Here is a 260,846-nt window from a genome sequence, read left to right on the forward strand (position 1 = left end):
TGTTAGGTTGAACCACAAAATGTAAAGCCATCAAGCCAGTGTTAAGCTGGGCAAAATCATTTTCTTACAGTGCCCCTGATTGGTTCATTACAGTGCCCCTGATTGGTGCATTACATGATATAATCTTTGTCAAAATGATACTTTAGGTAAAATTCCAATTTTCAAGGACTTTCAAGGACCTTGTGTAAATTTCCAGGACTTACAACAAGGACCGTGGTTAGCCTGGGCATATAAATGGATATTGCTTATTGCACCTGCACTCTTCACATGAAAGAACCACAGTTTTTCACATACCTTAATTTTGCCAAGCCGCATCACTTTCCACCTGTATATTTCCCATCGTAGTTAGCTCAAATGTCCTGTGTACCTAAAATAAGAAAAGATATAAGATTAATATCTGCTCATTGGCTATCAGTCACACTTAAAATATGAAACCATACTGATCTATACTGCACACAAAAAGTATCCTTACACTTTTAAAAACAAAAGCAATTTCTCACAGACAGGGGTTTGGCAGGCTTTTAGGGTCGGTCAGATTACGACAAACAAGGATTTAGTGGGGGGGGGGGGCACTTAACCATCCCATCAAATACCATATCTATACTTGCTAGTGAGAAGGGAATGATCAAAAACCAACAATAGGGATTGCTACATCTTGTTCATAAATGACTGACGAAAAGAATGTTCGCTGCTATACTGAAGTGTAGATTTAGCCCAATAACCAGTCTGTACATGGCCCAATAACCTACAATAATGTAGATCACCATGCATAATGTAGCCTGATTGCATTCATTGAGCCACTTCCATGCATTAGATATCAAAATAAGCTTAAGTTCCTTTGGAACATTGAATCATTTCAATTCTCTTTCAAGACAACTTAATTAAAACACAACTCCCACATACACATCCATCTTTAAAAAAATTTCTTCACAAGACTTTAGAACAATTGGGGCAACAACACCTAAAATATTTAGGGTTTACGAACCATTTTTCAAATTAGGATTCGGATTAAGGGATCGGATAGCAATTCAATTCAATTCAATTCAAGAAACATTTATATCACAACTTCAAAAATACATAGTATAAATGACAAATGCCATAATTTTCAAACCAATTACATACAAAGCAAAGTAGTGAATCCGATCACAAGCCCACTGATGACAGTCAAATGTAAGAACAAACAACCTATTAAAAGGCAAGAGACAGGACAAGAGTGGGCCTGAGATAAGATTAAGAGGGGCATCAATAAAAAAAACCTAAAATAAAGTTGTGGGGCAAAACGCGGGGAGCAAGCTCGTGGGTGCGGGTTGCCGGCAAACAGTACAAACGAAAATACAAATACAAACAGGACAAGACAAGACATTACAAAAAAAATAAGATGTGAACAGGAGTCAAAGAATAATTACTGGTAAACCGGTTTAGAAAGCAAATTGCTCTTAAAATGATGTTTGAAGGAGCTTGTGGATGTGGCATTTTGGATGGAAATGGGAATGGAGTTCCAAATGTTAACTCCATGCACTTTAATCGAGTTAGAAGCAAGATTAGAACGAACACGAGGCGGATAGAAATTATTCACACGCCTTGTATTATGACAATGAATTGTTTGTAATGTTTGTACAGTATTTTTTGTGGGATCTGAGAGCACATCAGACACACCAAATTACATTCCAAATACGACAAATGTCCTTCTGATATCAAATAATTTAGATTTTTTGAAATTTGCGATATAATACAAATTTTATGGCAAATTATTAAAAATTGATATTTTGACGAATGGTCAAAATTTTCAAATGATGGTCAGCTTTTCCTCCCATCTAAGTACATATTAGATTTATAAGTTTATATATATAGGTCCCACAAAAAATACTGTGCAAACGTTGTGCTATCCGATCCCTTAAGGGCCTTAATCCATATCCCATAAATGATATATCAATCATTTTAGTTATTTTATTCAGTTGTCAAGCACATGCACATTACACCTAAGTCAAAAATTATTTTGCACACTTTTAGATTTTTGGCAGTTCAAAATTTCAAAATCTAGTTAAATCAAACTTAAATAAAATCAAACTAAATCAGATTATAAATCAAAACAAATCAGGTTAAAAAATCAAAATAAACCTAATTAGAAATTCAAACTAAATCAAGTGAAAAAATCAGAAAAAAATCAAATTTCCAGTGTAAAGTGATCTAATTATCAGACCACATTCAAGCCATCTCAGATTTTCACTCTGCTAGCAATAGAAAAAGGCAAAAAAAGCATAAACCATGTTTAAGCAAGCAGAACAAAAATACGACCAAACTCAAGAAATAGTACTGCCTCAGGCAATGAAAAATATCCTGTTCTACGGACTCGATCAACCCAGATTTTGCATTTTAGGAATTAAAAAAAAGAAGTTAGCTGAATGGAATTAAAAACAGCCAATTTTTGGTCGAAGTGGATTGTTTTTGGGTGTTTTTTTTTTCAGATTTTTCAAGGATGATTTTTAGGGTGCATTTCGGCCTTAAAAACAATTAATATCCAGACTGACAGACCCCACTTGGTAAGTCCATCCACTGTAAAACAATGGGGTTTTCTTTCGCTTTTGGGGGGGGGTCGCCTAAACCATAAAGGCAAGCAGAACATAAATACAGCAATTAATCCTGAGAAATAGCACTGCCTCTGGGCATTTTATCATTTATGGATGAGTTAGAAAGTGCCACTGGTCGCTTCCATCTAAATTTGATTACAGCCCAGTTGGTTCAATCATTGGAATCACGCACGAGTCATCTGTATTCTGCTCACGCAGTTGCAATGACAGCATTTTATCCACACTAATGGGCTCTCTTGTAACTGACCACTTTATTTGAGGGAAATAAAATTGGGATTGGCAAAAAAAAAAAAACTTTTTTCACACCCCAACGACCTAGAATTCTCCCCTCATTTTGGAAGATTTGTTTTAAATTATGCTAAAATCATGTTAAATCAGCCTTTTTTTTTTAAATTTATATAATTGGTTTTGATTGAACATTTTTGCAAAAAATTCAAAACATTTTGTTCAGATTTTTCAAGATTTTGGTGATATTTTTATAGGGCATACCTGACCGACACTACTCTAAAAAATCTGTTCACCCACAAAACAGGGAGGTTTTTTTCATCACCTTGTATCCTAAATATTTTTTAAGCATTGCTGTCTTAAATGGCATGGCCTTTTACATGTTTCTTAAATGACAAAAAAAAATACAACAATTTTTCTTTTAATTACACAATTTTGGTACACATTTCTGTTAAATGACAAATTAAAATGGTATGTGTTAAAAGGATTTTACTGATGATGCATTTCAATTTTTGAAATTTCAAATGAGAGTACAGTAAGTTTACTAACTCTCTCTCTCTCTCTTTCTCAAAATAAATAGAGACATTGACATTGAAATCTGGCTAAAAAGAAGCACAGGAGCTGTGGTTTATGCAAAATTTCCAATAGAACTTAAGTCTATTCAGTAATGCATGAGCTACTCTTGTTGTCAAGAACACAATGCCTGTGTGGTTAAAACACAAATGGGACGGATGTCGGACTCTTTGATCTAAATTAAAGTCAATCGTAGACGGACATAGAGCTAGTAGGAAATTGTACAGGAATAAAGTGAAGGTTAGTTAGCCATCATGTGGAAGGAGGCTGGGATTTAAAATGGATATGCAAATAGACTGGAGTGGACGGTCAGACAGGACATCTTCTATACAAGTCAGGTGGTGGGCGCCGTGCATTCTCTAAATTTCCACCGTCAACCGTGTAATTGAATGGGATTATTTTGAAATTTTAAAACGCTTGAAATTATCACAAACAAATAGGCCTATGTAATAAATAATATAAATACAAGCTAAAACAGTTGGGGTTCGATAATGAACGCCACAAAACTAACCGAGTATATGGAAAATGCCATACGGCCGAGCGATTTCGCCGGCTCTCTCCCCCCATCATGCCACTCGCCGCCTGATACAAGTGGTTAATGGAACAGAGGATGAATATGAGAAAATTGTATGGCAGTGGGGCGAAGTTTGTAAAAAAAAAGTCAGGAATTTGTAGTGCCCAACCAACTTTACACATATTGTACTGTCTGTAATAGACGCTCACCCTCTAATAAATGCCCCCATAATCTTTTCATTGACAAAACGGGCAGGTGTAAAAGACAGAAAGAAGAAATGACAGAAATGACCAAAGTGCCAAAATTTCCATGCCATATCATGTGAGTAAGCTTAAAACTGAGTGCTGGCTGTCACAATCGCTAAATGGACAAAACCTCTTCTAACTTGACTTCCATCACAGTGCTTCCATCCACTTCATTGATAAAAATGAATTATGGCAGAATCACATTCTTTCTTAAAATGCACTGACTGACATAATTTTTGTAGTATTTACCATGATAAATTAACAGCATTTTGTTTATTCTCCAGGTAGATATGGTGGTAGTCCTGTCTTCAAAATGGACTTAATTGCTATCCAAATGTACTATTTACACTTACTATTTAACATGTTTAATGTACCATACTATTGACATTGTAAGACAAGTCACCACATAATTAATAATTAATCAAAACCAATGCCAATCAAATGGGAGTCATATTTCCAGAAATCAAATGTACAGTGCAGTATTGGGGTCACACCACTCCACGCCATACATAAATTCTCCCAGTCACATTTCCCCAATATGAAATTTTTAAAAAGTAAAATTTTAATTTTAATTCCTTTAAAGTTTGGCAGAGGCGGGGTTCGAACTCACGGCTCACCGCTTTGGCTAGTATCACGTATACCATACGTCCAGCGCCTTAGACCGCTCGACCACGAAGAACTTGATAGTGCCATCGTGAAAATTTATACCTATAATATTAATAAATCGCAACTTCATTACTGCATCATATTTTGGAATTTTATCTGCTTAAAACATTAATGTGTATTATAATAAAGCTACCATTATTTATATTGTTGAATTCTCAAGCGATTATGAGGGTCCTATGAATAGGCCTACATACACAATACATAAAATCGATTTTGATATCGGCCATGTGCTCTGCTGTGCATGTGGTTTCCATGATGGCGGAAGTTGTATTCTGAAGTGCATCCGAACTCCATTTTGAAGCAAATGATTTTGACAAGGCATTGGATTGTTCCAGTTTGCATCCTAAATCCACATTAGACCCTAATTTTATTTACAAAATCAAAAGATTAGATTATCATAACAACAAAACGGTAATCTTTTGTCGGGTCTAATGTGAAAATTACATTAAAAAATGCAGTTTTACAGAATTAATTTTCACTTAATTCCAAAAAAAAAAAAGGCGTATATAAGATTGAAATAAATTCTCTACCTTCTATACTAGATCAATTGTGACGCAAGTTGTTATCAAAAATTGTTGTGATAGATGTACAGTTAATATTCATATTATCCATTACCTATCTGATGGTACAGTTTTTACACAGAAAATATTTATTTGAAAAACCTGCCACTCGGCTTTTTTCCGGAAAGGTCACAGGGTCGCCGTGACCTGTGCAATAATTACAATTAAAATTTTTCTTATTCTAACAGCAAGCGTTTCTAGAATATATTATGGCGAAATGTGGTGTATATTGGGGTTAATTAGAGCCCCTCCATTATAGGTCATTATAGGTGCCCCTTATGGATTTTTTTCAAATGACAACTGTCTGAACAACTAAATTTTGTCAAATCTCTAAATAAAATTAACATCTAAACCTTCCAGATTCTATGATTAGGCCCCCCAAAAAAATGTTTTGTTGCCCTCTGTGACTGACCAAAAAAAATTAGAAATTTTGGGTCCTTTTTTTTCAATCACTTTAAATCACTTAAATGTTGACAGTATCACAGGCATTTTATATTTGTTATTAACTTATTTTATTCATTAAATCCATATTTGATTGAAAACAAGAAGTATTTCCATTTAAATTCAGTCCAAAAACGCACAATGTTTTACTGTAAAATGTTCAAATATTTCAACTGCTCAGAAGTGGGTAAGTGCAATAGCTGCCATATATAACTGCCATGTGCAGATGTGTACAATATACTGTGTGTAAATTGCCAAATGTTCACAGAGCTGCTATTGCACCTACCCACTTCTGGCACTGAGCAGTCAATTTGTCACTACTAGCCTTTTCAAAATGAAAGAAAAATGGAAGAGCCCATGAAAATTAAAAAAAAGAAGGATTGCCCTACCGACCATCCAAATTTTTGTCTTGGAAGGGTAACCAATTTTTTTTTTTTTTTTAGTCTTATGTTGATTTTAACTTTTTTTTTTTATTTTTTTTTTTCTTTGCAGGCGCAAATTCCCATTCACTTTTGTTTCATCATTTTATGACTTACAAATCACCTGGAGCACTAATTAGGTCAAATTCTAGTACATACATTTTTTACAACAATAATCTTAATTCAATGGTAATCCCAAACCACTATTATCCTCATACACAATTCAGAGCTGTACACAATTATACCAATATTAGTCAATATCAAAAAAGTACAATCCAATTACCATGACGATGCCTAAGGGCTATACTTGGCAGCGGACTCAAATCTTAATATGTGACCCATCACATCGAAAAATGGCAGTTGTCGGAAACCTACATTTAAAGATAATAAAGAAAATAATAAGGAATTTGAATCCTATTTGTCACATAAAATCACCATTCAACATACGACATCAATGGAAGAGGTGTCATTTTAAGGCTTAAAGCTGTCTTTTAGTCTAGTAAAGAAACCTACAAGTTCATTTTTGACGACAACTGCCGTGTTTCGATGTGATGGGTCACATATATGGTTTGATGTGCAAAAAAAAATGCAATAATTTATAGTGCGCTATGCACAAGCATAAACCCACAAGCCTCAGCACACTTTACAGGAATTCGCTGACCACTGTTTTGAAAATATCAAATTTTAATAATTTGTCATAAAATTTGTATCATATTGTGAATTTCAAAAAGTCAAAATTATTTAATATCAGATGGACATTCCTCATATTCAGAATTAAATTTGATATGTCTAATGTGCTCTCAGGTCCCACAAAAATACTGTCCATACCAGAACTAGGGGTGTGAGAGGCCTCAGACAAGAAAAATGAAAAGAGGAAAATTACTTTTAAAAAAGCTGAAAAACAGCTAAATATGGGCAGAAAAGAAAAGAAAACACATACATTTTGGCAATAAAAAAAGCTGAAATCAGCTTAAAAACTGAACTCTCACACCCCTGGCTAGTACTTAAAAAGTTGAGGAATATGTAACTTCAAGACACTGAACAAGAAAAGCCAATTCCAAGCAAACCAACCGCAAACCATGTGCACTTTAAATGAGCCGAACATTTACGCTTCTTCTAAGAGCAGCCGACATACAAAATGATTCTCAACTTAATTAAATTGGAAGAAAGCAAGATTCCTTTTTAAGTAGTTCATCAAAGACATACTAATAACATCTAACCCCGAGTCCCTTCCTTTTCCTCTGAAAGGAAAAGTGCTCACATACAAATTATTGTAAAAGTAAAAAATTTGCACAATTAATTTTTCGCAGTTTGCCAATTTTGAACTATTTCACATCTTTACATCTGCCGTTTTAAGCTTCCTCAAACAGACTTATAAGCAAAAGGAGTATATTCAGTCATTATTATTTTCACAGTAGCCGTTTGGAATATGCAAAGCATGAAAATAAATGTGCTGCAAAAATTTCCAGTTTTTCACTGACTTCCATCTCCTTTGCAGTCTGTACCATTCATCAAAATTCATTTAGTTTTTGATCATTTGTCTCTCTCACAGTCCTATGTTCAACTCATTAAAATCTTCAGTTTTTGCTTAGTCTTCCACAGACACCATTCGTCAAAATTCTTTCTTTAGTTTCATTATTTATCTTCAATTTAGTACCTGAAATTCATTCAAATCTTTTTCAAGTCTTTGTTTTGATAATGTTTGTCTCTCTCACTGGCTTTTCTTTCACAAAAATATATTATTTCTACTGAGTTCTCAATGCTTCTTTTTACCAAAAATACACAAAAACTCCCTGAAATCATGACCTCAATCCACCAAATTTAGAAATGCTGTAAAAAGCCATTTATTTTCACTCTGGAAACTTTTCTTGCAGTGAGTAAAAACATTTTGTCAAGCAGAAACAAACTTTGTCAAATCTAAGCTAAATATCAAAGAAACCCCATTATGCCGAAGGAAAAAGAATTACGCTAATTTAATTTCGCAAACAGACGCATCTGGCAAATTCCACAAAATTAAACCCTTCACAATAATAAGTTGTTTTGCTCTGTTGAAATGAAAATGCACATATCTTCTCCTGACTAAGGTAGCAATGTCGGGCATCAGAGCCAATCTGCGACGGGTTCCTTTGAAGTTGCCGCCATCGGTTGTCTTTGCTCATACAATTATCAACAGTACAAATATCTTTACCGACTTGTTATTGTGTTAACGCGTAGACACAATGACCCATTTGCATTGAACAAGTAGAAAAATGTGTTATTAACATAAGTGATTGGATCAAAGTCTAGAAAATAAGTACCCAAGTTATCAAACCCGCTTCAAAAACAAAAAATAATAAACAAAAATACAATAATCAAATAATGAGCAGTTTATGGATATTACAAGATTGTAATAAACAACATCTTCCTCACATCACAATTCGTTAAATTTCAAATTGATTTTTTCCCCGCAATTCTATCTATATTCTCAATCTGCAAGCTTTTAGAATCAAGTATGCATCAGCGAAACTATGCATTATCTCACTCGCTCTCTCTCTCTCTTTTCTCTGTATTTTGTCCTCCAGTCATAGATAACATTTCCAGACGCTGCAAATTTTAATCCTCTTCTTGTATTTGTATCCTCTATGGAGATACATTTGAAGAAAAATGTGTCTTGGAGATGATGTTGGTGTTTAACTGTGTTGCAAATCCAACTTAAAGGTGGGTGACCCGATTGACAGCCTCATCCCCACTTCTTCCGCCGCCCTTCTTTTTGCCGCCCCTGCTTTTTACCGGGGGTCACATCCCAAAGCCCACCCCCAAAAAAAATATGTGCATGATATGAGGATATGCCACTTTAATGTGTCACCATTGTAAAAACATGCTTAAAGGTGGATTGTCCAAAAGGATTCAGTTTATAACAGTACTTTAAAAATATACTTAAAGGTGAATGTTCCAATTTCATTAGATGTTATTTCCACCATGATTGAATGCTTGTGCTTCCCCAGCCACTTAATGAACTTGCCCATTAGTTTTCGCTTCTGTTTCAAGCTGAATGGGAGAAACGTGTAACTAACTGCCCTATAATAAATAGCAAACCAGAATTCCAAAAGGCTTACTTCTTATATCGGGAGCTACAAAAATGTAAACAGTTTGGATGAGAAAGGTCTATTATTATATACATTTGGGCTATTCCATCTAAAATCTACACTACCCCTGTGGAAGATTTTGGAAATATCTGCCACAGGAGGGAGTATGAATTTCAAATGGAATGAACACATTAGCAGTTCCATTCAAACTCACCCTCCCTCAGGGGAAGATTCAGGTTGAATTTTTCTCAAAGGGTGTATGAAATTCAAATGGAGCTGCCTAAATGTGCTCATTCCATTTGAAATTCATACTCCCCCTGTGGCAGATATTTTCAAAATCTTCCACAGGGGTAGTGTGAATTTTATATGGAATAGCCCATTACATACTTTGTAAGAAAATAAGTTATCCCACTGAAACCTCCTTTTTCACAGGGAAAAAGTGGGGATGATTTGATGAGAAAACAGTCAAGTGGAACACATCCTTTAAGTTTGAAATGTACTATGATTCCTAAAGACACATGTCGTCAATTGTAATTAGATATAATTCCATCTGAAGCTCCGTCATGCGGACATATGTTCCAAATCAACTAAACTATAATCTTTACATAGTACCACTACCAGGCAGAACAAGAAATGGATAGTATAGTCAAGCAAAGCGATATTTTCTGTTCCACTAAAGCCCTCCATCCACCCGCCTCATCAACCACGACCTTGAGAACATCTTCATCGCACCTTGATGGGCGCCAGGGCGTGCAGCCCCCAGGACGAAAATTAGCCGCGACTTTGCCGCCGCAAAATGGCTATCAATTTTACACTAGATTTGACAGGGATTTGCTTAACGATGGAATTGCCCACTTTGCGTGCGAGCACAATGAAGATCACCGTCGCCAACAAATATTTTGATGTTCTTCTTCCGCGATAACAATCTCCGTCGCCAGATTATTTCTGACTTGATGTTTGATAAGATACCGATCTATTTTAGTATACATACTTAACAACATCAATCAAATCAGTCACTTATTTGACAAAATCAATTTTAGATTTTGCTTTTCATTTAAAAGTTCATTTCATAAGCTAATTATGGCTCAATATCCTGTTCAAATTAGCGTTCAAATTCTGGAGATTTCAAAAGATTCTCGTCAATAGATGTAAAAAATTACAAAAGGAATTAAGCACCAAATATGGCTGTATTATAAAATAGATCTTCCCGACAAGTGACTCCTTCTCTTTGTATCATCAGAGAAGGTATCTTACATATCCCATAATGCATTTCTCCCATTTCAATTTTCTGTACTGATTTTCTATCTAGTGGAACATGGGTCGATAGTGACAAAAATGATCTAAATGAACAGAGAACATGCAGATCTTGCAAAATATGTATATTTCTGGACTATCGACCAATGTTTAGCAAGTTTATTCACAAAATGAAAACAAAGGGAACCTGTACAATGTAACGGGAACATCATTTGATGAAATGAGGAGATGTTATCATGTTGAAAAGGATTCTGGGAAGGGTAAGATATCTTTTATGCTACTACACATACATTAGACCAGACAAAACTGACATCATGCATTTAATACGTAAAAGACTCTCCTATGAGCGGACAGTTCAGTACTATCAATAATATTCTATTTTTGCAGCTTTACTTCTCCTTGATACAAATGTCGCTGTAATTAAAAACATTTCACAAAAGTAGTAAATAACAAAATATTTGATCAAGTGCAATAAAGAGTATTGGGTTATTCCATTTGAAATCCACACTACCCCTGTGGAAGATTTTGGAAATATCTTCCACAGAGGGAGTATGTTTTTCAAATGTAATTGGTCAAAGTTAATCATTTTGAAACTCATACTCCCCCTGTACAATGGCTTTACCTAAAACTTTCATAACTGGAATATTTCAAATGGATGTTACCCAACTGTCTATTCTATTCTAAACTTAAACTCCCTCTGTGGAAGACTTTACCTAAATCTTCCTCAGGGGTAGTGTGGATTTTAAATAGAACAGCCCAATTTGTAGACTAGAAATTGTAATATTATTGTGTAGTGGAATGAAATTGGAACACACATATCCATACAATAAAGATGCACTATATATGCAAAGTACGTTTGGCTATCAGCAAGATTGAACATGGTACAAGTTAGTTTGGAAGTAGGGCAGAACGAAAATTGTCCAGTTCTGATATGTATGCAAAGAAGCTACCAAATAAATTTTGCAACAAAAATTTAGTGGAATTTGAAGACCCCTTAACTGCCACTTCTCCACCAAATCACATCTCTAAACACCTTACCACAGTTAAGAGAAATTGCACTCATAAGCTTGGCCGGACAGATTGAGAAAACATGCTCACAAGTTTCGACAAACGCAAACGAGCTACCAAATTAGCATATTTTGCAACAAAATCCTAATAAAATTTGAAGAACACTAATAGCCACCCCTCAACCAAATTGCATTACTTATATCCTTATCAGTTCTGAGAAATTGCACCTGCAACTTCGGATGGACGGAATGACAGCATGACGGACAGACATTACTAAGAAACTTAAACAAAAACATTTTCCCAGAAAATATTAAACATTCCAGACAAATACTTGATTGTATCTCTCTTTCTACATGTAATGTAATGGTGGTCACACATTTCTGTATGTGCTCAACAAAATTAATTCAGTTTTAGCCTTAAGAAATCAGGTTTTTTTCAGTCAACTTATAACCCATGTGTCACAATGTTCAATAAACATAGACTGACACATTGACTCACCAATGAACTTCTCAATATTGTAGCGAGCTAATTTTTCCAGGGCAAAATCATTTCTATAATACAACACATTTCAACTCCAGTTAACGCTAGCGCGAAATCACCCTCTAACGTGTTATCACAGAACACTGTGTGCCCCTTAAGGTGTTATGTAAGGACAAAATCGAGTCGGCTTTGATCATGTGCGATAATTAAAAAACACTTGCGCTGCCGGGCGTGTCTTTTGAATACTCATACGGCTATTTCAAAGCGAGTGTGGTGTGGGGAGAAAATAAGATGACACATGAGTGCAGCACTTTGCTCGACTGTGCCGCAAAAGGAAATGATTGTTTTCTTGCACTGGTCTATAAACAATAAAAACAAATAGACTGATAGCTTTTAATAATATTTGGTTGGCTTCTCAAGCCCGTTTAATTCCAGTCAGCTTTGATTAATAATGCAGGTTATATGGGAGATGGAATGGGCTATTATTAGATCCACTTAAATTGTACTATTCCGGTTGAGATCCATACACCCCCTATGGAAGATGTGACCTTAATCTCCAACACAGGGAGTGAAGATTTCAAATGGACTCACCCATTCAGGTAACCTCATTTGAAATTACCCTCCCTGTGTGGACGATAAGTCTTCCATAGGGGTATATGGATTCCAAATGGAATAATAGCCCAGTTGTAGATTAATGTTATAAGAGGCTATAAATAAATTATAGTCATTTCATAAAACAGAACAGAACTACAAATTATGGTCATTTTACATGTTTTGTAAAACCGTTACAAATTCTGGTATTTCATAACAGTTATTAAATCACAAATTATGAATATTTCAAGAAAACTCTATGCTGTATTTGGAAGAAGCAGGCTTGATACTGCCTGCATATGAACAAGTATAATTGTTAAATCACAATATTAATTCTGTTTTTCCTCTGTTATGTTCACACACATGACTGGATATAAACTTTCCTGGTTTTCTAGCTAAAAATTCTAAATTTGAATCAAATGTATTCAATTTTATTTCTTTTCAAAAGAAGCTACACAATGTTGGGTACCGGTTGTTGTACTTTAAAATAGGTTGATACACTCCGTTTTTAATTGTTGCCAAGTTATGACATCAAGATATGCGTTGTTGAAGCGGTTGTTGAAAATTGAAAAATGTGAAGTACAAAGATGTAAAAACATTTTCTTTCATAACATTTCAAAGAATTAAAACAATTTTTCAAGAAAATAGTGCATTACAGTCTGTCCACTTAGAAGTACAAACCAAATCTGTGGCAGCGGGGGTTGATGCTTTGCGTCACACGAGAGCGCTACGCGACGGGTATAGAGCGTGGTGCATAAATCGTGCAGCAGTTGGCGCGCCAAAGAAGCATTGCACTGAAATGATTATTCTCATACCTCCAGTTTCCGAGGTCTATTTACTTTGTACTTCTATGTGGACAGACTATTATAAGGTGTATCAAAATGATTGGTGTACTACAGGTACAGGGTGTATCAAAATGATTGGTACCCATTAGCTTTGTTGTCTTGTATGCCTGCTTCATCCACATTCATCATTAGATCATCTTGAAGTGACTATAATTTATATGACTTTTTATAACATAAATCTACAACTAAGATGCACGTTTTACTGCATTTTGATGTGACAGTATGTATACTCAGTGGATATTGATGAGTACCAATCATTTTGAAACACCCTGTAATAATCTTTTTGCATCTTTATAACAAATCTATATAAAGTAAAATAACCAATCATGGAAATTATATCTAAGCAACATAAAGTAAAAACAAAATCTACCACTTTCACAGCGAGATTTTCATCTACATTACTGCCTCAAAACCCTCATGTTATACACTGATTGTTATATTTGACTAATACAGATAATAAATTTGGGGAATAGTTAAGAAGACTAACACATTCACCTCCAGGGTCATAGACAATATGCCAGCTGTATGCGTGCTGACTACAAGCTAACATGACTGATTCATCCTGGGCAATGCCAGAGGAAACTGGAGTATGTGGGAAAATGAACATTACGTATTGATTTTATAATGCTAGTACATCTCAACATGTCTGAGGTCTTCTTTTTCTTGTGCAGTTTTCAAGTTACTAAATAACATCTTTTTTGGATAGTAAATGTGTCCCTTTAGAGCTAAAAATTAAATAAATGGTTCAAATTGAAAGTAAAATCTTTAGGTAAGTTTAAGGGTTATTCATACACTCTTAGATAGCGAGACCCAATCAGAGCAAATGTTAGAAAAATGCGAAACATGCATCGATTGTGTATATGCACGGCGTGCACTCCATTTACTACACGAGTGCTTTCAGACACATTCATTTTTCTTGTGGGTTGATGCATTTATATTTGCTTGAATTTTCCAACATTTTTAGTGTCAATTTTGTTGTAAAAATAGCAAAAATCATGTATTTTTTCTCATGTATGAAATAGCCTTTTCGGGGCTCGTGCATTAGACGCATCAACATCTCAGTATGTGTGCATTATTTTCTACAATTTCATCCTAACAAATGATATGCATTTATTAACCTATAAATAGTTGGAGTAGAATCTATGATAATTTATAGTAAAAAAATCAACACACAACATTTCAACACAGTGCCTGTTGTATTATCTAATATTGAATATTCTAATAATAATTAGTCTTCATATAACAATTTTTCAATTACTGACCGAAATGGTGGTGAGGTCAAATTGATAAAACAAAATTAGAACTCAAGTGAAAAAAAAACCATGATAGGCAAATTAAAAGTACAATTTGTTTGGTTCTCAAAGAAAGCTAACGAAATATAAATACTAATTTTATATTGTATTTTTATAAAGGAATTCAGACCCAACATTAGTTTATTCAAACTCTATATCCGCAAGAAAGAACATTATAAAGGCTTTGCAGTGATGTTGTTATTTTCTCCCAACAATCTATTTTATTTCAAACAATAATAATTTTTATTCTTAAAGATGAAAATCCAGATCAGAGAATCAAAATGTATTATTAATAAGTTGAAAAACCAGTCAGTACATGAAATAAAGTCTGTGGAAAGTGGAGCAATATGCACAATATACTAAATTCACATCAAGGCAGGTCATCCAAAACCCAGATCGATATGGATCAAATTTGGAATTTGTCTACAGAGTGCAAATTTTACACAGTAACTGTAGTCCGAGCATTGCAACATTTGAAAACACAGTGCAGAATCGTACACCAACATTTACACCATGATAATACAGAATTGTGTTGTGCCAGTCTCAATCCAACACAGCCGACGGAAATACTGCATTAATGTGCACTAATGCTGATCACCTCTACCCGTGTAAATTTCCCCGAATATGCTCATTCCTACCCCCTCAAATGCATTTTGATTACAAACATTTTATGCCAATAAAGATCTCCATTTGCCCGCTCTATGTTGTCTCAGCTGCCTCCGATAGCATTGGACTGAAGTTTACTACACAGTTCCCTGGGGGAGACATTCAAACTCTGCTTATGATATTACAGAACTGTAAAATATATATCAGCTACATCATACAAACCTTCGAGTGTGATAACGATATATGCGATGCGATCACGCAAAATGAGTCGTTTATCGAGCAAAATCAAAATTCTGTTTCAATATCTTTGTATGTACCATTTTCAAAGCTTTATTTCAATAAAAACTCCATCACAATTGGACTTATGGTTCCACAGATATGCTCAATTTAGTGTTGCTCAGAACAATAAAATACAAAGGAAGTTAAATACTATTATTGGCTATATCTCAAAATCAATATTAGCGACAAATGACTCATTTAGCTTGATCACATCACATATATCTGCCAGGGGAACCAATTGCTGCCTTGTGATTCAAACTCTACTAACGATAACATTGTACCCTTCATTTTTGTGCTATCTACTGATGATAGCATGCTACTTTAATTTGTGCTATCTAGGCCCACTGATGAATGATGATAGCACAAGCATGGTAAAATCTATTACTTGTGATGATAGCACAAAGGTAGGAATCTAAAACCTGTGCTCTATCTACTAATGACATCATGGTAATTTAATTTAAAACTGCTATCTACTGATGATAGCATGTTTCATTAATTTGTGCTATATAGGCCTACTGGTGAGATGGTAACACTAAGGGAAAATCTAAATAACACTTGTGCTATCTACTGATGATAGCATTGTAATTTAAAGCTATCTACTGATGATAGCATGGTTACTTTAATTTGTGCTATAGGCCTACGGATGATGTAGTAAAGTCTATAAATTGTGCTATCTTCTGATGATAGCACTGAGGCGGGACTGATCAGGGAATCTAAAGCTTGTGCTATATATTGATGATAGCATAAGGGTGCTATCTACTGTGCTATCTACTGATGATAGCATGAGGGTGCTATCTACTGATGATAGCATGAGGTTTATACAATTTCTGCCATCTACTGCTCTTTGTTGATGACAACATGGTCACTTTTATACCTGTTGTCACAGACACTTACCAATAATTACTTTGATCAGTACAAAACAAGTGGGTCTCATGGAACTAGTATCATTTATACTCCTATATTCATGACATTTGTCTTTCCAAGGGTTAATGCACCTGTAAAAATGACAAAAATGAATAAAAGAAAAAAATTAAAAATGAGAAAAATTGAAAATGAGAAAAATGTAAAAACAAGAAAGATGCATTCATGGCATGTGTGAGTTACCTTCAACTAAAACAAATACAAATTGAGCTTACCAATATATTTATATAATGCTATCTACTGATGATAGTACAGGTTAATTTTACTACTTAATTAACACCTACAGATGCTTAATTTCCATGTGTTTTAAGCTGTTCTACCTTGGTGCCTAGTACATATATTACTAGCACTGAAAACATTTGTTATTTTGACAACTTGTGCTATCTTCTGAAGGCAGCATGGCACAAAAGCTCTAATAGTATATCTGATGATGAAAACATAACATGCAGTTTTTGTGCTATCTACTGCTGATAGCAAAAATAAATTTGATACACTTTTACTATCATCTGATGATAGCACAACAGCTATAACAGGTTTATCAACTAATGATAGCATGACAGTTATTGTGCTATCTACTGCTGATAGTAAATGGGATACAATTGTGCTATCTACTGCTGATAGTAAATGGGATACCATTGAGCTATATCTACTATCTACTGCTGATAGTAAATGGGATACCATTGTGCTATCTACTGATGATAGTGATGATAACATGACAGTTATTGTGCTATTGGTGCTATCTTCTGATAATTGCATATTGATCTGGAAAGTGTGTACCCAGCACACACAAAGGGGTTTCAGAATATTCTCATAAGGTTTCCAGAACACGTTTAAATGAGTCAGTTTGAAAAGGTCGTATGGTACCACACTTGTGTAAAATGAAAGCATCTATTTGTTTCATAAATTCTGTATGTTTTATCGCCTCTTTAACAATCCAGTATTCAGAAAGTACATCACATCAAAATCATAAATATCCCAAATCCACTGAGCCATAGTACAATTAATAAAAAAAAAAAAAAAAAAAAAATTACATCAAAGACATCACTCCATAAGTCAAATCACCCAAGCCGGTCTTCATTTCACACACATATACACGCGGCATTGCGCTATTCCAGTTGAAATCCTTACACCTCCCTATGGAAGACATAACCTTACTCTCACACACAGGGGCTGTATATTTCAAATGGAGTCACCCATTCAGGTAACCCCATTTGAAACCTACACTCCCTGTGTGGAAGATTAAGGTCATGTCTTCCAAAGTAGGTGTATGGATTTTAATTGGAAGAGCCCATTGATTAAAGCCGGTGAACTCTTTTTTTTTTAAATCCGCAAAGTACACATGTCAATTTAGTAACCATCAAAATGCTCACTCATTTTATCTTTTTTTTTTTTTTTTTTTTGGTAGTACAACTGAATCACCCATATCCTTATAGGAAGATTATTATAACATCACATTTGTGGTTTGCATGTTAAAAGCTGTCAACTAATCTATCATATCTGTGTAGAACTTGATTATAAAAATGTAAAAAAAGATAAATTGGCCATCAAATCTTTCCGTCTGCCAAAGCAGGCATATTTTGGTTGCTATATATGACCTGATTTAGTCCACTCAGGCTAATGCCGGCAAATACAAAACTGAGATACAGCCAGAAATAGGTTACGGTGATAGTTTAGTCATGCACCTGTAAAAATGTGTAACTGCTTAATTTCAGTCCATTTTGTCAGATTTTTCGATACTTTATATTTCCTTATCGGCAACTTGGAAATATTGATTTTGTTCAGAAAGTGATATTGGCAATATTAATATTATTGGATAGTCGATTTATTGATTATCATCTATATATCGATGGTCCTTATTTGGTGGTGGTGTGATTAGGCTTACATCGTGTGGATTCCTATGGACTATTAATCAGTCAGTTATACCAAATTATCAATTCATATTAAACAATTCATTGATGCCAGCATTGGTGGCTGCCATTACAGCTTGTAGACATGGTAGACACAAGTCTAGAAAGGTGACCTTCCTGCTATAGCTTGTCACCTTGTACTTTTGAATAGCATTTTTAGCCCAAATTTTATGACTTTTTTTTTAAGATTGTGAGCCTAGAACAAGATTGTGAGCCTAGAACAAGACTGTCCATCAATGGATTTTTAATTTATTAACCCTAACCAAAACCTACTACTACAAAACACTACAAACAACTTCACTACATGTGTCTGCATCCCAGGGGATGTGATGATGCAATCACCCTAAGTGATATAGAGGCACACTTTCGTTGGCCCGGCCAGCAAGAGACCTAGTGCTTGGCATGTGAGGGCTCTCAAGTTCGAATCCCACCCAGAGCAAACAACATCTTCTTCTACATAACATATCAAATACTTGCGAGTCTATTATGGCCCTTAACATGTTTAAATATTTCTTTTATTTCATTTCTTAGAAAGTCATCCAATGTATATGTCAAACTTATTTGTATGCAGCGCATGTTTCTTGGAATTATAACCATGGTAACATGGGTTTGACATTATATAGGCTTTATAACACAGATTCAGTGACACGACCACGTTGTGACACATTGTTGACTCTTGTGCCATGCAATATAAATTAATACTGCAAAACACACCGTTCCTTACTGTTCAATGATAAGACGAAGATTACTGACAAATAGGATGTAGTAATTACAGTTCTATTTCTCAGAATTTCCATTATAAATTGCACAATTACAACAGGATCAGGATCACCAAAGTTAAAATCAACATCACAGTAAACTGCCCGGAATATGACCTCAGCTGGACAGACTAACTTGAATTGCTTTTCAAGGAAACACAGAAAGAAGCAGAGCCATTGATTTCGGAGCGTTGATGCGTCCACAGGCAAGGCTATAGTTTTACATAGGTCACTGCCTGGAGGGGCTAAGATGCATGCCACTTGATACTTCGGTCTTGAAATATCGCAATAAAGATATGCTTAGAGGCCAGAAAGTGTGGACAAGCTACGTTATTAATGTATAGGAGGGCTTTCTACTTTTCCAGAAACAGCTTTTAAATATTGCTAATTGACGATGGGGGATTGGGAAGTAAAATCTCTTTGATGTATAGGATAGCCTCTTTCATAAAAATGTAACAAACAGTCAAACACATGACATGAAGATTTAGCTAGTACAGGGTATTCAAGCTAAACTGCCCACGAAAAGTATCATGGAATGGACCAGGGTTGGCACAATTTAAATCAATTGATTTATATCACAATTTAAATCACGATTTAAATCAAATGATTTTTTTAAACACTGTTTGAAATCAACTATTTCAATTTTTAACATTTTTGATTAGGCCTAATGTTTAATTTCTTTCTTAAATTGACTGTTTTACTTCATTTTTAATTAAATGCTTCAACACCTTTAGGATACAATTAAAATACCTCTATGATGTCATTTTATCTATTGCTAAAAATTTAACCTTCAAGGTGCAGAATTCAGAAGGTTTTTTCCATGATTTTACCAATTTTATCTTTGCAATTTTCACATTTTCACCAACCCTGGAATGGACACCATCTTTTGAATTTAGAAACATGAACTTAATTTAAATAGAAATTGATCCTTTGCTTGGAATGAACGCATAATGATTGATTAATCTCATGTACTTCTAAGATGAAGTACTGAGAGAGGTTAGACTTTTAAGGACAACAGGTCCGAAGTATATGTGCGATGCAGGTGTGACATAAATAATTTACAATTTAAAAAAAAAAAAATTTCACCTAACTTATCTGGCTGAGGAGTGTTTCAGTACGATAACATCATTTAGTTCATTAACAGGATGATAAATTTATTTATGCAAATGATGTTCTTAATTTGCATATTTTGCACTATTAATATTGTCACCTTTCAAACCTGCTAAAGCTTCTTCCCTTTCTAAAAATTAATCTGAATTTGCATTTACACTGTACCAGATTTGCAAACAAATGTTGTGCTATCTACTGATGATAGTGATGAGAGCATGACAATTATGCACTATCTACTGCTGATAGTAAATGGGATACCATTGTGCTATCTACTGATGATAGCATGACAATTATGCACTATCTACTGCTGATAGTAAATGGGATACCATTGTGATATCTACTGATGATGAGCATGACCATTATTGTGCTTTCTACTGCTGATAGTAAATGGGATACCATTGTGCTATCTACTGATGATAGCATGACCGTTATTGCGCTATCTGATGGTGGCAGCGGAGCAAGTGAGTCTGTGCAAAAACTGTGTTAGCAAATCCACACAAAATGAAAATTACACAAATAAGACACTAAGTACTATTACACACGACAGATCAGGTTTAAATATTTTAATAAATAACAAGAAAAAGTCTTTAATAAGTGACAGAAAAACAAAGGAATAGAAACAATATTTAAGAAATAAAGGGTAATGCATTATCCTTTACACGCAAATAATGTGTCTGAGGCAGTAAAAACGTAAATAATGGGCGAGGCGCAGCCGAACCCATTATTTAAACGATTTTACTGCCGAGGACACATTATTTGCTTGTAAAGGATAATGCTGCACCCTTTATTTCTATTCTATTACCAAAAAATAGTGCGATTTAAAGAGAAAATATCATTTTTTGGCACAAATAAAATTTGTTTACTTCAAGGTGGAGCGCGTAAGTGACAGCGAGTATCGCGGAAATATTGCATGCGTAACCAAGCGTAATGCTGTGCATAGAATGTGTTACGGCGCTTGACCCATTATTGCAGAATAATGGGCTCTCACATGGCGTGTTTTAACAAATCACAGTGTGCAATTTTGAATAATGGGTCGTGGAGGTAATAGAATCATAAGTAAAAGTACAGACTGACAAGCTGTTGGAAAGAATCTTACTATAATTCACCAGAATCTGTCCATCTGTCCATCTGTTTGTTTGTCTGTCTGTCTGTCCGCCTCTTTTCTCGGAGACTGGTGGGTCGCACGTTCCTCAAACTTGGTGGGTGGGTGTATTTTGACCACAGGCAGAACAAGTTTATATTGGTTAGTGGGTCAAGGTCACCCAAGGTCATCCAGGGGTCAAATTAGTAAAAACTGTTTTTCTCGGAGACTGGGGATCGCACGTTCCTCAAACTTGACAGGTGGGTGCGTCTTGACCCGGGACAGAACAAGTTTGTATTGGTTAGTGGGTCAAGGTCACCAGAGGTCATCTAGGGGTCAAATTAGTAAAAACTGTCATATGGGCATGAAACTTGGTGGGTAGATGCATCTTGACCTAAGACAGAACAAGTTTGTTTTGATTAGTGGGTCAAGGTCACCCAGGGGTCATCTGAGGTCAAATTAGTAAAAACTGTTTTCCGCCTATTTTCTCGGAGACTAGGGGTCGCACGTTCCTCGAACTTGGTGGGTGTGTGCATCTGGACCTCAGACAGAACAAGTTTTTTTTCAGTTAGTGGGCCAAGATCACCCGAGGTCATCCAGGGGTCATCTGAGGTCAAATTAGTAAAAACTATCGTATGGGCATGAAACTTGGTGGGTACAGTCAACTTTTATAGTCAAATTTTTGGAAGGTCATTTTGGGGTCATCTGAGGTCAAATTAGTAAAATATGTTGTATGCGCATGAAACTTGGTGGGTACAGTCAACTTTTAGAGTCAAATTTTTGGAAGGTTATTTTGGGGTCATCCAAGGTCAAATTACTAAAAACTGTCATATGGGCATGAAACGTGGTGGGTACAGTCAACATTTAGAGCCAAATTTTGGAAGGTCATTTTGAGGTCACAAGGGGTCATCTGAGGTCAAATTAGTAAAAACTGTCCTATGGGCATAAAACTTGGTGAGTACAGTCACCATCAGCCAGGTAATCGCGACAGCCGAGAACCGCCAAATACGGGTAACCGCCTAGTGTACTTAAATCAACTGATATTTATTTTTTATTTATTCTTTCTTTCACCAGGGTAGCCTCTTCTGTATCTGGTACTGATCTCCAAGACAGTCCAATATTAATGCCCTTCAAGCTATTACATTATGCAAAAACTTAAGACGAGAAAGAGTCGTCGTAATCAGATATGACATGTAGGGACTCTGGTCAGCTCCATCAAGTTGTCAAGGGTGCTCATGCATGGTGGATGATGAGTGTCGGTCAGTAGAGCTGGAGGCTTGGTTTAATAGGTGACACTTGTTTTCACTACTGAGCCTTAGTTCTATCAGTAAACTCTTATTTAAAATGCATAGCTCAAAAACATAATGATCACAGTTTCTTACAACTATTGGACTTCTTTCAAAACATCCTACCACTATACATTTTCAATGAGATCATTTAAAATGGGTCAAAACACATACAATGTCAAAACGGTAGGGTATTCTGCCATAGACCTTTTAGTGCATGTAGAATATTTGATGCAACATGTCTTCCTTATTTAATCTATTCCCATTCTATTTCCAGTAATGTTTTAACTCCTAATGTTTGATGTAGTAAAATCGATATTATATTTCCACAAGACATTCGACATAACATATAGTTGATTTTCTGTGAACACACATTCATTAGAAGATAATAATTGAATAATGAATACTTCTTGAACCAAATTTATAGAATACATCAAATACCCTATTTACTCTATTAAATGCTCCCCTTTTATTAAATGCCTCCATCAATTTTCCAGCAAAAATAGATCAATTTCGGCCATACAATGCTGCAATTCCCCTTATATCTTACGTAAGTAAGCTTACCATGGTCCACACATGATCGGTGCTTACCACGATATGCCATAGATGACATTGCAAAACCGGAAGTCATTGATACTAAGTTCATATTGGCATGATTTTTAAGCTTATGTTAAAACAGTATTTTTTCAGGGATTTTCGTTGTAAAAAAGACCTCTTATAAACGCCCTCTACTTTGAAAACGTCATGCCCTCAGGGGCGCTTAATAGAGTAAATACCCTAGGTAGTTTTGAGGAAAATTGCACAGAAAGCAAATCTTGTCTTCAAATTCTGATATCCAATTTGCACTATGATGGTCAGTGTGAAGAATCGAATGCTTGAGGGGTACTCCCTAAATTATTCTGGAATTGTATAATTGGAGAGGTGTTGAGGTAATTACTTCTGAGATAATGGGAAAACCTGTAGTCTTGACATATCATAAATACTAAATAGGACATTTCCTCCTGTCTTGCAAGATGTAAATTTAACTTTTACCCAGAATGACAGGCTTTCACTACTCCCTATTCCAGAAAAATACAGCACTAATTTTTTGGAATTAAAAAAATATTATCCTGTTTTGCCAAATGAAACATAGCTAAATCCCAAACCTTTAGTTAGTTCTAATGTAGTTGCAATTTGAGGAAAACTGGACCAAAAAGCATGCAATTTTGCATATTTTCTTACAATTGTAGTGACAAATTCTAAGGTTTGGCACAAAAGTTTTTGTTCTTTTCATGACAAAATATCATCATCCAATTCCAGAAATGTAAAAAAAATACTTTTTTACATTTCTGGATTTCTTTTTTTACATTTCTGGATTTTTTCCCAAAAATCCCTTGAATCCCTGATAATAATACCATATTCGTTCCATTAACCGCCCATACCCCTATAAGCGCCCACCCAGTGACTTTATTACACATGATCCTCTATCATTATGTGCAGGATGTATCAAACACAGAGCCATCAACACACAAAGTCCATATTCTGAGCCATTTTCAACATATGTAATTATGTAAACAATATAAAAAAATAAGCGCCCACTCAAAATGATTTTGTTATTAGCGCCCTGGCGGTTAATTGAATGAATACGGTAATTATTATTATTAATTGAATCCCTGATATTTCTGAGTATTGCTGTTAACACTTAAAATTTACACTTATATCAATCACTCCTTTGTAGCCCAAAAGTATTTTTTATGTTTTTATTTTCACTTTTCACTTGTAAAACAACATGAAAAACAAGACGGCACATAATTTTCCTGCTACACTGTCAATAGATGAAACTAGAGTCCCTATAGGGACTCTCATGAAACTAAAAAAATACTGTTACAAATATTCAATATATGTACAGAGGAGACTGAAAATATATTCAGCTTGATCCAGTTTCTACCTTCCATAGCTGTGTGCAAGCTTATGTCACATTTTTTCACCGAGTCTAAATCTGTCATTCAGAGTGGACCAAAATGACGCAACTCCATACAGGGCTTATTAGAAGCCTTACTATCATTTGAATATTTCAATATGGTTTGCATGTTTTGGAAGAAAAAAATCAAACTGGCACTTGGCCAGAGAGGATTTTTTCTTTATTCCAGAAAAACTGAATCCTTGATATTTCCAAGTAATGCTGTGAGCACTTAAAATTTACACTTATATCAATCACTTCTTTGTGGCCCAAAAATGTATGCATTTTCCTACACAAAGAGTCAAAGTCCTTTCACGATATTCATCACCAAAACATTACTCTTAGGTGACGGAAACACCGTTTTATGTGTGGTCGATCATTTTTTTCTGGAGGCTAAAATGACCTTAAAATATCATCACAAACTTGAAAAATCTGGCAAAAATTTGATGATTTTTTGCAAACATATTTTTAAATTGTTCTGAATTGTTTTCAAAAAAATTTCAGTCAAAATCACTCAATTCTGACCACAAAAACCCAGCTGATTTTACAAGATTTTAGCAACCAATATGCAAAACCTGGGTAGGTCGGACCTGTAAAACAGGATTGAGGTTTTTTTGTGGCCTTCATTCAATTTTACAGTTTATTTAATGAGGAGTATGGAAATTAAGTCACATCTGAAATAGGCTTTTCCAGTTGAAATTCACACTACCCCTGTGGAAGATTTTGGTAATATCTTCCACAAAGGGAGTATGCTTTTCAAATGTAATTGGTCAGGGTTAATCATTTTGAAACCCATACTCCCCCTGTATTATGGCTTTACTTATATCTTCCACAACTGGGGTGAGCATTTCAAATGAAAGTATCCCAATTGTCTATTCTATTCAAAATTGATACTCCCTCTGTGGAAGACTTTAGCTAAATCTTCCACAGGGTAGTGTGTATCTAAAATGGAACAGCCCAATAACCATGCTCATTTAGAGAATTGCCTTGCAATCTATCCACTCACTGCTCACACATGAACAAACTATCCAATAAACCAATCAGCAAACGCTGCATACTCAAGTGGCGCTATCTCATTTCAATGAGCCAACAGACCAAATTTTCCGATACTAAAAACACAGCTGTACATATTTTCAATATCGTCAATGTTATTTCAATTGCAAAAGTGGTTAGAGTGACCTCTCTCGCTCGCTCGCTCTCTATGGACAACACAAATTCTTGCAGACATCTATCCCTCCAGTTGGCGACACTTGGATAAACACAATTGCAAATTTCTATTGCAGAGTGCTAGGTATATATCTTTTTCATGCTATTTGCAATAAATTGGGCAACTTGCAAATTTCAACTTTCAAAATGGTGTACGATTATAACTGTTTGGAAACAAATTTATTATTAAGCTGTAATTTTACAGTATTCTAGAAACTTGTGATTTGGGCATTATTTCACAGGTGGGCAAAGAAGAGGGCAGGGATGTGGGAACAATTCAGAGAATTAGCAGAACTTGTCAAATGCAATAAATTACCAACATTGTCACTAAAATAGCTGCACAAAGTTTGTCATTTCACAATGGTTTTAATGCTTATCAAAATCATAATGCATCAAAATGCTCAGGTGTTTTTGGCAAGAAAGGCTTAAAACATAGTAATATAGAACAAATAGTTTAAACTTACAGAAACTTCCTGACATTTGCTCAGAGTTGCTAATTAGCTTCAAGAGATGCAACATTGAGCTATTCCACTTGAAATCCATACACCCCATTATGGAAGACATGACCTTAATCTACCAGGGGGTATAGATTTCAAATGGAGTTGCCCATTCAAGTAACCTCATTTGAAATTCACACCCCTGTGTGGAAGATTAAGGTTATGTCTTCCATAGGGGTGTATGGTGGTCAACCGAAATAGCCCATTATGTCTATAGCCTGGATGATTTAGGTATCATATGCGGTGGACAGTGCCATAAAGAACACATTCAGGGCACATCAAAGGCAGGGTTGCCAAAAGATTTCAGCCCGATTCGCGGGTCAAATAATCAAAAAGTCGCCCAATTTTTCTCTTTACCATTGGCTTCTATGGGGCAGGAAACTATTGTTAGTCGCGGGAGCCAATGTTGAAAAGTCGTCCAATTTTTTCTTTACCATTGGTTTCTATGGGACAGGAAATTGTCAAAAGTTAAGGGAAAATCTTAAAAAGTCGCCCAATTGGGCTACCAAATCGCGGGTTTGGCAACCCTGATCAAAGGGACACCGTTGTGCAATTGACCTACACCTTACAGGTGCAAAAATGAAGCACTACACTTTAAGTGGAATTACTCCAGAATAGGGTGAAACTGAAGAATTTCATGGCCGAAAAGTGCTGAAAGCTTAAAAAGCTATTATCAAGCTGTATAGATTAACCTTGGAAGGCAACAGAGTACTTGATATGAAGAAGATATGCGCATATTTATTCTGGGTCAAGCAAATACGCGTGTGATTTGTGTTATTTTAGACTTTTGATGAACTACTTTTTGTTTAATGGTCAAAACAGTTTGATACTGACAGAGTCAGGCCCCCACCCACCCCCACACATCCTCCCCAGGCACGCATTCTTCTCTCTCCTACTCCAACCCCCCCTCTCTCTCTCATGCAAAATACCGTAACCACTCAGGTATAAGCCCACCCCCCTAGATGGCAGATTTCACTTCAAAATGGGGGTGGGCTTATACCAGGGGAGGGGCTAGTACTTGAATTTAGAAATAAGAAAAATCATCCCTGGGAATCATCCCCATTTGTACTATGCCCAATGTACCAGTAATTTCTATCATCTATGTCAATTTTGTTTTTATTTGTTCTTAAATGTGAGAAAAAAGCATTGATTTAAGAACTTGGCCAAAATTTAGTACTGGGCTTATAGCCGAGTGCACCCTTGTTCTGAGAATGTTTTGAAAAATAGGGGGTGGGCTTATACCTGAAGGTGGGCTTATATACCCAGGTGGTTGGTACATGCATATTTCTTGCTATGACTGAAGTGAAAACCTTTGGGAGCAATTAAGTTCTCTTTTTAAATATTTTTCTGAATTCACTGTCAACTACAACAAACATTAGTCTAAGCAAGTAAGTAAGCAAGCAACAAACATGATGCATGGTCAGCATTGTTATTGCTACCTACTACTACAACATACGCTATTATAGAACCGACTAATCTTATCCATCGCCACAATATACAAAATTGGGTTCAACAAAGAATTCAAATAGACAGCGTCTATCAGTAAATTCCTTACAGTTTTATCATTGCATTCCGCACATATGAAACTAACAGTTAATGTGTAAAGTACAAATGGTAGTAGGCAGATGTTGAGAGCAACGACTAAAACGATTACTACGAAAGCTGCATTAGTGTAACGTTTCATAGGATCACTAACAAGCCTCACAGTACCGTTCCTATTGTTATTAACATGCAAAGGGACATTCCCAACACCATTTCTGTTCACTTGGAATTGACCAGAGAGTCTTCCAGGTCCGTGACCAGCAGCATCTGCATCATGCTGTCGCAATGAAGCTGGTCTTCCTAGTTTCCGTTTTAATAAACAAACAAATAAAACGCTTAAAATTTCAGCAGCGATAAGCGGTAAAAATATAACGATGATGTAATATACCAAAGACGCCAAAGCGTTATGCTTCACCGGTGATCGGCATTCAAGTTTGTACGAAAAATCAAAATCAATCTCCTCTGGTACTTTCACATACGGCCATAAGATGATCTCGCTTAGACCAATGGCACTTCCATACACCCAAATTCCAATTATTTTACACAGTACCCGAGTCCTAGATTGAGTTTTGAGGTATCTTGGGTACTCTTGAGAAACAAGCAAGAATCTATCCAAGCTTATAGCAGCTGTAGTGAGAATCCCAACCGATATGCATGCGTTAGACAGCGACGCCCGTATTTGACACCCGATTCTCTTGAACGGCCAGTATCCTAAGACGATTTTAGGATAATCTAAAGTCCTCACGATTCCAATCCCGAGATCTGCACATGACAAACTGAGAATAAGCAGATCGCTTGGCTTCTCTCGTAAACCAGGCACTTTCCAAAATGCCGCAATTGTTCCTATGTTTCCTAGTAAAGTGCCTACTACGATGAGGCCGTGTGCTGCAGCGTAAAATGTATATGGTACTGATGATGTATCCTCCATTGTGGATCACGTATGTGCAGGGCTGACAAAATGTTCTCAATTTCTATTTTAGATTTAAATAACAAAATTTAAACAACACTTTGATACACTAATGCATTTTACATGTGCATTAATATGAATTAATGTGAATTGAGTCTGCCAGCAAGTTTATTCCAAGACCACACAAAATACTGTGTAACTTTATAGGACTCATAACAAGACTTCATTCCTTGTGGAAAACAAAATTCCTGTCTTGAGTCTTGAGTGGAATACTGTCCAACACTCCGATTTGGAGTCAAACGGCCAGGTTATGTGATCTGCGCTGTGGTTTCTTGCTAGTCTTGGTTCCTTAGATGCTTTGAAGCTTTCTGGTTTTGTTATGTTGACTGAATGTAGCGGAAGCGAGTTCCAGTCACGGATTGTTTTTGGCACAAATGAGCTTTTATCTTCCTCCCTTTCCCTTCTCCCGGGTTTCTTCTCTTCAGAATCACTTACATTTACATCACAGTCTTCTTCCCATGTCCTTGTCCACTTTTTCCTGGTTCTCTTCAACAACATGTATTGCATGCAACATGTACTATAAGTCACACTACATCTTCATAAAAGACTGCCAATGCTTCACTAAAATAACAGTATAAAAAATTGTGATGCTCATCAGTCTTCCTGCATTTCAATTTGAAGCTCCTACAAGCACTAGGATCCACAACATGCTCATCTATCAGGGGAACAGTTCTTAAACCCAATACATTTGTACATTCATTGAATGACCTTTGAAGATTTGGGTACAATAACTCATACTCAACAACTTGAAGTCAAATTTTGCACTATGATTATGTAATTGAGGTTATTGGACTATGCTATTGGGATGAGGCTCTTGTGGTCCATAGTGAAGGCTTTGAGTTTTATCAATCCCATATGAAGCAGGTACTCCCAGATGTATGTAGAATGTCCATTAGACCATGAAGCACTGCAAAGCATAATGTGCTTGTCCGTGTTTGGCATTCATTATTTCTTCACTTGAGGAACCAAATTGGCTTTTATACTCATCTTGTTGTCCACTTTTGATGATGACAGAAGTCTGCGTAATTTTGAGCAATGCAATATCAGGAATGTTTGTTTCGCTTCTACATGTATGCTATTTCACTTCATCATAAAACAATTCGCCGAGTAGATATATTTCTCATTTTGGCATCCTCGTCTTTAGCACCACTAACATGGAGAATGTCTGTGTTAACTTAGAGCAATGCAAAAGTACAATGAAACCAGAGCATTTGTTCTTCTTTTGTATGATTGCGCTGTTTCATCATCCAAAGGACCACTAAAGTCGACATAAAATCTCCTCAATATCCCGTCCGACACCTTAAATGTCACAGAATCTATGCAACTGCCAACACCCACTAATGACGGAGCTGGCTGTATACGTGCACATTAAAAGCCGGAACGGAAAACAAAGAGCATCTTAACCAGAATTGACTTGTTCTTTTTCTATTTCTCTGCATAGAATAATTACTTAATGGCATTATGACAATATTCTTTTTTAAATTCAATTATTGTTGATTTAGTCAAGGATGTGCAGCATCCTCCCATCGCATGATAGGTCAAACCGTGTCTCCATAGTAACCATGTATGTTTTTCAATATTATTTGATGTTGGAATGCTTAGGGATCAAACCAAAAGATCGATGACGTCCTATAAACGCAACTACTTACGTTTCTCGATCGACCCCCTCCGTCCCTGCCAGAAACATAATAATAAAATGTTGAAAATTTTGAGTCGTTTTTTAAAGGTATACAGATAATAAAAGGCATATATGATAGGGTTACCCCTTGTATCAACAATGTGGATGGATAAATAAAGCCGGCATGTTCACAAAACTTGTGTCACAAGTACACCTACTGATTTCTAAACACTTTCTCAAACTTAATAACCTTTAAGGGGGTACTACACCACTGTGGTAAATTTGTGACTATTTTTGCATTTTTCTCAAAAAATAATAACACAGTGGTAACAAAAATTATGTATATCATTGGGGCAAGGAATTCAATTACTATACTGAAATTTCAGTGACTCGAGACAAGCGGTTCAATATATATGATAGGAAATGAGGTACATCCTAGCGGTACCTTATTTCTTATCATAAATACCAAACCGCTTGTCTTGGGTCACTGAAATTCCAGTGTAGTAATTGGATTTCTTGCCCCTATAATATACATAACTTTTGTTACCACTGTGTTATTAGTTTTTGAGTAAAATGCAAAAATAGACTCAAATTTATCGAGGGGTGTAGTACCCCCTTAAAACATCACTAAACAGAAACATTAAACATAAAAGACTAAACAGGAACATCAAAATATAAAAGACCTCACCTGGAAAGCTCAGCATTACTCCTGACGAAAGCTTGACAGTTCCAAACTTGTCTGACGATGAACCCGCTATCAAACTTACTAATTGAGATGATATGTTTCTTCCGCAAGAAAGTCGTATCTGTGCAAATACAACTTTCTTGCATTCAGTTAACTTATGAAGAATGGTGCAAGAAAGTCGCATCACCGCAGATACAAATTTTCTGCATTTATTTATTACTATTGTAGACATTTTAAACGGTTTTGCAATGTTTGTTTTTGATACAAAAACCATTTTGATGAAGAAAAGCTTACAATATATACTGTCACATTATTCAGGAAGATATTTTTACAAACCTATTCGAGCATTTTTACCCTCGCCCCAAACAAAATTAGTTTTGCTTATAGTACGTCATCGTCATCGATCTTTTGGTTTGTTCCCTAAGGCTTCATAACCAAGTCCATTTTGGGATGCAAGATATAACATCATAAAAAAAGCACATTAATTATTTTCTCTAGGTTATTGTCCTAAGATGCAAGGAACAATGACCATTGTATAAATCCTATTCATAAAAAAAGTCTAAAATTAAGTTCATGAACAAACACAAAATTATGAAAAATGATTTTGGTGAATGATAGAGCAACTTTATAAATAGTATCTCCTGTAATTGCACTTTTTTGTGACCTCAACATTTTAAAAAGAAAAAAATAACAAAGGTGGGAAAAATCCTCCTACTCACTCAATTTTCAATGCTAGTACTCTGCTATCATTGGATTGGTTGAAAGCACTAAACCCTAAACAGTTAAAGCCGTAAAAGTGGCAAATTTTTGGGTGTGCAATTGTTCACAACTTGCCAATTTTGAACTACTTTTTCTGTTCTTAAATTAGAGACTTTGCAATTTTATACAGGGTGTATCAAAATGATTGGTACCCATCAGTTTCCAGCGATTATAGACAAGACTGTCACATCAAAATACAACATAGAAGCTATCTAATTTATAGATGAATGGTTATCAATCTATAAATTATGGGCATTTCAAGAGGATCCAATATCGCATATGGAAGAATCAGGTTTGTTGATAAACACCAAAACTGATGGGTATCAATCATTTTGATACAGCCTGTACAATATGCATAAAAGAACATGTGGTAGCCAGTGGCGGTGCCAGGAATTTTTTCGGGGGGCATTGAGGGCAAAGTGAATTTCAGGGGGGCAAAATCAAAATTGCCGCAAAAAGTGTAAATTTTCGTAATTTTGGGTTTTTACCGGGGGGGGGGGAACAGTTCTGACTGGGGGCACCGCCACCGGCGGTAGCTGTAGCGTGAAAATGAATGTGCCACAAAAATTCCACTTTAACAGTTTTTACTTCATGCTTGCTTAACCTGTGTAGTGATTGGTTGAAGCACTAGTGCCTGCATAGTGCTCTATGTAGCTATATTGCTAAATTCAAGCACCCTGATTGGTTGAAAATACATGTCTTTTAAATATCACCACCACTCGAATCTGTTATTACAATAGCTGTGCACAGTGCTGACAGCAACAAGTTTTGATATTTGACAGCTCATTTAATAAGTGAGATGACATGAAGATCTTTGAAACACGTATTATGCTGGATAATTAGATATTCTAAAAATATTTGGTTGTTTAGAAAAGGCCAAGGTGATCCTTACAATCTTTCCAAGAATAAGAGGCGATCAATATTGTTGCTACTTTATTCATCTATTTATTAACTCTCTCCACGCTGGTGTCGACTGCAGACGACAAGTTTAAAAAAAATTAAAAATTAAAAAATTTCAGAATTGTAAATGACCATATTTGGAATCAGCATGAAAAATGCATTCAAATAAATACAAACAAGCCTTGTATTGGTTCAGTTCTTCTGAAATTAGTTCTTGATATTTTGAGAAAATATCTCAAAAATATGGCTAGCAAGAAGAGCATTTTAATGATACAGGGCCTAAACATCGTGTGCTCAACTACATCTACACAACATCTACATTTTCTGCACATTAAGTTATGATTACATAATTTCAGCCTTCTGAATACCTATATTTTCCACTTACAAAGATAAAGGGGCATTTTGTGATCCATAGCCTTATCCCCCATCATGTAGAATAGTGTGAACACAGATCCTTTTCTCAAAAAAGTAGAGATTTTTATAACAATAGAAACCTCTAGCTATATAATGTACACAAAAATTCTTGCAGATTAATTTTTAGCAAAAATATTGTCAAATTTAAATTACGTTCTGGTACACCAGAACAAAATTACAACACTACTCTATGGAGCAGTGTACTACACATAAATCATGCATAACTCGCAAACGCAAAATCTGATTCGCCTTAGATTTTGGGAATAAGCATTTTTCATTGATTTCTTCTGAAAAATGTTTAAAAAGAGGATGCTAGGATTACAAATTACTCCTTAAACAGTTAGCAACCTGGACAACAGATTCTTTTGTTTAGCAAATCTCACTCAGTCATTTAATGTGGCAATACAAACGATCGAATTTGGTGTTGAAACGAGCTAAATTTTGAGTTACACCTTTTCAATGTAAAATTTATTTTCTCGGCCAAATGAAATGCAATCATTTTCATTTTTTCAGTAAATGTCAGGTCAAATTGTAGTGCTTGATACTTTTTTTTTTTTCAAATCCTAGTGTTAAACTTAGGCGTGAAATTCAGTCATTTCGTAAGATTTTCGATTTTGATAGGCTTAAACTCTGCCCATGAGCCTTTTCTTGGATCAACATTTTAGCTTTTCAAAGTAATATAGTTCGCTAATGAAGGATTTTTCCCAACTTTCTAACGCACATCACCGTGAGCGATATATCATAGTTTTGTCAGAATTTACGTTTTGATTTCACCATTTTTTCACCGGCTGAAATTTTTTCAAAATCAACGCGTGAAATATAAGGCTAGCATAAGATACTAGCATTGTGGATCGATATCCCTGGGTTTAATAGGAATACCGGCATGATACAGTGCTGCCAGAACTTCAATATAGCAACGAAATTCCCAGGCCTAATAGCGCTCCTATACTGATCATGTTTATAGCACGATGAGGATATTTCATTATCACGTGAGTGATTCGGACCAATGTGTTGAAATTTGCTTCTCCTCAAAACAACTTTGCCCGAAGGCTTACATGCAATTGGGCAATATTTTAAACAAAACTTTCTTTTACAAAACATTATATTACGCTGTATGTTTTATGATCAAGCAAACTGTTTGGAACACACTTCCAAAGAAATAACCCGGCGTAACGCCCCCAGACTTTCGTTATTTAAACGCCAGAAATAGATTGTCCTTATAAGAACCATCAGAGATTGTGGCTTATAAGAACCGTTCATTATCATTGTTAACTTAAACAGGTTTTTGTTTTTAAACATCTTTATAAATTGATTGTTTTTATGTTTGTTTGTAAATTTCGTGCTTTACGCGCTTTGAGTTCCTCATCAGGGATTGTGCCTTATAAGAACCATTCATTTTCATTGTTAACTTCAACAGGTTTTTGTTTTTAAACAAAAACCTGTTCAAGCAATTATTTAAAATTGCTTGCCTAAAAACAGAATAACTTGGATGTTAATACTTGACGTAGTGTTTCAATTGTCATGAAGGTGACTGGGTATGGTACCTTTTGTTTGTGTTTGTTTGAAACTGCTTTTGGAAACCCACCGAAAGTCATAGGCCCTAATGAAGCAGCCAAAACAATACCAGGTTAAACATGGAAGTTTATAAAAACTTATTAAATAACCTTAAGGAAAAAAAAAAAAAAACATTTGTGGCAACAATAAGCCTTGCATTGAAAGTCATGGTTAAAGTGTGTTGATTACCACACCAAAGTTTCCCTACATACACCCCCATTACCCACCTCACACACCTCTGCACCCACCCCACCCTATAGGCCTACATGTACATGATATTACATAATAATATATAGCATAGCTACACATTTAGGTATAGCGCTTAATTATGACAAATATGGTTAGGCCTATATCCGGGGGGGGGGGGACTCAGGACAAAGGGCCATACGGGGACGGGCCGCAAAAATGGGGAGCATTTTCAGCCTTCTGGTATATCAATGACCCCCTTTTCAAAGCCTATTTTGGTATATGAATGGGTCCTTTTTTCAAAATTTTCTCAATTTCTTCGGAAAACAGCCCAATTTTTCCTTAATCTCGCCAAAAGTTTCACAATTTTCCCAAAATTTTGGGAAAATTTGTAAAAACTAAGACAATTTTGGTTAAATTCGGCCGAAAATTTCGACTTTTGGTATATCAATGGGTCCAAATTTCTTGAAAAATTGGTATATTTATGGGTCCACTTCCAAAATCTCAGCGGCACGTCCCTACCAAAACCAAACTTGAGTACACCCCGGGCCTATATATATAGGCCTACATGTCAAATTAAAAACAAACCCGAACACTGATGAATCTCTACAGAAACTCGAACACAAGTCTGAAGGGTGTAATGAAAATGGCAACCCGCGATGGGGGGGGTGGTAGGTCATACAAAATTCACATGGAGATAGGAGGGACAGAAGATTAAAATCCCCTATAATAACACGCTAATTTTTCTAGGTTTGGACCGTGGACTTTCATGAACCTCAAGCGTGCGTCTCTTAATACGGACTAACCTAGGTAAACAAACACACAGACAGACAAAATGGTTTTCATAATCATGGAATCCATATAAATTGAAATTGCAGGCTATCACGGGAGCAAATTTTTAAAATTCACCCCATTTACCAATTGGGGATTTGGGCTACCAAATCGCTAGTCGGGCAATCTTCATGATCTTTGCTTTTCAATGGAAAATTGCCCTGGATGACAACAATGAAAATATCGACTATTTCTGCTCAGGTTAGCATGACGAGATAAAAGCACCGAGTTTGACATTTTCAGAGCATGAAGGAAAAAGGGTAAAATAAAAGCGGAAATTCTGACGAAACTATAATATATAGACCCACACGATGGGAAATATCTTTCTTTAGCGAACTATAGTAGTTTGAGACGCTAAAAAATCAATTCCGTAAAAAAGCTCGTGAGGCGAACTCAAGGCCTATAAAAATCAAAAATATCACACTAAAAGATACAATTTGATGCTTAATTTTAACACCAGGATTTAAAAAAAATGTATAACCAAGCACCAAGTTTTTAACTGACATTAATGAAGGAAAAAAAATATTGCTTTATATTTGACCGAGAAAATTAATTTCATAGCAAAAAGGTGTATCTCTGAATTGTGCTGATTTTAACATGTATCGATCGACTTTTTTAGCGACTAAGCATTTCTAAAGAATCGGTTGTCCAGGTAGGTGACTGTAAATAACATTTTACTTAAACAAGAGGAACAATAGACTAACATTAGATTTTTATGTTTTCTGATAATATGAACATAGATAGTGTGAACAACTACAATAAACACAACATCCACATTAGTTTCTATATAATATGTTACAATTAACGTTATTATAGTTTCCTGAACACCTGTATTTCCCCTATATTTTGGTTATTTTCCACTCTTCATAATCACATTTTACTCCATGTGCAACAGTTGATTCATTGATTCATATTGTGAGATAATAATATTACACTAAATATTGCACAAAAAAAATCAATTAACACAAGATCCGTATTGCGGGCACAATTTGATACAAATATACTTCAGATTACTGAATAACCTCATAAACATCTCAAAAAAGTAACTAACCCCCCTTAAATAATGACCATTATTCAAAAATGGGTGATTGTATTACAAATCTGTAAAATGCGTTGGAAGCAGAATTTACTTCTGCACATTTTGACACCTCACCTGTAGCAATTGACTAAATATTAACGTCGACGTCACAGCTTACATTTAAATCAATTTAGCCCAAGATCTGAAAGTTGCAGTAAATTCTATTGATTTTGCATTCAATGTAATGGAAGGGAATCTGTGTAATATTATCCGAGTGTTTTTGTATCGTAAAAATTTGTATGTAAGTGCAACTTTCAAATATGGACCTCACTACATTAAACTGACCGGTATTTTATTGTTTTCTGGTCTATCGTATCAAATGAGGTGTCAAAATGTGCAGAAATAAATTCTGCTTCCAAAGCATTTTACAGAATTGTAATAAAATAAACCCCTTTTGAATTATGGGCATTTTTTAAGGGGGGTTAATTACTTTTTTTGAGATGTTTATGTATTTTCCCCTTTTTATGGTAAAATGTACTTGCATATAAAAACTACATTTTATTCAGTGAAACAATAATATTCACATTTTTAAACATTTTCCCATTGCTCCAACTTGATATGGAATCAATTATGACTACATTTTTATCAGTGAAACGATAATATTAACAGTGCAAAAGGTTACATCTGAATACATGTATTTACTACTTCTTTATTATGACAACATTTATTAACCTACATGTAGAATAGTGTGAACACGGATGCTTAAAAGAGCATTTCACATTTTTAAACATTTTCCCATCGCTCCAACTTGATATGGAATCAATTATGACTACATTTTTATCAGTGAAACGATAATATTAACAGGTCAAAAGGTTACATCTGAATACATGTATTTACTACTTATTTATTATGACAACATTTATTAACCTACATGTAGAATAGTGTGAACATGGATGCTTAAAAGAGCATTTTGCATTTTTTAACATTTTCCCATCGCTCCAACTTGATATGGAATCAATTATGACTACATTTTTATCAGTGAAACGATAATATTAACAGTGCAAAAGGTTACATCTGAATACATGTATTTACTACTTCTTTATTATGACAACATTTATTAACCTACATGTAGAATAGTGTGAACACGGATGCTTAAAAGAGCATTTCACATTTTTAAACATTTTCCCATCGCTCCAACTTGATATGGAATCAATTATGACTACATTTTTATCAGTGAAACGATAATATTAACAGGTCAAAAGGTTACATCTGAATACATGTATTTACTACTTATTTATTATGACAACATTTATTAACCTACATGTAGAATAGTGTGAACATGGATGCTTAAAAGAGCATTTTGCATTTTTTAACATTTTCCCATCGCTCCAACTTGATATGGAATCAATTATGACTACATTTTTATCAGTTAAACGATAATATTAACAGTGCAAAAGGTTACATCTGAATACATGTATTTACTACTTATTTATTATGACAACATTTATTAACCTACATGTAGAATAGTGTGAACACGGATGCTTAAAAGAGCATTTTGCATTTTTAAACATTTTCCCATCGCTCCAACTTGATATGGAATCAATTATGACTACATTTTTATCAGTGAAATGATAATATTAACAGTGCAAAAGGTTACATCTGAATACATTGATTTTCTACTTATTTATTATGACAACATTTATTAACCTACATGTACATGTAGAATAGTGTGAACACGGATGCTTAAAAGAGCATTTTGCATTTTTAAACATTTTCCCATCGCTCCAACTTGATATGGAATCAATTATGACTACATTTTTATCAGTGAAATGATAATATTAACAGTGCAAAAGGTTACATCTGAATACATGTATTTACTACTTATTTATTATGACAACATTTATTAACCTACATGTAGAATAGTGTGAACACGGATGCTTAAAAGAGCATTTTGCATTTTTAAACATTTTCCCATCGCTCCAACTTGATATGGAATCAATTATGACTACATTTTTATCAGTGAAATGATAATATTAACAGTGCAAAAGGTTACATCTGAATACATTGATTTTCTACTTATTTATTATGACAACATTTATTAACCTACATGTAGAATAGTGTGAACATGGATGCTTAAAAGAGCATTTCTCATTTTTAAACATTTTCCCATCGCTCCAACTTGATATGGAATCAATTATGACTACATTTTTATCAGTGAAATGATAATATTAACAGTGCAAAAGGTTACATCTGAATACATTGATTTTCTACTTATTTATTATGACAACATTTATTAACCTACATGTAGAATAGTGTGAACATGGATGCTTAAAAGAGCATTTGCATTTTTTTAAACATTTTCCCATCGCTCCAACTTGATATGGAATCAATTATGACTACATTTTTATCAGTGAAATGATAATATTAACAGTGCAAAAGGTTACATCTGAATACATTGATTTTCTACTTATTTATTATGACAACATTTATTAACCTACATGTAGAATAGTGTGAACACGGATGCTTAAAAGAGCATTTTGCATTTTTAAACATTTTCCCATCGCTCCAACTTGATATGGAATCAATTATGACTACATTTTTATCAGTGAAATGATAATATTAACAGTGCAAAAGGTTACATCTGAATACATGTATTTAGTACTTATTTATTATGACAACATTTATTAACCTACATGTAGAATAGTGTGAACACGGATGCTTAAAAGAGCATTTCACATTTTTAAACATTTTCCCATCGCTCCAACTTGATATGGAATCAATTATGACTACATTTTTACCAGTGAAACGATAATATTAACAGTGCAAAAGGTTACATCTGAATACATGTATTTACTACTTATTTATTATGACAACTTTTATTAACCTACATGTAGAATAGTGTGAACACGGATGCTTAAAAGAGCATTTCGCATTTTTAACATTTTCCCATCGCTCCAACTTGATATGGAATCAATTATGACTACATTTTTATCAGTGAAACGATAATATTAACAGTGCGAAAGGTTACATCTGAATACATGTATTTTCTACTTATTTATTATGACAACATTTATTAACCTACATGTGTGAACACAGATCCTAAAGTGAACACTCACAGATAACAATACATCCACATTTTCTGCACAATAAGTTAAAATTAAACTTTAATTCTTCTGAGTATCTGCAGTTTCCCCTTTGAATTGTAAAACTTCAAATTACTTAAACAGGTGACACAGTTGACTATACGCTATATGTGAAATAATATTACTGATAGTGCAACTACAACTAACAATATCCACATTTTCTGCACAATAAGTTACAATTAATATTCTTTTAGTCTTCTGAATACACTATGATCCACAAAATGCTCATCTGTCAGGGACACAGTTCTTTAATCCAAATATAGTTGTATATTTATTGAATGACCTTTGAAAATTTGCGTACAAAAACTCATACTCTGCAACTTGAGGTCAAATTTTGCACTATGATTGTTTAATTGAGGTTATTGAGCTAAGACTTTGGCCATTGTAGTCCATAGTGATACATGTATTTTCTGGTTATCCCCACCAGAGTCAACTTATAAGTCGGTTACACTTCTATGTGTTCAATGAACTTAGATACAAAGTTCAAATTAAATTCAAAGTTCAAAGTTCCTTTCACCTGGAGCCAGTGGCGATCAGCGTGTGCTATTGATTGGCAATGGACCCCAATGTCTGTCATGGTCTTTTCAATCTGGGGAGCATTCTCTATGGTCAATACCCATTAAAATGCATCCTTTAAACAGTAAATGACTGACGCTGCTACTTTTTGAATTGCACCAAATGTCATTAACTCATTCATTTCTTTGCCATTACGATTTTTTTTAAAAACAAGTGCGGTATCATGTTGCAGCTAACAAAATTCTCTACACGTTCATTCGGATTTTCTTACTTTTAATTAACTGTACTCAAGTTATGACTACCCAATTAAGCGGAGACTCTCTTTTTATGTTTATTTGTATGCCTAATGTCCAGTATAAAATTCGCTGTTTTAGCGTGTTTTTTCAGCAATTTTCTGTTCTCAGTTCGGATATGCACCAACTGCCTGTAGTCAATCAACTGTCTTTGCAATTGCAGTCCTGTGTTTACTGTTTTATCCTTTGAAGTATTTGAAATAAATTCACGGCCAATTGCACAGAACATGTTTGTAAAAATTACGTATCTTTGTCATGGTAGCTGCAAAGACAAATGGATTAATGCAGGAGTTGAGGTAAACCAGATATGACAGTTGGTCACGAATGTGCACTTTGTTACAGAGCATACAATACAAAAGTTTTTTAGTCATCTGAATACCTGTAAGTTCTGGTTATCATTATGCCAAATATCTCAAAAAGTCAAAAATGAGATGTGATACGAATCATACGAGTATGTGATGCGAGCGACAAATTAACTGTCTTTGCAATGGTAGTACTTAGTTTTAATGTTTTATCTTGGAAAAGTCTTTGAAATAAAGTCACTGAGAGTTGCACAAGACACGTTTGTAAAACTTGCGTAACTTGGTCATGGTAGCTGCATAAAGAAATGGATTAATGCAGGAGTTGAGGTAAACCAGATATGCCAGTTTGTCACGAAGGCTCACATTATTACACTGAGAACAGAAGATGGTGATGAGAGCATACAATACAAATGGCAGTGTGCAGATGTTGACAACCAATACGATAGCACCAAGTAGAATGGCTGCCTTCTTGTAGCGCTTGTTGGGATCAGCTTCGGCCCTGGGTATAGCTGCTCCATGAGCCATTGGTACAGCAGAGCTACCGCTTGGTCCTGCAGCAGACCTACTTGAACTTGGATTCACATTTTGAGATGACATTCTTTCGCTGCTTGGATGAACCATTGGTTTGCGCAATTTTCTTACCAGCTGAACAAGAAATGCAATACTGAATGATTCAATCGCAAGGAGTGGACCAAATACACCTAGCACAAACAACACAAGTGCAAAAACCAAGTTATGCTTTGGTGGTGAGCGACAATCACGGCTGAAGTCAAAGTAATCATGTGATCCAGGTGGTATCAGCATATCCCACAAGAGCACTTCGCTGGTTCCCAGTAGAATACCATAAAGCCAAATTCCACCGATGGTACACATTATGCGCTTTCTGGATTGGATCCTCAGATACTTGGGATACTCTTGCGACAAAAGCAGAAATCGATCTATGCTTATTGCTACAATTGTTATCATTCCAGCACTTATACACAGATTAGCCAGAAAGTTAAACAACTGGCATCCGTATTTGCCATACACCCCAGGTTTAACAAAAACTTGAGGAAAATTGCAAACTAGAATCAGACCTACCCCAAGGTCAGCACATGAGAGGTTAAAAATCAGTAAATTACTGGGTTTCTGTCTCAGAAGGCTCACTTTAAAGAAAGCAACTATTGTTGCCATGTTGCTAATGAGAGTCACGATAGCCATAATGCTCCCAGCAACTACATACAGAATGTGCAGATTACTAGCCAGATCCATTTAGAAATGATACCTGAAAATTAGAATTGTATTTTCAAAGTTGGAAATATGAGTACCCTTGGAGCTTTCCACAAGCAGATCTTTTCAAAATGGTTTGTTGTGAATGATCCTCAAAAAGCCAAACAGAGACTTGGTCTGCAAGTCTGATGTGCTCTACAAAGTTGATGCTGCTACTCACTGATGAGGTTTATTTTATCTGTATCAATGATTAAGACAAGCTTTGAACCGCTCACAGTAAATCTCTCGCTTAAAATGATCTTGTCATCATCTGTCACGCTTTTATGACGCTTTGCGAATATCCTCGCATCCATACCCAAGACCTAACAAAATTAGCGCTTACGTGCTAGGCCACGCCCACTGAACAAGAATTTGCCACAATAAAAAACCTGCAGATTGGACCACCTTCACCTTACGAGTATATGAACTTAAACTTGAATAGTAATTGGAAATATTTGCTTTTGTAACAAAAATATTACACTGACATTTGCAATAACAAGAAAACAGCCAATTTAGGAAGTAACTTTCTTTCTTATTGTTGCTTTGTTACTTGTTGCTACCATATATATACATAAACAAAACACAGAACGAGCCATAATATGAATAAATTCTTCAATAAATAAATAAAATAAATAAATAAATAAAAAAACAGAAAAAATATTTGCAAAAAATATTTGCAAAGTGAAAAACAAATTTGTTATATTAATAATATTAAAGCTACTAAACGCTCTAAATAGGTCAGAAAAAAAACCATGATTATACTCACAGTAATACTAATATTGTATAAAACTGAAAAATCCAGTTAAGAAAAAAACCGGGTATGGCAAAAAACATAATGAGGAGACCAGGGATAAATCCATGGAAAAGCAATGAATGTATGAAAACACCTGGGGCTAATGGACCGTGGAAAATGGGTGTGGCAGAGCTCAAACGTCATTATTTTCTCCTCATTGTGTTTTTCAGCACGGTCTAGTTTTTGACATCACCCCGAAGTGAAGGAGCTATATCGATGAAATCTTGTCAGTGTAAGATCCTCCACTTTCTTGAATTTCTTCACTGTGGCCGCATCACCCGTAAGTGATAGACGTCCACTTCTTGGCTCATCTGTGGGGGACATGTGGCCAGTTTGAAAATTCCTTTTTCAAAAAGCAACAGTGCCATATGATGGGCAATCATCATTGTAGATAGCTTTCATTTCATTATAGATTTTCTGAGCATTGTAGGCCTAACCCTTCAAATGCAGGAACTTGCCTCAATTTGCACCATCTTGCAGGTTATGCGCCTACTGTCCATCTAGCGCCACCTGTAAAGAAAGTAAACTTACTTATGAGACCATTTTTGGACCATAATGTACATAAGGACCAGTGATTACACTGACAAAATTTCATCGATATAGCTCCTTCACTTCTGGGTGATGTCAACAACTTTTGGATACCCCTCATACTATAGATATTGTAAGAAAAAATCAATTAATTCAAGATTCGTATTGCGGGCACAATTTGATACAAATATACTACAGACTACTGAAAACCTCACTATGTATTTTCCCCTTTTTATGATAAATTTACTTACATGTAATATGTGGAAGTTTTAACTAACTACATTTTACTTGTTGAAATGTGATCCGGCAGCACAAACGAGCCGTAAATTCCCTAAATTGTATTCAAGTTACGGTGTAAAATGTGTACGAAGGCCATATTCATCGGTAACTTAAGCTGGCGCGACATCTGTCTCATTTTGATAGTCACAACACCAATCAATAATCCTATTATTGAAGTGGATAATAGCTTCTACCTTAGATGGCTATAGAACTTTTAATAGCTCTGGTCTTTGTTTGCTTTTGCTAAATCCTTTTCAAGTGGTGGGTTACCAGGCATTGTATTTTGTATAGGTATGCATAACCAACAATTAACAATGAGAGAACCTTCTTAAACCTTGTTGACTTGGGGATGATTTGAAATGACCGCCAATTATGACTGTTTGATATTTATTGCCAGCAATGTGGAAAAAGAGACACACGTAGAAACGAAAAAAGCTATAATTTTGTTGAAGGAGCAAAGTTTAACAAACCATAACCCCGCTTCTAGATATCGCTTGAAGTCAAATGATATACCATTTTTAAGTTTATGATGTTTATTTTTAAACACGAAATAAAACAAAATTGACCAGGGGAGGAATTTACGGCTCATTCGCCGTGAACGGTCACAAATGATAATATTAGCAGTGAAAAAGGTTACATCTGAATACATGTATTTACTGCTTATTTATCATGACAACATTTATTAACCTACATGTAGAATGGTGTGAACATGGATGATTAAAAGAGCATTTCGCATTTTTAAACATTTTCCCATCGCTCCAACTTGATATGGAATCAATTATGACTACATTTTTATCAGTGAAACGATAATATTAACAGTACAAAAGGTTACATCTGAATACATGTATTAACTACTTATTTATTATGACAACATTTATTAACCTACAGAATAGTGTGAACACAGGTCGTCAAGTGAACATTCACAGATAACAATACATCCCCATTTTCTGCACAATAAGTTAAAATTCAACTTTAATTCTTCTGAATATCTGCAGTTTCAACTTTACTTAAACAGGTGACACAGTTGACTATAAGATATATGTGAAATAATAATACTGATAGTGCGACTACAACTAACAATATCCACATTTTCTGCACAATAAGTTACAATTAATATTCTTTTAGTCTTCTGAATACTCTAGGATCCACAAAATGCTCATCTGTCAGGGGCACAGTTCTTTAATACCAATACAATTGTACATTTATTGAGTGACCTTTGAAAATTTGGGTACAAAAATTTATACTCTGCAACTTGGGGTCAAACTTTGCACTATGGTTGTTTAATTGATGTTAATTGAACTATGCCTTTGGGATGAGGCCATTGTGGTCCATAGTGATACCTGTGTTTTCTGGTTATAACTAGAGTCAACTTTGAAGTAAGTTTCACTTCTATGTGTTCAATTAACTTAAATACAAAGTTCAAATTAAAGTTTAAATTAAAGTCTAAAGTTCCATTCACCTGAAGCCAGTGGCGATCAGCATGTGATATCGATTGGTAATTGACCTGATGCCGATCGTGGTCTTTTTCAATCTGGAGAGCATTCTACAATGTATATGGTCAATACTCATTAAAATACATCATTCACACAGTCAATGATGCTGTAACTTTTGGTATTGCACCAAATAACTTAACTTAACTTAAGGGCTGGGGTATGAACGTTTGGACAGTATTTATTTTGGGACATTAGAGCACATCAGACATATCGAATTGCATTCTGAATACGAAGAATGTCATTCTGATATCAAATAATTTTGAATTTTTGAAATTGGAATTTAATACACATTTTATGGCAAATCATTAAAATTGATATTTTTTATATTTAACAGTACTTGAAGTAAACTTTATAAATCTGATGATTTATACTTAAAGTGTATGTAGGTGGGTTGAAAACCCGACGATCAATTGAAAATTTTGACCTTTCATATTGAAAATATGGATTTTTTTCCCAAAACACCAAAAAAATTAGGTCTTTTTGGGAAAAAAATCCATATCTTCAATATGAAAGGTCAAAATTTTCAATTGACCGTCGGCTTTTCCTCCCTGCTACATACACTTGAAGAATATATCATTAGATTTATATAATTTACTTCGAGGACTGTTATACATCAAAAATTCGAAAAATATCAAATTTTTATAATTTGTCATAAAATTTGTATTATATTGTGATTGTCAAAAATGAAAATTATTTGATATCAGAAAGACATGCTTCAGATTCAGAATGCAATTCGATAGGTCTGAGGTGCTCTCATGTGCCACAAAAAATACTATCGAAACGCAATAAACGCTCATTTTAGATCCCTTAACTAACATAATTTATAATGCGCCTTTTCCTGTGGCTACAAAGCGCAACAAGCATATTAAAAAGAACAGCAAACATGATCAAATACAGAAAACAACATTATGGAAAAAGATATGTCTTGAGCATAGTTTTGAATGATTCAAAAGTAGCAGCATTTCTGATATGAACCGGTAAGGTGTTCCACAAACGTGGAGCTGCCACTGAAAAAGCTCTATCACCAGCACCCTTCTTAGAACGAGGCACAATGAAGGAAATACTATCTGCCGAGCGGGTCTTCATTGCGCTCTGGGATGATCTTTTCACAGTGAGGCAGTTAGTTAAGTACTGGGGAGAGAGTCCATTCAGAGATTTAAACACATAAAGCAGCGTCTTGTATACAATCCTCTCACTGACAGGGAGCCAATGAAGTTGGTTTAAGAGAGGGGTAACATGCTCAAATTTTGGTTTGAGACATATTAAACGTGCACACTTATTTTGCAACTTCTGCAAACGAGTTAGATCTTTCTTTGATATACCATTAAGTAACACATTACAATAATCAAGACGTGATATAATGACAGCTCTAACAGTATTATGGCAAGTATCATAATCAATGTATGGGTAATTCTGTATATGTTTCTTATCAGCCAGTTGACAGACTTACATAATTGAGTTACATGATCAGACATACACATGTGATGATCGAAAACAACCCCAAGGTTCCGAACAGACATAGACGGAAATATCTCAACACCATCCAGAAGAAGAGTGATGTTTTCCAATCTCTTCTGATGATGCAGAGAAGAAGCGATGAAAAACTCCGTCTTGTCTTGGTTCAACCTGAGTTTGTTTTCAATCATCCAATGCTGAATGTCAGCAACACACTTAGAAAGTTTAAAAAGGGCACATTGGACATCACCAGGAATGCTGGGATCAGGGGTGAGATATATCTGAATATCATCAGCATAAATGTGATACTTTACATCATGATACCGTAATATTCTACCAACAACATGGGTATAGTAAACAAAACACAAAGGTCCTGTAACTGAACCTTGTGGAAGGCCATATTCCATGTAAAGGTCTTCTGAATATGCACCAGAAACAAAAACTTGACATGATCTACTTTCAAGATAAGAACTATACCAACAATGGGCAGAACCAGTTACACCAAAATCATCTTGAAGCCTTTGCAGCATAATCCTATGGTCAACTGTATCAAATGCTGCTGATAGATCAAGCATCAGCAGCACAACAGCTTTTTTGATCATCAAAGGCGCGCAAGAAGTCATTATGGACGCAGGCTAAAGCAGATTCTGTACTATGCTGACTCCTGTAGGCTGACTGCAAAGGCTCAGATAGACTATGGGCATTGGTGTGTTCAATTAATTGAGAGGAAGCACACTTTTCCAACACCTTCGAAGTAAATTGTAAATTTGCAACTGGGCAATAGTTACTAAGCACATTACGATTGAGAATGGACTTTTTTAGAACAGGAGTAACAATGGCTTTATGGAGATTATCCGGGAACACACCAGAGAGCAAAGATGTATTTACAATTCTACATAAAACAGGAAGCAAGACATCTATGTGTTGCTGAACCAACCAGGTAGGCATAGGGTCAAGTGCACATGACTTAATTGGACACTTCTTAATGATCTTAAGTAACTCTTCATCAGTAACACTCTTAAATTCAGGAAACAAACATGTAACTGGGTCTGACTTCATACATGACTTGCAGCTTGTATTACAGTTGGACACCAAGCCATCCACCTCGTTACGTATGTTTGTTACCTTCTGAACAAAATATTTGCCAAATTCATTAGCAAGATCTTCTGTACAGTCAGTAACAGGGAGAGCTTTATTGGTGTTATTAAGAAGCTCATTTACGGTCTTAAACATGTCCTTGACACTACAGTTATTAAGTTTGTCTGAATAATGAACAGTTTTTGCTGCGCGTATTGCATCGTTAACGACCTGTTTTGATACAAGATATTCTTTGCGGTTGGCATCAGATCTTGATTTTCGCCATTAAGATCATTAGAAAAATCATCATGATCAATAAGCTTATAATTACGCACAGTGTATGTCACTGTTTCAGCCGATGGTTTGGGAAGGTCCAAGACACAATTGATCATGAAATGATCCTTGGGAAAATGACGGCTATCAATAATGTATCTCTTCATTATGAGATCATCCTGCCTGGTAATTACTAAGTCAAGTGTATTTCCACACCTGTGGGTAGGACCGATAATATGTTGAACTAGGCCTGCCGAAGCCAGGATGGTAGAAAATTGTCTGACGTCAGACTTGCTTGGCTTATTGCAATGTATGTTAAAATCACCCACAAGAAGGATTCTCCCAGGCAGTAGGTCTACTCCACTCAGAAACTCTTCAGTGTTTTCAAGATAGGTGGATAACTTGAGTTTATTTACCTTGGAGGGTGGTGGTCGGTATACTATAATGATGGTAAATGTTCTAGATGTGTTGGATACCACAGTGTACTCAAAAGTTTCAAATGTGGGTAGTTGGACATTTGCGCTGAGTCCAAGATGTAGCTGGGACTTATACAAGATGCCTATACCACCATGATGGTCTACTTCAGAGTTTCGGGGAACATTTATGAAGGAGTAGCCAGGGGGAGATAGTTCTCCTATAACCACAGGATCATCTGGCCTAAGCCATGTCTCAGTTAGGCATAAGACATCTATATCATGATCAGTTACATAGTCACACAACTTATCAGTTTTATTACAAACAGATTGTGCATTCCACACACTGAGGTTAAGTTTATTCTGTACAGGTGTATTATCAATGATTCTTGATATAGGGGTATATATGCTAGTTTTACCCCCTCTGCACCCACGCTTTGTAGGGATATCAGAACATATGTCAAGTTGTTGTAAAGTTCTGTAGGTAGAATGGGAAACACGACCATTGACACTAGTTCTATCAGGTTGGAATTCAAATAACTCTTCACGGGTATAGCTATAAGAGGTATTGGGGGCCATTATAGACCCAGTCATGCCAAGTAAAGGTGCTATAAACAAGGCATACACAGCAAGTCCAGCCATGGGTGTTCAAGTGAAGTTAATCAATTCAAGTGTAAAAAGATCAATACTAGTCAATCACTCTACCTGTACTGCAGTAAATATCAGTAATGTTGAATACTATAATATTCAGATCTGAAATTTCTGTAATCATAAATCATCCAAGAACAGCTCCAAATGATATCATATATTGTAGCTCAGAATGATCACCACATTTCAATCAAAAGAATGATGTACTTTTCAATGTGCAACACACAGTAGAAACTGGTGAACAGATGTTAAGAGCCCTGTAACAGTGTCATTAACTCATTCATTTCTCTGCCATTGTGATTTCTTTTTAAAACAAGTGCCGTATCATGTTGCATCTAACAAAACTCTATACATGTTCATTTGGATTTTGTTTTAATTAACCCTCACACCCAAAAATCTTACAAAATCTTACGATGAAAAATTCTGCGCATGCATGAATCCCAGGGTCTGCGATGACGCAATCACCCTAAGTGTTATGTGCACGGAATTGCTGGCGGGCAGCAATAACCCGATGTAGCTACCGGTCCGTGATCGTGTGCTTGGCATGCGAGGGGTCAAAGGTTCGAATCCCGGGGTGCCAAGTCAAAATTCATCTTCTCCTTGACTTTTTCGGATCTTCTTTGACTTCCGATCCCAAAAAGCAGGGTCCAGTGTTAGGGTTAGTGACAGAGATAAAAAGAATTTATCGCGTCTGATGTCACTGTCAATTACGATCCTTAATTGGTTTACACAGGTTAAAAACGCGTAAAAGGAAGACCGATCTATCTGGTGCTGATTGGAGAAAAGGAATAGCAGTAAATGGCGAAAAATTATGTGCTTTTACAAGGCAAAAAGCAGCTTATAGGCATTGTTGACATGGTGCCTTCGCGAAAGAAAATTTCCTACTATAAAGACCTAACTTTTGAGATAGTTGGCATGTTTGAAGGTGCAAAATTAGCAATAAGGCGCCCGGTTATACCTCCGCGTTCAGCAAGTCATCATCACGGCACTTGTAAACAAGCCATGCTCGAGTTTGATTGACAGATGACGTCAGACGCGATAAATTCTTTTTATCTCTGTCTTTAATTATACTTTTAATTACTTGTGTTCCAAGTTATGGCTACCTACTCTGTTTTTTATATGTTTACATCCTTATATGTCCAGCATAAAGTTTGCCGTTTTAGCATGTTTTTTCAGCAATTTTCTGTTCTCCGTTTCTGATATGCACCACCTGTCTGTAGTCAATCAACTGTCCTTGCAATTGAATATATGAATACAAAAGCCACCTAAGTCCATACTTTGGCCAAATTGAGTTAAGCATGGGAAATTGTTGCTATACATAGGCCTGTCATATGCATGAAAGAACAACTCAAATTCATTCTCTGTGTCTATTGGGCATGTGAAAAATAGCATGTATGAAAGAATCACCCAATTCCATGATTTGAGTCTTGTAACACATTGATTGAAATCCAGTATGTATAAAAGTTCACTTGTAACACATTCATTGCTAGAGAATGACTTTTGAACAAAAAATGGGTTTAACTAGATGGACAGCGGTTCTCGGATGTCGCGGTTCTCGACGCAAAGCGTCGACCGTGATGCCTCCACCAAAGGGAGTGATGTGGCACGTACTCACAAGTTGATACAAAGCTGGGTGACCCCGGATGACCCCAAAATGACCTTCCAAATATTTGGCTCTAAATGTTGACTGTACCCACCAAGTTTCATGTAAGTATGACAGTTTTTACTAATTTGACCTCAGATGACCCCTGGGTGACCCCAAAATGACCTCCCAAAAATTTGGCTCTAAATGTGACTGTACTCACCAAGTTTCATGCCCATATGATAGTTTTTACTAATTTGACCTCAGATGACCCCTGGGTGACCCTAAAATGACCTCCCAAGAATTTGTCTCTAAATGTGACTGTACTCACCAAGTTTCATGCCCATATGATAGTTTTTACTAATTTGACCTCAGATGACCCCTGGGTGACCCCAAAATGACCTCCCAAGAATTTGTCTCTAAATGTGACTGTACTCACCAAGTTTCATGCCCATATGATAGTTCAAACTAATTTGACCTCAGATGACCCCTGGTGACCCCAAAATGACCTCCCAAAAAAGTTGGCTTTAAATGTTGAATGTACCCAATACGTTTTATGCCCATCCAATAGTTTTTACTAATTTGACCTCAGATGACCCCTGGGTGACCCCAAAATGATGTCCCAAAATTTGGCTCTAAATGTTGACTGTACTCACTAAGTTTCATGCCCATATCACAGTTTTATTTAATTTGACCTCAAATGACCTCTGGTGACCCCAAAATGACCTCCCAAAATTTGGCTCTAAATGTTGACTGTACCCACCAAGTTTCATGCCCATTAGATAGTTTTTACTAATTTGACCTCAGATGACCCCTGGTGACCCCAAAATGACCTTCCAAAAATTTGGCTCTAAATGTTGACTGTACCCACCAAGTTTCATTCCCATACGACAGTTTTTACTAACTTGACCTCAGATGACCCCTGGGTGCCCCCAAGTGACCCCAAAATGACCTTCCGAAAATTCGGCTCTAAATGTGGACTATACCTACCAAGTTTCATGGCCATATGACAGTTTTTGCTCATTTGACCTCAAATGACCCCTGCATGACCTCAGGTGACCTTGACCCACTAACCAATACAAACTTGTTCTGCCTGGGGTCAAGATGCACCCACCCACCAAGTTTGAGGAACATGCAACCCCTAGTCTCTGAGAAAAGAGGTAAATAAGGAAAATGAGCCCCTTGACCTCAAATGACCTTTTACCTCAGTATATGACCTTGAACCTCAAAAAAAAAAAAGTAGCCAGAGTTTTTGACCATGACCCACCTATCCTGAAAATCTGAAGTCAATCCGCCCATCCATGCCGAGATATGGCATCCGGACGGAAGCACGGAAGCACGGAAGGACGGATGGACGGAAGGACGGACATTGCAAAAACAGTATGCCTCGCGGTGGAGGCATAATAAAGGAAAGTGTGTGGTTTATATTACATGGCAGAATGCTTATCAACATTATACATACCTGTGTGCTTTATTTTGTATTATCTTACTAGTGGTAATCTCATTCTAACATTGTTGTCTTTGTATATGATTCAAAAAAACCACCTAAGTCCAAAATTTAAAATGAACCCCACGAAGTCCCTGAAATGCTAATCGTCATACCTAATACAGGTTAATCCACTCATTTGCACGTAAAACTTACCATATTGACCAGGTAAATCTAACTGAAGGAATTAAAATGATACACAGGTTTTTCTTTCAAAATAACTTCGCGTGGACTTAGGTGGCTTTTGTATTCATGTATTCAATTGCAGTACTGTGTTTACTGTTTTATCCGTTGAAGTATTTGAAATAAATTCACCTCAGTTGCCCAGAACACATTTGTAAAAATTTGAATCAATTCACCGCCAATTGCACAGGACACGTTTGTAAAAATTACGTATCTTTGTCATGGTAGCTGCATAAAGGAATGGATTAATGCAGGAGTTGAGGTAAACCAGATATGACAGTTGGTCACGAATGTGCACTTTGTTACACTGGGGACAACATACGGCGATGAGAGCATACAATACATATGGCAGTGTGCAGATGTTGACAACCAATACGATAGCACCAAGTGAAATGGCGGCCTTCTTGTAGCGCTTGTTGGGATCATTTTCAGCCCTAGGTATAGCTGCTCCATGAGCCATTGATATAGAAGAGCTACCGCTTGGTCCTGCAGCAGACCTATTTGAACTTGGATTCGCATTTTGAGATGACATTGCATCACTGCTAGGATGAACCATTGGTTTGCGCAATTTTCTTACCAGCTGAACAAGAAATGCAATACTGAATACTTCAATCGCAAGAAGTGGACCAAATATACCTAGCATGAACAACACAAGTGCAAAAACCAAGTTATGCTTTGGTAGTGAGCGACAATCACGGCTAAAGTCAAAGTAATCATGTGATCCAGGTGGTATCAGCATATCCCAGAGCAGCACTTCACTGGTTCCCAGGAAAATACCATAGAGCCAAATCCCACCGATGGTACACATTATGAGCTTTCTGGATTGGATCCTCAGATACTTGGGATACTATCGCGACAAAAGCAGAAATCGATCTATGCTTATTGCTACAATTGTTATCATTACAGCACTTATAAACCGATTAGTCAGACATCCTCTCAGCTGACATCCATATTTGCCATATGGCCAAAGTTTCATGGCAATTTCAGGGAACCTATAAAGTTGACTCAGGCCTATCCCAAGGTCAGCACAACAGAGGTTCAAAATCAATAAATTACTGGGTTTCTGTCGCAGAAGACTTACTTTACAGAAAGCAACTATTGTTGCAATGTTGCATATGAGAGTCAAGATGGTCATAATGCTGGCAGTAACTACATACAGAATGTGCAGATTACTAGCCAGATCCATTTAGAAATGATACCTGAAAATTAGAATGTATTTTCAAAGTTGGAAATCTGAGTAGCCTAGGGCTTTCCACCACCAGCTCTTTTCAAAATAGTTTGTAGTGAATGATTCTCAAACAGCCAAAACAGTGACTTGATCTACACGACCGATGTGCTCTACAAAGTTGGTGCTGCTACTGGTTTTAGATAATGTTAACTTTCTTTGCATTGATTAAGACCAGCTTCGAACTGCTCACAGTAAATCTGTTGCTTAAAATGAACTTGTCATCTTCTGTGTCGCTATTATGGCCACTCACAGCAAAGGCAAATATGCTCGCATCCATACCCAGGACCTACATGTAATAAAATTTATCGCTTACATGCTAGGTCATGCCCACTGAACAGAACAAAATTTTGTCACAAATTCAAGCACCCTGATTGGTTGAAAGTTGCAAAATACATATTTAATGTCTTTAAATATCACCACCACTCAAAATCTGTTCATACAATAGCTGCAGTGATCAGCAACAGGCGTTGAAATTTCACAACTCACATAATGCGATAGCGAGACGACAGGAATACCTTTGCAATACACAATGCTGGACAATTAGACATTCTAAAAATATTTGGTGGTATTAAACTATTTGGTTATTTAGACAAGATGACCCTTACAATCTTTCAAAGAGGTGGCCAATAAAGTCTTCATAATGCAGTAGTGTTGCTACTTTATTCATCTATTTATTAACATCTTAGTGGCAACCACAACTGCTAACATAACACACCAAAATAGCCTCGACAATTGTTTAATTCCATGACATTAGGGAGAGAAAAAAAGACAATTCATCAGTATGACCAGGTCAGTTCAGCAGCCAAACCATATTACCTGGAAACTCTCTATTATTCACAATTTGAAAGCAAAAAGTTTAAAGCCATATTGTAACATTTGCTGAGGAGGAAGCCCTGATTATTTTTCAAAGTTATGTTTTTTACATGATTTATAAAGTATTTTATAAACTAACATACCCTGCAAAAATCAAGACTTTAGGTGCTGTAGTTTTGTCAAACACCGAGATTTTGAATAAAAAGCAGGAACCGTCGTTTAATTATTATGATGAAAATATTAGTCGAACATGTACGCGATGTTCATAATACAGTACGTACATGGCATGCGGGACGGTCAACATACACATTAGTGGCGTACCGTGGCCGCTCCTACCCCGGGGGGGCTAAGAAAATGTAAATTTTGCCGCCCCTTGCAGGGTGCACACCAGTAAATAGCTCCCATTGACTTTCTGTACAAACAGGGTCCAGGAAAACCTCATTTTCTTGACTCCAGAGCGACTCAGTTCTTCAAAACTTACCCTTTCTATGTAGTCAAAGGTCAGATGAAGTCATCTATTGTAGAAATTATATATGAGTCCAGCATTTTTTTCCAGGAAAATGCCGACTAGATCACCCTATAGCCCATACAGCGTACGCCACCTTACAAATAGCTTGGTGTTTCTGAAATGTAACACATTTTGAAAGTTTAGCCAAATTGTAATAAAAAGTCAGATCCTGCTCATATTTCACAGACAATCTATTTCCCAGGCCTAAATGAGGATTAAATATGAATCAGGGCCTAATAGTTGGGTTTAAGCCTTTTCTAATGGATTTAATTCAGTCGTATTGCACGTTTCCTCGTTTGAAACACTTATTTTTTTTCTCCCAGGGTGTAGGAGACTTGTATTTACTGGTGTGCACTCTACAGGGTGCACACCAGTAAATAGCTCCCATTGACTTTCTGTACAAACAGGGTCCAGGAAAACATCATTTTCTTGACTCCAGAGCGACTCAGTTCTTCAAAACTTACCCTTTCTGCAAGTCAAAGGTCAGATGAAGTCATCTATTGTAGAAATTATATATGAGTCCAGCATTTTTTCCAGAAAATGCCGACTAGATCACCCTATAGCCCATACAGCGCACGCCACCTTACAAATAGCTTGGTGTTTCTGAAATGTAACACATTTTGAAAGTTTAGCCAAATTGTAATAAAAAGTCAGATCCTGCTCATATTTCACAGACAATCTATTTCCCAGGCCTAAATGAGGAGTAAATATGAATCAGGGCCTAATAGTTGGGTTTTAAGCCTTTTCTAATGGATTTAATTCAGTCGTATTGCACGTTTCCTCGTTTGAAACACTGATTTTTTTTCTCCCAGGGTGTAGGAGACTTGTATTTACTGGTGTGCACTCTGCAGCAACGGCCCGAAAAGGTTGACCCAAATTTTTTTCCAGCCAGGACGGCTCTTGAAAATCTAAACAGTGGGGGGGTGTGAGTTAAAAAATATTTTACAGGTGTTACACCGCCTAATATCCACACAGCTTAGACTTGTCGACCTGTTGACAGTCAAAAAGGTATACTTTCATTAATTTCAATAATTTTTCGCCCTTTTTTCTTTTGTTACACTTTTTGCCGCCGCCCCTACTTATTTGCCGCCCTTACTTTTACCCCCAAAGGCCCCCCCCAAAATATGCGCATGCACATCAAAGGATCATGTACTATATAGACGAATCCAACAAGCCAAGTCATGGTCAGGATTTGGTCGGCCATCTTTGGGTAGCCGCTAGCACCAACCTGGTGTGTTGAGCGCCCCATTGTGCAAATAAAAGCCGCCTAACACCTAGTGAAGATGCAGGACGGGGAGGGTTAATAGAATAATATATACAATTGAGATAATTCTGCAGGTAGGGAAGAGCGGGGAGTGTTCGCCCTAGGGGCAGGTTCGCCCACCCCTTGTTTCTCAGCACTACGGCTATCGGGGAATTTGGTGATGGCAAAATTAGGTGACATAGGTCATTATAAACTTCTCATATTAACTACGCGACATATAGGGACGTTTTAATCAAACTGCAGCCAAAAGAAAAAAAATACACCAAAACGTAATTTTTTCTTGCATTCATAATGTTGTATTATCATTGATACATAAATACAGATGGTTTTAATGGATATCTGTATTGGGAACATATGGGATATGTCAAAGATTTAATGCAGTTATAAACTCCTTATTCGATTTGTATTTTGCATACCCTGAAGAAAATATAAAAATGTGCACTAGGGGCACGTTTGCCCTTTTGAGGATGGGGCATGTTCGTCCTATAGCTTCCCCGGGCGGACTTACCCCAAACTGGAGGGCGGACCTGCCCCATCAGCGTATTGTGCAAAATATCGATAATTATACCATTTAACAAGGTAAAACTACTGAAAAGCATGTTTTTTAAAGTTATGTGATATCAGTATTACTCATACCACCGTTATGTCCTAATCCATACGTTTAAGCTCACTTTGGACCCCTACATTTTACCCTGAACCCAACCCCTGCAAACAAATTTAGTGACACCCCAGAAGAGAATGAATGCCCTGTTTACTCTTGCTAAATGTTTGCATTGAATATGTTATTGTTATGCAATGTTTAAACCCTTTTTGTGATTAGGTGAACTTACCCCATTGATATGGGCTTAACCTGCCCAATATGGGGCAAGTTCGCCACTTTGCAAAACTTTTTTGTTTTCTCTATCCTGTTGTTATTGTAAGACCTATAGTTCTGGGATTGTGGTCGTATATAGCTAAGACATAGGGCTTTCACATGAGCTAATCAGGTCATCCCTAACCTTAAAATTGACATCGCTAGGCTGATCAGAAAAAAATAGGGCGAACACTCCCCGCTCTCCCCTAATCCGGATCCCGTCGCATCTATTCATACATAGTCCTTTTGTTCGCAAGTACATCCATTTGTAGCGTTTGATATGGTGTAGTTAATCCGATTTATTATGTCACTTCAACAGCGAACAGACCATGTAGAAGCTGTGTGTTTTGCCGAAGGGAACTATAGGGCCTATTGTGTTGTAAACATTCTTTTGTCTACCTATATGTTTTCGCGGAAGGTGTAAAACGGGTGATGGAATGCAGTTTAAAATTTCCGCCAAGGCCGAATCATTTCACATTTTGGGTGCATTGTAGCCGACGGCTACCCAACTAAAGGCTGCTAGTCAGGTGTAGGAATGCGTGGATTTGGATTCGTCTATATAGTACGACCGCCGGAGTGACATGCATTCAAGCAACATCAGGGCTGGTAGTAAATACCAATTTTCTTTGCTTTACCTCAGTTATTCAGCTTAAAATTAAAAGGGGGACATATCTAAAGATAACATTTTATGAAACAGAAATCCTAATCTATTTTGTACCGAAATGTTACAATATGGCTTTAACCAAAAATTCCATTCTATTCAATAAAACTATCCTGGCCAAGTACAGCATAGCTAATGCAGGAGTTGAGGTAAATCAAATACGTCAGTACGTCTCGAAGGTACACGTTATTACACTGAGAACAGAAGATGGTGATGAGAGCAAATTGGAATCAAAAAGATCAGAATCAATTGAAATTTGAGAATAAGCTTTTTTCATGGATATCTACTGAAACATGTCACAAAAAGAGGATGCTACGATCACAAAATACATGGGACGCGGATCAGAAATCATAATAATCTTACTGACCAGCCGTCCCCTATTTGGGACAATGGTCGAGGGCCGATGCCCTTTAACCTTTTCCCATTGCTCCAACTTGATATAATAGAATCAGTTATAACTACATTTTATTCTGTGAAATGATAATACTAACATCTGAATACATGTATTTATTACTTATTTATTATGACAACATTGATTAACCTACATGTAGAATAGTGTGAACACAGATCCTTAAAAGGGCATTTTGTGATCCACAGCCTCAATCCCCCACACTTTTCTCAAAAAAAAGTAGAGATTTTTATAACAATGGAAACCTCTAGCTACATAATGTTTATATACACAAAATTTCTTGCAGATTAATTTGTTTAGCAAAAATATCGTCAAATTTAAAATTACAACACTACTCTATGGAGCAGTGTAATACACATAATCATGCCTCACCTCACCTCACCAGGCTGTGTTCGACCATTGTTGGACGTAGCCCTCTTCATGATTCTTCCACTGTTCTCTGTCTCTTGCATTTCTTGTCCATGTAGGTCCCATGTAGGCAGTAACGTCATCACGCCACCTCCTCTTCTGTCTTCCTCTTGATCTTTTCCCTGTTCTTGGTTGCCATTCTGTAATCTTCCCTTCGTGCAAGGTGACCTGCCCATCTCCATTTCGCTTCTTTGAGTTTCACCATAATGTCTTTGACTTGAGTTTGACGTCTTATTTCAGTGTTCTTAATTTTATCCCTTAAGGTAATGTGAAGCATCTTCCTTTCCATTGCTCTTTGGGCTGTTTGTAATTTCTGTTCCAGGTAGTTGGTTGTTGTCCATGTTTCTGCCCCATATGTCATTGTTGGCAATACACACTGGTTGAACATTCTACTTCTCAGATACATTGGTAACTTTTTATCACATAGAATGTCCTTGAATCTTCCAAAGCAACTCCAACCTGCCTTTATTTTGATCAAAGCTTCTTCCCTGGTGTTGTCCTCCATCTTCACTGTTTGGCTGAGATATTTGTAACCATCCACCTTTTTCGATAACATCGCCTTCAACTTCAATGACATCCTCTGACTGGTAGTTTGTCATATACTTTGTTTTGCCCTTGTGTATGTTCAGTCCAATCTTTTTACTTCCTTTATTCAGATCATTTAACTGGACCTCCATATCCTTTACTGATCTTGTCACCAAAGCTACATCATCTGCGAATTTCAGATCTGTTAGCCTCTCGCCATCTATGTTGATCCCTCTCTCCTGTAGGTTCAGCTTTCTGAATATATCTTCCATTGCTGTAGTGAATATTTTGGGGATATTGTGTCTCCCTGTCTCACACCACGCTGAATTCTGATTGTTTTTGAAACATCGTTTTCAATGTGGATTTTGGCTGTGGCATTTGTGTATATGTCCTCGAGAATTTGGACATAACCTTCATTGACTCCAACTTTACGTAGTGCTGTAAAGAGGTCTTTATGTTCCACTGAGTCAAAGGCCTTCTCATAGTCTATATATCCAATGCATAGCTTCAAATTATATTCATTTGCCTTCTCAATAAGTTGGTTGATGGCATGCAGATGGTCAACTGTTGAATATCCACTTCTGAAGCCTGCCTGTTCTCTTGGTTGGTTTTCATCAAGCACTCCTTTAATTCTGTTCTGTATTATCCTTGTGAAAATTTTGTAAACATGTGATAACAGGCTGATAGGTCTGTAGTTTTTGATGCCTGTTTTTTCACCTTTCTTGCAAAGGAGGATCACTTTTGCCTCTTTCCAGCAAACTGGTATCCTTTTTTCATCCAGTACTTGGTTATAGAGTCCAACTAAATGTTGAGTAATCCCCTCTCCTCCAATCTTGATTGTATCACTAGTAATGTCATCTGTTCCTGGTGCTTTACTGTCTTTCATCTCCTTTACCGACATTTCCACTTCTTTTTGTGTTATATTTGGGATGGCTGATATGTCTGGTGATATTGTATTTGGTTTTGCCTCATTTGATTTGGAGCTATACAGGTCTTGATAAAAGTCTGCGCATACATTAAGTATCTCTTGCCTGTCATTTGTTAAGACACCGTCTTTTTGTCTCATTTGGTGCATTCTTGATTTCTTCTGGTTCAGCTTTGCAATATGCTGAGGTCCTCTTCCACTTTTGAGAATGATTTCTATTTGTTCTTTTCTTCTTTCTGCTCCTCTGTATACGTTTTTTCCTCACAGTTTTGACGAGCTCCATGTATTCGCTCTTTTCAGGTATTGATTTGTCGATAATTTCTCTTAATTCTTTCCTCCTTCTGTCCAGGGCTTCAATCTCTTTGTCCTCCTCAGTTGTTTGCTTCCTCCTCTTCTCTTGTGGAGCTACTTCTGCTGCCACTTCCATCACAGTGCTGGATATAGTTTGGTATTTTTGGTCTAAATCCAACTCTTCAATGTCTAGTCCCTCAAAGCGTATTTTTCAATTCCAACTGGAATTCTGACCTCTTCTCTTTTAGTCGAGGATGTTAATCTTGCTTTTCTTTTCATTTCTGATAAATTTAAGCCTGGCTAGTCTTTTGCTGATATGAAGTTTAGCCCTCACCATTCTGTGATCACTTCCTATATCTACCTTTGTGATAACTCCACAGTCCTGGATAATTCCCTTTTGGCTACTGAGAATAAAGTCTATTTGGTTTCTGGTGTGTCCATCAGGGCTTTCCCATGTCCAATAGCGGTTTTTATTTTTCTTGAAGAATGTGTTGCCTATAACCAGCTTATGCTGTGCTGCAAATTCTAGTAGCATTTCACCTCTTTTATTTCTCTGTCCATAACCAAATTTTCCCATGATGGCCTCTTCATCTGGTTGGCATTCTCCTACTTTGGCATTAAAATCGCCCATTACAATGGTATACTTTCCTTTGTTGGCTTCTATTGCCTTACTCACATCTTCATAGAATATTTCTACTATCTCATCATCGTACTCACTAGTGGGCGCATACACTTGGATGATGCTTATTTGGTCTTTTCCTGTCAAGTGAAGGTTCAGTGCAGCTACTCTGTTGGAGTAGCTTTTTATTTCTGTGACATAATCGGTAAGTTTTGGATGTACAAGAAATCCAATTCCTTTTGCTTCTGTGTCCTCTTCAGTTTTACCATGATTATACAACCACATTCCTCCCTGTAGTTCCACAATCCCCTGTCCTTCTCTCTTGGTTTCTGCTAATGATATCCCATTTGAATTCTTGTAGTTCATCCAACAGTGTTTCAAACACTTCCTCTGTTCTCAGAGTCCTTGTATTATAAGTACAAATGTTCAACTTTTGTCCAGCCATTTTCCCCATCTCAATCTTGAAGTTTCCGTTAGGCTTTGGCTTCAAGACGTCATGTTGAGCGTTATGACTAGGCAATTTACAGCTTCTGCATCATACTATGATTCATAGCTGTGCCCATTCTGGGTTAATCATGCATAATTCGCAAATGCAAAATCTGAATCACCTTAAATTTTGGGAATAAGCTTTTTTCGTTGATTCCTTCTAAAAAAAAGTCTTAAAAGAGGATGCCAGGATCACAAAATACTCCTTAAATAACATTTTAATCAAACAAGAGGGACAGTAGACTTACAGTACTAAAGATTTTTATGTGTTCTGATAATATGAACATAGATAGTGTGAACAACTACAATAAACACAACATCCACAAGTTCTGTACAATATGTTACACTTAATGTTCATATAGTCTTCTGAACACCTATATTTCAAGTTATTTCCCCTCTTATAATTACATTTTACTCCACATGTGCGACAATTGATTCCTAATTGTGAAATAATAATATTACAATAGATATTGTAAGAAAAATATCAATTAATTCAAGATCCGTATTGCGGACACAATTTGTTACAAATATATTTCAGACTACTGAATACCCTCAATATGTATTTTCCCCTTTTTATGGTAAAATGTACTCGCATCTAATAGGGAAGTTTTAACTAACTACATTTTATTCAGTGAAACAATAATATTAACAGTGCAAAAGGTTACATCTCAATACATTTATTTACTACTTATTTATTATGACAACATTTATTAACCTACATGTAGAATAGTGTGAACACAGATCCTAAAGTGAACATTCACAGATAACAATACATCCCCATTTTCTGCACAATAAGTTAAAATTAAACTTTAATTCTTATGAATATCTGCAGTTTCCCCTCTACTTAAACAGGTGACACAGTTGACTATAAGATATATGTGAAATAATATTACTGATAGTGCAACTACAACTTACAATATTCACATTTTCTGCACAATAAGTTACAATTAATATTATTTTAGTTTTCTGAATACACTATGATCCACAACATGCTCATCTGTCAGGGGCACAGTTCTTTAATCCAAATATAGTTGTACATTTATTGAATGACCTTTGAAAATTTGGGTATGAAAACTCATACTCTGCAACTTGAGGTCAAATTTTGCACTATGATTGTTTAATTGAGGTTATTGAACTATGACTTTGACCATTGTGGTCCATAGTGATACATGTATTTTCTGGTTGGCCCCACTAGAGTCAACTTATAAGTCAGTTTCACTTCTGAGTTCAATGAACTTGGATACAAAGTTCAAATTAAATTCAAAGTTTAAAGTTCCATTCACCTGAAGCCAGTGGCGATCAGCGTGTGTGCTATCCATTGGTAATTGACCTGATGTCGATCATGGTCTTTTTAACAAAGGCCTATGATATGGTCAATACCCATTAAAATGCATGCTTTAAATAGTTAATGGTTAATGATGCTGCAACTTTTTGAATTGCCCCAAATGTCATTAACATATTTATTTCTCTAACATTCCGATTTCTTTTTAAAACAAGTGCGGTATCATGTTGCAGCTAACAAAATTCTCTACACATTCATTTGGATTTTGTTACTTTTAATTAATTGTGCTCAAAGTTATGGCTACCCACTCAATTTTTTGATATTTACATCCTTATGTTCAGTATAAAGTTTGCCATTTTATCATGTTTTTTCAGCAATTTTCTGTTCTTCGTTTCGGATATGTACCACCTGCCTGTAGTCAATCAACTGTCCTTGCAATTGCAGTACTGTGTTTACTGTTTTATCTGTTGAAGTATTAGAAATAAATTCACCGCCAATTGCAGAGAACACGTTTGTAAAAAATACGTATCTTTGTCATGGTAGCTGCATAGAGAAATGGATTAATGCAGGAGTTGAGGTAAACCAGATACGCCAGTTGATCACGAAGGTGCACATTGTTACACTGCGGACAAAAGACCGTGATGAGAGCATACAATACATATGGCAGTGTGCAGATGTTGACAACCAATACGATAGCACCAAGTAGAATGGCTGCCTTCTTGTAGCGCTTTGTTGGTATCAGCTTCAGTCCTAGGTATAGCTGCTCCATGAGCCATTGGTACAGAAGAGCTCCCGCTTGGTCCTGCAGCAGACCTACTTGAACTTGGATTCACATTTTGAGATGACATTGTGTCACTGCTAGGATGAACCATTGGTTTGCGCAATTTTCTTACCAGCTGAACAAGAAATGCAATACTGAATGATTCAATCGCAAGGAGTGGACCAAATATACCTAGCATGAACACCACAAGTGCGTAAACCAAGTTATGCTTTGGTGGGGAACGGCAATCACGGCTGAAGTCAAAATAATCATGTAATCCTGGTGGCATCAGCATATCCCAGAGAAGCACTTCACTGGTTCCAAGTAGAATACCATAGAGCCAAATCGCACCAATGATACACATTATGCGCTTTCTGGATTGGATCCTCAGATACTTGGGATACTCTCTGGACATAAGCAGAAATCGATCCATGCTTATTGCTACAGTTGTTACAAGTCCAGTACTGATAAACAGATTAACCAGAAAGTTTAACAGCTGGCATCCATATTTGCCATATGGCCAAAATTTTATGGCAATAGTAGGGAACCTATAAAGTTGAATCAGTCCTACTCCAAGGTCAGCACATGAGAGGTTCAAAATCAATAAATTACTGGGTTTCTGTCGCAGAAGGCTCACTTTAATGAAAGCAACTATTGTTGCAATGTTGCATATGAGAGTCAAGATGGTCATAATGCTGACAGCAGCTACATACAGAATGTGCAGATTACTGGCCAGATCCATTTAGAAATGATACCTGAAAATTAATATGGTATTTTCAAAGTTGGAAATCTGAGTACCCTTTGAGCTTTTCACCAGCTCTTTTCAAAACGGTTTGTAGTGAATGATCCTCAAACAGTGATTTGATCTACAAGACTGATGTGCTCTACAAAGTTGGTGCTGCTATTGGTCTGGATGAGGTTTGAAATTCTTTGCATTGATTACGACAAGCTTTGAACCGCTCACATTCAATCTCTTGCTTCAAATGATCTTAATCATCACCTGTGTAGCTATTATAATAACACACAAAGTTGAGTAGCCTCCCATTTTTAAAGATGAACTGACCAAAGAGTTTTAAAAAAGGATTATTGCTAAATGCATTTAGCTTATGAGATAATGGTCAGTGATTAACTGACTAGTATTAAAAAAAAAATTATTGCCAAAAGGACTGGCTTTTAAGATCAAGATAATGATAGTGACATGACATGCTTATTTTATCAAGGACTATTCTATCTTCATAAACTCCTAGATTGTGACAACCAATCAGAGCAAACGTTAGTAAATTACTAGCCGTGCATAAATATTGTATAATTGCATGGGCGCACACTCCGCTGTAGTATGTGCAGTGGTTTCGACGTGTTCGTTTTTCTTCTTGGGTAGATGTTTTATTTAATCATCTTTATTAACCAAAAGAAGAAAAACATATAACCCCAAGATCAACTGAGATCCATACCGTACTGTATTTTACAACATTTTAAGTGACTATTTTGTTATAAAAATAGGAAAAATCACAAGATTTTTTAGTCGTGTATGAAATAGGTTAATATATGCGTCATTTGTTGCTCGAGAAATTGTACAAAATAATGCACTTGTACTGAGATGTTGATGCGTCGCATGCACTCCCCCCTTCGGGCTCATGCATTAGACACATCAGCATCTCAGTACGTGTGCATAATTTCGTACAATTATACTCCCAACTACTGATATGCATTTATTAACCTATAATTCATGGTATAGTCAATTTTAGCTTTAAGAATGAAACGCCTGGTTCTTCGAAATGCAATATAGGATCCAATGAAAATAATAAAATTATCAGACTATAAATCTATTGTACATGACTGTTTATGACATAAATCAATAAAACTTATGCGGATCCCTATGTTGCATTTTGATGTGGCATCCATATCAAAAGGATGCACTTGTCTGCAGCTACTGTGCATCATTTTACATAATAGCTAGAATAAACACCAGAAGTCACATGGTTTTGGTATACAGAGAACATTTCTTAACCCCCTGAGCACTACCTGCCAATCTAACATTGCCTCTGATTGGTCAATTTCATGATATCTTCACTTGAATGGAGCTTTGCAAATAATTCACCACATTTTTTTTGCGTGGTGAAATTATTCTAACAATGTTGCTGATTGGGCTAATTGATACTGAACTTTTGGCCAATCGGCAGGTAGTTCTCATGGGGTTAACCATATGACTGTCTCTTCCCTAGATACTGAAAGTCATTTTCACATTCAATTGATTTATTCTTTCGTGTTTGGGAGCGTTCAATACCTAAATTTTTATGTGAAATGATAATAATTATTTAACATCTAGTGTGCTCAACTACAAATAACACAACATCTACATTTTCTACACACTAAGTTATGGTTATATAATTTCAGCCTTTTGAATACTTATATTTTCCACTTTTGATGGTTAAAGGGGCATTTTGTGATCCACAACCTCATCCCCCAACTTTTCTGAAAAAAAAAGTTTCGAATTAAAAAGATCAGAATCAACTGAAATTTTGAGAAAACGCTTTTTTAATGGATATCGACTGAAACATGTCACAAAAAGAGTATGCTAGGATCACAAAATACTCCTTAAATATCATTTTACTTACATAGGAGGGACACTAGACTAACTATAGATTTTTATGTTTTCTGATAATATGAACATAGATAGTGTGAACAACTTTCAATAAACACAACATCCACATTAGTTTCTATATAATATGTTACAATGACGTTTTTCAAAGTTGAAAATCTTTTAAAAACCAGATTGTCTCAGCATCAGGGAAACTTGGGCATTCATGTGCAGCCAAGTCTGGACAATTATCCTATCAGTTCCACTTGAGCCATATCAAGTCCTCTTGAAAGTTTATGCTATTGATTTGGGTCATGGTATTGGAATGATGTAGGAGTTGTTGTGTTGTTATAGCAACAATCCCAGATTCTTGGCCATTCAGATGGCACTTTAGTGGGGTGCAGCCAATCAGGTCTCTGCTTTAATTCCATTTCTTTTGTTGTGTTCACACCTTTCTTAGTAGGCCACTTGCATTTGCTCCTCCGATCATGCTGGACCAAAAAATCCCACCCACCCTCCCAGTAGCTGGAGGGGTAATTCAGTTATATCATTTGTCCAAGATGCTTCAATAAAAGTATGTCAAATTATGCTACTCTCTGCTTTGTCTGGAGTTTTCTTCAAATCCTGAAGAATCTCGTCAGTAGATTGTCTCCACTCTCTACTACGCTTTGTGATGGCTTTATGAATGCTTTGTATGGAGTTCTTCAAATCCTGAAGAATCTCGTCTGTAGATTGTCTCCACTTTCTACTACGCTTTGTGTTGGCTTAATAAATGCTTTGTATGGAGTTTCTTCAAATCCTGAAGAATCTCGTCAGTAGATTGTCTCCACTTTCTACTACGCTTTGTGATGGCTTTATGAATGCTTTGTATGGAGTTCTTCAAATCCTGAAGAATCTTGTCTGTAGATTGTCTCCACTTTCTACTACGCTTTGTATGGAGTCTCGTCAATACCTGATGAAACTTGTCTGTAGATTGTCTCCACTTTCTACTACGCTTTGTATGGAGTCTCGTCAATACCTGATGAAACTTGTCTGTAGATTGTCTCCACTTTCTACTACGCTTTGTATGGAGTCTCGTCAATACCTGATGAAACTCGTCTGTAGATTGTCTCCACTTTCTACTACGCTTTGTATGGAGTCTCGTCAATACCTGATGAGACTCGTCTGTAGATTGTCTCCACTTTCTACTACGCTTTGTATGGAGTCTCGTCAATACCTGATGAAACTTGTCTGTAGATTGTCTCCACTTTCTACTACGCTTTTAAAGGGAAATGTATGCTTTTATGGATTTTCTTCAAAACCTGAAGAATCTCGTCTGTAGATTGTCTCCACTTTCTACTACGCTTTGTATGGAATCTCGTCAATACCTGATGAGACTCGTCTGTAGATTGTCTCCACTTTCTACTACGCTTTGTATGGAGTCTCGTCAATACCTGATGAAACTTGTCTGTAGATTGTCTCCACTTTCTACTACGCTTTGTATGGAGTCTCGTCAATACCTGATGAGACTCGTCTGTAGATTGTCTCCACTTTCTACTACGCTTTGTATGGAGTATCGTCAATACCTGATGAAACTTGTCTGTAGATTGTCTCCACTTTCTACTACGCTTTTAAAGGGAAATGTATGCTTTTTATGGATTTTCTTCAAATCCTGAAGAATCTGCGTCTGTAGATTGTCTCCACTTTCTACTGCGCTTTGTATGGAGTCTCGTCAATACCTGATGAAACTTGTCTGTAGATTGTCTCCATTTTTTCTACTACGCTTTGTATGGAGTCTCGTCAATACCTGATGAAACTTGTCTGTAGATTGTCTCCACTTTCTACTACGCTTTATGTAGAGTAATTTATGCTTATTTGAAGTATCTTTTTGGCTTGATGGTTTTGTCAGTGGATTATTTCATTATTAATATATTTTTTATAGTAAATTTTGGCTGACTTTTCAATAATTACCAGCTTATATAGGGATTGAAAGATTTAATTCATTGATAGAGTTGGCATTGTTTCTTCTTTTGGAGATTTCTGTTTATTTAATAATTGCGTTATAAATATTGTTTTCCAATTCAATCCTCTGTTTGATCCAAAGAGGTATCTGTATTTGCTTAAGATGAAATTTGGTTAAATGTGATACAGAAGTCAATTCTTGCATGTCCAGCCTATATGGTTGGCTTGTTGTACACATTTTTCCAATAATTCTTGTATTGTGTTATTAATAATATTTATTGGAAGATAAATAACTATTTATATTATGTCTTAACTGCTATGAAAGTGCTATGATTATTATATTATTATTATATTATGAAATCTATCATTATTTATCATTATTTATCTCAATTATATTTATGTATATGAATATAAAATTGTTGAATGGTCATAAATAGCTTAATAAATGGTCCTCATGATCGGGAGGGCAATGCGGAGTCTAATCATTGCTTTGGTGTTGTGTTTTCCTGATGTCTCGAGACAATTAATGTTATTATAGTTTTCTGAACCCATGTATTTCCCCTATATTTTGGTTATTTTCCACTCTTCATAATTACATTTTACTCCATATGTGCAACATTTGGTTCCTTGATTCATATTGTGAAATAATAATATTATACTAAATATTGCAAATAAAAATCAATTAACACAAGATCCATATTGCCGCACAATTTGATACAAATATATTTCAGACTACTGAATAACCTCAATATATGTATTTTCCCCTTTTTATGGTAAACTGTAATCGCATCTATTATAGGGAAGTTTTAACTACATTTTATTCAGTGAAACAATAATATTAACAGTGCAAAAGGTTATACATTTATTTACTACTTATTTATTATGACAACATTTATTAACCTACATGTGTGAACACAGATCCTAAAGTGAACATTCGCAGATAACAATACATCCCCATTTTCTGCACAATAAGTTAAAATTAAACTTTAATTCTTCTGAATATCTGCAGTTTCCCCTTTACTTAAACAGGTGACACAGTTGACTATAAGATATATGTGAAATAATATTACCGATAGTGCGACTACAACTAACAATATCCACAATTTCTGCACAATAAGTTACAATTAATATTCTTTTAGTCTTCTGAATACTCTAGGATCCACAAAATGCTCATCTGACATCAGGGGCACAGTTCTTTAATCCAAATATAGTTGTATATTTATTGAATGACCTTTGAAAATTTATGCATAAAAACTCATACTCTGCAACTTGAGGTCAAATTTTGCACTATGATTGTTTAATTGAGGTTATTGAACTATGACTTTGGCCATTGTGGTCCATAGTGATACATGTATTTTCTGGTTATCCCCACCAGAGTCAACTTATAAGTCGGTTACACTTCAATATGTTCAATGAACTTAGATACAAAGTTCAAATTTAATTCAAAGTTCAAAGTTCCTTTCACCTGGAGCCAGTGGTGATCAGCGTGCGCTATTGATTGGCAATTGACCCCAATGTCTGTCATGGTCTTTTCAATCTGGGGACCCGGGTCTGGGGAGCATTCTCTATGGTCAATACCCATTATAATGCATCCTTTAAACAGTAAATGACTGACGCTGCTACTTTTTGAATTGCACCAAATGTCATTAACTCATTCATTTCTTTGCCATTACGATTTTTTAAAAACAAGTGCGGTATCATGTTGCAGCTAACAAAATTCTCTACACGTTCATTCGGATTTTCTTACTTTTAATTAACTGTACTCAAGTTATGACTACCCAATTAAGCGGAGACTCTCTTTTTTATGTTTATTTGTATGCCTAATGTCCAGTATAAAATTCGCTGTTTTAGCGTGTTTTTTCAGCAATTTTCTGTTCTCAGTTCGGATATGCACCAACTGCCTGTAGTCAATCAACTGTCTTTGCAATTGCAGTCCTGTGTTTACTGTTTTATCATTTGAAGTATTTAAAATAAATTCACCGCCAATTGCACAGAACATGTTTGTAAAAATTATGTTTCTTTGTCATGGTAGCTGCATAGACAAATGGATTAATGCAGGAGTTGAGGTAAACCAGATATGCCAGTTGGTCACGAATGTACACTTTGTTAAAATGCGGACAAAATATGGTGATGAGAGCATACAATACAAAAGTTTTTTAGTCATCTGAATACCTGTAAGTTCTGGTTATCATATGCCAAATCAAAAATGAGATGTGATACGAGTATGTGATGCGAACGACAAATTAACTGTCTTTGCAATGGTAGTACTTAGTTTTAATGTTTTATCTTGGAAAAGTCTTTGCAATAAAGTCACTGAGAGTTGCACAGGACACGTTTGTAAAACTTACGTAACTTGATCATGGTAGCTGCATAAAGGAATGGATTAATGCAGGAGTTGAGGTAAATCAAATACGCCAGTACGTCTCGAAGGTGCACATTATTACACTGAGAACAAAAGATGGTGATGAGAGCATACAATACATATGGCAGCGTGCAGATGTTGACAACCAATACGATAGCACCAAGTAGAATGGCTGCCTTCTTGTAGCGCTTGTTGGGATCAGCTTCAGCCCTAGGTATAGCTGCTCCATGAGCCATTGGTACAGCAGAGCTACCGCTTGGTCCTGCAGCAGACCTACTTGAACTTGGATTCACATTTTGAGATGACATTGTGTCGCTGCTTGGATGAACCATTGGTTTGCGCAATTTTCTTACCAGCTGAACAAGAAATGCAATACTGAATGATTCAATCGCAAGGAGTGGACCAAATATACCTAGCATGAACACCACAAGTGCGAAAACCAAGTTATGCTTTGGTGGGGAAAGACAATCACGGCTGAAGTCAAAATAATCATGTAATCCTGGTGGCATCAGCATATCCCAGAGAAGCACTTCACTGGTTCCCAGTAGAATACCATAGAGCCAAATCGCACCAATGATACACATTATGCGCTTTCTGGATTGGATCCTCAGATACTTGGGATACTCTCGGGACAAAAGCAGAAATCGATCTATGCTTATTGCTACAGTTGTTACCATTCCAGCACTGACAAACAGATTACCCAGACATTCTAACAGCTGGCATCCATATTTGCCATATGGCCAAAATTTTATGACAATATTAGGGAACGTATAAATTTGAATCAGTCCTACTCCAAGGTCAGCGCATGAGAGGTTCAAAATCAATAAATTACTGGGTTTCTGTCTCAGAAGGCTCACTTTAAAGAAAGCAACTATTGTTGCAATGTTGCATATGAGAGTCACAATGGTCATAATGCTAACAGCAGCTACATACAGAATGTGTAGATTACTAGCCAGATCCATTTAGAAATGATAAGGGAAAATTAGAATTGTATTTTCAAAATCGGAAATCTGAGTACCCTTGGGCTTTCCACCACCAAATCTTTTCAAAATGGTTTGTAGTGAATGATCCTCAACAAGCCAAACAGAGACTTAATCTGCAAGACTGATGTGTCCACAAAGTTGATGCTGCTACTGGTCTTAGATGAGGTTGATTTCTCTGCATTGATTAAAACAAGCTTGGAACCGCTCCCATTCGATCTCTTGCTTCAAATGATCTTGTCATCGCCCGTGTCACATTTATTTATGACAAATCACAAAGGTTAGTATCCTCACATTAATTACATGAACTGACTAAAAAGTTTAAAAAAAGGATTATTGCTATCAGCAAAGAGCTATTAAAATGAGATAATGGTCAGTGATGAACTGACTAGTATTAAAAAAGGATTATTGCCAAAAGGGCTGGCTTTTTACAATTAACCATGAGCAGAACTTAAGTAATCACTGAAGGGAGTGTACATGCTAGATAGAGGGTCTTTCCCCTCCTACGCAAAATAAAAAATATGTATATGTTTTGAAAAGGCATATGATTTTTAAATAGATTGTACGTTTTTGCAGAAAGTTACGAAAATTTTTAATTTTGACGGCTCCATTCAGAAATGGATTGACACTATTTGCAATACTTTGTGTTATGAATAATGGAGTGTTGACAGGGTACTTCCCCATTAATCATGGTCTTGGTTATCAGCTCTTTAATCTAGCCATTGTAATCCTTTGTATTCATTTTGTTTAATAGAGAGGACATAGTGGGCATTCAAATTGATCCTAGTGACCTAAGTACACAGGTACACAGGTGCAAAAGCTCTTACCAGACTGTTCAGGACCTAAATTCATGTACAAAACAATAGGTGTGTTTAGACAATAGCCTACTTTTGAATGTAACTTACAAGCGAGCCAGCAATTAAATTATGCTACAAGTGAGTGTGTGTCCACACGGGACTTACTTGTAAGCCAACTCAAAAGTAAGAGTGACCTTCACTGGTAAATTATGCCATGATTATGCACAATCAGAATAGGATTGGGTCATCAAGGTCATGCTTACATGCGAGCTTACAAGCAAGTATTGTTCACACTGGCCTTACATTCGAATGTAGCTCGCTACATGTAAGATATCTTACATGTAAAATCGTCACTTGTAACATGCATGTAGCTACATACGAGTGCGTTTAGACAGGCAATACATGCAAGTTTACATTCAAATGTAGTTACAAGCGACTTTACAAGCGATCGTCTGAACAAGCCTAATGTTATGGGCTTTTTTCATGTGTGGGTAAGCAATTTAACATATGTTGATCTGGAATGGCATTTTTGGCCTTTAGAGGGGGTAGGGGTAGGTCTAAAAGTACCTGTCTAACGTCTTCTTTAAAAAATAAAAAATAAACGTTTTTTTCATACAAACCAAAAAACCCACAACTTCACTTTGTACATATCGAAGGTTAAGAACCAGAAAGCTATAACTCACTATGACCAGCTCTCACAAAATGAGCATTAAGTTGGCTCCTTGCTTTGGTCTACAGCTGTAGTTTTGACATTTTGCTTGCTACCTTGGTTTAATTATTTGCAATGATTTGATTAATTTTTATGCTTTAGATTCAATTCTTTGCTGTATTTACATATTTTGTTGTTTGTCCCTGAGGAAGGGCAGTTTATCTGCTCGAAACGTCGGTTGTTTTTTTGTCAACTTTGTCTACAATCCCTGTGGTTTTGGATTTTTTTCTAGTGCAGTAACCATGTACACCATTCTGGTTTACATATTGCATTAGTTTTTATCTTGTCTTTGTTCCCCACACCAAGTTGGTATACCTGGCTCGAATCTTTCCATTTTTGATAAATTTAAGTTAATTTCTATCTTCAATTGACTGTTTTACTTCATTTGTAATGCTTCTACACCTTTTGGATGCAATTAAATACCTCTATGATGTCATTTTATCTATTGCTAAAAAATCATTTTCAAGGTTTTTTCCCATGATCTACCCAAATTTTTTCATTGAAATTTTCACATCTAAAAATGTGTTTTGATTTTTTGTAAATACCTGATAGGATTGTGCATATGTCTAGCATTCCACTGGTCATGGAGTATAGCAGTTCTTGGAATAAATTTTTTTTAAATCAATTTAAATCGATTTAAATCAAATAAATCGATTTTTATATTTTTTTTTAATCAAAGAAATCGCCAACCCTGAATTTTGATTTCCCGAACACTACCAGGAATTATTCCCCTTTCTATTTGAATGCTTTCAAATTTATGGTCAAAGTTTAATTCAGGTGAGCCAAAAAATGCTAAAGAGGTATATGTAAACAAGTACCGTATTCGTCCGAGTATAGTCCCACGCTCGAGTATAATCCCACCCCCCATTTTTCGAAAAATTTCAGAATTTGTAAAAAAAAATTATAGGTCTAGGTCCAGGGACACTCCAAAACCGAAATTTTTTTTGAAATTCGAGTATAATCCCACCCCCCAATTGTGAAAAATGTTCACATAAAAAACGGGTGGGACTATACTCGGACCAATACGGTAATCTGGTTAGTGCTGTAATCGATTGTCGTAAGTATCGATATTCGGAAAATACATAGACTTCCGACATGTCGAAACACTCAATGTCAGTATCGATACACAAACGACATATGGCATACATGCTTAGATTATCTCAAATCAGGTCTCAAATTACCGTCAAATACTCAAATTACCGTCTCCCAATTTAGTTTTAGCTGTTAGGCTTCAATACACTTGTTGTTAACTTGTTTCTGGAACTTACTGATAATAAAATTGGTAAACTCAAATCCGTGTTTCAAACTGCGTGAGTATCGATAATAGTATCGACATGTCGGATGTTTGCCTCCCGACATATCGATACCCAGAAAGCTTATCGATTACAGCACTAAATCTGGTACAGCAAGTATATTCTGATTGGTAAAAAGTCAGTGTACTACTCCAAGTTTGCAGTATTCTTGAATAAGAAAGAAAGTTATAAAATCCACTATACTGCCATGAGTACTATCTTGTTTATCTCCCACCATATGAGACATGATCAAGCAAAATCAGTTGGAAGTTGGAAATATTGATTTTGAGATATAACCAAACAAAGGAAGTATTTCCTTTTGTTTCCTGTTGTTTTGGAAACTTTTTTAAACAAGTAGTTAAAACTACTTGTAGTTGTATCTTTTGAACAGGTTGTCCAAATTCAATGGGGTTTTCTGCAAAATGCAGCTTTGCAAATGCTATTTATAATCCTGTTTAAGGAACTGAAAATTTAATATGTCCGATTTCAGACTGATTTTGCTCGATCACACCACTTATATTTCCAAGGTAGTTTTAACACATACAGTGTTATGCAAAGATTTGCTTGAAAATGATACAGGCCAAGAAAAACTCACCTGGCCATTTTTAATTTTTTCCAAAAGAGCATTTTTGACTACTACTACTACATAATTTAATGTGATTGGAAAACCCCACAGACTTTGTATGTGTTTTGGGCATGTTGCCAAGTTCATCAAAACAGCTTAATTTATGACAACAAATAATTTGTTCAAATGTGAGTTTCTCTCCTTTATATCCACTACACAAATCTGGTCTTTGATTTATTTTATTGCAAAAATGCTACTTAATATGGAAAGTGATTTTTTCCAAGATATTGGAGATATTCAATGGTAATGTTGGTACTTTTTCAGTTTTCTGGACTTTTTGTAGAAACACTAAATTACCTAAATTCTAGAATATTTCTTGAGCTAACCATAGATCCAATTTCAACAAACAAGGTGTCATTATGAAAGGTCACAAAATTTAGACAATTCTTTCGCCTGCTTTTTTGTGTTTCTATTTCAAGTTACAGGCATTTCTAAATTTCTCTAAAATAAAAAAAAATTAAAAATTGTTTTTTCTACCAAATTAATTTAGGTATTAGAGTCAAGCGGTAGCATGACCAGCAAGTTTTTTAAAAAACGACTGATAAAGAAGAATAAACAGATGCACCATGGACTGTATTTACACTAAACAAAACGCTATTGTTCTGTGATATTTTTCGCTGGGTACAAAATATATCTAAAACCATGCTAAATCTTATTTACTGTCCAAAGTGTAATATTTTAATAACTCATTAATTCAAAAAGTTACACCAATCTTACAGTCAATTCGATTGTTTGATAATAAACAAACATTCTTGTATTATTTCACGCGGTATTTCAGAGCCAAAATTAGTGTAAAATCATAGCTAATCATACTGATATCCAGAATCTTTCGTCACTGCTACAGCCATACATGGCTGTCACTGTCGCACTACTTTTTGAGATTCACTTTCAAAATATACCCTAGGTAGCATTTTCCTGGATACCCTACATACAAATTCTGGATCCCATTCGCCAAAAAATTAAGTTTTTCACAATTCTTTTATTCTTTCCGGACCACAGCATACATTCATATTGATAAATATTCCACTTTCACACGTCGTTATATCGGGACGTCCCCGTGGCGAAGTGGTTAAGGCCATGGACTTCTAATCCACTTATGAAGTTTTGCCCAAGTTGAAACTTCCCACCACCTTTTTTTTTAAATGTTTTATTAACCAATTTATTGTCATAAATCAAGAATAACACCATTTCGAACATCCATTGCTATTGTGATATTATATTTTTTTTTCATCAAACAAACATGTTTGATTTTAGGCCTAGGCCTAGGGCCTACTTTCACCATCGGATGCTTTCACCATGCCTGATATCATGATATCTTCGTCATTTAAAACACATTTATCAGTGGCTCTGTTCACAGCTCAGACTGAAATTATATTTGGAATAAATATTATAAATTGTCACAAATTAAAATCACAAACAGCGAAAGATCGCCAACAACTGCCGCTGAATATTGTTATTAAACTAGATTTCCCAAGAACCACAAACCGCGAAATTTGGATATATACTAGATTTTCTGCAGGGCTATAAAGAATCACACACCACGTAAATATGGATATCCAACAAGCTTAAACTATAAATTAGCTCCCGATAGAGGGCAGGGCTTGATAAGGGAAATTAAAATCACAAATCATGAAAGATCGCCGACAACCGCCTTAATAGGGATATCCAACTAGATTGCCCCGCAGGGCTACAAAGAACCACAAACTGCGCAATTTGGATATCCGACCAGATTTCCCACAGGCCTATCGATTATAAAGAACCACAAACCGCGAAATATGGATATCCAACAAATTAAGACCACAAACCGCGAAAGATCAACAACAACTGCCGCTCAATATTGATATCCAACTAGATTGACTCGAGGGCTATAAAGAACCACAAACCGCGAATTTCGATATGCAACTATTGCCCCACAGGGCTTCAAAGAACCACAAGCCACTTAAATATGGATATCCAACAAGCCAGATTATAAAGAACCACAAACCACGAAATATGGATATCCAACAAATTAAGACCACAAACCGCGAAAGATCAACAACAACTGCAGCTCAATATTGATATCCAACTAGATTACCCCGCAGGGCTATAAAGAACCACAAACAGCGAAATTTGGATATGCAACTAGATTGCCCCACATGGCTACAAAGAACAAGAAACCACGAAATATGGATACCAACAAGCTTAAACTATAAATTAGCTCCCGATAGAGGGCAGGGCTTGATGAAAACCACAAACCACTTTAAAGATCGCCGACAACCGCCGCTTAATAGGAATATCGAACTATGTTATTTCCAGGGCTATAAAGAACCACAAACATTAAAAACACGATTATATTGCCTACTCGGGCATTTAGACGCTCCGTAGTATAGGCTTAAATATAATCGCATTTACCAGTTCCGACTTGAAGTAGGCCTAAATCGGACTTACTCTCTGTGTCTCTCTGGCATTGTCAACATTGGGTGTGTGTTGTTCATATTTACATTTTCTTTACATATTTACGTTGCCTTGAATAATTAAAATATATTAAAATGTATATTGATCATTGTGTACGCCTCTTAACATTAGAGTCACGTGTGGCAAGCAAGTTTTAAAAATAAACGACTGATAAAGTTTGGTTTAATTATTTATTGTCATGAATCCAGAATTGCAACTTCAAACATCTATTTTTCGTTTTATTTGTTTTATGGAGCACATCCTAACCTGATGACTTTCCAAGCTTGGAGCTGCTTGGCTACATTCATAACAAGAAAAGAAATCTACCAAAAAAACGTTGACAACGTAAAGAAATCAGCAAGTTTAAAAAAACCCACCTCAGCTCACTTTTTGAAACTTGGTCCCATTTTAAACACCAACAGCAAATCAGTGTTTTTATTTTATTTCAACAGAACATGGCATTTTCAACAAGATTACAAGCCTACGTGTTATTTGTTTAATTCAATCATTAATCATGATTATTATAAAACAAAACACAATAGGATATTGGCTTACCGTGCAAGAACAAGATAATAACCTTTCAGGTCGCTCCAGAAAGCTTACAAATTAATATCGCATCTGCACATTAAAGATACATAACACTTCTGGAAATGTTTTTAATTTATATAAATATGATAAAGTTTAAATCAGTACCTTTTACAAATGGGGCCAAGTTTCAAAAAGTGAGCCGAGGTGTTTTTTTTTAAACTTGCTGATTTCTTTACGTTGTCAACATTTTTTTGGTAGATTAAGCATATACACCATCCCAGAAACTTTGGAAACCATAGCACATGCCACATAGGCTAAAAAATACAAATGTGGAAAAATGTAGGTTATTTTCAAAAAATAAAGAAATATAATAAGAAATGTTAGAATTTTTATGAAACTCAACAAATAGATGGAGTGAAGTCTTGCTTTGTTTACAGTTTATTTTATAATTATTATGTAAAGTGCAATCTGAATATTTCTTTTATTCTTGAACCAATATGTCTTAGGCTCATCAAAGACCAAATAAGTGTGCTCATCAAAGACCACAGTGGAAATAAGTGTGCTTTTATGTATTCTTTTCTGTGTTTATTATTCTTGATTTGATTCCTAAATATAAAAAAATTAAATTAAATTAAATTGCCTCAGTTGTTCGGCTCAAAATTAAAAGTGGACATGTCTAACAGTAAAAGCTAACATTTTATGGAAAAGAAATTCTAATATATTTATTATGGAAATGTTATAATATGGCTTTAAAGTAGGATACAATGTGTCTGAGTAGATAAAGATTTACAACTACTACTACATGTTAGCTTAAGGGGGTACTACACCCCTGCCCAATTTTGTGCCTATTTTTGCATTTTTCTCAAAAATGATAGCACATTGGTGACAAATAAGATATGTTTTAGGCCATCTTAATTAAATCCTGTGTCTCAAACCTAATGCGGAATGCAGTGTTTTTTTACTGTATTTTTTTTATGTGTCAGTACAGGATTTCGGACAAGCATTTTGTGCAAAAAAAAAAATCAAATGTTGGAATAGCATACAAAAAAGTCACTGCTACAAACCATTATTCTTCTCTTTTATTATTTTCATGTCCAAAGTTTGCGAAAAAATAGAAAACTTGAAATCAAATACAAATTTTGAGTTTTATTTTCGCATTTTTAGTAAAAAAAAAATAAAAAGAGATAAAAAAATGAATTTCTTGATTTTCAAAGAGGACTATGCGCACGATTTTATTAACATGCATGGCAGCTTTGAGACACAGGATTTAATTAAGATGGCCTTATAGGGGCAAGGACTACAACTACTGCACTGGAAATTTTATTTCAGCACAGACAACAGTTGTGGAGTTACAGTCAAAAATGAGGGAAAACCAATATTTGATCAATAAATCAATAACCACTTGCCTTGAGTTGCTGAATTTCCAGTGCAGTAGTTGTAGTCCTTGCCCCTATAATATACATATCTTACTTGTCACCTACAATGTATGCGCTATAATTTTTGAGAAAAATGCAAAAATAGGCACAAAATTGGCCAGGGGTGTAGATCCCCTTAAATTGAGGTCTGGATTTGATGGCGGCAATAGTGATTTTAGTCCAATTTCACTCACTGTCCGCATGAAAACATCATCATGGTTTGCAAAATACACTGTTATAAAACTGTCTAATCTTACTCATGGTAGCAGCGTACAAGAGAGGATTCAGGCACGAATTGACACGAATGACCTGCGCCAGAATGAGTCTGACAGTACCACTTGTGCATTCTGGGCAAAACAAGCTCGTAATTAATGTATACAAAATAAACGGTAAAATGCAGATATTTAGTACTGTCACTAAAGCGCCAAGAAGGATGGCCGCTTTCATGTACCGCTTTCTGGAGTAACCGCAATTGGTGGCGGCGCATATTTCTTGTCCTGTATCTCCCGATGTGTGTCCTTCGGCTACAATTTCGGGTTGAGATTGGATAGGGTTTACAGCTGATAGACGCAACATCCCGCCACGTAGAGCACTGGCGCTGACTTGACTCGCTGGATTCACACGTTTCAGCTTCCTCCTCAACTTAACGACAAAACAGGTACTGAGAACTTCAATAGCTGTCACCGGAATAAAGAAGTTGACGATAAAATATATGGCTGCTGGTACGAAATCATGCTTTGGTGGAGATTTGCAATTTATGCTGTAATCAAAATATTCTTTGCTAAAATTCTCCACTGTCACAGCATCCCAAAGGACAATTTCAGCTATGCCAAAACTGAATCCATATACCCAAACGGCAAAAATTGTGGTTAAAATAGTCTTTTGAGTCTGAAGACGCACATATTTTGGATACGATCTGGTGATTAATAAATACCTGTCCACGCTTACAGCAAGTGTCGTAAGAATGCCAGAAATGATGAATAGATTTAACATGAACAGATTAATTTGACAGCCAGTCTTCCCCCACGGCCAGTAGCCGATGATTCTGGACGGCATAATCATTAGCAGATTTAACCCGACTCCAAGATCAGCACAAGATAGACTTAAAATTAGTAGGTTACTCGGTTTCTCTCGTAAGATGGGAACCTTCCAAAATGCTGTTATCGTTGCGATGTTTCCGATAAAAATCAAAACGGTCACAGTACACATGATAGAAACTTCAAAGTAATACAGATATATTGATGTTGCAGTGGTGTTGTCAAATTTGTACGAAGAATCATTTGTAATTGACATTTTGTTTTCTTTCAAGTCCAATAGCATGTTCTAGCCAAGTAATATCATACAGCAATATATTACTAATAACCCATTTATGATACACATTTATAAATATGACCCAATATAGCTGTCATATTATTACTGATAACAAAAAAGTTAATAAAAACTGCATAAAACCACATTTTACCAGTATAACCATTCATACAAATGCACTGTTCCTTAAGATGCAACCGTTTAAATACAATTAATTTGCGCACGACTCTTTTCACATCATTCGCATGACGGAAAATCAATAGGAATTTACTATAAATATCAATGTACAATGTCACTTATAGCGACTAAAGAAAGACAAATCAATCAAATCACAAACAAGTTATATTGTTTTATTCAGAAAAATCTTTGAGGATAATTAAAATCACAAGTACTTATTTATCAGCAGTTTCAGTATGTCAATGTCATCAGATTTGCATGCGCTGTTAGTTCCTTACATCTTATAAAATCAACTTTAAAGGAATTCTCCGGCAATCACGACTTTAGGCCTTTATATGCTAGAAAAATAATTATCAAGTACGAATCACATGGTTTTATTTAAAACAAACTCATATTGACCATAAAAATATGAATAAAAATAGTCGTCTCTCAATATGTGATATTCAAAATTCCCACGCCAAAATTGTTTAGGGCAATGACGTCATGGTTATTTGTGCTCAACTGTCGCCAGCCTTCATTGTATTACTGGGACGTCATTGCACCAGACAATTTCGGCACCCGGGAATTTTGAATATAGCGTGTTTTTATTCGGTTTTATGGTCAATATGAGTTTGTTTAAAATAAAACCATGTGAGTCATGCTTAATACTAATTTTCCTAACATAAGGCACAATGTTGTGATTGCGGGAGACTTCCTTTAATGTTGTTTGATTTACTTGTAAATTTAATCTCTAATGATCCAATTCCAGAAAGATTTCAGCTCTAATTGTTTTGGACAATTAACAAGACAATGACCCTGATTTATGAGATTTTGTTTTCCAAGTTGATTTCCAAGATTTTGCCGCCAATAGACTATCAATCAATTCCTTCATATTTATCTTTTACAAAATAATCTCATGTAGAATTGTCTTATTTTGCTCATTGTCAGAGTGTATAAGATTGGATTGACAAATGAATTCAGACGAACCACATTGGCCAACACACCCCTCACAACACCACTGCTGCACTTTGGACAAAAAAGGACTATTATCAATGTGTACAGCACATACGGCAACAGACAAATATTCAGTACGACAACTAATGCACCGAGTGTGATGGCAGCCTTAAGGTAACGCTTGTTTGTACCACCTGCATGCGTTTTACGGTTGCTATGTCCTGCTGACGAGCTAGTTGATGCTTGATGGTCAACCAAAGAGTTGTCGGAATCAGGAGATTGTTGCACCATTGAACAATCTAATTGTGATGGACCTGTGGTCTGGTCAGTGATACTGCTCGTCCGTTTGAGTTTCCGCCTTAATCTTAATACAAACAAAAGGCTCAGAACTTCAATTGTCATCAAAGGTAAAAATACATTGATCACAAAGTATATTGCTGATGGCAAAATTGCATGTTTGGCTGGGTTAAGACACTTCTTCTGATAATCAAATCCATCTCGCCCGACTCCTGGCACTTTCACCAAATCCCAAAGAACTATCTCCACAGTAGCCACGCCTGTCGCGTATGACCAGATAATAGCAATTGTGACACAAATCATCCTGCGACTTTGCAGTTTCAGATACTTTGGATAAGTTTTAGATATCAGTAGATACCTATCCATGCTGATCGCTGCCGTGGTGAAAATCCCCGTAATGATAAATATATTCATGGTGAAAGTGTTGATTTGGCATCCAATTTTCCCGTACATCCAATACCCCGCAATTTTGCTCGGCACGATCATCGCGAGTAGGTTCATCCCTACGCCTAGATCAGCACAGGTGAGGCTTAGAATGAGCAAGTTACTTGGCTTCTCTCTCAAGCATGGTACTTTCCAAAACCCAACCACTGTGGCAACATTTCCAACGATGACAAAGGGTGTTGCACTGGACATGACAATAACTTCAAGAAAATATGTGTAAATTGAGACTTGCGCTTCACGGAAATGTGTAGAACCATTGGTTGGAGGGACAAATGATACAGATGATGTATTCGCCATTACTACTGGATCAAACATGAAGCCAGATAAGATACACTGCCGATATTACAGCATATTTTCCTTCTAATAATATTATACATGTAGTTGACACCTTATCAGGCTACATAATGTCATTTCAGTTCGTATAAATATGTAATATGAAAGTTCTTTGATCAATTTTATTGAGTTTGTAAAGAAAAATCATGTAATAGTGAGGTGGAATGTCCTTATTATTAGATAGACATGGTGGACGCTGTTCAAAGTAATTCAATGGATTTGATGATATTGAATTTCAGAAAATATATAATTACCATACAATTGCTTGACAAAAATATACACGAAATACAAAGCAGAGATTTATTAAAATATGTGATGTGATCAAGCAAAATCTGTCTGAACTCGGACATATTCAATTTTCAGTTTCTTACAGGATTGTAAACAGCATTTGCTAAGCTGCATTTTACAGATAAACCCATTGAATTTGGACAACCAGTTTAAAAGATATGAGCAGTTAAAGAGTTTCCAAAACAATAGGAAACAAAAGGAAATACTTCCTTTGTTTGTCTATATCTTAAAATCAATATATCCGACTTCCGAATGATTTTGCTTGATCACATCACATATTTTGTTTAGTGGTGGACACAGAAGCAATATGCTATTCCAGTTGAAATCCATACACCCCCTATGGAAGACATGACCTTAATCTCCCACACAGAGGGTGTAGATTTGAAATGGAGTCATCCATTTTAGTAACCCCAATTGAAATTCACACTCCCTGTGTTGGAGATTAAGGTCATATCTACTATACATGTACAGGGTGTAACTGTAACAGCCCATTGGACTTGATGATATTTTTTTTAGAAAATGTAACACAAGTCCAAATCTTAGCTGTGGAAATTGTAAACTAATGTGTTCACTCTTTTTTTTTATATTTTACATTGAAATTTGATAGATTTCATGCAGAAAAACATCTGAAAATTCTCACCTTGTTTTTGCACTAAAATTCAATATTTTTCAATGCTAAAATAACATTTTTGATATCTATGCTTAATGTATGCCCAGTGCATCATTCATCATTTTATAAAAAGAATTTATAGCTACTTCTTGAGGGGATGTTTCACTTCTTGTTAGGCAAATAATATAGATCTATTTAGACTACTGATTTATATAAGACAATTCAAACATGTTTGCTTGACAAATCCATTAAATGAGTACTCACAACTTAAGCTTTTGCATCAGTGCTGATGGCTTGATCACAAGTGACTTGGTCCACTGCTTTTTGTGCGAAACTTCTTGTTGACATGTCCTCAAAGTGACAATGTTTTTGTTTTGAGCAGTGGATCTTATGTACCTGATCGAGAGAAACCAGACCTTCATCACGGTTGATTCACAAAAACAGGGCCAAAGCAATCAACTCTGATGAAATTCTGGTTTCTTTTGATTACGTATACGATCCACTGCTCAAAACAATAACATTGTCACTTCTGGGAAATGTCAACAAGAAGTTTCGCAGGAAAAGCAGTGGACCAAGTCACTTGTGATCAAGCCATCAGCCCTGATGGTGAAAGCTTAAGTACTGAGTACTTCTTAGATAATGGATTTGTCAAACAAAATGTTTGAATGATTTATCCACAATCCTACAAAAGACATTTTGCAATATAGCACCTCATTCTTAAATTTTTGAAGCCAAACATATCTTTTTTGCAAAGGTTACATAACAAATATTTGACATTAGCAACGGTAAAATGTTACTTTCCTTCCCTTTGAAGGAGGCACAGATGACAAAAAATCTATTGCAAACTTTCATCCAATTCATTACCAAATTATAGCAGAATTTTCATTGAAAGAACTAAGTAATCACATTTTGCATGAAAATGAACATACAAAATTGTGCAATCTCGTAATGATGTCCCAAATATTACTTCTGGTAATCACAGTGTTTAAAATTTCATTCAAAATTTACCTCAAATACCCCAAGGCATTTAATAGAGTAAATAGCATGTACATGAAATACAAAGCTGAGATTCAAGCGTAATATAATTTTTTTTTTTTTTTAACTTTTTAAGCTGTAAATTTTGTTTGATAAAGGCTTTGGAACTTTTCTTCTTTTTTTTTTTTTAAATTTATTTATTTTTATTTATTTATTTTTATTTTATTATTTTTTTTGCAATAATTTGGGAAAAAAAATCCATATCTTCAATAATGAAAGGTCAAAATTTTCAATTGATCGTCGGCTTTTCATCCCACCTACATACACTTTAAGTATAAATCATCAGATTTATAAAGTTTACTTCAAGTACTGTTAAATATCAAAATATCAATTTTTAATGATTTGCCATAAAATGTGTATTAAATTGCTAATTTCAAAAATCAAAATTATTTGATATCAGAATGACTTTCTTCGTATTCAGAATGCAATTCGATATGTCTGATGTGCTCTAATGTCCCAAAATAAATACTGTCCAAACGTTCATACCCCAGCCCTTAATGGAATAAATATGGTACCTGCCTGTGCAGAGACTTTAAGATTAAATATCCTTTTAAAATAACAACATCTAGAGAGAAAAAAATACAGTTTTCTTCATTACTGGACAACCGCATATTAAAAAAAAAAACTTTTAAGTTCAGAATTTTAAAGTTCAATACTAAAAATATCCCCTAAATTGTCAACACAAAAACAAACAGGGAAAATATATATTCTCCTAGAGTTTGCTTCATTCCAAGTTCATTGCACCTAAACAATTTACTACACAAACAGATTTGATCTACAGATTTTATTTATTAAGTGCTCAATTTATCTTTAGAATGGACTTAATCACATCTTTGCCGCCTTTCTGTTTGATTCATCTCCACTCAAAATAAAATATCAAAACAAAACCAAATCCCTGTGTCTAAGTGTCTATTTATCATGTTTACTAGGAAAATATCTGCAGAGGTCAAGATCAAAACACGTTTAAGTCTAATACTTTGAAAAGTATTTATCAAATTAAAATACGCTCATGCCCACATTTGTTTTGTTTTTTAATCATCCCTACCCTGCAAACTAACACTAGCCAGCAGCAAAAATTTATGAAGTTCTTAAAATGTCATTCTGTAAAGTTCATCTAACTTTAAAACATTCTATTTTGATCTAAAGAAGACAAAATTCTTAAGGCAAAATCTATTCACTTTTTGTAAACATTATGACAGGCAATTTTAACTATTCATTTGCAGCACTAGTTGCTAGTGCTACTTGTTTTTAGATAGTGAAAGGGGTGTTTTTATGCTCCTGAATCCCGAAACATTGGTTGTCTTGTCTTTTTAAACCTAAATTTTGGATGTTGTTGTACATATTAAGCGGGTACTACACCCCTGCCCAATTTTGTGCCCATTTTTGCATTTTTCTCAAAAATTATAGCGCATTGGTGATAGGTAAGATATGTATATTATAGGGGCAAGGACTACAACTACTGCGCTGGAAATTTTATTTCAGCACAGACAACAGTTGTGGAGTTACAGTCAAAAATGAGGGAAACCCAATATTTGATCAATAAATCAATAACTACTTGCCTAGAGTTGCTGAATTTTCAGTGCACTAGTTGTAGTCCTTGCCCCTATAATATACATATCTTACTTGTCACCAACGCAGAATTTTGTTATTTGGTATTTGATACATTAAAATCACTCAAAAGAAGATGGAACTTCATCATTTCTAAAATAATCAATAATGTACCTACTTCATCAATTTACTAATATCTTCAGTAGAAGCTATTTCATACGTTCGAGTATCTGCAATACAGCGCTACTTCATAAATACTCAGAATTATCTTCAGTAGATAGCTACTTTATAAGTTCTAATACCTGCAATACAGACCTACTGCATCAAAATTACTATATTCAGTAGATAGCCAATTTATAAGATCTAATATCTGCAATAGAACGCTACTTCATCAATATTGATATCTTCAGTAAATAGCTATAGTTTATAAGTTCTCATATTTACAACACAGTACTACTTCATCAATACTCATATCTCCGGTAGCAATGCAGAGCTTCTTCATCATTCTTCATCAGTCAGAATTAATAGGTAAATTTTCACGGGAAAATTTTCTGGACACGTGACACCCATGGGATTGCACCCTAGTGTTCTTCCAATGTATTTGAATAGGAAGAATTCTTCCTTTGAGGCAAAATAAGTTACTGTCGCAAATTAATAATGTTATGGTAAGAGTTTCCGTAGATAAATATTTTTTTCCGTAGATAGATATTTTTGAAATTAGGTTTTGATGATATTGTGAAAAAATTAAGATAACATAATATTCAATAAATTTGCAATGCACAAATTTCTATCAAAATTTGCGGTCAAAAATACTATTCCAATTCAAAATTACTAAGACTTGAATAGCGAGGTCACCGCCGGGGGACAGAGATCAGGCTTGAGGTTACACTCACAATGATACGCATTGGTCATGTGTCCAGAAAATTTTCCAGTGAAAATTTACCTATTAATGTTGACTGTTCATCAGTCTTCAGTAGATAGCTACTGTTTAAGTTCTAGTGTCTGCAATATAGCGCTTCTTCATAAATACTAATAATTATCTTCAGTAGATAGATACTTTTTAAGTTCTAATATCTGCAATACAGAGCTACTTCATCAATATTACTATCTTCGGTTGCAATGCACTGCAGCTACTTCATCAATACTGATATCTTCAGTAGATAGCTACTTTATAAGTTCTCATGTCCGAATATTGTAGCTATCTTCAGTAGATAGCTACTTTATACATCAGAATAGGCCGGGACGGTGCTACGTCATGCCAGTGAAAACAACCAAGTGCCGGTGAAAACAACTTGGGCAGATCAATCAAATTAGCTCACTGGACCGTATGCCCACTGCGCATCGCAAGCGTTACACTTTATGCAGAGTGCATGCTTGGAATGTTTTGTTTTTGAGCTGCAAGTTGCCAGGGAAATTTGCTAAAAATAACCCAAGTCCCTCCTCTCTTATACTTATATCTTCAGTAGATAGCTCCTTTATAAGTTCTCATATCTGCAATACAGATCTACTTCATCAATACTAATATCTTCAGTAGATAGCTACTTTATAAGTTCTACTTTATCAATATTGATACCTTCAGTAAATAGCTACTTTGTAAGTCATAATATCTGCAATAGAGAGCTACATGTATAATATCTTCAGTAGATAGCAATTTCATCAAGTAAATCTCTGTAGTAGATAGTTCCATCATCAATACTGGCACACATAGTACAGTGCTACTTCATCAATACCATAGGCAAAAGCTAGGTATTTCATCAATGCCACCCTGATTAGGTACTGTAAAATGGGGTGACTTTGGGCACTTTTCAGAGTTTTTAAACCACTGCTTCCAAACAAAACCAATTATATTTCTAATTCACTCTTTTTTATGACATTAGGGTTCCTTCTACACCTTGAAGTTGAAAAAATTTTTAAATAATTTTGTACGGGTGCCCTGGGGGTTAAAAATAGCCTGACCAAAGTTACCCCACATTTGGGGAAACTTTGGTCAGAGTATTACATTCCATGAAGAAAAAAAATCAACAAAATTGATCTTCGCTGTATAGTGGCAAGTTGTTGTTTTTATAAGCCTTTGCAAAATTAATCAAGCACACATCCTTGCTCACAAATATTGATTTTTTTTTTTTAATGTAAAAAATGCCAATTTTTGATTAAAACTCTTTTTTTCAGTAAATTTCGAGGAAATTGGACATGAGCGACTATTATTTCTTCCAATATATTTCTTAACAAATTGACAATGGGTGTATATCTTCAGTAAGTAGCTAAATCATACTTTCTCATATCTTCAGTAGATAGCTACTTTATTAGTACTAATATCTTCAGTAGATAGCTACTTTATTAGTACTAATATCTTCAGTAGATAGCTACTTTATTAGTACTAATATCTTCAGTAGATAGCTACTTCATTAGTACTAATATCTTCAGTAGATAGCTACTTTATTAGTACTAATAGCTTCAGTAGATAGCTACTTTATTAGTACTAATATCTTCAGTAGATACCTACTTTATTAGTACTAATATCTTCAGTAGATAGCTACTTTATTAGTACTAATATCTTCAGTAGATAGCTACTTTAATAGTACTAATATCTTCAGTAGATAGCTACTTTATTAGTACTAATATCTTCAGTAGATAGCTACTTTATTAGTACTAATATCTTCAGTAGATAGCTACTTTATTAGTACTAATATCTTCAGTAGATAGCTACTTTATTAGTACTAATATCTTCAGTAGATAGCTACTTTATTAGTACTAATATCTTCAGTAGATAGCTACTTTATTAGTACTAATATCTTCAGTATAGCTACTTCATCAATACCAGCATCAGCAAAAGCTAGTACTTCTTCATTAGTACAATTGGATAGAATTATCCATTAGCAACATTGCTTTAATAAAGGTACTTCATCAACACTGACAGACAGTAGTAGACAAGCTGAGCTACTTCATCAAAACTGATATTTGCAGCAGATAGCAATTTCAAAAATACCAATGTATAAACTGTACATATAGAGACCTACTTCATCAGTGATAAACTTACACTGATATCAGCAGAGCAGTAGTAACCAATTTCATACCAATTTAAGTTGTAAACAGCTACTTCACAATAACGAAATCTGCAGAGAGCAATTTTATCAATCCCAATATAAACTATATTATACTTAACTACATCGATACTGACATCAGCAATTGATAGCCATTTCATCATAAAAATATTCAGCAGTAGATAACTAAGCTTCATCAATACCAATATCAGCAGTAGGTATACAGCTACTTCATCAATGCCAATATCAGCAGTAGACAGCTACTTCATCAATACCAATATCAGCAGTAGACAGCTATTTCACCGATACCAATATCAGCAGTAGACAGCTACTTCATCAATACTAATATCAGCAGTAGAAAGCAACTTCATTGATACCAATATTAGTTGTAGAACTTAGCTACTTCATCAATACTGATATCAGCAGTAGATAACTATTTCATTAATACTACCATAAGAATTTCATCAGTGCCAGTATCAGCTGCTACACCTTCATCAATTATGATATCAACAGTTTATTTTATTGTAACTGATACATGCGGTTTACAACAAATCAAATCCCTGCCATCATGGGTGACAGAAATTTGTGTAAAGAAACAGTTTACTTACCCTTTGGTAGTCTTTTCCATTCAGTAGTATCAGCATTTAGACTTTTTTGTAGATTGTCATTGAGGTTTCCTACAAATTCAAAACAAAGAATCCAGTCCATCCAGTAGAATAAGCCTGTGGAGAGAGAACACAGAAACAACAAATCGGAATCAATAATTGCAAATAAATACAAGGCTATAAATATATTTTGGCGCCTGTGCCGTGGGTCAAGGTGTAAGCCAGAGACCCATCTCAAAAGTAGATGGGTGGAAAAATCCTCAACCCATCTTATTGACAGGTACTTTTGGACAAGCAATTGAAAAAAAAATCATAACCTGTTCAAATAAAATCCCTGATGACATGCAATTCTAACACAATTTCCATTAAGTCTAAATTTTGGTAAAAAAAAGCCTCAAAATGTATCCATACAGTAAAAGTTTGCCTAATGGCGCTATGGGCTACCTTGACATTTATAACTGGAATTTTAGACACAACTAAAAGTGCCCTCCCATAAAAATCCCATCAGAAAATAAGAGCACATACATGTACCCTTAATTCTTGTTGGGATTTTTAGAGGAGGGAGCTTTCTATTTGTACATGAAATATACCCTAAGGCAAAGGAGCCCAGGGGCCATTAGGCTTAACGTGTCGTGTAATGGTAGGCATTTTTGATGCATTGTGCCACTGTCAATGTAGTAAAACAAGTCGCCATTTTGATATTGCGAAATATGAATGGTCATCATTCATAGTATGAGAGCGCATCCACTGGCAGCTTAAAACAGTCAACGGGTCTGTGAATGACTTCAATATCAACTCATCTCACAATGATTACAGGAACTGCTCCCATCCAAAAACTGTGACGCCTTGAGAAAAAATTATTTTCAGATTCTTACAGCTCATGCAATGATGAGATTAATTAATTAAAATTTGAACAATTTTATGCTCTGCAAATTGCTTATAATAATCCCTTTAAAATAATAATGTGTGATTTGCATAAAGAATAGATTCCTATTTAAATGTTTCGGGAAATGTTTGTTTTCACTGATCACATTATCCCCCTTTTTATTTTGAGCCAAACAAATGAGGTATAACAAAGAAAATAGCGATTTCATTCCAGTGCCTACAATGCGTGTACTACGCTCGCCGATCGTATTACATGTAATACTGCACGTAGCATCGCGCTCGACGTGTGTACACATAAGCTGACATCCATGGGACATGTTAGCAAGCTCTCGATCGGTGAACTCTGAATAAAACCGGGTCGACCCGGTTTTAATATAAAAAGTTAAATTTTACTGTTATTAAAGCACTTCAGGCTTAGTCTTTAAACGTGCTATTTTAGTACACCACTGGGCATTATAATAATGCAAAAGTAGAAATCCAAGTAAAATTGAGGGCATCGCTGTGAAGCAAATCACACATTATGGCTTTAATATACACAAAATAATTATGTAACTCTAAAATCAACCTGGTTATAGTCCTCCTTCGCCTGTCATTCCCTCCATTTACACCATCCACCTTGCCTCTCTTTCCCAAGTACTCATGAAACAACCCAAACACAAATTCTATCTCTCAAGTTAAACCAATTGACAAAGCAAACAAGACCAATAGCATGCTAATTATTGGATCTTCAACAAACATACACTACTTCAAGCGATCCCCGACCTTTCAGTGCCCTATATCGCCAGCCAATTGCTGCAGTTACCGTTGAAGGGCACTACAATTCAAGGGGTTATAGTGCCAAAAGGCCAGATCTGCAAAAGCTGCCAGGTGTCATAATTTTTTAGATGTGTACACTATAGACTGCAGAAATTGTCACCAGGGGCATAGCCAGCTTTCTTGGGGGAATACAAATTTCAGGGCAAAAAAAAATCCGGTTGCATCATTTTGTCCGCTAATTATCGGAGGGTATTACACATGTAAAGTCTTTGAGCTTCCCTAAAAAAAGGCTTTATTGGAACATACCTGCCAACCCTAAAACCTCACAAATAGGGACAAATGGGAGAAAAATAGGGAAATAGGGACATACCTGAATTTCTTACATATTACATTGTATTACTACAATGTATAGTCATATTTTTGCACAAATAAGGACACATGGTAAAATTCAGGTCTTTTATGCCTTTTGCATAAGGAACGGTTGGCAGGTATGCAATGTGCGCATTGTAGCGTGCAAAAATTGGTATTTTACACTATTTTTCCCCATGATCTGGGTGAAAAGGGCCTTATTGGGACAAATTGTGTACAAGTAGCACAGATAATTTTTGTATTTTACACTATTTTGACCCATAATCTGGATGAATTTGGCTGAAAACGGGCTCCTTGCCCCTTTTCTTTTCCTTTGCCTTCCCGATTTTCTCTTTCATTTTGTTCTCTGAGGGGTACTTTCATTTTCACTTTTTGTCAGGGGGGGCACTGACTGCCCCCTGCCCCCACTGGCTACGCTACTGATTGTCACATCTCTATAGGGCAGCTATTGCCTTCTTACATCAACTCCTCAAATTGATTTTCCCTGTGGGTCTCGAGACGTGCCTCAAACACCAATCACGTATACAGCGACCTCTTTCTCTTTTTCGCAATTGAAATTTGCCGGAAGATAGAAAAGTCGGCGGAAAGCGTCTTGGTAGCATGGTTTTTTTTTAACCCTTCGGGTTTAGCATTCACCTGTATTTAACCTCTCATCGCTCCGTGACTATCGGGGATTTCACGGCGAGATGATGGTCACTGGAGAGGTATCAATTTTCTGGTGATGCAATTTGTTGTGTAAAATATTCCTCTTGGCATGAATGATTTTCAAATGTGTGCGTGTGCTTCTTGTGCTCTGGAATCAATACTGAGAGACTCCAAATGGGAGGCAAAATTTGCATCAATCCGCATTGGTGTGCACTCCTGTGATCTGCATCAATGACAGCAACTGTCTATAGTGGCTGCTTTTACCCCGGTGTGCTGCAGAAAAGTAAATTTTGCTGCCCCCCTTCATCAACAGCCCGAAAAGATTGACCCAATTTTTTTTCCGATGGTTTGAAAAAAGTGAAGAGCAAAAAACAAACAAAATATTTTTATGTATAGTTCCAAATTTTGTTAAACTTTTTTCATCACTTTTTACACCATTTTTTTTAAAATAATTCTTTTTGCTGCTTTTTCTCTTATTCTTTGCCCCTTCTTTTTGGCCGCTCCCTGCTTTTACCCGGGGAGGGCCCCAAAGCCCCCCCAAAAAAAAAAAAATATGTGCATGGTCTATATGACACTCAGATCTGCATCTGTGAAATAATCGTGTTTATTGTAAGTGCTTTACAACGTGTAGGGCGCTCATTGCACAATGCATGTTGTCTGCACGCACAAGGGAAGTCCACACCGATGTGATCTTGCGGCTCCCATGTGGACGTTGCCCACTGACTGTGTCTTTGGGTGCTGTGTAACAAGAGCTACGGCTAAGAAACTGAAACATGCTTTTCTGTCAGCTTTTCTTAACACCTTGCTCCCAGAGGGTGTTCCAGTTCCTCATTTTGGAACCATCAAATTGAACAGTTAACCTAGATTGGGCTATTCCAGTTGAAATCCATACTACCCCTGTGGAAGATTTGGAAATATCTTTTACAGGGGGAGTATTATCTTCAAATGGAATGAAAGCATTAGGCAGCTCTATTTGATTCTCATATATACCCTCTGATAAAGGTTCAACCTGAATCTTACACAGGAGGAGTGAGATTAAAATAGAATTGGTTAATCAGCTAATTCCATTTGAAATTCATACTCCCCCTGTGGAAGATACTTCCAAATCTTCCACAAGGGTAGTTAGTGTGGATTTTAACATTCAACTTGACAATACCGCAGATTCTGATACATATGTGGCATGTGCCCATCCACCACAAACTGGTCGTAAAGTTGGCATTTTCCATTTTGAGATACAATCAAATTTCTATGTAAAATATACTAGAAATTTGACCTTTGATGAACCATAACTTCACTTCCTGATGTCCGATGAAGCTGGTTGAGGTGTTATTTTAAAGCTAAAAGTGCATTCTTGCCAAATCTGCAATAAACAGAAAATGATACAGAGCTGACTTTACTACCTGGTGGATGGTCACATATATGTCGCTGTTACTGCAGACGATGGTGGACTACATTATTCAATGTGGCAACAGCCAAAAGTGTAAACAAAACAGACAATATGACGGCAACACTGCCTGCACGATGGATTTAATTATTTTTTCCCGGAGCCAAGATCCGCTTTTTAGCTCTATTGGTCGGGTGGCCCCATTACAGAAAAAAATGCACAAAATATATTTCCCAGTGCAATATATACATTTTCACATGAAAATAAATAATTTTAAATTCAAAGAAAAAAGAAGAAGAAAATTTTTCGATCATCGCCGGGGATGGGAATCGATCTCGGGACCCTCTGCGTGGGCGGCGAGATCCGTAACCACTATACCACGTAAACTCATTGATACACATAGTGGAAATTTTCAGTATATATATCGTAACATATCGTGCGTTATTCATACAAAAAACATCAAAAAACAGTACTTACAATGAGGTTCACTGGCGAACCTCAACGGATTTAGACTGATAAAATAGTGCTTAATAACATATACGTACAGTTTTGGAATAATTTGAGACATTTTTGTGTTTACGTGTAAAACCAATGACAACGTCAAAATTGAGCCAATCTTGGCCGGCCCCCCCTGTGTTACTGTGTGAAATGTGTGCCATGTGAACTGTGAACAGTCCCAAAACGAACTATACTATCAGACTATAGTTATACACAAGTCCACATTGGTTTGGATTTGGGACACACCATCACTATTATATGGCCCAATGGCATAATTCAATATCCTCAATAAAAAGATCATGGTTGCAAAATTAGACCTCAGTTTACAGAGTATGAGTTTTTGTACCCAAATTTTCAAAGGTCATTCAATGTATTGCACATGTGTTGGGGTTAAAGAACTGTACCCTGATAGATGAGCATGTTGTGGATCCTAGTACATATTGATGCAGATTTAGTATTCTGTGTAGATGTCCTCTATGTTGGTGTGTTTTTATATTTTCAAGGCTGTCATGTTGCCACCTTTATTCCAACAATGCAGGTACAATGTACATTTAAAGCAAACCTTTTTTTTCCATTTTTTTTAAACAGAAACACAAATTCTTTCTTTGAAATTTGTTGATCAAGAATTTCCTTGGACTCAGCACTCAACTTGGGGATGTCAATATTCGTAAGAAAATCCTCCATATAGTATCACAAGAATTGTCAGTAACTGTTTTTCAGAATATAATCTATGGTTAAAGTTATAAATTTCTTTAACAATGTCAGACTGGTTAGAAACAATGTTTTTTCCAAGTTACGAAAATATTTTGATCTTTTCTCACCTTCCTCCATCCATCTATTTCTTGAATGAATAATCAATAACCTCTTGTTTCAAAATCCAACATTTTTGCTTCCAATTTTTCAAACTGCGATAACAGTGAATAATTTTTTTACCTGTTCTATATCACCCATTAATTTTGTTTTAACACCATTCCTTTCCTTTTTTTCGTACACAGTATTCAATACCATGTCCGCTACTCGGGAGAGGATCCCCCCAATATTCGCTATGCCCTCCCCATTTTTGAGGCAATTTGTCTATTTTTCACTTCCCCCAAAAAAAAAATAAAAATTCACTTCCCCATAACCCCCCCTTCCTGGTGCCGCCACTATTCAATATTTAAATGAATCCCAGAGAACATTTGGATTATGGTGTGAATTTTTATGGATGTTTTTAAAATCTTTAGTTTTCTTTTTGACCAAATTAATGGAGTGAGCATCATGATGTAAATAGTTATCATTAAGCTTACAAAAACCATGACCTTTAGTGGGTTGACCATCATTGAAATCTAAATTGACAACCGAATGATCAGATTGAACGCCAGGAAGTTTTACAGCTAATACAATTGTAAGAAATCTTCTTTTTTAGTTTGTTCCAAGTTTTTTTTATACACAAGCCTGATTAGCTGATCTTACAAGTGCTCTGCTCATACACAAAATTGCTTGTTGACCGGCTATATGTCACCAGCTCCAACAAAACCTGGAATAAGTCGCCAGACATGTTTTTGAGTTATAGGCCTTTAAAGATGACATTACCATTTTAAAAAAATCAAATTTTGGAATTCTTAATTTCATGATATTTGACTGTGGGACTAAGTGGACCGGGTAAGTGGACTTTACAGTTGAAGTTGAACTATGGTAATCCCTGTTCAATCCTGTGTAAGACATGAAACTAATTGGCCCATTACTCAGCATAGCAATTTGGCAAAATATCAAGGTATCATTTACAAAATTATCCATATCTTGAAAAGTATTGATGATGCTATTTATATAACTTTGGTATAATTTTAAAGCTTATTGTCTAGTGCTTACATTTTTATTCAAATCATGAAATGTCACAAATGCAACTTGTTCCTGGTTTTGTCAGAACGGGTCACATATTAGGTCAGTTCATCACTTAATTTGAGGATATCCGCCTTTGTGAATGGTCATTATTTAGTGACACAAGTGATGACAAGCTCATTTGAAGCAAGAGATTTACTGTGAGCGGTTCCAAGCTTGTCTTAATCAATGCAGAGAAAATCAACCTCATCTTAGACCAGTAGCAACATCAACTTTGTGGAGCACATCAGTCTTGTAGATCAAGTCACTGCTGACTGTTTTAGCACCATTCACAACAAACTATTTTGAAAAACCATATTTTCAGCTTTCAGAATACGGTTTGAATTTTCAGGTATCATTACAAGATGGATCTGGGTGATAACCTACACATTCTGTACGTAGTTATTGTCAGCATTCTGGCCATCTTGGCTCTCATATGTAACATTGCAACAATAGTTGCTTTCTTTAAAGTAAGTGTTCTACGAAAAATACCAAGTAATTTATTGATTTTGAACCTGTCTTTTGCTGATCTTGGGGTAGGACTGATTCAAATTTATAATTTACCTCTAATTGCTATGAAACCTTGGCCATTTGGTAAATATGGATGTCAGCTGAAAGGATGCCTGACTAACCTGTTTATCAGTGCTGGAATGGTAACAATTGTTGCAATAAGCATGGATCGATTTCTGCTTCTGTCCCGAGAGTATCCCAAGTATCTGAGGATCCAATCCAGAAAGCGCATACTGTTTATTATTGGTGGGATTTGGCTCTATGGTATTCTACTGGGAACTGCTGAAGTGCTCTTTTTCGATATGCTGATACCACCTGGATTACATGATTACTTCGACTTCAGCCAAGATTGCCGCTCACCGCCAAAGCATAACTTGGTTTATGCACTTGTGGCGTTCATGCTGGGTGTATTTGGTCCACTTCTTGCGATTGAATCATTCAGTATTGCATTTCTTGTTCAGCTGATAAGAAAATTGCGCAAACCAATGGTTCATCCTAGCAGTGATGCAATGTCATCTCAAAATGCAAATCCAAGTTCAAATAGGTCTGTTGCAGGACCAAGCGGTAGGTCTTCTGTACCAATGGTTCATGGAGCTAGGGCTGAAGCTGATCCCAACAAGCGCTACAAAAAGGCAGCCGTTCTACTTGCTGCTATCGTATTGGTTGTCAACATCTGCACACTGCCATATGTATTGTATGCTCTCATCGCCGTCTGTTGTCCCCAGTGTAACAATGTGCATCTTCGTGACAAACTGGCATATCTGGTTTACCTCAACTCCTGCATTAATCCATTTCTTTATGCAGCTACCATGATTAAGATACGCCGGTTTTACAAACGTGTCCTGTGCAACTCGCAGTGACTTTTTTGCAAACACTTTTCAGGATTAAACAGTGAAGCTAAGTTAAAATTGCAAATACATTTGCTGGACTATATTAATGTTAGATGGGGCTAAACTGCTAATCAGAATGCTTTCATCTGATGATAACTGAAGGGAAAACATTAACTCAATATAACAATAAAGGGTTAGTATATACACAGTTCTTTGTTTGGTTTGCACAATGCTGGTTTCATACTCTGCTGCCAATTGCAGCTTTGCCGCTCTGAGGACAATTTGCTTCACTGCAAGTCGCACCAAAAACACTAGCGGTGCCCAGCGGCAAGCCAATATATCGATCACTCCACTGCTTTGACCAAAGCGGCAATAACTAGAAGTTTAATTCAAATCAACTTGGGAGCTGCGCCACTCTGACGTATGAGAACAGGATAAGATTTTGGCATACCGCTCCGCTTGTAGAAAATTACAAACAGCAAGACAAAGTGTTACACGGCTCAAGATTAGTTGTAAGAAATAATAAATTCCCGAACAAAACTTATCATTTGATGGGAGCAGAGAACGGAACATTGGAGCAAAAAACAGAAGACGCAGCGTATGTCACGACAAAAAAACTAACGCTAACATGGCAGACTATATACTGGACATGAAGCATGTTTATATTCATATGTTCAGTCAGCACAATAAATAATGCAGCAGTTTGACTTACAGTAAAAGTGAAGGTAGATTTCAAAAAATCAAGGTGACCATAATGTGCGCAAGGATGTTTTCTTTATAACCAAATGATAGAGAAATCCCCAAGTTACAAAACTCAAAGTGATGGTAGGTAGATTTTTCACTTCTGTCAATGTTTATCTGTAGCAGGCCTCATTGTCCGCACTTGCACTGCACCATGCATATGTACTTTTTGAGTGTTATCCCAGCAAACACAAAATATTTTCGACATTATTCGCTTAAGGTTAGAAATGGTTGCAAGAACACATTTAAATGTCAAGTATATAAGGTATATAAAGGGTATAAAATGTTTTCATAACATTCAAAAACATTTTTTGAAAACTTAATGTAAAATATTTCAACATAACTCTATTTAAAAGGGCATTTCGTGATCCACAGCTTCATCCCCCCACTTTTCTCAAAAAAAGTTGAGATTTTTATACCACTGGAAACGTCTGGCTATATAATGTTTATGTACAAAATATTTCTTGCCGATTAATTCGTTTAGCAAAAATATTGCCAATTTTGAATACTGTTCTGGTATACCAGAACGAAATTACAACAGTGGTCTATGGAGTAGTGTATACACATAATTTTAAAAGGGCATTTCGTGACTTTATTTAAAAGGGCATTTGGTGATCCACAGCCTCATCCCCCCACTTTTCTCAAAAAAGTTGAAATTTTTATACCACTGGATTAATTCGTTTAGCAAAAATATTGCCAATTTTGAATTATGTTCTGGTATTCTGTCGGTCCAGCTTCTAGTCTTGGGCCCAAGCTTCACGTGGCTCACGGTTTGTAATCATCGACAGAAACCGGCTGTGAAGGAGACTATCGATGTTGTCACTCCAGACTGGAGTGACAACATTGTCAATTTCGGAAAAACCAACACTCGACCATGGACTTTAATTGTCGGTTTGTCATTATATAAAACGATAAATCAAGTAAGTAAGTTCCACTCTGAAAAAATATGAGTCGCATCATCAACCGTAAGTGACGTGGCATGGACCGACAGAATACCAGAACGAAATTACAACAGTGGTCTATGGAGTAGTACTTTATAGTGTATACACATTAATCATGCATAACTCGCAAACACAAAATCGGAATCAACTGAAACTTTTGGGCTAAGCTTTTTTCGTGGATATCTATTGAAAAATGTCACAAAAAAGAGGATGCTAGGATCACGAAATACTCCTTTAAGTGTTGACGAAATATTTTAAAATAAATGTTTGCAAAAATTATATTTTATAATTAACATTTTGACAACATTTTGTTGTTGTTGTGTTTTCATACAAAACATTTAAAAAACGGTCTTCATGACCTTTATGTAATTATAACCCAACTTTTTTAACTGTCATTAATATGTTTTTACCAAAACAAAATCCAAAAAATAACCTGTTTAGAACATTTTGTGTTTGCTGGAAAGACTTATACATTGTTGTATGCCATTGCCCATGCGTGCACTCACTGTGTAGAAATCAATGGTGTCTGCTATGGGAAAAGTTGACAGAAGCAAAAATTGCAACTTTTGGATATATCTGTACCTTCCATCACTTTGCATTTCATAACTTGTTAATTTCTGCATCAATTTTATTTCAAATATAAATCTAGTTAGTCAACTGTTGGCCCTAACTGTCACACATGTTCATTAGATTACCATCAAAAGGGGAAAATATGATGAAAAATACATGTACATTTTTGTATTCAGAAGACTGGAAGTATATTTATTGCAACTTATTGCGCAGAAATGTAATGTGGATGTTGTGTTCAGTATAGTTCTTTGTACTATGTTTTAAAATATAACATTATTTCACATAAAAATCTAGTAAGTCTACTGTCCCACCTTGGTAAGTAAAGTTACACTTACACTAAAGGGGAAAATGTGGGTATTCAGGAAGACTGGAACTGAAGACTGAATATATGTAACATATTGTACAGAATAAAGTTTAACACAGTGCAACAAGTTAAACTCAATTTACCCTTGCTAGAAATGGGCCAATCCATGTTATTGTTTACCGGGTCTGATGTCAATCATTGTCATGCTGATAAATTTGTATTGTTTGGCTCGACCCGGGAACCAATGGGATTTGCCGCCTTCGCGGGTTTCGGGCGTGATTAGGTGGTGATTTATTCACTGTTGGTTTTGTATTGGACACGACAACAACAAAAATCTTCCCACCCACCGCGCCCTGTGTGGACATGTGAGAAGGAAGTAAAATATAATTATGTGAGACAGTAATGAGATAATGACCTGTATAAATACAGATATATTTTTTCTACTACATGGTAGTGTGTTAAATAATAGCTAATTAAAGCATTTAACTGTCTGTAAGTTTAAGCATTTAACTGTCTGTAAGTTTAAAAGAAAAATCAAGAATTATGGTCCCTGTAGATAAGGAGGGAGGAATAAAGAGTTGACGCCGATCATTAAAATTACATGTGACTTGCAATTAATTTCCCTTTCTCAGATCTTCAAAGATACAATGTACACTGTTTAATTAGATCATGTGTCCAATATGTTGCTACATAAAATTTATATAATTGTTCTGTATCAACCCTTTTTTTGAATGATAGTTCAAGAGGGAAAGTAAGTCGTCAAAACTATATATATGTACAGGAATTGACAATCGTATTGTTACATGGTGGCACAGGTGTCATCAAAAACAGTAAAGTAGTCTTTTATAAGGTCAAAGACTTCACACAGTAAGCAAAAGAAAATAATGCTGGGTTTTGAATTATCTTTTCTGTATTTATTTATTATGATATATGTATGTCATAGAATGCTAACATTAAGACTTGATCCTTTGAACTTCAGGTAGATCACCTGTTGAAGAGTCTCAGGAATTCCACTTGGGAGCATGGGATCTGTATGCACCAGTACCGTAATTTATTGTTGAGTTTCCAGCCATGATATTTGATGAATGATCCACGGTTCGGGATCAAACGCTCAGATTTAGCCTCGGTGGCGGCCACCCGAGTGCAAGTTTGGATCACATTTGGTTCAGCCATGATATTTGATTTAATGATCCACGGGTTCGGGGTCAAACGCTCAGAATTTAGCCTCGGTGGCGGCCACCAGAGTGCAAGTTTGGATCACATTTGGTTTTGCTAAACGAGATTTTCTGCGCCTTTGGTCGTTGTTTCATGAGAGTCTTGGGTTGGGTAATTCGCTTCGATTAGAGAATCTCCTATTATATATTTGGCTATAATACTGCTGAGAATTTGTTTGTTTGTTTATTTGTTGTAGGTACTGGTGCGGTCTTAAACAAAAGTCAATAAATGGTTGTCGTGTCTGATTGCCAACATGCATGCAAATTTTGCGCCCGAGTGTTTTTCAATTTCTCTGTCTTAGGGTAAAATACTGATGTTGTGTTATTGTAGTTTGCACTATGGTTTACTTAAATTATTATTTCAGTCAACTGTCCCACTTGTTAAAGTAAAAGTTTGCAATTATCTGTTCCAACTTCCATGACACCTCTGTCACTTTCAAAGAGGTATTAGAGTCAGTGATGCCAACAACGCACCTTAGGTGCACAATTGGGCTACTTGGCAATCACTTGCCACTATTCCAAAAACAGTGCCGCTACTTGCCTAAAATTGTGCTACTTTGCAATGAGTCAGGTTGCGGCAGTAGTTTGATGTATTTTCCTTTCAATTTAGCCAATTTATAAAGGTTTTGAGTCTCTTAAGCTCCCAATTGCAATTACAAAGGGTTTTGTGACCATTTATTGGTCGGTCCGTAACTTCTCGGAAGTTTTAAAGTCATGTGCTTTTCCGCCCAATCGGGTGATCCAGGTTCTAAATTCGAGTAAATCCGCCCAAATATGCAGTCCATTGCATTCACACCTACGAACCTCCTCTGACAGTGAATGAAATTTGTCCAGTGTGACGTCATGAGGTGTCACCGTAGCTGGAACATACACTCCTCAAAAGAATTAAAGGATCAGTTGAATATAATCAGCATTTTTGAAAACATTGGATATGATGATAATATTATTGATAATTTTGCTTGATCTTTCATTACATAACTTGTTCCCTAAGTTGTAAACAAAATTCACTCATTACAAATATCCGCTATCACCCACATCTTGAGGGGAGGGGAAAAAATGGAGGCTAAAATTTCGATTTTGAAGCCATTTTTCAAACATCACCACGGCCTAGGTCAAGTCACATATTGAGATGGGTTTGTGTATGTGATGTGCGTTTGGGTCTATACGTCACATTAGTGGGTAGAAGATGCCCTCAATGTAAACCCGGGAGAGGGGAAAGTCATTAATGTAACCGCACAAAAGATGATCTCCCGGCCCCCTCCTCACATATTGAGCTCCCTTACTAGTGCAACGTAATGCATAAATGAATACTCTATATGTGACCCCACGCCACAACTGAGCCCAGATGTCGCCCCTAGACAATTTTGAGGTTTTGGCATACTTGCAAAGGCCATACCATAAGCTTTAAAAAAACACTTCAACCAGCTTCATAGCATATCTAGAAGTAAAGTTATTGTCGTTCAAAGGTGTCACGGTTTCAAAACGCGAAACCGAGAAAACACAGTTTAAAGTCAGGGGTTTCAAAATTTGCCAATTTTTAAATGATTTACAACTTTTGACCATAGCAACCATTACCTTCCAGGCTTCCATACATGCTATTACCACCAAACTTTGCACAGACACTTATTATATCCTATCCTAATTATTAAAAGAGAAAGAAACCACACTTCATCTTATTTTTGCATATTTAATGAGTTATTAATTAGATACTCATTAATCAGTATCGGATATCGGATATCGTTAAAAATAACTGGATGAAAATTCACACACATAACCATGTCCAATAATGTTGATATCAGTTGTGTTAACGAAAGCTTTTAGACAATTTATACAATAAAAGCAAATAAGAAACACTTAAAACAATTTTAAAAAATATAAAGATAAACATTAATTAATACTAATTAACATCTTACACCATCACCAAAGCAACAGAACAAATAACTAAACATAGAATTTAGATGCCATTTCGAGTTTGTACCATTTTTGCATTGCGATTTTTAAGTGTTTTATTTTTTCTGTGAATGCTACAATCATCAAATACATGAAAGACAGGATTAAAGTATCAATTGGAACACTTAATTATCACCACAAATAACTGTGTCATTAGCATGTTGACCCTCGACAGCACTTATTGAACTGCCCGCTCTGAAAAGAGCGCTAGGCTGGGTATAATGCTTTTTGTAATGTTAACAGCAAGTTACCATAATTTAAACATTTTTAGTATGTAACTTCTGTGCTAAAATATAAAGATAAACACTAATTAATAATAATTAACATCCGTACTGCGCAGAATCATCGGGTCAGCTGACGTAATTTGACCAATCAAACAGTCCATTCGCACGATCTTGGCAACAGAAGAACCAGATGTTTATACTAAAATAGGGTCATGTAAAACGGCCTCTCATTGGCTAATATAATAACAACGTTTACATGAAAATATCCGCTAGAAATAAATCTGGAAATCCCCAGCTTTCCGGCAATACCAAACATGGCGGCACTCGAACGAGAGAATTTTTCGTAGCAGTGGACAAATTTCACGATTATTTTGACGCTCTAAAACACTTTTTACTCAATTTTAGGAATATTTTTAGAACGACAAGCTTCAGAAAATGAGGTTTTTTACTTGTTTCTACTCTATATTTTGCAATGAAACTTGGACTAGTGTAAGAAAACATATTAATCATTTCAAATCTTTAAAAATCTCATTTTTCATCGGAATGACCTTTCAAGCCAATTTTCACTGTAGCACAAAATCAAGTTTAGCGACATCCGGGCTCAGTTGTGGCGAAGGGTCACATATGTTCTGTCGTTCTGTACCATTTAATGATCACTATAAAATGTAAAATGGCTCCAAAATTGAAATTTTGACCTCGATTTTCCTCCCTCCCCCTCACGATGTGGGTGATGACGGATATTTGTAATGAATGAATTTTGCCTGCAGCTTAGTGAACAAGTGATGTAATGAAAGATCAAGCACAATTATCAGTAATATTATCATCATATCCAATGTTTTCAAAAATGCTACTTCTATTCAACTGATTCTTTTGAGGAGTGTATTATATAAATAGAGGAAAATATGGTATTTGGAAGACTGCATAGTGCATAGACTTTTAGAATTAAGAATATTAATTGTAACTTTGCACTATATTCAATATAAAAATTAACTAAGTCAACTTTCCCACATATACATGTGTAAGACAATTTTACCATCATAAGGGAAAAACACAGGTTTTCAGAAGACTGATAGTATAGATATTTTGTATGAGTTTTTATATTGCACAGAAATGCGGATGTTGTGTTCGGCTAATAAAAAAGAAAGATTGTTTAGTGCAGTATTTCTGTGTGTAAATTCCCCAGTTTTGACTTTCATTTCATCCTTTCAATAAGTGCCCCCCCCCATGACTGATTTCAGCACCCAGGCACTAATTAGGTTGAATACTGTACATTGTAGTCATAGCAGAGACCTACAATGTACACAGGGTTGCCAAAAATGTCCAGCCCACTTTGCAGGCACAACACTTACAGTGTATCACCAAAAATCTGCTCAAAGCATACTTTAAATTATAGCAACTTGTAAGAAATCAATTGTAGATAGCATTTTGAGACAAACACTCAAACAGGGTTCGGTTTTTGCAAGCAAAAATAGGTTTTTGACGGTAAAGTGGTAAAACCTAGTTTTTGCCTGGTTTAAAACCAGCAAAAACTGGCAAAAAATTATAATATAATATATATTACATCTACAATGTATATTATATTATAACATGTCAGTCAAATATTAAAAAGTAACATATGGAAAGCTCATACAGTAATGTTCACAAAACCTTGAATGAATCATTCAACATATTTTTGTCTCATCAAGTCCTGTTATATTCGGACAGTTTTTAGTGCACTAGTGAGCAATGAAAATCCATGCTTTTAATTTCATAATATGTTTACTGATATGTAATTACAAAATCAGGCATTATTACACTCAGGAAATTCATTTTGTTACTTAATAATTAGTTTTGAGATGAAAGTGAAACATTTAACACCTTTGCATTTTTTATAGAACTGGTTTTTTTAACACTGACTATTATCTCATATTATATGTTATTATAGCAATAATCCTTATTTTATACTATAAAGCGAGGATGTACTCACCTTTGCGAATGGTCATAATAGCCCGGGGGGATCACTCGCATACCAAAGTGGTATGCATGCTCGTCCCAGCACCTCAAAAATGGACCCTAAATGGCGTAATCAATGTGGAAAAATTTCACCCCTTATTGGCGTAAGGCTCTGTAAATCTTACCCCTAAAATATGGCGTCATTCGGCGTAAGAAACTAAAATGGACCCCTACATGGTGTAAATTCTAAAACAAACCCACTGAAGTTATAAAAATATACCCTAAATGTCGAAACTTTACCTGAAAAGCACCCTTTTTTCTAAAAACGTAGACGCAGCCACAAGGCCAAAAATCAACCCTTTTTCGACGTTTTTGGGGACGAGCATGCGTACCACTTTGGTATGCGAGTGACCCCCCCCCCCGGGCATAATAGCGACAAGGTTGATGATCATTTTAAGCAAGAGATTGACTGTGAGAGGGTCCAAAGCTTGTCTTAATCAATGCAGAGAAAATCAACCTCATCAAAGACCAGTAGCAGCACCAATTTTGTGGAGCACATCAACCATGTAGATATAGTCACTGCTGACTGTTGAGCATTGTTCACAACAAACTATTTGGATACCATTTTAATTTCCTGGTATCATTTCGAAATGGATCCGCATAGTAACCTACACATTCTGTATTCAGTTTGTCTCGGCATTATTGCCATTTTGACTCTCATTACCAACATGGCAACTATTACATGGCAACAATAGTTGCCTTCCTTAACCCTAACAGGACGGTATACTACAAAATGCTACTTGATATATGCGCCGTTCGTGCATGCATCCCACGTGGTGTGATGACGCAATCGCCCTAAGTGATAAATAGGCGCGGTTTCGCTGGCCAGCGAAGCCCAAGACCCGTGGCAAAGTGTCGCCGACCCAGTGCCTGGCATGCGAGGGTCTCTGGTTCGAATCCCACCCAGAGCAAACAACTTCTTTCCTTCTTTTCTCTCTTTATTCCTTCCTTCTTTCCCTTCCCGTCGCCAAAAAGCCCTTAGGCGGTTAGGGTTAGGGTAAACCTTCTGCGACGGAAACCAAGTAATTTATTGATTTTCAACCTCTCATGTGCTGACCTTGGGATAGGCCTGTTGCAAATTTACCAGTTCCCTAATACTGCCATGAAACGTTGGCTGTATGGCAAATATGGATGCCAGCTATTGCAATCTCTGTCTAATCTGTTTATCAGTGCTGGAATGGTAACAACTGTAGCAATAAGTATGGATCGATTTCTGCTTCTTTCCCGAGAGTATCCCAAGTATCTGAGGATCCAATCCAGAAAGCGCATAATGTGTATCATCTGTGGGATTTGGCTCTATGGTATTCTACTAGGAACCAGCGAAGTACTACTTTGGGATATGCTGACACCACCTTCATTGCATGATTACTTCGACTTCAGCCAAATGTGCCGCTCACCGCCAAAGCATAACATAGCTTATGCACTTGTGATATCTATGCTAGGTATATTTGGTCCACTCCTTGCGATTGAATCATTCAGTTTTGCATTTTTTGTTCGGCTGGTAAACAAATTGCGCAAACTAAAGGTTCAACCTAGCAGCAACACAAGTATGTCACCTCAATCACACCTCAATATGAATCAAAGTTCCAGTAGGTTTGCTGCAGGACCAAATGGTAGCTCTTCTGTACCAATGGCTCATGGACAGCGTTCGAAATTTTGGTTGTCCGGTTGCCCGGGACAACTAAAAAAGTCGCTGGATAACCAAAAATACTGATTCGGTTGTCCACCGGACAACCATAAATCTAGCCAAAAGTCACATTTGTAGGCCTACGGACAACCAAAAACTTAGACGGACAACCAGAAATTGTAATCTGGTTGTCCGTGGGACAACCATTTATTTTTCCTAAATTCGAACACTGCTCATGGAGATACCTAGGGCTGAAATTGATCCCAACAAGCGTTACAAGAAGGCAGCCATAGTGCTTGGTTCTATCGTATTGGTTGTCAACATCTGCACACTGCCGTATGTATTGTATGCTCTCATCACAATCTTTTGTCCTAAGTGTAATAATATGTACCATTGTGACCAAATGGGAAATTTGCTGTACCTCAACGCCTGTATTAATCCATTTCTCTATGCAGCTACCATGATTCAGATACGCACGTTTTACAAACGTGTCCTGTGGAACTCGCGGTTACTTTTCGCAAACACTTTTCAGGATTTAACAGTGAAGCTACAAATGTAAGTTAAAATTGAAAATACAATTTGCATGTCTATAAGTATAACAATGATTTCATCGGATGATAACTGAAGGGAAAACTTGCCACATTGCCGACGATTTGGCTTCACTGCGCAGGCGCAACAAATACGCTAGCAGTGACCAGCGGCAAGCTGATATATATCACTCCACTGCTTTGCCAAAAGCAGCAGATCGCTAAGAGTTGAATTCAAATCAACTCGGGAGCTGCGCCGCTCTGACATGAACAGGAAACGATTTTGCCGGCATTCCGCTCCGCTTGCAGAAAGGTGCAAGCTGCATGATGAAGCGTCACACCGCTCAGCAGCAAGCGGCAGAAAGTATGAAACCAGCATTAAACGTTGTGAGAAATAAGAATGTTCCAAACAAAGCTTATCATTTGATGGGAGCGAGAACATTGGAAGCAGATCGGGTGAAGATGAATGTGCGGTAATGCGAGTGAATCCATCAACCACCTACTACTGAGGTGGTTAATAGTGGTGAATACGCAGTAACGTTCCCAGTAGAAACAGTTTTGGTGACGATTTTGCGGGTGACACCGGAAGTTAGCTTAAGTATTATAATACAATGTAAGCATTCAAAATCTGACCATGAAGGTCACAAAAACTATTTTCTGGACTTCCACCCTCCCCACTAAATTTGTGGGAAGTGAATTGTTACCCTGCATTTTACAGTGCTGTAGGAATGACCTGATGACGATGAGAAGATTAAAATGCGGGTGAATGTGAAAGCACGGTAATGCAAGGTGCTTCTAAAGTATAATAAACATGAAGTTTGTATTACCCTTCTACAACAATGCGTCGCCAGAGTGCTACACTATCGTAAGTGACTTTTTTGGCCAAAATGAGATTTTGACGAATTATGGAAGGCCATATAAAAACGCACATTTTAAATCAGGTTCTAAGTTTCAAAATTGCTTAATTATTTTTTAATTAATAAAATAAAATATCGTAAGTGCAATGCAATTTTAATTAATGCATGCAAGACTATCGATATGTGCCACTTACGATAGTCTTGCACGCTAATTTTGTTTTTCATTTGCTGCAAGACCATCGTATGTGCCACATACGCTACTTTATTGGGCCTAAAACAACAAAATCACGGAATGCTACACCATCGTAAGTGCAAAACAGTCTCTAACACATCACTGGCTGTGACGCTGACAGCTGTAGGCGTTGTCATCATGCTGGCTAAGTTCATAGCTCCCATGACTGGTAATAGAGACGATAAATCTGGTGTTTTTAGTTTTAGATTCAGTAATAAATCTTGAGAGATAACATTACGGCAAAAGGTGTCTTGCTATTGTTAATATTATGTGCCAAAATAAATTAACACTTGTTAAGAAACATAAAATGACAAAATATTGGATATTTGAGCCGATATTATGCATATCCTAATTTAACAATGAATGCTACACTATCATTATGTGGCACATACGATAGTGTTGCACTCTACACTTATTTCTATTTGAGTGCAACACTATCGTATGTGGCACATACGATAGTGTTGCACTCTACACTCATTTCAATTTGAGTGCAACACTATCGTATGTGGCACTTACGACATCTAAATCAGTAAATAATTCATCGATTTGTTAACTTTAACACCATTTATATAGTTTATATTATTAAAATCAAATTACTTTACATTCCCCTGTCATTTTATAGCTACTTGGAAATAAACGGCTACGCTAAACACAAAAATGCTCCTCCTGTAAAACTGTCCAAACTGCACTTACGATAGTGTAGCACTCTGCCGACGAATGATTTACCCTTCCCAATCAATCAATGTTGGAACAATTTGAAAAACTGCTGAAGACTAGCCTCTTAACCACATGGTTGATGGGCTACAATAGCTATTCAAGACACAGTGTATGTAAGGGATTTATTGCGCATATGAGATATGGGTTCAAGTGGTCAAATTTGCTGCCTTTTCTGCTTATTTTTCTACCCTATTCAAATTGTGTCATTGTTCCATTTACAAAACCAAACGTCATAATAGAGAAAATTGGCAGCATAGAATCCTTTGCTTATCTGCTCAGGGCAATGAGGACCATTAATTAAAATAGGAAAACAACTTTGATTTACCATGAGGATTAAACATAAACCACTCCATTCACAGAGAACCAACATGAACGTGAACTCATTTAAACCAGCGCTAGTGTGTGTTTTAACCATCTGACTGCTACAGTTATATTTTGTGTTGAAAACTGTCAGCATGCAAAAAATCCTGCAAACAACCCAAAACTTTTTTCTAGTCCTTGATCACATTCTGTCTCAGTTTCTGATTCCTTCTTGTATTGCTGCCAGACAGTGGCGTAGCATCATTGGGGCACACTGGGGGGGCGGGTGCCCCAATCGATTGCAAAGTTCAGAAAATCCCATTTGCCCCCCCATCGGGCCCGTGCAAAAACTTGGTTGGTAGCAAAAGAACATTCCAGTTGAGAAAAAAATAGTGTAGTGAGAAATTAAACTCTTTTCTACCAAAATGAATATCCACACGTATTATGTGACAAAGTTGTTTGTCCCATATAACAAAGTTGTTTCCTATCTGCTAATTTATCAGGATAATCTAAATATTGAGGTTAGGCTAAACAAAATAAAACTTGTCTCAAAGCCTGTGGCAGTTTCACAAACGAATGTGATTTTTTTTAAAGATTTACGCTCCCCTCTAATAAACGCCCCCTCCAATTTTTCAATGAAAAATGTACAAAAATTCAAACATTTTCATGCTATATTGTGTGAGTATGCTTAAAACTTGCATCAGTCATGTCAGTGACGATCGCATGGGCAAAACATATGACTCAAAACTTCTATCCATTTCATTGCCTAATTATGGTAGAATTTCATCAGATTTATGGGAACACAGGGCTGAGCGGAACAGGCTCCGATTCATAATTGGAAGGATGCAAGTTCGAGCCCCGGTGATGCCATCGTGTTGTGCCCTTAAGTATAAAGGCACTGTATTGACCGGCATTATAATGTAATGTGTTTATTGTTGATACATATATACATGTCAACACCCCCTATCATCACACCCCTGGCAACGTACATACGTAAAATTGTTAATTGCCACGGATATACATGTTTACACCCCCCCCCCCCCACACACACACCCCACACCCCTATCCCAGCAACGTACTTAAAATTTTGTCAACCCCATCATCACACTTACAAAACTGCATCTCTTACACCGCATTGCGCCATGTTATCAGCTGAAAATCGTTTGGTGCAAGTACGCAAGCTTATGTATTTCAGATGATTTATACTTTGTTAGCTAAATCTAATCGCTTTTCAAAAGAATGTGTTAAAATAAAGCATATTTAGACAGTATTTTGAATTGAAATAGTGTAAAAATTATGCACCAAATGGCTTCAATTGGACCTTCATTTTGCAAAATTTCTCAGTGAGGAGGAAACGAAAGATTTTTTGTTCGGCTGGTAAACAAATTGCGCAAACTAAAGGTTCAACCTAGCAGCAACACAAGTATGTCACCTCAATCTCATCTCAATACAAATCCAAGTTCAAATAGGTCTACTGCAGGACCAAATGGTAGCTCTTCTGTCCCAATGCCTCATGGAGCAGCTATACCTAGGGCTGAAATTGATCCCAACAAGCGTTAACTGCCTGCAAAATCGTCTCCGTATTGACCGGCAACATAATGTAATGTGTTTATTGTTGATACATATATACGTCAACACCCCCTATCATCACACCCCTGGCAACGTACATACGTAAAATTGTTAATTGCCACGGATATACATGTTTACACCCCCCCCCCACACACACACCCCACACCCCTATCCCAGCAACGTACTTAAAATTTTGTCAACCCCATCATCACACTTACAAAACTGCATCTCTTACACCGCATTGCGCCATGTTATCAGCTGAAAATCGTTTGGTGCAAGTACGCAAGCTTATGGGCAATTCCATGTTACTCGCGTTACATTTTTGATAAAATCAGCACATTCAATGTCATATAAATACAATTGAACAAGGAGTTGGTTTATTCTTCTTCTCTCCACATGTACTTACTGACCCAATGTATCAAAACACATAAACTTTAATTTTGTAAATAACTAGATGAAACATTTATTAGCAAAAATGTGATTGTGACTCGCGTTAAGAAAAATTACACCTTCAAAATTGGGCTTTTACTTGTTCAATATTTCTCCTCAAACAAACAGCTGCAGACAAAAGTTTATACCACTAAGTAATTACCTTATATCTCAGCTGTATTACAGAAACAAACACCAAGTATATTTGAGATTGGTATTTTTAAAATGGCCAACTTTAGCTAAATTGGTGCGTGACTCGCGTTCACGTGACTCGCGTTCACGCTCACTATTTTGATTACATGGTCCCACTTTGAAAGCTTTAAACACGCTCAATTTCATTTCCATTGTGGTCAGTTTTACTTTAGCACTATAAAAATACTGTAATTCAGCATTAAAAAGGACCCTCTCCTCTGGGGTGGGGTGGTGGTGGGGTGGGGTGGTGGTAATGGGGGCTAATGATGGAAATTTAAAAAACTGGCAATTTGAATAAGAATACAATTTTCATATACATTTATTACATAAAATGCATTGAAAAACTGTATGGAAACATTCATACACCAGGCACAAAAAGAAACTTGTCAGTTATAGTCATCCTTGCTGTTCAACAACCTGATAATTTTGTTAATTGGTATTTGATTTCTCACTTGACACCCTGTTCGTAAAAATTGAACAAGAATTGACCACGACATGCGCCTCCAAACTCTCAAACCCCAAAATTAAAAGTTGCAATCTCAACGATTTTCAATGGGATGCATCGTTGTGTTGTACACAAGCACCACGGGCCAATCAATAAAGCACACAGCGTAACAGGCACAATTGAATCGTTAAAATTGCAATTTTGGGGTTTGGAGGCACATATCTTGGTCAATTCTTGCTCGATTTTCATGAACAGGATGTCAACAAGAAAGCAAAATCCAACTAACAAAATATGTATTTCAGAATAATGCAAAATTATCAAGTTGTTGAACAGCAAGACTGACTATAACTGACGAGTTTCTTTTTGTGCCTGGTGTATATGCAAAACTGATATAGACCATTAAAGGTTTGCAAAATGGGTTCCTAAAATTTTTCCATATGTGCAAAGAGGGGTAAGGATTTTTTTGGCTTCAATTGGACCTTCATTTTGCAAAATTTCTCAGTGAGGAGGAAACGAAAGGCTTCATAGATTGTCATTTCACAAATTTTCGGCTTTTTGAAACTAAAATTTTACACACTAATTTAAGCTAATTTAGTGCCAAAATGGTCCACCAAATCGCTTCAATTAGGTCTTCATTTTGCAAAAGTTTTAATACTTTCGAGGGGGGCATATCCCCACTCAGACACCCCCAGTCCCCCCTGTATAGTGGATAAACAAGTGGCCATTTTTGCTTCTGCTTTCGACATTTACCGATTTGTGTTTAACACAATTTATAGGCCTACAATTAAAGGGAAAACTTGTTCACGAAAGGCTTCATGGACCGTCATTTCACACATTTTCGTCTTTTTCAGACTAACATTTTACACGCTAATAGTGCCAAAATGGTCTACCAAATCGCTTCAATTAGGTCTTCATTTTACAAAAGTTTCTCACTTCTCAGGGGGGCATATCCCCCCTCAGACACCCCCCTGTATAGCGGATAAACAAGTGGCCATTTTTGCTTCTGTTTTCGACATTTACCAATTTGTGTTTAACACAATTTATAGGCCTACAAAGGGAAAACTTGTTCACGAAAGGCTTCATGGACCGTCATTTCACACATTTTCGTCTTGTTCAGACTAAAATTGTACACGCTACTAGTGCCAAAATGGTCCACCAAATCGCTTCAATTAGGTCTTCATTTTACAAAAGTTTCTTACTTCTGAGGGGGGCACATCCCCCTCAGACACCTCCCTGTCGTCGCATTGCCGTGACGCGATGTCCACTATGCGGCAATTTTTTATCACACCCCTTTGAAAAATTCCTGCGTACGCTACTGATAGCAACATTACATGGAGGAGTCTGGCCCAATCGCCAATGAAAGAGAGATGGGCACTCCGATCACTGTTTATACAGGATCGTCTCCTTTACCTAGGCACCGGAGTTTTAGCGATTTAAAACGGCAAAATGCTTGGCCGGTTTTTTATAAAGCGCATAAAAATGCTCGAAAATTCAAGTCAAAAAGCGCGAAAATGCGTTTTCCACCACTTTTTGTATCCATTGATGAAGTCACACGCAATTCGAAGTAAATCAAGTATGCCGAATTCTGCACCTATTTCACACGTGCTAGTCCGATGTTTTTCTCTCCATGAAGTTGATACATTATGTGAACAATGCAAATTTTATGTGAAAAGCTACTACTGTACTGTACAATAAACATTTTAATGCATAACTGTACTTTTTTTTTTTTATTGTTGTTTTTGTAAGGGACTGATTTGTATATGTCGTGTTCGCTCTGTGACTTATATCCTACCCTTCTTCGCTCAATCAATTATGCATATGATTAATGACGTCACTCATACATACGATCGATGTAAAGAATTAACTACCACACATGGTAACACGTCATGGAAAAAATCTGACATTTGCATATCACGGAAGGGCTTCCGGGGAGGATATTGTGCTGGTCTGGACTAACGTAAACAGTAAATATTGGTGAATTTACATTGAAAAGTAGTGTGTTTGGCAAAATTCTCAAAATTCACGATGGACCACCAAAATCGCGATGGACCCCCAAAATCTCATCAGATTCCTGCTTGATGATGCACTTATGAGCGTAATTTTGTTGTATTTACCATGAAAATGTCATTTTCCAAGTGATTCTATGGGCGCCACCATCACTAGAACTCTAGAAGTATTGGTATAGTCGGAAATCCCTCCTTTCTACAGGAGCACCATAGGAAAAATGAACCCGATTTTTAAGTTTTTTTCACTGAAAATTCACATCTAATAAACGCCCCCCCTTTGGAAAAATGAAATGTCCCCGGGCGTTTATTACAGACAATACGGTATTGCAGATGGGGGACACTATAATTAAAGACAGAGATAAAAAGAATTTATCGCATCTGATGTCACTGTCAATTACGATCCTTGATTGGTTTACACAGGTTAATCAGCGCAGAAAGGAAGACCGATCTATCTGGTGCTGATCGGAGAAAAGGAATAGCAGCAAATGGCGAAAAAATTACGTACTTTTACAAGGCAAAAAGCAGCTTTTCTAGGCATTATGGACATGGTGCCTTCGGTTATGAAAGTTTCCTACTATAAAGACCTATTGTTTGCATGTCGAAAGGTGCAAAATTTAAACATAAGGCGCCCGGTTATAAATCCGCGTTCAGCAAGTCATCATCACGACACTTGTAAACAAACCCGTGCTCAAGTTTGATTGACAGATGACGCCAGACGCGATAAATTCTCTTTATCTTTGTCTTTCATTATAACATCTTTACATTTTTGTTCCTAACACTTTAATAAAGAATAATAGGAAATTGATGTTTTCCCTTTTCTACTGTTCAGTATCCCACCTGATAAGCCTTTATGGCCTTAAGAAAGGAAACCTCTACTTGAATTGTAAGTTCTGATGACTACTTTCAGAAACAGTCATCAATTACTAAATATAATTTAGGATCATAATTTCCAGGATGATTTCATATTATGACATAAATATATCTACCTATTGTTTATGGAAACAAAATATTGCATATTTTCTGGCAAAATGATATCAAAATTATTTACAAATGTACTCATTGAATTCTGTCAGCCACTTTATGCACTGTAAAAGAAGAAATTTCTGCATTTGAGCTCTTTCATGAACAAATGTGCAACACTGAGTAATGTACATGGGATTTGCTCAAGATGTGTTTGAAATCATACTCTCAAAAATATTGATTTCATGACAAATAAACTCATTCCCTGCACTGTTCAATGGTAAAGTAATAAACTGCAAAGAAAATGTTTGGTATACCGCCCATGTACCGGGTGTCCCAAAATAAGGTTACATGTAGATTTTTGAAAATAATCTAAGTTAATGTTAACAAATTTAAATATCCTTTTCATGACATAATCTATGTACCCTCTACTAGTACCCCTGTGAATGTCAAGTTTGCAACCTACGTACTTAGCCCGCATTCCAGGCATTCCTGACCCAGCTCTTTACGTGGCATAATGCAACATAAGGTTCATTATACCACCGTCACAGCCACCGTGCATTTGGCGGGACACTTGATAGACACAGTCATAGCATGGCAGATGCAGTATTTTATTCTGATAAACAACGAATAAAACTTGTTCAATTTTATTTCAAGAGTTCAGTCAGAAATGTAAAAACCAAACAGCAGCGATTTCAAGTCAACAAAACCCTAGCAAGCCCTATATGCAAAAGCTTGTTTTTCGTGCAGAACTGCTTTCACTAAAAACGTGTTCTTATCAAATAACCATTTCCTATTGCCTTTATTTGTTACCACCAAGAGTCAAGAAGCTCCAAAAATAATTTATTTTCAGTGTATAATATTTAATTTTTCAATCTGTTTCTTTTGTACAATAAGTTGAACCATAAAAAATAAGAGAAACATAAGAAGTAATAAAGAAAAAAATCTGAACACGAAAGTGTTATTGTTTTCAACTTTCGTTTGATGGTTAGCCACTCTTAACACCCATGTCATCTTGTGCTCATAAGATAAGTCGGTTTTAAGTTACGGAATTGAAACTTAGCAAACAGTTAAAAGAAGGATGAATAAATAAAATCTGAAAAAATGACATTGTTTTGTTGTACCATCACAAAATGCGGTTCATTTTCTACATGTAACCTTTTTATGGGACACCTTGTATACGCATGTTCCACTTCAGACCACTTCCTTTAAATCAAATTGACCAATGTACTTTTATCTCACACGATCAATCTAATTAAAACATTCCTAGAACATCTAATTTCAAGAAAGTGCTTTTTAAACCACCTTAAATTGTAAATTATCTGTGCACTGAATCCAATATCCTGCAAAGCCCCCTCCCCCACACCACGATTGTGTTTTTCTAAATCTGTAAAACAAATGACTTTTCGGCACAATCAGTTTTCTTCTTTTGTAGTACCGGTCTTTTCCTTTTCAAGTCATGCCGCTCTACATCCTGTGCAATATCAAGCTTGCTTGAATGGGTATTTGTGTCTTTAACCTTCTCACTATGGACCACAATGGCCTCATCCCAATGGCATAGTCCAATAACCTCAATTAAACAATCATAGTGCAAACTTGACCTCAAATTGCAGAGGATGAGTTTTTATACCCCAAAGTTTCAAAGGTCATTCAATGAATGTATAAATGTATTGGGGTTAAAGAACTGTGCACTGATAGATATGAATGTTTTGGATCTTAGTGTATTTATATTAAAGTCAAGTATAATGCAAAATAAGTTTACATAATATTTATAAAAAATATAAATTTCTCTCAATTTGTATGATCATATTTGAAATATACACAAAACATATTTCATATAAACATGCCAAGTTCAGCGGTTAGCAAGACATCCCTTGTTCTAAACAAAAAAGGTGACTTTGGAATTAGCCGACCATATTTTTGTATGCATGAAATGAACTGATAGTGCAAAACCTTGATTGGACCGATTGAATTATTAAATTGTTAACAAATCTGCATCCTGTGTGTGAGGCGGCACATTAAAACAGAATTCGTCTTGATCCGATGGCTAGATTTCAAATTTGCAAAAACATTACCTTGCTGAGTGTTGGGTAATGGTGAAATCTGGATGAAATGCTCCAGGTGAAAATGTGTTCTGATGATTGCAACATGCATTTATTTTGCCTAGAGAAAACAGTACTACAGCTATTATTTTTATAATTTTTAAATAGAGGCAGAAAGTGTATTCCGCTGCTTGTAATATAATATTTTACACTCAAATTTCATTTTGATATGGGTACATGGTGATTGGTGTCAGCTTTCTTTATAATAGGTAGCAACTCTCAAAAGTGATTTTTGAATAAAATGGGATCTTTCAGAACTGGTTTGAAAGAAAAAAAAGCATGACTGAGCTTTATAGTGTGCTATATATAATGCAGCAGCACACTTTACAGGGAATTGCTGACCACTGTGGCCTCCGGCACATGTAAACCATTAAGGGGTACTACACCCCTCGATAAATTTGTGTCTATTTTAATTTTTCTCAAAAACTAATAACACAGTGATAACAAAAGTTACGTATATTATAGGGGCAAAGAATCCAATTACTACACTGGAATTTCGGTGACCTTAAGACAAGCGGTTCGTTATTTATGATAAGAAAAGAGGTACCGCTAGAATGTACCACATTTCCTATCATCTTACTATAATTTGCCTTATGTTGCGTGTATGCGTGTATGTATGTATGTGTGTATGTGGGTAAAAGGCTCTCTCAGTTTTGATCCGAGCCTCGCCAAATTTGCACGGGGGTGCAGAAAAATACGGGGAGTGTCGTCAGCTACCTTCGGTCGAAATCGGAGGTCGAAGGTCAAAGGTCAAATTTTAAACTTGGTCCGATTGGGCTGTAATTCATACAGGAGATCAAGGAAAATACGGGGAGTGACCTAAGCTACCTTCGGTCGAAATCGAGGTCGAAGGTCAAAGGTCAAATTTTAAACTTGGTCCGATTGGGCTGTAATTCATACAGGAGATCAAGGAAAATACGGGAGTGACCTAAGCTACCTTCGGTCGAAATCGGAGGTCGAAGGTCAAAGGTCAAATTTTAAACTTGGTCCGATTGGGCTGTAATTCATACGGGAGATCAAGGAAAATATGGGGAGTGGCCTACCCTACCTTCGGTTGAAATCGGAGGTCAAGGTCAAAGGTCAAATTTTAAACTTGGTCCGATTGGGCTGTAATTCATATGGGAGATCAAGGAAAATATGGGGAGTGTCCTACACTACCTTCGGTCGAAATCGGAGGTCGAAGGTCAAAGGTCAATTTTTAAACTTGGTCCGATTGGGCTGTAATTTATACGAGAGATCAAGGAAAATATGGGGAGTGTCCTAAGCTACTTTCGGTCGAATGCAGGGATCACATTTGGTTGCGATCGGTAAAGGATTGGGCTCAAAATCCGCGAAAATGTGCATTTTCAAAAGTCAGTGACCATGGTATAAACAATTGCACTTGCTGCCTGTGTTCTATGAATAGCTCTGATGCATTCTGATGTACTTGAACTTGGTAAAATCTATATTAAGCCAATGTCTTCCACTGTGGGTTTTGAAGGGTAAAAGGCTCCGTAGCATACGGCCATACGGGTATACCTCTAGTATATACAGAACTGCTTGTCTTGAGTCACTGAAATTTCAGTGTAGTAATTGTATTCCTTGCCCCGATAATATACATAACTTTTGTTACCAGTGTGTTATTATTTTTTGAGAAAAATGCAAAAATAGTCACGAATTTACCACAGGGGTGTAGTACCCCCTTAAGCAATAATCATGGACTTACAGCTAAGAAACACACACCCTATTCATACCACAATAAACCATCACAACCAGAATCAGCTCCTCAGGTAACCAAGACAATAAGCAGTTACATAAGCTCACTTGTTTCACAAGAACAAACAGGGGCTGTGCTAGGGCTTAGGCTTGCATCACTAAAAACACCAATTTACCCGAGTCTGACGCTAACTTGTTTTTATTTCAGGCCAGATAAAAATAAAAATTTATTACATGTCCCTACCTTTTTTATTTTATTTTTGAAGATGATGAAGAGTTCCACAAATACATTTGCAAGTGATTCATACTGGCTAATAAACTTGTATATCAGCATTTTACATTTTACTTAAAAGGGCATTTCATGATCCACAGCATCATCCCCCACTTTTCTAAAAAAATGTTAAGATTTTTATACCACTGGAAACCGCTGGCTACATGTTTACATGGTATGTACAAACAATTTCTTGCAGATTAATTTGTTTAGCAAAAATATACACCAGAACGAAATTACAACACATTGTCTATGGAGCAGTGTAATACACATAATCATGCATATATTACGCAAAATCAGAATAAAATTTTGAGACCGGATCCAAGAATTTTCAATACGGGGCGCATCCAGCCACTGCCGCGGCTCGGCACCCACTCAAAGTCAGGCGCCGCTCTGCAAAACTTAGAGGGGGCACACGTCGGGTGCGCCCCCCTCTAAATCCGCCCCTGTGAGAATAAGCTTTTTTTGTGTATATCTACTGAAAACGTTATAAAAAGAGGATGCTCGGATCACATAACATTTTAATAGAAAATTGAAAAATAACAAAATAAAATATGGGCTGATCTCAGAAAGTGGGGACTGGAGGGAAGTGGACATGAAACAATTTTTTTTTTATTTGGCCATAAAAATGTGTACTACCCTTACAAGCACCTTACAAAAACTGAAGCTGTAAAAGACCAGTGCCTGAATCAGCATCAGAGCAATAATATCTGTCACAGGTTGGTGGCTCACTTCACCTATTCCACTGGTGAGTTTCAAATAAGATCACAGCTTGGCAAACCTGAACATACATGTAACCATAAACTGTAAACGTACTATTGGATACCAATCATTTCCATAAAAACTTCTTTTAATAACATTAACAACAGCAATTACCAACTGGTCAGTGTCACCTGAAGATTTAATAATTTTATTTATTCGTTTAGGACAGAAGATTTTAGTAATACAAGTAATTTAATCTTATTGTAAGGTTGAGTGAAAGCCATTCAGTTAGAAAGGAAGTGGTTATGTATGATAAAATATCAATGAGATAATCCAATAAGCTGCTACAAAACAAGGGTATAAATCCTTCTTGAAGAGGTTTATTAGGTTTGTAGAACTCATAAAAATATATTTCATCTTGTCAAAACCAATTATGTTTTACCATAGATTTTACTGACCTGACAGTTTTGACCATCTTGAGCAATGGCCATCTTCAGATACGTGTACAATCCACCAGGCGGTGATGGAAGCGATATCGCCAATTGGTCGCCATTGGATTAACACATAATCATGAAATCTTCACAAACAATTCTAAATTTGTTATGTGGTGTCAAAGCAAAATTATCTTACTCTAAAACCGTCGGGGTTCTACAAAGTACCCCACTGCAAGTATGTTAAGGTTACGCTAAATTTCTATGGTTCTCGTCCTAATTTGGGCTGTACGTAGCCACCTAAACCAATTTTTTTTCTCCAGAAAATAAACATCGAGACCTAAAAATCATAGGTCATCTCGGAGCTAACATTCTAAGCATTATTATTAATTATGATTTATTAATCTAGCTCATACACAAATGTACTTTGTCAGTGTTTCAATTTTGTTCACGCCACGTGAGCATGAAGATTTTGTGACAGAGGCCATAATTTAGTGATGCATGCCCGATTTTGCTTTTAATTTGGCTACAGATAATAAACAGTTCAATAAAATAATGGCACTATTCAGCCTGTATAAAGCTTTTGTTGATTTTATTTTATAAGCTTAAAGAGGAATCCAGTTGACCAGGCAAACTTTCAAGGGTAACCCAATTAATCAAGCCAATGTTTAGTTTTTGTTCACCTCCATACCAACAAACTTTACACAGCTCCTAACTTAATGTGTTTTCCAGATATTTATAGCGGCCTTTAAGCATTGACAAAATTTGCATGGAATCTGGTACCACTTGTGGTCATTTTTTGTAACAATAATATTGTTTTTGTGTATGATATTATCGCCAGAATTCTTAGCTACATTATTTCTATGATACCTTACCATAACATATGTGGTATGCTAATGTTACTAGGATTCACCAAAAATGAAATATCTGGGCGTTTAGGCACACTCCGCTGTCATTTTGTGACGGTTTTCAATTAGCGAAGTTACTGCCACTCCATAAAAAATACACGAAAAAAAAATCGCTCTTTCATCAACATCTTTCATTCTGTTGATGTCAAAATGGACATGACGATTAATGAATAGCGTTACATGCTAATCAGTAACTTACTTCTTACCAATTTGGTCCAAAGATGTCAAAATTTCAAATTATTTATCCTCCGGACACTTGATTTGAATTCAGCATTTCAGCGTGTTGATTTCTGAAGAGGTCACAAGGTCACTCACGTTGTGTGCCCTGTGACAACTCGTATCTAGTACCAACTCGGCCTTATTTCAATTTGACCGCTTATCGGCGCTATGTCAAACAACTGTGTCCAATTTTCTTTGCCATTTTCTTCCTCTCCCGCACTCTCCTACAGTCCCTCTCACTTTCCCTCTCTCTCTCTCTCTCAGAAAATATATAATTAATCCATAGGGCCTACAATATGAAATCTAATAGGGCTAAATAGTATACGTAAATAAAAAATAAATAGGCCTAAAACCAATCTTTAAAAAATATTAAGGGCTGGCATTTTCTTCGGGGTGTCCCAAATATACTGGGGGGTCAGAATTTTGGAAAGAAAAATAGGGGGTGATAAAATTTTAATGACCAAATGTAGAGAATGTGAGTCACAAGATGATTACAGATAGTGTGTTTATTTTATTTAAAAGGACCGATTTCAATGCAATTTTAGCCTGTTAAGGGGTAAGGTGTATCGGTGATGGCCGGAAGGGGGGCGCAATTTTATTGGCGCTGACTTTTTGTAAATTTGGGACCCCCCTTCCAAAGAAAACTTCACAGCCCCTTAATACATGAAAGTAATGCATGAGAAAAAAACACATGAAAACTAGGCCTAATAGGCCTATACCTAATGGGTTGTGAAATAGGCCTAATATGGAGAAAAATTTTAATGACCTTTGCACATTGCAAAAAATACCCCCCCGCATGGCAAAAAAACCATGCAATTTTTAGTAGGCCGAGAGGGCAGTGGCGGATTCAGGAATAGCGCGACCATCGGGAGGGTGTCTGAGGGGGATGTGAGCCTCGAAACGGGGGTACCAGTGCAGGGCCTCAAATTGCAAAACCTGTGTCTTGATGACCTACTATCAAAATGATTTTGCTGGAACAAATTCGCACGAATGGAGCAAAAAGTTTTAATGATATTAAAAATGGACCTAAATACTCGGCGCTTATATAGGCCTACTGGCTTGTCAATCTCAGTCCAACAATTAAGGGGGTGAGACCCCTCAACTTTTTGGATTGTTACAAAATTCAGAGATGCACAGACAGACCCCAAAAAAACCTGAACTTGCAAATCGTAGCGAGCGTAGCGAGTGGAGCTGTCGCCCAGCACGGCCGGGGGGTTCGGGGCCCGCTCAAGGGCCCTGGTGGGGGTAAGCCAGATGGTTTCTGCACATTTCGCACCACAGGAAAGGACATTTCAGAGGCTATTAAAAAAGAACATTTCAAGGCTCCTGGCTTGTTCTACACTTTTAATAACAAGTGCTTACTTCTTCCAGAAAACATGCTTTAAAGTTACGAGTTTCCTATACTTTTATGCACAAGAGACACTCTTAAAAAATTGTTTTTGGTTTTATTACATGACCAATATGGCTGATGTTGAAGCAGAAAAATAAGGCAATAATTAAACATTTTTTGTGCTTGGTATCCACTGCTTCCCCACCCCACCACACCTACCGGCACCCCATCCTGGGCTTTCACGTTCAGTAAACATTTTAGCAGATTTAGCACCCCAAAAGAGACCATTTTGACATAAAAACCGGAGTGTTTTAGACTTTTTGAAAAGTTTTTTGACCTAATATAATATTAAACATGGCCTACATGACTGAAATTGATAGTATAGGCCTATAATGCGCAATATAAAACAATGATTGTCCCCCCAATCGGGATGTGGGAGGGGCCCACATGGGGTACTTATGCATGAAGAATACATGGTATCTTAATACTAATTACGGGCGTGTCCGTCCGTCAAATCCTCTGTCCGCTGCGCTATCGCGTCAAGCGTCCCGCGAAGTTTAGCGTTCACGCGGTGCACTATCGCGTGTTTCGCGCTGCACTATCGCGTGCTCGCGCTGCGCTAACGCGGAGCATCAACAACGGGAGTGTGCGCAGGGTACCGCATCGCGCATCGGAACTTGAAGCATTACAGTGTGACTAACAGGTGCATCTCATCGGACCAATAATTATAGGCCTTATTTTCAACACATATAAGATACCGAACACGTTAAGATACCGAACACGTGCACACACCAAACACGTGCATGTAGGCCTATTTTTGAGAACATGACTATTTCCGGAAGGCCTATGAACCGTTTTTGCGTTCACGTTTCTCGCGATTGATTTCATTACTTTAGTAACGGCCTATATCCACGCCCAGATACTAATTTCGGTTTCTTTAAATGTGGTAACAGGGCAGGGCTTGGAAGAGGCGAATGATTGGTTTCAGATTATGGGTAGGCTCACCAAGTAAGCATCACACCTTTAAAACAAACAGAGTTGATTAAGTTGTGTCTTGGGTCTTGATCATTGAGAGACGCATTTCTTAGTAGTTTAAAAAGTCAGGGCAGGTATATGGGTAACGAGTTTGGGTAATTAGAAATAGGCCTATCACGAGAAGCGCCCGACCCGAGAACCGCGAAATCTAGTGATATATAAGAGTAATTTGTAAAATTCGGTATGTTAAACATACAGCGTGTCGCTACAAATTGGGATTTGAATAGTAGGCCTATATCCCAAGGGAAATACATACACACACTCACTCACTCACCCCCACCCAACCTACCCCACCCCGACGGCCACACAAAGCGAAATTATACAGCTAAAAGGTCCACATCAAACCTTTGACCCAAGTTTTCTTCCATTTAGACTTAAACATGACTTGATCTTAGAGTATACATGGTATACATAGGCCTATACGGCATCAGTCCATGCAGCAGCATCTCAAACGTCATCGTTCATTAATACACATTGCATATACTTCTTACTACTGTCTGTTCAATTAGCTTAGATTCTTGAATTTTTAAGATATTTGAAAAAATTGAAAATTGTGGTCAAAGTCATCAAAGAAAAGTGTTAGCACAGCCTTAGACCTAACATGATTTATACTTTTCAAATTCTAAAGTTCAGTTTAGAACCTCATTTCTTTTCAATTTTGGTCTTTTCCCCGCGATATTTTTATAAAAAAGTCAGAGAACGTCGGGTACCATAAACTTTTTTGAATCAATCCATTTAGAGCAATGGGGACGAATGTCATAATGCGTCGACCATCCGTATCAGGAAGTATTGTCCATCAAAATAGCTATATATTTGCCAGTATGCATAATTTGTGTTGAAACTCTACTGTTGAAACATTACGTTATTATTTATGAACTAAGCTGTTCTAAAATATGCCCAGCTTATATATATAAATACATTCCTTGTGTATTTATTTATTTATTTATTTATTTATTTATTTATTTTACTTAATTGGTCTGAGAAGGTATAGGCCTATAGGCCTACTATAAAATTACACATTTATTTTCAATTTGTTATTCCGGGTTTTTTTGTATGAGAAGGACATTTGGAAACAAAAGAATTTTTGCATCAGAAAATATTATTCAAAACAATCAGGTTACAGAAAACAATTCTTGTAAAGTCACTGTATCTGAAAATGTCAAGCGAAAGCTGATATTCTTGGGAAGGAATGATGGTATTAAACAAAACTCAAGTTACATTGTAAACCAGTTGAAATAAGAACGAAATCCATAATTTTAATGTCATTGTTTAGGAAAAAATAATGCTCAGAATAATATTATGCATAAAACGTAATCGCGCCATAATTATAGTTTAGTGTAACAAAAACTGGTGGACCATCATCACCTATAGAACCTATCCAATAACCGAACGATATAACAATTGGAATGGCAGGACAGATTGGTGGACAGATTGTTTTGCCAAATTGGATAGGGTCTATGCCCTAAGTTGAGAATGGACCGTCCCACTCGATTTGTAAAAAGGTCGCGAACCCTTATGGTGGACCCAAGTAACTGCCTAAAATGAGGCAAAATTTAAAAGAAATGGGGTTTTAAATTGAACTTTGGAATTTGAAAAGTATAAACCACGTTAGGTCTAAGGCTGTGCTAACACTTTTCTTTGATGACTTTGGCCACAATTATTTATTTTTTCATATATCTTAAAAATTCAAGAATCTAAGCTAATTGAACAGACAGTAGGGTAATATTCATTGAGGAAAAAGAGATGACCCATTCCATGTCAACTCCAGGGATGTGCACCGCAGCACCTCTTCAATTTTTTTCTTTTTCTGTGTGGTGGTAGATATTGATGAGAAAGTAAAATCCTGAAAATTTGAGCTTCATACTCCATTTCGTTTTCCCGTGGCATCAATTTGAAATTTAGGGGGTTCAGCATACAAAATGTGTCGTAACGCGCAAGACGACGTTTAGAGGTCCATAAATGTATAAAGGGAACCCTTTACAACTTTGAAAAGTATGTATCCTGGGATACTTATTTGTGTAGAATTCAAATCTGGCATCAGAAAACTTATGACTCCTTTAGTTTAAAAGATATAGGGCCCTCAAAATGCAACTTTGTCCATCCAGGACCAACTATGGGGGGTCAGAACTCCAAAAGTAAAAATAATTTTACTGTCCATTTTTTGCCAGTCAGAGCCCTTTGGTAGGACATTACTCTTATCCAATATTGAGCCTATTAGAATAATTTTAGCTGAGATATTACCCATGCAAAACCCCAATTGTACATTTTTTGTACATTTTGACCCCCCTGAAAACCAATGTCAGACAATTTGATCCACCATCAACTTCAGGTATGTTGAAAATATGTCCTTGGACAACATTTCTGTGAGATATTGGCTTGGGGTCTCGATGGCTTCAACACATTAGTTAGGTTTGCATTCTCCATAGAGTTGTACACATTTTTGATTTCACATGTATAATGACTTTATGTACAAGTCTATGGAGACATTCCCCGCATGCACATTACAATTGTAGTTCTTACTTCCGGGTTACACACGTGCGTACGGGCCGTGTGCAAAACTCAACACTTCCGGGTACGGTTACACACATGTGCGTCAGATTGGAGAGAGCTACGGGCCGTGTGCAAAACTCACACAATTGAACGTAAACACAATATTAAAATGGGGCGATCGAATGATTCGATGGACTGGGACATCAGGGGGAAAAGGTAAATTGAGCTTATAATAATCACATGTGGTCAAATTCAGTATTTTAAATGCATATGGGAGTGTGTTTTTGAGCTCAGAGCATACATAATTATGGTAATACTTTATGCATAAGTACCCTTTCAACATACGGGTGAAATTTACTCACGGTGATGGCAGCCATTGTTTACAATTGGGGAACTGGTAATCGGCGATCGGCGATCGAATCGGCAGATCAAAGAGATAATTGATCGGCCAATCGGCCGATTCAGATAAGGACCTGATCGGTCAGTCTCTAGTCTTGGGTCGAGCTTGCAACTGATGATCAGTATAATTGCATGAGGCTGACATCTTTATAGTATGTTTTATAGAGATAATTGTGTTATGCGATGACAGGTGACAAGCTATTGCCTGTCAATCAAATTTGTTACCAAGCATCGGTAAACAAATTTAACAATAGGAGCTGACTGAAGGTGACAAAATAAGCTAAAATGGTCATTTTTACACTTTTTTTTAATTTTTTTTTTATTTCACATGATTGGTATGCATGTTTTCTTACGTGTAAGATGATAATATGTTTTTTGAGTTGACAAAGCCATAACAGATTTTGTTTAACCTTAATTTTCCATTTGTAATTGCTAACCGTGTATTTTGAATGGGGCTGTCAGCCCTGTATCTTCGCCAGCCTCGTACGTCACGTGTTGCGCTTCCTATGCCGCCTGCAATCCACTTCTGGGCACTGGTGCACCCTCTGTTGGTGTGCAGAAGTTGGATTTTCGGGCGGGCTCCTGGGTGCCCGCACGACATTACATTACCTGGGCAAGAAATTCCATGTCCGGGTAGTACCCACAATTTAAAACAAAAAACTTTTTTGAGAGATGACAACCATACCTCCTCCATTGATGATGCGTGTGATGAACCGCGCCTGAAAAGGACTCCCCCATTATTATACAATTCCTGTTTTTTACACTAGCAGTGTCTAGCTACAGTCCCGGTCAAAATTGTTCGAACACTTTAACATGAGTGCTGCAAATATGCCCCCAATCCCCATTCCCCCGATCAATGTTGGTAGTTGTATATTTGGCCATGCACCCTTAGAGACATCCAACATTGATTGGTGGAGAAGGGGGAGGGTTGTAGTAGTAGGAACGGGTTCAAACTTTACACCAAAGAAAGCTAAATTTCAGTATGTAAAAGTATAACTAAAATACCGGTCAAAACAATCAAACTTTTACACAAGTGTTCGAACGACTTATGGCCGGGATTGTAGCTCATCAATACTTTCCTTGTCTTATGCAAGTGTTCAGAAGACATTACCAAGGTTTCTTACCAAGTGCAACATTCACTGGCAATACTGTACATACATGTAGCGAGTTCTTAATGTTTATCTCCCAAGCAAGGAATTTAGCGCATGCAGAGTCCACGATTTCCGAAAAAGCAAAGTGCTTCTGCACATTTTTACGCAAGTCGAGATATTGTGAAGCAAACAGATGTTTGGTGTGCATGAAAAAGTGCACACATTTTGCACATTACAAGTATTCACAAAGTTTTCACAATTTGTTTTTAATTCCTGTTTTTGTTCAATCCAATCAAGGAAAATGACAAATTTTTGCTACAAAATTACATTAAATTTTATTCTTGCCAGCATTTTTTTTTAACTTTTTGGTTTTGCAATCTAGACACACATCACACACTTCAGTAACAATTTAGGTCCTAAAGACAGACACACACACCCCAGCCCCACCACAACATAACAAAAACAAAAGAAAATGCTCTCATAACTAGTCATAATGCATGTAATACAAAGAATTAAATGTCTTCCTTTTTTCACTCCCCCTACATGAGTTTCTGGGAATTCCTTTGCATTAACCTAAGGTGTGCAAATGTTACACCCAAGTACACAGGGTGTTTTTGGGTGGGTGCAGCGTGCCGCACCCACCCTGTATTCTCTGACTATTGACCTACTTTTTCACATGCCGCAGTGTTGAGAAAATATTTGTGCCGGTTATATCCCAAACACCCACAGAGGTGATAGTTTACGGCGAGTTTTGTAATTATTACTTGATTTTGATATGTAAGTAATACGATAAAGTCGTCATAGGCAGTAATGTGTTTGTATTAAAAGAAATAACAAAAATATTTATTTAAGTAATAGAAATACTATTTGGAAATTGCAGCAAGATTTGCAGATGTTTTTATTTGAACAGTACCAGTTCACCAGTTTTGCTAGTTTTCCTAATCTTTGGGCTAAATTAATAGCATCATGAAGGTCATATATATCATTTTATACTGACAGCTTCGCATGTACTTAAATACAGCTTGTATGTGCATTGTGTTCAGTGTGTACATAGGCTATTTACTTTTCAAATCTTGTGACAAATAGTGCTAGCTGATGCTTGTATAAGGTATTATAGACAAATTATTAGAATGCATGTGCACCAGTAGAAATGGCCCAGGTTGAATAAAATAAATAAACATATGAATATTTTATTCCCTGGAGTATTTTTGTTGGGACAAAATAATGATATAGTTTGACGCTTTGAAATACAGTTATGTTAATCATAATAAAGTTTAAAACTTTTATATGGAAAGATACCCCAGCCCTGTTGTCTCACCAGAGAAGATGAGCATAAGTCTTTCTATCTGATGATTAAAAAAAAACTCTTGGTATGATTACGAAAATGTTTTAAATAACTATTATCTACAAAAGTTTTATAACCATGTTTTATATAAAATGTTAACATAAAACGTCTTGTGTTATGATGTGAAGGGTTAATATAAAAACAGGGAAAATCTGTTCCAACTGACCAGCAGAGAACAAAGGATAAGCAATAGATCAGATTAAAATCAGGGAAAATATGACACAACCTCCAATGGGGAATAACAAACGATAAACGTATAAAGTTAAAAACTCTTTTAACTTTGTTTATACGTTTTGTGTTGTTCCCCTATTGGAAATCGATGTTGTGTCATATTTTCCTGTTTTTAATTGTGAACTTGACTTACTCATTCTTTCATTTCTCTTGACAATTTTTCATTTGCCCACCCTATTCCTTTTAAAGGAATTTTTATTATAAGATACTAGTAGGTACTGTACCACAGCTAGTTTAGCTGGATTGCCTAGAGTAATCATGGTAATAGGAAATATTTCCTACACATCATTTGTAAATTTAATGATTTAAAATCAAAATTCCTTTAAAAAGGAATGGGGCTTTGATGCGATGTGCTGAATTGCATCTACCTTTATTATATATTTACCTTTATTATTTCTAAAGTAGAAAATACATTTATGATTTCGTTTCATTGTATATAATGTTTTAATAGGTCGTCTCAAAGCCTTTCCAAAGTTAAAAACCTAATGCGGAATGAGGTGGGGTTTTTTTTTACATTAATTTTTTTTAATCTGTGGGCTGAGCTTTTTGACAAGAATAAACCACCTTTTCATCTCTCAAGGAGGTTTTAAAGCTTTTTAAGATGAAGAATTTTATTGACATTTAGGCTATTTTGACGTCTGGCGATGTCAGACGTGAGAGTTTTGCGTGGTGGGTTTGAAAAAAATAAAACAGCGGAAAAAAACTGACTAACACGCAAAAAGCGGGCAATTTTATTAATCCGCGCAGGGCTTTGAGACAAACTATCAAATTAAGATGGCCTATAAACTGGTCATGTAAGAACATGAGTATCAAACTCAATGACCTGACTATGTTTCTATGACCCTAATCTTGACATGATAAGAGGAAACAAAACTTTTCTATCAGGAAGAAATCCTCCTAAACAACAGATTTCTTTGCTAAAAATATTATCAAAGAAAGAGGAAGCTTTTGATAAATCAACAATCAGCAGTTCATATCTTGGCCATAGAAACCTGAAGACCACCGGGTCCCGGTGAAGACCTAGAAATATTATCAGTACTGCTTCTACTTGTTTTTCTTCTGTCTGCAGTATAGGGCTGGACCAATCATATTTGACATCACAATTGAGAGTGCCCCCCCCCCCCCACTCCAGAGGCATAAGGTATATTAATGATCGCAATCATTAGGCAAACATGATGCATGCTGGGAAAGAAAAGGGCTCAAACATTATTGAATTCATAACCTGCGACAGCTAATATGAGCCCTTTTCATTCCCACATGCATAACTTTTGCCTATCAATTGCTATCAGCAATATACCTTATTGAGCAATGGCACCCAAATTAGCTCCTGTACCGGTACTAATCTTTCAGAAACATCCTCATGTAGATTTTTTTCTAATATTGTTGCAAAATTGCTCAGACCTTTTCTTTTTTTTTCTTTTTTTTTTCTTTTTTACATAGCAATTCAATGGCACGATTTGCAAAAATATGATTTCTCCCTACAGGATTTATAAAAAATATTTAAGCTTAGACGAACCGTGTACCCTTTTCCATCTATAAATAAATAGCACAATATGAATGACATATTTTGTGGGAATTTGAATGACATTTAATGTGTGGGAATTTGCAAGCAAACTCCTTCTCTCATGTGCAACAAGTGTCAGACTCAGCCAGGTTCAGGAAAAAATGTATTATAAGGTGATACTACATCCCCTGATAAATTTTGTATAAATTCTGCATTTATCTCACAAAATAACTACACACTGGTATTAAAAGGTATGTATATATTATACTGGGAAATGAATCCAATTACGGTACTTCACTGAAATTTCAGTGATTCAAGACAAGTGGTTCATTATATACCAGTATGTTAAGAAATGAGGTACATTCTAGTGGTACATCTTGTCTTATCATAAATAATGAACTGCTTGTCTTGAGTCACTGAAATTCCTTTCCCTTATAATATATACATAACTTTTGTTACCAGTGTGTAATTATTATTTTTTGAGAAAAATGCAAAAATAGTCACAATTTTATCAAGGGGTGTAGTACCACCTTAATTCACACTGATTCTGCAGATTTGTGAAAAAATTGACTTTTTGGTGCCTGTGATGGTGTGTGTCTGAGAGGGCATGTGCCCCCTCATACATGTAAGTTAGAATTTCAAAATGAAGGGCCAATTAGTGCAATATTTTTACAAAATGTGGATTTGATCGACTAATCCATAGGCAAATTTGGGATAGATATCTGCCCCCTCACACCCATACCCCCAACTACAAGTCTGTGTACTTTATACTGTAACAAATTCTGTCTGCAACATACACATTTAAAATCATTGATCATTGTACTTTGTAGCAACTAGCAATAGCAAATTTACCTTGTGTGTGTAGACATGTACACACTGTTCTAAGGTTACCAGGTAAGAAAGCTAAGTAATATGCGAGGAGGCTAGAGGTCCTTAAGCAACATAACATGACACCGGTCCTATTCAATCTGAAATCTTGCATTTCGTTTTAGTACGCATAACCTTGAACCTCAATGCTGTTGATACATTGACTGTTTGTGTATGTATGTATACATTTAGTATTCTCACAATGATACAATGTTCAAGAGTTTGTTTTTGCAGCCATGGCTTGGAGCGATTCGTATCTGTTCCCACTGATAAATTACTAGAGAAATACATTATGACATTATGTACATTGTCATGTTTGAATGTAGCTCATGAAGACATGAAATACACACAGTGCACCAATCAGCACCATGTTTAATTTGACCTACTAAAGTGCCCCATTTCCTGATCTACATTTGTATCTGGTAGTCCTAGTGTGTATGATTTTTTGTGAAATTTATTAAGAAATAAATTTATACAAATTTATGCTAATGAGCTACCAAATAGGCATATTTTGCAACAAAATCCTAGTGGAATTTGAAGACTACCAATTGTCACCCCTCCACCAAGTCACATCACTATAAACCTTACAGTTCCAAGAAATTGGACAGAACAAAATTTATTCAAATTTATGCAAATGAGCTACCAAAATTGGAGACAAAAATCTGCTCGAATTTGAATATTACCTATTGCTACTCCTCCTCCAAATTGCATCACATACGCTTTACCAGTTCCGAGAAATTGCACCAGCATCCTTGGACAGACATAAGAACGGACGGAAGTCACAGAATGACAGACGGACACAACCAGGAAACAATTTAATACCTCCGATGGAGGCATAAAATCTACAACATTGAAGTTACAATCTGTGACAAGCAGACATTTCAGTAAAAACATGCATCAGGCCTAAAAACAGTTTGATTGGCGTAACATAAAAAAAAATTAGGGTACAGGTACATGTAGGTCGGGATTCTTTTCTTCTTTTTTTTTACTTTTCTCTGTAACTTTTGTTTGATAAAGGTAAAGGCTTTGGAATTTTTTTTTTTTTTATTATTATTATTATTATTATTTTTTTGTTTTTGTTGTTTTTTGTTTTTTGTTTTTTGGAAAAAAAAAAAAAGAAAAAAAAAAAGTTACGAGTCGGGCCTAGGTCAGGTTACGCCAATCAAATAATTTTTTTAGGCCTTACTGTCAGCAAAAACAGTACAAGGATCATCACTCACATTTTAAATTAGGTGTTTCAGGCCTTAACACATAAAATGATGATAATGAATACACTCATGTAGGAAATTTAACTACACTGTATAATTTCCTGCCAGATTTCCGATCATTTTGACAGATCTAGGGGAAAATTGTCCTGGTCACAGACTTTGAACTGCATACATGTAGGCCTAGTAATTTGATAGATTTCAACATTATATACTCATGCATGCAACCAAATATACATAATTATGTACATACACTGTTACTTTTTGCATACAGTTCTTTTTGTGATTTTTCTTATTTTGTTTTAATCGTGTGAGCTGCGACTTGTTATTTCACTGAATTTCTGAAAGTGTAACGGAACTTTAAATTATATAAAATCTATACTTTAATTTTCGCGCCTGCACATCAAAATTTCCTTCCAATGCAAGGGATAAAATTTCCCAGCAAGGATATTGCTGAATTGCCAGTTTTTTTTCCAGGCATAAACATAATACCAATTTAGATTCAGTTCAACACAACTTTTATTGAAAACACATACATTTCAGACCATAAGTATATACCCGGTATTTCTGGAAAGCTTATAATACAAGGATGCTAAATCAAAAAAGTATAACATCATAATATTTTATTTAGTAATACTGACAGCCTACTGGGTATGGTAATACATATACAGGGTGGAACATGTGGTGAACCTCATATTTTACTTTTCTGAAAGCAACAAAATATACCGTCAAATAGTCGCCCCCCAAATAAACGCCCCCACCACTTTTTTCAGCCAAGATGTTTCAAAAATGCTGATATTTCCATGCTATCTTGTGTTGTAAGCTTACCAAGTTGCGCACATGTTCGATAATAGCGTCAATAATTGGCGAAAATCAGGATCAGAAACCCGGAAGTGAGCCAGAAGCCAGTATTTCTAGTTCATATTTCATCATTTTAGCGTGTGTTTTTAGTTTACCTAATGATTTTAACAGGGAATTATCGTTCTAAAATTGACCTTGAATAAACGCCCCCCCCCTTGGGAAAATGTAACGCCTCAAGCGCCAAATAATCAAGATGAGTAGCCTACGATACTACCGTACTGACGCGAGTATAGTCCCATCTTCGAGTAAAGTCCCACCCCAAAATTTTCAAAAATTTCAGAAATATTTTTTTAGGTACCGTATTTATTTTTCCGGCTTTGGAGTGTCCCTGGACCTACAATCAACGAAAAAAGTCTTGAAACGCTTGCGCTTAAATAACGGAAAACTGTCACCCCTCTCCCCGTGCAATGTTGAGAAATACCAAAGTCTTCAGCGGTTTCCCAATGTGTTCCAACATTGATTGATGGGGAGAGGGAAGGGTTAATCATTGTTGTAGATGTCATGCTTGTTCCCAGGCAAAATATACGTCATTTCCATGATCATATGAAATTCTGCACGAATTTCGACAGAGTGTACCAAGCGTTCCAAGGACTTTTTTCGTAGATTGTCTCTGCCGAATGCAAAATATTTCATCTAAATTTCGTTTTTTGGCTCATAACTCAAAAACGGAATGTCGTATGAGCTTCTCATTGCACACGATTTGAGAGTGGATTATATGCTTTGGAATCATAACAAAATTGTTGATAAAGAAATTGGTTTCTTTAGGAAGTGGTCACTGCAATCACCCCTATGCTAAAAATACACACATTTTGCAATTATAGCTCTAAACTGCTCTAAAATGTCGTTTTTGTCCCATAACTCAAAAACAGAATGTTGTATGAGCTTCATATTTCACAGGATTTGGAAGTAGACCATGTACTTAGGAATCATAATACAATTGCTGATAAAGAAATTGGTTGGTTCAGGGAGTGGGCACTGAAACACCCCATACCCCAACTTACACGCATTTAATGAAATTTTTATGCTATATCTCAAAACCGAGAAATCGTTTCAAACACATATCTCGTAATTACGGCTCTAAGCTGCATGATCCGAGTTGCCTAATTTATTTTTAAAATTAATATTAAAGTTCACCTTCATAGCACTTGTCAGATAGGTGAATGAACGTTAGAAAAAGAAAATTGAGTTTTAATTTAATACTAAAACCACATGTACGTTACGATTTGTAATGAAGTAAATAATAAACTACGACTATCTTCAGTAGATAGCATTAACTTGTTTTTGACATGATGTAACAACTATCTTCAGCAGATGTGTGCTTCACAAATTTGTGTATGTATAATGTGTGGGTGTGTGCGTGCATGGTGTAGGGCGTGGGATGTATCTGGGGTAGAGGCGGAGGGGGTTTGTAGGACTATTATAAGATCACATTTAAATCGGAAAGTATTTCATTTGGGAGCTTTTGGGAAAGAAATAAAGAAATAATTAAATAAATTAAATCAATATAGTGTGAGAAAATAATAAAAAAAGACATTAAAAATAAAGCCAAAATGTATACTTCATGTATTTATAATAAAAAAAAATTTTCACCAGGTTCACCGTCGCAAATAATAAATAAGACAGAAAAAGTGATACCGCCTGGGAATCGAACCCAGACCCTCGGGTTTATAAGACCTCTGCCTTAACCACTTCGCCACGTGAGCTTCGTGATTAAGATGCTTGTAATTTGAACCTATAAGCGGTCACTTCAACTTTTTTTCCACGTTCATGTTTTTATTTATTTAAAATGTCTTTCGTTCATTCTTTCATTGATTGAAACTAAGTATTTTATTTAAAATGACTTTCGTTCATTCTGTCATTGATTCATTATTGATCTTTCTTTCTTTCCTTTTCTTTCTTTCTTTCTTTCTTTCTTTCTTTCTTTCTTTCTTTCTTTCTTTCTTTCTTTCTTTCTTTCTTTCTTTCTTTCTTTCTTTCTTTCTTTCTTTCTTTCTTTCTTTCTTTCTTTCTTTCTTTCTTTCTTTCTTTCTTTCTTTCTTTCTTTCTTTTTCTTTATTTTTAATATGAAGAAAGAAAAACGAAGCATAGAAATAATGAATTCATAATTTAGCAATGATTCACTTAATTAAAACACGAATAGTCAAATGGTGTAAAGTGTAAACCCATAATGGTAATCTGTAATGGTAAACTGCTGCATTGAACAACGTGCATACTGAGCAGTTTGCCCTGCATTGATATTAATATATACGTATAGATATCTATTTCAATTCAAAATGGTAAACTGCTAACAAATTTCATAAATGCGATCAATGTGTCATTACTTTTGTATTCAAACATTCTCAATTGGTATAGCCAATGTAAGCGAACATCACGCTTCATGAGATGCGGCCTAAAAACCATAAAAGGTCGATTTTGGACCATTTTGTCATTATGGTAAACTGATACACTTTGCCGTTTGCACTATACAGCTTTACACTTTCCCGATACCTGACTACTATAAAAGACCAAAACTGGTTACTTCGATTGCGAAATGGCAGCGTGCGAACGGCTTAGTCCTTCGACTGGTAATCTTTTGACTATTGATTGATGCGAATGGTTCGAATCCCGTGGTGGTCAATTTTTTCTTTAAGTGTATTCAATTGTTGTTGTTTTTTTTTTTTTTCTTCTTCTTTTTTTTTCCACCGCAAAAGCGTATTTTATTATAAATTTTATCCAGAAATGAGTTGTTTCAAATTGTCACATCATAATCTTTCTGATTCGCTCGGATAAGCCTATACTCAGCAAACACAGGTTTTACAGAAAACATTTACATGTTGGGTTATATTATAAAGGGTACAGAACGTTTTAATAAAATTCAAAAACATTTTGGAAAACATGCTGCAAAACATTGTAATATTTTTAAAAAACTATATTTGTAGTGTTTTTGAATTATGAGACAAAAACGAGATTTTAGTCATAATTACGAAATGTGTGCAATTTAGCATAGGAGGTGTTTTCAGTGACCATTCCCTAAATAATCCAACATCTTTATCAACAATTTTATTATGATTCAAATGGATATTATATATTCCCAAATCGTGTGCAATATGAAGCTCATACAACATTTTGTTTTTAAGTTATGGGACCAAAATGACATTTTAGAGCAGTTTAGAGCCATAATTACAAAACGTGTGTTGTTTAGCATAGGGGATGGTTTCAGTGACCACTCCCTAAATAAACCAATTTCTTTATCAACAATTTTGTTATGATTCCAAAGCATATAATCCACTCTCAAATCGTGTGCAATATGAAGCTCATACGACATTCCGTTTTTGAGTTATGAGCCAAAAATGAAATTTAGATGAAATATTTTGCATTCGGTAGAGACAATCAACGAAAAAAGTCTTGAAACGCTTGCGCTTAAATAACGGAAAACTGTCACCCCCTCTCCCCCGTGCAATGTTGAGAAATACCAAAGTCTTCAGCGGTTTCCCAATGTGTTCCAACATTGATTGATGGGGAGAGGGAAGGGTTAATCATTGTTGTAGATGTCATGCTTGTTCCCAGGCAAAATATACGTCATTTCCATGATCATATGAAATTCTGCACGGAATTTCGACAGAGTGTACCAAGCGTTCCAAGGACTTTTTTCGTAGATTGTAGACCTAGGATTATTCATGGTTGATTAAAAAATATATATTGTAGGGCCTAAGAGGTTTGAATAAATATGTACTCATGTCATACTTTATTAATGATTTCAATATGCATTGAATTTGTATGCATTTTGAAAGCATTAACTAGATTTTTATCAATTTTAATCAATGATATTAGTTTTATGAGTGTAGATTAGTGGTTAGACATGGGATTGATGGCATCATATCCCACAATGCAAATTGATCTAAGTGCCCTTCTCAGTGTAGGTGGTGATTGCATTTGGCAAAATATCATTAAAACTCCCACTGCATGATGGGTAGGTGTATTATATTACAATTTCCCCAACATATTTGCCTGGCCTAATTGATTGTATTTTATAGCTCTCATTTTATTTACTCACAGTATATTAGTCAAAGACATAACAAAAGGTGCTAATAACAGAGTGTGTACTCAATTGAAAAATCAGGAACAATTATATAGTGTTTCTAAATCAATGGTATAGTTTTACAGTTTCTCTCTACTAAAAGAAACTTTAACCATTAAAACCAATTAACAAACATAACATCAAAAGTAAAACATAATCCGATATAATTTTTCTGTTGAACAAACTTTAACAAAAACGTCACACAATGCTACCAACTCTATTACATTTATTCCTGTTTATAAATAATAGCGACTACAAACACAATTATTGAGAAATAATTTTTTACAATGAAGGAAGGACGGACTGACAGACGGATCTTCAAACGGAAGCGTTCTTATAATCTTTACTCTATTTCATAGCGTACGATAATTAGAGTATGACATGAGTACAAATTTATTCAAAACACATAGGCCTGCCTACAATATTTTTTTTTTAATCAACCATGAATGATCCTAGCATTTAGGTCTACATTGTAGGGACACTTCAAAGTCGAAAAAATAAATATTGGTACCCCGGTAACTTTTATTAATTATAGGGGGCCATATACCTGTATCAAGGGGTTACAGAGCTACAGGCCTTTGGGCCTTTACTGTAATTCCTTCACTCATCGTTGTATTATGCATTTCCATAGTTATTATGTATTATTATTTATATCTTTATAATGTATTATTCTTATGTATTATTCTGTATTATGAAAAGATAGTAATAAATCCAATCTAATCTAATCTAAACTTATACTTAGGAGTTGCTTTCTAAAATGTGTGAGGCTAGAGGTTGTAACATGCCTAGAAAGTACTATAAAACAATAAAGCTAAATGCGTGTCCATTGTTTTCCTACATGTCGGCAGCCAAGGTGCGTTCCGTATAATGTGTCTCTGCTCACTAAACATGCGCGCATAGTATGGATTATAGGTACTTTTCATTAGCTGGTATCATGCCCTAATTATAAATTCTATTACCTCCACGACCCATTATTCAAAATCTCGCACTGTGATTTGTTGAAACGCGTCACGTGAAAGACCATTAATTAATTAGCAATAAAGTGGCCAGGGCAACAAACTTTATGTTCTTCTCGGCGCACAGCAAAGCGCGATGCAGTATGTTAGCGTCGTTACGCATTCTACACTCTGAAATATTTGGGCAAAAATGTGATATTTTCACTTTAAATTGCACTATTTTGTGGTAATAGAATAGAAATAAAAGGTGCAGCATTATCCTTTACGCAAATAATGTGTCCTCGGCATTAAAAGCGTTAAAATAATGGGTTCGGCTGCGCCTCACCCATTATTTATGTTTTTACTGCCTCGGACACATTATTTTGCGTGTAAAGGATAATGCATTACCCTTTATTTCTTTTAAGTATAAAACATCACAAAACAAGTTATTAAATTTTTTCAACAGGTCTTTGAGACTATGTCGCCAATATTGTTCACAGATACATTACCATTTCTAATGGATAACAATCTGAGAAAATAATTGGCTAGATGAATGTTCTTATATATGTGATGGATCAAGCAGGCTCCATAGTTATATTATATACGTGGAACATAACACAATGGTTTCTTCAAAGTAAAAAAAAAATTAGGTCTATTACTGGCAAAAAGTCCTGACGTTACGTTCACGTCGTCACAGATACGTTACCTAAATTCTATTCCCCTCGGAAAAAACGCTGTGACAAATACCATACCAGACTTTAGTACATTGGGTGATGACTGTTCAGTGTGGGTATTAAGTCGGTACGTTTTTACACTTCCACGATTAAGACAAAGGTGGGAAAGGGCTTCACAGATACGTTACCACAGATACGTTACCACAGATACGTTACCAACTTACCCCAGCCCCAATACGTACAAGTAATATTGCTCAAAAATGAAGTGTTGTTGAAAAATCACCCATGCATTGTTTTGTGTTCTTAAACTATTAAAGTTTACGATTCTGAATCAATCCCGAGACCAAACTTCAACACTTTATCGGAGAATGGGCCTACAGTGTAACTGTGAATTTGCTTATTTTAAAATAGATTTACTTTTCCATCTTTGTGTCAACTTTGAAAACACTAGACTCGCTCACTAGTCCTTAAATACAGATTATACGCCGTACCTAAGGACTGGCTTGTAACGCTATTTTGTCTGTCTATGGGAAATACACAATAACGATTTGCAGATTTTGCACAGGTCAGATATTTGACAAATTTCTACAAAATTTGGTCAACAGTAAAATTGGTACTAATTTAAGACTTGGTTGAATTTAAACAAACTTGGATCAAATGCATTTTAGTGTCCAAAAAGGTAAAATTATCGTCAAAGTTTTGCCAAATTCTAAAAATACGGTACCCAATCTAACATAGCGATTTTTGCGATCAAAAACACTAAATTACAATTTTGAAGTTGAACGTACGATTGGCAAGACATTTTTGCCAAACAATGCAAAATTAGAGACTGACCGATCAGGTCCTTATCTGGGCCGATCAATTATCTCTTTGATCTGCAGATTCGATCGCCGATCGCCGATTACCAGTTCGCCAATTGTAAACAATGGCTGCCATCACCGTGAGTAAATTTCACCCGTATGTTGAAAGGGTACTTGTACGCAAAGTATTACCATAATTATGTATGCTCTGAGCACAAAAAAACACACTCCCATATATGCATTTAAAATACTGAATTTGACCATGATTATTATAAGCTCAATTTACCTTTTCCCCCTGATGTCCCAGTCCATCTAATCATTCGATCGCCTCATTTTAATATTGTGTTTACGTTCAAGTCAGTGTGAGTTTTGCACACGGCCCGTAGCTCTCGCCAATCTTGACACGCGCGTGTGTAACCCGGAAGTGTTGAGTTTTGCACGCGGCCCGTAGCTCTCTCCAATCTGACACGCACATGTGTAACCCGGAAGTGTTGAGTTTTGCACACGGCCCGCACGCACGTGTGTAACCGAAGTAAGAACTACAATTGTAATAATGTGCATGCGGGAATTACCTGATTATCTCAGCTGCGTGCCTGAATCACGGTATGATTTTATATATGTTTATCGCCTACAAAGCTTGTTCTTTTGCTAAATTTCGCTTGATTTAACTAGTCTAATTCAAAGAAATATACCAATAAATGAATACTTGGCTTCAACAATTACTTTCATGATATTGGGTGATCGGTGCATTACATCGGCGGATGAAGGAAAGATCGGCCAATGCAGATCACTACCGATAAGCTAATAATCGGCCCGATACGGAAGCTACCGATCTGATCGGTCAGTCTCTATGCAAAATAGAATGTATTTGATGTCAACTTGTCAAAATATTGAAGAAATGTGCTCCTCAAACATGTAATGTCTATAATGAGTAGGCAAAGTAATTCCCATTCAAACATGTGGTAAACTGAAAGTGCATAATCCTGGCCAGATTTAACACACATTGAACATGCTAAATGCTGCCAAGAATTGATAAAATAGCAATCAATTATCCCAGCAAAAATACCCCGCTTTACACTATCTATAGGATAAATTAAACCTAGTAGTATAGCGTTGCCGTCGTTGTCAAAAAATGTCAATCCATCTTGAAGTGGGGGAGGCATTCGTGCATTTGCCAAAGAAAGTTCCCGGATTCCTGTGGCCCTAGTGCCGTACTATTACACTGCCTTTCATATTCGCAGAGGAGGACAATTTCGACCTCCTCGTTTGTTTACAAACAGAGAGGTAGACAAAGGGCCTGTCAAAACTGTTCAGCTTGTCCAAATACTCAAGTACGGTATCAAAAGGATGGTCCACAATAGAGTGATTCACGCAACATGAATAGGGGATTTAAAAACTGTGAAGTAGGACCATGTGCTTTTTTTGTCCAATTTGGCATCATTGCCATCAAAATATCGAACGAATGGAAACAGTTCAGACCCAGAACACGATCATGTCAGAAATTTGTATTTTGTTCTGGGTCTGATTTATTTATATTCGGACTACTGTGGCCTGTGAAATTTATGTATTTGTGTGTAAAGTACATGTATGTAAACTACATGTAGTTTGTTCAATGTACATTCACAGTATTCACCCAGCCATGTCTGACTGCACTTTTTATATATTTACAACATTGACACTCATTCAGGCATGTATGCAACCACACACTGGAAGAAGTGACCTCAGCAAAATACCTGGGAGTACACATTGACTCCAAGTTGTCCTTCAACACCCATGTGGACACAGTGGTTAAGAAAGCAAACTCCACCAACGCATTCCTGTGTCGTAACTTCCGTCAATGCAGTCGCAAGATCAAGAAGTCAACATTTACCACCCACGTGCGCCAATTGTGGAATATGCTGCAACAGCATGGGATCCACACACTCGCCGAAATGCTGACAAGATCGAGATGGTGCAACGAAGAGGTGCCCGGTTCGTCACTGGTATCTACGACCAAACCAGCAGCGTCACCGCCATGCTCAAAGATCTGCAGTGGCCCACTTTGGAGAGCAGACGCACCCAAAGCCGACTCGCAATGATGTACCGGATCCGCCTCAACCTTGTTGACATCAACTGGCGTGATCACCTAACCGAGTCATCAACTAGGACCAGAGGGCACGGATCCCAATTCACCTTGCCGCACTGCAGCACTCAGGTATATGCCTCATCCTTCTTCCCCCGCACATGTAGAGATTGGAACAACCTGGCATTCGATCCTGCTCACCTGGCTTCCCTCAACGCATTCAAGACTGCGTTGCTGGGGCCAACCACCTAGCCTGCACCAGAGGACCAGGACTTTTTACTTGCACTTGTATATATTTGCACCAAGATAAGGATGCGTCACAACTTGTTCCACGCATGTGCGCTTCCGCAGTGCGATTATCTTCATCCAGATGAAGCAGCACTTTACCGGAAGAAGAAGAAGAACCTGCATACATGATACAAGGCTTGGCAAGGCAGACGCAATTTGTAATTGTATGCACCGGACCAAACTTGATAAAAGGATTTTAAAATGTCTAAGACTTATTCCAAATACAAAATAAGCTACTTTATTATATAAACATACCCCAAAATTTCCCGAAATCGCCACAGATCCGTTCCAGAAGGTGTAATTTTCCCACAAAACTTTGATCCTTTAGTCCCACTACGCTCACATGCAGAGATAGAAATGTCAATGTTGTACTAATATCGTGCTGTTAATGAATATTTACTTAAAAATGACTACTCTGGAACTAAATAGTAATGTGTATAATAGAATATTTTAAAGAACAAAACCAAATTTTACCATGAAATAATTCATTTTATTGATAATTTTTGGCCTTGCTTTATCCCAGGCTCCAAAACAAAAGATTTTGCGTTTTTATTGTAATTGCTATGATTACTGAAAGTCTACGTTAGAAAATAATATACATAATAAACAAGTTGCCAGCTAGTTTCAAAAGTTGGGAAAAGTTTGGCAGCACGGGTCGATGTTAGACTTCTCCGTAGTCCACTTGCCCATTTTGCATACTCTGGCTAAAATACATTTTAAGCATAAAACTCTGCTTTATATTGATTTGTGTACAGCTTATAGATTTTCACATCTGTATCTGATCTTTTCAGTCACCGCACTCCATCTGTTTGTTAGCTTGCCGGGTTAGCTTGGTTCGCTATCAATAAACTGCATGGTAGATTCCAAAATCAGAATTGTTCAGTATTAAAGTGAGCCATTATAATTATGCAAGGTAATCAGTGTTGCATTCAATTACTTTTATTGTCACTAATCATCTGATATTCTTAATTCTTTATGACCATTTTACTATTGAATACTTTAAAAATAGAGAAACAGGGAGATGCGGAAATTGATGTATTATGTATTGTCGCTTTGAACATTCTCATCGGGACTGATGTATTTGAAAGAAAAAATTCGCCACTAGGCCTACATGATGAAGTAAAAATTTAGACAAATAAATGTAAAACGTTACTTCTAGAGTAGAAAGATGCAATGACTAGGGATGAGATTCTAAATGCTATCTTCAGAAGATAGGCCCTATAGCGACGCACGGCTACTCTGCGCGATTGAAAACTAAATCGGCATTCGGCCTAATGCCACGCTATTAAAAAAGGGGAAAAAAGGGGGAAGAAGAGGTAAAATAGATTTTAAAAATAATTTTAAATCTGTAGGCCTAAGATTTAATTTTAAATCTAATACTTGATTGGTCCCTGCTCACAATACTTTAGGATTTATTTTAAACCCTTGAAATTTAGAGTGTATATTTTTTCTTATATCGCTTTAAATTTAGAGAAAATGATGTAAAACGTTACTTCCAGAGTAGAAAGATGCAATGAATTTTTGTTCGTTATAGGCCTATCTACTGAAGATAGCATTTAGAATCTAACCTGATTTTGCATCTTTCTGCTCTCTATTTTACATCATTTTCTCTTTTTGAAAAAATAGCGTGGCATTAGGCAGAATGCCGAATTATTTTAATCGCGCAGATTAGCCGTGCGTTGATTTTTTTTCGCTATTTAGGGCCTATCTTCTGAAGATAGCATTTAGAATCTCATCCCTAGTCATTGCATCTTTCTACTCTAGAAGTAACGTTTTACATATATTTGTCTAAATTTTACTTCATCATGTAGCGGCGAATTTTTTCTTTCTAATACATTAGTCCCGATCAGAAAGTTCAAAGCGACATTACATATTCATCACTTTCCGCATCTGCCTGTTTCTCTATTTTTACCTCTTCTTCCTCCCTTTTTTAATAGCGCGCCGAATGACGATTTTAAAAAAAAATCACGCAGAGTAGCCATACGCGATTTAGGATTTTTGTTAGGCCTATCTACTGAAGATAGCATTTAGAATCTAACCCTGATTCATTGCATCTTTCTACTCTGGAAGTAACGTTTTACATCATTTTCTCTAAATTTAAAGCGATATAAGAAAAAATGTACAAGGGTATAAAATAAATCCTAAAGTATTGTGAGCAGGGACCAATCAAGTATTAGATTTAAAATGAAATCCTAGGCCTACAGATTTAAAATTATTTTTTTAAATCTATTTTTACCTCTTCCTCCCCCCCCCTTTTTTTTTTCTTTTTAATAGCGTGGCATTAGGCAGAATGCCGAATTTTTTTAATCGCGCAGAGTAGCCGTGCGTTGATTTTTTTCGCTATAGGGCCTATCTTCTGAAGATAGCATTTAGAATCTCATCCCTAGTCATTGCATCTTTCTACTCTAGAAGTAACGTTTTACATTTATTTGTCTAAATTTTTACTTCATCATGTAGCGGCGAATTTTTTCTTTCTAATACATCTGTCCCGATCAGAAAGTTCAGAGCGACATTACATATTCATCACTTTCCGCATCTGACTGTTTCTCTATTTTTACCTCTTTTTCCTCCCTTTTGTAAGGGAACAAACCAAAAGATCGATGATGTCCTATAAACGTAACTAGTTTCGTTTCTCAGCCGACCCCCTCCCTCCCTGCCAGAAACGTAATAATGAAATGTTGAAAATTTTGACAGGAATAATAATAATACACATACTTCAGACCGATGTTTTTGTACAAACGTAATCGAGTATTTTTACCCCTCCCCCCTAAACGAAACTAGTTATATATAGGACGTCATCGATCTTTTGGTTTGTTCCCTAATAGCGCGCCGAATGACGATTTTTTTTTTCAAATCACGCAGAGTAGCCGTACGCGTTTTAGGATTTTTGTTCGTTATAGGCCTATCTACAGAAGATAGCATTTAGAATCTAACCCTGATTCATTGCATCTTTCTACTCTGGAAGTAACGTTTTACATCATTTTCTCTAAATTTAAAAAAAAAAAAAAAAATGTACTCTAAATTTCATGGGTTTAAAATAAATCCTAAAGTATTGTGAGCAGGGACCAATCAAGTATTAGATTTAAAATTAAATCCTAGGCCTACAGATATAAAATTATTTTTTTAAATCTATTTTTACCTCTTCCTCTCCCCTTCCCTTTTTTTTTTTTTTTTTTTAATAGCGTGGCATTAGGAAGAATGCCGAATTTTTTTAATCGCGCAGAGTATAGCCGTGCGTTGATTTTTTTCGCTACAGGGCCTATCTTCTGAAGATAGCATTTAGAATCTCATCCCTAGTCATTGCATCTTTCTACTCTAGAAGTAACGTTTTACATATATTTGTCTACATTTTACTTCATCATGTAGCGGCGAATTTTTCTTTCTAATACATCAGTCCCGATCAGAAAGTTCAAAGCGACATTACATATTCATCACTTTCCGCATCTGCCTGTTTCTCTATTTTTACCTCTTTTTCCTCCCTTTTGTAATAGCGCGCCGAATGACGATTTTTTGTAAATCACGCAGAGTAGCCGTACGCGTTTTACGATTTTTGTTCGTTATAGGCCTATCTACAGAAGATAGCATTTAGAATCTAACCCTGATTCATTGCATCTTTCTACTCTGGGAGTAACGTTTTACATCATTTTCTCTCAATTTAAAGCGATAAGAAAAAAATGTACTCTAAATTTCATGGGTTTAAAATAAATCCTAAAGTATTGTGAGCAGGGACCAATCAAGTATTAGATTTAAAATTAAATCCTAGGCCTACAGATTTAAAATTATTTTTTAAATCTATTTTTACCTCTTCCTCTCCCCTCCCCTTTTCTTTCTTTTTTTAATAGCGTGGCATTAGGCCGAATGCCGATTTTTTTTTAATCGCGCAGAGTAGGCGTACGCGTTGATTTTTTTTTTTTCACTATAGGGCCTATCTTCTGAAGATAGCATTTAGAATCTCATCCCTAGTCATTGCATCTTTCTACTCTAGAAGTAACGTTTTACATTTATTTGTCTAAATTTTTACTTCATCATGTAGCGGCGAATTTTTTCTTTCTAATACATCAGTCCCGATCAGAAAGTTCAAAGCGACATTACATATTCATCACTTTCCGCATCTGCCTGTTTCTCTATTTTTACCTCTTTTTCCTCCCTTTTTTAATAGCGCGCCGAATGACGATTTTTTTTAATCACGCAGAGTAGCCGTACGCGATTTAGGATTTTTGTTCGTTATAGCCCTATCTACTGAAGATAGCATTTAGAATCTAACCCTGATTCATTGCATCTTTCTACCCTGGAAGTAACGTTTTACATCATTTCTCTAAATTTAAAGCGATATAAGAAAAAATATACACACTAAATTTTAAGGGTTTAAAATAAATCCTTAAGTATTGTGAGCAGGGACCAATCAAGTATTAGATTTAAAGTTAAATCTTAGGCCTACAGATTTAAAATTATTTTTTTTATTTTATTTTTACCTCTTCTTCTCCCCCCCTTTTTTTTTCTTTTTTTAATAGCGTGGCATTAGGCCGAATTATATATTCATCACTTTCCGCATCTGCCTGTTTCTCTATTTTTACCTCTTTTTCCTCCCTTTTATAATAGCACGCCGAATGACGATTTTTTTTAAAAATCACGCAGAGTAGCCGTACGCGTTTTACGATTTTTGTTCGTTATTGGCCTATCTACAGAAGATAGCATTTAGAATCTAACCCTGATTCATTGCATCTTTGTACTCTAGAAGTAACGTTTTACATATATTTGTCTAAATTTTTACTTCATCATGTAGCGTTGAATTTTTTCTTTCTAATAGGCCTACATTAGTCCCGATCAGAAAGTTCAAAGCGACATTACATATTCATCACTTTCCGCATCTGCCTGTTTCTCTTTTTCCTCCCTTTTGTAATATTAGCGCGCCGAATGACGATTTTTTTTTTAAATCACGCAGAGGAGCCGTACGCGTTTTATGATTTTTGTTCGTTATAGGCCTATCTACTGAAGATAGCATTTAGAATCTAACCCTGATTCATTGCATCTTTATACTCTGGAAGTAACGTTTTACATCATTTTCTCTAAATTTAAAGCGATATGAGAAAATATGTACACTCTAAATTTCAAGGGTTTAAAATAAATCCTAAAGTATTGTGAGCAGGGACCAATCAAGTATTAATAGATTTAAAATTAAATCCTAGGCCTACAGATTTAAAATTATGTTTTAATATCTATTTTTATCTCTTCCTCCCCCCTTTTTTTTCTTCTTTTTAATAGCGTGGCATTAGGCAGAATGCCGAATTATTTTAATCGCGCAGATTAGCCGTGCGTTGATTTTTTTCGCTATAGGGCCTATCTTCTGAAGATAGCATTTAGAATCTCATCCCTAGTCATTGCATCTTTCTACTCTAGAAGTAACGTTTTACATACATTTGTCTAGATTTTTACTTCATCATGTAGCGGCGAATTTTTGCTTTCTAATACATCAGTCCCGATCAGAAAGTTTAAAGCGACATTACATATTCATCACTTTCCGCATCTGCCTGTTTCTCTATTTTTACCTCTTTTTCCTCCCTTTTTTAATAGCGCGCCGAATGACGATTTTTTTTAATCACGCAGAGTAGCCGTACGCGATTTAGGATTTTTGTTCGTTATATGCCTATCTACTGAAGATAGCATTTAGAATCTAACCCTGATTCGTTGCATCTTTCTACTCTGGAAGTAACGTTTTACATCATTTCTCTAAATTTAAAGCGATATAAGAAAAAATGTACACACTAAATTTTAAGGGTTTAAAATAAATCCTAAAGTATGGTGAGCAGGGACCAATCAAGTATTAGATTTAAAATTAAATCTTAGGCCTACAGATTTAAAATTATTTTTTTAAATCTATTTTTTTTAAATCGTCATTCGACGCGCTATTAAAAAAGGGAAGAAGAAGAGGTAAAAATAGAGAAACAGGCAGATGCGGAAAGTGATGAATATGTAATGTCGCTTTGAACTTTCTGATCGGGACTGATGTATTAGAAAGAAAAAATTCGCCGCTACATGATGAAGTACAAATTTAGACAAATATATGTAAAACGTTACTTCTAGAGTAGAAAGATGCAATGACTAGGATGAGATTCTAAATGCTATCTTCAGTAGATAGGCCTATAACGAACAAAAATCATGAAACGCGTACGGCTACTCTGCGTGATTAAAAAAAAATCGTCATTCGGCGCGCTATTACAAAAGGGAGGAAAAAGAGGTAAAAATAGATAAACAGGCAGATGCGGAAAGTGATTAATATGTAATGTCGCTTTGAACTTTCTGATCGGGACTGATGTATTAGAAAGAAAAAGTTCGCCGCTACATGATGAAGTAAAAATTTAGACAAATAAATGTAAAACGTTACTTCTAGAGTAGAAAGATGCAATGACTAGGGATGAGATTCTAAATGCTATCTTCAGAAGATAGGCCCTATAGCGAAAAAAAATCAACGCACGGCTACTCTGTAGACTGGATCCTTCAGTCTTTCAACAACTACGCACGGTCATCGGGTTGTGCTGTTGGTGAATAAGGCAACGTGAAGGATTGTGGGTAAATAAAAGGCGCCGCCATTAGAGGCCAGATGGATTCAGGCTAGCTACTCTGCGCGATTAAAAAAAATTCGGCATTCTGCCTAATGCCACGCTATTAAAAAAGAAAAAAAAGGGGGGAGAAGAAGAGGACAAAATAGATTTATAATTTTTTTTTTTAATCTGTAGGCCTAAGATTTAATTTTAAATCTAATACTTGATTGGTCCCTGCTCACAATACTTTAGGATTTATTTTAAACCCTTAAAATGTAGTGTGTACATTTTTTCTTATATCGCTTTAAATTTAGAAAAATGATGTAAAACGTTACTTCCAGAGTAGAAAGATGCAATGAATCAGGGTTAGATTCTAAATGCTATCTTCAGTAGATAGGCCTATAACGAACAAAAAATCCTAAATCGCGTACGGCTACTCTGCGTGATTTAAAAAAATCGTCACTCGGCGCGCTATTAAAAAAGGGAGGAAAAAGAGGTAAAAATTGAGAAACAGGCAGATGCGGAAAGTGATGAATATGTAATGTCGCTTTGAACTTTCTGATCGGGACTAATGTATTAGAAAGAAAAAATTCAACGCTACATGATGAAGTAAAAATTTAGAAAAATATATGTAAAACGTTACTTCTAGAGAACAAAGATGCAATGAATCAGGGTTAGATTCTAAATGCTATCTTCTGTAGATAGGCCAATAACGAAGAAAAATCGTAAAACGCGTACGGCTACTCTGCGTAATTAAAAAAAAATCGTCATTCGGCGCGCTATTACAAAAGGGAGGAAAAGAGGTAAAATAGAGAAACAGGCAGATGCGGAAAGTGATGAATATGTAATGTCGCTTTGAACTTTCTGATCGGGACTGATGTATTAGAAAGAAAAAATTCGCTGCTACATGATGAAGTAAAAATTTAGACAAATATATGTAAAACGTTACTTCTAGAGTAGAAAGATGCAATGACTAGGGATGAGATTCTAAATGCTATCTTCAGAAGATAGGCCCTATAGCGAAAAAAATCAACGCACGGCTAATCTGCGCGATTAAAAAAATTCGGCATTCTGCCTAATGCCACGCTATTAAAAAGAAGAAAAAAAAGGGGGGGGGGGAGGAAGAGATAAAAATAGATATTAAAACATAATTTTAAATCTGTAGGCCTAGGATTTAATTTTAAATCTAATACTTGATTGGTCCCTGCTCACAATACTTTAGGATTTATTTTAAACCCTTAAAATTTAGTGTGTACATTTTTTCTTATATCGCTTTAAATTTAGAGAAATGATGTAAAACGTTACTTCCAGAGTAGAAAGTTGCAATGAATCAGGGTTAGATTCTAAATGCTATCTTCAGTAGATAGGCCTATAAGGAACAAAAATCCTAAATCGCGTACGGCTACTCTGCGTGATTAAAAAAATCGTCATTCGGCGCGCAATTAAAAAGGGAGGAAAAGAGGTAAAAATAGAGAAACAGGCGGATGCGGAAAGTGATGAATATGTAATGTCGCTTTGAAGTTTCTGATCGGGACTGATGTATTAGAAAGAAAAAATTCGCCGCTACATGATGAAGTAAAAATTTAGACAAATAAATGTAAAACGTTACTTCTAGAATAGAAAGATGCAATCACTAGGGATGAGATTCTAAATGCTATCTTCAGAAGATAGGCCCTATAGCGTAAAAAACCATCAACTCGCACGGCTACTCTGCGCGATTAAAAAACAATCGGCATTCTGCCTAATGCCACGCTATTAAAAAAAAAAAAAAAGGGGGGGAGAAGAAGAGGACAAAATAGATTTATAATTTTTTTTTTTTTAATCTGTAGGCCTAAGATTTAATTTTAAATCTAATACTTGATTGGTCCCTGCTCACAATACTTTAGGATTTATTTTAAACCCTTAAAATTTAGTGTGTACATTTTTCTTATATCGCTTTAAATTTAGAGAAATGATGTAAAACGTTACTTCCAGAGTAGAAAGATGCAATGAATCAGGGTTAGATTCTAAATGCTATCTTCAGTAGATAGGCCTATAACGAACAAAATCCTAAATCGCGTACGGCTACTCTGCGTGATTAAAAAATCGTCACTCGGCGCGCTATTAAAAAGGAGGAAAAAGAGGTAAAATAGAGAAACAGGCAGATGCGGAAAGTGATGAATATGTAATGTCGCTTTGAACTTTCTGATCGGGACTAATGTATTAGAAAGAAAAAATTCAACGCTACATGATGAAGTAAAAATTTAGAAAAATATATGTAAAACGTTACTTCTAGAGAACAAAGATGCAATGAATCAGGGTTAGATTCTAAATGCTATCTTCTGTAGATAGGCCAATAACGAAGAAAAATCGTAAAACGCGTACGGCTACTCTGCGTGATTAAAAAAAAATCGTCATTCGGCGCGCTATTACAAAAGGGAGGAAAAAGAGGTAAAAATAGAGAAATAGGCAGATGCGGAAAGTGATGAATATGTAATGTCGCTTTGAACTTTCTGATCGGGACTGATGTATTAGAAAGAAAAAAATTTGCCGCTACATGATGAAGTAAAAATTTAGACAAATATATGTAAAACGTTACTTCTAGAGTAGAAAGATGCAATGACTAGGGATGAGATTCTAAGGGAGTGTTCATTAATACTTTGGTAGGGGGGGCTGGTCTAACTCAAATTTTTCGCTCGAAAACTTTTTTGACCCCCCCTCGATGGACCGCTAAACTTTTTGACCCCCTCTTTTGACAGACAAAACTTTTTTGACCCCCCCCATTATCGTATAACAAACATTATACTTTGGAACTAATTTATGCAAAAAGTTAAAATGGTCAAATATGAGATTAATTTGGTCACGCAAATGTACACAGGTACAGTTTTGGCCCCCAAAGACCATGGCACCTGGGCCTGTGCCCACTCTGTCTTATGGTAAATCTACCCATGGGCCTATGTGTACAAAATAATTTTGCAATGAGATATTTATTTGCAATATTTTCTTGATTTAGTTGTATTTTGATCAGATTGGTACATAATCATGTTTGTAGCCTACTTTGAAGAGATATAGGCCTAAAATTCTATGATAAAAAGTGCCAGTATTTCTTAGACAACCAAGATGTTGCATGTTGCTGATCATCTTTGATGTTATATTAATTAATAGATATGTGTACACTAAGTGCCATCATATTTTCAAAGAAAAGCACTGAAAACCAACACTTGCCCATGTTAAAAGTGATATAGAGGCTCTCAATGCGTAGACTAAATCCTCCAGTCCTTTCAACATCTACGCACGGTCATCGGGTTGTGCTGATGGTGAGGACTGAATCGTTCAGCAATCCAATATTGGTGCAGTGAAAAAATGCTAAAATATGAATATTTAGTAGATTTTGATTACGTCATTGCTTTCAGCTACTATTGTGCTCCATTCTTCGTTCATGATGCTACCATGGGAATATAAAGACAAACGGAGCCCTGATTAAAGCCCGACATTTGGCTGATTTGGGTAGCTTTTGTTCGCTACACATAAAGCGAGCTTGAAAACAAACAGCTGAGTACCGATGCAGGGAATAAACCTCTTTGCCAGCAAATTTGGTAGCTGATGTTTAAAATTTTTTTTCTGTTGCGTCCGCCATTAGTAGTTTTTACAATTTTCCCATTTTTAAACCAAAATAATCAACTTTGCACGATTTTTAGTCATCATGGTGAAACTTTTGTGGTTTTGTAACATATTGAGTCCATTGCACACCGTCAGATCGCAATATTTAACTTGATTTTGAGAAGGAAAGATCGTCGCCACAGACCCCGCTCAGACCACAGTGACATGGATGCACTGACTATGCACAGCCTCGGCGTTCACGGTGCGGTGCAGTGGCACTGGTGGTAAACAATGTAAGTATAAAAGCTGAAGTTATTTCAATTATTTTCACGTGTAGTGTGCATGGTTTATAAGGCCATCTTTTACACGTAAACAAGAGCAGTGTCGTGACTCATGACTGATTCACTCTTATAATTATATTGTAGGCTAGGCCAGGCCCGGGATCAGGCCACGAAAAAACATCAGTCATAAACAACCTGTAGTATCAATGACAATTGATTTGATATGGCATGCACCATAGACATACCACCTAGACCTGTAACTGCCCATCCCTAACCATGGCAGTAGGTGAAGCCACGTATCCAAGGTGATTTTGGTCGGGTGGTCGGACGCGGAGAAATAAGCGTTCATGTCTGGAACGATAAACGCGATCGTTTGCGTGATTGCTGCGCCGTTATCGCCTGCGTCAAATGCAACATGTTCTGTAGACGCGAACATGTCTGCTTGTTTGCGTCCTTGTCAAAATCGTTGCTAAGCAGTGTTGACTTCACTACGCGAACCAAAGTTATAGGTCTAGGTACTTGTTTGTCTGGGGCATGCACGCAGTTGAGCGCCAGGCATTGCTGTCTAGATTTTAAAGCCGAGTGGTTGATGGTACGCGAATGATGGTACGCGAATGGTTGAATTTTCACAATACACTTATTGGGGTATTTTCAAATAAGAGTTTCGGTTTTAAAATTCACGTTCAAATGCACGCGAAAGGCACTAATATTTGTACCTTTCTAAATCGTTTTAACACTTAATTCGCTGGCTGATTTTGTGAGATTCGCAGCGAGTAATATTTAGTGTCCATGGCGAGTGGAAAATCGCGCACTAGAAATTTTTTTTTGGGGGCGGCGGTGGCGGCGATCGCTCACCAAAAAAAAAAGTCAACGGCAAGGCCTGGGGTTCAATAATTATAGGTAATTATTAATGCGTATTATTTACTGCTCGAAACATAATCCTTATGCGCTGATGCTGGTGCGTCTAATGCATGAGCCCCAAAGGGGAAGACAAAATTAGACGAATCGACATCAGCGCAAGTGCATTATTTTGCCTAATTCTCGAGCAATAGGGCCTAAGTAATATGTGTTTATTAATCTATTTCATACAGTGGCGTAGGGCCTACCGTGGCGGCCCAACCCGGGGGCTGAAGAAAATTAAATTTGCTGCCCCTTCCTCAACAGCCCGAAAAGGTTGACCCATTTTTTTCCCGGTTGTTTGAAAAAGTGAAGAGCAAAAAAAAAAAAAAAGATTTCAGGTGCTAGCACCCTAAAAGCAACACATTTTGATGTATAGCAACATTTTTCAAAAATTTGTATGCTTTATCAAATTTTTCAGCCTTTTTTATTTATTAATTCTTTTTGCCACCCCTTTGTTTTTGTTTTTGCCACCCTGTTTTTGCAGCCCCTTCAATTTCGCTGCCCCTGATTTTACCCTGGGGGCTGGCGCCCCCAAAGCCCCCAAAATAAGCGCATGTCATCCACGACAAGAAAATAACACATAATTTTAACTTTTTTTATGTAACAAATTATCACTCAAAATGTTGGAAATTAGAACCAAATATAAACCCGCCCGAAAAATGAATCAATCCTATGTGACACGAACACGCATGAAACACTGCCGTAGACTACGCAGAATGCACAATATACACAATCAATGCATGTTTCATACTTTTCTGATTGGCTGCTTTGATAGGAGTGTATGAATGCTTTACGCTAGTTGTGCGTTGTGTAATGCAGGACTCCTGGCGCATGATTATGTGAATTTACGCGAGAAGTCTAGAGGCCCCTCTTGTAAAACTTTTCTCCATTTTAAGATATTATTTCTTTAATTTCCCCAACTAGGTGATACTGATGTCAACTTGATGTGAACTGTACAGTTGCAGCAACTGCTTTCAGGAGATGGTGGCTTTTAAGAGAATGTATAGTGATGAACTCAACAGTACTACTGGTGCAACAAAAAGCTGGTATGTACAATGAGTAACCAGGGACTGCCTTTTGAGGAGAGTGACATTCATGCATTTAAATTGGGATGCAGACAACCCCGTGCGGACAACATGAGCTTTGAGGGCACCTTAAGTTTGTTCGGTTTTTTATAAGGTGGAACAAATAAGACTTGTAACAAGAAACAACATGGTATTGATATATGTGTATGTAGAATGGCATGCACGCACTGCCATGCAGGTGGTCGTAAGCAATGCTTAAATCAAATGCTATTTGTGCGAAATTGACAATCTCCAATGTTAAGGCGTAAGGCTTTTTTTGTGTAAATTTTTTATCGCAAAATTTATAAGGCGGAAAAAAGCGGAATTTGACATTTGTAAAGCGGAAAATTTTGGGCTTTTTTTTATCGTTCGTCCTGACTCCCATCTCACACATGATGATGAGCTGATCATAGTTTAGCCTTTAGGCATGAATGGGCAAAATGCCAAATTGCAATACGTGTGCTAACGTACACTACGGATGCACCACCATTGATCTCCAACACAACTCGCATGCCATACAAGTCACACACAGATGCAATGATCAAATTTTTTATCTAAAAGGTGCGTGAGTAAATCCATGAGTTTACTTTTGTATGCAAATAAATGGTAAAACAATTTCCATAAATATATTTTGAATTGGTACCGTACTTAGGCCTCCCATATATGTAACTCTGGGGCTTGCAGCATGGAGCAGCCCAATTTCAGAAACCTGGAGGCACAGTGAAACATGCTTGTTCTTTTAAAACGTTTCTCCATTTTAATATTTTGTTTCTTGAATCTTCCCAACTAGGTGATACCAGTGATGTCAACTTGATGTGAACTGTACAGTTACGTTGCAGCAACTGTTTTCAGGAGGTGGTGGCTTTTAATCAGAATGTATAGTGATGAACTCAACAGTACTGGTACAACAAAAAGCTGGTATGTACATGTACTATGATTAACCAGGGACTGCCTTTTGAGGAGAGTGAGAGCATTGCTCTCTACTGCTCTCCTTAAGGGGGTACTACACCCCTGCCCAATTCTGTGCATATTTTTGCATTTTTCTCAAAAATTATAGTGCATTTGTGACAAGTAAGATATGTATATTATAGGGGCAAGGACTACAACTACTGCACTGGAAATTTTATTTCAGCACAAACAACAGTTGTGGAGTTACAGTCAAAAATGAGGGAAAACCAGTATTTGATCAATAAATCAATAACTACTTGCCTTGAGTTGCTGAATTTTCAGTGCAGTACCCCCTTAAATCTGATATAGGAGAGTGATGTTTGACATGTGAAACGGCTCTCCTTGAAGGCTCATGAAGAGCTATTTATTGCTCTCCTTCAAGTTCCAAAAGACAGTCCATGAGTAACTGCTATATTGGTTGATGAAAGGATTAGGCCATAAGGCCTGGCTTAGTAACTCAGGCCCCAAGATAGTAACTTCAAGCCCCAAGATAGTATCTGACTTAGTAGCATGGGCCCCTTATTAATAGTCAGGCCCAGGGTTGTCACCACGCTGGACTGGGCCGTCTGGCACTCACTAAATTGGGGTTTTTTAAGTTTTTTTTTTCAATTTTTTTTTTTACATTTCCGGAAGTGGATAATGATATTTCATCATAAAAAGAGGAAGAAAAATTTTTTAGGGGGGTGGTACCCTCAAAGCCTATTCCCCGATCCCTAGCGTTCAACTAAAAAGATAGTGCGAGGCGCGAGAGCTTTGCTCGCTATGCTAACCAGTACTATTTGGGTCCTGGTGACAACCCTGGTCAGGCTCGTGCTACTAATTCAGGCCCAAAGATATTTTTTCTTTCTATGTCACTTTTGGGGATCTGTAGGTTGTTCAATATTAAAATCTAAATATTTTAATTGATATTTTGGTTATTTTTCTTTACAGATGAAATATGAACTTATTGGAAGGAACCACCTGCAGCAACAAGCTTAAGCAAGAGACAGGTAAATGCTCCATAGCTTCAACGGCACTTCAACTAAAAATCAAGCGAATTTAACTTCGAGGGGAAAACTATCGACAGAAAAAGACATTGTCAACATATGGCTGTTACGGCCTCACGCCTACCTATCAATTAGGTTTAGTGGACTAGCTGGCTGGTAGCCACTAGCCATCACTGTTAATTTGGAACATGTTTTACCACACAGTGGAACTCATAATATATAATTATGATAATGTGGACTACAATTAAGTCAACAAATACTGGACACAGTGGTAACTAGGCGAGTTAAAAAAAAGGCGAGTTAAAAAAAAAGGCGAGTTAAAGAAAAGGCAAGTTACCCCCCAGAGATTAGGGTGTGGTTTTTTCAATTACCCCCACAAAGTAAGCTAAAGATGAGTTACGACAAAGCCATCAAAGTCCCACCAGCGAGTTACGGCAAAGCCATCAAGTCCAAATGGCGATTTACGACAACACGATCAAATCGGCGAAAGCTACAGCAACGCTATCAAGTCCTGTAAGAGAGTTACAGGAATGCCGTAATGATGAATGGAAAATGGCTTTCACTATAGAAAAATTATCAAATTTGTGTACATCGTGGAACATACTCTTTGCGTGGCTGTGCGTAGTAAGCAGTTTATGCAGATAGCCTCGCTAATATGGACGCGTGAGAGTAGCATTGTATGCGCGTGTAGTTAGCATGATTAGTTGCGGAGTAACAAGCGTAGTTGAATGTTCCACGATGTACACAAATTTAATATTTTTCTATAGTTGAGGTTCATGATGATGAGAAAAAATCCATTTTACCCTAAATCAAATTGTAATCTTAACTTGCTGATAAGACTTGCCATAACTTGCTGATGGGACTTGCCGTAAATTTTAACTCATCGATGGGACTTGTCATAACTCGTCTGCCAAAAAATCTTAACTCAATGGCGAGACTTCCCGTATTCTCAGCAGGGATCAATCTTTAACCTCTGCAGGGACCAGGGGATATTAAACTTATCTGACTTGCCATTTTGTCTCGCTCTTACTCGCCCATTTTTAACTTGCCAATAACTGTCCCTTACCCTGTTAAGCTACACGTATGACTTTTGTACATGTATGTACCCATTTTACAGACTATGAATTATAGTAATAAATAAATAATAAATAACCTAGAAGAGAGGGATGTGGTGTAGGTTATACATGTACCTGTATGTATTAAACAGTGGACAATAATTAGATAATGTTAATTTTCAATTTTAGTGATCCTAGCATCCTCTTTTTATATCATTTTAGGTAGATATCCCCAAAAAAAGGTTATTCCCAAAATTGCAGTTGATTCCGATTTTGCATTTGCGAGGTATGCATGATTATTTGTTGTAATTTTGTTCTGGTGTACCAGAACATAATTCAAATTTCATGATATTTCTGCTGAACAAATTAATCTGCAAGAAATTCTTTGTACATAAACATAATGTTGCCAGAGGTTTCCAGTGGTATAAAAATCTTTTTTGAGAAAAGTGGGGGGTATGATGCTGTGGATCACAATCACAAAATGCCTTACTTCCAAAAGCAGCAATTTCAACTGCACTGACTACGGAGCCCCCAAAGTGACATGGAAGAAAAAAATCGAGGTCCGGCTTAGTAACTTGGGTCCAAGATAGTAACTCGGGTCCAAGAGGAACGCGGGTCCGAGATAGTAAGTTGGGGCCCTGACTAGTAGTTTGGGGACCCCGAGTTACTATTTCGGGCACAAGTTACTATCTTGGGCACGAGTTACTAAGTTGGGCCCCAAGTTACTATCTTAGACCCCGAGTTACTAAGTCGGGCCTCGAATTACTACCTTGGACCCCGAGTTACTATCTCAAGGCTATCTCAGACCCCCTTTTTTTCTTCCATGTCACTTCGAGGGCTCTGTATAAATCAGCACAGTCGAAACCTAGATTTCGCCTTGGTTTGCAAGAATCAAAATCCATCCTAGTCACTGCACTTCCTGTCTGATACAAGAGAGATTTTGATTCTCGCACCCGGATCTTACAAGAATCATTACGAGAATCGATTCTGTGATGCTCGTTGAAATCTAGGCCCTGACAGTGATGAGTGATGTACAATTTCATGAAAAGGTGTTCAGAATTGGCTAGGCCTCTTTGGTCATAGTTTATTAGGGTTGCAGATTGGACAAAAGTTGGGGACGTGGCAACTTTCAAAAATAAGTAAACTGAGTAATCTGGATATCAGGTACTTCATGTTAAAAGCAGTTTTATTTCCTCCAATTTTTATTGATTTTTATTAATGCAACATTTCTTAGTGTATTTTTCAATTAAAATAAATTGATGTTTGTTTAAACATTATTGACCATATCAAGTTGTTATCCTTTTTGTATCAGTCATGTGTTAGAAAAATAAAATGAAAAGAAATATAACATGTGCCGGTATCTGTGTGTTTTCAGGACTAATCAATATTTGATGTATTCGGTGATACGTTTTCCAGTAAAAAAACACAAACTTGTAAATGTTAGAATTTATAAAATGAAACACAATTTTTCATTAAAAGAATTAAAATGTGCATGCCTTCTGGTATATCTTACCCCGGACTTTTACCCTCAATTTTGTTACCCCGGCCTCCGCTATTAAGGACTGGTTTTATTCCCCTTTTTAGAACCCAATATTTTTTGATCCCCCCACATTTTACACCCCCACCAAAGAAGTCATGAACACTCCCTAAGAACATAAGGTCATGAAGACGTGTTTACATGAAAAACTCTGCCAAAAAAGAAAAACATTTTTAAATGTCAAAATATTTGTATTTTTTTTTTTTAAGTTCAAAGTTGAATTTATTTATTAAAACGTTGAATGCCCTTTATATAAACCGATTTTTTGCGGTTGCTTTTGAGAAATCTTAATGAAGGCATAGGGCAAAATTCTGCAATCAGTTTTGTTGAAATATTTAGAGACTGATATGAAACAACATCCCTGGACCCTGGTTGAAAGTAGTAGGACTACAGCGTGATTTTTTTCTGGGTTTTGGGGAATCAGTTAAAGTGAAAGTCGAGAGAACGGCATTTTGTGATGGGTTTTCTTTTTAACCAAAAAGTAAAAAATTAATTTTGCAAAAGTATAAAAAGAAAGTCCCCAAATATCACAATTTGTAGAGCGTAACAAGCCAAAATTCAAGTTTTTAACTTTTGGTCTAAATAAGAAGGTCCAAATCCGGGGTCCAAATTTTAGGAAGAAAGTCCACTTTTCACAACCCCCCCTTGGAAAAAGGTCTACTAATAATGGTAATAAGAAGAATATTAAAGAATAAGAATGATAATGATTTGTGGCAATGAAAGTAAATTGAAAACAAAAATATTAAACTTAAAAACTTAAACTGTTGCTTTTCCAAAAATCCCCGCAAAAATCAATTAAGGCCAAGTAAAAATAAAAACATGTTTCTCGTCCGGGGTTTTAAAAATTAGGAGAATGAGGGGCTTTTTATTTTTTATTTTTTATTGGAAAACGACGCAAAATACCTGTATTTGGCACCATGTTTCGGGTATTCAACATACAGATTGATATCTGAGAAAACGGAGGAGGCCCTTTTTATTTTATTGTTTTGAGAGGTAGACCCCTCTAGTGATCACAAAACTCTTCTCAAATGATGTATTATGCATTTACAAAGCCGTAAAATAAGTTTCAACTTCTGAAACATCTTTTTCTACAAGTTATAACTGAAAGTTTACAAAATAAAAAGAAATTTGAAAAATCTTCAAAAAATGAGGAGGGCGGGGACGAGAAACATGTTTCTTTTTTTACTCGGCCTAATGCTGTCTATACACCGCTGGCTGCAGTTATGATTGTCCAGATTTCGACAATATGCAAGCTATGACGCAAACTCATTACTTATTCATGACATAGTCTCCTCAACCCGGGCCTCAGCTGCAATGGTTTGAGCGGAACAAAACTGGCGGTGTTGGAGACTATGAGAAAAAGTTTCCTACTGCGCATGCTCGTGGAGCCAGAATTCTGGCTCCAGACGAAAAAAGTGCACCAAAATTTTTCATGTTACGAATTCAGGCCCTGAATAAGGCAACGTGAAGGATTGTGGGTAATATAAAGACGCCGCAATTCTGGGCCTGGAAGGATTCAGGCTACTCAATGCGCGCGAAGCGCGCACAAATTTTGTGTTTTTAAAGGAGAAAACTTTTTTGACCCCCCCTTTCCTACCACCTAAAACTTTTTGGTCCCCCCTCTTTTAAGCTCCAAAACTTTTTTGGCCCCCCTCCCTTTTTACCAGCCCCCCACCAAAGTATTTCTGAACACTCCCTAAATGCTATCTTCAGAAGATAGGCCATATAGCGAAAAAAATCAACGCACGGCTACTCTGCGCGATAAAAAAAATCGGCATTCGGCCTAATGCCATGCTATTAAAAAGAAAAAAAAGGGTGGGGGGAAGAGATAAAAATAGATATTAAGGTTTTACCGTCGTTACTAAACCTATCGACCAAATTTTTTTAAATTGACATATTTTGTACATTAATATGTGTAGATAATAAATCAGGAAAAAAAACAGGGGGTGCCGGACCTCACTTTTGAGCTACAGCCGTTTTAAAAGAGGTGTACATTTCCAAAAATCTCTGTACACTTCAATGGCAAAATCAGCAATTTGCCCAAAATATACCACCTTTTGCGTTGTATAAAAAAATTGTCGAGACAAAATTTTTTTAATTTTATATATGTTATGAAAAACAAAAAGCTCTGTAAAATCGCGCAAAAAAAATTGGGGGTACCGGACCTTGTTTTCGCGTAAATTGACCAAAATAGGTCAAAAAAGCATTTTTTCAGCGACACCATGCGTAGTTAATTGCGTACATGGATATTTTGGTGCGTACCAACGCGTTGGTATACAAGCGCGATCTGATGCCGGATCAGCGTTCGTTTACGCATATGGCCACAAAAAAGGAATTGTCTGTTTACGCAGGAAAGTTTTCACTGTAAAAAAAAAGACCTAAGATACTTCTCAGGCTAAGAAGTGTCCATATTAATAGGAACAATATGATGATGTCGACTAAAAGACTTATAAATCAAGCCTTATTCTAATTTGGTGTATTTTGGTCACAAACAGGTGTAAGAAAGACAACCATTCTGCAAAGGTGTTATTAAGTTACACAAAGTGAGGAATTTTCAGCTTTATGTTCTCCTGACTCGAATGACCAAAAAGAGGATTATTTTATTAAACATGTTAAAGCGAAGCGTTTGACACCATGGGCGGAAGTGTTTGACTATAATAGGCCTACAATTATTATAGGCATAGGCCTACTTAGCATGCTTAGTGCCGTTTACCGAGAGGAAAACTTTTTTGGTGTAGAAAAACGTTTGGCTAATTATGATATCATAATTTAATGTATGACCCTTTTTTGAAACGGAATAGTTTTGATGGTGCTGTCTATATCGCATGCATTATGAATTCAGTGCACGTGGTAGGTCTTGACCCAATAACACAAAATGCTTAAAACATTTTTAAAATAACAATCAAAATCAATCATTGAACACATGCTGCAAAACATATTCTAATTTGGGACAATGTTGCCAAAATAATATAGGCCTATGTCTGCAATAACATTTTCACAACATGTTTTTAATTTTGTTGTGGTGTGTTTCATTATGAAACGTTCTTCAAACGTAACCTTTTATAGGCCTATAATATAGTGCTTACCCAACATTTAGGCCAAAATATTATTAAAACGAATTAACCAATTTAACCAACACTTGTTTAGGCCTAATGTTAAAAAAAATACCCTGATTCTGTGTGGGTAGTCTATAACGTCATACCATCTATTGGACCCTACTGTCGTAGGCCTACTTTGGGGATGGGGTCCAGGTCCGTTATCAGTGGAAGCACGCTGGCATTTGGTGTGTACATTTAATATATTAGAAGCGGCCACTTTTTTTTGCGCTCAGCAAACATTGTTTTCTTTATTTTGTGGCCCTAGTTATCGCCGGCATAGACATACCACCTAGACCTGTAACTGCCCATCCCTAACCGTGGCAGTAGGTGAAGCCACGTATCCAAGGTGATTTTGGTCGGGTGGTCGGACGCGGAGAAATAAGCGTTCATGTCTGGAACGAAAAACGCGATCGTTTGCGTGATTGCTGCGCCGTTATCGCCCGCGTCAAATGCAACGTGTTCTGTAGACGCGAACATGTCTGCTTGTTTGCGTCCGGGTTGCGTCCTTGTCAAAATCGTTGCTAAGCAGTGTTGACTTCACTACGCAAACCAAAGTTATAGGTCTAGGTTCTTGTTTGTCTGGGATCGCCGGTGCGTAAAAATAGCATTGACACGCACAACACGCATCGTTCTCTGCGATGTCTGCAACGCAACGCCGAGCACGACGCGGAGTACGCACGCGTTGAAAACAGGCGCAATAGTCAAGTCGATCGGGTGATGACGGTAAAACCTTAAAACATAATTTTAAATCTGTAGGCCTAGGATTTAATTTTAAATCTAATACTTGATTGGTCCCTGCTCACAATACTTTAGGATTTATTTTAAACCCTTGAAATTTAGAGTGTACATTTTTTCTCATATCGCTTTAAATTTAGAGAAAATGATGTAAAACGTTACTTCCAGAGTAGAAAGATGCAATGAATCAGGGTTAGATTCTAAATGCTATCTTCAGTAGATAGGCCTATAACGAACAAAAATCATAAAACGCGTACGGCTACTCTGCGTGATTAAAAAAAATCGTCATTCGGCGCGCTATTACAAAAGGGAGGAAAAAGAGGTAAAAATAGAGAAACAGTCAGATGCGGAAAGTGATGAATATGTAATGTCGCTTTGAACTTTCTGATCGGGACTGATGTATTAGAAAGAAAAAGTTCGCCGCTACATGATGAAGTAAAAATTTAGACAAATAAATGTAAAACGTTACTTCTAGAGTAGAAAGATGCAATGACTAGGGATGAGATTCTAAATGCTATCTTCAGAAGATAGGCCCTATAGCGAAAAAAAATCAACGCACGGCTACTCTGCGCGATTAAAAAAAAATCGGCATTCTGCCTAATGCCACGCTATTAAAAAAAAAAGAAAAAAAAGGGGGGGAAGAAGAAGAGGACAAAATAGATTGATAAATTGTTTTTTAATCTGTAGGCCTAAGATTTAATTTTAAATCTAATACTTGATTGGTCCCTGCTCACAATACTTTAGGATTTATTTTAAACCCTTAAAATTTAGTGTGTACATTTTTTCTTATATCGCTTTAAATTTAGAGAAATGATGTAAAACGTTACTTCCAGAGTAGAAAGTTGCAATGAATCAGGTTTAGATTCTAAATGCTATCTTCAGTAGATAGGCCTATAAGGAACAAAAATCCTAAATCGCGTACGGCTACTCTGCGTGATTAAAAAAATCGTCATTCGGCGCGCTATTAAAAAAGGGAGGAAAAAGAGGTAAAAATAGAGAAACAGGCGGATGCGGAAAGTGATAAAGAGGAAAACATAGATTAAAAAAAAAAAATTAAATCTGTAGGCCTAAGATTTAATTTTAAATCTAATACTTGATTGGTCCCTGCTCACAATACTTTAGGATTTATTTTAAACCCTTAAAATTTAGTGTGTACATTTTTTCTTATATCGCTTTAAATTTAGAGAAAATGATGTAAAACGTTACTTCCAGAGTAGAAAGATGCAATGAATCAGGGTTAGATTCTAAATGCTATCTTCAGTAGATAGGCTTATAACGAACAAAAATCCTAAATCGCGTATGCCTACTCTGCGTGATTAAAAAAATCGTCATTCGGCGCGCTATTAAAAAAGGGAGGAAGAAGAGGTAAAAATAGAGAAACAGGCAGATGCGGAAAGTGATGAATATGTAAAATGTCGCTTTGAACTTTCTGATCGGGACTAATGTATTAGAAAGAAAAAAAATTCGCCGCTACATGATGAAGTAAAAATTTAGACAAATAAATGTAAAACGTTACTTCTAGAGTAGAAAGATGCAATGACTAGGGATGAGATTCTAAATGCTATCTTCAGAAGATAGGCCCTATAGCGAAAAAAATCAACGCACGGCTACTCTGCGCGATAAAAAAATCGGCATTCGGCCTAATGCCACGCTATTAAAAAAAGAAAAAAAAGGGGGGAGAAGAAGAGGTAAAATAGATTTAAAAAAAATAATTTTAAATCTGTAGGCCTAAGATTTAATTTTAAATCTAATACTTGATTGGTCCCTGCTCACAATACTTTAGGATTTATTTTAAACCCTTAAAATTTAGTGTGTACATTTTTTCTTATATCGCTTTAAATTTAGAGAAATGATGTAAAACGTTACTTCCAGAGTAGAAAGATGCAATGAATCAGGGTTAGATTCTAAATGCTATCTTCAGTAGATAGGCCTATAACGAACAAAAATCCTAAATCGCGTACGGCTACTCTGCGTGATTAAAAAAAATCGTCATTCGGCGCGCTATTAAAAAAAGGGAGGAAAAAGAGGTAAAAATAGAGAAACAGGCGGATGCGGAAAGTGATGAATATGTAATGTCGCTTTGAACTTTCTGATCGGGACTGATGTATTAGAAAGAAATAATTCGCCGCTACATGATGAAGTAAAAATTTAGACAAATAAATGTAAAACGTTACTTCTAGAATAGAAAGATGCAATGACTAGGGATGAGATTCTAAATGCTATCTTCAGAAGATAGGCCCTATAGTGAAAAAAATCAACGCACGCCTACTCTGTGCGATTATAAAAAATCGGCATTCGGCCTCAGTAGATAACTACTTCATCAATGCCAATATCAACAGTAGATAACTAGGCCTACTTCATCAATTTCAATATCAGCAGTACTAATTCATTAATTTTACTATCAGCAGTAGATAACTATTTCGCCAATTTTAATATCAGTAGTAGATAGCTATTTCATCAATGTCCATATCAGCAGTAGATAACTACTTCATCAATTTCACTATCAGCAGTAGATATCTATTACATCAATATCACTATCAGCAGTAGATAACTATTTTCAATATCAGAATCTGAAGTAGATAACTACTTCGTCAATTTCAGTAGACGACTACTTCATCAATGCCAATATCAACAGTAGATAACTACTTCAACAATTTCTATATCAGCAGTAGATAACTACTTCATCAATTTCACTATCAACAGTAGATACACCACTAATACTGATATCAGCTGTAGATAACTAATTCATGAATTTCAATATCAGCAGTAGATAACTACTTCATGAATTTCAATATCAGCAGTATATAACTATTTCATCAATTTCACTATCAACAGTAAATAGCTATTTCATCCATGTCCATATCAGCAGTAGATAACTACTTCATCAATGCCAATATCAGCAGTAGATAGCTATTTCATCAATTTCCATATCAGCAGTAGATAACTACTTCATCAATTTCACTATCAGCAGTAGATAACTATTTCAATTTCAATATCAGAATCTGAAGTAGATAACTACTTCGTCAATTTCAGTAGACGACTACTTCATCAATGCCAATATCAACAGTAGATAACTACTTCATCCATGTCCATATCAGCAGTAGATAACTACTTCATCAATGCCAATATCAGCAGTAGATAGCTATTTCATCAATTTCCATATCAGCAGTAGATAAATACTTCATCAATTTCACTATCAGCCGTAGATAACTATTTCAATTTCAATATCAGAATCTGAAGTAGATAACTACTTCGTCAATTTCAGTAGACGACTACTTCATCAATGCCAATATCAACAGTAGATAACTACTTCAACAATTTCTATACCAGCAGTAGATAAATATTTCATCAATTTCACTATCAACAGTATAGATACCCAGCAAACACAAAACATTTTAAAAATGTTTTTAACAAGTTATGTTTTGGATTTTTGGTTTTTGTAAAAATGTTTTAATAACTTCAAAAGTCGGGTTATATGAAGGTCAAGAAAACGTTTTAAAACGGTTATATGAAAACACACAAACATATTTTTAATGCTTTCAAAATGTTATTGTAAAATAATTTTTGCAAACATTTTTGCCAAATATTTTGTCAACACTTAAATAATATTATGTTAGAATATTTGCAGTAAGTTATCAAAAACGTTTTTGAATGATATAAAAACATTTTATACCCTTTACATACCCTTTGTACAACCCGATATTTCAACATTTTCTGGCAACCTATTCTATAACCTTTTGCGAATGATGTCGAAAATGTTTTGTGTTTGCTGGGTAGCTATTTCATCAATTTCACTATCAGCAGTAGATAACTACTTCATCGATTTCAATATCAGCAGTAGATAACTACTTCATCAATTTCAATATCATCAGTAGATAACTACTTCATCAATTTCAATATCAGCAGTAGATAACTACTTTATCAATTTCACTATCAGCAGTAGATAACTACTTCATCAATTTCAATATCAGCAGTAGATAACTACTTCATCGATTTCAATATCAGCAGTAGATAACTACTTCATCGATTTCAATATCATCAGTAGATAACTACTTCGTCAATTTCAATACCAGCAGTAGATAACTACTTCATTAATTTCAATATCATCAGTAGATAACTACTTCATCAATTTCAATATCAGCAGTAGATAACTACTTGTAGTAGTAGGCTATGTAAAGTCTGCACAAAAAGTAACTCAGCTGTTATAAATACGCCTAGGCCTATAGATTCAGAACTAATAATTGTTTTCACAATATTTCAACATAGCGAGAAGAATGATTTATTTATGCGCATTTTGATACCCCGTTTGTCCAATTTCGTTCAATATTGACAATACAGCAGTTTTTTGAAAGAAAAATACCCGAATTTAAAAGTTGCAGTTATTTGTATTGATTTGAAGTAAGCGCGCGAAGATAATGGCGATGGCGGGCTTTACGTGTTTACAGTGCATGCTGGCATTATAACCATTGATCGATGTAAACTGCAACTTTTAAATTCGGGTATTTTTCTGTAAAAGCACTATACTGTGTTGTTAATATTGAACGACATTTGACGAATGGGGTATCAAAATGCGCGTAAATAAATCATACTTCTCTCTATGTTGAAATATTGTGAAAACAATTATTAGTTCTGAATCTATAGGCGTATTTATAACAGCTGAGTTACTTTTTGTGAATACTTTTAGTTTAGTTTAGCTGATATTGATATCTAGCTGCTTAAACAGATTTAACCGATTCTCTTGGTTAAAGGACCCTTTTCTGTTTTATTTAGAACCCTTTAAGGTTTTCTTAATGGTTCCTGAAAGGTTCTTCAGGCTTAAGGTTCTACAAAGAACCCTTTTCTTGGGTATACATATTTTTTTGGTTCTACAAAGAACCCTATTGAAAGCTAAAAGATAGAAAAAGAAAAAAAACCCAAAAAACAGACAAACAAACAACAAAAAAACAAAAACAAACAAACAAACAAAAACAAAACAACAACAACAACAAGGAAACAGTATGACACTCAACTGTAATTTTGGTGATTCCATTTAGGTGTAAAAGTAAGTTGGAACATGTGTAGGCCTATACCACAAAAAATCAGGTTTGAAAAAAAAAGCCAACAATTCTGGTTTATAGGAAGCCACCACTATAATTTTCTTAGCTACTGTTTCCAACAGCCACGAATATGAACTGGTGGCGCTCTTACAGAATAAAATTGCTTTCAGCTGCTTTCAGCCAGGCGGGAGAACACCCATGATAGAAAGAACTTGTTTCATTCAAGTAGTCCTTCCTTCCTTCCTTCCTTCCTTCCTTCCTTCCTTCCTTCCTTCCTTCCCGTTCCTTCCTTCCTTCCTTCCATCCATCCATCCATCCAGTAGAATCGATCTTTAGTAGGTCCTATTATTTTGTAAACCTAAACTTGGCCACTTGAGTGCACACGCCTTCCTCACGGTGAGTTTGGGGCCTCCAAATTTTGGCCTGGCCCAGGGCCCCCACTGAAGGTATACCACAAAAATCAGGTTTGAAAAAAAAAAGCCAACAATTCTGGTTTATAGGAAGCCACCACTATAATTTTCTTAGCTACTGTTTCCAACAGCCACGAATATGAACTGGTGGCGCTCTTACAGAATAAAATTGCTTTCAGCTGCTTTCAGCCAGGCGGGAGAACACCCATGATACATGTAGAAAGAACTTGTTTCATTCAAGTAGTCCTTCCTTCCTTCCTTCCTTCCTTCCTTCCTTCCTTCCTTCCTTCCTTCCTTCCTTCCTTCCTTCCTTCCTTCCTTCCTTCCTTCATTCCTTCCTTCCTTCCTTCCTTCCTTCCTTCCTTCCTTCCTTCCTTCCTTCCTTCCTTCCTTCCTTCCTTCCTTCCATCCATCCATCCATCCAGTAGAATCGATCTTTAGTAGGTCCTATTATTTTGTAAACCCAAACTTGGCCACTGAGTGCACACGCCTTCCTCACGGTGAAGTTGGGGCCTACAAATTTTGGCCTGGCCCAGGGCCCCCCACTGAAGGTAAATCCGGCCCTGCCGCAGTGCCGCCCCCTGCTTTTACCCGGGTGCGTCCCCCCAAATATGCGCATGGAGACTTATTTTTTATTTTACCCCTCCCTCACTAATCTGAAGGAAGGGATTTTTTTTTATATCGGCATAACCCCCCCCCCCCAAGTTCGCACATTTTTCATACATAATTAACAGAGTCAACATTCAAATTTAGTGGGGGGGGAGGGGCGGGGGTCGTGGACGAGCACATTGGGACTTTGTCAAACTTTAGACTATTTTTAGCCCCCCCCCCCCCAAATAAAGGTGTGTTTTTACTAAGCGAACCCGCGGGCACAGTTTTGCAATTTTCCGAGGAAATTTCATACCTATGGGACCAAAACACTTGTTTTTCGTGCTGCTATTATTAAAAAGAAGATGCATATAGGGCCTATCAGGGCAAAATTGCTTCATTTTTGTTCCATCATGATTTCATTCTTCCATTTAGGGGGGGCGTGTCCCATATCCCACCGTTTCAGTCGCCTATAGTTTTAATTAAAAAAAACCCATTTTAGGCCTACCCGGGACTTACATGTAGGCCTACACCAAGGCGAGTAGAACTAAAAAACTATTTTATGACTTGGTCGAGTAAAATCATTTTGTGTGTAAAAGTAATTTATTTTGATGACTTATTCTGTTTAGTAGGTCTATCTTCTTTTTTTTTATTTGTTTTTGTTTATTAAATTCATGATTTCGACGGGTTGAGACTGAGCAGTAGGCCTACATGGCGTAACCAGACCTGGCCTTCCGGGGGGGGGGGGGGGCTAAAATTTTCCCAATTTCTGATCCTTTTCTTCTTTCTTCCCTTTCTCTTTTTCCTCTTTCTTTCCCTTTTTTCTCTTCTCCCTTCCCCTTTTCTTCCCTCTTTTCTCTCCTTCCCCTTTCCCTATATTTTGTTCTTCCCACTCCCAGCTTTTTGTGCCCGGGGACAGCTTGATCAGCCTTAACTCACAATCACTTGCTCCCAGAAAATAAAATGAACATAGAGTCCATTAATCATGAAAAATCATCAGTAGAAAACAATAGAAATTCTGGTGGAAATCCGAAAAAGACCAAACAAGGAGCGGGTAATAGGAGCCATCAGTTGAATGGTGGTGTAGGCCTAAGGATTTCAAATCTGGAATGTCTTAGAAAGTTATTTTGCCAACTTTGTGCTCATTTTGTGAGAACTGGTCAAAGTGAGCTACGGCTTTCTGTTTCTAGTTCTGAACCCTCGATTTGTTAGGTGGTGCAATAATTTATGTGTAGGCTACCCCGGGGTGGTGAAGTATAGGGGGGTAAAGATTTTTTGGCAGGCCAAAAAAGGGGGGGCAAGCATTTTTGGCAGGTCGAAAGGGGGGGGCAATCGATGTTTGGCACAGATATTTTTGGCACCATTTCTATATTACGCCATCAAAAGGTGTAGGAAATCGTTAGGAACACGGCGTTCAAGTATGCAAAATTTCCTACTCGCTGCACTCAATTAAGGTTTTAACTTTTAAATTCAGGTTCCCAAAAATTTTGCATGTACTGAATAAGGGGGGGAGATTTTAGCATATCGAAGGGGAGGGGGCAAAGGTTTTTTGGCACGTCGAAAGGGGGGGGCAAAGATTTGTTGGCACGTCGAAAGGGGGGGCAAGCCATTTTGGCAGACCATTTTGAGAATTCACCACCCCGGGGGTAGGCCTATACATAATTATTGCACCACCCCTCTAGCCTCGGAGTTACCGTAAAATGGGGTAACTTCGGTCAGCAGGGTAACTTTGGTCGGTCAAATATATTTTTTTAATGGTCATATTTTCGTACGATTGTTTTTAGACATATTTGGTGTCAATTTGTTAAGAAATATATTTGGAAGAAATAATAGTCGATCATGTCCAATTTGCTCAAAATTTATGAAAAAATCAGGATTTTTGACCAAAATGAACATTTTTTTAAAATTTTTTCAGAAAAAATAAAAATCAATATTTGTGAGCAAGGATGTGTGCTTGATTAATTTTACAAGGGTCAAATGTCACAAAAACAACAACTTGCCCATATACAGCGAAGATCAATTTGTTTGCTTTTTTTCCCTTCATGGAATGTAATACTCTGACCAAAGTTACCCCAAATGTGGGGTAACTTTGGTCAGGCTATTTTTAACCCCTAGGGCACCCTTACAAAATCATTAAAAAATCTTTTTCAACTTCAAAGTGTAGTGGGGAACCCTAATGTCATAAAAAAGAGTTAATTAGAAACATAATTGGTTTTGTTTGAAAGCAGTCCCGGAAAGCAGTGGTTTAAAAACTCTGAAAAGTGCCCAAAGTTACCCTATTTTACGGTAAATCATGAAACTTTTGCCAAAAAAATATTTATTGTATGTTTATTTGTTTTTGTTTATGAAATCATTATTTGTTAGCCTCGAAGTTTAATCATGAAACTTTTGCCAAAAAATATTTAAATTTTATGCCAAAACTTTTTGACAAGATGAGCACTGATTTATTTCCATAAAAGGCAGTGTATTTTCCTAAATGGAAACATTGCGTTGTGATTGGAGAATGTGAGTGGGGGCGTCTCACAACCCCGGATGTGCGCCATCTTGGGAGGTTACCCGTGTGAAAACTTTCGACACCAGCGGTGCGACAATTTTACCCTTTTTCTATCATCTCAGCCCAAGAATTAACAAAATGGTAAGTAGGCACGTTATCATTTCATCTTGGGGATCATTAGGGCTAAACTTTGGGCAATTTTAGTGCCCGTGGACAGCTGCAGTGGAATGCGGAAGTGGTTGCGCTATGCTACACTGTGTTACGTTACGGTCTACGTGAAGGCTGCATAATTCGACGACATTGTTGTTGTCTGAGTTTTGACGTAGATCGTCGTGTATGTTATGTACATGATGTATGTCCCTTGATAATGACTAATAAGCGTGGGCGTGGTCCTTAAAAAAATATGAGATCTTCTTCAAAGATCTGAATACAGGCCTCTATTATTCAGTCTTTCCTTCTTTTCATTTCAAATTCAAAATCAAATTTTGTGATTAATTAAAATTCATGAATCATCGACATCAAATCAATATAATCATGATGAATGATTTTGGGTTCATTCATATATGTTCTTGACTAAACTGTTGTTTATGCCCGAGGGACTGACCCTGTTCATACATTCCAGAACATTTTGTGATTATTATTTCATCGAAATAATAACAAAAAATTACAACTAACATTAATATGATTATCAAATAGCACGATTTTCCCTACCCGGCGATCTCACATCCAGGACACTGGGCATAAATGTTGTTTATGTATGCCCGGCTCTCGACCAATCATGCACGCTTTTACATAGCATGTATGTATGAATTAGGGGTTCATTCATTTCATATATTTTCTTGCTCGAGAAGTCTAGCTAAGAATTTGCTCACCAATAGCTTCACATTCTAGGCGAAAGACTGTGGCGTAGCATTCAAAATGTAGTCTGATTCGCTGAAGCATGACACCGTGTAAAGTAATGAAAATTGAGAAGTAAATACAGCCGATCACGACAGGCGATTGCATCAAAAATGTTGCTAAAATTACACTTCAGCAAAATTTTAGACTGCCCAGAATAGGCAAATCTTGCTCAAAAGATACAATTGACTCATCGAAATGACTTTCATCCAAAGTTCAACATTAACAGAATAAATAACCTCCAGTGCAAAAAATTGCACGCGCTGTCCGACTGAAAAACCATATTTATTGTGTGCAAATTCGAAGCTAGAGTTCTCGAGTAAATGTATAAATTAGGAGTTCATTCATACCAGAACATTTTGTGATTCTTATTTCATCAAAATAATAACAAAAAATAACAAGTAAAAGTAACATCATTGAAAACCATGAATTTCCTTCGTTTTCCCTACCCCGTGATCGCACATCCGGGCCACCGGGCATAAACACTGTTTATGCCCAGCTACGCGCCGTTATATAGTGCGTATGTATGAACAACTGTTTAGTCATGAAAATATATGAATGAACCCCGTTTTATACAAGTGAACATTTTGCGCTTCTTATTTCATCAAAATAATAATAAAAAATAACAAGTAACATTAGGCCAAATAAAAAAATAAACATGTTTCACGTCCCATCCTGCTTCCTTTTTTGAGGTTTCTTCAATTTTATTTTTATATTTTGAAATATGTGACACGATCTGGTCCATGGGGGCCAAAGGCGGCAAATTTGAAACTGAGATTAAGGTAAAAATATGGAGGAATAAACAATAAAATACATAAGAAAATAGACATCGAAAAACATTGTAACTTTAGAACCAAGTATGCTAGACCTTTGGTGATTTCAGTAAATGATAGCCTATTTTAGGTATAATATTTTAATTACAGTATCTCAATTTTCAAACATGCCTCCTTTGGCCCCCATGGACCAGATCATGTCACATATGTCTAGGAACTTGGAAGCAGAGATGCTTTCTATAGCTTTGCTATTATACAAGAAGCACTTAAGGGGGTACTACATGTTGGTGCCAATTTAGGCTTTTAAGCATTTGTGTGTGGTGCGCCTTAAATTCAGTAAGTTTATCTAAATTTAGCTCATCTCTGGACTTATGCAGAAGTCGTGTAAACAATCAGACAGACAAAATGGCGGAAAGTTACCCGTGGTAATTACAATTTGTTCTACCACTGAATACACAAAATCACTAATATCAGACTAAATAGATATCGTACAGTATTGTGAATGATCAACGAGTATTAAAGAGATATTAAAGAATTGGTTTGTAAGTGAAAACTGTGTTTGGTGCGTATGTTCAACGAATCCCAGGTTACATTCTGCAAAGTAGGGACCGATCTGTCTCAAATAGGCCAAGAGTTCGTTCGTCAGGGCGAAGTTTTGGTAAAACACCTACATTAAGTAGAACAAAATAGTAAATGTTCTAAGTTGAACAAAGGTTTATGACATGCTATAAGGTTCATAAGTTGAACCATTGTCATAAAGTGCCGTAGAGTCGCAAATTGGCGTGATTTATGGCAAATAAACAAGGTTCTATTTATAGAGCAGTGCAGTGAAGTGACAACACACAGTGCAGTACGCCTGTGTGTGTATACTGTATTGCAAGCTTTTCTGTGATTTCAATGAGGGCTGTACAGCAATCGGTACATGTACATGTGTATAGCAAATAAGCTTATAAAAATACAGTACGTCTGTAAACAAGCTAAAAGTTAATTCAGGGCTATTCACATGACAGTGCATGTACGTTATGTACATCAGTATAGCATACACGCTAAAATAAATAAATCAGGGCTGAAACAGTCATGTGACCGTGTTTCTTATGTCTGTTCGGCAAGCATATTTAAATGAAAATAGAAGCTCTACAGTGCATCTTGTGTCTGTTCAGCAAGCATATTGAGGCTCTACAGTGTTTTGTGTGCGTAAACTCTGTACAGCAAATAATTATTCGAGCAAGCTTATTCAAGCAAAAATTAAGATTCGATTGTGCATCTTGCATATCGCATCTGTATAGCACGCTGCAAATTTTGCGCGTAACAACGCATATACATACATGCAGACATACTCCTATTGATTGTAGGATTTTAAGGCAAATATACACGCACGACAGACGCTTTCTTGATTTCGAGCATAAATCAAGGCTTTTCGGCTAAAAATATTTGCGTGCTTTGGCGAAAATAGGCCTACATCGGTAGGATTCGGTACAAACTGTGTACAATAAATCGCAATCGCATAAGAATCATGTGTAAACAAACACAGCATTATAAGCCACGCCCATCGCATGTGTGTCAAAGCTACAATCGAGGAGCTTATTTAAGCAAAATTAAGTTTTTGGTGCTTTTCGCATATTATATTGCATCTGCATAGCACGCCGCAAATTTGCGCGTAACAATAAAACGCATCCCTTTCTTGATTTTAGGGCGGTAACGAATCAAGGCATACATACACGCATACAAAATATATACTTGATTTTAGGGTGCATGCAATAGTTTACCCCTTTCTTGATTTAAGGCGATATTGAATCAAGGCATACTTACATGCAATACTTACCCCTTTCTTGATTTAAGGCGAACTCGAATCAAGGCCAATATACATGCATGACATACTCTTTCTTGATTTCAGAATAAATCAAGGCTTTTCGACAAAAATAAAAGCGTGCTTTAGCGAAAAATTTGTGTCAAAATTGTGTGTAAACAAACATTGCAAAATAAGCCACACGTATCGCAAACGTGTCAAAGCTACGATTGAGGGCTCCCTTCATCCAACAAATAGATTGTGAAATAAAATTGGGGCACAAAGGAGAGTAATAAAATGAGTAATAAAAGTACAAGTTCTGCTCAAAGGAGTAGTAAGAGGTCATCCAGTACTGCATTATCCAATGGGGCGGAGTTAGCCCTCCTTGAGGCAGCCACCCGAAAAGCGGAGCTGCAATGCCGCGCCAAAGCACTCAAATTAAAACAATCTCTGGAAAAAGAAGAGTTTGAGTTGCAGGCAACTTGTGAGGCAAAAGCAAAAGATTTGCAACAAAAGAGGGAGCTGCTAGCCATGGAGACAGAAATAAATGTCGAGGAAGCAAAAATAGCTACATTAGAGAAATACGATGACGAATCAAAGAGCAGACGAAGCAGGTCGTTATCAGAAGGGCTTCCACTTATTTTAATTGACGATAAAGTTTCCGTGAGTCGTTGGTTAGAAGATACCAAAGAAATTCAAGGCGCTAAAGGCCCAAATCCATGGGAAAGTCCATGTGACAAAACAACAAAGTTGGAAATTGCAAAAGAGCAAGTCAACATGATCTCTGAGGTGCACTGTGATGTACAGCAACCAAAGAAACAGTTGTCTACCAGTAGTCCAGTGCAAATTGACGCCCGCCACAAAATGACGCCGGTCAATTGCTGTCAACAGAAGCGCCGGTGAATATGGGAAAATTGTCAATTAGTAGTCCATTGCTAATCAGTATACCACCACAATATGACACAGGTCAATTGTCAGCCGTAGCAGCACCGGTGGATACAGACAGAGATCAGTCAAAAGAGATTAAAACTCCAGCCAGACAATTCAGTCCGGACAATGACATGAAACAACAGCCTACTAATCCATCCATATTCATGAATTCTAGCATGGGTCAAGCTCAACCCATAAGTACGATGGTGACACAGAGTGTAAACAAAGAGAGTTTACAACAAAGGGATCCAGCCAATAGTGACCTTGGCAAGTTAACGCAATTGCTCATCACACAACAAGTTCGAGCACAACTACCAGCGCAGAAGATCCAAGTATTTAGCGGAGATCCGTTAAAATTCACCACATTCATGAAAGCCTTTGAATACGGAGTGGAGGACAAAATTTTAGATGGTAGAGACAGAATCAATTACTTATGGCAATACACCGCAGGTGAACCAAAGAGCCTAGTGAACAGCTGCCTGTATTACACAGATGCCAATGAAGGATACAGCAAGGCGAAACAGCTACTTACCAAACGGTTTGGAGACAGCCACAAAATTGCTCAAGCTGTTTTGAAGAAAGCAAAGGAATGGCCAGATGTCAAGGAACAGGCTAGTTGCCTTAATGAATTTTCATTATTCTTGCTAGAATGCCACAATATGATGCAAGCTAACAGTCCCTTGAAAGAACTGGACAACACCAGTAGCCTGCAGCTGTTGGTTGGTAAACTACCGTATAGGCTTAAGAACTTGTGGAGAGCCAAGGTGTATGATATTCAGGAAGAAAAACTGAGAACCGTTGGCTTCAAAGACTTGGTTGACTTTGTGAGTCGCCACGCACAGATCATCGCAAATCCAGCCTTTGGTACAATTAGCAGTGACACCAAGAGTAATACCAGAAGTCAACAATATGACAACAAACCAAAGCCAAGAACTTTTGTCACCAGTACCCAAAGTGAAGAGAAATTGCCTCAAAAACAGTGTCTTCACTGTGATACTTCAACACATACACTGGAAGTATGCAGGGTGGTCCAGAAGAAACCATACGATGAAAGGGTGGCTACTCTGCGGAAACTGGGCGTGTGTTTTGGCTGTGTCAAGAAAGGATCTCACTTCGTCAGAGACTGTACAAAAAGAGTCAAATGCATCACCTGCAAAGGCAGGCATCCAACCGTTTTGCACCGTGAACGAGGCGAAAGAGACCCCCAGAAGTCGGAAGTAGAGGCATCAACCACATGTGGTTTAACTGGGGCAGGATGCATGGCGTCGGTATTATCGGTGGTGCCGGTAACCGTACTATCAAGAGACACAGGCAAAAAAGTCAAGACATATGCTCTGCTGGACAGCAAGAGCACTGCTGTATTCTGCTCCAAGAATCTTAAGAGTAAATTGGCTATGAAAGGAACAAAGACTAAGATCAAGATCCAAACCATCAATGGAGACAAAGATGTTGACACATACAAGTTAGCAGGTTTGGAGGTAACAGATGCTGATGGTAAAGTCAACATTGAGTTACCCAACGTTTATACCCAGGACTCTATACCAGTCAAGGTGGAAGATATGGTCTCCAAAGAAGATCTGACCCCATGGCCATATTTGCAATATATAACAGTACCTGAGTTGCTGAAAGGGCAGAGAGTCGACCTGCTCATTGGGAATAATGTCCCAAGAGCATTGGAACCGCTAGAAGTCATCCAGAGTCGACACAACGGTCCATACGCATGTATTGTAGATCAGCATTAGGCTGGGAGATACATGGGCTTACAAAGTCAAGGTCTACATCAACAACAACAAGTATGGCTTCTGTACATAGAATCTCTGTTGAGGACTTGCATAATGAGTTGGCCGATCCGTACAACCATGATATTAATAAGCGGACGATAGAAGACAGACCGCAAAATTCAATAGGTGACAACATGGTGGTGAAGTCGATTCATTTGAAGGACGGCGACTGTCAGATGAAGCTGCCACTTAGTAACCAGGAAGTTACATTGCCAAGCAACAAGCCAATGGCAGAAAGCAGGATCTCACACCTGAAGAGAAAATCCCAAAGAGAGCCACAGCTCAGGGAAGAGTACAATAGAGTCAAACTAATTAGAGAAGGTTCTTCACCCTCACAATGGCGACATGTTGACAAAGCACAGAACCCGGCTGATGAATGCTCGCGGGCTCAAACAGTAAAAAGTTGTCTCAGCAACAGTAGATGGCCTAGAGATCCAGAATTTCTATGGAAGAAGAAGACTGAACAGCCAAGTCAACCATGTAACAGTGATGAGAACCAACTGGATAATGATCCAAAATATGAGGCATCCGTTAACGCCATTCAAGTAGAAGAACACAAAGATCCTATTGTCAAACTACTGCGACATTATTCCAAGTGGAATTCCTTGAAGAGAGCGGTCGCATACCTACTGAGACTGAGAAGAATGTTGCTGCAAAAGGCTAAAAAGAAAAACAATGCAGCTGCCAAAAACGACACAGAAGAAACCCAATCTAGACAATCCTTAGAACCAACTCGAGAGTCCCACCTGTCAGCGGATGATCTCCAGGAAGCAGAAGAAGCAATTGTTCGCTACATCCAGCAAGGAGCATTTGCTAAGGAGATCAGCGCTCTGAAAGCTACACCAGATCAGAAGATCATGTGTAAGAAGCGACAGAAAGTAGGTTCCTTAGACAACCTGGATCCTACTATACTTAATGGGATACTACGAGTTGCCGGAAGACTCTGCAACGCTCCTATGCCAGATCATGTGAAGCATCCAATGATTCAAACTGGAGCTGTCACACAGAGTCCCCCGGAGTGGATGTGTCCCCAAAGAAATTTACAACCAAGAGATGTGGTGTTAATAGTCGACGACCAGGCACCACACAAATCATGGACTCTAGGCTGCATTCAAGAAACATACCCAGACAAGTATGGACCTGTCCGCAGCGCCAAGATCAAGACACAAACCACAGAACTTGTGAGACCAGTCACAAAACTTTGTGTACTGCTTGAGCAAGATGCAAGGGCCCAAGGACATGAACTAAAAAGACACGGCGAGCCCCCGGCCCCTAATCTGGGACACCAACTGGAAGTTTACTTTTAGTTGATGGGGGTACTGGAAACCCCAAGTCAGATGAAAAACAACACTGACTTTAAGGGCTCTGAGCCCATCCAGCCATCCAGTCATTATTGTGTACCTACCAGTGTGAACCTACCAGTGTGAACCTACCAGTGTGAACCTACCAGTGTGGGGTGAGTGTGTACCTGCCAGTGTGAACTACGAGAACCATGAAGACGTGCAGATGTTGGAGCCGTGGAAGTTTCGACTGCTGATCAACATGGTGCAGGTTTGCAGACAGCAGTCTACCATCTTGACTGTTGTGTTGTGGCAAACAAAATGACGAACTTTTATTTATAACCACTGAGGAAGTTTCCAGCACCTAGGATTTGCACTGAAAATGCTGACAAATGTGGCAAAATGATAATTTGCCAGGTAAAGTGAAATCCTGATATGCAGCCGCCCTTGTTGGGTTTCCTTAGGATGTCAAAAGGGATTGTTTTGTTTTGAGTTAGGCCTTTTTGTCATATTTCATTTGCCCTTGGCATAGCATATCATATTTCATTTTACTTTGCAATAAGTCACTTAAATTTGTGATTGTGGATAATTTCAGCAGCTTGGTGTGAACTACAGGTACATGATAATAACATGTACATAGCCACTGATCAACTTGGACATTTGCTTGAATGGCTGGTTACAGACTTTGGAAATGAGAGACAGTAAATGCATCATTTTAGATCCAGCATAATTCATGTGAAATTTGGTTTTATAGCTCATTGGATTGAGCCTGCTACTTTCAAAAATTGCCACACATCACATGTCAGCACGCGTAGTAAAATTCACACAGTGCTCCAGTCACCAGATTGAACTGTTTGCATGTATTGAACATTTGGATGGACATTAGAAATCCACAAACAAGTTGTATAAAGACGGCTTTAAATTTCAGCCTACTGACATTTATGATTGAGAAGTTGTTGAGTTTAAATTAGTCCATATTTGGACAATTCTATCAGAGTTCAACTAAACTAATCTTTTTTGGTTTAAATTGAGCTTCGCAGTGTGATATGGTAAACATTTGGGTTTCATTTCAGGCAAAAATTAATTGTCAAATATTCTGTGCATTTTGCACTGTTTTCGTTTGTGAAATGTTTCATTCATTTTCTGTGGAAAGTTTACTGAATCACACACTGAAGTATCCTTTTTGGAACAATCAGGGTTTTAGAAATCTAGCTTCATATTCTGGTTTACTCCGGTCTTTGAAGTGGATCATTTGATTCATCATTTTTAGGATCATCATGATTATAATCAGATCATGTTCATAATGCTCATTATTGCCTCATCAGATTAGAAGTGCCTCTTTAGGTTTATAACATTTCCCATGTGCACAAATGAGGCTTGAGTAAAGTTTAATTTACATGCATATTTACATGTGGCTTCTCCATGCGACTTGGTATTTTTGCTGGGCTCTTGTTTGCCCTACCAATTGTTTCATTCCAATTGCTCAGTGCATTTGGCACTGTTCTTGTTTTGGTCATTGTTTTTGAGTATTTACCAGATCACATGGTGAAGTGCTTTGTTTACAAATAAGTAAAGTCAATAATTTGCACAAAATATTGTGCTTTTGTGGTTTGGCTATAATTAGCCTAAGGTATTTTTCAATTGTTCAGTTTTAAATTTAAACCTGCTCAAAGGACCAAGTTATTGAGTTAGATGATTTTGACATCATCATATGAACTGTGAAAGGACACTATATAGTATAACTGCTTACAATGCAGCTTTCAAAGTAGCAATGCTACTCACTGGTGTTTAAAGAACCAGAACAGTCTATGAAAGAAGGACAACTTGACACATAGCAGAGTTAATCTTCATGATAAGTTTCTTTATTGTGCATTCACCTGCATACAGATGTTTGCTATTTACATGAAGTGTTGTCAAAATATGTTTGAGTTATATTTTGCGATCCGCCAGATCACATATTAGTTTTGGTCACTTCGTTTCACATTGTTTGATATTTTGGAGTGAATTTACAAGGTGTCCGTTTCTAAATTGGGCACTCAATTGTTGTCAGTCAATTGTTGTCATGTTGGTGCCAATTTAGGCTTTTAAGCATTTGTGTGTGGTGCGCCCTTAAATTCAGTAAGCGATCTAAATTTAGCTCATCTCTGGACTTGCGCAGAAGTCGTGTAAACAATCAGACAGACAAAATGGCGGAAAGTTACCCGTGGTAATTACAATTTGTTCTACCACTGAATACACAAAATCACTAATATCAGACTAAATAGATATCGTACAGTATTGTGAATGATCAACGAGTATTAAAGAGATATTAAAGAATTGGTTTGTAAGTGAAAACTGTGTTTGGTGCGTATGTTCAATCGAATCCCAGGTTACATTCTGCAAAGTAGGGACCGATCTGTCTCAAATAGGCCAAGAGTTCGTTCGTCAGGGCGAAGTTTTGGTAAAACCCCTACACTACACCCCTGGCCAATATTGTGCCTATTTTTGCATTTTTCTCAAAAATTATAGCGCATTAGTGACAAGTAAGATATGTATATTATAGGGGCAAGGGCTACAACTACTGCACTGAAAATTCAGCAACTCAAGGCAAGTACATGTAGTTATTGATTTATTGATCAAATATTGGTTTTCCCTAATTTTTTTACTTTAACTCCATTACTGTTGTCTGTGCTGAAATAAAATTTCCAGTGCAGCAGTTGTAGTCCTTGTCCCTAGTATAATCTTACTTGTCACCACTGCGCTATGATTTTTGAGAAAAATGCAAAAATAGGCACACAATTGGGCAGGTGTAGTACCCCCTTAAAAGGTTTTGTGATAGTTAGTGGGCCTATCTCTCAGGACAACAAATAAAAAAGAGGCCTCCTCCTTTTTCCAGGCATTAGGCTAATGAAAGTTAATTCTTAGTTTCCCTTCACCCGCCCGCATTACCTTTTCAATTTGACCAAAACTTTCATTATTTTCAAAAAAGTCAATTATCTGAAAATTGAGATGGAAATAATTAAAATTGAAACTCTCAAAATGTCTGACATCCCCTGCTGATCATAATCGGCAGTTTATCTTTGTTGTAGGGGTAGAGGATGTAGTAAATAAATGAAAATTTAAGGATTACCTCATTATGTTTCTAATGATTACAAAACTTTTTTTTCATTTTAATAAAAACAAATTCAAATCTTTTCTCAATCGGTTGCAAAATATTTGTAATGATGATCTAAGCATTAATACCTGTTTTGAGATGGTCTTTCATCAACAATATAAGTAATAGCCATATAAATGAAAGTTTTGACAATAATGAAATTTTCCAAAATAATGAATAATGATATCATGACCTCATATTTCATTGAAATATCATGCGAACAGTCATATGGCACCTCCGTGGCAAGGTAGGCCCTTGCACGTCTCCATCACCCGAGGGGTCAGTGGTTCAAAACCTTCCTTCCCCCTCGCCAAAAGGCAGCTGGGGTGTTAATAGAGATAACACCTTAACATTTTCTTCCTATACGGTAATGAAAGACAAAGATAAAAAAAACCTAGTTTGCGTCTGACATCATCTGTCAATCAAACTCCGAGCACGGTTTGTTTTCAAGTGTCGTGATGATATGAGTTGCTGAACACGGTGGTAAAACCGGGCGCCTTATTGTTAATTTTGCACCATCAAACATACAAACCATCTCAAAAGTTAGGTCTTAATAGTAGGAAACTTTCTTTGGTGAAGGCACCATGTCCACAATGCCTAGAAAAGTTGCTTTTTGCCTTGTAAGAGTACGTATTTTTCGCCATTCACTGCTATTCCTTTTCTCTGATCGGCACCAGCCAGATGAATCGACCTTCCTTATACGCGCTATTAGCCAATCAAGGATCGTAGAGAATTTGATTGACAGTGACGTCAGACGCAAACTAGTCTTTTTTATCTTTGTCTTTCATTATACATGTATGTGTTTATTAAAGCAACAAATATAGTCAGTTTTATATCCATTTTGTACTTTTCTTCTCTTTTTATTGCAGAGTTTAGATCAACAGTTGGACTGTGCGCTGGATTTAATGAGGAGGTTACCACCTCAACAGATTGAAAAGAACCTTAGTGATCTCATAGACTTGGTAAGGTTTAACAACCACCTTGGTTAGACTGCTGCCCTCAGTCGTCAACCGTCTGGATTGACGACTGAGAAAACTATGTGGAAAAAAAGTGACAGATTTTGCAACAGGATTCCTGTGGCATAGAGCATGCGCAGTTGTGTCCAAATTGACACGGTACACGGGCGCCGCTAGTCAGTCGCGCTACGGCGCACAACCAAAGTCGCATTGAATAGTTTTCAGAAGGCCGTCATGATAATCAGTAGTCACTACGAAGCATACACAGTACATGCGAAGTGTAGACGGCTGATTGGAATTAGTCTACACCTTGGTCTGGGGCGGACATTTTAAAAATGAATTTAGAAGAGCAGCAACGACATCACTTGCATTACATTCCATTACATTGTCTATAACTGGTCTTTACATGTAGCCCTATGGAGAGAGTGCCCGTTGACTCGTGCGAATTTTCTAAAATTTTTAGAGTATGTAGTATGAACATGTAGAAATATAATCAAGTAGTTGCCTTACCTGCTCTTCTCCGAAAAAATAAAAAGTCCTATGCCTCAATGATAATGAAACCTAGGTGCAACCCACAAACTATGCATGTAAGGCAAAAAAAATTGTGTTGCTTGCAGCGACTGGCCCTAAATCCTGAAAAATCAGGGTCGCAATTATGAATTTTGTGTTTTTTTAGTGACGATTTTTACAAGTATGTTAAAAAAATCAATGCTTTTCACTTTAGAAAATTAATATTTTATTGAAAGACTAGTCTTAAATTGATTATTGTAACAAGTATCCACTTAGTCAAAGTTGAGATTATGTCCTGTTATAAGCATTAAGGCTGGCATTTTCGGGCGGGCTCGCGGGTACGCGCCCGAGATTACATTACCCGGGTGCCCGAAATTAAAAAACAAAATTAATTTTTTTTTTGGTTTTGTAGTGTCCCTGGACCTAGACCTAAATGCTAGAATCATTCATGGTTGACCTAAAAAAAATGTGCACAATGTTTTGTGTTTTTAATATGAAAATTGATACTTTGTTTTCATGTCATACTCTATTAATGATATCAAAAATGCATTCATTCATTCAAAAAACAAATTTGATTTTTTTTGGTTGCAATTTTGGGTACCCAGTTACCCACCCGAAAAATGCGCTGGGTACAAAATTACCCGAAAATGCCAGGCCTAATAAGCATTATTTAATATTTGTGGGGATTTTTAAAAACAACCTACCCAACCTTCCCATTTTTCCACTTGAGGGCAACACAACTATTTTTTAAAGCCTGATTACCATATTTCATCCACTCACCACAAAATGTGTGACTTAAGCAGTATCATGAAGTGAACACTGAACAACCATGCTGAAGACATGACCTAGGCCTACTATCTGTTTGATTGGATCATGAAAAACATTGTTGTTGCCAGGAAAAGTTGACTTATCGCATGGTATAACCAAGCCTTAAACCCAATTTCCTTTTTCTGAACTGAACTTGCATCATAATGATAAAGGGTGTGAATTGCAACTGTGCCTTGTTCATCAGGCCAGGTACCGTACTGTACATGTACAATGGGTTATTTTGACTGGGTTCATATTTTTAGTGATTTTAACTGAAAATTCTGAACAGTTTTGCAGTTGAAAATTTCTCTACATGTATTAGAAGTCGGTGGGTAATGTTTACAATAATTATATTTGGGGCCCAAGAATTTGCAATTCTGTATTACAGTAAGTGAATTTGAGGAATTTTGAGCCAAAATTGGGACCAATTTGGAAAAAATACTTCATTTGGCTCACCCAAATTCTAGCGAGAGTAAACACTGGTTAAAAATATGTTAAATTTGCGGTTGCCTGTGTTACTGCAAAATCTATTGGATTGTGGCAGAGGAAATTTACGAGAATCTTTCAGATTAGGACCGACAAATTGTATGAGAATCTTTTTGCAAGAATCTGTAGTGTTTAGATTCTTGCAAATTTAGTCAGGAGAACTTTGGGTGAATGGATTCACCTCACACTGACCTTGTATAGTTTCCAAAAGTAAATTATTGAATCATATCTATGCAATATACAGACACCAATGGGCTGAAACAAGTAAAAATGTGTGTAAAATAAAATGACATAAAGCAGATCATGTATACTCACAATTTTGTAATTTTGTGCGAGGCACTTGCACTTCTCATATAGGCTTAAGGGGGTACTACTAGGGATGACCACTCTCAATACAGTTTCCACTAGAACGATTTTTCATTTACTGTGTGCGTGCACTCACACACGTATTGTCTATGGAGAAACTGATCGATACAAGAAATCCCAGGCCTGTTAAACGGCGTACAAACTTGTTTTGATCCAAATATAGGCCTATATCAGGGCGTTTCAAGAAATTCCTGATTCCACCAGAAAACATTAACCAAACTTTTTCCTGTTTGGTCAGTAAATAGGAGGACCTTCCTTCATGAAGAGATCAACTTTTTTTAATGAAAAATTTAATGAGATGAGAACTACAACAGGTTGAAGTGACACCATTCCGTGCATCATGTGTTCAAACGCAATTATCTCCGAATTTGGAGTGAATCAGACAAGCAAACTTACATACTCATAAAATTTAACTATTTTTGAAGACAAAATGTACAGGATGTTAAGAAATGTAAGAATGTTTAAGCCTACCGCGGCCCATCTCAAATCATGCACTTCTCAAATCATGCACTTCCCCGTGCACTTCTCACTACCATGTCCATTTCACATGCTAGCCGCATCCATCATGGCTTCCATGCACACACAGTGTATTGCTCAATGTAGTAAAGATAACCTTTGAGTTGGAGCAAATTTCTCAAAATTGGTAGTGATTAATGTTACCAAACTTATGCCATGATGAAATATAATAATTTTTGAAGATAAAATGTGCTGACCTTAAAAGATTGAACAATGTTTAAGACTACCGCTATTCATTTGAAATAATGCACATATTGTTCATCTCCTCTATGGAGATATTTTCCATGGCGGCCATCTATGATCATGCTTGAGGTTTCTCCAAACAAACCATGGGTTTTGAGGTCTTATATTTTTGTTGTATGTCAACAAAATCGATTAAATTTTCAGGATGATCTTATTTTCATGTTGTTATAAGCAAATATAATGTTCCAGATAACGCTAGTTAATAAATACATTAAGAAAAAGTACCTTAAAGTTGCACTTTCTGTTAGTATTCCTTTTTGGACTTTAACTTTTTAACATGTTCTAGCAGCCCTATATAAAACCGTGACACTCCAAAGGCCATATCTCTGGAATGAAACGTCCGATTAAGATTATTTAAACGCCAAAATGTTTCTTTCATCAATTCCCAGCCAATAAGTTAGGTCTGAATCAATTTAAAAGTACTTCAATTTTTAGTGGACATGCCTAGTACTACACCCCTGCTCAATTTTGTGCCTATTTTTGCACTTTTCTCAAAAATTATAGAGCATTGGTGACAAGTAAGATATGTATATTATAGGGGCAATGACTACAACTGCTACACTGGAAATTTTATTTCAGCACAGACAACAGTTGTGGAGTTACAGTCAAAAATGAGGGAAAACCAATATTTGATCAATAAATCAATAACTACTTGCCTTGAATTGCTGAATTTTCAGTGCAGTAGTTGTAGTTCTTGCCCCTTTAATATACATATCTTAATCGTCACCAATGCGCTATAATTTTTGAGAAAAACACAAAAATAAGCAAAAAATTTGCTAGGGGTGTAGTACCCACTTAATGAAACTGCTTTTTTTAAACTCCACTGGTAATAATGCAAAGCAAATTTGTACTTCTATCTTTCTCTGTTGCCTTTTCTTTTCCAGGTACCAAATTTATGTGAAGATTTATTGTCGTCAGTAGATCAGCCTCTGAAAATAGCCAGAGATAAACAAGTAGGGAAAGACTACCTGCTTTGTGATTATAACAGAGATGGCGATTCCTACAGGTATGTTAACCCCCTGAGCACTACCTGCTGATCTAACATTGCCTCTGATTGGTCAGTTACATGATATCTTCACATAAGTCACCAATCAGAATGGAGCTTTGCAAATAATTCACCCCATTTTTTTGCGTGGTGAAATTATTCTAACAATGTTGCTGATTGGGTCAATTGATAATAAAAACTTCTTTTTGGCCAATCGACAGGTAGTTCTCATGGGGTTAAAGAGGTGACAGGTGTCGTATGAGACCTGCTCCCATGACCCACGCGGGGGAGCATGACCTAATGGTTAGGGTACTTGCCTTTAGTGCTTGAGGTCCCAGGTTCAATCCCCGGCAGTGGAGATTTGCTGGGATATTGACTTGGGAAAGAAATGTTTGAAATTAATTGGCAACCTCTGAATATTAAATTCAGACTTTCACTCTCCCCATGGTTGATTTAGAATTGGGTTAATGGATCATGAAAGTACTCTGTCCTACGGAAGGGATGTTAGGCAGTCGGTGCTGTGTACAGAGAGCCATACCTGTACATGTATCTCACAGCCAGTTTTGAAGAGAGCAGGGTGTTAACCCCTGACTGTTCCCAACCCATCCCGGTGTTCAAATGGACTGCAATGGAAATAAGCTTCAATAGAGGCTTTCTTGGGTTATCCAGGGTTGTCAAAAACCAGAACAAATCAAATCAAAAACCCAGATAAAGTCAGGAACTTATGATTTGGGAATAAGTCAAAATTTAAAATACTCAGATTGTCAGCTTTAAAATGATATATCATATTACATAAATACATTAACTATTTTTATAGTGCTGCTACATTTAGAACAAAGTACTCAAAGACAAAAAACAAAGCAAAAGAACAACACGAGGAAGTAAATCAGCAAGAACTGCCTGTGAAAGAAAGGCTACATAATTTGAGGAAATAAATTATGATCACTTTAGCCTCAAAATTCTTTTGTTTTCCATTGATTTTTGGCATGTTTATTGGACTGTATCTTAAATAAAGCCTTGATGACTTTGTCTGGCTTTTGTGAGAGCATAATTATTGTATTGTGTATCATAGAATGCAGAATTTGTCAAATGTCTATAGGGCAGCTATTGAAGATTGCGCCTACGCCGCCTACTTGCACTGGCCATGCGATTGGAGTGATGGTGAAAAAACACATTTTGTTTGGTGTTGATTGGCACTCTGGGTTCCTTTGCTTGCAGCCTAGCAAACACCAAAAAAAATTTAATATTTATGTTATAAGCATGTTTTTTTGGTTTTTGCATGTTGGGGAAAAATGGAACTCATGATCGAAGCTTGGTTGATGTCAATTGTGGTTTTTCAAACTTTGGTACTGGAATCATATTTATATTATATTTGTTTTCATTTCAGATCACCGTGGAGCAACGAGTATGACCCACCTTTACAAGGGGGCGCCATGCCATCAGGACGACTCCGAAAATTAGAAATAGAAGCAAATGCAGCCTTTGACCAGTACAGAGAAATGTAAGTAAAAAAACTTTTGCATGCTTGAAGCACATTTTGTACTTTGTTCTCAAAATTACAAAAAATGACTTGTTGCATGACTGATGATATGTTGCACATAAAAACACTGTTTTCAACAAAATGCTGTATAAGTTTGAGGTAAGATAACAGGTTTTCCACTATAAAATATATCCTATTTGTTTCTTAAAGTTTTGAACCCTAAAAATGCTATGTGATATTTTCCAAGTGAAATATACTCTGTCAAAATTGAGCATTTTGGACAGATTTTAACATAAAATGCTTTTGTTAAGTGATGTGGTATGAACATTTGGACAGTATTTATTGTGGGACATTAGAGCACATCAGACATATTGAATTGCATTCTGAATATGAAGAATGTTCTTCTGATATCAAATAATTTTAATTTTTTGAAATTTGCAATGTAATATACATTTTATGGCAAATGATTAAAAATTGATACTTTTGATATTTAACAGTACTCAAAGTAAATTTTATAAATCTAATGATATATACTTAAAGTGTATATAGGTGGGATTGACGATCAATTGAAAATTTTGACCTTTCATATTGAAGATATGGATTTTTTCCCAAAACACCAAAAAAAGGTATTTTGGGGAAAAAATCCATATATTCAATATGAAGGGTCAAAATTTCAATTGATCGTCGGCTTTTCCTCCCAGCTACATACACTTTAAGAATATATCATTAGATTTATAAAATTTACTTCGAGGACTGTTATATCAAAAATGTGAAAAATATCCAATTTTAATAATTTGTCATAAAATTTGTATTATATCATGAATTTCAAAAAATGAAAATTATTTGATATCAGAAAGACATTCTTCGTATTCAGAATGCAATTCGATATGTCTGATCTGCTCTCATGTCCCAGAAAAATACTGTTGAAACGCTCAAAACGCTCATTCCAGATCCCTTAATGTAATCTTTTTTATTTTAAGTGACTTGGTATATTTTAATCGAAAGCAAAAGCAATGATTTAAGTTTCAAAATCACCCAGATGGATGAAGGTCTGCACAGTTTCTTTGCTTGTCAGTTGTTTACCGTGGCTTCAGAGCATTGTTACTGTTTGCAATATCGCTAAGTCAGTTGTTTCCTGCTGTTACGTTTCTCTGTTATTTAATTGTGATCCGTAGTGTTTTAGTTTTCATGCAAAATTTTAATATTTTCCAGTATGAATATGTCATTCTTTGTATTTCATTCGACACAATTAACACCCCAAGTGCTTAAGTCGGTTCATGGGGGAATGCTTATTAAAACAATTTTTCTTAATATTTATTATTTTCCTGAAATCATGAAATCAATGTCCTGGTAAGCCCAAATTGAGTCTCAGGTCTACAATTTAAATTTTTTGGGGCACCCATTTTCAAGGCAACTAGGCAATAACAAAGAAGGCCACCAAAGCCAACAAGTGATGAAGAATGTCTTGAACTTTGACAAAGATTTGGGGCACCAAGGCCAAAACTGAAAAAGGGCAGTGGCCTCCCTGAAATTCGAGCCTTGTTGAGTCCTGGTTTTGGCTAAATTTTGGTTGAACCAGGACACACATTTTTTCCAAAACTGAGTTCTAATTTCACTATTGTTTGTAATATGTGTAATCATTGGGACAATCAACCGCTGATCTCTAACTCCCATGTTGTCATTGCTGCTCTTACTTTTCAGGTATTTTGAAGGCGGTGTATCGTCAGTTTACCTTTGGGATTTGGACCATGGCTTTGCCGGTGTTATCCTGATCAAGAAGGCCGGCGACGGCTCCAAGAAAATCCAGGGCTGCTGGGACTCAATTCATGTTGTAGAAGTACAGGTAAGTTAGCTCAAGGACAGGTATTATATATACAAGTGGATATTTATACCTAGTGGTAAATGCTCTGTGGGTTTCAGACTTGGAACAAGACTTTCATTGGTTAATCTTCATTTCATTTTCAAGGTGATCCTTCCACTGTACTTCATAGGCTTTACACAATGGAAAAACTGAATGCAGACCTGACACTCTTCACTTTCAAAAAATTGAAGCTTATGCATAGTTTATGAATGACGAGGCTTAAGATACACTAGCAAGTGCTACAGTCCTTGCAACATTCAACTATAATCAAATTAAGTAATTCTTGGCCAAACTGGAACACTGTGAATGCTAGTGGCTCCGCGATAAAGACACACGAATATAGCGCGGTACAGAAGAAAGTATACACTCGCCTTACACTGCGTACATGCTTAGTACGCAACGCGCATGTTCCAGTTTGGCCAAGAATTACTTAAATTTGATTATAGTGGTAATGAGGGATGTACTAAGTTCATTGGTAAACTTGAGGATTAACACACTTTGAATTTATTTTTGTTGTCACAGGAGAAATCTAGCGGTCGCAGTGCACATTACAAATTGACTTCCACAGCTATGCTCTGGTTACAGGTGAGTTCTATTCATAGACTTAGGCACAAAAAATTGTTTGCTTGCCCTCCACCGACCGGGTGGCGGGGGGGGGGACTTCTCACAGGCAGTGTTCGAAATTTTGGTTGTCCGTTCGCCCGGGACAACTAAAAAAGTCGCCGGACAACCAAAAATACTGATTCGGTTGTCCGCCGGACAACCATAAATCTGTAGCCAAAACTCACCTTTGTACGAGTATCTTTTAGCCGATGGTAATATTTAAAATGTGAAACTATTTTTGAATAAAATAAACATGAATTTAAGCGTGGTTCCATTAACCCATGAGCTGCGAAACTCAATCGCAGCCATTATCTGTTTACTTTATCGAGCCCCTCGATACCGGAAAAAAAGTTTATGCATCGGGGGAAGTTAAGTCCTTTGCGTTCGATTACAACTATGGATTAAAAGTTATAACCATAAAAAATGTGCACCACTGTTACTGAATAAGCTTAATATAAAATGCATTGTATTATCATCTTGAAATTTTCAGAAGAAATCATGACCAATGTAGTAAAAAACACCCATAATTTGTAGCCAGTATTTTATAAATAGCGTCCTTGGACATGTGCATCGGTAAATGTAAACAGCTGGTTTGGGCATTTTGACACACGGTCGGTCGAGGGCTAGTCATGGTTCCCGAATCTGTCAAGCTCTTGCAATAATAAAATCATGTCTTTAAGGGATCTAAAATGAGCGTTTATTGTGTTTCGACAGTATTTTTTGTGGGACATGAGAGCACCTCAGAATCTATCGAATTGCATTCTGAATCTGAAGCATGTCTTTCTGATATCAAATAATTTTCATTTTTGAAAATTACAATATATCTAAATTTTATGACAAATTATAAAAATTGATATTTTTCAAATTTTTGATATATAACAGTCCTCGAAGTAAATTATATAAATCTAATGATATATTCTTAAAGTGTATGTAGCAGGAAGGAAAAGCCGACGGTCAATTGAACATTTTGACCTTTCATATTGAAGATATGGATTTTTTCCCAAAAAGACCTAATTTTTTTGTGTGTTTTGGGAAAAAAATCCATATCTTCAATACTGAAAGGTCAAAATTTTCAATTGATCGTCGGATTTTCATCCCACCTACATACACTTTAAGTATAAATCATCAGATTTATAAAGTTTACTTCAAGTACTGTTAAATATCAAAATATCAATTTTAATAATTTGCCATAAAATGTATTAAATTGCTAATTTCAAAAATCAAAATTATTTGATATCAGAATGACATTCTTCGTATTCAGAATGCAATCGATATGTCTGATGTGCTCTAATGTCCCAAAATAAATACTGTCCAAACGCTCATACCCCAGCCCTTAAGAAAAACTGGCTGTCAGCAAAAACCCAGGCAAAAAATCTGACCTCTGACCGTTGCTAAGTGATTGATGATATTATTATAAGTTTCAAGACACGAGGCAATTATAATGTGCATAAAAATATTCAGATCAGATCAGTTTCAAAACACCCATTGTCTCTTTGGGGGATATCCCTATGAGCTCATGAATAATTAATGAGGCATATTTCAATGGAGAATTTGCGTACATATTAAAATCTTGACTTCTTGAAAACAATCATGAATTCTGACGGCCTTTTAAGCATAAAATACGGCACAAACATGGATTTATTGATGATAAATAATTGATTAACATACAACTTGTATTTTCTTGGATATATTTGATATTTTATTAGCAACAAGGTGAGTTTGGGGAAAGTGTGTGATGTGTGAATTTGGCAGCAGTGTATGTTTTTAAACTTGCAACTTTAAGCTTAAAAAGTTCATTAAAATTTCGGACAACCAAAAATATTTTCGGACAACCAAAAAGTTTTTTGAGGTTGTCCGGCGGACAACCTCAAAAAATTGTGCAAGCTGAAAACCATTTGCATGGTCATTTTATGTTCTTCCATGGAGTACCTGGTAATTTAAATTCTATATTGACAGTATCTTCCTCATAAACCTATCACTCTCTTTACATTACCTTACAGACAACCAAGAGTGGTTCAGGGACCATGAACCTAGGGGGTAGCTTGACCAGACAGGTAGAAGGCGACTCGCAGGTCTCCGAAGCAAGCCCTCATATTGCCAACATTGGAAAGATGGTGGAGGTAAGTAAGCTTAGACCACAAAAAATCATTGTTTGCTAGTCCTGCCGATCGACCCTTATTTTGAAAATGGGGCCTTTATCTTACAAAAGAATATGGACCTAATTTTGGCAATTCCAGAAATAGTTGAGTTTTTTTTACAGTATTTGTACATCCTGAATTATAATTTTAAAAAACCAAACAGTTTCTTCACATTTCTTAACTGCTTTAATAAATTTTCATGTATTAGGTAATTCAGTCGTGAAATATATCAATTCGCACCTATTTAGGAATTTTTTGGAATGATTTTGGCTGTAATTTGAAAAATGTTAAAAAGCCCCAAGGGATTTTGTGGACATGCAAAAAAAATTTCCACAGGAGTTATTAGCATGAATGCTGAATGTTGGTAGTTTTATAGTGTCAGTCAATATAGTATAATGACTGCACCTGTTCCACATGGACAAATTGTATACCAATCATACTTGTTTATGAGCAGGTGAATATAATTATTTGGAAGGTACATGATATGTCAATTTTATACTGAAAAGCGTACAACCTGTATTAAACACTCAGGTATTTAATTTTGTTGAACTCTGTGTGAATCAAAATTGACAAACTCATCTTGCAAGAATGAAGAGAATCAAGTTAAATTACTGCCTGTGGAATAGATTCTCGCAAATTAAGTTTAGGAGAATCGTTATGACCATCATTTCATTGGTTCTCTCCGAATTTGCTAACCCTGCTACTAAAGTGTCTTCTTATGCAAATGGCGAGTGCTGTATATAATAGAGAAAGTTTACAACTTCATCCAGGACTGGTCCCCATGTGCACGGCCTAGATCCCGAGTTGCTTCACTTACTGCATGATTCAATGAAAGAAATTGATTCTTGCAACAAAATGTTACGAGAATCATTACGAGAATCTGAGGCCCTGCATGTGGAAGTTCTGTCTGTACTTGATTGCATTTACAAAGTTTTCACGCACAATGAAGGAATAACCTCTATGAGTGACCTGATCAAGAAATGCGAGAACAAAATCAAGATATTTAAATTTGAACACTTAGGTCTGATAACTTAGGCCTTACTAATGGAGAGTGCTGTGTATCTAGTAAAGTTTATATTAGAGAAAGTTCACAACTTCATCCAAGTCTGGTCCCCAGGTGGAAGTCATGTCTGTACTTTGATTGCATTTATGAAGTTTGAACAAGAAATCATTTTGTTGTTGTCTGTGTTTCTCTTTCAGGATATGGAAAATAAGATCAGAAACACATTGAATGAAATCTATTTTGGAAAAACAAGAGACATTGTAAATGGCCTTAGGTAAGTTGTCTGTTTGTACATTTATATGTTTGTCTGTGTGTAAGATGGGATTGTTATTTTGTGTACTGTATATAAGTGGTAATTTTTGCGTAGTTATTTTCACGATTTGGAGTGAGAGAGACATTTTTGCAATTGTTATATTTGTGATTGCCTAGTCTTGCCCTATACTTGCAATACATTATTACATATAATCGTATTAATCATGAGGTGTTAATTTTATGGACGGAACTCCATTGAAATCCATAAAAATAAAACCTTCATAAAAATTACCACTTATAAAGTATATCATTATAGTTTCCTTCCTTTGTAAAAGTTGCAAATTCAAAAAGGAGCACGCGAAGCTGTAGAGGTGAATGCAGAGTGCAATAATTATGTCAACCACTACGTTATATTTATCGCATCATGCCCTATAGTCAAAATATTAAATTCTCGATCGTGAGAGCCAACTTGGGTCGCATAGTTATTTGCATCGAGCGTACTACGCAAAGACCTGCGCTTACGGCGCAAACACAGCTTTTGAGAATTGACCAATCCCAATGTCGTTGCTAGGCAAGGTCAAGGTTCGGTCATGCAGGTTATGCGATCGTGTTATTCTAGTACGCTGACGCAGAAGGTACATCCTCTCATGATCGAGAATTTGTTATTCTGCCTATAGTATTCTTCAGTAAAGCATTGTAACAATCCATGCGTTTAACAACTGAATATTCCGGGCACTAGGGATAGTCAAAATGGGTTGTTTGTGGGCAAGTGAGCTTGGCCATGCACAGAATTCCAACTGCGTCATCATTTTGATTTGCAACTTTTGAAAATGCACCAAATTTCGTATACTGGTATCAATCTTTGTCAATTTAGAGTTTTTGGTAGCAAATACAGTATCAAATTGGAGCTACCAAAATGCGGCACACGACTGTGTCAATCAAATTGTCATAGCATGATGAGCAGGTGTATATTTATGACAGGTTATGTAAATGGCCAAAGAAAATCTCAAATCCAGAACTTTATGAGAAAACCAAAGAAATAAAGTGGAGTAATAAAATCAAGAAGAGGCGGCTCCTTTGGTAAGGACACCTCCTGAGACTACCAGCAAAGCAAGCGCTTCAAGAAACGAATGACACATAAAACGACCAAGAAGGAAACCAAAATCTACGTGGATATCAGCAATTCAAAAAGAGCTGAAAGAAATCAAAGAAGACTTAACCATTTTCGAGAGAGAGACCTACTTGGAGAAACTTTATTGATGGCGCTATGTCAAACTGTTAACGAGAAGTGTTTATGATGATGATGTAAATGCTGAGTTTCTTTTTCTGTTGTGTTTATTACACTGCAACTTCACCATCCCACAAGACATAAAAACATGCTTGTCTACATGGAATATATATTTATAATATGGTACATAATAAATTTATTTATACAGTATCACTCTTTCAATTCTTTTTCTCCCTTTACCAATAGGTCCTTCGAATCACTAGCAAGAGAAAAAGACAAACGTATGCTTCAACAGGACTTAATGAAAGCACTGGGAAAACGCAATCAACAGGGAAACGACTAACTTAGCAAAGACCAACCAACTTCATATAATTATATTTACACAATGTACATACCAATGGAATGGACTAAGTACCGTAATCTCCCGATTATAAGCTGCAGTACGTACGAGGCATGGCATATGATAATCGCTCCAATAATACACTGATGTTTGCATAATAAAAGGCCTTATTGGGTCTTGTTATCTCTGCCTTGTAATGAAAACAGCTGTATCTACAAGTGAATAACAAAGTATGTGCAGCGTTTTTCAGGGACTGCCTTTTGAGGAGAGTGAGAGCAATCACTCTCCACTGCTCTCCTTAAATCTGATATAAGAGCGTGATTTTTAGCTCTCCTTAGTTGACCATGCTCTCCTTACACTCTGTTGTAAATGCTCTAAATAGCTCTCCTTGAAGGCTCCAGAAGAGCTTTTTAATGCTCTCCTGCAAATTCCAAAAGGCAGTTCCTTGTTATTTACATGGGAGGGCAGAGCTCATAACAATTTATGTATGATCTGCTGGCCATATTCTAGCATTTACTTAATACAGTTCAGATGTGCTACTCTAATAGTTCAGGATAAGTCCATGCATTCAGCCAAAAAATGATCTATTATATTACCAGCATTTACTGTGGAAGTGGTTCATTTTGTAAGATCTTGAGATTTTTTTGTAACCAGTAGGCATGCAAGTGATTAAAATATTATACTTTCACATTGTAATACATTATACGTAAAATGTAGCATTAGTGGCACACTCCAAAGTTACAAATTTGAATATGACTAAATTATTTATGCAAATGAGCCACTGACACAGTTAAATGTGATTGGTTCTAATTGAACTTGGACCATTCCATTGGTCGTAAGAGGGAGGTTGGAAAGAATTCCATACCATTATCATACAGACACTGACTTTTGAAAAGTAACTGTAAAAGGCTCTCCTGAAATTCACAAGGGGAGCTGTTGAGCAAGGAGAGTCATTAATTTGTTCTCAAAGGTAGGGGATAATCATGAAGGTGGGTATTAGAAAGTAAATTAAGGAGAGTGATAAATTGCTCTCCCCAATAATATATAAGCAGAGCTAACTGCAGTCTCCTTTACTTTTCAAAGGGCGGCATCTGTATTATTAACCCACTGAGCACTACCTGCCAATCTAACATTCTCTCTGATTGGTCAATTACACGATATCTTCATTTAAATCACCAATCAGAATGGAGCTTTGCAAATAATTCACCCCAATTTTTTTGTGCGGTGAAATTATTCTAACAATGTTGCTGATTGGTCCAATTGATAATGAAAACTTCTTTTTGACCAATAGGCAGGTAGTTCTCATGGGGTTAAAGTTTATAAATAGTTGATATTATTATAAGAAAATACACAGGTTATATACCATGCATTATACTGAGCTATTATTTTTTCGTTTACTAACTGTTACTTGGTTCAGTTTATTTTTTTGTTTATATAATGTCCTAAATGGGAAATCGCAGTGGGGTCTAAATAGCACCAAGCTAGCGTGCATGCATACAGACTGTTAATTAAAAGCAGTATAATGATTTTTTATTTAAAGCATTGCCAAATTGGTTGATTTTAACTTCAGTAGTGGTTCTGACTTAAATGGTATATTTATTTATTTTCAAAAATACAAAATTGTTAAGCAGTGATTCAACAAGATCAATAATTCAAAGATTGTGGTTTCAACAAATCTTCGTATTCCTTTGTAGAGGAGCCAAACATTGTTAATATGTGATGAATCCACACCTTTCCAGTAGTGTATAGGCGAACGCAAGGTAACGAAAGCGTAAAATGTGACGTGCCTGGAACTTGTGTGTTTACATGTTGAATTCAGTTAGAGGTAGCGGCTAAACATTGCCGTTTTTATGCTGTAGTTTTATTGCTGATATCAACAGAGAAATCACAGATCTTGTAAGGTTGAGTGGCAATGACTAATTGACATTCTTCATGAAATAATCATGTGAACTAGACGATCTTTAGCTTGTTTTCGTGCTTGAAAGGAATTAAGTCATGTTTCACCGTTCATCATTGTTTAACAACGAAGCATCCGCAGTGGCTGCGTGGTTTACTTCACGAGGGCAGCTTAACCCTGGGCACACTGTCGTTTGAGTTAGTAAATTTTGATGCACTCAATGTTGGAACTCAAAATTTGGATACCGATCTAATTAATGGTAGGCCTCAATGTAAGATGAAAAAAAAAAGCCAAAATGAATCATATTAACACTGATAGCAAGGAAGCCATTATCTTGTGTATTTCTTTAGTTGGTAAAGAATTAAAGTCAGCGCGTAGCTAGGTGACAAAAAAGGGGCGCCCAAAGTAACGATCCCGGAAAGCGGAGTGAGCTAAGCTGCAAAATTGTGGGGCACCCATGGTCGCCCCGGGTGCCCCATTTATGAAGCGCCTGATTAAAATTGCAGCTTTGTAAAGTAGACCTCTTTCACTATAATTTTGTAGTTAACTTATATTTTGTTTATGTAAAGGAAAATTTGGGGCCAAAATAGGAATTGAAAATCTTGTTTCCAATTTTGTATTTATTTGATAATTACCATGATTCTAGTTAAGGTATTTTAAGCCCTTGAGTAAAATAATGTATCAGTTTCAAAAACAATAAGTGATTGTTTAGATGATATAAACATGACCATGTGCACAATTTGGAAGAAAAAATCTCAAGTAGCATCTATTTTGCTAGAAAAGGGGGCGAACCAGCCACTACAAAGTAATTTTATGCCATGTAATGACAAGCTGTATGCAGCAGCAGTAATATTCTATTATCAATAAAATCAATTTTGATATATTGAAAACAATATAATAAAACATTGTGTTGTACGATAGTTCTGATTTTAGTGTACAGTGTGGTCCAAAAAGTATCTTTTTATAGTATGTCCATGAAAAAAAATCTGAAATTTTTAATTGATTGTGGTTTTGCATTTGAGAGTTATGCATGATTATGTATATTATTTACTTTGCTCCATAGGCTTCTGTGCTGCAAAGTCGTTCTGTTAACAGAATATAAATAGAATTTTGATGATAATTTTGCTGAAGGAATGAATCTGCTAGAACGTTTTTGTACACTGGTGATATAAAAATTTTAGGGGGAAGGATTGAGGCTATGAATCATAAAATGTCTCTTTGAAGAACATTTTTCTTTCACCCTTTCAGGACCAAGTACTACAAAATACTACTTGATATATACACTGTTCGTGCGTGCATCCCACATGGTGTGATGACGCTTAAGTGATATATAAACGCGGTTTCACTGGCCAGCGAAGCCCTTCCTGTCGCGGAAAAGCCCTGAGGGGGTTAGGGTTAAGGGAGTATTTCATGAAAAATGAAAATCATCTGGTTTTAATTTTTATTTCTGATTTTGTGTCTCTGTATATGATCCCTATCCTAAAGTCTAACCCTAACCCTTAAATCTGTGAAGAGAAAGACAGAGAAGGAGGAGGGGAGAGGAAGAAAGAGAGATAGTAAGGCGGAAATCCCGGATGAAGTAATCCATTTCTCAAAAACAAGAATAACTACTCCTTTGGATTTGTGTCTATTTGTCAAAAAGCATTTCTTCAATCGGAAATATTTTTGACATGCATCATCTACAGACTCATTGCCTTTTCATACCCAGTTCTAATCCCACAGGTGTTCTGATTCATGAGTAATTACAGATGAATGGAGAGATTGCTGATTTCAGAAGTCACAAAAATTATATCCTTTTACAGGGGGATGGTCAAACATGAAGTCAACTACATGTATGAACTATCTTGAATTATCTTTGATGCTATGAGTCTGCTGATGATGCATGCCAAAAAAATCTTTTCATTTGAAGAAATACTTCTTGAAATATAGAAACAGACCCAAAGGGGTAGATTTACTCTTTAGTATGTCCACTGGATATAGTCCAGTGTCAGATGCCTTGTCCAGAGCGTGTACCACACACTTTCTTGATCACGCTTTACGCACCAGGACACGGGTACAGGTGGCCCTCAGTGATTAAGATCGCCCCCCTCCCCTTAAAGAGCCCCGTCAGAGCTCTTATGGGGTGAAACCAAACATGCCTGGTTATCAAATTAGTCAGTGACAAGGTTGTCGCTGAATTTGACAGGTGCTAATCGATGCAATGGCAGTAAAATATCAATTAGTACCTGTCAAATTCAGAGATTACCTTGTCACTGATTAATTTGATAACCAGGGAGGTTTGGTTCACCCCAGAAGAACTGCTCTGGTGGGGCTTCCTCTTTAAGCAGGGATGTGATTCTTCCTCGGATTAGAGGAATTCCTCCTTTTTGAGTTTTTCTTCTCTGTACAAAAGTATAGGAGATTCATTCATTTTCCTTCTTTTTGGTGCTTTTCCACTTTTTTGATTGAACCTCTGTCTCATGCCTGTTTAAGGGAAAAAAGGAAAGAAAAATACAGGGAGGAAAGAGAGACGAAAGGAGGGAAAACAAAAAGAGAAAAGTGCAATAGCTGCCCTGTGAAAATTTGGCAATATACACACAGTATAATCATGGAGGTATATAAATAAATGGAGAATGATCTAGCCAAGCATCTTTTGTACTACGTTGGTTATGACCAATTATTGTTGAATAGGCAATTTCAGGGGATATTGATTATGCTAAGCTGATTACATTGTTAAGTCTGTTTCACTGGTCATTTATTTCAATGGGGTGCTAAATGCAGTTACTTATAATGTTTATTGGAAAGTGCTCATGTTTCAGAAAATGTAATATCAAAATGTCATTTTCGCCAAAAATTGCATTGAAATCAGTCCTTTTGAATAAAATAAACACCCTATCTGTAGGCCTATACCTGTTATATTGTGACCCCTACATTTTGGTCATGATTCTTGAAAAATTAAATTAGGCTATGACCCCTATTTTTCTTTCCAAAAGTTATGACCCCCGCCGTATAGGCCTATTTGGAACCCCCTCCAAAGAAAATGATGGCCCCTAATAATATTAATAATCATTTAGGCCTAAATACTGATAATTATTTATTATAAAATGAGAAGTTTAATGATGATGAAAAGATTGTATCTGAATTCCGAAGTACTTCCGGTAAATTTTACTCGCTCTTTACTCAATTGGCCAAAATTGGCCCAACATATTTTTTTCACAATCGGAAGGTAAAACCGTTTTGCTTTCATTTGCACTATATTTGAACTCCCTCAGACCCCCTTAAAAGCTTAATATATGAACATGAAAACTAAGTATATTTGTCAAGTTACGGCACAACTAGTGTTGAAAACAGTTTCATAACTTGAGAACAGAACATCCAAATTTCATCGGGTTTTCGCACAATCATACATTGAAACTATAAGCTATCAAAACTGGCGACTTTGAACAGCTAATTGACTAGCTGACGTCATTATACAGTCTCTTTTACAAGCCTTCCGGTACGGGTCAATGTAGGGTCAATTCCTATGAGGAAATTTTGGGAGTGACGATCAATGAACCATGGTAGAGTCTCATAACCATCGTGGAGATCAATAGCTTGTGCTGAAGTGGCTAGTCATTCAAGTTTGGTGACTCATTGAATAGAGGTAATCGGATAATCTCCACTTAAGAGATTAGAATTCTGGCGATCATTCTCCATTTATTTATATACCTTGTACTCATCTACACATTACCTCTAATGCACTTACCCACTTATGGCACTGAGAAGTCGATATAGTCGGAAAATAATCAATAATTGTACAAATGGTGCACCATATCGCTTCATTTGTCCTTTCATTTTGAAAATCCAAATTCACAGTGGGCACATACCTCAGACACCCCTGCGTACAAGTTGAGGGTCATTCATTGAGGATAACTGTCACGCCCCCACCCTACTAATTTCAAATCATAGATTCGCCTAGATTATAGTCAGACTGGATTTGGCATTGAAAATTACGAAACGCAAATTCTTTATTTGAAACACCTTCGTCAGATGAAGAAGAAAGTCCGCTCTTATGTAACCCGTCCTACACCAAAACCTGATCTTGTTATGACATTTTGATTGATAAGGTCGTGTGCAGAATCTTGTTAGCTCCAAATTTGCTACCAAACACTCTAAATTGACAAAGATTGATATCAGGGATCCATCGCGAGCAAGCGAGCTTGACCAAGTTTAGAAATTTTGACCGCGTACATCGTTTTGATTTCCAACTTTTGAAATAGTCTCCACAGCAGCCAGTTTGGTTCCGCTCCCTCCACACAAACAGTCTGCCAATGGTCACGAACTGGTCCTTTTTGATTCGCTAACGGTTTTCTGCCGACGTCATCCAGCTTGACGTCAAACAAAGCTTTCAATTGGTCGATCGGCTAGACGGCTACTTTATTATTCATGAGCAAGTTTGACCCGCCATCTCGCCAGCTAGACTGAGGTCAATCAAGTTCCCGTATGTACAGCTCTACGGCTACAAACGTGTAGCCAATCAGAAACGGCGTTATAAGTGGCCATTGGCAGACTGTTTGTGTGGAGGGAGCGTAACCAAACTGGCTGCGGAGGAGACTACTTTTGAAAATGCCCCAAATGTCAAACTGGTATCGGTCTTTGTCAATTTGGTATCAAATTTGGTATTAAATTGGAACTAACAAAATTCTGCACATACCCTTATCGATCAAATTATTATAACAAGATCAGATTTTGGTGTAGGACGGGTAACATAAGTGCGGACTTTCTTTTTGTGTAGTGTTTATAGTTCTAGCATTCAGATTTCATTAAGGGATCCAAAATGAGCGTTTATTGCGTTTCGACAGTATTTTTGTGGGACATGAGAGCACCTCAGACCTATCGAATTGCATTCTGAATACGAAGCATGTCTTTCTGATATCAAATAATTTTCATTTTTTAAAATCACAATATAATACAAATTTTATGACAAATTATAAAAATTTGATATTTTCAATTTTTGATATATAACAGTCCTCGAAGTAAATTATATAAATCTAATGATATATTCTTAAAGTGTATGTAGCAGGGAGGAAAAGCCGACAGTCAATTGAAAATTTTGACCTTTCATATTGAAGATATGGATTTTTTTCCCAAAAAGACCTAATTTTTTTTGGAAAAAAAAAAAAAAAAATCCATATCTTCAATACGAAAGGTCAAAATTTTCAATTGATCGTCGGCTTTTCATCCCACCTACATACACTTTAAGTATAAATCATCAGATTTATAAAGTTTACTTCAAGTACTATACTGTTAAATAGCAAAAATATCAATTTTTAATGATTTGCCATATTGCGAATTTCAAAAATCAAAATTATTTGATATCAGAATGACATTCTTCGTATTCAGAATGCAATTCGATATGTCTGATGTGCTCTAATGTCCCAAAATAAATACTGTCCCCGTTCAAACGTTCATACCCCAGCCCTTAATGTTCAACAACTCCACATAAATTATGTATAACACCTAGCACCATGTTATATTGATTTTACTTGACAATGAAAATAATGTATGCATGGTGTGAATCTGATCACATGATCGATTTATTTAGCATTAAAATATTACTCATCAGAAACAATAGTCCATTTTTAATTATTCTTCATTTTAATGAATTGGCAGATGGGAGTCTGTACAGCTAATCTCTCGTGCGTATTGTTCCGTGGCTGCATGGATTTATTCTCTTCGTATGAAAAGGAATTGAACGTTTTTGAAGTGTTAGACAGTATAGTGATTAAAGTTATCATTTGACTGTGATTAGAGAGCTCATTATTGACGAAATTCACCTTCTGTAAAAAGAAGAGGCTGAAGAGCACATAGTATTTATATGCATGATCCACTGTTAGAAGCACCACACAGCAGTCCCTCGTCCAGTTGCTGAACAGGTTTGTGATAGGACACCACCCAGAAGTAGCAGAAGAAGAGCAGACTCATAGTTTTGGAGCAAATCGTACCTTTGGAGCATTGAACATATTTTTGCAAACAATTGTTAAAAGCTTTTAGCATTGTATTGCATATATTATAACATTAACACTATCAGGTCACAAAAAGACTACAAAATAATTTAGTGATCATGGCGTTTATAAAAGTGTGGCACGTTATGCTATGCGCAGTCATATTGCCTGTGACCATTGCCTGGTTAAGACCAGATCTTGTACCAGAGTGGAGTGTTAAACTGTTCTGGATATGTTTTGCAGTTATTTTTATTGGTGTCGCTGTAAACATGGTAAAAAAGACTCTTGACAGTATTGAGACACTAGATCCAGCATAGTTTTGGAGCAGTAGCGGAACTCTTTCCAGACATCTAAGATCTTGCATGATAGGAACTTAGGTGAAGTAGCATCTGGCCCTCAGACATACCCTTCAGCCTTCATCTTGCAAGCACGGCGATATAAATGCGTCCATGTTCAACCTTTTAAGGGCCCTTCATTGAGGATCATTGGCACGCCTCAACTTCAAATCTCTGAATACTAATCATGGTGATATAGTCGGACTGCATTTGGCATTGTAATTTAAAAAACAACAATCACAAAAAACAAATCGTCATTTAAAATCGACACTTTTATTACTTAGAGCGATAAATATAAGAAATTTATCCCTGGGACATTTCGACTGCTCAGTGCCAGAAATGGGTAAGTGTAATAGCTGCCCGCATTTGGTGATTTGCATATATTATATTATACGGTACTCATCTACACAAGGCAGCTCCACATGACGATATTGCACTTAACCACTTCTGGTACTGAGCAGTCGTTATGTATATTCATTGATCAGAAATTATTGACAATGGATTAAATCGCCACATGTGAATCACGCCTTTTTGTTGAATATATGCATACATCTAAACACAAAATCGATTTATTAGAGTAGTATTAGTATTTATCAGAATTAATATCTAATTTTTAATTATTGCTAATTTGAAATGAAATGAAATAGCAGATCTCATGCGTATTGTTCTGTGGCTGGATGGACTGATCTACTTCTCGTATTAAAAGGAACCAGCGCTATTGAAGTGTTTGGCAATATCTTCGTAGATTTACTGTCTTAACGAGGCCATTATTAACGATGTTCACTATAAAATAGAAGAGGCTAAAGAGCACATAGCATATGTAAGCATCACACAGCAGTCCCTCATCCAGTTGCTGAGCAGGCTTTTGACGAGAAAAACGAAGAACCCCGCCCCGGCGAAGAACATACTCACAGTTTTGGAACAGATATCTTTGGATAGCCATAAGCATTGTATTGCAGGAATTATGACATTAACACTCTAGGTCGCCAAATACTGAAATCAATTTAGTGATCATGGCTTTTATAAAAGCGTGGCACGTTTTGCTATGTGTAGTCATATTGCCTGTGACAATTGCCTGGTTCAGACCAGACCTTGTACCAGAGTGGAATGTTAAACTGTTCTGGATATGTTCCGGAGTTATTTTTATTGGTATCTCTGTAAACATGGTAAAAAGTACTCTTGACAGTATTGAAGAACTAGATCCAGCATAGTTTTGGAGCATTAGAAGAACTCCGGAGTTATTTTACTGTTTCACAGTCTCTGTAAACATGGTAAAAAGGAAGCCAAAGGACTCTTGACAGTATTGAAACACTAGATCCAGCATAGTTTTGGAGCAGTAGAAGAACTCTTTCCACACATCTAAGATCGTGGTGTAGATTAGCCATACAGGATAGGAAAGGCGAAGTAGCATCTACCCTTAGACACACCCTTCATCTCGCAAGCATGTGCCCATGTTCAAATTAAGGATCATGGTCTCGCCCCAACTTCGAATCCTGGATCCGCCCTGAATGCTAATCATGCTGACTATATAGACAGACTGGATTTGGCATTGCAATTTAAAAAACAAAAATCACACACAAAATCCTCGTTTGAAATCGACACTTTTATTAGAGCGATAAATATAAGGATTTTATCCCCTGGACATTTCGACTGCTCAGTGCCAGAAGTGGGTAAGTGTAATATCTGCTCTGTGAACATTTGGCAAGTTGCATATATTATACTCATCTACAAATGGTAGCTCCACATGGCAGCTAGTGCACTTACCCACTTCTGGCACTGAGAAGTCGTTATGTATATTCATTGATCAGAAATTATTGACACATTTCACATTTAAATCTGCACATGTGAATCACACCTTCTTGTATTGGATATTATATGCATACATCTGTACACATAATCGATTTAGTATTCATCAGAATTAAAATCTAATTTTTAATTATTGTTAATATTAAATGAAATGAAATGGCAGATATCATGTGTATCGCTCCGTGACTGGATGGATTTATCTTAGTGCTACTGAGGTGTTTGACTACATCTTCGTAGATTTACTGAAGAGCACATAGCATACGTCTACTCTGCACCACACTTCAGTCCCTCATGAATTTGCTGAACAGGTTTTTGATGAGAAAAAAAAAGAAGAACATACTCATAGTTTTGGATCAGATATCGTTGGATATTGTTAAAAACCATATTGCAAGAATTCTGACATTAAAACTATCAGATCGACAAATACTGAAAATAATTTAATGATCATGGCTTTTATAAAAGTGAGGCACGTTTTGATATGCGTAGTCATATTGCTAGTGATAATTGCCTGGATCAGACCAGACCTTGTACCGGAGTGGAATGTTAAACTGTTCTTGATATGTTCCGCAGTTACTTTTATTGGTGTCGCTGTAAATATGGTAAAATGGACTCTTGACAGTATTGAGACACTAGGTCCGGCATAGCTTGAGAGCAGTAGAAGAACTCTTTTCAAAGATCTTGTTGTAGATTAGCCCACACAATTAGCCACACAGGCTATTATGAAGTAGCATTCTGGAAATAAATGTGTGACTTTAGTTTGCTTACGGCACACAGACATCGCCTGGTTAATAATTACATTGTACAGTAGAGGCACTAAAATGAATACACGTGATCGATACACGTGAATGTGCTAAGCACGATTTGATATTCAGGAGAAAATCTTTGGATACCGGGGTAGAAAATGATGAATATCTCCCGTAATTGTTTTGTTCTAAAGAAGCCATATTTATTTCCTTGCACTTGAACATATGTGTTGAAAGGATATGATAGTCGTTAACTTGCGTATTGAGAAAGAAACGTGCGTATTGAGCTCAAAAACTGACCAAAATTCTGATTTTATATGTGCCGAACTATAGCGCAGCGTAGGCTAGTTGCACGCACTCGTGGACATGTGGTGGAGGCAGTCTAAAAGCAGATGACCCATGGCGTATACATGCTCACTCACACACAGAGAGGTCAATTACCAGGCTATTGTCAGTAGTCGGATGTCCCTCGGCTCATTATGCGTCTCAAAACTATTAAACAGGTCGGAACAAAATGGCCATGCTTGGCTGTGGATTCATCCTACCATGGCGATTTCTGCCATGAAGATATCGGGGCGATGAAACTGTGTACGGTACGTCCGGATTCCATCATGCATCTGTCAAATAACAAACATCCAAATGTTGACATTTTTCCAACTTGGGTCTGATATGTGACGATTCTGTCTCCCTGGTGAAAACGACTAGATTGACGAACACTCGATTTCTTCTAAACAAGTTACTAAAAGATGAGCGTGAGTCCTTGCCAGGTACATCTCGACGGAGAGGACGCTCTATTATCATGCTTACGGATCGCAAACTTTAACCGGATATTACCTTATATTAATACCAAATTCACGAAGTCACATGTCGAGGGTTTAAACTAAGAACAAGCTAAGTGCAATGTTTGTGTTTTGAGTGTATAAAAAACGTTTGATTCTTTGTGATAAAAAATCCCAATTTCTCTAAGGGAACAACCCAAAAGTTCGATGAAGCCCTATAAACGAAAGTCCTTTCGTTAGGGAGGAGGGGTCAAAAGTCCAATTACGTTTGTAAAAGAGTAGTTAAAACATCGGTTGTTGATCTTTTTAAAGGATTTAATATATAATTTTAAAATTTTTAGTATTTTCTGAAGTACGATATTGACATTTTACAATGGTTGTTCAAAATAATTTCAAATCAATATAGAGTGCAGTACTTGCAACCTGTAATGTGTAAGTTCATTTTTTGAATCAGCTGTACCGCACCTTGATTCTTTTTTTTATTTGAAAATCCAGCAAGTCATTTTTTTCATGCCTAAAAAGTATGAAGAAAAATATTTTAAAATAGAATAGAATATTGGTTTCTTCCATTAAACGTGGTCAATATAATTGCATTGTCGCACCCCTCCACATCCCCATCCACCATCGCGACGGTCCTGTATCCTATGAATCCGGGTTGGAATTTTCGATATTTGAAAACTTACGTTAGAAGGGAGGGGGGGGGTTAGCCTTCTAACGAAAGGACTTTCGTTTATAGGGCTTCATCGAACTTTTGGGTTGTTCCCTAATTCTCCTGGATCATGTTGATGTTATTAAAATGGTTGTTACAAAAAAAAAAAGGTTCCAGAAGGCTTCTTTATTTGTTCTCTCAGGAGTACCCTTAATGGGTCTTTAACGCGGCTGTGTATTCTAGACATTGTTTCTTTCGCAAAATTGAGTTTTTTTGATATGTTTGTACTTTGTTATGTTTTTTATAAATACAAGGAATAAAAAATCCAGATTTGTAAACTCCAACTGTAATATTTTAAGGATTTTATTTCCCTATTCCACTCGTGTTTGAAATTGAAAAGGAAAGAAAATCTTTGTTGTACCAGCAGGGTACACGCGCGCAACAACGCATCGCGTTGAGTATCGCGAAATTTGTTAACGCACAAATACGCTACGCATACGCGACGCTTATCTGCATGCGCGGCGCACGGAAGCACTGATTTCACAAAAACCTAATGGTCAAATGGCTCCTTTTTAGCTGATAAAATGTGGGTTTTTTCAAGTTCTTTCCCCCGATTTAAATATCAAGTTATGAATGGATTTCGCTCAAACAAAGTTATTGCACTTTTACTACATGTATGTCTGAGAGTACACAGCTGCCTTAAAGGAACCATCAAAGGATCTTTGGTCACTATTAAGAACTTTTTTTTTCTCTAAAGAGGCTGCAGAACCGGTAATGGTGCTTGAATTTTCAGGAACCTTTTATTGGCTCCCGAACCGAGTGGGTGTGCGATAGTTGGAGTTCTTTCAGAGAAACAGACGGGACACGGGACAGGGATATGCGAAGAAGACCATTTAGAGTGGAGGAGGAAAGTAGAAGTACCTGAAGAAAACACATTCTATGACAATCATGAATTCGTAACTATGCTCACGAAAAACATTACGGGGAATCGAACCCAGGCCGCAGCATTGAAATGCGAATACATTGGCTACTATGTGATGCGATCAAGCAAAATTAGTCGAAACTCGGAGATATTAATTTTTCAGTTTCTTATAGGATAGTAAATAACATTTACAAAGCTACATTTTCTAGAAAACCCCGTTGAAATTGAACAAACAGTTCTAAAGCTATAAGCAATTAAAGAGTTCCCAAAACAAGAGGAAACAAAGGGAAATACCGTAAAACCTTGTTTACAAGCATATAGAGTACTTTTGATGAAAGCTAAATTAATCCAGACGCCATCCATTGACAAAAGTATAATATTATGGAGTTTGAGCATATTAATTACTGATACAAACATATACAAACAAGTACTATTGTAAAACCAATCTATTGTGTTGGCATATTTACGGCTGTCTCGTTTTAATTTAGCTTTCATCAAAAGAACACTATATGCTTGTAGACGAGGTTTTACGGTATGTCCTTTGTTTGGCTATATCTCAAAATCAATATTTCCGAGTTCCGACTGATTTAGCTTGATCGCGTCACCTATAATCTTTTCCAGCTACAGCTGACATCTCGTGCATAAAGCACTGTGCAGACTTTTTATTAGACGTACAATATTGTATGTAACATATCTACGTTATTTAATCTTTTGCCATTCTATTTCCAGTAATATTTAAGTTCTAACGATGACGTAAAATCGATAATATATTTCTACCAGATATTATACGTAACATATTCTCGATTTTACGTCATCAAACATTCGTTAGAACTTAAACATTACTGGAAATAGAATGGCAATAGATTAAATAACGTAGATATGTTACATACAATATTGTACGTCCAATACTAGACTCGGAGTCTGCATACTGCTTAATTGTCCTGCCAGGGTTGGATGATAGGATATTGATTGGAGGGGTGTGTGTTAAATTTAATTGTTAATACCTTGGATTACAAAAGGGTTATACTAATTTAAAAAATAAAATAAAAATAAATCTGTTACATTAAAGGTCCTTGACCGGATCGACAACCTCATCCCCAATTTGCTTGATCAAAATGGAGATTTTGGTATCAGAAGAAAGCTCATATTTGTTTTATTACCCCAGTAATATTTTATCCTTAATTTCGTTCAGATGTTGTAAACAAAAACGTGGCGGGCAACGTTACACATATTTTTACTTCTCATATAAAATCTCTGGAGCAATACAACTCAAAATATCAGAAACATGTTTGTTTTTTAACAAGTTCATTAGAAATGTTGATATCAACTTGAATTTTGTTCATTTTGAATAATTCCAAGTAAAAACGAGGTGATTTACTCACGTTTTTAGTGACGTTTCACAACTACACCAGTGGCTTCATCAGACTGGCAACTCATCACATCTGACTGCTTGCTTTTATAGGCAGCAGGATGCACCGTGGAGGGCGTGATGAGTTGATCAAAGATGTTGTTGAGTGCGTAGACCCCCTCGTCCTTGTTTAGAGTGTCATGTCCAAAAGCAAGCAGTCAGATGTGATGAGTTGCCAGTCTGATGAAGCCACTAGTGTAGTGGTGAAACGTCACTAAAAACGTGAGTAAATCACCTCGTTTTTACTTGGAATTGTTCAAAATGAACAAAATTCACAGTCAGAAACATGTTCTTTAAATGGTAGACCTCATAGTAAAAAGGACATGAAAAATTGGACCACACCCTTCAAAAGGACCTTGGAAGGTGGCAAGGTAAGTGGAACATATTACTAACGATGATAAAATTCAACGTTTTTACAGATGTGAACAGTCTATTGAGAATTACCACCCAATACAATCAAACAAACTTAAAGCAATATTTTGCTAATTTGAGAGGTTGCGACTCCTTACGCCTTTGTAACTTTCGAAGGCTGAGTCATTCGTGGACGCAGCTAAATATTAATTACATCTTTTTATCTGGTTAATCCTACCAGGAGTGCTTGTCTCAAAGATTAAGCCATGCATATCTTAGTACGAGCTGATATCAAGTGAAACTGCGGATAGCTAACAACAATGGTCTAAGGGATGATATAAAAAAAATTCGACCGGTGGTTGTCCACCGGTTCCACCAGGTTCCGTCTGGTTTCCATCGTTTAGAATACTAGAAACCGGAGGGAACAGGTCGAGTTTTGATTTCATCCTAAGCTAGATTCAAGATCACGCGACAGGAGAGTGATTTTGAATAGCTTTGTATGGTTAGACAGTCGTAAGCATCAAGGCGTAAGGAATCCCAACCTCTCAATTGTCAGCTTTAATTCGAACGTGATAAAATACGTTAACAAATGGTATGGCCTGTGTTTTTACTTCACATGAGGTGTATTAAGTAATAATTATTTACCTTGAATTATACAAATGCTATATAACCATGCTTAATTAAGCTATATACACGAAATTACAGAATATTGTGCCAAATTCTGCAAGATTACAGTAAAATCTGCTAAATCACAGAGGTACTTTAAAATTGTGACTTATTACTTACAAATTGCACATAAACAATTAAGCTATAATAACCATGCTATATAAAAATGCTTAATTAATTATATACCACAAATCAAAGACAATTGAGCCAACTTGCAGAAAATGTGCCAAATTCTAATAAATTTAAATTCAGCTAAATTGTGACATACTACATTCAAATCGTGCTAAATTCTACTGATTCCAACGAGATTACACCCATTGACGAAATCACATAGAGTAGACTTCGTTTAAAATGTGAAAAATCGCCCAAAGGTACGCAAAGTTGCCATTAATTTAGATGGAATGAGTGCGAATTTCTTTTTTTGCAGTGACATGCGGCCTTTTAGTAAAGGGCGCTAAGGGGTGATTTTTGGTTTGGGAACTTTTATTCCTATATTAGTGGAGCCAATGTTTTTTGACATCCTTACACCTCAAAGAATAAAAATAGAATAGAAAAATATGCTTCCCACGAGGGGTCCAAGGTCATAATGGGGCCAAAAGTTCATACCTGTTCTATTATTAATCTAGGATTAAAAAAAAACATTGGTTCCACTAATGTAGGAATATATAATCCCAAACCTATAGCGACCTGTACTATTTTAACTACATCTTTTCCATAACTTTCACTGAATCTTTCCTATAAACATTTGAAATTGCCAAGTTCACATTGAAATTCATTCATAATATACTGCTGCAATGTACATTAATACAGCACAGTAACTTATGATCACCGATGGAATAATGTGAGAGCTATGAATGGTTGCTTCAAATCATTTCTTCAGGAAACAACTTTGGCAATGTATCACCTCTGCATAATAATTATGGGTGATAAAATTGATCTAATACCCGGCCACGTATCGTTTTGGAGAAATAGAGTTTCTCTCTGTTTTGTATCGTATAATATAATATAAACCACTTCAAAAACAATCATCTTAGTTTTCTAACATATATATGAATATGTTTAGAATAATGATATTTGCCCTCCGAGTACAAAGATGACAGTTATTGAAAGGCGGAGAACCTACATGTAAAAATGCTAGTACTTTTAAAAATATTTAACAAAAATGGCATCATTACGATTATTTTGATTGACATTCAACCCCATATATTTCTTAGTGTCGGACTTTTTATTTAACAAACCAATAAATACTGGTGGCCCAGGAATTGAGCCTTGTGGAATACCAGAATAGACCTACTGTTTAACAGGTTTAGAATTAACCACAGTCATACGTTTTCCACACAGTTTTTAACCAAACCATGAATACTAGTGGTCCAATAATTGAGCCTTGCGGAGTCCCAGAATACGCCTACTGTTTAACAGTTTTACAAGACTTTACAAATTAACCACATTAACACTCTTATGCAACTTTGAAACCGAGGTAAAAATTTTGTTAGGTATTCAGTTCAAGATTCTTTAGCTTATTGATAAATTACATCTTTAGCCTAACGTGACTATTCCAACATGATTTGCTTAATCAGTTAATTAAATGAGATTCTGGTACCAGAATCTCATTTAATTAATTGACTTTTGAACGATCCTGATGAATCTCATCAATAATTGCTTAATCAGTAGTATAGCTATATCAGTCATCCCTGTAAATTTTGCAAACAGAAGCTTGTTTTAATAAGAATTAAGAATTAAAATTAAGAATTTAAGAATTAAAATTCTTACTATCAGTCATATAAGCAACTACTGGTCAAGTGGCATTTCATCTTTTTTCTCATCTTTTGATTTTTTCAAATAACTTGACACAATTTCAGCAATTGTATACAGATACGGGTTAATAGCTGAATTAATTGGTAAGATAAAGGTGACCGACCAATCATAGACGGTTGGGGGTAATGTCAGTAACCTAGTTTGCACTAAAATCCCAAGTATAATAATAGGAAACCAACATATGAAGTTTGTGGCGACGATTGCTGACACATTTGTGGCCAGCTTGACTTGTTCTTCAATGTCTCTCTTTCGTCCAACCGTTTTGCGGACTTTGTTACCTGTCGCACGATTTCCACGTAACAGAAAACTATCACCAAATAGCAAATACAGTTTAAGCCAAGAAATACCGCTAATGAAAAGAATTGACCCGTGTGGTAACCTTTAAAAGTTGTTGTGAAAAATATATTTCACGCTTTGATTTTCTTCCGGCAATTTCAATAGACTCAAAATCAAAATGTTCTTCTGTTGAATAAATTCTATTCAATGATAAGGGTAAACCAATACATACATGAGAATTATCATAAAATTTGAAATTTTTGCCACTAAATATTGATGGAATGACTCCAATTATGAAAGAAAGACACCAAGTTAAAATCACTAATCTTTTAGCTGCTAATACTCCAATTTTTCTCGTTGAATACGGAAACCGAATGCCGATATATCTATCGATGCTGAGAAGTAAAATGAAAAATACGGAGGCCTCAGACGAAATAATGGAAAACGCCCCAGAAATTCTACAAGTGATACCAGATCTCCATTGTTCAGAATTCATCGGAAAATAATCACCAAAGTAGATGTCAGCAGATGCAATAAGTAGCATATAAAGGCCCATAAGTGTGTCTGATACCGCAAGATTGCTCAGAAACAAATTCTGTACTGTGCTGCTCTGCTTATTTTTACATTTCCACAACAAGACAAATATATTTCCACACAAAGAATTTAAACCGATAATCCACATCATCGCCATCAATATCCTATCTGATAAAAGCCTATCGCATGTGAGATACGGCGATCTATTATCGGCTGCATTGCAAGTAGCCCCTTCTGGTACATAGCATTGACATATTTCGTGTTGACTAACAGACAAGTTTGTACTTGTTTGAAGGCTTGAAAAGGTATCATTATTTATCTTCGTCAAAGGATTACCCCTTAGGTTAAGAAATTGTAAATAAGTCAAGTTTGTGATATCAGGAATGGTAGTCAGCTTGTTTGAGGATAAATCAATAACTTTAAGATTAATGTTGTCTTTAAATAATCTCTGGTCCACGCTTACTAGGTCATTATCTTGGATGTACAAAAATTGTAATTCATTAAGACCTGCAAAAAAGCCTGGACTTACGCTCACCAGGTGATTTCTATGTACGGTTAAAGCTTGTAAATTTGTCGATTTTTGTAAAAACGATTTGTTAATAGTTTTAATTCGTTTCCTTCTAAATATAGGTGAGATAAATATTCTAAATATTGCATTGCATTGGCAGGTATGAATGACAAACTGTTATAATTTAATTCGAGAACTATAAGTTGTTTCACATTTTTGAATACTGTGGCCCCCAAATAGACTATATTGTTAAAGTCCAAAGACAATATAGTTAGACCAAGCAATCCTTCTAAAATATCATCATCTAAGGAAGTTAATGAATTGTTTCGAAGATCCAATCTAGTTAACTTTTCAAGATCTCGAAATACGCCGTGCTGTAATGTTGTGATCATATTTGCACCTATAATCAGAACATCAAGACTTTTTAATCCTTGAAATGTGGTCTCGTTTAGTGAGCTCAATTTATTCTCAATTAAATACAATTCTTTGAGGTTCACCAGATCCTGAAAAAATCCCCTTGGCAAGAACTTTAAAGGTTACGGTTTAGATACAATTTGTTTAGATCGAACAAACCTCGAAAAACACCATTTGTTAAAGTAACAAAATAATTTTCAGAAAGCTGCAGTAACAACAGATTTTCTAGATCCTGAAAAATTCCCTCTGGCAAGAACTTTAAAAGGTTACGGTTTAGGTACAATAGGTTTAGATTGAACAAACCTCTAAAACACCATTTGTTAAATTAACAAAACGATTGCCAGAAAGGTGCAGTTTCGAAAGATTGTCAAGATCCTGAAACAAACCAATGGGCAAGGAAGTCAGTATGTTATCTTGCATTTGAAGCTCCTGTAATTTCCATAAACCAATAAAAATAGTAGGCTCCAAAGAAGTTAATTGGTTTGCAAAAATGTGAAGATCTACTAGATTATCCAGATTTTGAAATAATCCAACTGGGAGCGAACTAAGATTATTATGTTTTAATACGAGATGATTTAATTCAATCATACTGGCAAATAAACCAACTTCCAAAGTATTAAGAAGATTGTCAGAGAGGTAAAGCCTATCTAGATTTGACATTTCCTGAAATAGTTGAACCGGTAAAGAAATTAATTGATTATTGTCAAGACTCATTTGGCTAAGTCTCTTCAAACCAGTAAACGAATCTATCCTCAAAGACGATAGGTTGTTATAAGAAAGGTCCAACCTATTCATATTCTCTAAATTGCGAGAAAAATTAGATGGTAATATTTCCAGTAGATTTTCCGAAAGGTCCAGAATATATAAACTACGGACACCTTTAAAGATACCTTCATATACTTCTACCAAATTGTTTCTGGATAAGGACAGGTGCAATAAAGCTGTGAGATTTCTAAACAATCTAGGAGGTAAAACAGTGAGTTTGTTATCGGAAATGTCTAAGGAAAAAAGCTTACTTTGATGTTGAAATACATCTTTTTCTAATTCCTCTAATTGGTTGTATGAAAGATTCAAATAGAGTAAATTCTCCTGATTTGCGAATACTTGCTCCGGTAAAGAACGCAGTATATTATTTGACATTTCCAAATTTAAAAGGTTACTTAAACTTTGAAATACTTCCGGGTCAAGTAACATAAGAATGTTATGGTCAATCCACAACTCTTTCAAATTGTTCAAGCCTCTAAATACACCGGTATCTAATGACATTAAATTATTTCTTTCAATGTGTAGCGAAATCACCTTCTGTAACCCTATAAATGCATTACGTTTGATACATTTAATGTTGTTATTGGTTAAATTTACTTCAGTTGCATGATCAGAAATTATAAACAACATTTTAACGTTATTGTTACTAAAACAATGTAATACCACCTGCTTATTACTGAGTGTAGCATTACAATTAGGATCAAAATTTATCCTGCATATACCTTTATCCCGATCGCTATCCTTCCCCTCAACGCAGCTAAGTTTGCCTACAAATCCTTGCACATTTACACACCTAGTTTGAAGAACATTTCCTGATAAACGTTGACTTTTAGCTACAGATTCAGGACACTTTGCGAAGTTACTTGATATGGACACCTGTGTCATCAATATGCCAGCATTTCCTTGCAAATGTAGCCGAAGTTGTCTTGTGATAAAAGTATATTCACATGAAGAGTTGTTGTTTGTAAACAATAAGTATCTATTTGGGCATGTTGGTACGGTTTGTACTCGTTCGACATAGAGCAAAAACCTATCAGTATCAGTGTTGTTGTAAGTTGGTAGCTGTACATGTAAAGATGTGTTCACTTGAACGTGAAGGCTACAGGTTTGATAAGAACTGCTTTGATAAAATAACATACCATTTATATCGTCAACGCTACACGAAGTTGAACCCAATTTCCACAGAGGCTTAACAAATATTGTAGCTGAAGCTATGCGTGGTAACAAGACGCAATGTAAATTAAGCGTCCAAAGTATGACTGAAATTCTCAGGAGTGATCCGATGATTTTGTCAAGTGTCATGTTGAAGTCGTAGTGGCCGCCGTGTTGTTGGTTACTATTTGGAAAAGTACTAGAGTGACATAAATTTAAACAGTATTATGTTAATTACACTATTAAACAAGTAAATTTTAAACATTGTAACAATATGACCAATAAGACATATTTAATACTTTACCATTCCATTGAACTTATTAAATACACGTCCACATTTGTCATTGCTAGAAAGCTCCTGACATCACTGGTATATTGTTACCGTTTTATGTAATTGCTGATGGAGTAACGTAATGTACCGTAAAACCTCGTCTACAAGCATATATTGTTTTTGATGAAAGCTAAATTAATTCTAAACAAGCGTAAATATGCCAATACAATAGATTGGCCTTAAAATAATTCTTGTTTGTATATGCTTGGATCCGTAATTTATTTCCTCAAACTCCATAATGGCGCCTGGATTAATGTAGCTTTCATCAGAAGCACTCTATATGCTTGTAAACGAGGTTTTACGGTAATATAATGCAATGTAATATAATGTAATGAAGACTTACAAAAGCGCACAACTCTGCTTGAAAAGACACTGTAAGGGCTAAACCAATGATCGTAGACAAAGACGCTCCCACAATTGGTAGAAATGTTTTCTAATTGTGTGAAGAAAATAATCAAGAACTTATATTAAAAGGAGAGGACACCATCAATATATATATTTTGTAGCAGTTTACATCCTATTTTGTTCCCCTTTTATCAACACGATTCAAAATATATAATTTCAAGGTCACAGATAAACTTTATAATTTGCATAATATTGGGGGGGGGGGACAGGTTGGATTTGGGCGCATTGCAGTTTTACATAAAAATTATGCAAATATGATTATTATAATAATGTTTGGCATACATTTATAAATAGAGCAGCATTTGTGATTTGTATCTGATATGGGTTATTTTTGCGATAAATTGGCCGTATTTTGGATAACAGCTTGAAAAATTAGGTTTTGAAAATCCATATTTAAAGGTTCAAATTGCAAACATTTCTTTCTTACGTTTCTATCATGTTTTGTTACTGAGATATGCTCCGGAAAGACGCAAAAATGTTCATGGTCAATTCAGAAAAACCGAAAAATTAGCATTTAAAATTTAAAAACACTTAATTTGCAAATTTAACAAATAAAGTCGCAGATAAAGTTATTTTCATCCATGGAGTTATAAATTACACGAGTTCTAAAAATACCCACAGCATTCATGTGCTTTAAACATATTTATGTTATATGTTTAAATATTTTAAAACAATAAGAAATTCGGAGTGTACATTTCTTTTGTTTTGAACATTTGCGTTAAATATCAAATCGACGATAACTTTTTAACCAAATTTACGATTTGAATAGAGTAAAAAGTATATTGAAGGGTAAAACATGCTTTATCATTTCATAAATCCCCCCACGAAACTTTTTTTCAACCATGGTATGGTGTCCCCTACCCTTCACCGATCGATATAATCGGTGTTATGTTATGGATTCAAGTCACTATAGCCACAACAAAATTAAAGACCCATTATAAAGATTTAACTTGAAAACAGTGTAAATACGCGAACTATAAATTCAATCGACTTACATATATATTTTGAATCTGTTACAAATTTAAATGCATAAAAATCTTAATATCCAAAACTTTTGTATGTTAGTAACAGCAGTCAGAAATATATATTTAAAGTAAACATTTTTAATTTAAGAAAAATGTTACTCCAGTTTACATGACAAAAGCACTGTCGAATGTGTATTGTTGATTATCATTTTAACTTACCTTTTATTTATTTAGAAAGTGCTTAAGATCCAGTGTACATTGGGTAGAATATAGCGCTGTAAAAACATTAATGCAATGTTCAAACGAATGGTAAATAAAAATGTCTGGTAAAATACCTTTCGATTTGCAATAACACTGTAATAATATCATAAGATTTCCGTTGTTTTGCGTATAATAATAAATTTATATTTCCACTGAGTTACGAATCAAAAGCTTTGGGCGAGGCTCTGCCGTAAGTGTTCGAAAGAAAATTGAACAAAAGATATTTCTCACAAGCACACACGTTAACGTATAGTTATTATAAATTACTGTTTTACAGCCAATGGTAGTAATTGTATTTTTCAGTGTAATATGAAACCAACCATCTCATTGGTTGATTCTCAATTGGTTGCCGCTAGCGACTGAATTATATAGTAAGTTTTACCTTTTGTTATTATATCTATTCTTTTTATACACTTTAGATGGATTTTTTGCACACTTTGTCTTCGAGTTGTTTGTTCATTACTTCGAGTGTGGTGAAGTATATATCTATCCATTTACTATTGTATAAATTTATATATACATATAATTTGTATATAACTTATATAAATATATGTCACTTGTAAACGCTAATTAACGTATTGTAAAATATATAAATATCGTATATATTTTTTGCATTCTCTGTCTTCGAGTTGTTTGTTCATTATCTTGAGTGCAAAGAATTATATATCTTTATCTTTATAATATACATGTATATATAACAAGTATTATTTTTCAGGTGACTAACTTTGGAATTAAAAGTGCTCAAACCCATTTCAGGTTAGCGTAAAAACAAATTCAAAGTATAGACCTCTTGAAAAGACAACCGTTACTACTAGTTTCACAGCATACCCTCACTTACGATCCTTGGGTATACGTATACATTCTATGGTGTCAGAACCATGACAAAGCCACTTCCCAGCACAGCCTTAGGAATCTGTGAGAATAAGTTAAAGATCCTTGCACAGGTGATAATTACCAAGGAGTAAGTGGAATAGTGTGGAACAAGACCTGTTTCTTGAAGAAAGTGTGTGAAAAGTAGAACGCAGCACCGTTTCATCATCGGTGCTAGGATCTTGCATCCATTTTCACAGATTTTTTGTGCTGGGTGCCAAATATTGGGCTGTGAAAGTGCTCCAGGAAGTTGTTCAGTGCTTTTGGTTGCTTTGTCAATTGGACAAACAACTGCTTGGTTATTGGTACGTGGTTTGAGTAGAGTATTGAAGTAATCCTGTGTGTAATTTTGGTTCATTTTGATTGACAGGTTTTTAAGATATGACCTTGTGATTCACAAGTAGTGAAAAATATAATTTTAAGTTTCTTTTTGAGCTCAGTTTATGATTACGCAATCAGTATGCACAAACCTCGTAAATTATGCAAATACTTATTACTCAAAGTCACACCTTATTTTAAACTGGCCTACTTTTACGCAAAGTGCAAATATCTGAACCATGCTCACAATCCTGATTCTGACGCTTTTGTCGCACCATACGTACCATGTTAAAATAGCTTCAAATCTCTATTTACACACAGTTCAACTTTCTTTAAACAAAATGTCTAGGCAATTTGCAATCATCTGTGCTGCTTGTTCTGCAAAAACATTACATTTTAACCCACTTTACTTTCTTACCAGTTTGTGTCCCAACATTGACTTGAACTTGAACCCTGACCCAATTTTAGACGTTTTGACTCTCAAAACAATGTCCAAAACAAGAAAATTACAAACCAAAACTTGACTCAAAACACACAAACATTTTTCTTACTCCTTCCCGCTCAACAAAAAGCACTTGAAATTGCTGCACAAGTATACACACAAACTTGACCAATGTCCCCATGTCATTGCCGTTCGAAGAAATTTAAATCCGACATTTTGCTGTCCAGCTTTTTAATCTAAATTGCGAAATATCCATTGCCGAAACACATGCGATGCAAAAATGGCGTCTTCGCTGATCAATCGTTATCGATACGTTATCATGTCCATTGCGTCGTAAGCTCCTAATGCTTCATCGGAGGCTGTTACTCAAATCTGGGCAATAATATCCACCCAAATAAGGACAAAAATGCGAATCTTTCTCCATATCTCGGCATATTTTGAAGCAAAATGAATCAAAACTGGTCGAACTTGGTTTAAAGGCTTAAATTTGCATTATCCATTTACAGCTTTTCCATCTTCCTTTACTTGGTCTTCTACACACAAAGATATTGAATGAATCTTCCGTTGCTTCCAACATCTCGCCTGACTCTTCCATGAAAGCATACGAAAGTAAATCTCTGTCCATTGGTCAAAATCGTCTCCTTTCGTCTTCCATCTCTGTCTACAGCTTGCTAACCCGTCACGGCACTTGGTCTGTCTATAATCAGTCTCGAATTGGTATTAAATCAGTCTGCAATCAATCTGACAACTTTTGAGATCGCGTCCCTGAACCACGCTAAAGTTTTGATTAGCTGACTCTTCCAACCAATCACTGTCCGCGATTGCGAAATTATCACAAAGGTAACACCGCTTCCTGTTCCAACTTGCTTGCACGCGTCCATCACAATGCACATATTCCAAATGAGCCGCGAAACACCTGATAATTCAGTATACAAAATCGTGCAAAAACATGCTAATTATAGGGGTGTAATGCCGTTACAACCGTCATCATCAACAGTAGAAGGTAATGTGCTGATTAGTCGAAACTATATAGAAGACTACGATGTCGTATATCATGTTGTTTGTGTTCTTGTAGATAGACAGGTGCAAGATCACGAATATATTTGTATGTGAGGAGAAAAGAACTCATAATCTGGCAGCAGAATGGATTCTTTGGGAGTTTGGTGATCTGTAGGCCTAAGTCCGGTAGGCCATAAAGTAGATTATTGTATTGGTCAAGGTGGCATGCAATAAAAGCATTCAGTAGAATCGTTATCAAGATATTTTCTGATCTGGCCAATCTTATACATATCAAAAGAAGCTGAGCGACAAATGTTATTAACAAAAGAATCCATGTTACCATATGTTGTGAATACGATTTATAGTTCTGAAGCTATAGACGTATTTGTAACGGCGGCGGTACTTTTTGTGAAGTCTTTATAATAGCACTTGCTCGAAGCGTAGCTATATCGTACCATTTGTGATGTGATCAAGCAAAATCAGTCGCAACTTGGAAATATTTCAAGTTTCTTATAGGATAGTAAACAAACATTTACAAAACTGCATTCTGTGGAAAACCCCATTAAAATTGAACAACCAGTTCCAAAGATATGGACAATTAAAGAGTTTCCAAAGCAAGAGGAAACAAAAGGAAATATTATCTTTGTTTAGCTATATCTCAAAATCAATATTTGCGAGTTCCGACTGATTTTGCTTAATCGCATCACATTTTATACTGCCACGATATGTGGATCTTTAGTCACAACTGACAACACTACATAGCCGAAGAAGAGAAAAAACAGCCCCATAAAACGGCAGTATTTTACCAGCGTAAAATGGTTATTTGTGCTGCTGATATTTTGATTACACACATTACTTTTCGAGAAAAAATACGATAGACTGAAAACGGTACTAACCACTATCATGAGATATTGAGACTGAGAACTGAAAATCACACTGAAACGGCAGAGTATTAACGCTAACAAATTATACAAAAGATAATACCACTAAAATAGCACTGGCAAGAGTTCTTTTGTTATCAGGTTAATTAGACAATCACACTGAAAATGGACCGAAAATGAGTGGTTATTTATTAATCCTACTGAAACGGTGCTAATCATGATGCAGTTATGTCTACAGTAGAATTCATCTCGACCTTTGCAGGACTTAACCCCATTAAAAGCTATTAAACCAAGATAACACTCATTGAAACAGCTCAACTGATTAAATCGGATCTTCTCTGGTTGTGCACAAGTGACTGTTTTCATGTGCGATATCGCAATAAAGCTGGTATTCATAGCTTCAGTTGGGTAACCGATTATAAAGGAAACGAAAGGAAACAATGTTATGTGTGGCTTTGTTCACGAAATCAGACAATGACGTGCTTTTTGAAAACCAGCATTCTTGAAAATGAGCAACATAATGATTTTTGACTTAACACGGTTTGGAAATAATTTCTTCATATTTTTGGTGTTATCTGTCGTTTACATGTCCTTCCTAAAACACAAAAGTACGACCCTCTCCAAACACCTAAATTAGCTAAAATTTAGGACATGTTACAAAACTATATTGTCTAGAATTTTAGAAGAGTACTTTTAATATTGGCCGGTTATTTTTCACACAGCGACGTTAACTAGGCAATGTACTATTACCTATAACATTAACTAAAACACCAAAGTACGAATGTTGTTCCACAAGTCACAATCACACATTTATTCCTCAGCCATATTTGAATGCTTGTGATCTGGTGTGTTTGATAAATGCGCGCCCTCCACCTACAATGTAGGTTCCCGCTTTTAGCCATTGCACCGCTGTCTCTTCCTGCTCGCGCTCATGGGATTGTGCCTAGTGGATCGATAATATTGTACTCATTCAACATTTTGTCATGTTTTATTTTTGTTGATTTATTGGGTTTGTTTGCTTGTTTTACTTTGTAATTTTGTGAACGCACCGTTAGGTAGACGTGTGCCGCTGATATAAATGACAATTTGGCACAAAGTATGAACTTTGACCTCTATTGAATAAGTGCGCCCACATGATCCCACTTTTTTTTTACTTGCAATTAGTTATACCTAAGCCCATTTAGCCAATCATCCAAAAAATAAGATGGGATCATGTTGGCGCACATTTTTATAATGGATCAAAGTTCCACTTTTGTGCTGTACATAGGCAAATAATGCGTTACTTTGGCACAAAGCTTGACCTTTGACCTCTTTTATATTAGTGCGCCCACTTGATCCCAAGTAGCTGTTACTTTTTTTGTCTACCAGTTGCCAAAGAAGCTAGACGATGAAAAATAAAATTGGGATCTTGTTGGCGCATCTTTTTGTGATGCAGTAAAAAGCCCACATTGTGCTACGCGTCATTATGAGGGGAAAATAGGACAATTATTGACCTCCACAATGAGGCTAAGTCCATTTTCAAAAAATCAGAAAAATATGAAGATCGGAGAGTCGGGTGACGTTGGCGCGCAATAATACAGGCATGTAAAAATGTGCGAAAATAGGAATTTTTGACCTTTGACCTCTGTTAACTACGTGCGCCATCGAAATCCCAAAAACTTTTTGCTGAAAAATGAAACTTACCATTGAGGTCTTTAATTTCAAACTTGTTGGGATCTTGATGGCGCAGCCCGTTATGATGCTTTGAAGTTTGCACGAGGGCGCTTTTCACCAAATCATTGGATTTGCTGATTTTGTGCGCCATCAAGATCCCAACCTTTTTCTTGGTTTTGTAATGTAACCATTTGGTACTTCAAAAAAATGCAAAATGCAGGTTGGGATAATGATGGCGCATGATGTTACGCACCTCCAAAGTTTACCATTTGCAAGCAAGGCTCAGAGAGGCTGAAATTTCAAGAATTTTTTAAAAGCTGAACGAGGGTGCTGTGCACGCTCATATTTTACATGAGTGTTGTTGGTGTTAATATGTACCAAAATTATTTTTTAGAGAAAATTCTATTTTTTTGTATCACAACCCCCCTGATGTGGGTACATAATAAGGGAGACTGGCTCTTAATATTGAATAATTATTGAATCCAACGAATAGTTTGATTTTTGACAATGATATGTACACATTTAGAAAAAGAGATTTGGCGCATATAGTTGCTAGATCTGTCATAATGATGGGAAAGTGTTATAGTGAAAATGCTGATGTGTCTACCAACTGCGTTCTGTGCTAGTGTACCATTAATGCGTTTGTAAGGGGCACCGTGACTGTTGATCAAAATGTTGTCAAAAGCTGTCACCCTATATGTTGACCACCACATGCGGTTTGGGCAGTTTATTGTTCAGCAATATACGGACGTGCTTACGATATTCCGACGACGACACGGAAAGAATAAGTGAATCGAACACACAAGTTAACACGCATATCGCGGAAACAAACGCATTCGTGTAGTATGATCGGGTAAGAACTCCAAGGTAGATCAGCACCGTGTAAATGACGTAAGGGATATGGAAAATGATGTAAGAACCAACTATTATGATACTTGCTCGAAGCGTAGCTATCTCGTACCGCTTACTACTGCTACGATCTCTGTGCGACAACGCTGCGGATCGTTTGGTAGTCACAACTGACAACACTACATAGCCGGAGAAGATAAAGAAAAACAGTCCCATAAAACGGCCGAATTTACCAGCGTATTATGGTTATATGTGCTGCTGACATTCTGGTTGCAGATATTGTTTTTCGAGAAAAAACTGCGATATACTGAAAACGGTACTACTGCTAAAATATTAAATCCAACGAGTAGTTTTATTTTTGATAATGACATGTGCCATAGATGCTTTGCAAACACAGATTTAGCACGTATAATGGCTAGTTCTGTCATTATGCAGATGGCAAACAATTTGAAAAGGTTCATAGCGAAAATGCTCATCTTGCAAAAAGGTGTGTCTAACGTCTTCGTCCTGTGGTGGTGTCTCACTAATATGTTCGCTAGCGGTATCGCGACTGACGATCCTACAAAGTCGGCGACAGATAAAGCAAATGCTATAACATTGAATGAGGTGCGAAGCCGAGGAAAACGAATTATCACAGTACAATAAAGTGAGTTGTTTAAAATACCAAAGACGAAAATGAAGAGATGTATTGATAATGTAGTGTAAAACAAAATGTACTCATAAGGCTTGGTAATCGCATCCGAAGATGGGACAATCATTGTTGAGAAATTCGATGAATTGATGTCCATTTTGGATATTTCAATAAATACGATAATGTTAGAAAAAATGTTATGGTTTTAAATATTTTGTTAAGCTGCCAGGAACAAAAAGTAACCTAGACGCTCGGCATAGAGGTAACGTACGGAGATACATATGAGCGCTGACACTTCTGACATCACCTCTTAGAGGCAAATAAAGTGAAAGTGTGAAAGATTTACGGTGACGGGTATGAACATGCGCACTTAAGTTCTTTAATACCCCGTTGATGCACATGCGTAAAAGTTGTTGTCATCATGGTCATTTTTCAAGTTGATTTTAACGGTGACGGGTATGAACATGCGCACTTAAGTTCTTACACCGTTGATGCACATGCGTAATAGTTGTTGTTATCATGGTCATTTTTCAAGTTGATTTTTAACAAGGAAAAAAAGCCAAGCCTAGCTAAAATTGTATTCATTAAAATAATGACGAAATGTTAAGCACCAATTGGTATCAGAAGCCGAGGACACACGGCCGTTTATTACCACCACTTTTATCCACCACAATGGAAACTGAGCGGGTAAACTACTAATCTCGTTTATGGAGTGTCAGATGCCTACACAGTGAATGCACACCGTTACTGATGAGTACATGTAACTCAAGACAAGCGGTACGTTATTTATGATAAGAAAAGAGGTACCGCTAGAATGTATCTCAATTTTATTATATAATGAACCACTTGTCTTGAATCACTGAAATTTCAATGAAGTAATTGGATTCGTTGCCACTATAATATACATAACCTTTGTTAGCAGTGTGTAGTTAGTTTTTTGAGAAAAATGCAAAATTAGTTACACAATTTACCAGGGGGTGTAGTACCACCTTAAGCGTATTGAAAGTTAAAGCCATATTATAACATTTGCTGAGGAGGACGCCTTCACTGATTTTTTAAAATTCACTTTTTACACGATTATATTGTACTTTATTAAACCAATATACCCTGCAAAAATCAAGACGCTAGGTGCTCTAGTTTTGTCAAAATCCGAGATTTTGAATAAAACGATGGAACCGGCGTTTTATTATTACGATGGAATTATTAGTCGAACGCATACACGATGTTCATAACACACATTACGTACACGACATGCGGGACGGTGATCTACACAACAAAGGGTTGTACCATAACATGACCGAAGGAGTGGCGCGTATTGGCGACATATGCGCTGGTAGTAAATTCCAATTTTCTTTGCTTTGCCGTAGTTGTTCGGCTTAAAAATAAAAGGAGATAATTATATCTGACAGTAAAAACTAACATTTTATTGCAAAGAAATGCTAATCTATATGTATGAAAATGTTATAATACGCCTTTAAGTTTTTAAGGTTTATATAACAGTTAAAGTGTCCAATACCTTTAATTTAACACTACGTTGAAAATACGTACTAAAGTGAATTATGACCAACAGAGGGCGCTTTTACTGTACTAAAATACGTGGTATTTTGACAACGGGGTACAACGTACCCATACATATGCTGTAATACAGAATATCCATCCCAGAACATCCCAGAACAGCATTTACCGTGACAATACGTATTGACACAATGTGTTACGTGTACATATAGGGTATGTGTGTATTGGTTAAGTTAAAATTGGCTGTTTTCTTGTTATTGCAAATGTCAGTGTAATATTTTATTACAAAGGCAAATATTTCCAGTTGATATTCAAGTTCAAGTTCATTGTAAGTAAAGGCAATTGCAAAACGTTTAACGGCTGATACCTGCGTTTAACGGTACAAGCGTTTAACATTCCCATCCCTAGAAAAAAGGATCAGCTTTTTGAGTCTTTTATCAGACTGAGTGAGTGGATAAGAGAGAATGAAATGGCAGTGAAATTACTGACCAGAGTTTATGGAGGAGATTGACGTGTTTCATCAACTTGAAGAATTTTGTTTCTAATTTTATGGACAAATGCTCCTGTGTTGACACTGCAGGTAAAAGAAGTTCAAAAGTTATTTGTATAATATTTTTCCTTGAATTGAAATTAAAACCCCTGAATGAATATGGTAAGTAACAAAGTAACAATAAGAAAGAAAGTTATAGGCAAAATATTGGCTGTTTTGTTGTTATTGCAAAGGTTACAAAAACAAATATTTCCAAGTAATATTCAAGTTCAAGTTCATATGCGGTGAAGGTGGTCCAATTTGCAGGCTTTGTATTGTGGCAAATTCTTGTTCAGTGGGTGTGGCCTAGCACTAATTTTATGAGGTTCTGGTATTGATGCGAGGATACTTGCCTTTGCAAGTGGTCATAATTTTAAGCAAGAGATATACTGTGAGCGGTTCAGATCTTGTCTTAATGCTCTGCGTGCTAGTCATAAGCTTCAACATAAAAAGACCAAGTTTTGAGATATTTTCTCAAAATATCAAGTGCTATCTTAAGAACCACTGAAGCAATACTAGGCTTGTTTGTACTCATTTTAATGCATTTTTCATGCTGATCTCATATATGGTCATGTAAATTTACAATTCTGAAATTTTTGAAAAATTCAAATTAAATTTGAAACTTGTCGTCTGCAGTTGCTACCCACTTGGAGAGAGTTAATCAATGCAAAGAAAGTCAACCTCATCTAAGACCAGTAGCCAGTCACCATAGGGCATTTAAATAAAGGCACCAAATTTAATGCCCACGTGACCCATGAGCGCCGCCATACCAAGACCACCAAGTGATCAGTAGATGTGCTACAATGGTAAGAGATAGGAACTTTTCAGACAAATATCATCAAAACTACTGAAGAACTAAATTTAGGAAGTTTTTACCGATGGGGAAAAACGTTATTGACGGACACTCTTACCATAATACTACAAATTAGCAAATAAATGAAAAATTTGCCAGAAAATCTGGACATGCATCCCGCGTTTCCAATTGAAATACACATGAAGACTACCCGCTATGCCAAAGGTCACTTTTCTAGACATTCTGTCCACATGCTGTAATGTCTTCACCCACCTGGTCACGTGGGTATTAAATTAAGTGCCTTTATTCAAATACCCTAAGACGACTGGTAGCAGCATCAACTTTGTGGAGCACATCAGCCTTGTCTCAAGTCTCTGTTCGGCTATTTGAGGAGCATTCACAAGATATCAGTTTGAAAAGAAAACTGGAAGAAAACTCAAACTTTGAAAATACATTTAATTTTCTAAATGGATCTGGCTAGTAATCTACACATTCTGTATGTAGTTGCTGGCAGCATTATGGCCATCGTGACTCTCATTTGCAACATGGCAACAGTAGTTGCTTTCTTTAAAGTGAGCTTTCTGAGACAGAAACCCAGTAATTTACTGATTTTGAACCTCTCATGTGCTGACCTTGGGGTAGGTCTGATTCTAGTTTGCAATTTTCCTCAAGTTTTCGTAAAACCTGGAGTATATGGCAAATACGGATGCCAGCTGTTTAACTTTCTGGCTAATCTGTTTGTCAGTAGTGGAATGGTAACAACTGTAGCAATAAGCATGGATCGATTTCTGCTTTTGTCCGGAGATTATCCCAAGTATCTGAGGATTCAATCCAAAAAGCGCATAATGTGTATCATCGGTGGGATTTGGCTCTATGGTATTCTACTTGGAACCAGTGAAGTGCTGCTGTGGGATATGCTGATGCCACCAGGATTACATGATTACTTCGACTTCAGCCGCGATTGTCGCTCACCGCCAAAGCACAACTTGGTTTATGCACTTGTGTTGTTTGTGCTAGGTGTATTTGGTCCACTCCTTGCGATTGAATCATTCAGTATTGCATTTCTTGTTCAGCTGATACGAAAATTTCGCAAACCAATGGTTCATCCTAGCAGCGACATAATGTCATCTCAAAATGCGAATCTAAATTCAAGTAGGTCTGCTGCAGGACCAATCGGTAGCTCCTCTGTACCAATGGCTCAAGGAGCAGCTATACCTATGGCTGAAGCTGATCCCAACAAACGCTACAAGAAGGCAGCAATTCTACTTGGTGCTATTGTATTGGTTGTCAACATCTGCACACTGCCATATGTATTGTATGCTCTCATCACCATCTTTTGTTCTCAGTGTAATAATGTGCACCTTCGAGACGTACTGACGTATTTGATTTACCTCAACTCCTGCATTAATCCATTTCTTTATGCAGCTACCATGATCAGGGTACGTAAGTTTTACAAACGTGTCCTGTTCAACTCTCAGTGACTATATTGCAAACACTTTTCCAAGATAAAACAGTAAATCTAAGTACTACTAATTGCAGTAAATTCATCGCTCGCATCCATTTGAATGGGGGAGAGGGAGCGACAGTTTTTTGGTTTTACACGCAAGCGTTCCAAGACTTATTTATTTCCAAGATTGCAAAATATTTATTTAAATTTTGTTTTTGCCTCATAACTTAAAAACAGGATGTTGTAGCACCGGTTTCAGACACTTCAGAGGCATGAGTGTACCATCGTTGTTGATCCATCTAAAAGTGTATGGGGTCAAGCTGACTAGTATCATCCAGAATGACCTTCTTAAATGTCCCTGAATGGTGGCAGTTCCTCTAGTCCAACAACTAATTTCCTATGGACTTCAAGTCTCAAGAGGTCAAATGAAGAGCTTCGTTTCAAAACCCCTTACATCCACTTGCCAATTTTTGAGAACACATCAAAAAATCATCAAAAAAATCACTGATATATGGGGGTTTGCAACAAAAGCAGTTTTTGGCGGGGTGCTTGAGTAGGATGAGCTTGTGTAGTTTTGCTTTTTGTACTGACCCACACATGAACAAGGTATGCTTCTGCTTGCTGCATATCTGCTTCTGAGGGAACAACCGAATCTCCATAATTGGAGAGGAACCATACTGGACTACGTACGAGTGCGGCATGCTTCGTTCCTACCTTGCTTAGTGCATACATCCCCTGTCAAGACATGGGTCTTGATGATAACCAGACACAATTCGTCCCTTAGCTTGAGGTGCAGCAGATGAAGTGGAATCATGTACCTCTTCTGCCAAACTGAGCCCAAAGCTCCCGCAAGCAATTCTCCTTGAACAAGCCAATGTAGTGAAGCAGATAGCAGCTCTTCAGTCACCAACATTCCAAGCAGAACTATGTCCTCTAAATCTCGTTCTGCTACTTCTCTTGCTAGCAGTTGTAGATTCTACTTGTTCTGACTAGATGCCCTGAACTTGTCCAGCTGGAATGGAATAGATGCAGACTCATTAATGATAGCCAAATCAACAGCAATATATTCTCACCAGCTCTACGGATCCACTCTCCCGCTTTAATGCTCTGCTCTCTCTCTCTCTAGCTGCTTTAAATGACTCTACCAAAGTAACAATGTGCACATTCGTGACCAACTGTCATATCTGGTTTACCTCAACTCCTGCATTAATCCATTTCTTTAGGCAGCTTCCATGACAAAGTTACATAATTTTTCAAACGTGTTCTGTGCAATTGGCGGCGAATTGATTAAAATTTTTACAAACTGGCGTTGATTTTATTTCAAATATGAGATGAACCAGAGAAATACAGTACTGCAATTGTACAGTACTGCAATTGTAAAGACAGTTGATTGACTACAGGCAGGTGGTTGTATCAGAAACAGAAAATTGCTGAAAAAACACGCTAAAATGGCAAACTTTATACTGGACATAAGGTACGGTATGTAAATAAACATAAAAAAGAGAGTCTCCACTTAATTGGATAGTCATAACTTTGAGTACAATATTATTAATTGAAACTAACAAAATCCAAATTAACTTGTAGAGAGTTTTTATAGAACATGAATGATACCGCACTTGTTTTAAAAAGAAATCGAAATAGCAGAGTTATATGACATCTTGTGCAATTTGAAAAATTGCTGTGTCATTTACTGTATATACACTCATAGAAATGACTTGTTCGCCTTGTTGGCGCAATTCAAAAGGAGTAAGTGTGGACAACTCAAAAATAGTGTAAAAGTTGCCAAAACAAAATTCATTTTAGTTATCCGAACTTAAAAAATGCTGAAAAAGCTCAAAAAGTTCCGTCAACTAATCAACTTCTGAATTCAAGTTCAGGGATCTTAGAAAAATAAACAAGGTTCAAAGAACCAATTAGTTGAGTTATTGTCACTCAACATGTAAGTTGATGTAACTCGTTCATATAAAGTTACTGGTACTTATTGTTTTGAGTTATTCCAATTTGGTACTTTGTTACTTAATTCACGTAATTGGATCATTTTCTGCACAATTAGCAGTATTCAAATATTTATTTTTGTAATCAGGGCAAAATTTTGTATAGCACACCTCTAGAAAATTATGCTAACCTGGGCTAGTTTCATTTTCTGAGTTGTAACAACTCAATAAAGTAAGTGCAAATGAGTGCGACCAACATATAATGATATCGAGTCAGCGTTACTAGTACGCGTTGGCATTACTCGGAAAGTTGACGCAGCGACTTACATCAACTTACTGAGTAATGCCAACGAACAATTTCTATGAGTGTAGGATGCGTTTTAATGTGTACTGACCATATAGAATGCTCCCAAGATTAAAAAGGCCATGATCGGCATCAGATTACCAATCGATAGCACACGCTGATCGCCACTGGCTTCAGGTGAATGGAACTTTGAACTGAAGTATATTTGTATCAAATTGTGTCATAATATGGATCTTGTGTTAATTGATTTTTTTTGCAATATCTATTGTAATATTATTATTTCACAATTGTTGCACATGTGGAGTAAAATGTAAACTTTTTCTTTTATCACCAGTCAGTGCTAAATGAATGATTTATAGGATTGGGCTATATTTCATTTGGCAGAGCTTGATAATATTTTTAATCTCCCAAAAATTAGTACTATATTAACTGGGAAAAAAGATCAGCTTTTTGAGTATTTTTATCAGACTGAGTGAGTGGAGAAGGAAGGATGAAATGGCAGTGAAATTACTGACCAGAATTTATGGAGGAGATTGATGTGTTTCATCAACTTAAAGAATTTTGTTTCAAATTTTATGGACAAATACTCCTGTGTTGACACTTCATTCTGATAAAAGGAGTTCAAAGAAATAAAGATATTTTATGTGATATTTTTTCTTGAAATTAAAATTAGTATTAGAGGAAAGAATATGGTTTTGGGTATGGATGCGAGAATACGCGCCTTTGCGAGTGGTCATAATAGCGACACAGATGATCATTTTAAGCAAGTGATTTACTGTGAGCTGTTCAAAGCTGGTCTTAATCAATACAGATAAAATCAACCTCATCTAAGACCAGTAGCAGCACCAGCTTTGTGGAATACATCAGTCTTGTAGATCAAGTCTCTGTTCGGCTGTTTGAGGAAAATCCATTCAAATTTGAAAAGAGCTTTCAATTATGTAATTTATTTCCTTCTGTAGATATAAATGAACTAAATTGTTTACAGAAATTACCGCAAAGATTTGCCTAATGGCGCACATGGAACTCCTTTGCCTCAATGCATGCAAAACAGATGCCTAAGCTATCCGACTCACTCAGATTTCTCTCACTGGAATATTTAATTGCCGAGGAAACCTTGTTTCAGGCAACAAGTTCATACGGTTTGTATACGTTTCTTTTAGTAACCGTAAAGAAAAGCTTGCGTCCCGGACTTGCGCCTTATTAAACTTTGTGCCTTGATGTCTATGAAATTCCGTCAAGACCTGAGATGTATTTGTCAATCGGGATATCTGAACTGAATAATACGACAAATGTAGCGTAGTACTATGCATCCGATTCTTTACGGTTTACGTAGCAGAATTAATCAACATACTCTTATAATCTTTAAATTATTCGCATCAGAAAAATAACGAAGCAGAAGTTATATTACAACTGTAAGAATGCAATTGATGGTCATGACTACGAGAAAGTAATAAAGCGAACAACAAAACATACAAAAAGAAAGAAAAAGAAGCAGTTTTATTTAACGACACGATGTAATGCTTCACGTCACATGTCTTTCTAACTGACGTTTGACAAAAGGTCATTGACGAGCTGTCAACTTATAATCTAACATGACTTTGTTGCTTTTATATTTTTGATTCAAAAGGTTGCTAATTATGTTCAGAGTATTAACAATTGTTGATGAAAGCATGAAAAGTGTTGATGAAAGCTACTCTTTTTGTTGTGTAATTTATTTCCTTCTGTAGATATAAATGAACTACAGAAATTACCGCAAGGATTTGCCTAATGGCGCACAGCGTCATCATCCCTATATCTTCGTGTCAAAAATTGCCGTGATAGTACGGCGAATCCTCTCGTTTTCAAAAGCTACGCATGGCGATTTTGTTCGAGATAGACCGAGCGACTCAGGCTAAGCATACCATATGCACACGATATGAGATACCACACAGCCTGCAACAGAGTTTCTATTCTATGTTTTTACGATTTGCGCATGATCAAGTACCCCATTTGATATTGCCATTACAAGAAAATTCGATTTTTGTCAGGTAAACCCCAGGTTTTGTTTCCAATACACTAACTGGAAATGCAATACACTAATTAGCGGGGATTGCTGTTTGCTGTGGATATATTTTACTTTTCCGTAACGATTTTGAAATCGTTCGTCAAAAATTGTGATATATTAAACTGTTTGAGAATTACAATTCTATAAAGGAACACGTGTACAGAATATTAAAGCACAAGTCTATACAATGTACTATATCAACACACTATACCACTTTCTTTATCTGCGTCAATAAAATAATAGATTATTGATTTCAATCGAATTGAATACATCTCTCCATTTTGAGTTTGTACTCCACCACTGAGCGATCTAGCGATCGATTTCTAGCCAATCAGATGGGACTCCTTTTATTGCGTTCGGTGAAATACCAATTGCCCGTCGCTCACCAACGGAGTATTAAGTTTATATTTATAATATAGTGGCGCACATGGAACTCCTTTGCCTTTGAGTAAATGTCACGTATAAAATAATAGAGAGCCCCTTCTCTCACGCAAGTCGTAAATGTAAATATTTATGTAAACACATAATATGAAACTAACATGATACTTGTATCATACCTAGTGATATATTGTTCATTTTAGGGAAATCTAGTCCATCGCGAGAGGCCCCAAGAGTGCGTTTAATAGCATGACCATTAACGCCGTCAGGCGTTGTTGTGCTATCTTGTCGCTTCTAGATGGACTAGGAAAATTGGGCTAGCCGAAGTTATTTATGACGTAGGGAAAAGTGCATGTTAATGTATTGAATGTAAACATGGTAAATAGTAACCAGATGCCAATCTAAAAATACAGGGTGTCCCAGAATGATTTGTACCGTGTTTGCAAAAATAACTAAAAATAGAAGACGGACAGTGTATCTATTTTTGATACCAGCATTATAATATTGGACATGTCTCCCACTTATTCTGTTAATTTCAGCACGCTACCTTTATTTGTTTTGGCATGGCATGCAATAATGTAAAATCGATGAAAAACGACTCGTATACCTTTGAAAAATGGCACAATACGATTAAATGAAGAATGTGGGATGTTTGGCACAGCATTTCGACGACAACTACTGTTGGGGTTGCGCCTTAAAGCTTGCCGGACAGCTGCCGGGACAGCTGCAATGTTCGCTCTAGTTCTTACAGTCTTACGAGCACCTGAAACTTCACTCTGCCGATTCCTGACAGTTCCGTGCTCGTCAAACTTCTTTACGTTATACACTATCGTCTAATGAATCTTCTTTGCGTCTCAACATAGCTGCCGGTATGCCAGTAAGCTTTTGAAAGAAATCCACGCTGCTGTACTGTAAATTGAGGAGCCGTCTTTTCTGTACCACAACCAGTTCGATCTCCGCAAGCATTTCAAATGACATGGACCTCACACCACAATAACTATATTTAAAACTACCGCCAAAGAGAGAATGGGATTTGGTCACAAATCCTTAATTCCATATAATGATTGCTTCGTAACGTCATAAATAATAGATAGATATCGGCTATTTAGTGGAAATATGAACAGGGCACAACTAAAATACCTGCATAACTTTTTCCAAATAACTTTGTGCTGAACGGCTAGTAATGTTACAGATTTTCAAAATAGGTTGCGTTGTCAAAACTTAGAATTCACCATTTTTACGCAATCTTCTATAACTTCTACTAGAAACATCCAATTTTTAAAATCTAAAAAATCTGAGAAAGCTAGATATATGTAGAACTTAAAATGGAAAACAATATGAACATTCAACATGCCCTTCATACCTAAAAAATTCCATCTTTTCCGGTATAGATCATTCTGGGACACCCTGTACGAGCGACTGGCTATTTTAACCAATTGCAACTAACCCACTCGTTCTTATTTCATTCCACTCGAACGACATACTCTCTAAATCGGACCGCCCATTTCCAGCCTAATTTTCACTCGACCGGGATAAGAGGCGTGGCCTGTCCAAGCGATTAACCCGGTCGAAGAGTACAGAATGTTCTGGCTCCCGATACAACCGGGTAGCTACCCAGCAAACACAAACACGTTTTGGGTTTTGGTTTAGGTAAAAACGTTTTAATAACATTAAAATGTCGGGTTATATAAAGGTCATGAAAACGTTTTAAAACGTTTTGGATGAAAACACACTACAACAATAATTTTAAAATGTTTTCAAAATGTTATTGCAAACTATTTTTTGCAATAATTTTTTGCCAAATATTTTGTCAACACTTAAACAATATTATGTTAAAATATTTGCAGTAGGTTTTCAAAAAATGTTTTTAGTACTATGAAAGCGTTTTATACCCTTTATATACCCTTTATATAACCCGACATTTAAACGTTTTCTGACAACTTTTTATAACCTTTTGGGTAGTTCTGTTATCATTTAGCAGAAAAAGAAAAATACACACTGCAGAGTAAGTTGAAATGTTGACTCCCGTACAACCAAAAACATGTCGATTTGCCTAAAAATACCGATAGGTCGTAGATTGTCATGAGACGAGCAATTTGATATATCTTTCAACAAGATCGAAGCATTTTCAATTTTTAGCACCTGTGTGGCCTTTCGTGACCTCTAGCAAAATAAAAAACAACTAACACTGCAATTTGAGTCCAAAAGCCCCCTAGCAGTCAGCCACCTGGACAACCGATTCTTTAGAAATGCTTAGTCGCGCTAAAAGTCGATCGATACATGTTAAAATCAGCACAATTCAGAGATACACCTTTTGCTATGAAATTAATTTTCTCGGTCAAATATAAAGCAATATTTTTTTCTTCAGTAATGTCAGTTAAAAACTTGGTGCTTGGATATATATATTTTTTTAAATCCTGGTGTTAAAATTAAGCATCAAATTGTGTCTTTTAGTGTGATATTTTGATTTTTATAGGCGAGCGTTTTACGGAATTGGTTTTTTAGCGTCTCAAACTAATATATTTTGCTAAAGAAAGATATTTCCCACCTCTGTAACGCACATCGTGTGGGTCTATATATTATAGTTTTGTCAGAATTTCCGTTTTTATTTTACCCTTTTTCCCTTCATGCTCCGAAAATGTCAAACTCAGTACTTTTTATCTCGTGAGCAACCAGCAGAAATAGTCGATATTTTCATTGTTGTCATCCAGGGCAATTTTCCATTGAAAAGCATATTGCCCGACCAGCGATTTAGTAGCCCAAATCCCCAATTGGGTTTTCTGGTAAATGAGGTGAATTTTAAAATTTGCTCCGTGATAGCCTGCAATTTCAATTTATATGGATTCCATGATTATGAAAACCATTTTGTCTGTCTGTTTGTTTGTTTACCTAGGTTAGTCCGTATTTTCTCTTAAAAGAGACGCACGCTTGAGGTCCATGGGAAAATCCACGGTCCAAACCTAGAAAAATTAGCGTGTTATTATACGGGATTATAATCTTCTGTCCCTCCTATCTCCAGGTGAATTTTGTATGACCTACCCCCCCCCCCCCCCATCGCGGGTTGCAATTTTCATTACACCCTTCAGACTTGTGTTCGGGTTTGTTTTTAATTTGACATGTAGGCGTATACCTAAATGTATAGCTATGCTATATATTATTATGTAATATCATGTGCATGTAGGCCTATGGGGTGGGGTGGGTGCAGAGGTGTGTGAGGTGGGTAGTGGGGGTGTATGTAGGGAAACTTTGGGGTGGTACTCAACACACTTTAACCAAGACTTCCAATGCAAGGCTTATTGTTGCCACAAATGTTTTTTTTTCCTTAAGGTTATTTAATAGTTTTTATAAACTTCCATGTTTAACCTGGTATTGTTTTGGCTGCTTCATTAGGGCCTCTGACTTTCGGTGGGTTTCCAAAAGCAGTTTCAAACAAACTTGACACAAACAAAAGGCACCATACCCAGTCACCTTCGTGACAATTGAAACACTACGTCAAGTATTAACATCCAAGTTATTCTGTTTTTAGGTAAGCAATTTTAAATAATTGCTTGAACAGGTTTTTTTAACAAAAACCTGTTTAAGTTAACAATGATAATGAATGGTTCTTATAAGGCACAATCTCTGATGAGGAACTCAAACCGCGTAAAGCACGAAATTTACAAACAAACATAAAAACAATCAATTTATAAAGATTGGTTTTAAGCTGGCGTTTAAATAACGAAAGTCTGGGGGCGTTACGAAGGTTATTTGGAAGTGTGTTCCAAACAGTTTGCTTGATCATAAAACATACAGCGTAATATTATGTTTTGTAAAAGAAAGTTTTGTTAAAAATATTGCCCAATTGCATGTAAGATTGTCGGGCAAAGTTGTTTTGAGGAGAAACAAATTTCAACACATTGGTCCGATGATCACAGTGATGATGAAATCAAATAATTAATCACTCACGTGATGAAAGATCCTCGTCATGCTATAAACATGATCAGTTAGTGGCGTAGCTGCCGGGGGGGCAGGGGGGCAATTGCCCCCTGGCAAAATTTGCCTATTTGGGCCCCCGCCCCTAGTGCAAGGAAAAAAGAGCAAAAAGGAGGAGAAAGAAGAAAAAGAGAGGAGAGAGAGGGAAGAGAGGGAGAAGAGGGGCGAGAGATGGAGAATCCATACGATATGCAATACCATACGATTATATTCAATAAGCCTGGCAAAATTGTCTATTTGGGCCCCTGACCCTCTCCCCCAAGTGCAGGGAAATTTGGTGGATTTGGGCCCCGCCCCATACAGGCTTGCCCCCTTGGAAAAAATCCCAGCTACGCCGCTGTGATCAGTTGGAGCGCTACTAGGCCTGGGAATTTCGTTGCTATATTGAAGTTCTGGCAACACTGTACCCATGCCGGTATTCCTATTAAACCCAGGGATATCGATCCACAATGCTAGTATTAGCCTTAGATTTCACGCGTTGATTTTGAAAATTTTTCAGGCGGGAGTAAAAAATGGTGAAATCAAAACGGAAATTCTGACAAAACTATGATATATCGCTCACGGTGATGTGCGTTAGAAAGTTGGGAAAAATCCTTCATTAGCGAACTATATTACTTTAAAAAGCTAAAAGGTTGATCCAAAAAAAGGCTCGCGGGCAGAGTTTAAGCCTATCAAAATCGAAAATCTTACACGAAATGACTGAATTTCACGCCTAAGTTTAACACTAGGATTTGAAAAAAAACCAGTATCAAGCACTACAATTTGACCTGACATTTACTGAAAAAATGAAAATGATTGCTTTTTATTTGGCCGAGAAAATTATTTTTTTTTTTTTTTTCCTTTTTTTTTTCAGAAAAAAAAAACATTTATTCAAGTTAAACTTTAAACAGAGGTAAACATTAATCATACACATGATACGCAATGATATTACATGATCCACATAATAATGAAATATAATTGCATACACGCAGAGAGGCTCTCGCACAACGCTATGTAAGTACAGAACCTCACATTACAAGGTTCTGCCACTACACATCGCCATGCAAAACCTCTCCGCGTGTATGAGGGTCTAAATCTTATTCTCTACAGAGTGAATTGAAAATGCCCCATCTTTTATAAAATATACCAATATTATTATTACATATGTAAATATATTTTTCTAATTTATAATGATTTTGCAGTTCTTTCTTGAAAATGTGGATCGAAGGGTTATTTTCTTTCATTTTCATTTTATATATATGGAATCTGCATAAAATTAGAATCAAATCCAAAACAATATAACTAGGACCAACGCCAAAAAGAAGATTATCTTTTTTCCAAGAGAGGTTTATATTAACTTTGTTTTCGATCCACCTTTTCACATCATCCCAAAATTTCTTAACCACATGACAATCGCAAAACATATGAATCATAGTTTCATTCTCCTCCAGACAGAAGGTACACAGACTGGAATCTTTTATCCCTATTTTAAATAAAAATGCGTTTGTACCAAGGATTCTGTGAATTATTCTGAATTGAAACCACCTGAGTTTAGTACTTATTGTACATTTGAAGGGTGTATTAAAATAACATTCCATCTTGAAGGATCAACTGTAGCTTCAAGCTTTTCTTCCCATTTTTGTACATATTTACGAACAATTGGTTTTCTCGAAACCAGAATATTATATATTCTTCTGGAACCCTTTCTATCTTTAAAGAGGACATCAAAGTGAAATGGAATAGTAGGGTAAACAAGAGTATCACCAGGTTTGTCAAAGAATTTTGGAAATGACTTTTTGATCGCCAATATTACACCACCGTACTCAACAAAATTTGTGCGAACATGAAAAGTACTCGTAAAATCCTCCAGCGAGAGGAATTCCCTCTCTCATTTAAAAGATCATTTACAAGATCAACACCATTACGAACCCAATGCTGGTAATACAAACTTTGTTTACCCACTTTAATGTTTTCATTGTACCAAAGTGAACTTTTCAGTATCTCCTGTCTGGTAGTTGGTTGATGACAGTTAGAAAAACTAAACCATGCCAAAAAACATCTTTCCAAAATTGATTCGGTTTATCATTGTTGTTATTCATGAAATTCATAATATTAATAGATCCACCCTCAATGTCCTGGATACGATTTATACCTGTTGTCTTAAGAAAGAGTTTTGCCCACTCTGTCTCCGTATTTTTAATGATTCTACGGATCCAGGTTATTTTTAGCGCATCTATATATGACTGGACATCAACCATTCTCACACCTCCTTGACCGTAGTCTTGTATCATTTGATTTCTTGTAACCTTATCAATACCTTTCCATATAAATGTATATATTATTTGATTTAAATCTTTTATTAACTCGTATTGTGGATTAGGCAAAGTTAAAATCAGAAAGGTAAGCTTCGATAAAATAAGTGATTTAACTATTGTTACACAGCCCAGAACTGTAAGGTTGCGTCTTGACCATTGGTGAATTAATTCATGAATTGACTCCATTGTTTTTGCATAATTAATCTGCACAATTCTTTCAAGTGACACAGTGAAGTCAATACCAAGTGCTCTGAAACAATTATTATTATGGATCCATTGAACGTTCAAATGATCACAAATTGTTTCAATGCTACCACTTTTTGACCCAATCCACACAACATTAGTTTTGTCTATATTTACCCGTAAACCACACATGTTTTCAAACGAATCGAGGATTTTAAAAGCTTCATTCATTGACTTCTCTGTGCCATCAAGAAAAAGAACAGTATCATCAGCATATTGAGATATGCGATATTCTGCATCCCCTATTCTAATACCTTTAATATTCTGATTTTTTCGAACCATCATACCTAGAACTTCCGCACAAAGGATAAATAAATAAGGACTTAGTCCGTCGCCTTGTCTGCATCCTCTACCCACATTAAAAGATTCCGAAAGAAATCCATTTACTAGGACTGATGATGAAGCTTGATTATAAAAAACACGAATCCATTTTTAATAGAATTGCCAAAATTGAATTTATCTAATATTTTCATTATAAATGTATGTGACACCGAATCGAAGGCCTTTTCGAAATCAATCATGAGAAAAAGGCCAGGAATATTTTTATTCTCTGCCAAACTCATCAGGTCGTACATTAAACGTATATTTTCTCCAATATATCGACCTGTGACAAAACTTTTTGGTGTTCGTGTATAATATCGGACAAACAGGATTTTAATCTGGTTGCGATGCACGACGAGGCGAGTTTATAAGATACATTTAGGAGGGAAATAGGCCGCCAATTCTTCAAATATTGACGAGGTTTATCTCCTTTGGGTAATAAAGTGATTATACCATATTTTTGAGTCACAGAAAGTTGTCCATTTTCATACGCATAATTTAACGAACGAAGCAAATACCATACAAGATCATTGAAAATACTTTATAAAATTCTGAACTAAATCCATCAGATCCAGGTGATTTATCATTGTTGCTGTTTTAAGCGCATATAAAAGTTCTTTATATGTTATAGGGCCTTCAAGACTATCGCGCTGGGCGTTTGACAAGATTGGAGTATTTGAATTTGCAAAAACAGAGTCAATATCAGCATTATCATCAATTTCAGATTCCGAATATAAATCTTTATAAAAAATTCTTGCCTCCGAAAGAATATCCTTTGAGTTGGTTAAAACAGAACCATCTGTACGAACTATTCTATTTATTGTTTTGTTAACTAAATTACGTTTTTCAAAAAATATTTAGACGGTTTTTCACCAAGCTCAAACCAGCGAGTTTTAGATCTTATCAAGACCCCCTTCATTTTATCTTTACGCAGATTCTCGAGATCGTTCTGCTTCATATTCAATTGTACATTTAAAGTATGGTCGCCTGAGGCGACCTTTGAAAATAATTGTGTTATCTCAGATTCAAGTTTCTCTCCAATCTTCCCAAATCTTTCTTTTTGAAAGATGAGTAAGATATAGTTTTAGCACGAATTTCTAATAAAATCATTTCAAAAAACAGTTGATCATTGATTGTAAACTGGATATCGCTAGGATGGATTGTGTTTAAATTTGACAAAAGATATGGAGGTGCCGCATACTTTTCTACTACTTCTTTTATAGTTTTCTTCACCAGATTAACATATTCTGTATCCTTTAAAAGAGAGTTATTAAACTTCCAATAACCTTTGCCACGCTCAATGTCATTGAAATCTAGACGTATATCGACTAATGAATGGTCCGTACGATAACCTGGTTTAATATCACATTTAGTTAGTTTGGAATATAATTCTGACGATATTAAAAAGAAATCAAGACGGGCTTGTTTCAGTGTATCATGTTGCCTCCATGTATATTTGCGTAGATCTGGATTATTTATGCGCCATACGTCCGTCAAATTCAATGAATTACAAAGTTCTACAACTCTCTTTTTTGCATTTGGATTGTTAACTCTAACATAATTGTAAGTATCAATTGCCTCATTCATTACCAAATTCCAATCGCCGCATATAATTATATGTTCGTTATCAAACTCATTAGTTACATTGTATAAATTATCATAAAACTCAGGTTCATCAGTATTGGGACCATATATATTAATCAATGTTATATTGCAACCATTTATTACAATGTCAATTACAAGCATGTTTCCTTTTGTATCGCACTTAAACTGATTAACTTTATATTCAAAATTATTATTGAATAGTATTGCCACGCCCCTTGCGTTGCTTTTATATGAACTAAAATAGCAATCAAAACCCCATTCAGAACGAACTATATTTTCTACATCTGTTACAAAATGAGTGTCCTGCAAACAATATAAAGAATGATTTTCTTTCTTAAAAGTGAAGTACATCTCTACGTTTTTTACATCAGCTAAGCCGCGACAATTCATGGAAGCTATTGAAAATGTTTGTTCATTTCACTGGTCATGTGACTGTGGGAATCCTTTTTGTAACCTTGCTTGTAGACCTGCTTGTAGGCCTACACAAAATACACTAATCGTGATCACCTTAAAACTCATGCAAGATGACCAACATACGTTTACATCTCTTTCTTCTATGTTTACACCTATTGAGTCAAAAAGTAATGGTATGAATAATCGATCACCCTCTCCGCCTTTCCTTACGTAACTGATTTTAAACATAATAGACATTTGTATCCCATCACAATAATATTTGTCACAGTTTACATCATGAACCTCTTGATTGATTGTAGTTTGTTTTCCTCTGTGTTTTTGACATAGAAAATACAAGAGACAGACAACAAACAAAACTGAAAAAAAATTAATACCAAAAAAGAAAAGAAAAAAATACATTATAAACAAAAAATTGCTGATAATGTGGGTCCTTTCCGAGCCAAAAAATAAAAGTACAAACATACATTCTGAAACAATGCATTAGCGAGTTTGATATTTCTGCATGTATTTATCAAACATACCTGCGACTGGACATATCTCTAATATAATATCGTATAGGCCTATAATCTAGTGCAATTTTTTGTTGTTGATATTTTTGTTCTAACAAACAGCATTACAAAAACATTACACTGGCAAAAATGTTTTATAAACATGACGGACCGATCCTTGCAATACCATTTGTGGCCCATCACATCGAAGCCAACCACCCCGCGGCAGAAATGAAAAAAGATATTTAAGCAATAGGATAACTGCTGTTTTTTTAGCTTTCAAGTGGCACCCCATTTGTTGAAATCAGATACAGTAAATATGATTTATGGGGAAAACAAGCTCAAGTTTCTGTTTATTTTCTTTATATTTTCTCATTTTCTTTCATTGTTACCTGCTAATGAAGTGGTAGTCCCGATGTGATGGGTCACATTTTTGCCGCCATGTTTTGTACATCTTTAACATATTGATAAAGTATAATATTACATTTACTATGTTCTTAGATATTGCAAGGCCAATATTTTGTTTTGTAGACTGTCTATCCCCAAGCATGTTTGTAGTGAACAATTACCAAACAAATGCATCAGTTATGACATTATTATTTAAACAAGTCAGTGTTCTATGAAACACCATCCAACATAGATATTAAGATAAACCCCTTTGTTAATTTTTTGAACAAATGGGTATTTTAATATTATTATTATTATTTGTTTTTGTTGCTTTTTTGCTTGCTTTGAAAAAATATAAAAGAAAACAAAAACAGCAACAAAGAAAAGCTGTGTAAGAAATTAAGCAACACCTTCCAAACATTTTTGTATTGCCACAGACATACATACAGTAAAATGGTAAGATTGCATTATAGTAAGTTCACAGCCATTTGAATATAAAAAAAAGTTTTAAAATTATGAAAAACTTTTTTCTTTCTTTTTTTCCCCTTATTATAACAATTCAGGCATTATTTTTGTCATCTGTTAAACAGCAAACAAGGTCCATTGTTATTTTCTCATGTCATTTATGAGTAGTAAAATCAGTTCTGCTGCACCTGACCTCAGTGAAACCATACTATGTACATGTATTTAGTCTGTGTATAGTTTCCACGCTTCATTTCGGGCATTTTTCTTTCTATACTCTAGTATGACTTTAACCCCATCCACTCTTATCCGGGTCGATTTTCCCTCCTTCTTGAGATCTCTTGCTCGGGCCGCCAGCTGCCCTCTCTTGCGCTTCATTGTAGGGGGAAGGTCCGTATAACACATGACAGGTTTCCTATCTTCAATAAACCCGCGATTTTTCATAGCATCCAGAATATAGCCTCTGTCTGACATACACCCAAAGCGTACTATAACCGGGTCCGGGCTCTGGTTCTGACCATTCTGCTCATCACGTCTCCGCCGCGGTAGTCTATGAGCGTTGACAATAAACACACCCGATGCTTCTTCCTCGCTAAAATTAAAGTCAGTTTTAAAGACGTTCCTCATGACTTGATATATATTTTCATCTTTTTTTCTTCTTTTACGCCGTAGAAAAGCAAGTTCTGTTTTCTGTTATGGAGCTCTTAAAATTAATTTTACATTGAAAAGGTGTAACTCAAAATTTAGCTCATTTCAACACCAAATTCGATCGTTTGTATTGCCTCATTAAATGACTGAGTGAGCCTTGCAGAACAAAAGAATCGGTTGTCCAGGTTGCTAACTGCTAGGGGGTCTATGGTATTAAACATTGGTTGACATGGGTGTTGAACTCAATCCTTAATTAAGGCCCGTATGAGATTTAGCTCCTAGACTATTTAGCTCCTAGACTATCATGAACCATGAAGTGTCTTCTATAAAATGGTGCAAAAATCATTAAAATTTGTTCACGCGTCACTGAGATAATTGGAATTGTACAAATAGACACATTTTGGAACATTCCAATGGGGCAATACAAATTAACAATAATGTGCTGCAATCAATCAATCAATCAATTAATCAATCAAACAAGCATTCAATCAACCAATCTCCCAAACAATGTTTTTCACACATTTCTCTTTGGGTTTACAATATGTGAAAGTATATTTTCTTAACAATATTGTTCACACATTTCTCAAGCAACAATAGGGCTGGCTTTATATGCAAGTGGTTGAAATAACAGATTCTACAGAAATTGGTGTTATCAAAATGAAATGGTTTGTGCTATCTACGACCTATCGGTATTTGAAGCAAATGGACATGTTTTTGGTTGTACGGGAGTCAACATTTCAACTTACCAGTTAGCATCCTGGACAACCGATTCTTTTGTTATGCAAGGCTCACTCAGTCATTTAATGAGGCAATACAAACGATCGAATTTGGTGTTGAAATGAGCTAAATTTTTAGTTACACCTTTTCGATGTAAAATTAATTGTCTCGGCCAAATGAAAAGCAATCATTTTCATTTTTTCAGTAAATGTCAGGAAAAATTGTAGTGCTTGATACTGTATTTTTGTTTCAAATTCTAGTGTTAAACTTAGGCGTGAAATTTAGTCATTTAGTGTAAGATTTTCGATTTTGATAGGCTTAAACTCTGCCCGCGAGCCTTTTTTGGATCAACCTTTTAGCTTTTCAATCAAAGTAAGATAGTTCGCTAACGAAGGATTTTTCCCAACTTTCTAACGCACATCACCGTGAGCGATATATCATAGTTTTGTCAGAATTTGCGTTTTCATTTCACCATTTTTACTGCCGGCTGACCATTTTTCAAAATCAACGCGTGAAATCTAAGGCTAATACTAGCATTGTGGATCGATATCCCTGGGTTTAATAGGAATACCGGCATGGCTACAGTGTTGCTAGAACTTCAATATAGCAAAGAAATTCCCAGGCCTATAGCGCTCCTACTGATCATGTTTAACCAGAACACTCAATTGGGGATTTGGGCTACCAAATCGCTGGTCGGGCAATTTGCTTTCAATGGAAAATTGACCTGGATAAACAACAAAGGAAATATCGACTATTTCTGCTGGTTGCTCTCGAGATAAAAGTACTGAGTTAGACATTTTCGGAGCATGAAGGAAAAAGGGTAAAACAAAACGGAAATTCTGACAAAACTATAACATATAGACCCACACGATGTGACTTACAGGGGTGGGAAATATCTTTCTTTAGCAAACTATATTAGTTTGAGACGCTAAAACATGAACTCCGTAAAAAGCTCGCGGGCGAATTCAAGGCCTATAAAAATCAAAAATATCACACTAAAAGACACAATTTGATGCTTAATTTTAACACCAGGATTTAAAAAAAAAATGTATATCCAAGCACCAAGTTTTTAACTGACATTACTGAAGAAAAAAAAAAATTATTGCTTTATATTTGACCGAGAAAATTAATTTCATAGCAAAAAGGTGTATCTCTGAATTGTGCTGATTTTAACATGTATCGATCGACTTTTAGCGCGACTAAGCATTTCTAAAGAATCGGTTGTCCAGGTGGCTGACTGTTACTATGAGTTGGGTAAAAATGGTGGCAAATTGCTCATCTTGATATAAGAATCAAGAAACGGTATAGAACTTACCTTCACAACTTTTTTACTTTACTGAGTCTGCGCAATGGAAGTCAGAGATCAACAGTTGCCTATGGTCACCCAATGGTCTTTGACCTTGTTTGCACTCTATCTCAGTAGGTGAAAACAGTAGATAGGCAAAACTATTCTTTTTCTGATTCTTTTCAGTTAGATAAACAATTTGATACCATTTTTGCCCAAATCTTCTATGCAAGTCCAATTATCAAACAAAAAAAGAAAGATGATACCAACAAGAATAAAGGACTGGTTGTTATTCCCTATGTTCAAGGTTTGTCAGAAAAACACAGCGGATTTTCAAAAAACACAATATTGCCACAGCAATGAAGCCCATGACCACTCTGCGCAACATTTTGGTACATCCCAAGGACAAAAGAGAAAATGATAAGGGACCGTTCACAAACACTTGTAAGGGGGGCCTGATGCCTAAAAATAAAATCATCACGAACATTTTTCGGGCCCCCCTTTACAGACCTCAAAAATTTCAGGGCCCCCCTTTTTGACATGAAAATTATGGCTCAATCCCATAGAAAAGCATATAAACTTATTTTTTCCAGGACAATTTGTAGTCATTTTTTCAGGGCCCCCCTTAGGAGGGTCAACATTTTTCAGGGCCCCCTTTTTGCATCAAGCCCCCCTAACAAGTGTTTGTGCACGGTCCCTAAAATCACAGATTGTGTATATGAAATTCCATGGCAAGGTTGTGAAGCTTCATACATCTATGTTGGCGAAACGGGCAGAGCGTTTGGTACCAGAAAAGGGGAGCATGTCAAACCGGTGGAAAAAACATCGAAAAACAGATTTACAAGGGCAAAAAGGAAAGTATCTGAATCAGAATTTCTCACTTCTGTATTAGCTTATCATGTACCTCAAAATAATCATGTTATAGGCTGAGAGGCTCTATTCTTACAACTAAAAATGACAAATATACGAGATGGGTCAAGAATTCCATCTGGAACCGGAGGCGGGGCACCCAATCTATGAACAGAGTTGATGGCACATTCAAATTAAGCCACCTTTATGATGTATTGATCACTGGTGATGAGAGTGTTACTTCAATCAATCCCAACAAGAAGTCAACTGGAAACAACTCAAGTAGATCAGTACATCATCTGGCTGATGAAAAGAGCAGACCTTAGATGGGCAAAATCGACAAAATTTGCGTAAAAATGCCCCCCCCCCTAGTGTCGCCACTGGTTGCGACTCCTTTCGCCTTTGTAACTTTCGAAAGCTAGATATTGATCACATCTATCTGGTTAATCCTGCCAGTAGTCATATACTTCAAAATAGTCAAAATGTGCTAAATCGTGTTAAATTTGACTAAATTTAATGAGATTATGCCCAGTGAATAAATCACATAGAATAGAATTTCAGTTGTATTTTTTCAGTTGTAATTCGTATAAAAATTTGAACATGCAACATAGCACAAAATTGTCAGTAATCTCCCAAAACACGCTTTGTACCCATTTCTCCCGCAATTTTTCAAAGCTGGGTTAATATCACTTAATTTCAGTGGAATGAGTGCGATATTTTTTTGCAGTGACATGGGTCCTTTTAACGACTACTTTTCCATAACGTTTACTGAACAAGATGCTATAAACATTTAAAATTGCAAAATACTGATGCAATATGCATTATCCACCAAAAAAACGTTGACAACGTAAAGAAAGCAGCAAGTTTAAAAAGCCCCCACCTCGGCTCACTTTTTGAAACTTGGTCCCATTTGTAAAAGATAACGATTTAATCTTTGTCATAATTATCAACTTAAAACATTTCCAGAAGTGTTATGTATCTTTAATGTGCCGATGCGGTATTAAGTTGTTAGCATTCTGGAACGATCAGAAAGGTTATTATGTTGTTCTTGGCCAATATCCTATATATGTTTTGTTTTATAATAATTATTAAGTTCATGACCAACGATTGAATTAAACGAATAACAAGTAGGCATGTTAATGGCAATGATGCTATTGTTTAAACGTTAAAAACACCGATTTGCTGTTGATATTCAAAATGGGACCAAGTTTCAAAAAGTGAGCCGAGGTGGGGGCTTTTTAAACTTGCTGCTTCTACGTTAATCAACGTTTTTTTGGTGGATTTTCTTCTTTATGAATGTAGCCAAGCAGCTCTAAGCTGGGAAAGTCATCGGGTTACGAAGTACTCCATAAAACGAATAAAACGAAAAATAGATGTTTGAAATTATGTTATCCTTGATTTATGACAGTAAATAATTTAATAAAACTTTATCAGCCGTTTATTTTGAAAACTTCTACCGCGTGACTGTAATGTTAATAGGGATACATATACATTTTAATATACTTTAATTGTTCAAGGCAACTAAGAAAATGTAAATATGAACAACACATACCTAATGTTGACGATGCCAGCGAGACACAGAGTCAGTCCGATTTACTTCAAATTGAAACTATGTAGCAAGGCTTATACTACGGAAGCGTCTAAGTGCCACGACATAGCAAGATAATTATGTTTTAATGATTGTGGTTTGTGTAGCCCTGCGGGGCAATCTAGTTGGATTTCCCTATTAAGCGGCGGTTGTTGGCGGTCTTTCGCGGTTTGTAGTTTTAATTTCCATCATTCTTCATGCCCTACCCTCTATCGGGGGTTAATTTATAGTTTAAGCTCGTTGGATAACTATACTTCGCGGTGTGTGGTTCTTTGTAGCCCTGCGGGGCAATCTAGTTGGGTATCCAAATTTCGCGGTTGATAGTTCTTTGTAGCCCTGCGGGGCAATCTAGTTGGATGCCCCTATTATGCGGCGGTTGTTGGCGGTCTTTCGCGGTTTAAAGTTTTAATTTCCCTCATTCTTCATACCCTACCTTCAAATTGAAACTATGTAGCAAGGCTTATACTACGGAAGCGTCTAAGTGCCACGACTTAGCAAGATAATTATGTTTTAATGATTGTGATTTTTTGTAGCCCTGCGGGGCAATATAGTTGGATATCCAAATTTCGCGGTTGATAGTTCTTTGAAGCCCTGCGGGGCAATCTAGTTGGATTTCCCTATTAAGCGGCGGTTGTTGGCGGTCTTTCGCGGTTTGTAGTTTTAATTTCCATCATTCTTCATGCCCTACCCTCTATCGGGGGTTAATTTATAGTTTAAGCTCGTTGGATAACTATACTTCGCGGTGTGTGGTTCTTTGTAGCCCTGCGGGGCAATCTAGTTGGATATCCAAATTTCGCGGTTGATAGTTCTTTGTAGCCCTGCGGGCAATCTAGTTGGATGCCCCTATTATGCGGCGGTTGTTGGCGGTCTTTCGCGGTTTAAAGTTTTAATTTCCCTCATTCTTCATACCCTACCTTCAAATTGAAACTATGTAGCAAGGCTTATACTACGGAAGCGTCTAAGTGCCACGACTTAGCAAGATAATTATGTTTTAATGATTGTGATTTTTGTAGCCCTGCGGGGCAATATAGTTGGATATCCAAATTTCGCGGTTGATAGTTCTTTGAAGCCCTGCGGGGCAATCTAGTTGGATTTCCCTATTAAGCGGCGGTTGTTGGCGGTCTTTCGCGGTTTGTAGTTTTAATTTCCCTCATTCTTCATGCCCTACCCTCTATCGGGGTTAATTTATAGTTTAAGCTCGTTGGATAACTATACTTCGCGGTGTGTGGTTCTTTGTAGCCCTGCGGGCAATCTAGTTGGGTATCCAAATTTCGCGGTTGATAGTTCTTTGTAGCCCTGCGGGGCAATCTAGTTGGATGCCCCTATTATGCGGCGGTTGTTGGCGGTCTTTCGCGGTTTAAAGTTTTAATTTCCCTCATTCTTCATACCCTACCTTCAAATTGAAACTATGTAGCAAGGCTTATACTACGGAAGCGTCTAAGCTTGAAAGAACAAAAGAATTGTGAAAAACTAGATTTTTTGGCGAATGGGGCTCAGAATTTTTATGTAGGGTATCTCAGAAAATGCTAGGGTATAATTGGAAGTAAATCTGAAAAAGTAGTGTGTAGGTGATTGCCCGCTAGTGCTGTAGCCTTGTCCAAAAATTCTGGATCAGCATTATTTTCCACTAATTTTCGCTATGAAATACAGGGTGAAATGAAGCAAAAGTGTTTGTTTATTATTAAACAATGGTTGGCTGTAGGATTGGTGTCCCTTTTGGAATTAATGAGTTGTCAAGATATTACATTTGGGACTCTAAATAACATCAAACATGGTTTTAGATACACTTTGTACCCAGCGAAAAATATCATAGAACAATAGAAGTCAAGTGTTTTAATGTTAGGTGTAAATATAGTCTCGCGGGAGCATCTTATTAGTCTTCTTTAACAGTCTTTTTTTAAAAAACTTGCTGGTCACGGCTACCGCGTGACTCTAATATCACGAAGTAACTTATGATCACTGATGGAATGATTTGAGAGCTATGAATGGATGCTTCTAATCATTTCTTTAGGTAACAACTTAAGCGATGTATATGTCCTTACTTATGGATGTTAAAACTGATCCAATACCCGGCCACGTATCGTTTGGGGAAATATAGTTTATCTCTGTTTCTGTATCGTATAATATAATAAAAACCACTTCAAAACAATCATCCGAGTTTTGTAACATGTATGAATATGTTTGAGATAATGATATTTGCCCTAGCAGTACAATAATGACAATTACTGAACATGCTGAAAGGTGGATAACCTACACGTAAAAATTTGTGTACTTAGATATTTAACAAAAATGGTATCATTACGACTATTTTGGTTGGGTTGGCATTCAACTCCAAACATTTCTTATGCTGGTTTCATACTTTCCTGCCGCTTGCCACTTTGCCGCTCAGAAGATGATTTACTTCACTGCGCAATCGCACCAAAAACGCTAGCGGTGACCAGCGGCGAGCCGATATATCGATCACTCCACCGCTTTGCCGCGGCGGCAGCATCGCTTGGAGTTGAATTCAAGTCGACTTGGAGCGGTTCCGCTCTGACGTATGAGAACAAAATGCGATTTTGGAGCGATGCTGAGCGGCAAGAGTGGCTTTCAGAGTCGTGCCGCTGCCGCTCAGCGGTGTGCCGCTCCGCTTGCAGAAAAGTACAAGCGGCATGATGAAGCGTCATGCCGCTCAGCGGCAAGCGGCAGAAAGTATGAAACCAGCATTAGTGTCAGACTGTTTATATAACCAAACTAATGAACACTTGATCAGACCAAGACTTTACACAATTAAACACAGTAACACGCATTCTACATTCCACTCTTACTATCACTCATATATGTGACCGTACAGCACGAATGAGCCGTAAATTCCCTAAATTGTATTCTGAGGTACAGTGTAAAATGTGCAATTATGACTGTTTGATATTTATTGCCAGCAATGTGGAAAAGAGACAATTGTAGAAACGAAAAAAGCTACCATTTTGTTGAATGAGCAAAGTTCAACAAACCATAACCCAGCTTCTGGATATCGTTTGAAGTCAAATAATATACCATTTTAAAGTTTACGATGTGTATTTTCTAAACAAGAAATAAAACAAAATTGACCAGGGAAGGAATTTACGGCTTATTCGCCGTGTACGGTCACATATAAGCAACTACTGGTCAAGTTGCATCTCATCTTTTTTCTCATCTTTTGATTTGTTCAAATAACTTGACACAATTTCAGCAATTGTATACAGATATGTGTTAATAGCGGAGTTAATTGGTAAGATAAACGTGACCGACCAATCATAGACGGTTGGGGGTAATGTCAGTAGCCTAGTTTGCACTAAAATCCCAAGTATAATTATAGGAAACCAACATACGAAGTTTGTGGCAACGATTGCTGACACATTCATGGCCAGCTTGACTTGTTCGTCGATGTCTCTCTTTCGTCCAACCCGTTTGGCGGACTTTGTTACTTGTCGCACGATTTCCACAGAAAACTATCATAAAATAGCAAATACAGTTTAAGCCAAGAAATACCGCTGATGAAAAGAATTGGCCCGTTGCGTAACCTTTAAAATTTGTTGTCTTTCTTGGCTTTCTGGTTGAAAATCGCCTGAAAAAACCTTTCAGAGCTGAAATTATCAAAATCAAGGGTCTTTCAGAGCTCTATTTTGGTCAAATATAGAGGCGGTCTTTCCGGGAGCATACCCGTATGGTCATTTGTGTTGAGTGCCCCCCCCGGTGTGAGATACGGCGATCTATTACCGACCGCAGCGCAAGTAACCTCGCCCGGTACATAGCATTGACATATCTCGTGTTGACTATCTTTGTACTTGTTTGAAGGCTTGAAAAGGTATCATTATTTATCTTCGTCAAAGGATTACCCCTTAGATTAAGAAATTGTAAATAAGTCAAGTTTGTGATATCGGGAATGTTAGTCAGCTTGTTTGAGGATAAATCAACAACTTCAGGATTAATGTTGTCTTTAAACAATCTGCGGTCCACGCTTGCTAGGTCATTATCTTGGATGCACAAAAATTTTAATTCATTAAGACCTACAATAAATCCTGGACTCACACTCACCAAGTGATTTCTATTTACAGCCAAAACTTGTAAATTTGTCAAATTTTGTAAAGAACGATTTGTTAATATTTTTTTAATCGTTTCCTTCAAAATATAGGTGAGATATGTGGATTATTTGTATCAAAGAAATCAGAACATGGATGACATTTAATTTCTTGAAATTAAACAACGACAAAACGGAATTCTTGGTTATATTCTGGGCGTTATCATTGTCAAAGAACATCACATATCACTTACGCAATATTACAAACAGTTTTTAGCTGATCAAGGGTCCATTTGATTTTTAGAGTTTGAGCTGGTCTCACATTTCTGCTTTTTGCGTCCTTTATGCACGTTGTCTCTGTTCTTGTTTTTGTATGGCAGTTTGTTCCTATATTTCTCTTGCTTGTAAAGGACCCCAATGGAAATAAGCTTTTCCCAAGGCTTTTTGGGCTATCCTTGGTACTTGTGTTGATTTGTAATTTCGTTATACAATTTTGATGTGCAATATATTTTATTTTGTTATAATAATACTGTATACGGTATGTAGTGTAATGTATATGTTATTCTTATAGTACCAAATAAAATCAATCAATCTACCCTGATCCGTCGCTTTCTTGATAATGAAACATGCAACCATGTTGTTCGATCTCTTGTGCTGTCACGTCTAGACTATGGGAATGTACTATTAGCAGGAACTAATGCAACATACATCATGAAATTACAACGCTTGCAGAACTGGAGTGCAAAATTAATTTTCTCTGCTTCTAAGTATGACCATGCCAGCCAGTATTTGTAAGAACTTCACTGGCTCCCTGTGAAACAGAGAATTTTATATAAGATCATGCTTTATGTGTTCAAATGTCTGCATGGACATGGACCAAATTATCTCATTGAATCAATTTCATTGTACAACCAAACTCGTCCCGGCTTGCGTTCTGCAACGGACACTACACGTCTCGCTGTACCAAAATTCAACCCTAAATGCCTGCAATCAGCTTTCGACAAGAGTTTTTCTCTCACCGCACCTGCACTCTGGAACTCACTTCCATCTGAACTCCGTACTGCTGTTTCTCTGCCAAGTTTCAAGAAAGGTCTCAAAACCTTCCTGTTCCCACAATAATCTGGTGGCTTTGTTTCAGTTTGCTGTTTTATTTTGCCTTTCAAATGTTTTGTGTTCCATCTTGGCGCCGTGGTCTTTATAAAATGGCGCCCTATATATATATTGGTTTCTCATCATTTTATTCGTCTTTTTCATTGTTGCGTATTTATTGCATTACTATGCTCCGCTTGTATTATATATATTGTATTTTACTGTGGTTTATATGCAATAAAAGATATGAATATGTATGAGATAAATGTTGTAAATATTGCATTGCATTGTCAGCAATGAATGACAAATGGTTATAATTTAATTCGAGAACTACAAGTTGTTTCACATTTTTGAATACTGTGGCCCCCAAATAGACTATATTGCCAAAGACAATATATTAAAACCAAGCAATCCTTCTAACATATATCATCATCTAAGGAAGTTAATGAATTGTTTTGAAGATCCAACTCAGTTAAATTTTCAAGATCTTGAAATACGTCGTGCTGTAATACTGTGATCATATTATATTTTCACGTATAATCAGAACGTCAAGACTTTTTAATCCTTGAAATGTGGTCTCGTTTAGTGAGCTCAAGTTATTTTTATATAAAAACAATTCTTTGAGGTTCACCAAATCCTGAAAAATTCCCCCTGGCAAGAACTGTATACCGTTCCGATGAAGAGCCAGATGGTTTAGACGGGACAATCCTTGAAATGTGGTCTCGTATAGTGAGCTCAAGTTATTAGGTGTCAGTAGGTGTCAGTAGATGCAACCAGTATCGTATAGTGGCAACATTTCAGGCGTTCGTCGGACGGGCTGGGTAGGAAAAAAAGCACGTCCGAAGACAAAGTAGCCCGTCTCGGACGTGCGGACGGGTTCTATTTTACACACTGTGATTACTGAACATTCAAAATATCATAGCTTTATCATCATTATATCTATCATGAATGTTATGCAAAATTAATAGAAGTGGGATTTTAGATTCTTAGGGTGAAGAAATGCTTTTCAAGCTAACTGGTGCGAGAGGTTGCGGGTTCGAACCCTGCTAATTTGTCTCGTTGTAACCCGTACGAAACTCGGGGAGCTGATCCTGGTTGCGATGGTTATTTGTGGAATGTCTAGGGTGTGCGCTCTTGAAGCAGCAAAGTCCCTGAATTGTTGTTTAATGGTTTGTGGAATGATGTGGGGCCGTAGTGGTCAGCGACAACCTGTAAAGTGTGCTGAGGCTTGTGGATCAACGTCTAGGCGTTGTGCCTGTGCGTAGCGCACTATAAATCACTGCGCTTTTTTTTAATTGATCGCGCCTAACAAGCGAAATATACAGTGTTAATACAGACTTGACATTTAGTATGGAATATTTTTTCGCAAAATTCCAAGACTGGCCTGGAAGGGCTCTGCATAAACCGCACGGGGTAAATATTCATTGGGGTGTGTCGGGAGATGTTGTAAAGTATATAATTATTTGACTGAAAATTTGCTTTCCATTAGTTTACATTATGGCGCTCATAATGTAGTGAATTAGCCTAAAGGAGACTTGATTTTTGTGGGGGTAAAATTTCTGAATTTGAGCAACATTATTCTGATATTATGAAATTTATTCAGGTTTGAGGTGATATTTACTGAATCTAAACACCAGTAAGTGCTCGTCAGAACTGAAATGCACTTGTTATCTACCAGCTTGGAAAGTGGGAGGAGCTTTAAAAATATGGCTCTGAAAAGTGGTACGCACTCAGAAAGTTTGAATGCCCTCCTGGGGCTAAATGTTATAACTTACTATACACAAAGAAATAACGTGAGTTCATTGGACAACCAAGAATCCGCGCAGTTGTTTTGTACCGTATTTTATAACATTTGACCGGGGGGGCACTCAAACTTTCTGAGTGCGTACCACTTTTAAGAGCCATATTTTACGCTCCTCCCATGTTCAAAAAATTGGTACATTGCAAGTGTGTTTCAGCTGTGATGAATGCCAATTGCTGACGAAGTTTAGGAAGTATCAACTCAAACCCCTATAAATTTGATTATAACAGAACAACGTTGCATAAAGTCCGAAATTGTGTCCACCACAAAGCTCAAATTTAGCCTCCCTAAATCCGCCATATTAGGCAAATTCGCTACATTATGAGTAGGCCTCGAAATAAGAACAAAAATCCAAGGGTCCTGCGGACCCTTGCCTTTGAAATTTCAAGGGTCCTCACCAATTTTCAAGGGTCCGACCCCGGACCCTTGCTTTTGAAATTTCAAGAATGAGAATCAGCTACGGCGATCCGGGTTGAAAACTTAATGGGAAACTGAAATGAAAGTCTACTCAGAGAGCTGTACGTATTATGTTAATCGGATTTTTCAGTGGAACAACAAAACTAGGATTTTCTGCTCTTTGCTTGGTTTAATTTTTACGGGTCACGCGGACCCGTACCGTCGGAAATTTGCGGGTCCGCGCCTACTTTCACGGGTATTTGTTGCAAGGACGCGCCTTATTTCGAGCGCTGATTATGAGCACCATAATGTAAACTCATGAAAAGCACATTTTCCATCAAACAATTATTTTACACCATCTCCCAACACACCCAATGAATATTTAGCCCGTGCGGTTTATGCAGACCACTTCCAGACCAGTCTTGGAATTTTGCACAAAATCATTCCATACTAAATGTCAAGTCTGTAAATAAAATAATACAGTAACCTTTACAGCGGATGTTTACAAAAGGTGCGTGATTACCATGTACATCAAGAAATTTTTTAAAATTAATTTCAGAAAACACATTAAATGTGGACGCATGTGAAATTGATTTTGTTGTAATTAGCGGTGGGTGATTTCATAATTTGACTTTGCTAATATACCAAACATCATCAACCAACCTCACTAAAATGATCATATGAATAATTCTACAACTGGTCTTAAAATGATCATATCAATCATTTTAGTGCAGTGCTAGCGCCATCTGTTGTTATTAAATCTATGCCGTATATTAACACCATAGAATATAAAAACACGAAATTTGATAAGTTAGGTTTTATTATTATTATTGGTATTTTATTTCATCACATATCGTGACAAAATGGCCAAATTACAGGTTGTCGATAACTTAAGGTTACGGAAGGTTTTTAAAAAATTATAACCCAATTATATATACATTTAACCCTAACACCAGTAAATACCACAAAATACCACGATGAAAAATTCTGCGCATGCATGAATCCCAGGGTCTGCGATGACGCAATCACCCTAAGTGTGATATGCTCACGGAATTGCTGGCCGGGCAGCAATAACCCGTGTAGCTACCGGTCCGCGATCGTGTGGTTGGCATGCGGAGGTCAAAGGTTCGAATCCCGGGTGTGCCAAGTCAAAAATTCTTCTTCTTCTTGACTTTTTCGGATCTTCTTTTACTTCCGATATCAAAAAGCAGGGTTCAGTGTTAGGGTTAGAAAAAACATCAGTGATAGTTAAGGTTACGCATTCATGCATTTTTAAAGTTAAGGTTATGCATAGTTAATGTTAAGGTTAAGGTTACGCATAGTTAAGGTTACGTATTTTTAATCCCTCACGGGCTGTGGGTCCAGTATCAACAAAAACATGAGTTACAATATATAATGGCCCCGCAGGGCAAGAAAGCAAGGCGTAACCTTTTGTTTTCGATTTTTTTAATTTTAATAGGGAGACTGGGTTACATCAACACATTCATCTTTTGGTTTGGGTATAAGCACGCTACATGTTATTGAAAATTAGTGATTGAAATAGGTTAAAATAATTTTGTGTTCCAAACGTCAAGGCTAGAATATACTGTGTGTGAAAAATACTGCTGTGTTGTTAATATTGAACGAAATTGGGCGAATGGTGTATCAAAATGTACGTAAACAAACCATCTTCTTACTATAACAACAACAACAACAACAACAACAACAACAACAAACATGCTTATATAGCGCTTTACATCAAAGTCCCTAAGCGCCTTTACAAAGATACTTCGAAAAAACAATACATTATAAAATAAGTGAGTTTTCTGAGATGTTTTAAAATGATTTACAGTCTGAGAGTTTTTCACATGTAATGATAAACTGTTCCAAAGTTCAGTGGCAGCAATAGAAAATAAGCGATGGCCATACTGAGTAGGTGATGAACTGGTTGGTCGACACTATGTAGAAGATCAAAGACTACGAGGCGGCATATTATGTTGTATGAGTTCTTGAAGATAGACAGGGACAAGACCATGAATGCGTGTATGTTGTGAGGAGAAGAAAACATTGCATAATGCGATATTTCACAGGTACAGTTTGTCCACTCTGAAGTACAAAGTGACAACGCGCGCGTATACAGCGCGTAAACAGTGCGCAGTGCTGCGTCTCTGCTGCAGGTATGCGTGCCTTCAAATTCGGCGAAATTAATCTGGCAGCAGAATTTTGAATTCGTTGGAGTTTGGTGATCTGTAAGTCCGGTAGGCCATAAAGTAGATTATTGCATTGGTCAAGGTGGCATGTAATAAACGCATTCAGTAAAATAGTTATCAAGATATTTTCTGATCAGGCCAATCTTATACAGAGCAAAAGAAGCTGAGCGACAAATGTTATTAACAAAGGAATCCATGTTACCATCTTTATATTGTGAATATATTCTCAATTAATAGTTCTGACGCTATAGAATTATTTGTGACTGCTGTGTTACTTTGTGTGAAGTCTTTACAATGGCACTTACTCGAAGCTTAGCTATCTCGTACCACTTCATACGATATGCGGATCGTTTTAAAGTCACAACTGCCAACACTACATATAATTTGGTTCACTTCAAGTTCGGAAGTGACGTCAATGCTTTTTCGCGATTGCGCCGATATTTTGTTTACACACATTACTGTTCGACAAAAGTACGATGGATTAAAAACGGCACTAATACTATACTATTAAATATTGATTATTGAATCCAACGAATAATTTTATTTTGATAATAACATGTGCTATACACATTTAGAAAAAGAGATTTGCGCATATATAATTGCTAGATCTTTCATACTAATTGGAAAGCTTCATTCATAGTGAAAATGCTGACTGCGTCATTAATTATGGGTTCGAAACGGATACCGTGACTGCCGTTCAAAATGTTGTCAAAAGCAATCACCCTATATGTTGACCACCACACGCGGTTTGGGCGGTTTAATGTTTAGCAGTAACCGGACGTGCCTACGATATTGCAACGAAGACACGGAAAGAATAAGTGAATCCACCACAAAAGTTAACATGAATATCGCGGTACCAAAAGCATTCGCGTAGTATGATCGGGTAAGAACTCCAAAGTAGATCAGAACTGTGTAAGTGACATATGGGACATGGAAAAGTATGTAAGAACCAACTATAATGATACTTGCTCGAAGCGTAGCTATCTCAAAACGCTTAATACTGCTACGATCTCTGCGTGACAACGCTGCGGATCGTTTGG

At 36.4% G+C, this 260,846-nt stretch overlaps 2 protein-coding genes and 2 long non-coding RNA genes across 4 annotated transcripts; 3 read left to right on the forward strand and 1 right to left on the reverse strand.

Moving 5' to 3' along the window:
* Positions 1-292: 292 nt before the first annotated feature.
* On the reverse strand, positions 293-143,230 carry LOC140156344 (uncharacterized). Its single transcript, XR_011859531.1, has 4 exons — positions 143,142-143,230; positions 89,857-89,970; positions 16,546-16,646; positions 293-359 (listed from the first exon to the last, which is right to left on the reverse strand). It is a non-coding gene; the product is annotated as an uncharacterized lncRNA (long non-coding RNA).
* Positions 143,231-152,844: 9,614 nt separating this feature from the next.
* LOC140157034 (uncharacterized) lies at positions 152,845-157,504 on the forward strand. The gene is made up of 4 exons (XR_011859623.1): positions 152,845-153,297; positions 155,110-155,231; positions 156,040-156,167; positions 157,128-157,504. It is a non-coding gene; the product is annotated as an uncharacterized lncRNA (long non-coding RNA).
* Positions 157,505-172,143: 14,639 nt separating this feature from the next.
* LOC140157035 (F-actin-capping protein subunit beta-like) lies at positions 172,144-199,290 on the forward strand. Its single transcript, XM_072180098.1, has 9 exons — positions 172,144-172,277; positions 183,586-183,678; positions 187,485-187,606; positions 188,973-189,086; positions 190,767-190,908; positions 191,449-191,511; positions 193,530-193,649; positions 194,868-194,944; positions 196,397-199,290. Exons 1-9 carry the CDS (start codon positions 172,275-172,277, stop codon positions 196,491-196,493), a joined length of 831 nt encoding a protein of 276 aa, XP_072036199.1. The 5' UTR covers positions 172,144-172,274; the 3' UTR covers positions 196,494-199,290.
* A 30,092-nt stretch (positions 199,291-229,382) lies between these two features.
* On the forward strand, positions 229,383-230,396 carry LOC140157805 (octopamine receptor beta-2R-like). Its single transcript, XM_072181052.1, has one exon. It carries the CDS (start codon positions 229,383-229,385, stop codon positions 230,394-230,396), a length of 1,014 nt encoding a protein of 337 aa, XP_072037153.1.
* Positions 230,397-260,846: the final 30,450 nt, after the last annotated feature.

This window comes from Amphiura filiformis, chromosome 7 (assembly GCF_039555335.1).
Source record: "Amphiura filiformis chromosome 7, Afil_fr2py, whole genome shotgun sequence".
Taxonomy (NCBI): Eukaryota; Metazoa; Echinodermata; class Ophiuroidea; order Amphilepidida; family Amphiuridae; genus Amphiura; species Amphiura filiformis.

Bases quoted from the DNA above. Each gene is read 5' to 3' on its own strand.
- LOC140157805 (XM_072181052.1), top strand. From the start codon at position 229,383: ATGGATCTGGCTAGTAATCTACACATTCTGTATGTAGTTGCTGGCAGC.
- LOC140157035 (XM_072180098.1), top strand. The intron at 189,087-190,766 runs GTAAGTAAAAAA...CTTACTTTTCAG, and splicing joins TTTGACCAGTACAGAGAAAT to GTATTTTGAAGGCGGTGTAT. The intron at 194,945-196,396 runs GTAAGTTGTCTG...CTTTACCAATAG, and splicing joins GACATTGTAAATGGCCTTAG to GTCCTTCGAATCACTAGCAA.